This window comes from Amblyomma americanum, chromosome 2, assembly GCF_052857255.1.
Source record: "Amblyomma americanum isolate KBUSLIRL-KWMA chromosome 2, ASM5285725v1, whole genome shotgun sequence".
Taxonomy (NCBI): domain Eukaryota; kingdom Metazoa; phylum Arthropoda; class Arachnida; order Ixodida; family Ixodidae; genus Amblyomma; species Amblyomma americanum.
In genome coordinates, this window is record NC_135498.1 from 111,379,848 (window position 1) to 111,668,205 (window position 288,358).

General features: G+C 47.0%; 5 protein-coding genes, 5 long non-coding RNA genes and 1 pseudogene across 13 annotated transcripts in view; 5 read left to right on the forward strand and 6 right to left on the reverse strand.

Moving 5' to 3' along the window:
- Positions 1-14,087: 14,087 nt before the first annotated feature.
- LOC144118971 (uncharacterized) lies at positions 14,088-16,202 on the reverse strand. The gene is made up of 3 exons (XR_013312208.1): positions 16,022-16,202; positions 15,224-15,321; positions 14,088-14,288 (listed from the first exon to the last, which is right to left on the reverse strand). It is a non-coding gene; the product is annotated as an uncharacterized LOC144118971 (long non-coding RNA).
- Positions 16,203-26,025: 9,823 nt separating this feature from the next.
- On the reverse strand, positions 26,026-31,172 carry LOC144121752 (uncharacterized). Its single transcript, XR_013312683.1, has 3 exons — positions 31,015-31,172; positions 27,647-27,738; positions 26,026-26,098 (listed from the first exon to the last, which is right to left on the reverse strand). It is a non-coding gene; the product is annotated as an uncharacterized LOC144121752 (long non-coding RNA).
- Positions 31,173-33,036: 1,864 nt separating this feature from the next.
- On the forward strand, positions 33,037-38,421 carry LOC144121753 (uncharacterized). Its single transcript, XR_013312684.1, has 3 exons — positions 33,037-33,292; positions 35,994-36,085; positions 38,296-38,421. It is a non-coding gene; the product is annotated as an uncharacterized LOC144121753 (long non-coding RNA).
- A 26,813-nt stretch (positions 38,422-65,234) lies between these two features.
- Positions 65,235-67,066, forward strand: LOC144118972 (uncharacterized). The gene is made up of 3 exons (XR_013312209.1): positions 65,235-65,390; positions 66,345-66,445; positions 66,900-67,066. It is a non-coding gene; the product is annotated as an uncharacterized LOC144118972 (long non-coding RNA).
- Positions 67,067-68,303: 1,237 nt separating this feature from the next.
- On the forward strand, positions 68,304-101,761 carry mRpL51 (mitochondrial ribosomal protein L51). The gene is made up of 4 exons (XM_077655125.1): positions 68,304-68,440; positions 70,544-70,687; positions 75,005-75,118; positions 101,494-101,761. The coding sequence occupies exons 2-4, from the start codon at positions 70,558-70,560 to the stop codon at positions 101,706-101,708; spliced, it is 459 nt and encodes a 152-aa protein (XP_077511251.1). The 5' UTR covers positions 68,304-68,440; positions 70,544-70,557; the 3' UTR covers positions 101,709-101,761.
- Positions 101,762-105,833: 4,072 nt separating this feature from the next.
- Positions 105,834-171,401, reverse strand: LOC144121754 (uncharacterized). Of its 4 annotated transcripts, XM_077655124.1 has the most exons (9): positions 171,321-171,401; positions 130,407-130,824; positions 122,934-128,085; positions 121,092-121,274; positions 119,061-119,276; positions 117,721-117,971; positions 115,569-115,647; positions 113,784-114,042; positions 105,834-105,963 (listed from the first exon to the last, which is right to left on the reverse strand). In XM_077655124.1, the coding sequence occupies exons 2-8, from the start codon at positions 130,796-130,798 to the stop codon at positions 113,821-113,823; spliced, it is 6,495 nt and encodes a 2,164-aa protein (XP_077511250.1). In that variant the 5' UTR covers positions 130,799-130,824; positions 171,321-171,401; the 3' UTR covers positions 105,834-105,963; positions 113,784-113,820. The 4 variants fall into 4 exon arrangements, with proteins under 4 accessions (XP_077511250.1, XP_077511248.1, XP_077511246.1 ...); XM_077655122.1 differs by lacking the exons at positions 105,834-105,963; positions 171,321-171,401 and adding an exon at positions 137,935-138,048 and having other exon boundaries at positions 108,252-114,042; XM_077655120.1 differs by lacking the exon at positions 105,834-105,963 and having other exon boundaries at positions 112,181-114,042.
- Positions 171,402-188,425: 17,024 nt separating this feature from the next.
- LOC144121756 (uncharacterized) lies at positions 188,426-191,383 on the forward strand. Its single transcript, XR_013312685.1, has 2 exons — positions 188,426-188,899; positions 189,250-191,383. It is a non-coding gene; the product is annotated as an uncharacterized LOC144121756 (long non-coding RNA).
- Positions 191,384-191,519: 136 nt separating this feature from the next.
- LOC144118973 (uncharacterized) lies at positions 191,520-193,692 on the reverse strand. Its single transcript, XM_077651731.1, has 3 exons — positions 193,508-193,692; positions 193,185-193,430; positions 191,520-193,067 (listed from the first exon to the last, which is right to left on the reverse strand). The coding sequence occupies exons 2-3, from the start codon at positions 193,285-193,287 to the stop codon at positions 191,998-192,000; spliced, it is 1,173 nt and encodes a 390-aa protein (XP_077507857.1). The 5' UTR covers positions 193,288-193,430; positions 193,508-193,692; the 3' UTR covers positions 191,520-191,997.
- Positions 193,693-240,551: 46,859 nt separating this feature from the next.
- On the reverse strand, positions 240,552-248,320 carry LOC144119993 (uncharacterized). Its single transcript, XM_077652482.1, has 11 exons — positions 247,770-248,320; positions 247,386-247,578; positions 246,833-246,907; positions 246,669-246,761; positions 246,478-246,588; positions 246,350-246,421; positions 246,196-246,288; positions 244,814-245,052; positions 244,503-244,748; positions 243,134-243,485; positions 240,552-240,560 (listed from the first exon to the last, which is right to left on the reverse strand). Exons 1-11 carry the CDS (start codon positions 247,832-247,834, stop codon positions 240,552-240,554), a joined length of 1,548 nt encoding a protein of 515 aa, XP_077508608.1. The 5' UTR covers positions 247,835-248,320.
- A 1,593-nt stretch (positions 248,321-249,913) lies between these two features.
- Positions 249,914-288,358, reverse strand: part of LOC144121757 (uncharacterized) — a 45,688-nt gene continuing 7,243 nt past the window's right edge. Inside the window, exons 3-9 of the mRNA XM_077655126.1 lie at positions 270,228-270,423; positions 264,458-269,666; positions 260,546-260,728; positions 259,777-260,004; positions 258,429-258,679; positions 256,474-256,552; positions 249,914-254,943 (exon numbers count right to left, since the gene is read on the reverse strand). Of these exons, the coding sequence (XP_077511252.1) occupies positions 254,713-254,943; positions 256,474-256,552; positions 258,429-258,679; positions 259,777-260,004; positions 260,546-260,728; positions 264,458-269,666; positions 270,228-270,403 (6,357 nt within the window). The 5' untranslated portion in view covers positions 270,404-270,423 and the 3' untranslated portion in view covers positions 249,914-254,712. The remainder of the gene's footprint in view (positions 254,944-256,473; positions 256,553-258,428; positions 258,680-259,776; positions 260,005-260,545; positions 260,729-264,457; positions 269,667-270,227; positions 270,424-288,358) is intronic.
- The window catches only part of LOC144119994 (uncharacterized), a 31,115-nt pseudogene continuing 30,259 nt past the window's right edge, over positions 287,503-288,358 (forward strand).

Sequence of the window (288,358 nt, forward strand, 5' to 3'; positions counted from 1 at the left end):
AAGTGCAGATGCTCAAAATTTTACATTGCGAATATGTGATTGATGAAGGGTGTGTCTAGCTATTTCCAACATTTTCTAAATTTTTTGTTTCTCTCGAACTTTGCAAAATCTTTTCATGGAACTTTTCTTACCAATTAAAGATATTTCTCGCTAAAAAAATAAGCTTCAACCGGAAATGTTTAGCGCTTAATCCTACGCTTACTTATCTAGTGAGTAATAAAACATCCATCTAAATATTTTTCACGGATTAAGATATATTCTGCGGACCTCAATATTGCATAATATTGATGATTGAGTAGACACAGCTCCTCCAAAAAGACCCTTTTTATGCATTATGCAGCTTTTGCAAAATTTCATTCTAGGTGACAAAATATCATTCAAGGGCATGTCTGAAAATCTTTAGACGGCATTTTAATTACAGAATGGTGTGCTTAGGTATTTTTGGCGATTTCAATATTTTATTGTTTCTTTCTAAAATTGTACACACATGAGCACAAGTAGCTTTTCTGCTAACTTTGGAGGTTTTATCTTTAAGGACACACAAACTCAGATAGTCAGTGGCTTGCATTGTATTTTACATAGGCTTATATGCTGAATAACATCAAATTCATTTTCATATCGTTTACTGATAACGAAGTATATTTACGCAAAACTCCAGAAAGCACAGAAAGACAAAGCGATTGCATTACGATTAAAAACACATTTTGATTATTTTTTATTCTGTCCACGCCTTCATTATGGCATATATTTTCACAATCACTACAAAGATGTTGCATAATATGGCTGGCAGATATAGCCCGCCTAATGAGACCGTTCTGCAACGTTCCGCTACCCTTTCAGTTTGTAGTACGTCATAAACACAGCAACAACATTTACAACGGAGCCCAAAACCTACAACTCTGGCCTTGCTACTTCACTGCTTTTTTATTTGATTCTTCAGGGTGTTTGATGCCAAGTGTAGCAACGCCTTCTGTTCACCCAGCCCGACTATACCCAGCATATTTCGGGGAAAAAAATGGGAAATCCAAAGGACGACTGTATGCTCCATGAGGATGCATTTTTGTGATGCTGCGGTTAGCGTGATTTTTCACTGTTCCCCGTTTGCAGCCGCACAATAAATTGATGAAAACATGACCAACTTGAAATTTTTTTTTAGAGTACGAGCTTCTCTCATATTGAGCAGTACAAAGGCACAATGAAAGATACTCTTTCGCTCTCGTAATTGCATTGTAGCAGCCTGTTAATGCCGGTGCATGTAGACACTGAGCGGGTTGCTGGAAAGGAGAAATAAGACGTGCAGCAGCTCTTTGCATAGTAAAAGCAAAAAGCACAGACAAAATTTTGTTGCACATCATTGCACAAATGATAGCGTAGTTCTCCAATAAATGCGAGCTCTCACATATCCTCATGTGTGTATTCACAACGTTGTGACAATATTTGTGACGTCGCACGCGCTTTCTTTTCTTTCTTCAAAAGACAAGTGAGAACATAAACTACTAAGGTATCAGGGCAAACAGAGATATCAATATGCTTTGTGACCGGAGGAAGGGACGACAGAACGTGATGTTATCGCTTGTCCACTTCTGCGGTCACATTAACCAAGTGGGATACACAAGTGCACAAGTGCTGGTATTCGTATCAGGACACCCAGTAGGAGTCAGCAGGCAGTATGACCAAAGTGAGTGGGGCTCAGTCGAAGCGAGGCTGTTGATTCATTGGACAAAATTTCTCGCAGCCTATAAGTTCGGTCTTCCTATCCTTGAGTAAGGCCTTTGCTGTACCCAGTTATGGCGTCTGATTTTCCCGAGGTGACAATGCCGGAGTTGGCAGATGTTTTAGCCACCCGTCTCTCTGCTCCCGATTCCGGTGGCACCACTGCTTCTCAATAAAGTTAACTGCTCCCTGCGTTGTTCTTGGATCCCCAGCTCATGGAAACTTGCAAACGTTGTGCTGGTGATAAAAAGTGGGAGCCTTGGGCATCTTCCCGGCCACATTAGACATATTTCTTTACATCAGTCCTGGTCAGGACAATATTTTGATTTGGAGCTCAGAATTCACCTCGCTGGGCGGTCTAGAAACATTTAGGATTTGATAATTTTAAAAATGTCCACAAGTGGTCGGTCTCTCGTATATTAAACTGTCACATTCCCTACTATTTTATTTGCTGCATTCCAGAATTTGTCTATAATTCTTTTGTTTTTGAGACAGTCTGTCTTCCTGCAAGGACCAGCAGTCTGCAGGTGTTGATCAAGTTTCTGTATTGTCCTCGCCCCAATTCAGTGTTTCTTCTTCGATTTCTCTCAGTGATGATGGCATGGCTTTCTTTTCGTCGTCCGCGGACATCCTTTCGCCGTACCATTCTCTCCAATCGCATCTTTCCGATCTAGAGGTCCGAATAGTTTCCCTTTTCTTCTCACTGTCAGCAAGCGTTCGATTCTTGCTTCTCCTGCTGCCCATTCTGAGTCCATGCCTATACCATACCCCGCACAGCCGATCGCTGAGGTTTCTTTCCTGAAGTGTTTGGAAGTGTTTCTACGTTGCATCGTTGAAGTCGCGACCTCGTATATAGATCACATCGTGTGTAAAGGGGAACGCGCCTTCAGTTTAGCTACGTTATGTCAGCCGCAAAAGGTCCGGGATGCGACGAGACTAGCTTGTCATCATCTATAAACTTTCCGTCCTTCCCGTCTTTGAGTTAGGTTGCGTCTTTTGTTCAAGGTGGCCTGCTTACAAACTTCGCCCTTTTCTAGTTCTCGAGAAGCAGGCCTTCAGGTTATGCCTCGGATTGCCTAGTTTTGCAGTGGATAATCTTCTTTACTACGAGACTTGTATTCTTTCGTTAGAAATATGGCTTCAACAAGTCTTACGGTTCCTGCCTTCTTAAAATTATAAAATTCTATTTTTTTTTCTTGGGCGCAAACCGGTATTGCTTCACCTCCAAATTTACTTTTCCGGTTACAATGGCTTTACACCGAAACAACACGCTTCTTTCGCAGTTTTGGGTACAGACATACGCTGCCTCGCCCCTCCCAGTAATTCCTCATCACAATTTAACTCGTTTTTTGGCAATATAGTCGTGAAACATACAGAGTCACTTCCTATGCCTACCTTGACTTGCTTCTTACAGGACCCCTTAGAGCAATACCCATCGCACAGTGTTATTGCTACTGGTCGTGCCCAATGAGAGCAAAATCCTAGCTTGACTGGGTATCCTTTCTTCGGTTGTCTGATTACACCCCCATTTTCATCGCAGAATTTCTGGCCATGGTTCGCGCCATCTAAAAGTTGTGTACTAAGCACTGGAACGTCATGACTTTGTCTCATGCCCTTTCAGTGTGCACGACCCTGACATCTTCACGCCGAGCAGATTTCTGTGTTCTATTTTTTGGCCGTGTACCCTGTTATGTTCGTCAGGTCAGGCTTCTGTGGCGCCGCCATTGCGGAATGTACATGAATGAGACAGCGGACTTTTTCGCATCGTCTTCCTTGTGCGGGGCTGTTGCGCACCTATTTCCATGCTTTCGCTCGTGGAGAGGTGCCCGTTTTATGAAGTTGTTATTGGCGAAGTCTTATAATCTATCATTTCTTTCATCTGATGACTTCCGGCATTTAACGTTCAGGAGGAATTCGGGTCAATGCCTTTCTCGTCAATTCGAGGTGACTCCGACCAGTTTTTGACGCACGATTCCTTCTCGAAATTTCTACCTTCATAGAACCGGGTGTTCTCCCTCAGCCATGTGTTCTTGCTGCAATGAACCTGAAATATTGAATCATTTCCTCCTATTCTGTCGCCGATTCTCCTTCTTCAGGAAACTTTTACTTGCATGCAGTTCCTTTCTGAAATCTAAGGCTTTGTCTCACAATTCCAAATTTTGACACGGGTCAGTTCGCTCTGCTATGCTCAAGTTCTTTCCTTCATGGCGAATCTACCAGCGTGAAAGACAGAGACGTGAAAGCAAAGAAAACAAGCGCTAACTGGCAATTGAAATTTATTGAATTCTGCTTTCACGTCCCCGTGTTCTGCTGTGGTAAATTCGCCATGACACCATACCAACTCGCCCAAATTTTTATCCGTCTTCATTCCTTATTCCCTGTTAGGAACGCCAAACATGCTGTGCATGTTCTTTTTTTTCAATTCTCGTCTCATCCTTTTCTTCGCTATTGTAGTCTGAAGTTACCTTCGTATCTTTGTATTTTTTTAAGACATCGGTGCCCTTTTTTATTTTTTATTTCTTTATTCCCTGTCTAAATTCTTACTTTTGCGGCCATTTCTCCTCGCGGGTACATGCCAGTCTCAAGGGCACAACAGGATCGACGCCTTGAAAAATGGAAGACTTGCAAAGTAGGTTCTGTGGCTGACACAGTGGGAAGGCAGGACTGTGCCACAGCAGTGGAAAAGCACCACACGCAATTCCAATCCAGCGTGCTCAACGCGCGTAAGAAGCTCGGTTGAGAAACAATCGCCGGAAGTCATAAGAGATGTGTGTCGCCTGCCAGGCGCCTCAGAGCGAGGACGATGAATGAAAAAGAACCCCGTGAGCTGGGCAACGGAAACGCTTTCCCAGGCGCCACTGGAAGGGGGAGGGGGCGAGGGGAAGAGACGCGGCCTAGCGTGTTTACGTGGGGGCTATCGAGTGTCGTCAGGATGTGCGCACAGGAAACACGTGACACGGGGATGCCATGGGCTTCGCTTTGTCTCGGGTGCAGTCGTACCGCCGATCACCAATGCCTCGCTCGTCTGCAGCTGCCGGGTATTATCCAGTTTCAACAGACTACGGCTGCTGCCGTGCACGAACCCCGCCTTTACATCTGTGTTGTCCTGGAATTTTTCACATAGAAAAAAAAAGCATTGTTAAGCATTATTTTTGTTATGTTTTGAGCACGCTCACTCTTAACTGTCTCAAGTAGTTGCGTAAATTATCATCGGCAGGCCGTCATTCTCACGTGTAAAACAGCCGATAACAAAGCCGGCATAGAAGGCTATCAAGCTGAAAGCAATAAAAGAAAAAGAGACGATGACCCTAAAAGGAAAGGCTCATTTATTTATTTATTTATTTATTTATTTATTTATTTATTTATTTATTTATTTAGTATTTATTTATTTATTTATTTATTTATTATTCCTCAAATGCCCCTAGGTAGGCGTTTTACATGAGGGGTGGGCATCTTCAGTGAATGATGACGTGTTCAATGGCAGTCCTGAAGTTGGCAGCATTGGAGTGGGGCGCGGCTTCTTCGGGCAGATCATTCCAGTCCTTCGCTGTTTGTACGAAGAAATAATGAAGATGCGACGATGTGCGCGCATGCGCAGGGTATACAGATTTTGAGTAGTTTGAACGGGAAGAGTGGCGACGTGCAGTTGAAATGATGATGCAATCAAGTGAAATATGATAAAATTTATGATAGAGGCTAAGCCTGATAAGTTTGCGCCTGTTTTCAAGGTTCGGAAGATCTGCATTAAGTTTGAGCGATGTGGCACTGGTGTAATGTGAATAGTCATATTAAATAAAACGAGCAGCGCGTTTCTGGGCTGATTCGAGGTTGTTAGAAAGGTTAATCTGATGAGGGTACCAAACTGCGCGTGCACAGTCCAGTTTGGGTCTGACAAGAGATTTAAAAGCAAGTATCTTAACAGAAGGAGAGGCGAATTTCAAGTTTCTTCGTAGAAAGACAAGGGTGCGGTTAGCATCGTTAGTAATTCTTGTAATGTGAGAGGACCACGAAAGGTTGTGTGTAAAAAAAACTCCAAGGTATCTGTACGACGACACAGATGATATTACTGAGTTACCAATAATATAGTTAGGGGTTACATAGGAGTGGCGACGGTGGAAAGAGATGATCGAAGTTTTTTTTTTTCCAATGTTAAGTGACATTAACCAAGTTTCACACTACTTCTTTAAAGTGCTTAAGTCACATTGTAAAGCGAGGACGTCCGAGTTATTTCTAATGGGCCTGTAAATAACAGAATCGTCAGCAAAGAGTCGTATGTTAGAAGAAATGCCATCAGGAAGGTTGTTAATATATATTAAGGAAAGGTGGGGACCAAGAACGGAACCTTGTGGCACACCGGAGGTCACTGGGAAAATAGGAGAAGAGTGGTTCTTTGCGAGAACAAACTGATGACGGCCAGTTAGGAAGTTACATAGCCAAGCATAAGCTAAGGGATGAAGATTTAAGCGTGAAAGTTTCAAGAAGATTCTGTTGGGGCGAACCTTGTCAACTGCTTTTTCGAAATCTAAGAACACGGAGTCTACCGGTATGTTCAGGTTTAATTGAGAGCTTATATCATTAATGAAAAGAGCAGGTTATGTGTCACAAGATAAATATTTAAGAAAACCGTGTTGGCTGGGGTGAAAGAACTTATTGGAAATAAGGAAATTCATGACGTGGGAAAACATGACATGCTCCATTAGCTTAGAACAAATGCTAGTTATCAAAATCGGTCGGAAGTCAAGACTAGTCGATGGACAACCTTTTTTATGGACTGGAATGATCTTACCCATTTTCCAATCCAGTGGCACCACTCCAGATGAAAGTAACTGTTGAAAAATATATGACAAAATAGCCCTAGTGGTTTCTTTTTGTATTTTTAAGCACTTTTGAGTTCATGTCATCTATTCCGGTGGATGATGAAGCCTTAAGACCTTCAATTAGTTTGCAAATGCCACGGGAATCGAAAGCTATTTCAGGCATAACAGGATATTGAAATTCGGGAAAATGAGGAAGGTTACCATCCGCTTCATTGGTGAAAATGGAACAAAAAGTTGAATTTAGCGTCAGTGGGACATCATAATCGGAAACATCAAGGCCATTTTGGTCGCATAAAGATATAGGTGTTTTTTGACATTGGTTATTTGGTTAATAACCTTCCAAAATTGACACGAGTTATTAAGCAACATATTAGGTAGTGTAGACGAATAAAATGAACGTTTAGTTTTAGCAGCTAGGGATAGAAACTCTTTGTCAATGCGATGGTACTTTTTTCCATGCGCATTTTTTGTTTGACTGTTCTGCGCTGCAATAGAGCCTTTTCTTTTTATTATTGAGGCGCTTTAGTTAGATGTTGAACCAGGGTGAAGGCGGTCACTCTGTTACGGTAATGGTGGAAATGTGTGATTTGATGAGGTGCTGCATTTTGAATTTGAAAAATAACCGGTTGGCTTGCACTGTACGACTGCGAAACTTGTCAAAGAAGAGGGTACAAAACTGTGCCAGTTCGTCGTTGAACGCGACATAATCCCCTGTGTCGTAAAATGTGATTTTCTCTCTTACTTTTAGCCGCCGCGGTGGCTGAGTGGTTACGGTGCTCAGCTGCCGGCCCGAAAGACGCGGGTTCGATCCCGGCCGCGGCGGTCGAATTTCGATGGAGGCGAAATTCTAGAGGCCCCTGTATTGTGCGATGTCAGTGCACGTTAAAGAACCCCAGGTGGTCGAAATTTCCGGAGCCCTTCACTACGGCGTCTCTCATAGCCTGAGTCGCTTTGGGACGTTAAACCCTCATAAAAAAGAAAAATAAACCAAACCTTCTCTCTTACTTTTTTTCGGATACGTTAATTGTGACTGATATATCGTGTGAATAACGAAGCGATCGCTTAGCACTGGAAAGAATGTCAGCTCAGAAAAGTTGTCAGGGTGTGTGGCGAGCAAAATGTCAAGCAAGCTGGAAGATTGACTATTGTGTCTTGTAGGGGAGGAAATCAGTTCAGAGAAACCGAAGGTAAGACAAGTGTTGTCAAATTCACTCACGACTGAGGATTTGGAGGTTGTGAGTGCTATGTCAGACCAGGCTATCGTTGGAAAATTACAGTCACCGAACAAAAGCACTGGAGTGTTATAAAAGGAATGTGACAGTATGCAGAGAATTTTGTTAAAAAGCTCGACAACGCTGGCGTTCGCATCGGGAAGACGGTAACAAGCGCCTTTTATTAAAGGTGGGTGTGAAACATCAGTGCGAACGAACAGTATTTCCAGAAGGGAGGGTACATTGATTTTGGTGCAGTGCAGGTCGTGGTTAGATGCTATTAACACGCCTCCGCCTCGTTTTCCATCTCTATCACGACGAAAGGTGCCGAAGTTAGTCAAAGCAGCCTGCAGTTCGAAATTTCCAACAGAGGGATTCAGCCAAGTTTCTGATAAGATTAAAATGTTGCTATCTGTGGTGGAAAGAAGGTTGGAAACCGATTCAAGCTTCGGCAGGATGCTTCTAATGTTTGTGTACCAAATAAAGGACATTCCCTTGACTTCTGTTCGGCCTGCGGTTTAAGCTAGGAAGGGCGGCTAATGAAGTTTTGCGTAGACGTAAGTAGTGTCGTCCATGATTAACCTATTATATCGGATTTTTAACCGTTTATCAAGAGATTTAGCATATTGGACAAGGTTTTTGCGAGCAAGCCGAGTGTTTGGCGAGTAGTCACGTGATACTAAGTAATCAGTGTCTTTTAGTTGACTAGAAACTGACAGGACATGTTCTTTGACTTTAAAATGAACGAACTTGACAATTACCGGTCTTATTTTGCTCTTGTCATATAAACCAATCCGATGAGCGCGTTCAATATCGTCTGGCTGTTTATCAATGCTGAGTTTGGTTTTGCAAATATCAATCACATGGCTCCTGGCTTGTTCCCACGTTTGATCACAGCTGTCACTGGTGCCGTAAAACACATATGACTCGCCCGCGCTACAATGGCAAGACAGAGGTATACCTGCATATCAGCAGAGAGACAGACCAGCTCACGCGATGCTTAACCTTTCTCTTAGGGTTTTAGAAGTGCTGCTCGAAGTTTCTGTCCGTTTGATCGCCTCATCGCTAAGGGTGCACGGCCCAGGCTATATTCACCATGCAACGTTTGCACCGTTCTAAACCTCAGTTCCCTTAAAGTTTTGCGTAAAACACTTATACTCAATAGCTCTGCCTCCCTTGTTTGACAGACGTGGCCCCATTCTTCACCCTGCTGCATTCGAACGCCACGAATACTGAGCAGGAGCATTGCTCAACCTGAACACTTTTCTTCTGAGCATTCCGTCCTTCTCAAAAAACGCTTTTCATGTCACAACAAGAAGGGCTTAAATTTTCGCTCTTATCAACGTTAACTCTTTGCTACCAAAATCTCTTAACAATGACCATTATAAATTAATGTCAGTGATATCTACCCTAAAGTATTTCTTGTAGCCGCTGCTGTCGGATCAGCCTTCTGCGTACTCCTTTTCGCACACCTACGTTCATTCAGTTCAGGTTCTATTTGAAGCGTGCCTAAAAATTCAGATTGCGAGAATGATTTTTACCTTGCTTATGCTCACAGAAAAGAGACTCCTGGTTGAGATTCCCGCAGTTCTGCGGCTTATTCCACCATTAAAATGGCTCTACGCTCTACGTTTCCTCTCTCGGCTCTCCTCCAAGTTCGCGGACAAACACACCCCGAACAATCCCTAGCTAGGTCTTCATTCGCCCTTAAACATGTTACGAGCTCCAAAACAACTTCGCAACTTCCTTTATTACGTTCCAGTAGGAAAGTTTGTGCACGTGACAGGCTCCTGTCCGAAACCCGGTGATCTCTCGTGCATTTCGCATACCAGACATTCATACTGTAAAGTACTTTGCGCCATTAAACATGCTATGAGCTCCAAAAGAATCACACTGAAGGCCAGTTTCTGTAATTAGATCTTTTTCACGATAAAGACAATCATGTGTTTTCTTTTAAGGTGTACTCAGCGACTGCCCGCTGTCGGACTGTTCGGGTGCAGGACAGAAAATTTTGTTTGCTGAACGCCCGCTTTTACGGAGTAATACCATGTATAGTGAAGCGTGAATTTTTATACAAAAATAAAATATCGTTCTTAGTCATTGTCTCCGTCTTGTTCGCGCTGCGATATATTCCTGTTACTTAAATTGTTATGATAGCGACAAAAATGCCCACTGTGAAACTATTTCTCTGTTAACAAGGGCCTTATGTTGGTGTGTGAGGTGTTACAGAGTGCTCAACTCTTTTCATACCGTGGCGGAAACGAACGTTTTCTGTAGGTTCGAATATTTGCGTTTCTCAAACATATAAAATTCAATAACGAGCAGGTCGTTGCAGCACAAAATCTTATTTCCAGAAAAATTTAGCTGAAAATTAGGCATAACTTGTAAAGACGCGCTTGTATTTAAGAAGGAAAAAACACTAATATTTTTTTTTCTGAAATATGTAAAACGTGTCGTATTCTATTGGCCGCAGCTAGTCTGTGAAAAAAAATAAAACTTCTGTCTTGGATAGTATTCTGGGCACAAAATATTAACTGGAAAGCATATAGTTGAGCACCGAAGCGCGGCCACACGTGCTCCATGTTGATTTCCGTCGTTTGCCTACGTCAGAACTGAATTCCGACGAAAATGCAGAAGTTTCAGATTCGTTGCTGCTCGGGTCATCAATAAAATATATCGCGTACAAACCTGAATTCTGATATTTGTGACGTTTTGTGAGCGCGTGTCACGCATGCAGAGGCTGCCGAGCGACTTCGACGCTACCGCCTGTTCGGAGCGCGTTCAAAAAATGCCGCCTTGCGGGAAGAAAATATCTGCATAGTAAAGGAAATTTTCTTTCTCTCTTTACAAGCCAGGTGACGCGCCGCGGCCGTAAGCAGCGCGGAAGGTTCCGAAGTCGAGAGGCGTAGTTATTGTTAGCGGGCAATGAGCAATGAGTCTACGCGTTTTTGCAGGGCGTTAAAAAAATGCCGCCTCGCGGCAAGAAAAGAAACCTACATTGGAACTGAAACTCCTCTTCTTTGAATACAAGCTAGACTCTCAGCGTGGTCGTGAGCAACACGGTTGGCTCCGAAACCGAAGCGCGAAATCATCGTTAGTGAGCTGACGATCCTCAGTGGTTGCGATAAGGAGAGAGTTAAATCAGTCATAAAAGTACGATAGGCTTACTGAACAAGTAATCCGCCGGCATCGAATAGTTCAGCTATGTAGAAGACGGCAACCCCACAGCCCGCTGAACCTCCACTTCCCTGAACAGCACGATTCATCGCACCGTTCATGCCCCCGGGTGATTAAATGGCGTATTCCTTGCGAAGTGTCCTACACCGCTATATGGAATGCATGTGCCCTAAAAAGCCAAATATGCCTTGGGTCCTGCCCTTCCGATAGATCAGCAATGAGACTGGTGACATAACATGTCCTGTCTAATCAGCGCTAGTGCCTGCATTATCTTGAAACGCATAACAGCCACGGTTGACGTTCAGCGATAAGGTCTCCTTCTGTAACTGCCAATATGTGGGTTCGGTAGCCAAAAGCATTATCATCATCAGCCGGAATAGGCCCATTGCCGGGCAAATACCTCTCCCATATATTTCCTATTAACCCTGTCTTGTGCCAGCTGCGGCCATCCTATCCCCGCTAACTTCTTAATGTCATCCACCCAACTAACTTTCCGACAACTCTGCTACGCTTGCCTTCTCTTGGAATCCACTCCGTTACTCTTAAGGACCAGTGGTTATTCTGCCTTCGCATTACATGCACTGCCCAAGCGCATTTCTTGCACTTGATTTCGACTAGGATGTCACTACCAAGCGTCTGTTCCCTCACCCATTCTGCCCTCTTCCTGTCTCTTAACGTTACATCTCTCATTTTCCTTTCCATGGCTTTCACTGCGTAGTTGGTGTCGTTGTTGGCCTCTGGAGGAATGGCCCTTACCCACAAATTAGATTGGCCATTGTAGGAATGTGACATTCCTCAATTTAAGCTGATCTTTTCTTTTGTTATCCTCCTCGTTGCTCCTTCATAGGTACTCGAGTACCGGTAAAATACAGTTGTTATATACTTTTCTCTTAATTAATAATGGTAGGCTGCCATTCATGATATGAGGCAACCTGCCAATGCACTACACCCCATTTTTATTTTTCTAGTTATTCCGGTCTCGTGATTCGAATCTGCGGTCACTACCTGCCCTAAGTAGCCGTATACCCTTACCACTCCCAGCACATGGCCAGCAATTGTTAACAACTGTTTCCTTCCGAAACTGTTGACCACTGCTTTGGTTTTCTTCACATTAATTTTAGACCCACCGCTCTGCTCTGCCTGTCCAAATCATCGATCATGCTTTGCAGTTCATCTCCTGAGTGACTCAGCAAGGCAATGTCATCAGCGAATCGCAGGTTACTAAAGTATTCTCCACTACCTCTCATCTCCAACTCTTCCCAATCCAGGCCTCGGAATACCTCCTGTAAACAGAATATGAATAGCATTGGCGAGATCATATCTTCCTGCCTGACACCCTTTCTAATTGAAACTTTATTACTCACTTTTTAAGACTATGGTAGTTGTGCAGTTGCTATATATATCTTCGAGTATTTTTGCATAAGGTTCTTCTACATTATGATGCCGAAATCCCTGCATGACCGCTGGAGTTTCGCCTGAGTCAAATGCTTGCTCGTAATCTATAATGGCTATATATAGGGGTCGGTTATATTCTGCACGTTTCCATAACACCTGATTGATAGTGTGAATATGGTCTATTGTCGAGTATCCTTTACGAAAGCCTGCCTGATCATATGGCTGAATGATTCTAAGTTTAAGGTTTTGCCGCCTCTATTAGCGATTACTTCAGGAAATACCTTGTAGGCAACGGACAGTAATATGATCTGTGTGTAATTTTTCAAGTCCTTGACGTCTCCTTTCTTATGAATTAAGATAATTTTAGCGTTCATTAAGGCTTCTGGTACGGTCGAGGTCATAAGGCATTGCGTATACAGTGTGGCTAGATTTTCTAGTACAATCTACACTCTGTACTTACACAGATCTGCTGCTACCAGATCCCTGCTTTATCCCTTCGCATTAATGCTCCTAAGCATTTAATTACTTCCTTTTTCATTACCGGTAGTGTGCTCCATGGCTGTGTGATACTGCCTGTCTCATTTACGTCCTGATTGAATTCGATACCATATCGATTTGTGTAGAACTGTTCGGCTACTTTAACTATCTTATCCATATTGCTAATGACATCTCCCTCTTTGTCTCTTAGCCCATACATCAGATTTTTGCTTATGCCTATTTTTCTCTTCACCGCGCTTAGGCTACCTCCGTTCTTTACAGCATGCTCGGTTCTATCTATATTAAAATTTCTTACGTTACGTAGCGCTTATTCATTAAAATCGATAGCTATGCTAGTTCTCTTCTGTCTGTGGGGTTTGACGCTTTCATGGTTCGGCGTTTCTTAATCAGAACTTTCGTCTCCTGAGAGAGCTTGCCCGTATCCTGTCGAACCATGCTACAGCCTAGCTCTGCTGCGCACTCCGTAATGATAGCTGTGAGATTATCGTTCATAGCTTGATCGATAATCTTCCTTAGTTAAAGCCGAATATCGGTTCTGAATCCATGTCTCTAATTCCTGTACTTTCCCTCTTACGCTAACCTGATGATAGGCTTCCGCTTCACTAGCCAAAAGCATTAGGGGACAACATCCAAAACTGATCTTGTGCTGGATATGCAGCTGGCCTTGTAAAATATATATGGTAGAAGTTAAACTGAAGCCGACCTCTACGGCATCCAAGTCCAGTGCGTGTAGGCTATGGGAAGCGTAGCAGCAGATATGCGTCATACAAAGGACGCTAAAAATAATACTGATGGCAGCAAGAAAGTTCGCAAGTCTGATCTATTGGCCTTCGGTAGCACTAGAAGCCTTTTCTGTGCCCGGTTAGGTGACTGCATTGTTAAGAAAATAAGAAATGCAATTCCTCACTCCCTCGCCGATCTGTATCTGATGCTAAATGAAGGAGTTAGGTCATTTTTATGGCGCTTAAATGCGTCTAAGCTCTTAGCGAATGATTTTGCTATATGTCATAAAAACCATCCTCTTGTCGAAATTAGTGCGGCCAATTCCCCTCTAATGTCCCTCAGGTCCATGCGTGCGAGTAGTTTTGCGGCGTAAAAAGCTTCAGTATTCAGCACATATCTCACAGGCTGTATCTACAAAACGCCGCTCGCACCGGTCTATCTCCTGCGATAGAGCTTCTTGCAGGCCACAAGAAGTTGCCAGCAAGAGTGTGTTCATAGCTGCAAATATCAGCAGCAGCGCGAAGCTCATATATTATGCCACACTTTCGAAGAGTTTACAGTTGCAACAAGAGTTTATTCGTCTCTCCTATACGTCTCTTATGTTTTCAAATTCGATCCCTCCATATACGGCTATATTATTTTTCCGTTCGCTAAGCCTTGCGGCAACATCATCCCTTGACAACGTCCCCTTCGTTCTCTGTGACGGTTTATTCCTAGGCCAAAGTCCGAAGAGTCCGTGACCGAAGATTGCACTCTGAAAGGAAAAATAAGCGAAGCCTGATATGTTATCACAGGTATAGTACGGATCAGAGGTGAGCTCGTCAGAATTAACGGAGGTAGCGAATTTTTGTCGGAAAATACGCCTCGTACAAGTGCATACCTTTAGTTTCTGCATGTCCACATATAGGCCTCTTGCAAGTACTAACATATGTAAAAACTGGACAGACGCAGATGAAAGAGAGCACGCATGCGAATCGGACCTGGAGTACTATTTCGTGATACAAATGTGCTCACTTCAGCAATATTGAAAATTGGTAGCGTACGTTCATTGCTCGTAAAGAGGTCGTGTATTGAAAGACACAAACATGGGAAGAATGCTGCTATTGAAAATTCCTCAAGGTTGCCAGTGAGAGCACTGTGACATCGGAGCCGTGGTTTATTTTTCGGTTAGCTTGACGTGTGTAGCCTTACCCCACCACACACAGACCACAACAAAATGCCAATAGAGATTATAAATACGGAGAAATGGGCCATACGAAAGAAAGTTAAGGTGATCATGTAAACCTGTTTCCTTTAGTTTCCTCGAATCGAGTTTGCTGCGTGCACATATCAATAACTAAATGTTTTAGACGTAAACATATACCTCCGATAGCGACCCGCCAACTGTTAAGCAGAACGCAGCAACACATGTGAATTCTTTTGTGTATCTGCGCAGAACCCTTGAAGACATTCCGTGACGAGCACAGTTCCTTTTGTCTACATACACATAGTGCCTTCGAAAATGACCATAAAACAGTTCGGTACAACAGAATCAGTTTTAGGCCTGCAAGACAATTATAAACGGCGCTAACAGCACTCGGCGTGATAATATCGGATGCCTCCCATATAAAGAGAGTGATGGCGTAAGTTGCGAGATTTCGTCAACCTCATATGTCTTAATTAATTAAGCGCACAAATAAAGGCACCCACCATCCGCTATTCCGGACATGTTCCTTATTTCTTGCACCTGTCGCAGCCGCATCCGCCGGTGGCGCACTTGCACTGCGTGGTGCAGGTACACTTGGGGTCTGCGGGAAGGAAAAACTGAGCATCAGCGTCGCGGTAAAAAGAAAAAGGTGCAGGCTCGTAGCGAAGACATGAAGAGGACTGCCACTGAAAGCAAGACCGAAGTTCAGATGAACATTTAGACCTGCTTAATCGAAGGACATTAAAGCCCTCATTGAGAGGCACCACACGGCTTTAATGCATAGTTCGCAAATTCTATACCTAAGTGCCAGCTGAAGCTAGTTGTGCCAGATATTCTCCCATTTTGCGACTTATGAAGGAGCTATAGGTAATGTGCAGCCTAACGTGCACACGATTAGGCAGCCCTCTTTTAGATACGCATTTCTGGCAAACGATGCAGACTGAATATGCATTGCAATACCCTTCATGCAATAAAAACTTTCTAACTTAGCAAACTTATCTCAGCCATGCACGGCACTGGCAGCGAGTACGAGCCGCTAGGATTCCAAAAGAACAGCAGCACAAACCTAAATAAAATCAAATGCACGGAACGGCGCGTTACAGCATTGTGACGTTGTAGATCGCTTGCATGACTGTACTTTGACGTGCCAGCACTGGAGATATCACCTCGCATTTGAGAATAACGCAATAAACTTCACCTCAACATTCAGAGGTTTACACAAGAAAAAGTCTCTCAGGTTCAAGTGGCCTGGTTGATTTTATATATATGCGTAACACAAGGAGAAATATAAGGCCACTCACCTCCACACTTGCAGGCGCGGTCCATGGTCCTTTCCTGCGCTGGGAATCAACTTCTCGTTGGCGCTGATTTTTGAACTGCGCGCCGCAGCTTTTATAGTCCGCTTAGAGTCACCATGGTGCCGTGCGCAATGTGTTCCTGATTGGCCGTCGCCTTATCGGTGCCGTGCGCACACGGAGCGTGCCGTGCGCAAAAGCTGCAGCCAATGGGGACCCCACGTTGTGTGCGGAAAGCAGAACGTAGAATGGATAGATAGCGGAGTTAGTGAGGCCACTCTCGTCTATCGGAGCGGATATGCCGAGGCGCGGAGCGGTCGTTGCCGCCGCGTGCCGCCACCATCTGATAACGAGCCGCCACATAGAGGATGGGCAACGAACTTCTAAAGAGATGGAATATCACACGGCGTTCTCTGCCCAATTCTGGTCGTTTGGCTGGGAACCAGGATGCGCTCAGTGCATTTAGAAACTGCGCTTCCTGCGCCGAGGTCGTCTTTGAATAAATGTGCCTTTTTTTTCAATGGCCAGCAATACGCTCGGGGGCTTTCTTCTGGTGTTAGCCAGTGACTGTGGAAGAAGGAGGGAGGAAAGCATCGAGGTTTGGTGCCCCCCGCCCGCGAACCCAGCCATCCTTGCGATGCTCAGCTTGTTTATGATTATTTGATTTTCAGCGCCCGAAGTAAAGTTAGGGAAGAGAGTGCCGTGACTAACATGCTTCTTATCCACGAGGTATGTAGAAAGACCGATTACCTAGCATTACCCATTAGCTTTTGAGAGCAAAAGCGCTACTACGCTAGTCCGAGCCAAAATTTCGCTGCGTGTTACCAGAGACTCGAATGAAGTCTAAAAACCTGTGGTCACTGCGCCGAGCTCCATGGTTCGCCGCGGCGTAGCTCTGCTGGATCGCTGGACTAAGATAGTATATAGGTGTGTATTAAGTAGTGTGGTTAACCATGATGACGTCATAGTAATAAGCATAATTAGTAGTAGACATAAGAATTTCCACATGTAATACATAATTGGAAAGAGTAAGTTTAGCCTAATTAACCAACACTAATTAGAATAATTACCGTAATTAGTTGGTATTATGTTCCCACAGCAACGGATAACTACAAGTGCAAAACACGTGTCGTGACCTTCAGTTTTACCATGAAAAAGAGTTTAGTGAAATGTAAGAATAATAATTAGTGAACGGATGACGTAACATACGATATAACGCATTGTAAGTCACGTGACCTAGCATTAAAACAATCGGCGCTTTGAAAAGGTGACTACCGAGTCTACTCTAGCCGCAGACGGCGCCGACATTGACAGGAATGAAGACGCAGCCGCCTCGACGAGCTCCGGTGTTGGCACTCAACGTTGAAGACGGCAAGCCGCGTATAGTTGCCCGATACACCACGGCTTTCGTTCTCTAACCAGTTTCAATAGTAGTTAAACCACAGCTAATTTTTTTTTCTGGGCGCAGCCAGCTCCGTGCATAGCTGCTTAGCTTTAAGTCCATTCCGCAACAAAGTTCGAAGCTTCCGCATGGGAAATGAAAAATGCTATTGCTAATAATCTCCACGCCATTAATTATTGCATATTAAAAGTTAACTCGTTTTATTCAATTTGAATTTTAAAAATCTGATAGTTGCGTCAATCTATTGACAAAAACATCTGGCTTCTTTCCTGCAGACAGAAAACAAATCGCACCAAGGCACGGCGCTGTAGATCGTTTCAGTGCGAAAGCATTAGAAGATGCTTCTCGCCAGTTCAATGTCCTGCACAAGGTAGAACGGGCCGTAACAAAAGCTTTGCCTCATGTTTATTCATGGACAAAAGTTGCGGGATGCTGCGCTCACCTGCTGTGCGCAGTTAGGCACAGCAGGTGAGTGAAACGCATAGGAATGCGAGGAGAAACGCGTGCTCCATCTACTAGGAAAGGGCCATCTGACTGGCTACCGAAGCAACGCAGAAATATTTTTTTCCGCGAATCCGCATACCGCGGACATTTGTCCACTATACTTGGCATGCTCTGCGAAACTCTGGCTGCTGGCCACGGCACCAACACCAAAGGGAGCTTTTCTCTCCGCTCCCAGAGCTCGTGGAGAAGGAAACTGCCTTCACCGTTTTGGATCGCACCCGTCGATAACCCGAATAACCGTTGGCAGGGTGCATCAGTCATGTGGCGTAAATATCTGTGAAGCGCTTTCTTCGTAAGTAGAAAAGCAAGTCTCGTTCGCTCGCGCTGGCTGTTCATTAGTTTGGTACGTACTTCCCAATTCCTCATGAAGTGATCAGCAGCTACAATCAGCAGCAATTAGATGATCTAGGAGTCATTGCGGAGGGCAGTAGCTTCCAGAAGGCCCAGTAAGACCCACTGCTAGAAACAACACCAGTCAACTAAGTCGAATCGCTGTTTATAAAGCTATGCGGAAAGTGTGGGAAAGCCATGTCCAGCATTCCCGGGCAAAAATTTTCAAAATTGGAAAATTTCAAGACACTGTTATAGAAATATTGAAGATAGTGATCCATTCTTCTAATATGTAGCAAAATATTTCTTTTAATGTGTTTCGATCGATCGCTTCGAATAGTCAAGACTGGCACAGAAAACCAATGGGGAACACTGTGTAGGACAGCAAAAACGTTAGTAGAAAAAAAAAAACAACACTGCCGTCAGGTGATCTGCGGTTTTATTGATCGTTAAAGCAAAATCTTACATTATATGAAAAAAATGAGTTCATAAACGCTTTCCCGCTCAAAAATGCTTTTGTCCAGCATTGCTGGATATGGCTGAAAGAATTGAACAGAATTGGCTTTGGTTTCTCCTTCTATCTCCAGGAACTGTATAATTGGGATCTTGCATTCCCCAGAGCCGAGACATGAAAAGATGGCGACGTTCCGCGGCAGCAACCGCTACTCGGAGCAGCACGTGTGCTTCATGCGTGATGAAATGTTTCCCTGACTAGGTAATGACTTCGCTATGAACTGTCCGTTGCGGCTGCCTGAGCATTCTCGCTAAAAAAGAGGTTAATTTTATTTTCGTTTGAATTCGCAACGCCTTCTTCTGTGTACGGTCCTGAACCCGTGGCTACATCATCGTATATTGCAATGGGAGGAAATAGAAAAAAAAATCATATATAGTGTCTGCGCAACTGAAGGAGTATAAACCAGCTTCCGAACTCCTGCGCCATGCTGGTTTGGACTTAATGATCTGGCGTAAAGTCGCGTGGATGACCAACGATAGGGTCTAAACACGGCGCTTCATAACGGGATCAGTGCTCCTAATAACCATTATATGGCTCACGACCACGAAATCAAGCGTCGGCGTTGACCAGCAGCAGTGGTACCGAAAATCCCAGGTGACGTCACCATACGTGGTATCAAAGAAAAATTTAATTTCCTCCGCAGGTGCCGGGAGTTGGACCCAGGACTTTCACACAGCAAGGCGAACACTCAACCCATACGCGACAAAACCGCGTTGCTTCTTGCGGGGGAACAGAGGTGAACCTTGTAGAGGAGGAGGAGGAGGAGGAGGAGGAGGAGGAGGAGGAGGAGGAGGAGGAGGAGGAGGAGGAGGAGGAGGAGGAGGAGGAGGAGGAGGAGAAAAGAACCTTGTATATGCGTTGCATTACGACTGTACCGGCACAGCACGCGAATTGCAGCAAGAAGGGGGATTGGCTAAGTATTGGGCGGCTGGTCCTTTTTTCCTTTTTCCCCTGTGCCTTTGCACCTTTTTTCTTGTGTGGATAACGCACGCGGTGAGTTTGTAAATGGGAGGTAATGTCTACGCAGTCTCCCGGCCAGGGGAGCTCCCCCTGGTCGGCTTCCCTACCACCTCAAAAGATGCCTCTGGAAGCTTTTCAACGCTCCGGCGTCCGCAGCATTCCTGTGGCGCTGGTGCCAAAGAATGGTGGCGCTATCAAAATCAACAATCCAGGGCCTGTTCGAGCTAATCTCCAGGCGGCCACTTTCCTTTCTGAGGCAATCACTCAGGTAAGGCAGCTTGGACGTGGCGGGATTCTGTGTAGTTCACCAGACCTGTCGTGCGTAAAGGATCTTCTAAACTGCTCTTATTTTGGGTCTATTTCGGTAATCAGTTTCATTCCGTCTCACCTGGAAAGCACAAAAGGTTTGGTGCTCTTGCTTGTCTCCAGTTGTGATCCTCGACCTTCTCTCTGAAGCGGGTGTTGTTGCGGTGTATCGCTGTAGCCGGGAGGTGAACAATGAGCGGGTGGCAACGGAAACTGCTATTGCCTCTTATGCGGGTACTGCCTGCCCCTCAGAAATAAAAGCATGGCCCCTAATCTTCCGTGTAGATCCCCTTCCGTCTAAGCCACTGCAGTGCAGCAATTGCTGGCGATATGGCTATAGTACTCGTGCATGGAACTCCATCTTGCGCTGTTGCAAATGCGGCAATGACCCCATTCATCAAATTTATGCTCTGATCAAAACGAGAAGTGTTGCCTTTGTGGTAGTTCTTACGCTGCAAATTCCATGGATTGTCCTTCTCGGGATCATGAATTGCAAATCCTAGACATAACCGACCGCAAACGCTGCTCGCGACGCGAGGCAATATCAGAAATTAAAGAGAGAGCTCACTGCTATGCAGGTGTGTCAGCCCGTTCAGGAGTGACACGTAGCCTGTATGGCTAAGATGGTTGACAGGATAGCTTCCACTGTCATAGAGTGCATATCTAATGCTCTGACAACGCAGATTACCCAGGCCATGCAAATTGGAATGACTTCTGCCATGTCAGCCATGCCTTCGTTAATGACCCAACACTCCTTGCCTGAGCAGTCTCAGTCCCAAGAACAAGTTACTGCTGTTTTTCCACTTCCTCGGTCCACTAATTCAGATAATGCTCAAATTATTCATGATGCAGAGGTGGTGGACTCGGATACGCGAATCCTAAAACGCAGTGGATCCCCCATGTCTAATCCTTCTTCTCCACATCCTCAGATGAAATAAAAAACAACAGATTGGCTCTAGGCCGAAAGAAACTATTTTAGGGCAGGCAGTTGCTGCTGCCCGGATTTTTCAACCATAAGGGTGCTAAGAGTCCTCCAGTAGAGCGGTCGGTAACTTCTTTCAACTTCAACAGACTTACTGTACCTTATATCTAAACATAATCCACATATTATTATTTTACAAGAAACTTTGCTTACACCTGAAAAACACTTCCATTTGCAAAACTATTCTTCATTTCGACAAGATCGGCAGCCAAGAGGAGGAGGCTTACTCGTACTACTTTCTTCTAAATTTTGACACAGGGATAAGGTTACTTTTCAGACCTCTACTATAGACTGTGAGTTATTGGCTTCAGAATTTGAAATTCCAGGATGCTATTCCTTTTCATTAGTAAATGTTTATTTTCCTTGCGGTGTGCAGGATACCAGGCTGCTAGATCTCCTGCTCCTTAATGGTCAGAAGTTAATTCCTTGGCCGGTGACTTTAATTCTCATCATGTGTCGAGGGGCTTTAGGACAGATTTCTGTGGTAAGCGCCTTTGGGATGGGGTTACTGATAACAACCTTTCGTGTATGAATTCAGGTTCGGCCACATTTGTCCGCGCACAAACTCGATCTGTGTTAGATTTAACTTTCCCCAGCCGTAGCGTTCCTGTACTCAATTGGTCGACTGTGGATTGTAGAACATCTAGCGATCACATACCTATCGTTTATGATGTTTATTGCCGCTTAACTCCAGCGTGCTCTCAGCTGAGGTCATATATAAACTATGACCAGTTTCAGTCCACTTTGCGTTCCACTCTTGCTTCAGCGGTTCATTCTGCTGAAGAGCATTCATACAGCAAAAGGCATATGCTTGGCCATTGAGGAATGCCGAAGGAAGCCCGAAATTTTGGTACGTGCCTCAAGAGGGAACGCTACAGCTAAATGGTGAAATGCCGATTGCTCGCGTGATTACAGAAGCAGAAAGGCTGAATGGAAGAAGCTCCTACACAATCAGTGCCCGAAAAATTGGCATGATTATAAGTTCATTGCGGCTTCTTTTGAACGCACAATCTCACAAGCAAAAGAAAATTATGAATCCGAGCATTTTGATTTCCTAAGAAAATCAGGAAATCGTCGCGCACTTTTCGGATTCTTAAGATTACGGAAAAAGATTCCGGCTTCAGAAAATTCACCCTCATGTGTTTTGACCCCGCAAGAAGCAATAGAAACAGTTGAGACAATTTCCAAAGGATTAGAGCAGCGTTTCCCGTCTGTACTTCCTTTGCGCTCCGCGTTTGTGGCGTCAGTGGACCAGATACAGCATGTCGTCCCTACTACCCTTCCCAAGCTTTCCCCGACTGTGTTGATGCTACCAACTGCTGCTCCTGGGCCTGATACATCAAAAATGTTAAGAATCCTCCTTGAGGAGTCTCCTACATCCTTATTTCAGCTGGTTAATTTTTCAATCAAACATGCATGGATTCCTCCTGAGTGGAAAATCGCCAAAGTGATCCCTTTGCCTAAAACAATGGTGGTGGCTATTCTCTGGATAATATTAGGTCCAATTCATTGACATCAAATGTGGTTAAGTTAATTGAAAGGGTCATACTCCTGCGTGTTTCAGAGTTTGTGTACCGCAGTAATATCCTTAGTCTCTATCAAATTCGTTTCGTCAAAAATGTTCCATATGGAATGCTCACACCGCTCTTGAGAGTCGTATTCTTCTTGCGCGGCACCAAAAAATGCATGCTGCGTTGGTGACATTAGATGTAGCCAAAGCTCATGACACCATAGAACACTACATATTATTGCAAAGATTACATACTCTGCAGTTTCCGAATTACTTACTTGCGTGGATATCTGCGTTTCTTGAAAGCAGGCAGTTTTTTTTTTGTATACTAAATGGCATCAATTCTGGAAGATATAAACAATCCAGAGGTGTCCCACAGGGGGCAGTCCTGTCGCCTGTGCTCTTTAATATTCTAATGAGCTCTATTCCCAGTCATCAACACATTCGCACGTGCGTCTTTGTGGACGACATTACATTTTTCACTGCTGCAGCTGACATTCAATCTATGTGCGCCTGCAATCGTACCTGAATTTGCTTGAAAGTTGGTTTTGTGACTTACGTCTCACCCTAAATGTAAACAAGTGCGCTGTGCTTGTTTTTCAAATGAAAGATCCTGTTCATCTGTCTCTCAGTTACCAGCGACAAAATATTTCTCAAGTTAAGTCATTAAAATATAATGGTGTCATTTATGATGACAGCCTCACATGGCGCTCTCACATTTACCATGTTGCAGCGAAAGGGGCTCGTGCTGTGGGCATGCTTCGTAGATTAAGTAATCCCCGGCCTGGAATGCGGAGAGATGCACTTTTGCTGATTTATGTTTGGTATGTCCGAGCAATTTTAGAATTTGCATCTGTGCTGTTTTCTGGTACGGCTGCTTACAAAATTCGCCCGCTCGTTCTTTTTAGCGGGAAGCGCTTCGGTGGCGCCTTGGCCTCCCCAAATTTGTGGCCAATAACGTGTTTTACCTTTAAGCCCGTATTCCTACTTTATTATCTAGATTTCAATTCCTAACTGTTCAGACGAACCTAAAGAAATATAAATATTATTTACACCACTCCTTGTCTGTTTTTTGTTGCCAGCCGACTTCCTTTTTTTTTTTTTTGGAGTCCACTGGCCTATATTTCATACTCCACAGGTAGTTATGGTACAAAATTTGCTTGATCCTTTAAATGTTCTTTTGTATAAAATCCTTCCAACAAAAAACACATGTGTCCTCTGTAGAAATTGTCTATGATGACATTTTCCCGAAAAACCCTAAGCATTTACCACCCCGCATTTTAAATGGTTTATTAGAAGACCATTTACAAAGCGTATACCTATTAGCTTAACGATAGCTGCTGACGCCTCACAATGTGGTGGCAGGGGCGGGAATGTATTGCCCGCTTCTGGATTGGTCTTTTTCTGTGCGGCTTCCCGACTACACCCCAATTTTCCAAGCAAAGTTTCTGGCGGTGGTGCTTGCTCTTCGAAAATTAGAGCCAGCTTTCTCTTCAGTGGCTCTCATTACAGACTCTCTTTCTTTGTGTTCGTCCCTTGCTTCGTCTGTGGATTCGCCAACACCTTCCATTCATTACTCCCTCCGCATCTGAGCCTTGTTCACAGTATATAAGTGCCAGGTCATAGCGGTGTGACAGCCAATGAAGTTGCGGACTGCCTGGCAAAGGCGTCCCTGAATGGCCCCGTGCTACCTATCGTTCCGGCTACAGCGTACATAACAGTAGCGAGGTTTCGGAGACAGAATATATTAAGAATGACAACTGGATCCCTTTTAAGATCTGATGATTACCAGCACCTGAGGTATTCGTGGAGCAGGCAATCATGCCATTCACGGCAGCTTGAGGTATCTCTATCAAGGCTCCACTGCCGGATCTCACCCTTAAATTTTTTTATTTGCACAGGTCTCGGTTGGCGCTTAATCCCGTGTGCGTATTCTGTGGTGAACACAAAACCATAGACCATTTTTTGTTGTTTTGTCGCCGGTACACCATGATGAGAAGACCGTTTTTACAGAAACCACTACAACAGCTTGGCCTTTGTTTGAGCAGCTCAGTCATATTGTCGTTTTTAGCCACCATACTTGGGTACAGCCAAATGTACGTTTTTACCGCCGTCCAAAATTTTTTAGTCGAATCAAATCGGCTACTTTAGTAATTTTTTCAATATTATTTTTTTACTATTGTCATTATCATTTAACCACTCGGCTGTAAACATCAGTCTGGATCTCCTGCGTGCGTTATGCATTTCCCGTTTCATTGCGCAATTCCTTTCTGTTTTCTTCTTCCTTCCGCAGCTTTCATTTTATTTTCGTCCAGGAAATATTTATCTGAAAAACTCTCTGTACCCCCCAATTCTTGGCCGATCCCCCTATGTGGGCATGTGCCATTGTATGAGGGTAACAACAACAATAACAATTGCGTGCTTACGAGTAAAGGAGGACAGGAAAATTAAAAACAAGTCAATAATACTAATAAAAAAGAAATAAAACAATATTTCTGCATTCAAAGCACCTAAGTAGTCTTAGGTGCCGTTTTTAATTTTGTGATCAAGCGAAAAATAGTATTGTTACAGCGTAGTGGGGCAGCGTCAGGAGCACTACAAATGCCAGTTGAACACCAAATGTAGAGAAAAGTTTAAAGATTGCTAATAACTCCCAAAGCTTAATACATGGGCTTAAAAAGCGCCGATTAAATTACGAAGGGTCAGATTATGCAACCCGGAGCCCAACCCTTAACCTGTGCATATTGCGCCACATTTGATACCAATATAAAAAGTAAGCAATTGGCTATCCTGAAGACGTTTGTCTAGATACTAACAAGGGTCGAAATAATGGGCTGTCTTACAGAAACTTCATATTTCGGTTCCGATTCGAGGTCAGCGTGTTCAGTTTAACGCTTTGCGTGTGTTGCCAATCTTTTTTCACTATTATTGCCGCCGCTTAAGCAATTATCCATACGACAGATGAGGAATTGGCGTCTACAGCATTTGTTCAGCGAGGATAGTAAATTGACAGGAGTGCCTGACCTGAAGTAGGAGCATGAAAACGGGACGTGTCTTTTTTGCCTCCGATTGAAGTGTATGCTGTTATTCGCTTTCAGCGGCTCTTCGCGGCTCCTGCAAGGTGAAGCTTAAAAATAGCATATTTAAAACATTCAGTTTCGTACTTGACGTCCCCGTCGTATAGCAAATGAGTGTGGCCGATTTCATACATCTTTGTACCGCTGCCTTAAGTATTATGTGGGCGTTGATTTGCTTGCGTCACGTAATAGAGTCCGTGCTCTGGTAATTCTTTGCAGCGCTTTCCGCCTTTGTGCACTTTTATGACTCGGAAATTACCAAAATATGTACAGCTTGCATTAAGATACGTGTCGTTCCCAGAATATTGACATGGACATGGTTAACCTGCAGCGTAAGTCCATAGAAGCAATAACAAGAAGGACTTAGAAAGATTTTTTTGTTATTTTTTTATTGGCATTAAAAAGCCAGAAGACTTGGGCGTCTATTCTTTTTTTCCGCCGCGGCCCTCCGGTCTTCCTTTTGCCGGCTTGAAGCATACTTGGCTCAAGCGCTGCATTCTGAGAAGAAAAAAAAAGAAGAGCAGGGCGTGGTTACACTCATGTGGCCACAAAAGTGCAGACATTCGGTGACACCCGTTAGCCTGAGTTAAAATAGTAGGGTCCGCAGACCTCGAAACAAGATACCACACCGACATTTTTCCTTTCAACGGGCCCATTCCTCAATTTTCCGAAGCCATGCTTTCCGTGTCATATTATTTCTAGAGACCCGCAGCGTTGCAAAGAAGTATTCATAACGGCAATTGTGTTGAGTACATCTAATATAAAGTAGCATGACTTGTCCGAAAAGGAAGTACCAAGTTTCCTGGTCTATACTCAGCACCCGCTGCATAGTCAGCAGGAGCAAATTTCAACTTAAATAAAAAAGTATTTTTGTTCAGATAGTACACACAAGGACGAATTTCAGCTGAAAAGTTTTTAGACTTTTCGCCGATGTTCTAGGGAAGCAGTCCGTATCCGTGCACTTCTTTTATACCCGTGAAATTATTTTGCCGCTGCTCGGTCCGACTTTACTGCCTGTACTCGCTCTACTACACAGAGCTTAAACGCTGCCGGGAAGTTGCTTCTTTCCGGAACCATCGCAACCGTTCTTCAAGAAGGACTACGACGACACGGGCGTCACATCGGCACTGCTGCAGTTATTCATTGAGGTTTTTAGCTTGTGCTCACAAAACCAAAGATTGACGAGAACATACTCTAAACACAGCAAGCATAATTCGCCTACATAATGAAACTGACTCAATATGGGGGCTAATTTTGCAATGTTACTTAGCACGGCAAAACGTCGTAAGTGCGTCCGGTCCCGTTTCCTTTACTTTGACAGCCACGGTAGGCTTTTTCGGCTGTGGAAAAAATATCTTTAAAAATTAAATCATGCATAGTCGGCACCCATAGATGGTCCGCACTACGCGAAATTTCGGCTTACAATCATGTATACTCCGCTGACTATAGCCAGGAAAATACGGTACACACGAATAATGTGTTATGTCTAGTAGATGGTAGTAGTTAGTAAGGATGCAGTGTGGTGAAGGTTCTGTGACGGTGCTGAAACACCTTGGAGGCAGTGAAAGAACTAAACACTGTGTATACGTGCACGAAAGAAAGTGAAACAACCAGGTATCGGCTCATGATGGGGCGCCATTTAGGTCACCGTCATGTCGGTAGGTGTGCTCTTATGTCTTGTTGTTTCTGTCACCTTCCTTGCTTTCCTTTTTTTTTTCATCTGAACGAGTGCTCTGCTTTTCGCTACTTTCAACTTGTTAATTCTTCCGCCACCGCTTATTGTAAAGCTCCACAATGCGTTGCATGCGTTTCTTCGAAGAGTATGGTGACCGAGCGTGCGTTTATGAAGCCGATAAAAGAGACGCGAAGTCAAATTAGGATGTTCAGATTTCGCTGCACGATAGTCACGGTGGCTTTGCAGCTTGTGAGATATTGGCGCATACTCGCGTATATACGGCGCGCCTAGATATATACAGGACTAGGCTCCGAAACTTTCAACTGGTAGAATGGCGCCTATACACCAAGCAGGGAACAGTGGTCACCCACCTGGCGTTGCGCGATGCCTCACTTCTTGCACCTGTCGCAGCCGCATCCGCCGGTGGAGCACTTGCACTGCGTGGTGCAGGTGCACTTGGGATCTGCGAGAAGACCACGTTGTTACGAGACACCATTTTATGGCGCGTTGCATAGGCAGAAAAATACGTTAAGAAAAACGCAACTATACTCGGATGCAACGCAAGAAACAAGCGGCCCATTGGACTAAAAGGATGCCCTGCAACCAATGGCATCGAGTTGTTAAGTTGCGGTCAACTGCCTTGCAGCCAGCTACTAGTAGGTGCATGCTAGCAATTAGTTCGCGGCAACGTCAAAGCAATCACTCGATCGCATTGGTGAGAGGGCCTCCTTTGATGGGGATTTCCCACTTGGCTCCAGAATTGTAACGTGCAACAGAACGCGGAGGCTGCGGTGGATGGCTGATGTCCTGAGCGTTGGTACCACTCGGCATTCCTGCAAGCTATGCCGAGTTATAGCTGCTGTACGCCTGGAAACGTTGAAAACCTCTACGAGAGTACCCTGCTGCTTCAGCTGGGACGACGTGTCGAAACGAACCGGAGATGCATTTTACACAGCGTGTTTTACGAAAGCCTTGTCCCTATGTCCTGTGTTGTGAATGACCTCAAGTTTCATGTAAAACTGAATGGTGGACATTCGTTGAAGAGTTAAATGGGGCACTATAATCATGCAGCTATCTTTGTTTTCGAAGCGAATGTGCACTGACCACTTGCAAGGTTTTCGGCGAAGAAAACCATAAGAAAAGAAATAAAGTAGAGAGTGCTTTTCCCTCGTCGCGTGTTTTTCGGCCTTTCCTGCAACCCATCTGTAGTGATGTCGGCAATGTGGCACTAAGAATATTCTGACGCCGGCTGAACTCTGGCCGGAGCACTCGTAGCCGCTTACAAAGCCCGTGTCTGGCTACAGCGGCAGTGTCCTGGGACCCGGTCACCCTCGCGTTTCCCACGCCTCTGTTGCTATCCAAGAATTGCGATGCTTGGCCTAAGCAGACGTAAACACCTGCCGAGTGCGGGCTACGCACCCGTGGGGCCAGGCGAGAGTCGCGGCCATCGGCCAGCGGCCGCGTAAAGCAGTGCCACGCAACTGCTGCGATAAACAAAGCGTGGGCGGGCTGCACACGGGAGCAACAGAGGTTCGGCGGTGGAGTGTGTTAGAGTTGGAACGGAACAGAGACTACTGGCGCAGTCTTCAACGAAGAAGACTACAGAAGGTAAACGGAACCTTACTCCCTCCATACGCTCCATCCAGAAGCAGAGCAAACCGAATACCGTACCTTCACGTAATACGACGTTATTCGTTAACGACGGCGCACCAGAAAACAGCCGCATGGCTATTGCTTCTTAACGTCTACAAAGCCTCCTGAACGCGAATATTGCTTGATCTCGAGTGGATGCTAAGCCTGTGGATAACGCTGGCCCATTAAAGTTCATAGTTTTCCAGCGCAACGGCACGAGCTGTGTTCGTCCTTCTTATCTTCTTTGGCCTTGTGCCGCTGCGCTGGAAAACTATATGAGCTTGACTCTACCAACTAACTCTACTGGCACGTTCGTTGGCGCACAACACCGATATCGCCCGCGCTGCCACCTTGCAGCGCCGCCCGCCTAAGACGGCAATTTAGTGCTCCATTTTCATCGGAGATTCGAGCGACGCTGCTGTAATCAAGTTAACTTGACAAAGGGTATTCATGATATCACTCCTCATCAGCTGGGTTATCTTATTTTATCACGGCATTGCCGCCCCTTTCACTTTGATTAAGCAGCTGAGTTACAAGAATCAACACAAAAATAGCGTGACGGCTCGTCACACTTCCGGTGCGTTGCTATCAAATCGAATCATATCAAATCGAATCAAATCATATTTGATTTTCTAGCAAGTATCTGCATGGTCACCTGGGCTAAAAGCTGTACGAACAGCTTGACGAAGGCCTGTTAGGGATCGTTATCAGTGTGCGCAGACAATGGTCGCTTCGGGCATCAAATAACTCTCGATTTGTGCTGCGACCGGACTTCAATCACTATTTATTGAAGAGGGAGATTAAGATCCCTGTGTGTAAATCACCTGCTGAGCTTGGGCTTGCAAGCTTTGCAGCACCACCGAATGCAGCTAAGGCCTTCAAATTGGGCGCATGGTATAAGGAAAGTAAAGTATGCTTTGGTCAGCGTTACACGTTAACTGTATGCGCTCGGCAGCTTCTGAAGAACAACAGGGGGGATTTGGGCTTTTGACAACTAAACGCGCAAAACGACGCGGGCGAAGAAAAAAAAAGACACAGAAAGTGCTCTTATTTGGGCGACTGGGGATGTTCAGCGCGGTGGCAGAGAGGACGCTGATTTGAATTTTTTAAAGCATTTGAAAAATCGCGAGTTTCTTTCGACGCACATAGTCGACATTCGAGGTGCACGGGTTGTTGACCAACGGACGGCATTGTAGACGATCGCGGACATTTGCCGTAACGCGCCCCTCACATCCCTGTCCTCGTCTTCTCAACATAATGGCGAGGTGGCCGGCCCAGTTTCCTGCCTTACCTAGAAGCCACAGCTTCGATAATGCGCGAGATATCCTGTGTTGCTACGCAGGGAAGTGCGATAAGGACTGGTGAAACGCCTCAACTCTCCCCATCACCCACCCCCCAGAAAAAAAAAACACCCAGGATATCGGCCGTAACTGTTCGTCAGGCGCGCAACGAGAGGTAATCAGCCAAGGTCTCAGAGCGTTCGGAGTTGCAATCGATAGCAGACAATTGACACGCTGACAGCGGCAAATCATAAAATGCGTTGGTGTAGCAAATATGTGTTGTTCTGTTGGTCGGGAAGTTGTGCGCCGAAGCGCATCACTAAGCGAGTATAGGTGGGACGACGTTTCCAACACCTAGCCATTGGGATCCAAAAATTTTTCCAGCCGTAAATTGGACACTGCTTTGTAGTAGTGTTTTCATTCATGTACTATACGACTAGTACTGATCTACAGCTCTTGCTAACAAAAGCGATTTTCGCACGATTTTCTAAAATATGTGGATATTAGGCCAGGCTACGGCCGTCAACACACTATTCCTTGGATCTCGGAAGTCGGCACCATTACGCTAGGCAGACTTTCTATACGGCCAAGACTAGATGTATTGCTGTATATATTACGTATTTGACCACGTTGAAGCTGTTCGGCAGTATTACAGCGGAAAAAGTCTGATCCTGAACTTCGCATTAGGGGCCAAAATAGACCACATCCTGGGCCAAGGCCAGATTGCACTCCCCGGAGCATAGCAGCGGCTTCAATACTGCACATTCAAGTGAACAAAAAATCGATAATGGTAACTCGATAGTGGTAGAGAAAAACACAATGCTCACCTCCGCACTTGCAGGCTTTGTCCATGTCGCTTCAATGAATATCGCTCTGCACACTTTCGCCCTGTCTCGCCTCTTAGATATTTAATGCCGTCGAATAGTCGCGCGCAGCCTTTTATAGCCATTTTGCGTCTGTGCTTGGGGCTGTGTGTAAAAACAAATCGATAAATCGATTGGCTCCGCTTCCCATGCGTGCCTGAGCACGAGCATCCTGCATGCCGTGTGCAAACGCTCCAGCCTATGGCGATTTGGAATCGGGGAAAGCGTCCATTGCGACAATGCGCGCTCAGCGTAGACTGCGAAACTGCGGGTGAAGCCACTCTCCCTGCACGAATTTGCTCGCCTTATCGAGGGGCGCTTCAGGTCATCAGGCGTCGTCTGACGTCGCTGTCGCTGAAACTGCCCTCATCTGGCCAGTGGCGTGAACTGGAAGCGTTCTTCATCGGCGCTGAAGCGTTTTCAGCTTCCCAATATTTTCGCAGGCGTTGGGAGGGACAGTCTTTTACTTGGACAATGAGCTGTTTGTGCCGACTTTTTAAAAAAACCTTCCACATAGAAAAAGCGACATCATCGCACACTTTCGGCATGTCGCTCTCGTATACAGGATAGGGCGTTTGGCATGGCAAAGCGGTGGCGATTTTTTTGCGCTTCCCGTAGGGTATCGATGAATAAGGCAGCATAATCGAGAGGATTCGACTCTCGCATCTAGCCTTCCGAAGCGCATCTACCGCGATATGAAACTTCAAGTACCTAGGGCAAAAGATTTTTTACGTTGTTTAGCTTGTTGCATCGTGGCAGTGGTTAAAGTGTCTGACGACTGGGCGAGTTGGTAGTGCTTCATCTTAGAACCATCCAAAAGACGCAACACAGTAAAAACGAAGAAAATAGGGTAGAGAGAGAGAGAGAGAGTGATAAACCATTCCGAAAAAAATTAACACGGACACCTAATTTCATCGTGCGCAGGCAATGCATTAGCAGCTGATGACCACGGTTTAAGAAAGAGAGGTACTCCGGCCGCGCATTACCATTGTGGAGCCACCTAGCGTGACCGGTAGTGATCGCCGCCGCTAGGGGCAGCACGTGTAAAAGGGCTGTCCTCTGCGCCGATTCTGCTGGCCCCTCTTTGGGGCAGCGGCAGAGGCACGGAAAATTTGCGACCTCAGTCAGCATTCAAAGACCCATCACTGATATATTCCTCTTTTCTTTGTTTAACTGATTGATTCTGAACAGGTGGACGGTTTGATATTGCTCACTATCCATATACTTTTTTTCCGACCGCGGAGAGTGCGGTAAATGGAAAGAGAAGTGCTCGTGCCGTCGGAGTACCTCTCTGTTCTAAAACCATTGTCACCAGCTGCTAATGCATCATGAAATTAGGAGTCCCTGTTAGGTTTTTCTCTGTACTGTTTTCCTCTTTTTTTCCTGTGTTTCGTCTTTTGGATTTCTAAGATGAAGCACTACCAACTCACCCAGTCGTCAGACTCTTTAAACACTGCCCCGATGCAACAAGCTAAACAACCTAAAAAATCTTTTGCCTTAGGTACTTGAATTTTTATTTCGCGGTAGATGCACTTCGGAATCCTAGATGTGAGAGTCGATTCATCGCGATTATGCTGCCTTATTCATCGATACCCTACGGGAAGCGCAAAAAAATCGCCACCGCTTTGCCATGACAAACGCCCTATCCTGTATACGAGAGCTACATGCCGAAAGTGTGCGATGATGTCGCTTTTGTGCGCCGAAGTTTGTTTTAAAAAGTCAACACAAACAGTTCACCGCCTAAGTAAATGATTGTCCCTACCATCGCCTGCGAAATTTTTGGGAAGCTGAAAACGCTTCACCGCCGATGAAGAACGCTTCCAGCTCACGCCACTGGCCAGATGAGGGCAGTTTCAGCGACAGCGACGTCCAACGACGCCTGATGACGAGAAGCGCCCCTCGATAAGGCGAGCAAATTCGTGCAGGGAGAGTGGCTTCACCCGCAGTTTCGCAGTCTACGCTGAGCGCGCAGTGTCGCAACGGACGCTTGCCCCGATTCCGAATCGCCATAGGCTGGAGCGTTTGCACACGGCATGCAGGATGCTCGTGCTCACGCACGCATGGGAAGCGGAGCCAATCGGTTTGTTTTTGCACACAGCCCCAAGCACCGACGCAAAATGGCTATAAAAGGCTGCACGCGACTATTCGACGGCATTAAATACTACACCGGAGGCAAGACAGTGAGAAAGTGCGCAGAGTGATATTCATTGAAGCGACATGGACAAAGCCTGCAAGTGCGGAGGTGAGCATTGTGTTCTTCTCTGCCAATATCGGCTCTCTTTTTTTTTTCACTTGAATGTGCAGTATTTAAGCTGCTTCTATGCTCCGAGGTGTGCACTGTGGCCTTGCAACTCAGGATGTGGTCTATTGTAGCCCCTAATGCGAAGTCCAGTATCAGACATTTTCGCTCTAATACTGCTGAACAGGTTGAACGTGGTCAAACACGTAATATATACAGCAATACATCCAGTCTTAGCCGTCTAGAAAGTCTGCCAAGCGCAATGATGGCGACCTCCAAGACTGAGTGAATTGTGTATTGACGGCTGTAGCCTGGCCTAATATGCAGATATTTTCGTGCGAAAATGGCTTATGTTACCACTACCTGTACACCACTGCTGGGTCATACAGTACCTAAGTGAAAACACTTCTACAGCGCAAGGTTGAATTTGAAGGTGGAAAAATTCCTGGATCGCAATGGATAGGAGTTGGAAGCGTCGTCACACGAGTATACCAGTTCCAAGTTACGCGCTTCGGCGCACACGTTAGCGACCGACAGAAGAACACATATTTCCTACTCCAACGCAGTTTATTATTTGCCACTGGCGCGGTTTGGATTACCTGCTATGCATTGGAACATCAAACACATTGAGACCTTGGCTGATTGCCTCTCGTCCTGCGTCAGGAGGAGCAGTTACAGCTGGTATCCAGCGCGGGGAGGGGGGGGGAGGGGGGGAGAGAGAGTTGCGACGTTCCAGCAGTCTTAATCGCACTGCCCTAGCAACACGAGAATTCCCGCGCATTATCGAAGCGGTCGCCTCTAGGTTAGGCGAACAACTGGCCCGGCCACATTGCCATTGGGTTGAGAAGTTCGAGGTCAGGGATGTGACAGCCGCGTTTCGACAAGAGAGAGGCTTGCATGTTGGGCGTGTACAGTGATGTGGACTATGTGCGTCGAGTGAAACTAGCGATTTCTCAAGTTCGTCGTAAAATTCAAAATGGCGTCGTCTATGTATTTATTTGTTTGTTTATTTGTTGCAGATATCTCAAGGGCCCTTGGGTGAAGGCTTTACATGAGGGATAGCATCGCACAGACTATTTCTATATCTATAGCATCGCACAGACTTTATTCAGAATGCGCAGTGACTCAAGTCACCCCTAATGCCATACACAGACTGCTGTGCGCGTACTTTTGACCTGTTACACTGCCCGAAGTACGCTTTATTTTCCTCATACCACGCCCCCAATGTGTAGCGCTTGGCCGCCTTCGGTGGGGCTTTAAAGCTGCAAAGCCCTAGCCGAGTGGGTGATCTACCTTCTGGTATCTGAATCCCCTTCGTCAATAAATTTATTCGAACGATTGAACGCCGGCCGTAGCACACTTCGAGGGTGATTTGATACTCGACATGGCTCTGAGCACACCGATAACGCTCCCTATAGCGACACACCGGAAGTGGGACGAGCCGTCGTGATATTCCTTTGTTGACTCTCGTGACCCAGCGGCTTAATCAAAGGGCAAGGGGCGGCAGCGTCGTGATAAAATAAGATAACCCACGTGATCAGGAGAGATATCATGAAATACCCTTTTGCCACGTTATCTTGCTACAGCATCGTCGCTCGAGTCGCCAAAGAAAATGAAACACTTAATTGATGTCTCAGGCGCGCGCGGCCTCGCATGCATGATGGCCGTGCGGCTGATATCGGTCTCGTGCGCCGAATGAATGTAAAAACCAGGAATTTCAGTGCCATCTTTATCGATAGGCATAGCAACCGCGCGAGATTGGTTATACTTCGCGTTCTGGAGCCCTTGCAGACGTTAAGAAACTCTCACTCTGGCAACTATACAACACGACCATAAGGACGCTTTCTGGTGCACAGACGTCAACGAATAAAGTCCTACTACTCGAAGAGAAGGTGGACGGTAAATTATCCTTCTGGGTTGACCGTACAGACAATTCACAGTAGGCGCCAAAAAACGGGCGACACGCTTACTTTATTCTCTTTCTTTTTCTTTTCGAAGTTCTTTTTCGCCGAAAACCTTGTAAGTGGTCAGTGCACATTCACTCTGAAAACAGATAGCTGCACGATTTTAGAACCACCTTTAACTCTTCAACGAACGTCCAGCATTGAGTTGTGCATGAAACTTGAGGCTGTTCAGAACGCACGAAATAGGGACAAGGCTTTCGTGAAACACGCTGTGTAAAATGCATCTCCGGTTCGTTTCGACGCGTCGTCCCAGCTGAAGCAGCAGGGCACTGACACTTCTAAAGTGCTCTCCATTTCTACAGCCCTGGCTCTCGCAGAGGTTTTCTACGTTTCCAGGCGTACGGCAGCTATAACTCGGCATAGCTTGCAGGAATGCCGAGTGGTACCAACGCTCAGGACATCAGCCATCCACCGCAGCCTCCGCGTTCGGTTGCACGTTACAATTCTGGAACGAAGTGGGAAATCCCCATCAAAGGAGGCCCTCTCACCAATGCGATCGAGTGATTGCTTTGACGTTGCAGCGAACTAATTGCTAGCATGCACCTACTAGTAGCTGGCTGCAAGGCAGTTGGCCGCATCTTAACAATTCGATGCCATTTGTTACAGGGCATCCTTTGAGTCCAATGGGCCGCTTATTTCTTGAGCTGTTTTCGAGCATACTTGCGTTTTTCTTAACGTATTTTTCTGCCTATGCAACGCGCCATAAAATGGTGTCTCGTAACAACGTGGTCTTCTCGCAGATCCCAAGTGCACCTGCACCACGCAGTGCAAGTGCTCCACCGGCGGATGCGGCTGTGACAGGTGCAAGAAGTGAGGCATCGCGCAACGCCAGGTGGGTGACCACTGTTCCCTGCATGGCGTATAGGCGCCATTCTACCAGTTGAAAGTTTGTATTTCGGGACATAGCCCTATATCTAGGCGCGCCGTATGTACGCGAGTATGTGCCAATGTCTCACAAGCTGCAAAGCCATCGTGGCTTTTGTGCAGCGAAATCTGTACGCCCCATCACCAGCCGATACCTGGTTGTGCCACTTTCTTCCGTTCACATGTACGCAGTGTTTAGCTCTTTCACTGCCTCCAAGGTGTTTCAGCACCGTCACAAAACCTTCACCACACCGCGTCCTTACCAACTTCTACTATCTACTTGACATAACACATTAGTAATGTGTACCGTATTTTCCTGGCTATAGTCAGCGGAGTATACATGATTGTAAGCCGAAAATTCGCGTAGTGCGGACTATCTATGGATGCCGACTATGCATGATTTGAATTTTTCAAGATATTTTGCTAGAGATTAAGAAGCCTAGCGTAGCCGTCAAAGTGAAAAGAGCAAGATGGGACTCGACTGCGCTTGCGATATTTCGCTGTAAAAAGTAACACTGCAAAATTAGCTCTGATATGCTATCAGTTTCGTTATGCAGCCAAATGCTTCTGGCGGTACTTAGAGTAGGTTCTCTCCAGTGCTTGGATCTGTGAGCACAAGCTCAAACCCTCGGCGAAAGCAGTCAAGAGCGATGTAACACCAAGGTCATCGAAGTTCTTCTTGAACGGTTGCGATGGCTCCGGAAAGCTTTCAAGCTGAGTGTAGTCGAGCGTGTGCTAGCGGGAGAGTCAAACCGAGCAAGGGCGAATGAAAAGTGCACGATATGGGCTCCTTCCCTGAAACATCTGCGGAAAATGAAAAGCCTTATTTCCAGACGCCTTGCGGTATGCAGACTATCTAAACAAAAACCTTTTTATTTAAGGCGAAATTTGCTCCTGCGGAATATGTACAGGGTGCGGACTATAGCGCGGAAAATACGGTATTTAATACTAATAGAAGCCGTGTATTCTAATCTAGATGTATTTAACACAGCACAACTGCGTGCACGGATGTTTGTGCAGACCAGCGGTTTTCTAAAAACAATTTGACACGTAAAGTGTGGTTTCGGAAAGTTTTGAATAGGCCCGTTGTAAGAAGAAATTTTGGAGCGATATCTTGTCTCGAGATGTGCGGACTCTGCCATTGTATGGTGGACTTCCTGCACCCTTGTGCCCACTGGAGTTTGGTTGGTATATGTGTTCCGGTTTTGTTCCTTTGCCTCAAGGTATATACCGGTTGTTTTTTTAACTGTTTACAGGTCACTTTTTAAACCCTGTGAGAGATCCGTCGATGTGGTCTGTGTAGGGGGTGTTGTACAGCAAGGCGGACATTATGTACGTGATAGAGCTCAGTGATTAAACGATTAACTAACTAAAATTAACCAGTCAACTTTTTCACTTTTGACTTCAAGGGCCTACATTGAATAAAGAAATTAAAGGCTATCAAAACAGAATCTGAGTCAAGTTTTTTAATTTTCTTTATCGGCAATGCATTTCCAAATATTGAACATCAAAAATAAGCATTCTTTAGCTCGTAAAGTTGGCTTCCCGCAATTCACATTTTTGAAATGGCGTCACTGGAATCCAATTAAATTCAATTCCGCGGAAATCCAGTTAACTGCTTCTACTGCATAAAATACACTGACGGCTTCCGTATTTGCTGTATCAGAAATGCAAGTGACGCCATTTTAAAATGTGCATTGCGGGAAGCCGACTTTACGAGCTAAAAATGCGTATTTTTGACGTTCAGTATTTCGAACTGCGTTGCTGAAAAAGAAAATTTAAAAGATGGACTCAGCTTTTATTTTGATGACCTCAAATTTCTTATTATAATTTTGGCCTTTAAAAATAACAGTAACAAATTAATTGGTTAATTAATCGTTTAATCACTAAGCTCTAACACGTACATGCTGTCGGCCTTGCTATATACAATCCACCCGCACAGGCAGCACCGATGTATCTCTTGCGGGGTTTAAAATAACGATCTGTAAACAGTTAAAAAAAACACCCGGTATAAGTCTACCAACATCGAAATCTTGCACGAATTTGCTATACGCGTCAATTTTGTTTAGCTTGCAGGCGTGAACGTGTACAAAAGTAACCTCGATACACGGACACTGTAAGGCGGTGTCAGATATTTATTTCGCTTATAGGTATTTATTTCTCTCTTTTTTTTTTCAGGATGCAGCGCTTGAGCCAAGAATGCTCCAAGTCGGCGTCAGGAAGACCGGAGGGCCGCGGCGGAAAAGAAAAAAAAAGCCGAAGTCTTTCTGGCTTTTGAACGCCAATAAAAAATAAGAAGACTGCTTTTCGGGTTATTAATTCTATGGCCTTGGCGTAACAGATTAACGGTGCACCACATGTGTACCAGCGGTGTACCAGTCAATAATCTGGGAAATGACAAGTGCCTAAATATGAAGCTGAACATATTCTTGTAATGGTCGAGTTTATCAAAGTAACAGAAATCGTGCTGACTGCTCCCAGGCGAAGTGCGCACAAAGCGGAAAGAGTATGGACCTTATTACATGCCGAGAGCAAATCCACGTCCACACGATACTTAAGGCAGCCGTGTAGGTGCGAAGACTTCAACAACACTCTTTTCCAATACGACTGGGTCATCAAGTAGGAAACTGAAGTTTTAAATATGTTACTTTTAAACTCCACCTTGCTCATGCACGAGAAGGCACAGAAAGAGCAAAATCATCCGCATCAGCCGCGGTCAAAAAAGAAGCACCCTGTTTTCGTGCTCCGACTTCAGGTCGAACACCCCTGCTAATTTACTACCCTTGGCACATAAACACAAATGCTGCAACCACTAATTCCTCATCCATCACACACATAACCGCTTAAATGGCAGCAATAGTTAAACAATAATTACAGCGCACGAATATGTAGCATTGAACGGAACATGTTGATGACCCCGCATTTGATGCGAAGTAAGAAGTTTCTTTGAGATGGCTCCATAATTTAGACCTTTGGATGAAACCTTAATAACTGCCTTCAAGAGAGCTCATTTGCATACTTTTTATATTGGTAGCAAATACAGCGCACTAGGCACAGTTCGAGCATTAGGGCACCAAGCTGCACATTTTGAACCTCCGTGTTGTATTCGGCGCTTTTTAAGCCCGTATTTTAGACCTCGGTAGTTATTAGCAATCGCAGAACTCTGCTCTACTTGAGGTGCTAGGATCTCAGATTACGATGCGCCACTCAGCCATAACAAATATCAATCATTGCCTGACTAAAATAACTAGACTTACATGAAGCACCAGTCCTTTTTATGCAGCGCAGTGTCCCTACACTCTAAATATTTTCACGCATAGAGTCCTGCCACGGACCGGTTTTAAGCGTGAAACGCGCTGCTCGGCGGCAGGAATTTCGTTTTGAGTGCCACGTGACTGAAAAAAAAAAGCGTTGTAAAGCTACCACAGTTCAGGTGCGACAATGGCGCCGCTCTCGGCGAACTGTGTGCACTCATCGGCCATTTTTGAATATCTAGGTAAGCAAATGATTTTTAATGTCTTCACTCAATATATGTTTTCAAAATATTTTCCGAGCAACGACGTTTTCAGAGCAAAGTGTAAGAGATCTTATTTCCCTCCGAACTTCGCCTTAGGGTCAGGTAAAGTTCTTAACTGCCATTTGACTCGGGTCGTGTGGTCTACCGGGATAGATGACAAGAAGAAAGGAGAGTTGCTCTCGCTGCCGTTGCTGCGAGTCGTCTCCTTCGCCATCCGGTTTCGCCTGTCTCGGCGTCTTGCGCTCGTTCCAGACGACGGACCACGGACCTGTTTTGGCCCGCGGACTAGCCGTCGCGTGGGGTGCAACTTCCGGTCTGTCGGGTCTGTGCCGGATCCGCGGCCACGAGCGGGGAAGAAATGCGAGAGCTTTTTTTCTGGCGGCGGCCCACGGACTTTTTGGAGGGTTTACTGTCACTTCCTCTGGCAACAACACAACGCTGGTCAATTTCTGAAGTCGTATCGCTATCGCCGTCATCCAAAGCTCACTGCAGCGCGCCGACGACTTGTTTTTCTGCCGCGGGTTACTGCGATCAGCAAGGCATCGTGGTCGGACGACGCCACATTTTACTTTTTGGCGTTGGTGCAGCAGTTTCCAACTTTGTGGGACAGCAGCCGTGATGACTTCTTGATGTGTCCGAAAAAAGAACATTTGTGGCACAGCATCTGCAAGCAGGTGTCATCCGAGCATCCGGGACACGGACCATACAGCGCGGGTAAGAATTTCTTTGGTACCTCTTTGTGTGCGGTTCGGCTTCTTTTGGTATAATAGTGCTACGTAGAGTGAAAAGAGCTCATGTTCTGTTTCGTGCCGTTTTCATATCCTATTCGATTTGCAATTTTGTTGAAGTAAAATTGCACGGACCACGTTTCATCTACCGTGTTTAATATGCCGTATTCATGTACAATTCTATGCAACGAGTGGTATTGTATTTCGTTTTTGTTACAGAGGGACTGAAAAATGTGTTCGCTAATAAGCGGCGGACGTACAGGAAGGAGAAGATTGACGAAAGAAAAAGTGGCCAAGCACGAGACGACAGCTATGTGGTTAAGTGGAAATTTTTCCGCTGTTTAAAATTCTTGGACGCTGTGCCACGCCCAGGACATCGCTATGCCACAGAAGCATTTGAAGAAGAGGCAGTAGTGGCAAGTATATTCCACAATATACCACCGACACTTGATTATGCACAAAAACGTGGTCAGATTCGTATGTGCTGCAGATGTCTTGCCATGACTTAGTTCACATCTTGTTTGTTATTGCAAAAAGGGTGCTCGAAATTTTTCCTGCAGCCTACCAGCTTTTTGGTCGTAAGAGCTGGAAATCATATTTAATTGCCACATTTGGTTACAACTGCTTTTCATTAGCAGCTGTGTATTCACTACAAAGCTATAGCTCTAAACATCATGCATAAGGACATATTGTCAATGGCCCCAGTATTGATGCATTCATTGCGAATTTGAGGAAAATGCGTTCATGATGTTCTTGTACTCCTGTGTCTGATTTCATTTGTTTAACTTCATGCCCTGATGTGAAGAAGTTTATGCTTATTGTGTGATGTGTAATTGATTTTATTGATGTGTAATTTTATTGATGTAATTTTTTGTGCTCACTCCTGCTTGGAGGCATACGACTCTGCAATATTGTTAATAAATAAAAAAATAATAATAAGGGTCCTTCTTTGACATGAAACTGATACCTTTGTTTATTCAACATGTGTGCCACTAAACAGGTGCAAAAAGGGGAATGGGAGAAAGGAGGCAAGTTTCACTCAGACTGCCATGAGGTTTGTCAATATACAAATAGTCTGTTGTCCAATTTTTGCATTCCCAGTTATTCGATAAGTAACCTTGATGGTATTTTTTTGTATTACAGCCTGAGGAACATCTTCTCGAAACATCCAGCCCTACGAGACGCTGTACACCAGATGCAGCAGGCGCAGAAAATCACGGAGAACTTTCTCAATTGGGAACAGCTGCAAGCAGTGCAAGTGCACCTGTGCCTGAGAACAGTGGGCATAGCACACTAACTCCACCTTCAAAGCGAATGAGGCAATGGAGGTCAAATAGTACGGCTAATTCAATCCTCAATAAGAGACAAACAGCTCTGGAGACCCTGGCCAATGCTGTACAAAGGCCCCCTGCAGCTGATGCAGCTGCACATTTCGGAAACTACGCTGCTGCACTGATGAGGCGCATGAACCCTGCAAGGCAAATAAAATGCCAGAAAGAAATTGTGGACGTGATCGAAAAGCACCTTGATATGATTGAATAAAAAAGGATCACATCCAGCTGGATGATTTTTTGTTTAGCACACCCTGTGCGCAAGGTGGTTGGCGACAGTCTTCTGTCACGCCACTGCACTTGTTCTTGACGTGACTGAGAAGCACCTTAACACGTTCATTGCATGTCACCAGTTGGTGATGTCCTTTATTAGTGCTGTGCGGCCTCTAATAATGCATCTCAGGATGAAGCCGTGGTACAGAGTTTATTGTGAGCTCCTCCTCATTATCTGACCATCTGACCATTGGCTTCATTATGTGACCCAGTATTTATGGCCACACAGCATAAATAAAGGACGTCACCAACTGGAGACCCACGATGCAGTGAACGTGTTAGCAATGTTTAATAAAAAAAAACGAGGACATCCGGAGGAATGTTCTTTCTTCAAGGCACTGTATCTGTTGAGGTGGCTGTTGAGATAAGCAGCGTCTTGCTGCCATGGCACCGCACCTCTGTCCTTGAAGTATGAGGATGTCCGTTCACGCACAGCAGCACCAAATGCACTAGGGCGTCCACGTGATGCCTGTTGCAAGCCAAAAAATGTATGCCCATCGGCGTCCTCCACAGGCTGTTCTGGAGAGACTTGCTTGTCGTTTCTCAGGAAATTGTGCAGAGCACATGCAGTGAAGACTACGGACACAACTCTGTCTGGCCTTGCTTCAATTACGGTGTGCAAACACCGAAAATGGTTTGCAAGGATGCCAAAGGCATTCTCGGCAACCCTCCGAGCTCTGGACAACCTGCACAAGGAGAATTGTATAAAGCAGAATGAGAGGATTGAAAGTTTCAAAACTGCACGTTATCTGGTCAGAACTGTAATAATTTGGAGTGGCTTCGGCAGGCAAACTCCTCTCAGTCCTTAATTTTCAGATTAAACTGCACCCGGTATATATGCCAGTATGCATATGGAGAACAGCAAAGAACAATCCTATCTTCTGTACCTAACAGAGAGCATGAGGATGCCAAAATGTGCTTTGTATTACCTTGTCAATGACAACACTTTTTACGTAAATAATCAAACTTTGTAAAAGAAAAAATTAACATTTTTTTTGTGTAGTTGGCAGTTATGAAAATGAGCATAGAGCACTACAAATGCACACTGCAGCTGATTAGCGATTTCTGATGCACCAGTTTGTATGGGCGCAAAAAATACTTTCACTATTCCACCACTGGCCTCATGCAGCATTTAGATGGTCATCTGTACAGTAGTATGTTTACTTCAGTAACGCATGTACTGTTGTGGTCCATCATTGCTGTTTGGCATATGTACCAACACCTGCTGTGGCAACACAATGGAGCAGCTAGGACCACAGAGGTACTCACAAATTCTGAGGGCTTACCTGTAGTTGAAGACCCTCTGGTCGGATCACAGCGCAGTGCCTCCGTATGGCTTCATTAGGTTCTTCCTTATTGGGAAGGCATCATCGCCTACGAACACAAGTGGCAGAGGAATATCTGGCGAACATGCCACCTTTACCACCTGGGGTAAATTGGTCCTGTTTTTTTCAATGCAATTTGCAAAGGCGTCGTCTGCCACACTCCGGCATCCCCTTCTGATCCCGGTGCTCCGACATCGAGGTAAATAAACCTATATGCTGCATCTACTACAGCAAAAAGAATTATGCTGTAAGACTTTTTATAATTGTGGTATATAGACCCAGATTTGGGGGGCTTTTGGATCACGACATGTTTACCGTCCATGGCACCCACACAATTAGGATACTGCCAGTGTTCACTAAACCCCTTTATGACTTCTCGCCAATCTTGCTCTGTATTGGGGGTCTTGATGTAGTTGCCTTTCAGTTCTTCGTAGATCGCATTGCACGTTTCTGGTATGAGGTCATTCACAGTGGAATGACCAAGCCGGAACTGGCGACTCAACGGGTGGTGGCTCTCTCCTGGAAAATGAAAACAAATATATTAGAAAATGCAGCACCGCTATTTAGAACTATGTATGCTAATATATACAACGCTGATCTGCATGAGGGGCCCTACGTGTCGTTACGTCGCGCTTACTATGTAATGAAGCGCATCGCTCAGCTGTCGATGCACCTCAAGCACTTACAGGTTCTAACAGCTAAGAGGTTCGTCTTTTGCGTTAGAAAGATTACAGCTGCATGCAGTTTGTGCGTGAGCTAATACAAGCGCGTGAAATTGACGGCGTGGCTTGCGCATAATCTGTTGTCGCTGCAGCTAATGTGAGTGCAAAAAAGGCTGCAGATTCGTTTTTCACTATAAAATCAACGGCATGCAATTTGCTATAACACTTCGTGTGTGACCCTGCACACACGAAAGCGTGGAGAATCGCAGTGTTGATGCTGCACAAGGATAAGTGAGGCCAACAAAGTTACTAACCGGAAGCAAGGTAGCGAAGAGCGACTTGCAGCTTTGTTGTCGGCGGTATGGGCGCGAGCATAACAGTCTGCTGTCGCGAAATTCTTAGTCCGACGCAGGACAGCAGCTGCGAAAATTGCTCCGGGGTGACACGAAGCAGTCGCCGGTACTCCCCCGGGTCAGAGAACAGTAACTCCTGGTAAAGCAGATTTTGTTGTCCTAGATCTTTCCGGTACACCCATTCCTTTTGCCAACATCGCCTTTTTGGAAGACACAAATCTTCATCATCAATACATATCGCCAAGGCGAATGCAGCAAACCTTCGCTTCCTGTCGGCCTCCATTTTGGAACGTACCCTGAAACCAGAGCGCAGTGAGCAAGCCACTGCGCCAGTGGCGCTATGGGGTTGAGAGTAGCCCTCTCTGTCGTCTGCTGTTTTGTGGTGAATTCCAATCGCAGGCCCGGAGCGGTCTGCACGCTCTGTGACAAAGCGCCTGAATCCGGCGCAGAGCGCGCAACCTGCAATTGCGATTGGAGTACACTTGCTCTGGCCAGAGCATGCAGGGCGCCGCTATCGCCGCTGCATAAGGACGTCACGCAAACTTCCGGTCGGATCCGCCGATTTCGGCGGAGCAGTCCTGACTGCTCCACGGAGCAATCTCGGCTCGGCAACCGCTCCCTGTCTACGATTGGAAGACGCGATCCGTGGCTCAGATCTGCGTTTGGAATACAGCTGCTCCGAAAAGAGCAGGAAACGTTGCTCCAGAAGTGCTCCAACTCTGCGGTTGGAAGTCACCATTAAACCGCCGTGTGGATGCGCTCGCGGGCCGGGCCACGCGTGGTCGACCGCACGTGACCGGTCCCCAGGCCAGTCCGAGGCCCGCCGTCTGGATACACCTTAAAAGCGTTTGCTCTTCGGCGCCAAAGTTTCGCGGCCGCGTTGCGGTTCGCGTCGGTGGCCATTTTTGGGAGTAGTACCACCGCCGCTCCGTGAGCCTCCTGGCTGCTCGCGCGTGGGGGTAGAAAGCGCTTGCTCCCACCGTTGTCCGCGGAGAGCATCGAAAATGAGATAAATATGGCAAACCGCAATTCGCAGTCGAAGCGAACATTACGACGCGTTGAAACTTGTCACATTACACATAACCCGCGCGTTAAGGCCACACTAAAAACGTGCCTGTTTGTACTGCACATCGCGGCTGGTGTTCGCTTGTTTCATGACTGTGCGCGACGCATCGATCTAATAGTATTGTATTGAAACCGCATGTGACTGTTGGCGGCACTACAACCTAACCTTATATTTTATTATACAATTCTGTTATCTTTACGAATTTCAGTTTGCTGGGTGAAGTCGCAGTCGTGTGTAATTAATATTTGCATTGCTGGGAGGCAGCACAAATAGGTTTGCGGTCTGGTATGTATAGAGCCAGTGCTGCTGCGGGTGGTGATGTTAGCAGTCGCGGCGGTAAAGATGCAGCGCAGGGGTTGTCGGGCTGTGTTCTCGTAATGACAGCATAAGAACGAGCAGAAAAGCTGTCCTTTTAGCAGCTCAAGAACAGCAGGCGTGTTAAAGCCGTGAATTCGGACTTGCAGATTTAACTGCAGATCCACAAAAATGTCATGACAACAAAAAGCCTGTGCTTTGTTTGGTACCGACTGCTGCGACTAATAGCTTTTCTCTGGAATGCCATTCCTGAAATTCGCGACGAAAGCTTTATTGATACAACGAAATGTAAAACCTAACCACACTTCTTACTTAATTTTCTTTATAAACGTATAGGTGATGTGATGGCGCCGTAAGAATGTACATCAGGGGGTTAGTTGTAGGACTGGCTAGGCGCACTTCCGCAAGACATTTTATGAAAATTTCTCTTGCACTGCCTTCAACGCAGCTTGGGTTCATCAGAAAACTAAACAAATGTGCGCTTTCTGAGCTTATTTTCTGGCACGATGTAAAACCTGCAAACTTTATGGAATGGGTATTTTCATAATGCGGCTCCTAAACGATGTTGAAATGAGGTGAACTTCTTTTGCACTTCTTTCATTAGATACGCAGTCCATATCTAGGAAGATGTCATGAAACTAGAGCTTCATAAAAACAAGATGTTTACTTTTTTCTTAGAACATTCAGGCTCATGCTAAGATTGTAAATGCAACGACAGTGAATAAACGTAGATAGGCCACTTTTTAAGTGTTTGGAACCCGCTTGTAATAACGCACAGTACATACGCGAGGAAAAGCGTTGTCGTGAAGGCATAGTCGTTTCAAGCAACATAGCACACAATGACGTATTGAGGTCTTGAGCAGTGCGTAAGCACACGATATGTGCCGTTAAGTATAAAATGGTGAGAGTAGCCAACGAATTAATGAAGGAATGGCGAATTTTTTGCTTTCTATACTTGCCCTATAAATACATTATGATTTTCTAAAAAGCTAGCTATCTTTTGTTATGTTTTCCCACTGCAGTGTTCTTGTTTGCAAATAGCCGCGAGATGAAAATTGAAAGTTAATTTTTGTAATTAGCTATTCAATGGCAATCATCAGTATTTTACAAGCAGCCGTGAAGCCCATAAATGTGGCACAACAAGAATTTCCTCCTTTAAGCTTCCTTTTAAATGTTTTTGACGGCCTACAGAGCAGGAGAAGGCCGCATTGAGGAAGTGAAAAACCTTTATTTCGCGTTTAGCGTTCGGGAGATCGCCAGTCACGCATGGCAAGCATGAGCGCTGAAAGCGCACCACGCCTAAAACAAGCGTGCAAAAAATTGCCTCCACTCACGCTTGGCTAGCGTTACTCCCTCTGTGAGTCATGCTTAGGAAGCGTGATTTTTCAATCGACACTCATGCTTACTAGGCGTGAAAACACATCATGTTTAAAATAAACGTGCAAGAAATCATCGACACTTACGCCTGCTAAGCGTGAAAATTTTTAGTGTATCCTTGGTTAGCCACTCGAGTTTACGATGTACGCATCAATCAAGCTTAATAAATCAGTAATCAATCAGTAGTTAAGCTCGCGCACATATTTGACGTAAAGTGTTCTCGCAGAACTTTTAACAGCTCACGGCTGCACTCGCTATAACTAGGGGCAGATATATTTGGGAAATCGAAGCCTGGTCCAGTTACACGCACTGTACGCGTGTCTTTGCCTGCGAGCTTCTCGAAAGGACATGTATTCTGTCGCCATGTAAGCAAAATTTGTTGGGCCACAGCGCCGAGGGTATCTGCGAAGGTAACTGCGTTTTCGAATTTATACAGACTGATATGAATAACACGGTGCGCTACACGCTCCTGAATAAATAAAGATACGATATTAGTTAAAGAGTAAATTCAGTATTAGTTAACCAGCCAGCTATTTAAAGGGCTTACTTTATTAAGGTGTGCTACATCCCTGACAATCCTATGAAAAAAAAGCGGACCTCTAACTCAGAAAGCCTATTTTAAAAAATTGCAGAACATCATAGATGAAAACCGTTATTGCTGCATTTGTATAGCTGGATCAGAAAGTCATGCTAGAGCTTGGCCTGCATCGCCAGAAGCAGCGGTAAATTTAATAACTTTGGTTAGCAAAGACAGTGGTATCTGTTGCAAGTTCGCCAAGGATGCATTTTTAGGCGAAAACGTTCCCCGCATATCTCTGCGGTAAAACGGATTCCGCAGAAAGCTGCTATCCCAGAAGGACACCGTGCGTAATTCACAACTATTTGATCGTATCCGCTATACGCCAGTCTCACTGTCAGGCAGCACAATTTGCTTAAATACACTTGTTTCCTTGCTGTTCCGATTCGATTTGAAGCGTCCTCAACCGTACAGGAAATAAGGGTGACTTTAAAGTTGACATGCCCTCGGGAAAGAGCCTCTTAGCTGAGTAAGACTTACCCAGCTTTCTCGCATGTTTAAGCCTATTGTTTCATCTTTTCACCAAGTCCACAGACAAACATGTTCCGCACCAAATGCCACCTCGGTGAGTTGAAAATCTTCATACCGCTCTCTCACGACGTTTGTATACGAGCGGCGTTCTCCTGTTGCGAAAGTTCCGAATATCTCCCTATCTTTCGCATAGCAGTCATATGCACTGTAAACCCCTTTGTTATGAGTGCCCAAGCAAACACCGCCGACCGTCAATTTTCCTACTGATAATTGTTCCACTACTACAGAACTCCTGAATTTTCCCTGAGGGCATGCTGCAGTGCAGTTTAGCACATTCGCATTACGTGAAATGTACCGACCTATCTGTCTGTCTGTCTGTCTGTCTGTCTGTCTGTCTGTCTGTCTGTCTGTCTGTCTGTCTGTCTGTCTGTCTGTCTGTCTTTCTTTCTTTCTTTCTTTCTTCCTTTCTTTCTGTCTTTACCGAAGGACTGCTTTTGTAGCGGTAGCTACATTACGGTAGCATTTCGAGCCTTCAGTTAGGCGGCGCCGCCATGCTGTCACGTGGCTGGTCACGTGGTGCGGAGCAGCTGCCGGCGGCGCGGCGCCGTGGCTGATCACGTGGTTCGCTACCTGATTGGTCACGTGACCCACCACGTGGTGCGGAGCAGGTGATGCTGCCGGCAGCGCGGCGCACCGGCGAAAGCGAGCTGTCACAGCTGTGCGCATGCGCCGTGTCAAGTGGGACGAAGATGAAGAAGGAACGCCCAGCGAAACGGAGCGGCGAAAGACTGGCTTTGCAATTCAACTGTGCAAGTCCACTCGGCCAGCTATTGCGTCACTCCAGGTTTAACCAGGGCTAAACCACCGCCAATTTTTTTCATATATAGTACTAAGCAGTCCAACATAACAATATTATTATCATCCAACTATAGCCCAGGCGTAAGCACGTCTTAAGCTTCGGGATTCTCTCAAATTGGACAGACTGAGGAAAAAGGAGGCTTTCAGGCTTTCCAAACACCTCTGCGTAGGGTATGAAAACAGTGTAATATAAAGCATGTTAACTTGTGAAACCAGGCGCTACGAAAAACACGCACAAAAAGACGGGGTGACAAGCGCAAACGCTAACTTCCATATATATGCCAATTTGGTCATGCATGTTCATACGTGCAAATGCAAGGAACGATTTGACACAGCGAGGATTCTAGCCAGAAGCAAGATTAAAATGGCGCAGCTTGTGTTATAAGCGTGCTATATAACGAAAAAGGCAAGCCAATGCTCAAGCTTTGCATTGACGAAGTTGCATGAGGACGAGTTTTGATTTTCGTTGTTGGCACGGTAAAGCAGAGTGATAAGTTTCAGTTTTTAGAATCATATTTGTTATAGATACACGTGCTCGGATGGTGTAGTAAACAGTTGGAAGTTGGCGCCTCTTCTTGTCGTCCTGTCTTTTTTCTATGTGTCAATGCAGAGCCTTGTTTCACAAGATGACATGCAGGACCAACTAGTCCGGCAGCCCACCTTACCAATGTAAGGCAATGTGATCTTTCTGGTAAAATATGCTTAGAGATTGTAGCAGATAGATGCCTCCAGCGTTTACACTTTCACATCTTCAAATTTAAACAAATTATTGTTTGAGCATAGCAAATCCGTACTGCCTCTGAAGGGGACTCGATATAAAGAATGTATGAAAGCGGAAATAAAAGGTATACGCTGCATGGACGTGCAGAGCACGTATTGTTGTTCCGTGGCCGTTCTTGTTACATTCATGCTGATCAGCGTGTGTCGTGTACGCGATTCTTTACTTAGTAGACTTTCGCTGCTCTGCGCGCCTGTTTATCATCATTCCTTAGCCTCTTACGTTGTTGCTGTAGGTATGTAAGCCTTTCGCTGGCAGCATTTTTGTCCAGGTGGGCTGGCTGGAGGCCAGTGCCTGTTTGGCTATGGGCGCTTATTTTTTAGGTATCCAGAAGAGGAGCTCCTCCTGTTTTGTCCGATAGCGCGCTGACCACAAAAATAGCAAGGGCCTTGCATTGTGTAGCGCGCCGCCGCGATAGTCAGGAGGTCGCTTTGCGATAACACCTGCCTCCGCGTTCTAGTCTTGTCGTCCAACTATATAGGTGTTTCAGTGAAGCCGATCACTAATTTTTAAAAATAGGGTTTTTGAGGTAAAGAGAAGCTCTGTGCTGGAAAGTAATACCAGTGTTGGCGGACGTCAAAAAGCAGGCGAATCATGTTACCTACAGCAGACATTATAAAAGAGTTTTATAATAGTTCGCTTTTAACCATTACTTACAGGCACCTGGTTGCAATTAGAGATTTGTAGCCGTTTGTTGGTAATAGCCATATATCAGTTCTTAGAATTTCGAAAACGCGATTACCCTCGACGCTGTGGCTCGACAAAATTTGGCTATTTAGACTAGTTAGGTGCATTGGAGGGGGTCGCTTTCCAAGCATGCTTTTCGAAAGCGCGAGTATTTTCATTTCATTTCATTTTTTTACATTAAATGCCCCAAAAGCTGCGACGACGTCGTCGCCCTCGTCACAGACCTTCTAAAAGTGTAGCCAGCATTGGAAAGGATCGTTCAAGAGTTTCCGCAACTTGTCCTCCCCCTCCGCATACTACTTTAAGAATTGGGAGCAATATGACTGGCGGGGGTGGTACGGTTGTCGCAGACGGGCCGTGGCCATTTCTGCCGGAGCTACGCACACCCGCAGTGACCAAGCAGGTATTGCGTACCCAGAGTCCCGAGCTCATTGCTAATCAAGCACAAGTCACAACTCCGGTCCAAGACCGGGGCCGGCAAGTGACTTCGCCATCGCTCCCGAAGCCCTGCACAACCTCTAGATAAAATAGTCAACACGCCCAGTGTTTTGAGTCTACTGCTGGTCGGGTAGTACATCATAAACTGGACCAGGTCGCAGACGAGCAAGTGATTTTAATGCTCGAGCCAATCGTGAATGCCATGTGCGTACTGCTTTCCAGCATGCACATTCCAGCTGCACAGAATGCACTGCAGATGCTGGATTTGTTGAATCCAGTGCTTGAAGCTGTCCAATAGCGGCCACAACGCATCCTCCAGCTTCATAGTACCGAGAAGAAGTCGGGATGTGTTACGTTGTCATCAACATTATCAGCCGCAACGGCAAGCAGCCTTTCTACACACTAGAACGTCTGCGCTGCCTGTCTGCCTCGTATCAGTGATAGAGGACTCTAGATCTGTTCTACTCGGGTCGCAGTGTTAGGCAACCCTCAATGTGTGCAGGCTACTGCTGCGGCGGCCTGTGAGTTTCAGTGCGCTTGTCATTGTCGTGCTAGATACAGACAACATAGCTCTATTTCTTATTCTTTTACGCCCCCCTCATCCCTCTCCCCCAGTGCAGAGTAGCCAACCGGAACATTGTTCTGGTTAACCTCCCTGCCTTTCCTCTACCACTTTTCCCTCTCTCTCTCTCTCTCTCTCTCTCTCTCTCTCTCTCTCTCGATTAAATTGGGTTCGATGGCAGAATCTAGTTCAGTGGAGCAATGGCGAATGACTGTTTCTTCTGAGTCTGCGTACGTTTCAATAGGGTTGGTGTCAGGAATATTGTAAAATATGAGATTGTTACGGCAAGCGAGATTTTCTGCATCGTCCATGTTAATACACGATGTCGCCAAAACTGGTTGTGCCGCAGCGGCGAGGGTAATCGCGCTGTGGCTATCAATAGCGGCCGGCTATAAATATTTATTTGCAATCAGGTGCCTATCAGTATAAGTTAGAAAGTTAACCATTTAAGTTTAATTAACCACTTTACTATTTGCATAATTCACCTGCTTCGTTACATCCGCCAGCACTGGTATTACTATGCCGCAAAAAGCTCCTCTACATCAAAAACCCCATTTTTAGAAATTTGTGAGCGGCTTCCCTGAAGCACCTAGTATATTTATTTATTTATTTATTTATTTATTTATTTATTTATTTATTTGGTACATACTGCCAATTCCTGTCAGGGTCCACGCAGGAAAAGCATGCATTTATAACAGTACTGCAGAAAGATAAAGAACAGAATCAAGAGAGATATAGGCATGAGAGAAAAGTGAACCGTTTTACTAAAAACACCATAACCTGATTCCAATAGAATATTGTCTTCGGAAAAAAGAAACGATTATGTAAAGCAGTCATCTTTCGCTAAATACGGTGTTAGTGAGTGAATGTGATGATGCCGAGTATGTCGGGAGGATAAAGGGGTTAAGTACTGAGCAGGGTCCGAAGCTAACTTTTGGTTAAGCAAAGTCAAGACGGTGTTTTCTTCTTCGCGTTTCAGGTGATTCAATATTACTGGCCACCATAACCTTAGTGCGAGAGTCGGTGATTTTAAACTTTGAATAAATGAACCGAACAGCTTTTCACTGAACCCTCTCTGTTTTGTGAATGTTAGGTTTAGTAAAAGAAGTGGACACAAAACTTGGACAAGGACCGGGAAGAAACACAGACGACGCTCGTCGGTCGTCGTTTGTGTTTCTTCCCGGTCCTTGTCCAAGTTTTGTGTCCACTTCTTTTATATCATGCAAAGCCAACAAGCCCGACAACACGCTCTTCTTAAGTTTAGTAAATGTATCCCATACATTATCGAAGCATGTTCAAGCTTCAGCTTTGGAATGATGTACGAATTTTCCGCTGCGACAGGTGCAGGCGGTAAACAACATGCCTGGAAGAACGGATGGTGGGTGCCTTTTTTGTGCGCTTCATTAATTGAGATGTCAATAGCTTTATGTTAGGAGGCGAATTTTGAAGTGCATCCCTCGGGAAATATGGCTTTCTAAACGTGGACGAATATGCCGCTGCGACAGGTGCAGGCGGTAGACAACATGCCCGGAAGAACGGACGGTGGGTGCCTTTTTTGTGCGCTTCATTAATTGAGATGTCAATAGCTTTATGTTAGGGGGCGAATTTTGAAGTGCATCCCTCTGGAAATATGGCTTTCTAAACGTGGACGAATATGCCGCTGCGACAGGTGCAGGCGGTAGACAACATGCCCGGAAGAACGGACGGTGGGTGCCTTTTTTGTGCGCTTCATTAATTGAGATGTCAATAGCTTTATGTTAGGGGGCGAATTTTGAAGTGCATCCCTCGGGAAATATGGCTTTCTAAACGTGGACGAATATGCCGCTGCGACAGGTGCAGGCGGTAGACAACATGCCCGGAAGAACGGACGGTGGGTGCCTTTTTTGTGCGCTTCATTAATTGAGATGTCAATAGCTTTATGTTAGGGGGCGAATTTTGAAGTGCATCCCTCGGGAAATATGGCTTTCTAAACGTGGACGAATATGCCGCTGCGACAGGTGCAGGCGGTAGACAACATGCCCGGAAGAACGGACGGTGGGTGCCTTTTTTGTGCGCTTCATTAATTGAGATGTCAATTGCTTTATGTTAGGATGCGAATTTTGAAGTCCATCCCACGGGAAATATGGCTTTCTAAACGTGGACGAATATGCCGCTGCGACAGGTGCAGGCGGTAGACAACATGCCCGGAAGAACGGACGGTGGGTGCCTTTTTTGTGCGCTTCATTAATTGAGATGTCAATAGCTTTATGTTAAGAGGCGAATTTTGAAGTGCATCCCTCGGGAAATATGGCCTTCTAAACGTGGACGAATATGCCGCTGCGACAGGTGCAGGCGGTAGACAACATGCCCGGAAGAACGGACGGTGGGTGCCTTTTTTGTGCGCTTCATTAATTGAGATGTCAACAGCTTTATGTTAAGAGGCGAATTTTGAAGTGCATCCCTCGGGAAATATGGCTTTCGAAACGTGGACGAATATGCCGCTGCGACAGGTGCAGGCGGTAGGCAACATGCCCGGAAGAACGGACGGTGGGTGCCTTTTTTGTGCGCTTCATTAATTGAGATGTCAACAGCTTTATGTTAAGAGGCGAATTTTGAAGTGCATCCCTCGGGAAATATGGCTTTCTAAACGTGGACGAATATGCCGCTGCGACAGGTGCAGGCGGTAGACAACATGCCCGGAAGAACGGACGGTGGGTGCCTTTTTTGTGCGCTTCATTAATTGAGATGTCAATAGCTTTATGTTAAGAGGCGAATTTTGAAGTGCATCCCTCGGGAAATATGGCCTTCTAAACGTGGACGAATATGCCGCTGCGACAGGTGCAGGCGGTAGACAACATGCCCGGAAGAACGGACGGTGGGTGCCTTTTTTGTGCGCTTCATTAATTGAGATGTCAACAGCTTTATGTTAAGAGGCGAATTTTGAAGTGCATCCCTCGGGAAATATGGCTTTCTAAACGTGGACGAATATGCCGCTGCGACAGGTGCAGGCGGTAGACAACATGCCCGGAAGAACGGACGGTGGGTGCCTTTTTTGTGCGCTTCATTAATTGAGATGTCAACAGCTTTATGTTAAGAGGCGAATTTTGAAGTGCATCCCTCGGGAAATATGGCTTTCTAAACGTGGACGAATATGCCGCTGCGACAGGTGCAGGCGGTAGACAACATGCCCGGAAGAACGGACGGTGGGTGCCTTTTTTGTGCGCTTCATTAATTGAGATGTCAATAGCTTTATGTTAAGAGGCGAATTTTGAAGTGCATCCCTCGGGAAATATGGCCTTCTAAACGTGGACGAATATGCCGCTGCGACAGGTGCAGGCGGTAGACAACATGCCCGGAAGAACGGACGGTGGGTGCCTTTTTTGTGCGCTTCATTAATTGAGATGTCAATAGCTTTATGTTAAGAGGCGAATTTTGAAGTGCATCCCTCGGGAAATATGGCTTTCGAAACGTGGACGAATATGCCGCTGCGACAGGTGCAGGCGGTAGACAACATGCCCGGAAGAACGGACGGTGGGTGCCTTTTTTGTGCGCTTCATTAATTGAGATGTCAACAGCTTTATGTTAAGAGGCGAATTTTGAAGTGCATCCCTCGGGAAATATGGCTTTCTAAACGTGGACGAATATGCCGCTGCGACAGGTGCAGGCGGTAGACAACATGCCCGGAAGAACGGACGGTGGGTGCCTTTTTTGTGCGCTTCATTAATTGAGATGTCAATAGCTTTATGTTAGGAGGCGAATTTTGAAGTGCATCCCTCGGGAAATATGGCTTTCTAAACATGGACGAATATGCCGCTGCGACAGGTGCAAGCGGTAGACAACATGCCCGGAAGAACGGACGGTGGGTGCCTTTTTTGTGCGCTTCATTAATTGAGATGTCAATAGCTTTATGTTAAGAGGCGAATTTTGAAGTGCATCCCTCGGGAAATATGGCCTTCTAAACGTGGACGAATATGCCGCTGCGACAGGTGCAGGCGGTAGACAACATGCCCGGAAGAACGGACGGTGGGTGCCTTTTTTGTGCGCTTCATTAATTGAGATATCAATAGCTTTATGTTAGGAGGCGAATTTTGAAGTGCATCCCTCGGGAAATATGGCCTTCTAAACGTGGACGAATATGCCGCTGCGACAGGTGCAGGCGGTAGACAACATGCCCGGAAGAACGGACGGTGGGTGCCTTTTTTGTGCGCTTCATTAATTGAGATGTCAATAGCTTTATGTTAAGAGGCGAATTTTGAAGTGCATCCCTCGGGAAATATGGCCTTCTAAACGTGGACGAATATGCCGCTGCGACAGGTGCAGGCGGTAGACAACATGCCCGGAAGAACGGACGGTGGGTGCCTTTTTTGTGCGCTTCATTAATTGAGATGTCAATAGCTTTATGTTAAGAGGCGAATTTTGAAGTGCATCCCTCGGGAAATATGGCCTTCTAAACGTGGACGAATATGCCGCTGCGACAGGTGCAGGCGGTAGACAACATGCCCGGAAGAACGGACGGTGGGTGCCTTTTTTGTGCGCTTCATTAATTGAGATGTCAATAGCTTTATGTTAGGAGGCGAATTTTGAAGTGCATCCCTCGGGAATTATGGCTTTCTAAACGTGGACGAATATGCCGCTGCGACAGGTGCAGGCGGTAGACAACATGCCCGGAAGAACGGATGGAGGGTGCCTTTTTTGTGCGCTTCATTAATTGAGATGTCAATAGCTTTATGTTAAGAGGCGAATTTTGAAGTGCATCCCTCGGGAAATATGGCTTTCTAAACGTGGACGAATATGCCGCTGCGACAGGTGCAGGCGGTAGACAACATGCCCGGAAGAACGGACGGTGGGTGCCTTTTTTGTGCGCTTCATTAATTGAGATGTCAATAGCTTTATGTTAAGAGGCGAATTTTGAAGTGCATCCCTCGGGAAATATGGCCTTCTAAACGTGGACGAATATGCCGCTGCGACAGGTGCAGGCGGTAGACAACATGCCCGGAAGAACGGACGGTGGGTGCCTTTTTTGTGCGCTTCATTAATTGAGATGTCAATAGCTTTATGTTAGGAGGCGAATTTTGAAGTGCATCCCTCGGGAAATATGGCTTTCTAAACATGGACGAATATGCCGCTGCGACAGGTGCAGGCGGTAGACAACATGCCCGGAAGAACGGATGGAGGGTGCCTTTTTTGTGCGCTTCATTAATTGAGATGTCAATAGCTTTATGTTAGGAGGCGAATTTTGAAGTGCATCCCTCGGGAAATATGGCCTTCTAAACGTGGACGAATATGCCGCTGCGACAGGTGCAGGCGGTAGACAACATGCCCGGAAGAACGGACGGTGGGTGCCTTTTTTGTGCGCTTCATTAATTGAGATGTCAATAGCTTTATGTTAGGAGGCGAATTTTGAAGTGCATCCCTCGGGAAATATGGCCTTCTAAACGTGGACGAATATGCCGCTGCGACAGGTGCAGGCGGTAGACAACATGCCCGGAAGAACGGACGGTGGGTGCCTTTTTTGTGCGCTTCATTAATTGAGATGTCAATAGCTTTATGTTAAGAGGCGAATTTTGAAGTGCATCCCTCGGGAAATATGGCCTTCTAAACGTGGACGAATATGCCGCTGCGACAGGTGCAGGCGGTAGACAACATGCCCGGAAGAACGGACGGTGGGTGCCTTTTTTGTGCGCTTCATTAATTGAGATGTCAATAGCTTTATGTTAGGAGGCGAATTTTGAAGTGCATCCCTCGGGAATTATGGCTTTCTAAACGTGGACGAATATGCCGCTGCGACAGGTGCAGGCGGTAGACAACATGCCCGGAAGAACGGATGGAGGGTGCCTTTTTTGTGCGCTTCATTAATTGAGATGTCAATAGCTTTATGTTAAGAGGCGAATTTTGAAGTGCATCCCTCGGGAAATATGGCTTTCTAAACGTGGACGAATATGCCGCTGCGACAGGTGCAGGCGGTAGACAACATGCCCGGAAGAACGGACGGTGGGTGCCTTTTTTGTGCGCTTCATTAATTGAGATGTCAATAGCTTTATGTTAAGAGGCGAATTTTGAAGTGCATCCCTCGGGAAATATGGCCTTCTAAACGTGGACGAATATGCCGCTGCGACAGGTGCAGGCGGTAGACAACATGCCCGGAAGAACGGACGGTGGGTGCCTTTTTTGTGCGCTTCATTAATTGAGATGTCAACAGCTTTATGTTAAGAGGCGAATTTTGAAGTGCATCCCTCGGGAAATATGGCTTTCGAAACGTGGACGAATATGCCGCTGCGACAGGTGCAGGCGGTAGACAACATGCCCGGAAGAACGGACGGTGGGTGCCTTTTTTGTGCGCTTCATTAATTGAGATGTCAACAGCTTTATGTTAAGAGGCGAATTTTGAAGTGCATCCCTCGGGAAATATGGCTTTCTAAACGTGGACGAATATGCCGCTGCGACAGGTGCAGGCGGTAGACAACATGCCCGGAAGAACGGACGGTGGGTGCCTTTTTTGTGCGCTTCATTAATTGAGATGTCAATAGCTTTATGTTAGGAGGCGAATTTTGAAGTGCATCCCTCGGGAAATATGGCTTTCTAAACATGGACGAATATGCCGCTGCGACAGGTGCAAGCGGTAGACAACATGCCCGGAAGAACGGACGGTGGGTGCCTTTTTTGTGCGCTTCATTAATTGAGATGTCAATAGCTTTATGTTAAGAGGCGAATTTTGAAGTGCATCCCTCGGGAAATATGGCCTTCTAAACGTGGACGAATATGCCGCTGCGACAGGTGCAGGCGGTAGACAACATGCCCGGAAGAACGGACGGTGGGTGCCTTTTTTGTGCGCTTCATTAATTGAGATATCAATAGCTTTATGTTAGGAGGCGAATTTTGAAGTGCATCCCTCGGGAAATATGGCTTTCGAAACGTGGACGAATATGCCGCTGCGACAGGTGCAGGCGGTAGACAGCATGCCCGGAAGAACGGACGGTGGGTGCCTTTTTTGTGCGCTTCATTAATTGAGATGTCAACAGCTTTATGTTAAGAGGCGAATTTTGAAGTGCATCCCTCGGGAAATATGGCTTTCTAAACGTGGACGAATATGCCGCTGCGACAGGTGCAGGCGGTAGACAGCATGCCCGGAAGAACGGACGGTGGGTGCCTTTTTTGTGCGCTTCATTAATTGAGATGTCAATAGCTTTATGTTAGGAGGCGAATTTTGAAGTGCATCCCTCGGGAATTATGGCTTTCTAAACGTGGACGAATATGCCGCTGCGACAGGTGCAGGCGGTAGACAACATGCCCGGAAGAACGGACGGTGGGTGCCTTTTTTGTGCGCTTCATTAATTGAGATGTCAATAGCTTTATGTTAGGAGGCGAATTTTGAAGTGCATCCCTCGGGAATTATGGCTTTCTAAACGTGGACGAATATGCCGCTGCGACAGGTGCAGGCGGTAGACAACATGCCCGGAAGAACGGACGGTGGGTGCCTTTTTTGTGCGCTTCATTAATTGAGATGTCAATAGCTTTATGTTAGGAGGCGAATTTTGAAGTGCATCCCTCGGGAATTATGGCTTTCTAAACGTGGACGAATATGCCGCTGCGACAGGTGCAGGCGGTAGACAACATGCCCGGAAGAACGGACGGTGGGTGCCTTTTTTGTGCGCTTCATTAATTGAGATGTCAATAGCTTTATGTTAGGAGGCGAATTTTGAAGTGCATCCCTCGGGAATTATGGCTTTCTAAACGTGGACGAATATGCCGCTGCGACAGGTGCAGGCGGTAGACAGCATGCCCGGAAGAACGGACGGTGGGTGCCTTTTTTGTGCGCTTCATTAATTGAGATGTCAATAGCTTTATGTTAGGAGGCGAATTTTGAAGTGCATCCCTCGGGAATTATGGCTTTCTAAACGTGGACGAATATGCCGCTGCGACAGGTGCAGGCGGTAGACAACATGCCCGGAAGAACGGACGGTGGGTGCCTTTTTTGTGCGCTTCATTAATTGAGATGTCAATAGCTTTATGTTAGGAGGCGAATTTTGAAGTGCATCCCTCGGGAATTATGGCTTTCTAAACGTGGACGAATATGCCGCTGCGACAGGTGCAGGCGGTAGACAACATGCCCGGAAGAACGGATGGAGGGTGCCTTTTTTGTGCGCTTCATTAATTGAAATTTCAATAGCTTTATGTTAGAAGGCGAAATTTGAAGTGCATCCCTCGGGATATATGGCTTTCTAAACGTGGACGAATATGCCGCTGCGACAGGTGCAAGCGGTAGACAACATGCCGGGAAGAACGGACGGTGGGTGCCTTTTTTCTGCGCTTCATTAATTGAGATGTCAAGAGCTTTATGTTAGGAGGCGAATTTTGAAGTGCATCCCTCGGGAAATATGGCTTTCTAAACGTGGACGAATATGCCGCTGCGACAGGTGCAACCGGTAGGCAACATGCCCGGAAGAACGGACGGTGGGTGCCTTTTTTGTGCGCTTCATTAATTGAGATGTCAATAGCTTAATGTTAAGAGGCGAATTTTGAAGTGCATCCCTCGGGAAATATGGCTTTCTAAACGTGGACGAATATTCCGCTGTGACAGGTGCAAGCGGTAGACAACATGCCCGGAAGAACGGACGGTGGGTGCCTTTTTTGTGCGCTTCATTAATTGAGATGTCACGAGGTCGTCCAAACCTCAGCGCGTATACGCCAACACTGCCTTTTTTAAGGGAGCCACCCTGTATTACCATTGCCGAATGCAATTAGAGCCGTTCAATTCACGTGTGTAGTTAGCTGTATTCTACTCAACCATTTTCCAGTAGCTATCGGAGGTATACGTTTACTTCAAAATTTTTTATTGATATGGGCATACATTTACCTTACGAGGAAAATTAAAGACGTAGGTTTACGTGACCCCTTAACATAGCCGCCGAGTTTTCAGTCTGCCGGGCGGGAAGCAGTTAGCACTCTCTCTTTTTTTTCTCCCTACCCCCCCCCCTCTCCTCCGAACATGCTCCTTTGCAAGATATATTTATTTATTTATTTTGCTCTCAGGACACAGAGTACGTTACAGAGGGGAACAGCAATTCACAGGAATATAGAAGATAAAAAAGATAAGGGGGCGAAGTTCTGATCCATTAGGAACACCAGAATAATTAAAGAGCAACAGTAGAGGAATCGGCGTCATTAATGCAGACAAATTCAACACGAGAAGAAGGAAATCCACGAATCCAGTTAAGAACTACAGGGTCAATATTCAGCACACTTAGTTTATGTAATAGCAGTGAGTTATTAACTCACTGCTATTAAAAAGCATTATTAAAGTCAAGAAATAATCAGATGACAAAGCTGAGTCCAGTAAAAGCGCAAGTCGTAAGTGAAGGAAAGTAGTTGAATCACAAGAGAAAAGCTTTCGGAAGCCACGCTCTGTTAGAGAAAGGAAATCGTTATCTTCCAGAAAATTAAAAAGGTTTCTAAATATATGTGCCATTATTTTGTATGCCATTCATCTCAAAGATATGAGTCAATGGTTAGATGGATTCTTTATATCTCCGGCTTTATGTACTGGTATGACCACATCAGTCTCCCAGTCTTCCGTAGTACGCCATGATGATACGATTGCGAGAATATGCATTGCATGATGATAGAACTGTAATCTTTAGCATTTTGTGTTTCCCTGTATGTGGTGGGCTAACCCTCCCACGATTATGCGCTGGCTGCTACGCACACGAGGTAAACCCGAAAGTAAAGAAAGCGGTGTTACGATACCGAAGTGCTCTCACGTTCAGCCTCGAGGAATTTTTAATAACCACATTCTGCCCATGTGTGATTTTTTTTAAACACATCTTTACGAAATGTGCGCTACCAATTTTCAGTATCGCCCACGAGAGCTAATTTTTGTCACAAAATAATATTCCCGGTCCGATCCGTATGCGTGTGTTCTGTCATATGCGTCTGTCCAGTTCTCTCCATACGTTATTCCTTGCATAATGCCTATAGTATGGACGTGCAGACACTAATGGTCTGTACTTGTGCGCGGTGTACTTGCCGACAAAAATTCGTTGCCTCCGCTAATCCTGATCAGCTCACCTGTGATCCGCACTATACCTGTGATAAGATATCAAGCTTCGCTTATGTTTCCTTTCAGAGTGCAATCTTCGGTCACGGACTCTTCGGACTTCGTCCCAGACGTGAACCGGCACGGTGAGCGAGGGAGACGTTGTCAAGAGACGATGTCACCCAAGGCTTAGCGAACGGAAAAATAATGTAGACGTATACATATAGGACAGTATAAAACATGAGAGACGTATATATGCCATAGTATACCGATCATGAGAGACGAATAAACTCTTGTTGCAACCGTGCACTCTGTATTGGAACGGCGGATTTTGTAGTGCATGCACTTTGCGCTGCTGCTGATGCTGGCAGCTATGACTGCACTCTCGCTGGCAGCTTCTTGCGACCTGCAAGAAGCTCTATAACGTGATATGAACGGATGCGTACGTGCGGCGTTTTGTAGATACAGCCTATCAGCTATGTGCCAAGAAATGTAGCTTTTTTATACGTCTCAAAACTGCTCGCGCACGTGGACCTGAGGGATATTGGAGAGGAATTTTCCAGAATAATTTCGACAAGAGGATGGTCTTCATGAGATACGACGGAGACTGAAGAGCTCTGTGCACAGATATGTAAGCGCGCACACTGCCCTCTCACATGAACTTGGCCTGCAACTTTTAAATATGCGATGAAATGCAATTAAAAGTGTGTTATTTTTCACTGGCACGCAGTGCTTTCTCGCAGTGACATGTGTGAGCTAGCTGCTCGATGGGCACTTAAACTTCCATGGACGACCTGGGGACGTTCAAGACGTCATGCGGACATCGTGAGGACATCCATTAGAGTTTAAGTGCCCATTGAGATATATATGTAAATTCTGCCACATGACAAATAAAGCTGATACACTACGCCGTTATATACAATACTCAAAAGCACCCGTCGCAGTGGTGTTCGGCTGCTGAGCCCGAAGTCGCGGGATCCGGTAGCGGCGACCGCATTTCGATGGAGGCGAATTGCCAAAACGCCCAGGTGCTGCGTGATGACAGTGCACGTTAAGAACCCTGGATGGTCGCAATTAATCACGGAGCCCTCCAATGCGACGCCTCATAGCCCATGTGCCGCTTGGTGATGTTAACCTTTCCATACCACCACAGTGAGCCCAACCGCGAGTGCCAGCCGGGTGTCAGGCGATCCCAACTCGGATCCTCCGGAGTACTTGGGAGATTCTATGGCAACAAACCGTCGGCTGAAGAAATGCTGTGTGTATGCGTTGGGAATATCGAGCATACTCCAACACGCTGGTCTGCCGTGACGGTGAGCTGCCGCCGAAGACTTCGATGACCGGCCGCGGTGTCATCCTTCGACGTGCTTGGCGAGCGATGACCTATAGAGACCTCCGCGCTGGTCTCCGCATCCTTTTGAGCTCGTATGCCAGGCAGAAGTCCACGTAATCATTCCAAACATGCACATGAGAGGCTTATTCAATCAAAGGCTAACATCGGTAAATAAACCCCCTCATGCACACCTCCCTGTCCCACACGCTACTATCTCTTCGTCACTATAACTTCGTTATTAGCAATCGGCTTTAAAAACATAATGCGCCCATTGCTTGGCTCTATACAATAGTAATCAGCAAAACTGTTTCTATCCTGTACCACATAAGAGAAATATTCGTTAAACGCATTGGCTAGATCAACCTCGGTTAATTGTACGTTAAAGTACTGCACCAAGGTGTATTGTTGGGAAACTTGGTGAGACATTCTGTGAGAAAACAGCGCAGAAAGCACAGGACTAAGAAAGACAGGCGGACTCGAGCGCTGACTAACAAGAGAGTGTATTTAATGCGAGATCGAAATAAATACATGGAAAAGAATGACTGATGCGCAGGCGCGGAAAGGGAAGAAAACAACACGTCAAGGCAAGGGCACCAAGTTCATCAGACTGAGTTAAGATAGTTCAGCTCGTGGCGTCAGTCATTTTTTCCGTGTATTTATTTCGCTCTCGCACTAAATACACTCTGTTGTTAGCCAGCGCTCAAGTCTGTCTGTATTTCTTTTAGTCATGTGTTTTTTGCACTGTTTTCCTACAGAATAATTGTACGTTAGCTCTCGTTACTTTTCAGACCGGTTCAGGTGACTGCCCCGTTAGAAAATTTAGGTCCTTCCATACGTCCTCCGATCTTCCAGTTGATGAATTAAAAATATTTGCATGACAATGCCTTTGGACTGCAAGTAATTCTTTGTTGACGAAATCGCTGTACTCTTTGTATCTTTTTTAATGCGTCAACGTTCCTAATTAGCAAAAAGTTAGCACACAGTTGATCTATTTTTCTAATAGGCTTCAGCATATATCATCGATTACCCATGGATCACGAGCCTTTTTAGGTCGTTTTACCATAGCAGGTGGAAAGAATTCGTTGTATACAGGCACCGGTTATTTTTCCCATAAATCTATCGTAAGCTTCCTTACTATTAATCGGCCTAAGTAGGTCGGCCCCATTCAAGCTGGCTAGGTGATCGCGAAATAACGATAGACATCGCACAGCACACGGCCGCCTTTTGCGTTTCGTGGCCGCCGCGGTCGGGTCGAGTACGTTGCAATCCGTACTGATTGAGGTGATTAAGGAATGAGGTCGAAATTTGTCAATAAAGCATAATTTGAGAAGGCAGCGTTCTAGAAGCTTACTTAAAACGCAAGTAATTGAGTTGCGTCGCTGTTAATATGTCTTCAGATATAAATATAAATCTAATTATTTATTTAATTTATTAATTAGAGATTAATATTAAAGAGCATGAGGTAGGTTCCTGTATTCCAGCAACCTTCCAATTTCTCCAGCAACCTATCGCAACTGCAGGCAGAGCTCTCGGCCCTGCAAGGACGCCTTCGTAGAAACCGCTACTGCGGCTTTGAACGTCAGGGCCATGTTTTTGCCCCTAGTACCATTTGAAAAGCGCGCCGCGACCATTGTAAACCCAGTGAGCCGTCGCGGAGGCGAACGCAAAGCATACGCGATTGGCTGTCGCCTCACGGGTGCCGTGCGCAAGCACAGCATACCGCGTGCAGACACTTGAGCCAATGAAAATGCTACGCCAGTTGAAAAAAAAAAAACGGATGCTGTGCAGCTGTGTTACTAAGCCGAACGACTCTTCCTGCCCGAATCGAGAGTGGATAAAAAAAAAAAAATCGCCTTCGGCGCTGAGCGCCGCCAAAGTCGGTAACCTGAATGAAGAAACTGTGAGAACCGCTCTCTTGCTAGCAACGAAAGAGTTCTAGTCATGATGATGGTTTTCTATATGCTGCGTGCAATGTTTTTAAGCTAGTTTCATTGTATGTGAAGAAGATTGATCAAGACCTTTACCCAATTTGCATTTTAAATACCCCCCTTCCCCAGTCTGCTGCGACAATCACAGCCACAATCAAAGCAAGAAAATCTATATCATGCTAAGTCTCAAACGTATTTTACCTGTGAATAAGATTACTAGCATCCAGGTTTGCAGAAATGGTATATTTTTTTCGTTGTGAAGTCAGTTTCGGAACTCCGATGCGGCATATTGCACCCAGTACACTCTGGGTATCAACTGGTGGCGCCACGCTGCGGCGACGCCCGCTGCAAACTCGACATGTATGCCCCGATAGAGGAGAGTGGTTTCGCTAGGTCGATTATCAATCCACTGTCGTCTTTGTGTTTTACCCGAGCGCAGCATTCTCATTGGCTCTGGCATTTGTGCACGACACGCTCCGTTTGCGCACGGCGCCAAAAAGGCGACGGCCAATAAGAGTCGCATTGCGCACGGCACTACGGCGGCTGGAAAACCTGCTATAAAAGACGCGGCGCGCTGTTCAAAATTACCTTCAGCGAGAAGCCGGCTTCGTGCGAAGGAAAAGAGCAGAAAGAAGACCAACCCCTTCTCCGAGGACTATGGACCGCGCCTGCAAGTGTGGAGGTAAGTTCCCACATATGTCTTAGTCTGTTCTGAAAGTAGCGATGCAAAATTAACCGGGCCACTTAGACTTGGATGGCCAGTTCTTGAGTGACATCTGATTGTTGAGCTGGGGCTGTCGTGGTTGCCTCGAGTTTGTGTGGCTTTTCTAAATTTGTGGGACTGCGGGCACAAATAAAGTTTGCTCCAATCCAATCTAAATTTGTCTCCCAGCTGGAAAGCAAACAAATATATCTGAGTAGCTTGTGGCAGCTTTTTTAATATTTTTTTGGCGGGGCATTTTCTGATTTAAGTCGAACGCAGATGCGTCTTGGTTCGAATGAAAAAAGTCATAGCCATATATAACTGCGCAGTGCTCGTTATGTCGGTGCCGACCTTAGTTCTATTTATGTAATAGCATATTTACAGTAATATAAGTCCAGGTATTTTACCAAGCTATATTTAGTGAGCCGAAAACGGGCCAACGAACTTATTTCGCAAAAGTGAACGCGGATTTATTTTTAAATAATCAGGCAAACTTGCAGCCGTGGAAATAACTGTACACTGTACAAAGTCACTGTACCATTCCTGAGATATGCATGCTTGCCATCCATGACGCCCTTGGAAGAGCCGCATATGCTTCAACTCACGCGTTGCGAAAAGTTAAAAGGGGAATTTCGCGTTGGTGCGACTTACGCACAAAGCTCTCTGGGAGCGGGGGGTTCTTCGCGTTTAACTGCGCAAAAAGGATCTTGCGCAACCTCAATATGCGCTACCCCGTTGCCTTGTGGTTGTTTTTTTTTTTTACGGCATCAGCCTCCCCTCGTCCATTATCACCGAGAGATTGAGCATTACTAGTGGTAATTTCTGTCAAGGTTACTCTCCTTTACTTCCACATAGGCGCCGCTATTCTTGAACCTATTGCAAATTCACGCCCACGTCCACATCTGACTGCTAATATATTCCTATTTCCCGCAGACCCAAAGTGCACCTGCACCACTGAGTGCAAGTGCGGCACCGGCGGATGCCCCTGCGACAAGTGCAAGAAGTAACTGCAACTGTGCGGAAAAGAAATAGAGGTAAGGACAAGATTCTCCTTGTCATTTCGGCCGATATATGGCGACACTAGACCACACTGCCTCTCTTTAGCATGCAGCTGCGTTTGTCAAGAACTTCCTGTTGGTTATTGTGCAACCGCATGCTAAGCACCAAGATACGCGTCTATAGAAATTCATTTGCTTCTCATTTTTGCTCAACCGCCCGCAATAACTTCTCTTACAGTTGTTTCATACATGGCCCAATGTGCTTGCAAGAAGCAGCTTGTTGTGCACATGTAGATCTTCTTATTTTTGTTTGTATTTTTCCGTACGTCTGCCTGGCACTTAATATTTTTAAATGCGCACGCGGTCTGCATCCCAGATAGACAGCGCCGAATAACACATGAGTGTACTGCTGTAGGCTACACAGTAACAAACGTGTCCTTATCCGCGGGAAGTCTGCTAGGATAACATGTGTGTTTTCCTTGTGTTTCAGTGCACAGTGCTGCACCCTGCCTGCATTCAGCCATGGACTCTTGGACTCGGCATATGTACGAGACAAGCTGGAGAGGCGCTGGAGAATATAAGGAAAAATAATTCAGTTTCCCCGAGGCGTGGTCTTGCGCCCACTCATAAATGCTGAATAAATGTATGATACTTGAATTAAGCTTTGCCCTCTGTTATTGAAAAGCGGCGCACGTGCTCGCACTCTAGCCCCTGAATTTTTCCATGTGCGTACAATAAACTGACATATGGCATATAATTATACATACGTGATTATAGTTGCGTATTTTCGAGTGAGCGGCTCGCGCGTGGTCTCTACAGATATATACAGGGCCCGTTTCGCGCTCTATTCAGGATAAGCTATGTTTAGCATGGAGCTAATAAGGTGGATTGTTGAGTTAGTTGGTGCATGATCGAATAAATGGCAGCGGAAAGTAAACGAAGACATCGAAGAAACACACAGACGAGGACGATGCTGCTCCTTCAAGGCAGCATCGTCCTCGTCTGAGTGTTTCTTCGATGTCTTCGTTTACTTTCCGCTGCCATTTATTCGATTTAGCATGGAGGTTTCAACACACGGCGAAAGAACGATGTTAGCTAGCACTATTACTTCCTTAACCTACCGTATCGATATTGAGAGCTGCCCCACCCCACACGCGTGTTCTTCCAAGGAGGGGAGGTGTAATGAGATGGAAGCCGCCCGGTTTCTCATCCTTTTCCATGTTCCGCAAGACCTAGGTCACCTCGATGTACTGCGCAGTTGTGATCGGAGATCGAAAGGCGCTTGGGACAAAGTCCGTCCCGCAGGAAACCTTCCACAAACAGATAGTGCGCGTATCTGGGTCAAAACAGACATCGTTGTATGCCTTGACTTGGACGTTGCTTGGCAATGCAGCGCTCAATGGGCACCACTTTCAGTGCTCGTGACGAAAATTTGAACGTAGAAAGATAGCAAAATCTCCAGTGGTGCTGAACGTTGTGTCATTTGAAGGGTTTGAAGTACCCTCATTGTTTTCTGCATCTCGATCGTACGCGCTCAATATGTCCGGGCGGCTGGTAGATCATTTCGTCACTATAATAGTGCGCTCACTGACGTCTGGGCTACCTGGGCACTCCTCGCTCGAATGCATCCATGGTGGAAACCCTGCTTATTAATTAAGATTAAAGTTTTCGACGTTTACTCGTTTACCTTGCACAGTCTACTTCACTATAGAAAAATTTCGAAACCAGAAGTACTTTTTACAATAACGATCTAAACCCTACTTTCTTCACAAAATTTGTACTGTAATAAATACAAAACTAATAACAAAATAAATAATACTTTTATAGTATTTTTACACAAGTACTTCTTTTTTTAAATTACTTCAAATTCTACGATCATCAGCAACAGCAAGGAGGAAAATTGCACGGCAAACATGGCAGCCACCGTATGATCGCATGCCGCTCAGTACTAGAATAAATCAGGCATACACCTATTGGTGCGATTGGTTACCGCCCAAGTTTTTACTTGCAGTACTCGGAATTAGCAACAAGGTAAGTCAAGCAGGATCCACTGCATTCAAGTACGCGCACTGCTCAGTGCCAAGTGTCGTTCTCGACTCGCATGTGTGCGTCGTCCGCTGTGGCCGACATGGACAGGTTACTCACAGAGGATAGTTACAACTAGTTACAAACATAACCCAGTCAAGAAAGATAATTACCCGATTAGCGGCGAGAAAAAAAAAAAGAATGCTGCAGGGCGAGAGTGACAAATCGCTCGTTTCCGACCGATCGGTTGTTCTCGAACATTTGTTTGAGAATTTCGGCACGGAATACTCCTGGCTGACGGCAGAATAGGCATTGCCTTTTTCTTTCTCGCAAACTACCTGACGTGCGAGCTCCTAGCGAAAGTTTTTTTTTCTTGTTTAGATGTCGGGGCCTAATAACTAGCAGCTGGAGCAAAGCAGTTGAGTAAATGTAGCCCGTTTCGTCGCAGTTGGCATCGCATGTAGTGATCGTGTAGCAGTGCAGGCGCTTGGCGTCATCCTGCCGGAGTGAATGGATGGGCGTATTCCATGTGTGCAATTCATTCGATTTGGTGTGGACCCCAAAGTACTGTACACTGGCCCAATTTAACTTGCTCCTGCCATGTGAAAGCGTGTCGCTGTTGCGGCGAATGTCGCTCCGGCCTTCGCCTTAGCACGCAACTTAACTGCATTTCGTCGTTAGCTTAGCGTTTTATCAGAAGGCTTTAGATCAATGCGAAGACTGCGTCAGAAGAGTTGAACCAGCGGTTTAATTCTGTTTGCTTCTTACAGTTTTGTTGCAAAGCTTCTCGAGCTCTTAGTGGCTTTTCTTGTTCCATGCATTGTTACGCCTTTTGTTTTTATTGTGCATGTTCATAAATAGTGGCAGTTGCGGCTGTCATGTTGTGATGCTTCTAAACAGGTTTGCAGACCTAGGACACTGCGCACGTATTACTGTATGCTTGTGTTACTTTGTGTTGTCTGCTCTTCGTAAACAGCCCCAAGCGAGGCAGCGGTTTCACTTTCCTGGTATACAGGTTGATGCACTAATGAGTGCCAATGATTAATGAGACTGATGGCTCACAGTCACTCTAAATGGATATGCGATGCCAATAGTGCTTGCATTTTTCGTGACTTTCTTCTGCACTGTCTCAATAAGGGCAACACTTTCTGTTCTGTACCAAGTCACAGCAACTACAGCTTGGATGTATTCAACCTGAAGGGCATCTTGTGTGGTGCAATGTATAGTTCATGTGAAACAGCACTTGCAGAAGGCTGGCTCATACTCCTGCCAATGAGCCTACGTTTTGTCAGAGTGGCGCAACACCTTTGGTGGGTGACTTCAACGTCATCTTTTACATGTCCATTTTAAACCTGTCTGATGAATGCTTACCAGCATTTTTGCAGGGATTTGATCTTGGGTCAGCCTTTCAGCTGCGTATTTTTTATTTATTAATGCGTTAGCATTGGAGGGGCCGGTGCAAGCTGAAATGGCGACCTCCGTCTGTCAGTAGCTAGTGCCAGGTGGCCCACCTCTCCACCGGGTTATGAATGATCTTCATTTACTATCTATATGAACTTAGTATACTACTTCGGATATAACAAACCTTAATACACCACCTCCGATACATTACCGTTTTTTGTGTTGCCCTCAGATATAATGCACCTAAGCATGCCACCTCAGATGTAACGAACTTTCATGTCTGAACTTTAAATGTCACGAACTTAGTGTGTTGACCACGGTATAATGAATCTAAATGTACCACCTGGCTTATAACGAACTCTAGTGTGTCAACCTTGGATATAACGAACATTTGGCTCCAAACACATTGAAGCAATCCGCCGAGGGTCGCCAAGAGTTTTCTTACAGATATTTTTGTCCCTGTCAACAGACAATGCAGGAGCAGGTACAAAAAGCGATACGCAGGAGGACAAGGTATTAGCAAGCCACGTGGCAAGGCAGTGCACTGGAAAAAACTGGAAGAGACAAACTGCACAAAGAACCGTCAAGTGCATGCTGTTGTTCGGTGTGTCATGGTTTAGATAGTGCACCGTCCAAACTTGTGACGCAACAATCAAGCTGGCTACATCTGGATTAATTGAGCGGTTATTATTTACCATCTCTTTGCAGCAACAGCAGCAGCAATGAGCACCATACTGCACTCGGCTCTTCAGCGGCTGGTGGCTCGGACCCCTATCCAGATGTCGGTGCGCTTCTGGGAACGAAAAAAGTACATCCGGCGCTATGGCTACGAGAGCCCCCTGCATCCCCCAGGTTGGAGTCTTTCAGCTACTCACATCTTTTCTTTTTTGTTTCTTTATTTTTTTTTGCAGTTTGCATCATATTCAAAGGGGCGTTGACATGGCCCCCTTTACAGTTATGGACACAGTATGTAAACTCACCCACTTGTTAGCTCACATGGTGACAAATGTCCAAACCAAATAGAGTTGTTCTGTGGGTATTGTTATCCATTTGCTGTGCCTTTTCTAACCTTTGCCTGTCCTTCTACGCTGTTGTTGCACTGTTCCCGCTGCCATCACGTCAAGGCCGGGTGCTGTGCCAGCTGTTAGCCACTTTTGCTATGGAAATTTAGAGCACCTCCCAGTAATTAGGGACAAAACATTGCCTCTGGTCCAGTAGGAATGTTAAGAAGGGATGAAAAGTGTTGCAAGGACTGCAGGGATATTTTTAGCTGCCGGTAACACTGCTGAGATTAATCACGTGGAAAGGAATTTAGCAGTGGGTTGGTCCCTTAAAAAGTGTGAAAGCTTTTCAGCTGTCATAGACAACATTCGTCAAACTCATAACTGCAACTTCCTTACTCATAACTGAATGTTCCTTCGTGCAAACTTTGTGTCGGCTTTTGCCTAGGCTTGTGCGAAGAGTGGCTTTTTGGCGCAAAGCAAATTCGACGTGAATAGTGATTTTCTTCGAATAATATCGAAGTGTCGAAGTGAATATTTTGTAATACTTTTGACACACAAGGCCATTGCATGAAAAATAATGAAAAAGTAATGCTTTGTGACATTAATTGAAGGTACGTAGGTCTTCCGAAAAAAATGGCTATTCAAAATCCATGAAGTTGACCTACTCGCAGAGCTGACCTCGTTTAGCAGTGGGTTGGTCCCTTTAAAAGTGTGAAAGCTTTTCAGCTGTCATAGACAACATTCGTCAAACTCATGACTGCAACTTCCTTACTCATAACTGAATGTTCCTTCGTGCAAACTTTGTGTCGGCTTTTGCCTAGGCTTGTGCAAAGAGTGGCTTTTTGGCGCGAAGCAAATTCGACGTGAATAGTGATTTTCTTCGAATAATATCGAAGTGTCGAAGTGAATATTTTGTAATACTTTTGACACACAAGGCCATTGCATGAAAAATAATGAAAAAGTAATGCTTTGTGACATTAATTGAAGGTACGTAGGTCTTCCGAAAAAAATGGCTATTCAAAATCCATGAAGTTCACCTACTCGCAGAGCTGACCTCGTTTAGCAGTGGGTTGGTCCCTTTAAAAGTGTGAAAGCTTTTCAGCTGTCATAGACAACATTCGTCAAACTTATAACTGCAACTTCCTTACTCATAACTGAATGTTCCTTCGTGCAAACTTTGTGTCGGCTTTTGCCTACACTTGTGCAAAGAGTGGCTTTTTGGCGCGAAGCAAATTCGACGTGAATAGTGATTTTCTTCGAATAATATCGAAGTGTCGAAGTGAATATTTTGTAATACTTTTGACACACAAGGCCATTGCATGAAAAATAATGAAAAAGTGCAATGCTTTGTGACATTAATTTAAAGTACGTAGGTCTTCCGAAAAAAATGGCTATTCAAAATCCATGAAGTTGACCTACTCGCAGAGCTGACCTCGTTTAGCAGTGGGTTGGTCCCTTTAAAGGTGTGAAAGCTTTTCAGCTGTCATAGACAACATTCGTCAAACTTATAACTGCAACTTCCTTACTCATAACTGAATGTTCCTTCGTGCAAACTTTGTGTCGGCTTTTGCCTACACTTGTGCAAAGAGTGGCTTTTTGGCGCGAAGCAAATTCGACGTGAATAGTGATTTTCTTCGAATAATATCGAAGTGTCGAAGTGAATATTTTGTAATACTTTTGACACACAAGGCCATTGCATGAAAAATAATGAAAAAGTGCAATGCTTTGTGACATTAATTTAAGGTACGTAGGTCTTCCGAAAAAAATGGTTATTCAAAATCCATGAAGTTGACCTACTCGCGGAGCTGACCTCGTTACGTTCAACCAAGCTGCGGGTATTATGGGCCCCATGTTGATGCCTGTTCCTGCTATAATTCATGTAAAAGAAGAAGAAAGGAATTGGTTCGTTTTACTAAACAGTTCAGCTAAAGAAAATTCGAACTGCATGCCACATGTCCGACTTGCTTGTGCGGTAGATAGTGCGAGAGTGAACTTCCAGTACTTCCTGTAACCTGTGTGCGTCGTGCCGGAGTCTGAAACTTCAAAGCCTTTGGCATTTCGGTGTGCTGCTTTGGATCAAATCATCCGCACGTATATGGAAGGCTTGGAAGCTGCACCATTTTATCGCCTTTGATGGCCAGTTGCCTCTTTCTGCTGGTCTTAAATGCGACTGTTGCTTTTAGCTGCATGCGTGCTGTGGTGCCATCCTGATGTTTGAGGCGTCATGTAAAGCTGAAAATTGAAATTTGCTGAAAATGATAACTCGTGCATTATGCGGTAAAATCTGAAGGAACAGTTGGGCGTATTTTGCCTCTGTGCATCCATATACTTAGCCAGGCACAGTTGGTATCTACGAGGGCTTGTGGTTTAGGATAACAAAGGTAATGTGAAGGCATCTGTCGTAGGTGCTAATAAGAAACTGTTGGAGGACTGGTGGCTTGAATAGCAGGGCAAGCACCTAAACACACAAATTCAGTGTTCAAACTTGGTACTACAGTCCAACCTCGTTATAATGAAGTGGTTTATAATGGAGTAATAGATATAATGAAGGAATCACGATTGCCCTTGGAAGCTCTATTACAATATAATTCATGCACTCTATTCATCAACATAATTTGTGCTACAAAGGAAAAAAAAGAAAATACATAAGAATAAAACTGCTCTACAAAGAAATGGCATTCTATAAAATGTTGTACACTGCGGTCGAGGTGAAAAGGCAGGCATTATAACACATGCACATCGAATATTAACAAAACTTCTGGGACAAAGTAAAAAAAACTAAGTACTAAGAAAACTGTCTAGTAACAAATATGCCATGCAGTGCTCTGCGCATTACGCCAGTGGAACTAGTAAAATGTCTTTTCAGCTTGTTTTGAAGAAATGGTACATTGTGTGTTAAAGGACTATAGACGCCAAATTTTTGCTTGTGTGTTTTCTTTCAAACAACGCGCTGGATATTTGTATACACAGAGTACCCTCATGATATTTGCTTACAACAGCTAAATAGTGTATAATTGAGTTTCTTCTTGACGCTCTTTCGGTTTCAGTTACATCAACCGAACGATGGCTGTGATGTTTGGTTTGGTTTGGTTAATAGGGGTTTAACATCCCAAAGCGACTCGGGCTATGAGGGATGCCGTAGTGAAGTGCTCCGGAAATTTCGACCACCTGGAGTTCTTTAACGTGCACTGACATCGCACAGTATACGGGCCTCTAGAATTTTGCCTCCATCGAAATTCGACCGCCGCGGTCGGGATCGAACCCGCATCTTTTGGGCCAGCAGCCGAGCGCCATAACCACTCAGCCACCGTGGCGGCTCGATGTCTGTGATGTGTAGTTGATGTTTAGGTCACGTAAGGCACAAAGAAAAATGGCAGTATAACAGCTGATACCTCCAGCTGATATCCACAGCTGATACATGGTGTTGCAATTCTAGCTATTAAAGCAGGCTGGTTTAGTACTGTAGTGAATTAAAACTACATATGAGCACATATTTCCATTTTTTTATATTCCATTTTTTTATACCACACGTGACTTAAACATCAACTACATGTCACAGCCATCGTTCAGTTGATGGAACCGAAACAGCGTGAAAGAAGAAATTTCAATTATGTATTATTTAGCGGCCGTACGCAAAAACCACGTGGCACTCTGTGTATACCAATGTCTAACATGTCGTTTTAAAGAAGAAAACACTCAATAAAATTAGGTGTCAATAGTTTTTTAATGTTTGCAGAAGATAATTTGTGCATGGCTGCGGCATAAACCATTTCTCAGGTGGCCCAGTTTGATAGCATGTGCAAGTTTTCAGTGTAAGAGTACACAGTTTCTTCAGGAATTCCTGGTAACATACCCATAAAAATCGGTGGAATTTTTTTAAAAAGGGCTAATTTTTATACAGTGCATTTGTAAGTTTGTGAGATTGGTTTACGAAAATAGTATAAATCGAAAAATAAAAAGCCGAGCCTGGTGGCTCGTGTCACCACCCTATTTCAAAGGAGACGCCCTTAGCATCTCTTCATCTGCACGTCCGTATCCAGATGTACTGCTGGTTGTTTTCATGTCCAGTTTTCCTGAAGGCTCAGTGGGCTTTGCGTTAGTTGAAATTGACTGCGACTGTTATTTTCTTCTTTTTCCCTCATTCTGACGCTGCTGGGACTCCCAGGATACCTGCCGCGGCTGCCCAAGGAGACAAAGAAGCTCACGGCACAGCCCATCTATACTCCCAAGGATGCCTGGTGTGAACGAAGAGCCCTCTTTGGTCAAAACGACTACATTGGTGAGTGGACACTGTCGCTGTGCGAGAATGAAAGTTGCAGGCAGTCAGTAGTTCAGAGGGAAACTGAGGACAACTCTATTCATTATTTGTTCGCAGTAAAGATCGATTCTGTGCCTTCTTTTGGCACTGTTGACATTTGTTTTCCAGCAAAAGACCAATTTCACCATCATCATTACCATCAGCTCAACTGCATCCACAGTAGGACAAAGGCCTCTCCCATGTCCCTCGACTTATAGGGGCCCTGGAATGATTTCAGTGGGCATATTCTAGTGCAGCAAATCTGTAGTTGTAGCTCCACATGAACCCTATAATTTAGAAACTTTTTTTTAAAGAATCGCTTCTCACAGTAGCTCGCAACCGATTAGGGCGACACACCTCGCCGCGCAGAACCAGCATCCCCACCCTGCGTGAGGTGGCCGATGGTGGCTGTCGATAAGCACTCCCCACACGTGGCTGCAGATCGCGTTTGCTGATAAGTGGCGGCAGCCCGATAAAGCATTCGAGTTCTACTCTAAATAGGAATCACCAGTTTTTTTTGTTTACTTCCAACTACGCACTCGGCGCTCAAGGGAGCGTCGATAGTTGATGGAAGGGCCGCTGTTCCAATCGCGACGGCACCCCCACTGGGAACTAGAGTGGCGCCAGAGTGTGTCGGTAGCCGATGGAAGAGCCAACACCACTCACGCGTGGTTTCTCTTTGGCTCAGGCACATTGTCTATACTGCCGGCCACGTTTCACTAGTTTTTAATGTAGTGCTTCGTCATTTGTCATTTGTGCTGCGGGTCCGGTAAGCGACCGGCACTCTCTCACGGCTACATTCAAGATGGCTGTCAGTCCTTATGCCGAAGAAACGAACAACTGCACGCCGGGGCACAAGTTCGACATTTGCAATGGCTGATACAGGTATGGCAGCTGCAGCGAGGCAAAATTTTCAGCTGTTCCACGCGATGTTGTGATGTGGCTGTTTGCGAAATGCGGGATTTCGCTGCACGACGATGTTAGAACGACGAGCTGTGGGACCGCAGCAGCAGTCACGATGGCAGCGCAAGTGAGGACGATGGCACAAGTGTGGATGAGTAGTCCAGTGACTAATACATTTTCGTTTTTGGAATGTGCCCTCGGGCACTCCCATGCGCGGCAGTCAATAGCGGCTGGCGATAAGCGGAGGTCGCAGGATAGTGCTGTCGTGTTCTATTAATAAAGGCCAAGCGTAAACGACCTCCAAGTTTTTTTTTCTCCAGAAATGTGATGTGGGGGGGTCGACTTACATTCAAGTCGACTTACAATCGTTTAAACACGGTAAACTCGATGAATCACTACATTGTGTTTTCATGAACACCTGAGTCAAATAGAAGCGTATTATACATGCAGCAGAGGACCCATAATTGTGTGAAAAAGTTGGCGAGCCCTTTCTGACGACTTTTAATGCTCGCACCTGAAGCGTATTATGTACTGAAATCTCGTTGATACGATTCCGCTAAATACGTTTTTCGGCATAATTTTTTTTCCTTCCCGGCCGATGCCTTATAGGGGTAATGCATTTTTGTACGGCTAATACGAACATATTTCCACTTGGGTTTGGATAATACGATCTCGGAAACGTCTGTAAATATCGCGCGGTTTCGATTTTCACGCCAGGCGGCAAAAGTGTCCTCGCGGGATCCGACAGTAGCTGCAGTAGTCGTAACTCTCCTACCACTCGTGGCCGATTTTCAATGTTGGACATGACCTTTGCTAGATACATGTAAGAACCACATCGCTTCACTGATGCAGGGCCAGTCCTTTGCAGCGGGTGGGCAGAGTTACTAAAATTATCGCATCGAGCGAAACCCCAGGTACGGTCGGACTGTAGAAACAGTGAGCGGCGACGCAAGCTTTGTATGCTCAAGGTTTGGCCTGGCTCGGCTCGAGTCCAGCCGTGCCCCAGCAAAGTGCCTGCAGCAGTGTGGTGGCCTCTGGGAGCAATGTTCGCAAGCTCGCGCACCAAACGCATCGAAGTGCACCGGCGGTTTTCAGCACCATCTATCATAAGACATAGTACTCACGTTAAAATCACGTTACCAAGAAGTAGTGATTGGCACATGCATTGACGATGCGCTTTAGGCTTTGTCGGCTTTATGCTTGCCATTTCTTTTTGCCATTTTGGTGTTCTAAGTGTTCTGCTTGCACTTGTTCACGCTTGTTGTTTCTTCTGCTTTGGTACCGCGTTTCACCCATGTGCTTCACCATGTCCAGGAAGCAGAAAGTGTTATCGCTGAAAGAAAACCTCGACATCCTCGGCAAAAGTCAACTAAAATCCGCAGAAGAAACGTGTGGACCTGGCATGCAAACTTTGTTTGCCTCTCTCCACACTGAACACGATCGTCGGTAAGCGAGAGGAAATTCGGAAGAACATACAAGTCTTCGGCGCCGGCATGAAACAAACAAGGGGCGCCCAGCATGGCAAGATGGAAGAAATGCCACTGGCATGGTTCAGAGAAGTAAAGGCGGCGGACATGAACATGGACGGGACTGTTGTTCGCGAGAGCGCAGATGAGATTGCACTCTCGCTGGGCATCGACGATTTTAAAGCTTTGGGCGGGTGGCTTCAGCGTTTCAAAACACGGCATAGCCTGTCATATAAAATCGTTTTCGGCGAAGGGAAGTCTGCCGACCAAGATCAGGTCTCCAACTGGCTTTCGACTCTGCTGGAGGTGGTTTCTTGGTACCAGCCAAGGGACTTGTTCAACGCAGATGAAGCTGGATTGTTCATCAACCTTCATCCCAAGAAAAGTCTCAGCATGAAAGGTGAGACGTGTCAAGGAGGAAAAAAAGCAAAGAAAGAGTTACCGTATTGTTGTGCTGCAACGCTGATGGGACTTAGAAGCTTAAGCCTACTGTCATTGGCAAGTTCTGGAAGCCACGCTGCTTCTCGCAAAACCCGGGCCTTCCTGTCGTTTACAAAGCGAAAAGGAAGGCATGAATGACTGGAGCCCTTTTCACAGCGTTCCTTGCCCTTCTGGATGCCTGGATGCGTGCCGAGAACCGTAGAATTCTATTTCTCAACATTTGTGGCGCGCACCCTGTCAATACTTCGTGGCTGCAAAATGTGAAAGCAATCTTCCTGCTGCCCAACTGCACCAGTCACTTGCAGCCCCTAGATGCAGGAGTCATGTCAAATTTCACTTCAGGAGCTTGTTGGTCATACGCTTTTTGGCCAAGATTGACCGGAAAGATGCCAGCTTGAAGGTGGACCTTCTTGATGTCATGGGATCGCGGAAAACCCGAAACCATCGCCAACTGCTTCAAGATGTGTGGCTTTTTATGTGCGTCCGGCGATACGGTGGAAAACGAAGATGACGGCGCAGAGATTACCATCCCGAACTGGGGTGACCGCAGCGGCAACGTGTCTCCAGAAGAGTTTGTATTTGCGGTCGACCAACTGGCGACATGCAAATTATGCACTGTCCAAGACATCATAGCAGATGTTACCGCTGAAGAGGAGAGCGACGACAATGACAACCAGGACGCTGGAGATTGGAGTGGCGATCGTCGGCCATTTAATACTGACGGTGCACTCGAAGCTTTGGACGCGCTTCGTGGCTTTATCGTGTCTGGGGAGCTCAGTGATGAAACTTCTACTCGTTTCTACGAGTTCCAAAAAAGCTTGCTGCAGAACATTGAAAAACAAAAAGTGCAGCGCAAAGTGACAGATTATTTTAAAGTGCTTTAATAAAAGCAAGTTCTGTGCCAAGTATAATTCGCGATCTTTTGGAGCCTGTTTTGAATAAGACGATTTTCAGATAATACGTTTTTATTTTCGGTGCCCGTGAAAATCGTATCAACGAGATTCCACTGTATACGCAGCAGAGGACCCGTAATTGTGCGGAAAAGTTGGCAAGCCCTTTCCGGCAACTTTTTCATGCTTGCGCCCTCCTCCGTTTGACGCCTCTGCGTAAGTTCGTTCAGAGATGGCTGTTAGTTGCATTCTTTCAAACTTCACACAACTACCATGGCTGTGACCAGTCAGCCGCGTCACTCTGGCCAGTCAAGAAGCTGTGCCCCCCTCCCCGGGGAATTCCTGCACGTCTCGGCAGCCAGTGTTGCGACCGAGCAAGTGCAGTCGGTAGAGCAGCATCGACCTTGGAGCGTGCGAAAAGTGATGAGAAAACACTAAAATTCAAATTTCAGCTACACGTAACTCAGCTTCCAAGGAGCGCATTCAAAACATTCTTGCTGGAGGACATTTATGAAGGAGCATCCTTTAATCCCAGGCATATCGCAAGTTTATTGAAATTTCTTTTCAGAGCCCTTTTAACCCTATCCTGAGCCAGGCTACCTAGTGACGTATCGCAATGCTTTGAGAAGGCATTGCATCGTGACCAGTCAGCAGCTTGACGTAGTGAGTGCAGTGTTAACTACAAGTTGGAATGAAAATGAAAAAAACAGATCCTTTAACATGTGGGAACATGGCAGACAGTGACGTCAATGGGCTGCGCTGACTAGGCCGCAGACTAATGGAGTCTAAGTGTGGCAGCAGCAAGGAAAGGCATGTAACAAACAGTGAACAGTTGTTTCTCTTCCAGCCATTATTTTATTTTGTATAGTTTTCATGCCCAGAAGGCATTGATTGGGTATCATAGAAGTGATATTTACATTACGACAGACTACACAAAGTGCTTACAGAGCACAGAGGCCACAGCATGTGTCAACAGGGCTGCATAAATTGTAAAGTGAAAATTGCGATGCCAGCTGAGTTATGATCATTGGAAAGAAGAGGTTTCTGGCCAAGCCTTCTCTTCTCACACAGCGCACCAGTGTAGGTTGTTTATCTTTTTTTTGAAATCGTGCAATCACAGCTACCCCCAGTGAATCTGAGCTAGGGCAGGCACACTCTGATGTGGTTCCAACATGTTAAAGTACATGTGTTCCCTCTTTAAGCTAGTTTTCAAGTGCTTCAACTCTTGCTAGACAGAACTGTGTGACATTCCGTGTGTGCTACGAGGATCCACGTTCGACGGCGCGGCGTAGATGGAGACCCGTGACAGCGGCATCATCAATTACCCAGCCATGCTCTTTGAGTGACGACCAGAACAACCGGACCCGCCGCCGCCCCGGGTAAACAGGCTTTATCCTCCCCAATTTCCGGGCACATTCCAGGACAAGGGAGCTGTCAGCGGGCCAGAGCGCGCCGTACCACAGCCGACGCTATGCGCTTCCGCGAAGACAACATTCTTTCCCTCCCCCCCCTTTGTCGTGGGCTATCGCCGGGAAGGCACCCACAGCTTCCCAGAAGGGCCGTGACGGACACCTGTCATGGCGGACAGGCAGTACTCGCCAAGAATGTGGAAAGACAGGCGCTAGTGAATTAGCTCCGAAGAGAGAGCCGGTGTATACTCTCACTTGAGAGAGAGTGGTGGCGTTTTTGTTGTTTATTTAGTTTGTATTGTTAACAGACTCTGGGTTCGAGGCTAAGCCCAACCCAAGGGGTGGTCCCCATCTCGCATGTTATTTTGGATTGGAGAATTGATGCTTTGGGCGGGCCACTGGAAATGACCGCCCTTAGTCCTTTGTTAATCAAGTGCTTAAAAGCACATGTAAACGGATGCAGTCCAGTCTGAGCTGGGGCTCCATGCTTAGCATGTAATGTGATGCTACTTAGGCACTAACCTGCCCGGTCGATGAGTAAAGTAGTGCAAAGTTTGTTCTGTTGTAAAATTATGCTCTGCTGTCATCATCTACAAGCTCGCCTCCTGTTCATCTTCCAAGCCGAACGACACTAGAGGAAGGGTTTGTGAACCATCCTCGAAGAAACGGACGACTATTGAAATTCTACTGCATACACGCTCAGGACGACATCGTTAGCAAAGAGGGCCTTCAGCGCCGAAGCCCGACGGCGTGCAGCTTCTGCCAGCAACCGCTCGAGCCCAACTCCGGAGCCACTCCATCGCCCCCATGAAGTCGTCGGCACGTAAGCTCGGACGCCCCAGCCTCTGATGTATAACCTTAATCATGTGTAATTATTGAATATACCTGTTTGTTTAAACTGAGCCATACGGTGTCTCTTTGCCTCTCCGTCCCGTGTGGACCTGCGCATTATGGGGGTCATCACACTGGTGTCAGAAGTGGGGTCTCAAAAGCAAATGTCCTCTGAATGCGGTGACATTCATGACTTCAAAATTGTAATCAAAAGGGAATCACGGGACTGATTGTGGGACTTTTACCCCCATTTGAGAGGCTTGAGGAACTGGAGGGCTTGAAAAAAAAAATGACTGTATCTGAGGGAGCTCCCACTCCACAGCCGTCGCTCGGAGCAAGCATGCTGGCATTAGGAAGCGTCATTCCGACGTTTACGGGAGATAAGACAGGGGTTCCAATCTGCGATTTCTTTTCCATGCTAGAAGAGATTGGGAAAATGGGGGGATGGTCCGATGCTCAAATGCTGGGAATGGCGAGGTGTAAGATGGCAGGAGCTGCTCATGATTTTGCCTGGCGAGACGAAAAAGTAAAATCCACAAAATCATTTGCGGAATTTAAGAAGCTCGCGTTTGAGCATTTCGACACTGAACCACGTCACGTGCGGGTACAGAGGTTCCGTGACGCCGGACAGATGGTAGGGGAGGACGTGCGAACATTTGCGTCGCGGCTTCAGCGCCTAGCACGCGATACGTTAAGCAGGGAGGAGGAAGGAGACCAGCTAAGGAAGAAATACGCGGAGGATATACTTAAAGAGGAAATGACCGCTTTGTTCGTGGCTGGTCTGCAAGACCCCGTGCGCCGGTTCGTGCTCTCGCGCAAGCCGAGCAATTTCGACCAAGCCGTAGAGGCCGCATTGGATGAGGAACAAAATGAGGCGTTAACGACAGCCGCAGCGAGAGTACGCGTCATAGAGAGAGCGGTGCTCAACCCTGAGGTTGCTCTCTTGACAGAGCGGTTAGATCGCTTAGAACAGCTGCTATCTCAGCAGGTAGAATGCCAGGTTGAAGCGCGCGCTCAACAGCGCCCATTCGCTGGAAACCGGAGACCGCCACAAGCTACAGGCGCGGTATGCGAGATTTTGAAGAAATCGTATGCTTCGCTTGCCAGGGTCGCGGACACATCGCCAGGTTCTGCCAAAACGTGCGCCGTGGGGAGCCACAAAGAGAAGCAGGCGAGACACGCCCTAAGCAAGCCTACAGCGGGGCTCCAGATACCGAGACAAAAAACTAGTTAGTCCTCCCCAGCCTGAGGAGCGTGGGGAGGGAGCAGTGGATGATGAGGTGGTGGTAGTTTGTGTGGCCGACGAGGCATGCCCTGTTGTGCGTTGCAAGTTAAATGGTTGTTGCATGGAATTGTTGATAGATACGGGGTCAAAGGTGACATTGCTTAAGGAGAGCAGTTTTAACACGCTTCGAAGGAAGGGGGACCGCGAGGTGTTGGAAGCGTCTGGTGGTATGGCAACCAAATTTGTAGGCATAACGGGGGATCCTCTTGGCATAAGTGGACTCTACCGGTTACACTTCTCTCTCGGCGGAATTGCATTGGAGCACCCCTGCTACGTATGCCCGGACACGGTGTCTCTGCCAAACGGAGTGTCAGGTATATTAGGGCAGGATTTTTTGAGAAAAGGGAAGGTAGTAGTCTCATTCTCTGAGGAAGAGGTTAATGCGGGCGGCTCAAAAGTTCCGTTTTTGAACAGGAGAGGGGCTGAGATTCGCATTACCGATATTGACACCCGTCAAACAGTGGGATCATTGGAGAAGGTATATTCGCGGGTTGCCGTCCGGCTGGTCGAGGAGGCGGTCGTCCTTCCTTGGTCGGAGCACATTTTGTACGCGTTTGTGCCTTCAGATGTAGAGAGCGGCGCCGTGGGAGTGCTTGAGCCGGTCGACTCTCTCAGCAATGGCCTGAAGGCAGCCGCGTGCCTCGTGACAGTTAATGACGCCCACAGAGTGCCCCTACGGGTGGTTAACTGTAGCCAGCAGCCACTGAGCCTTCCCAAGAACAAAACATTGGCTTTCTTCACCTTTGCGATAGAGCAACGTGAGCCCACCGATACGGTACTCGCAACTGTAGAGCATGCTAGTCCTTCGGCTGCTCCAAAGGTGTCGTTCGATCTTTCTCACGTAAAATCCAGGGAGAGGGAGGCTCTGGCTGGTTTGCTGAACGACTACTCGGAGGTATTCGCCGCGTCCAACCTGGATTTGGGCTGCTGTGGCGTTATAAAGCACAAGATAGAAACCGGCACTTCATCGCCCGTTTACCAGCGTGCGTACAGGATTCCTTACTCCCAACGTGAGGAGATGGAGCGGCAGGTGCAGGACCTGATTGATCGCGGCATTGTCGAACACTCAAAGTCACCCTGGGGAGCACCAGCACTATTGGTGGAAAAGCCAGATGGCTCGTATCGATTGGTAGTGGACTACCGCAAACTAAATGCCGTAACTCGCATCGATCCATACCCCATCCCCAATATACAGGAGATGCTTTCTCAGCTGGGCTCTGCCAGGTACTTCACGGTAGTGGACATGGCGGTGGGATTCTGGCAGATAGCAATGGATCCGGCAGATGCCGAGAAAACGGCATTCAACACGCCCTCAGGGCACTATGAATGGAAAAGAATGCCGATGGGTCTGGCCAACAGCCCTGCTGTCTGGCAGAGAACCGCTGATGTTATCCTGGCAGGTCTTCTGGGGAGGCTGTGCTTCGTGTATATGGATGACATTATCATATACAGTGACAGTTTTGATAACCATTTGCGCGATATTGAGCAGGTTTTGGTGCGACTAAGAGCAGCGGGTCTCAAGCTGAAGCCCTCTAAGTGCCAATTCCTCAAAAACGAGGTGAAATACCTCGGGCACGTTGTTTCAGCTGACGGCGTGCGACCGGACCCTGAGAAACTAAGGTGTGTCTCGGATTTTCCATCCCCGACTAGCGTCCGCCAGGTCCGGCAGTTTCTCGGCCTGATCGGTTACTACCGAAGGCACATAGAGGAGTTCGCCAAGCTCGCTAAGCCGCTCACCGCCTTAACAGCCAAAAATGTCGCCTTTCGCTGGGACGAAAACGCGGAGAATGCTTTTGGGGCCCTGAAAAGGAAGCTAATGAGTGCACCGCTGTTGCGCCACCCGGATTTTAGTTTGCCCTTCGTTATGGCCACAGATGCGTCAAAGTTCGCAGTTGGTGCCGTGCTATCTCAGGTTATCGAGGGCAAAGAACATCCCGTTGCTTTTGCTAGCCGACAGCTGAGCCCCACAGAGCAAAAGTACGGAGCTACGGAAAGGGAGTGCCTCGCCGTTGTCTGGGCAGTAAAGCACTTCAGATGCTACCTTTACGGCCGCAAATTCAAGCTAGTCACAGACTGCCATCCTCTGAAATGGGTGATGAGTGTCAGGGACCCTAGCTCGCGACTCGCTAGATGGAATCTACACCTGTAGGAATACTGCTTTGAAGTTGAGCACAAGTCAGGAAAGACACATCTGAATGCTGATGCACTCAGCCGCACAGCTGCCGTGGCAGCTATAGATGAGTTTGTCCCCGTAGTCGACCCCGCCGAATTACGCACAGAGCAGTGCAAAGATCCTGACCTGAAGCGAATAATCGAAAGCTTAGAGGGCGCACCGTCTCACCCCGAACAGCTAGGTTATTTCATTGGCAAAGACGGCACCCTGTGTCGGCGCACGAGGCCAACCAGGAAAGGGAGACCAGAGAAAACCGCTTGGGAGAGAGTCGTCATACCTCGGTCGTGGACAGAAAGGGTTCTTCGCGCGTTTCACGATGCGCCATGCGCCGGTCATTTTGGCGTAGCGAAGACACGCAGGCGTGTGGAGCGTTTGTACTTTTGGAGTGGCATGCGACGGGATGTTAGAGACTACTGTGCGAAGTGTCATTCCTGTCTCGAAAGAAAAACACCCAAGGGACGAAGACCAGCTCCAATTCAGCCGTTCCCTGAGGTTTCGGCTCCCTTCGAGCGGACAGGTATGGACATAATGGGCCCATTGCCCACGACCACTTCCGGAAACAAGTACATTTTAGTATTTGTCGATCACCTTTCAAAATACGCGGAAGCGGTAGCACTCCCAGATCAGAAGGCAGACACGGTTGCAAGAGCATTTGTCGAACAGATCGTGCTCCGACATGGACCCCCGAGGCAACTCTTGACAGATCGGGGAACGAACTTCGTGTCGCAGCTAATGAGGAGAGTTTGCGAGCTGCTTAAGATCGCTAAGAAGCAGACAACACCGTACCATCCAGCTTGCAACGGCGCGGTGGAGCGACTGAACCAAACCGTGGCCGGGTTCCTGTCGCATTTTGTTTCGCGCGACCAGCGGGACTGGGATTTGTGGCTCCCGTATGCAATGTTTGCCTACAATTCCGCAGCACACGAGAGCACGGGCGAATCGCCATTCTTTCTTCTCTACGGCCGAGACCCGGACCAGCCTAGTGAAGTGCCAGAGGGCCCCCGTCGTGTCCCATACGCTTCACTGGACGACTATAAGGTTGAGCTAGAATCGCGCTTGCAAGTGGCGAGGGACATCGCAAAGGAGTCCTTAAAGAAAGCGGCGAAGCGCAGGAAGGAGGTGCACGATCGCAGTGCTAGAGACGCGCCGTTTAATGTGGGGGACAGCGTGTACATTGAAAACTGCCAAAGGCAGATTGGGCTAGCTCGTAAGTTCCAGACGAAGTGGAGAGGACCGTGCGAGGTTGTCGAGAAGCTTTCTCCGGTAAACTTCAGAGTCCGAGACGTGAACCGGCGTTTGATAAGGATACACGCAAATCGCCTCAAGTCGGCACCGGTTCAGTATTCACGAAATGAGGAAAGGGAAAGCGCGGATTTTGATGGGGACAGAAGTGAAGCGGAGCGCGCAGATAGTTCGCAAGAAACGCCCTCTCCTGCATTTGTTCGGCAGGCGCCCGAGGTGACGGCCGGAATGCCACCGGATTTACTTCATGCATTGCTAGAAGAAGAAGCGCGCGAGGTTGCCGCGCAGATAACGCCAGGAGAGGCTCCTGCCACGAGCCCTCGCGAGTCCCAAAGCAGACAAAGGGGCACAGACTTACTTAGTATGACTCATGAAGGCCGATATCCGCTGCGAAATCGGAAAGCTAAGTCGGACTAATGGCGTAAACAGAGCGGAGTTTTGAACTGGTTAGAATTGTGTAATGCCACAGCTCATAACATTGCTATGTGCTTATGTGTTAAGTTATCGGAGTTGGTAGTTAAACCTTTCTGTCATTAAGTAACACCTTCACAGGAGAGCATGCGGAGCGCATGCAGAACCTGCCCTACTTCCTTTCGTTATCTATATTTTTGTCTGTGCCGTGATCGTGCTAGAAGTGGGAGCTCCTTTATAACTGTGGTAAATTTATTTCGTCCAGTTTGGACTAGAAAAGAGAGGCTTGGGTGCTGAGTTTCATGTTTATCTGTAAAAGAAGATCAGTGCTGCCCCTGGAGACGCCAGTTATGACAGCGGAGACATATGGTGTTGTGCAGTGGTGTTGAGTGCAGCGAAAAGTGTTTTGTCGGACGCACTGTGCGAGGCGATTCAGAAAGACAAGGGGAGCTGCAGGGACTCAAATGTTCAGAGAACATTCTTCTGGAGGGTGAGCGAGTGTGACATTCCGTGTGTGCTACGAGGATCCACGTTCGACGGCGCGGCGTAGACGGAGACCCGTGACAGCGGCATCATCAATTACCCAGCCATGCTCTTTGAGTGACGACCAGAACAACCGGACCCGCCGCCGCCCCGGGTAAACAGGCTTTATCCTCCCCAATTTCCGGGCACATTCCAGGACAAGGGAGCTGTCAGCGGGCCAGAGCGCGCCGTACCACAGCCGACGCTATGCGCTTCCGCGAAGACAACATTCTTTCCCTCCCCCCCCTTTGTCGTGGGCTATCGCCGGGAAGGCACCCACAGCTTCCCAGAAGGGCCGTGACGGACACCTGTCATGGCGGACAGGCAGTACTCGCCAAGAATGTGGAAAGACAGGCGCTAGTGAATTAGCTCCGAAGAGAGAGCCGGTGTATACTCTCACTTGAGAGAGAGTGGTGGCGTTTTTGTTGTTTATTTAGTTTGTATTGTTAACAGACTCTGGGTTCGAGGCTAAGCCCAACCCAAGGGGTGGTCCCCATCTCGCATGTTATTTTGGATTGGAGAATTGATGCTTTGGGCGGGCCACTGGAAATGACCGCCCTTAGTCCTTTGTTAATCAAGTGCTTAAAAGCACATGTAAACGGATGCAGTCCAGTCTGAGCTGGGGCTCCATGCTTAGCATGTAATGTGATGCTACTTAGGCACTAACCTGCCCGGTCGATGAGTAAAGTAGTGCAAAGTTTGTTCTGTTGTAAAATTATGCTCTGCTGTCATCATCTACAAGCTCGCCTCCTGTTCATCTTCCAAGCCGAACGACACTAGAGGAAGGGTTTGTGAACCATCCTCGAAGAAACGGACGACTATTGAAATTCTACTGCATACACGCTCAGGACGACATCGTTAGCAAAGAGGGCCTTCAGCGCCGAACCCCGACGGCGTGCAGCTTCTGCCAGCAACCGCTCGAGCCCAACTCCGGAGCCACTCCATCGCCCCCATGAAGTCGTCGGCACGTAAGCTCGGACGCCCCAGCCTCTGATGTATAACCTTAATCATGTGTAATTATTGAATATACCTGTTTGTTTAAACTGAGCCATACGGTGTCTTTTTGCCTCTCCGTCCCGTGTGGACCTGCGCATTATGGGGGTCATCACAACTGGCTTGTGCAGACCCTCATTCACTCAGGTTTGTTCTACCACCTCTTTTACTGGAGTCTTATAAACACACCTTCTGCACTTTGAAATAGAAACAGATAGAAAGGACTGGTTGGGGTCAAACTAAGACCTACTGGTCTTCCTATCTGGAAGTTTTTGCGGTTCACTCGCAGTAATTCGGCAGCACTAATTCCAATCCCCGCAAGTCTACATCTTAATAGTTGGTTCACCACTTCAGTGGTTCTGCTAGTAATGTGGTGCCTATATCACTGCCTCCACAAATGTAAAGTCCTCACTATAATAATACGGAGCACGCTTCGGCGATCAAACTCTTCTCACTCCTTGCCTAGTGAAAATTAGGAAGTCCTTTATGCATCAGTTACAACTGCTGGTGCACTCGTGTATGATCCCAACAAAACTTCACATTTTCTCTGCGGTAAGCATGAGAAAATTTAAAACCCCGAAGGCATCCTTTGTAATACTAACTGTGGCTCTGTCTATACCTTACACACGCTGTGAGGCAAGCCACGGTGCAAGATGAGGAATTACAGTAGTAAGTTCAAAGCCGGGCTCTCTCCACTACTCCTGTGAGCATGGCCTTCACAGTGCCATCCAGCTGTAAGAGTATTATAGCACGTTATTGTAGCCACATATCTCTGTGCACACACATGCAGTTGACATTCTTATTTCCTCATAATCGGTTTTTCACACCTATGCTCTCGGCACTCTCACGGTCACACTAAAATGCTTCTTGACTTTGCCCATCTCAACACTAACATGTACAGGCTTGCCCGGGTGCCTCATCAAGCTGGCATCCTTTGAAGAGCTGTTCCACCAGGCTGGCGAGGGTAGCTTACCTCTCCCTTCCATTTCACTGGCAACCAGGAATCTACACAGCACCACTATCCCTCTGCCCACTTGCAAACCAGTGCTACTCTCCATACTCCCACTCTCACCTATACCTCTCTCTCGACGAGAGTAGCAATTTAGGCTAGTAGGTTCATTTAAAGGGAGGAAAATAAAGCAGCACAACAGAGGAGGACAACATAAAATACACAAGTGCCAACTACTACCAGCTGAACTCTTTTGTTTGCAATTTCAATTTATACCGATGAAGGGAAGGAAACAGGGTTAAGAAGCACCATGTGGTCAACAATGTAACACCAAGAGCAAATGTGAAAATGCCTCTTGCACCTTGTGGACACCCAAGAGCCTATATAAGACAGCTCTTTTTGCATCAGCTTCACAATAGCGTACTGACACACTTCTCTACTTCTTTACGAATGCCCCGAAGATTTCCCTGGCACTTCATTGATATTGTGGTCAGCAGCAGTCGGGCCATGTATCTTTTTTCTGTCATCCCAGCCTGTTGCTCTTCCTTTTTTTTTTCTTTCCCGTCTAAGTTCCTCTCAGTGCTTGTAGTGGGGACTGTCCCCCCCTCTTTTATTTGGTCTTGCAGTGCCATGCCAATCCTTCCATTCCGCTCATTCCTAACCCTTCCTATAAACCTCCGGGTGCAGCATCCAGAAGTGGCTGGTGGTGCGGGCAGAGTTGGTGGTTGGCACCTGGGAGGGCACATAGACACGCAGTAAACTTGCTTATTAATGCGATAGCATTAGAGGACCCGTTCATAGGGAAAGCCGGAGTCCGTCCGTCCGTCCATCCGTGTCACGAAAAAGTAGGCGCTCCACCTGCCGTGGTGGGCAGGTGAGCTAGGTTGAGGGCTGCCTGCCCACTGTGGCACCATGCATGAGCCTTACAGGAGCTTGGGAAGAGCAGCCCAAGTCTAGCGTATACATGGCAGAATTACTTTTCAAAAGTAATTAAATTAAGTTACTAATTACTTTCCTAGAAACCTCACAAAGTAATTACATAAATTAAATTCCAAATTTCTGCTCTCAAAAAGCAATGACTGCAAGCCATTTGAATTGAGTGGGTCCCACGTGACCTACTCAATTCACAAAGATATGCAGATTCTGCAACCCGCTTGCAAACCCTACCCACGTCAATGACTCAATTCCTCATTATGGATGATGCTACCCTCCTACTCACAAGAAAGGAACACCTCCGGCGCCGCACACGTGCTCTCTTCCCTCCGTGTGCGATAACCCTCCCCCGCAGTCTTACCCGTGCAGAGGAGGTTGTGCTCCGGAGGATCCAGGTCGGAGTTGCCCTCACTCCTGCCGTAACTTGGACGTGGCCTCAATTTCGCCACTTATATCCCCGCCTAGGATGTCCAGTCTGCAACTCACAAGACACTGAGGCTGACGTTCACCATTTGTTGTGGGATTGCCCGGCACTGAAGCCAACTAGAATTCGCTACCTGGCAGCAGCGGGCCTCCACGCAGACAACCCGCCCTCATATATTGATTGGACGCAGGGGCCACATCACCGCTCCCTCCTCGCCTTCATTAGATCGGCACACCTTTCCTGCTTTATTTAACACCCACCCACTATTTTCTTTCTTTTCTCTTTTCCTCCAAACTCCCTTTATGCCCTGAGGCAATAAACAACGCTATCAAAAAAAAGCAATGACATTGCATTACAATTAATTTCCAAAAGCAATGACAATTACTTTTGCATTACTTTTTAGTTTCGACCCATAAAATTTCCGCATAAGCCATGTTTCTTACAAAATTTTCAGATTTATTTGTTTGCACCGCCATTGAGCTTCAAAGTGGCCGCCGGAAATTTTGCCCCTCTTTGAAGAAAGGTAGCGCTAGTCCATTGAACAGCTGCTTTGCTGACGTAGATGAGGTCGCATGCGTAATCCCACTCTTTTTAAGAATTTCCATCCACTGCTTGGTCACGCTCATCATCCAGGAAAGGGGCGCAGACAAGCTGCCAATTCTCCTGTTTTCTGGAGGCGTGTTGGCACACATAGATTGCATGTCGCCTATGTTCCCCTTGAGTTAAAAATAGAGCATCAAATCCAGCCACAGAAGTTTTCCCGAAAACTCGCACCCAACTTTATTAGATGTCAGCTGAGACTTCATGTCAGTGTGGAGACATGACAATATATAATTAGCAGTCCAGAGAGAAGTACTCACTCAAGCGCTCGCAGTGAGTCTGTGCATATAGGTGCAATACGGCGCGCCATGGTTATTGAGCCCTCCTGATGGCCCTGCAGCGCACCAATATGTGTGACCGTACGCAGTGCTTGAAGATGTGCAGCAGTCCTATAGGCTCTTCACTAAGGCGGCACTGATGTCCGCATGCGCCGCTTTGCTGAAGCGCTGGCTGTTGCTGGCTGCGCATATTTGTTGCTTTGCAGGCGCTCAACCTCGCAAACGCAAGGCCAAAGCATGGCCGATACAAGGTGGAGCATGGGCTCATTATTCAGCAAATTAATTTCACTAGTAATTAATTACTTTCCCGTGAAATTACTCTCTGAAGTAATTCATTACATTACTAAATTACCAGCCCAGAAAAGTAATCAATTACATTTCAAATTACCAAGAATAGTAATTTAATTACTGTCATGTATGATCTAGCGAGCTTTACCGGTCTCGCAAGCTTTACTGGTGGCTTTATTTGAAACAGCCACCTGCCGCAGCAGTGCATCGCTTAACCACTGTGCCAATACTGGTTCGAGGACTTGATCTATGAAAGAAGGGGAGTACTTGTGCAGAAGGGATCTCTAATGCTGTCGCATTGCACTCTTAAGGGCAAGTTAAGCGTCGACCAAGTTTTTCGTCCTCTTTCCACGAAGACGCATGTTGAAGAGACGCCAAGAGAAATTGAAATTGACCTCAATCGGGAGATGTACTGCGTTCTAATGAAGGAGGAGCTACTTTACTGGAAACGGAGCTTTCATAAGCTAGGAAAAGGCAAAAAAAAAATTAAATGCAGGTATCGTGCTCATGGACTAGTTGTGTCAACACAGTTTTTTGTGCACGCATACCAGAGGCTAGGCTACACCACCATTCACTTGCAAACATAGTAATGACATAGGCCTATTTTATGCAGAAATAAAGACGTATAAAAAAAACCAATTTCTCTGCCAATAAATGCATTGTTTGCCCACAGAACGCCTCCAAAATAGCCCCAGAGAACAACAGAATCAATTTTACCTCGGAACAAAAGCTGGGCATAATTGCCTGCTGTGCCCGTGGCTGAAATCCACACCATTTGAAATAATGACCGCAGACTGTACTTACCTGTCACTTCGGTGTTCGATTCCTTCTATCCTTTGCTTTTTTTTTTTAAGCAATGCATACTGTTGCCAAATCAAGCTTGGTTTCGTTGACATGAGAGACATTTGTGTTCTCATGCACTCATCTGCATAAATGATTGGGCTTGAGATGTGCTATTGAGCGAAAGTGTGTTCGTGGAACTAAGTTTCACAGTGTGTGTGCATGAAATGGTTCACCAGAGCTTTTATGAGTCATAGTGAATGAAGAGCTGCAGTTTGACTGTGGGCGATAGGAATTTCCCGTATGCAAATGACAAATGAATTGACACCGATGATTTCGCCACCCTTGCATTGACATCTTAGTGCCATGCCCCAGGAACATGCTAGAGTGATGCGCTAGCTCTGCGCATTTTCTGTTGGGCCTGCTTAGAGAGCGAAATCATTCACTTTTGAGTTGGTTCTGTTCAAGTTTGTGGTGTGGTCTCACTTGATCATAGCCCGACTTGTTCCGGTGGTTGGTTCAATTTTTCTCCTGGCAATGTCTCTTTGCCCAGTGGTGCGTGTTGGTGGCGCCTGAAAAGCTTGTAGAATGCTCATCAGCAAGCTTTTATCATTCAGTCATTAAATATTGCCACCTCACAATCTGCAGCTCAGGGAATGTTTTCTAGTGTCGTGACAGAATGTGACAAGAGTTTATTGTCGTTTCATATCTTGACGAGGAGTGGGAGGACGGGAGTTGCTGGTTGCAGCAATTTTTGGCTCTTGTCGGTCAATGTTGCTTTCTATTCTTCTCAACATAAGCTTGCTTTACTGAGGATTGCTCTGCGGTGGTTATTGAGACGCAACCAGCACTAGTTAACTAGTTAGGTTTTGGTCATGTTGACATGGAATTTTTTTTTTGTTTTTCAAGCAGAGCTTCTACCAATTTCGTTGCATGGGAGTTACCACAGGTTACGATGTTTTGGGGAGTGCAAGAACTGAGGCCACATGTTCAGAATTATTGCACCAGTGGAGCATCCCTATGGAACTCTAGGATAATAATTTTATTTCTCATTTTATTTAATTGCGTACAACCTGCGGACACGAATCACTGCTTTCATCTAAAAATTTTTGGTAGAGTACTGCCTTTTTGAAGTCTCGAGGTAGAATTAAGAGCAGAATTAGTACTCTAAATGACTACAACGGTGTGCGGTCTCTTTCTAGAGGGTTAAACAAGCATGATCCAGAGAGAGAAAAGACAAAAAGCTTGATGGCTACAATGTCTTCTGTTGCAGTTTCCACTGCGGACGTTCCTTTTAGCCTCCCGTCAGTAATGCTTTCGCAATGTGATGTGAAGGTTCAAAGAATGTTCAGAGAATGAGAATTATTTTCAAGAAGTTCTGGTACTAGATGGACTGAAAAGAAGGATGTGTTGCTGCATATGTAGCCCTTGCAGCGCACATGCTTCTAGTGCCTCCACTCTTTTCAGTGCCCTTGTTAAAAGTCCATTCAGTGCCTGTGTCATGACTCTTGAACGTCGACAGCCGCCTCAACATCTGGAAGGAAAAAAAGGATGGCCCCAGTCTAGCTTCTGGAGCAGATTTGAAATCACTGGGATTGGGTTTCTAGGAAAAGCAGAAACTGTGATGGCAGTGAAGTCTGCATTAGAGCAGTATTGTGATAAAGAATTTATGAACAGCGATTTCAGCCAGCGCAGTTACAACTTTTTCAAGCGACATTGAAGTAACTGAAGCTCTTGATGGAATGTTTGGCACCATCCTGAAGAGTTAAAACTCACAGTGAGCATTCTTTTCAGTGTCGGTTTGCTGTCACAATTATTAAGACAGGGCAGGGCGACAGGTCTGTGTGGTATTCAGCAGGCTGCGTCGGAATCTTGCATACACCCGGTGTGCGTCTGGTGTTGTCACCATGCACATGAAATCTGGCTCACATGCCAGGTAGTAATTTAATGCATTGTTGCCCATTTTGACGCAGAATTCTTTCACTTTCAGTCATAGCAGACGAGCTGGCAGTTTTCTCGCAACCAAGCGTATTAACAGGGTATCACAATAAGAACTGTCTAGATGCTGAGGGGCGCCTAATGCCATTTACTGCAAGTGCAATTGGAGTTGAGTCCAAGTGCCCTCGCTTAATCTTTTGCCAGGCAGAATCCCCAGACGGAGCAGCAGTTTCAACCTTATTACTTTCATGACCCAGCACATGTACACAGGCACATGTAGAATGAATGTCTTTATATGTTTACGTGCAGTGAATGGAGAAAATTTTGAATTTTCACTGTAGGTTGACGACTGTTTACGTCTGCAACTCTGTAAAAGCATTTTTTTTTTCACTTTGTGCTCTGGTTTTCTGCTTGTAGTGAATGTGCCTGTCGTTTATCTACCATTTATTGCTTTTTTTTTTATTCGAGAAGTGTGCCATGAGGCATAAGTTGAAAAAGGAAAGGGGGAAGGAATGCACGGGATTGAAAGTTAAAAGAAGGAGTGAAGAACCGTTGCGCTGAGGTAGTCGCAGAGGTTGTTAATGAAACGGTTGTCTGTTGTCCACTTCACGAAGTCACTTTCGCGGTTCCACCGCAGGCCCACCTCCCTGAGGAGCCGTTTTCTGATAGCAGCCGTCGCTGGGCACGTTCACAACAAGTGCCGCACATCACATATGTCCGGTGCAGCGCCACAGTGAGGGCACCTGTCAGGTAGTGGCAGATCTGGCACGCCACCGATGACGGACAGATGGTGTCAGAGCCGCCCCTGCCCGAATCCGGCGCACGGATACCTCCTCCTGCCGAGTAAGACTACGGGGGAGAGGGTGCGAACACGGGGGAATTAGAGCGCGTGTTCGTTGGCGCAGAACTTCGGAATCAGAAACGTGGGACAGGAACGGATCTGGGGGAAGAGGGGAAGGTGGCGGATCGTCTAATGTATGAAGATGAGTCATAGCATCCGCTTGAATGTTATGTGGATCCTGGGCATGGCCGCGAATTCAGTGTATGCGCACAGGACATAGATACTTTGCGCAGAGCACATCAATAGATTGTGAAATCTGGAACGTTCGTCGAACAGCCTTCAGCTGTTTAAGGGCGGTGCGGGAGTCGGTGTAAATGTGAACTGTATTGAATGTTGGAACGAGCGGAAGGGAAGCAATGGCATTGTAAATGGCTTGAAGTTCCAATGCCAGGGGAGTGCACGTATCCGCAGTATACGTTGCGCGAGAGTTGAGATGCGGATGAGATGGACTATACACAGCAGTAACTCCCCTCTCTGCAGAATGAGATGCATCCGTGTATAATATGCACCCTTCAGGCAGATACGCTGCTGATACCGACGGGGAAACAGTGGGGCGATTGTCAGTGAGCTGGCAATAGGACCACGGTGGAAGTGTCTTTAAACGATGAAGTTTGAGAGACTGTTTTCGAGCTCTTTTTGCCACCCGTTGGTCGATGATTTCACTGAGTGTATTAAGTTGGGCGAACTCCTGTAGCACAGGTATGGGTGTTAAACGAGGCAGATATGTTATGACGCGCATAGCCTCACGATTGATAGCTTCAAGGGAGTCCCACTGTCTGCGGGTGAGACGTTGAAATTGAGCCTGATATACTATCCGTGGCTGAAGGATAGAGCGCACAAGCTGGCGAGCCGTATGAGCACGTGCGCCACCAGAGCGCATAGCTATGCGACGAATCAGACCTAGAGTAGCGTGAGCCGATTTACGGGTGGCTGTCAGCCACGGGGTGCCAGTCCCAGATGTATGGAGGAGAAGACCAAGAATACGAACAGTTTCTACCTGAGGAATCAGAGAATTATGTACCGTAAAATTTAAAGGGGGAGCTTTCCTTAAGGCGGCTTTATTTCCAATTCAAATGAAACATGATTTAGTAGGAGAGAGTGTTAGACCCAGAGGTGGGAGGTGAGATGTCAATACATCCAGCGCGTGTTGAAGGACCGACTGATGAATAGACGCATCTGGATGACAGCACCACAAGGTGATACCATCGGCATATGCAAGCACGCGGATAGAAGGGATGGTCTCTAGGGCTCGAACAAGAGGAATTAAAGCCACATTAAATAATGTGGGGGCGAGAACGGAGCCCTGCGGCACTCCTCTATTGGAAGTGAAATTACCAAAGGGCTTTCCGTGGACACGCACGCTGAAGGTTCGATTTGCTAAAAAGGCGTGAATGGAGAGGAGGAACCGGTGAGGGAGACCAAGAGTTTGAAGGGAGGCAAGAATGGCAGAGTGAAGGATGTTATCATATGCCTTTGTTATGTCTGTAGCGATTACAGTTCGTACAAGGTTACTCTGTGGAGAGTGGTCAAGCACGTCAGCAGCCAAAGTAGCAAGGCCGTCCTCCGTTCCAATTTGTGGGCGGAAACCAATTTGGGAATCTGGGTAACAATTATGGGATTCCAGCCACCATGATAAGCGTGCGGCTAGAATGTTTTCATAAAGCTTGCAGACGGTAGGGGTAAGGGAAATTGGACGAAGGGCCGAGAGAGATACTGGAGGCTGACCTGACTTGGGGATTGGAACCACAATAGAATGCTTCTAGTCTCCCGGCATGACGCCAGAAAGCCACACTTCGTTAAAAGTATCAAGTAGGGTTTCCAAAGCCCTCCTTTCCAAGTTACGGAATAAGGAGTTAGGTATGCCGTCGTGCCCGGGAGTAGTAGTAGTTTTTAAACGGTCAATGGAGGCCAGCAGCTCTGCCATGGTGAGGTCAGAAGTAATCCCATCGGGGGGCTCTGTTACCGATAAGTCAGGTGGAGACGTAGCGGTGCAGTCATGGTTTGGAAAAAATTGACGGGCCGCTTGTTGTGCAAATGTGTCCTCATCCACATTTAGCGCGAGGCGAATGCTCTCTGTGTAATCTGCAACCTGGGAAGGGCGCTCCATGGCGTGAAACACTCTCCAAAGATGTCGATTGCCCTGCGTAGAGGACAGGCGGGCACACCATGCAGCCCAGCGTTGCCTGCCTAGCCGCTTTGCATAGCGCCGCGCCCGTGCGGTAGCGCGGTGAAGAGTAGGATGAGCCGAAGGGTCATCGGGGTGACGAGTAGCGTAAAGATCCGCCTGGCGACGAAGAGCCCACAGATTCAAGAGATGTATGTCCGGGTTTGGGTCGTCTTCATTTACAGTAGTGGTAATAGTGTGAGTAGCGAGAACAGCAGATAGAGTAGACAATGCTGAAGAGGGGTTGAATGTAGATAAATGATTGTCTGCGCGTACAGAATCCCATGATGTTATTCGTACAGTGCGGCGTATTTTCCGTAGACGCGTAGACGTGAGGGAGATAAAAATAGGGCTGTGATCGCTACCCCAAGTATCAGAATCAACAGCCCAACGAGGGTTACCGGGGCCTAACCACCAAGTCAAATCAGGTGAATACGGGCCACCTCGTGGGCGGGTAGAAGTATTCGGGTGGTTTAAAAGTTGAAAGGAATGATCTGAAAAGCTCCCTTGGATGTGTGAACCCCTTGAGGAATCCGATGGGTAACCCCACGCAGTGTGTGCGCCGTTGAAGTCACCACCAACTAGAATAGGGATACCCGAGTTGGTAGAACGTAGAAAACGAACCCATCCCAGATTGGGAGATGCGGAGCCAGGACGACTATAAAAAGAAACTAGAATAAGGGGTGTGCGTGCAGGTTTTACGAGAAGGGCGACAACCTCTTGACGTGTGTTGCACCACCGTGAAAGGTCGAGCGGTGTGTGCGGAACTGAACTGTGAATATAAATTGCAGATTTACCTGGGCTGAGGGAGGAGGCGGTGCAACGGCGATCAGGGATAGATGGTGAATGGTATGCGCAGAAACCTGAAAGGCGTGGGAGTGCATTATGCTCTTGCAGTAGGAACGCCCATGCCCTCAGCTTTCCGTCGCGAAGGCGGATGTTCACTTCAGAGGCCTTATTAGCGAAACCTCGACAGTTCCACTGCACCACCACCGATGATGTTGCGCTATCCATGACGAGGCCGAAGAGCTTCCACGATGAGGGATGTCACCTGCTTCATCAGCGCTAATATCTTGTCCACTGTCGGGGTAGTCACGGCTAACAGGTGGTCGGCACCTGATTGTGGGCCAGTGCTTACCCTAGGTGATTCCTCTGATGATTGCTCCCGAGTTATGAGAATTCTTCGAGAGGATTGAGAACGATGCTGTTCCCGGCGCTGGGTGAGTTCGTCTAGTCGGCGGCGAGCCTCCGCGATTGCATTGTCTAAAGCTGTGTCTTCATCTGTGGTATCCACATGTGATGGATGCACTGGACGTTTGGGCGTACCATTTGATCCGGGAAGGTGAGCCGCTTGTGCATATGTACGCTGGCGAGGAGACGTATGGTGAGCAGCAGGCTCAGATAAAGGAAGTTCAGGGAAGTCGTTGTCGTCACATGCGAGAGCTGCAAAGCGATTACTTGTAGGAACATCCATTTTTGCAGGCGACTTGTGAAACTTCTTCGCTTGCTTCTTCTTTGGACAAGCGGGGGAGCAAATGTCATGGTCCGGCGATTTGCACAGGGCACAATGAGCTGTTGGTTCATTCATGTCAGCCACAGCTGCTGGATTAGGGCAGGCATTTTGCATATGTCCTTCTTTGTGGCAGTGATAGCAAAAAATACGACGAGGTCGGAAGGGCTGTGGTTTGACGATCGCACCGTAGTAGGTAAGGTACTTCGGGAGAGTCAACGGGCCTTGCAGGATGAGCAGGTATGAGCACCGGCGACCCATAGGCCGTGCTTGCAGTAGAATATGAGTTGAGCAGCGAATATTTGCGCGCACCTCCTCGGGAGGGCTCGTGCTGTCGACATGATAAACCATGCAGCGGAGTGTGTCAGGACCAGATGCAAAATATATTTGCACCGGGACATGCTTGCTGTCATCCAGGGGGATCCGCGTAACTGCGCAAAGTTTCTGGGCGTCCATCAACGATGACAAGTTTACCGTGATGGTGTTCGATGGGCGATGGACGACAAACCCGCAGTAGTTCGAAGAGCCAAGGGCATGGTCAATTGTGGCTTGAACATTCCGGGCAGGGATGGCAGTCATATCAAAGCGCAATGTAGGCTTGATGGTAACGCGGAACGAGTTCGCAGCAGGCGGAAGAGAGCCTTGACTCACGGGAGGCATCTGTGGAGGAGGCTCAGACGCTGGTGACGGCCCTTGGTGGGAATACTGAACTGGCGCGACGGGCACAGTTTCTTGCTTGCTGGTACTGCAGTTGCTCTGCGAGGTTCATCTTAAGCTCACATTTCATCATGCAAATGGCTTGAAACTCAGTGTTGTGTTGAGCCTGATTATAGAGTTATGGTGCACAGACTTTTATTATGTGTATTAAATTAACCGGCGTAGTGTGTAGTGCACCTCTCATATGGGTAGATGTATGTACTTTAGTGGCTGCACTGCTTTTCATAGAATAGCTCTGTGGGGCTGTGTTGTTAGAAGGAAGGTCCTAGGCACTCTACGGTAGTGATACTGAGCAAAGCAGTACGCACCCTGCTTTATTAGTGCTTGGACATTCGTGGAACGCTTTACAGTATTGTAGTTAGAATGGCAAATGGAAGGGCACTTAAAGTAAATGAGGTTTTTTAGTAGCACTGATAAACCCGCTGCCAAAGTGTGTGAAACCTCAAAGTTCAATGATTACTGGACATATTCACTAGTGCTCTATAAAACCCATGTTTGTTCAGACAGATGCTTTTAAAGGGGCCCCGAAACACATTTTCAGTGCATTGTTTTGCCCGTTGGTTGCATAGAAGGAGTTATAGTGATGCTATTAGCATCGGTCGTACCACGTATACTCCTGTTTTTAATATTTTAATTAGCTCGCAAAAACAAATTCATGGCGCTGACGGTGTCACCATACAGTGGCGGTTTTTAGCATCAGATATGACATCACGGAGGGCGAGCTTTATGATTGGACAAAGAGTAAATATACTGCAAATTGTATTAATAAATAGATATACGGTTCGTCAAGTTTTTGTGTTCTATATTACATTAACAAAACCAACTTGTTTGCCCTAGATAAAAGCACTGTAAAGCAAGTAAAACAAAAATACACCACTAGAGGCTCTGGCTACTTTTTGCATCAACGGACTTTGCGCCTCTCTGTAACATCCTACGACCTAGCACTAACACTTATGGGTACTCTCTATGTATCTGAGAGCGGCTTTGCAGAGTTGATCCAATCGAGCTATTTCACTCCATAAGCGTTCGTTTCGGTCACAAGGAATGATGCGTTCAGTTCACATTTAGCAGACAGTACGCATCGTCAGCTCGTGGAGGATCACCGGACAGCAGCGCCAGATGGCGCCACGCTCCCGTCAACAGCGCGCGCTCCTTGCTCGCCGTGACCAACCAGCGCGCAAGGGGCGATGGTTGGCGGTAAGCAGTAGCGGTACGCGCTATGCTAAATGTGTTTGATATCTTGCGCAGGCTGTCACACCGTCGCAGTATCTCGCGCTCGAAATAGGATCCATAAGTAAGGGAACGTCACTGATCAGTGTTCCCTTCTGTGCCGTCGTGGTGACGATGAAGCATCGCTTGGTCAGCTGGGCGTTCACATGGTTGTTGTAACCATGCAAACGGCGCCGCCAGCCTTGGCATGAACGAGTTACAGAGAACAGGCAACCATGGAGTGTAAACTTCCGCTACGTGCTAAGATAGGCTGTTTTGATTGGTGGCACAGTGTGTCATCATTGGGAGAGTGAAATGGGAATGGGAAGCTGCGCGAAAATAGAGTTGAGGGCAGCATATTTTTTGCTTGTATTTTGCAATTTCTTCAATGAATAACTCCCGTTCCTATGCATCGATTCCCGTAATTCTTTTTGAGTCAGCATCTGTGCGACATAAGGAACCCATCTGAAGTGTAACCGGCATCCGTTCAAGCGGTGTTTCGCAGCCCCTTTAAATACTGTTCTTTTACTCCTGCAGAGTGTCGGTTATCACTTTCTTTTGTGCAGTTTTTTTTTTAGGCTAATAATTTTGTCTGCTTGTGTCTCAATAGTTTTCGTGTACAGGATGACATGCTTTGCTGCGTAGGTTTTTTAGTGCAGTAGCACTACTAGCTGCATTCCTACTAAAATTCGACGCCTGAAGTCCGCTTTGTGGCAGGCTGCTCGCCGGGCTGTGAGCAACCTGCCAGGTGTGTGTGTGTCACACACACACAGGCATGCACGCACACATATGTACTGCCCACCATGGCAGGTGGAAGTTCAGTTAATGATTGGTCGCGAGGTTGCTTGGGAACCCGAGTGCCACAAGCCCCAGCGATGGGTGGCAACTCCTACCATCGCAGGGGAGTGGCGCATCGCTTAACTGCTGTACCACTGCACCAGGACTCCCAGCGATCTCTGAATGTAGAGAATCACCAATTCCGTACATGTGGGCATTGACCCATTGACGCTATTGCTCCGTATCCTTAAAGCGGAGCTTAAATCTGACCCTGCCGATCTTAGAACTGGAATTGATTGGCGAGTGAAAGAAGAATGCTGTCGCATTTCCTCTGCATCAATCCAATAGATTGCCCCTAAATTTTCTTTGTTCTCTTTGTGCAGACATTCTGGGCAGTGGGGACGTGAAACCCATTGACATCATGAAGGGTGTCCCCAATTGGCTGCGGGGCTTCCAGGGCAACGAATTCCAAATGCTGCTGCGGAAGCGGCCCATAGTTTACCACTGGCGCAAGAGTCGGCCTACCGATTTCCACAACCTCAACAAGCGCATCCGCTTCCTCTACAAGGTGCTCAACCACAGGACCCGCTCGAAGTAATAGGGGCGACAGATGTACGTAGCTAAGTAATAAATATATGTTGATTCGATTGATATACCCTGTTGGCCTGCTTGGCATTGGTTAACTAATTCATTTAAGGTCGACATCTGTTTGTATCCAGCGAGTCGTGCAGTGTGACATGGAAGAGCTATGCTCAGTGGTAGCTTTTCTTGGCAATTAGGGGAAGGCTAGAGGGGGCAGTGTGCCTGCAACTGTCTCATTCTGCCAAATAGTTTGGCTGCACCAGAGCACCTAGCCACCTGGTGCATTGCTCTCTCTCTGCAGTACCATCACACCATCGCTGGAGCAGCTATCGCCATCTATGGAAGCTTAACTAGACGTGCTTAGTAATATCACTGTAATCCAAGAAAAGTGCTTTTTCCTTGACTTTTAAAGTTGAAAGTTGGCAATTGTGTTAGAAATATGCCGTAAGTAGAATGTTAACAATATACTATGTTTAAAAGAGACTAATCACTGCATGCGGGGACTATATTCCACTCCGTATGAAAAGACAGTGTATTTCAGCTTTGTAGCTTCCCCATTTCCAGAAAAATGCTGTCGCAAAGTATAGATTAGCCACGAGATCGACCTATTGGTGGCGTTTGCTGTTGCTCCACTATGTTGATAGGCAGTTGGTCGCACTCCTAGAAATATGTGAAGTGATGATTTGCTTTGAATTCTACGAAGGTCTTTAAGCTGAAGGAAACGTGTCCGGTGAAGTGAGTGAGTAATAGGCCAGTTCAAGATGTGCCTTTTTCTTTCTTTTTTTTTCACTTTGTTGAATGTACCTCAGCTCAGTATAATTTACTGTGTTGACACTACGAATGACAACGGCTGCATGAATGTGCACATGAAGTTCGGAGGGAACCCAAAATTTCTCTACCTCTTGCACAAACAGTTTGGTAATAATTGCAGGACAGATGCCTAAAGATAAGCCTTCCTTATTGATTCACTACCTGAAAACAAATAGTTTATTTTCACTTTCATGCATCGCAATAATACTAGTCACTGCTCGTGAATTTAAGACTACTGCATAAGCAGCAAAGTTAGGTGGTCAGGTGTGTGTTTGGCACTGACGTGTTTCACAGTTTGCTTGCATTTTTCTCAACTTTTACCTGTTGAAAACAATGACCTCTCATGGGAGAGAGTGGACAATAGAAAGGCATCAACAGCAGGCTGATATATGCATGCATGTACTCTTTTGACTGTGCAGTATTATTTTGGTTACATGTTTCGCGCATCACAAGTACCTACATGCTTCCGCAATTTGCCCACAAAAATTTGCCGAGTGCACCAGTGTCGCTCGTACAGTAGCCTTCAAGTTTAGCGACAAAGGTTATAATGAGTCATGTTTCAAGAACACAGTGCTCAAACAGCTTGACCATGCCTATCAGAGGATGTAATGTGCTCATTTCAGCTGTATTCTGGTCAGCAGCAATATTCAACTCGACGTGTGTGCGAGAACCTGTCGAATCCCAAGCACTGCAAGGACTGGCTGACTGACAAGTACAGTAAAACCTCATTAATTCAATGTAAATCGGACTGTGAAAAATGTTTGAATTACCTGCTTTTCGAATTAATTGAGCACAGGAAAAAGGTGGGTGGGTGACCCAGGCAAAAAATTTTGTTCTGGGAACATGCTCCCTATATTGAACAAATTTTGCGTCATCATCAGCCTGACTACACCCACTGCAGGAAGGTCTCTCCCATGTCTCGTTCCAACTAACCCTGTCCTTTGCCAGCTGCAGCCACCATATCCCCGCAAACTTCTTAATCTCATCCACCCGCCTAACTTTCTGCCTCCCCCTGCTATGCGTGCCTTCTCTTGGAGTCTGCTCCGTTACCCTTAAGGACCAACGGTCATCTTGCCTTCGCATTACATACTCTGCCTAAGCCCATTTCTTCCTCTTAATTTCGACTAGGATGTCATTAACCCATGTTTGTTCCCCGACTCACTCTGCCCCCTTCCTGTCTCTTAAACTTACACCTATCATTTTCTTTCCATAGCTCGCTGCGTTGTCCTTAACTTAAGCTGAATGCTTTTCGTTAGCCTCCACATTTCTGCCCCATAGGTGAGTACCGGTAAGATACAGCTGTTGTATACTTTTCTCTTGAGAGCTATTGGTAAACTGCAATTCATGATCTGAGAGAACCTGCTATGTGCACTGCACCCCATTCTTATCCTTGCGTTTATTTCCCTCTCATGACCCGTATCAGCGGTCACTACCTGCCCTAAGTAGGCGTATTTCCTTACCACTCTTAGCACCTTGCTACCAGTTGCGAACTGCTGTTCCCTTGCGAGACTGTTGAACATTACTATACTATATACTGCCACGTAAAAGTCTGCCACCAACTCGTAGCCCTTGCTGGCCTACCCCCCAAAAAAGTTTACTGCAAATACAAGTCGACATATCCACCCCCCTCCTGCATCGTCCTGCCGCTGCACTCTATTTTGTATTTTCTCACGGGATAAAATTGCTGCGCGCGCAACTCAGAGTAATAAATACTTAGCAATGCGATCAAAAGGACAGCAGTCTGAACTTAATGGAGATCAAGAGCGAAAAAAACGGCGCTCCATCCTGTGTGGCCTCACTGACTTTAGCAGCAAACAGAATTGCAAACAGTCCTGTAGTTTCAGATTCTGGCACGACACAAGCCTCGGATATGGTCGGAGGCTCGCTCTTGCGCTATCGATCGCATTTTTAGAAAATTATTGTTCGGGACCCATTCCTTGATGAGAAAGATTGTCACTGCATGTAGTCGGGTATTGAAATGCTCTGTTGTGGCCGAAAAGGTAGAATGTGTATGATGCTATTTTGGTACAAAATAGAAGCGCTTAATAGGAGAAAATTTTAAAGATTTCTGCTTTTTTTAAGGCAAATATTGAGACAGAACCCTTTTTTCAGTGTTGCCTGAAACCTTGTATTGTTAAAAACCTGTTTGCATTAAAGTTGAAAACTGTCCTTGTGTTGTTCTTAAATTTAATTCCAGATATATCTTGCTTTCTGCAAAAACGGCTGCACTGAGGGCCAGAAAACACTATGTAGGCAACAGCGCTCGACAAAAAAATAGCCAAATGGTCAGACCATTCAATTAGTTTCAATATCAAAAAATGGAAAAAGTTTGAAAAATAAGAGACGCCGACCAGTTAAGAAAGGTTCGTTATTGATCTTTCGGCTTCCACACGGAAGCCTTGTTCACAATGAATTCATCACCAAACAAGGGTCGTTTAAATATGGTTGAATAATCGGCGCAAGGAGCGTGCGTATATCGGGTTTAGATTACCGTCGTTCCGGTTTAACGTGTGTGACATAGTTTGTATGATTAGGGATTCCAAATGAAGTCGTGATGCTGCTACTTTTTCGGTTGCGATGATCTTTGCCTTGTCACAGTCAATTTTGTGGACATTCACGACGGCGTGCTCCGCTAAGGCGTTGTTGCGAATGTTTTCGTTTTTTACGTCCCGAGCGTGCTGCTGTAATCGCTTCCAGTAGTTTCCAGTTTCCCCGATATACACACCGTTGCAGTCTGCGCAGGGGATTTCGTAGACAACTCCGGGGAATCTTTCCTTTGGCAGTGTGTCCTTCACCTTTAAAAGCTGATGGCGCATCTTTCTGGCCGGGACATGTGCCACCTGCACGTCGTCATATCCCCGTAGGACACGCGCCAGGCATTCATTTGTACCCGGGACATACGGCACAGAAGCCCGTTTTTTGAGCGGAGGGCGGGCGTCCGGTTGTCCTTGTTTTGACAGCTGACGTTCTACCGCGTCAACGAAGCGCCTAGGATATCCGCAGTTTCTGAGGTCATCCTGTACCTTTTTCGCGTCCAGGGTCGCATCCTCGGGCCTTGTGCACAACATTTTCGCACGCTGCAGTAACGTGCTAACAACGGCCTTTTTATGGCTGGCAGGGTGCACTGAGTTGAAATATAGGTAGCGGCCAGTGTGCGTCTCCTTTTGGTATACGCTGAAAGATACACCCTGGCCTTCCCGTGAAACAAGGACGTCAAGGAATGGTAGTTTGCCGTCCAATTCTTCTTCTATAGTGAACTGAATGGCTCTTTCCAGGCTGTTAAGATGGGCCAGAAGCTTGCTCACCACGCCTTTTTGGATGATGCAGAAGCAGTCGTCGATGTAGCGGAAAAATACTTTCGGAGAAGGGACAAAGGAGGCCAACGCCCGCTGTTCCAGCTTTTCCATGGCGAGATTGGCAGCCGTAGCCAAAACTGAGGCACCCATGGGGGTCCCGTGTACCTGTTTGTAAAAATTGAACAAATTGAAAAAGTACATTTTGATCTTGGCAAGCAAATATTTTTTTCAAAAATAGTGTCAGTGTGGCGATTGGGCACCTACTCTGCTGGCATCGTGTGGCGGCATCCACTATGGCCGAGTGAAACATGGCCCTTCGATAGAATTCGTTCAGCAGATGATGTCTACTAATTCACTGGTGATCAGAGGAGACATCATCATCCACCAAAAATTTAAAAGGCAGGAACTGCTCCAGCAGCCTGGGTTGTCCAGTCATTCCTACGGTAAGCAAAATGACTTTTTGCAATACCAGGTCATGTGATTTCATGAAATGCTGTTTAGTGTCTGCTGAATATATATTCCTGTAAAGAAAAATGACACTACGGCTCAGGTATTCCGTCTTACCTTAGTATGTGTGCAGATTGATGTGCTGTGTGCATATACAGGGTGTCCCATTTAAATCAGTGCAAATGGTTTATTAAACTTTGCACTCACTATGCACTGCGGCTTTGGAAGGTGAATTATCTGGTCAGGTGGATGCCTTAATAAAGCAAAATGTAAATAATAAATGCTTATCCATCTAACACATTAAGACTGGCTTTTTAAAGCCTGCATTTAGGTTGAAACTATAATGAATACCATAGCACACTGTATACTATGAGCATTCAGCCCAAACACATTCTTAATAACTGAGAAGTGAAATCGCTCCATTGGGCCGTCTTATCAGCGCTTAACAATATGATCAACGCTGATTACAGCTACTAATGCTTTGAGTAAGACCAGAAATAAAAGCTCTGTTTTACCCAACGATTGCAGATGTTTGTGCCAAATCGATGCGACTATCATTTAAAAATTTCATTCTCGCCAATAACAAAAGTACTTTCCTAATTTTTTTATATGTGAAGCTAATTAAAAGGTCTGGCCATTTGTCTCTTTGTCTTGTCACGCGCCGTTACCCTCGTAGTGTTTTCTGGCCCTCAATATGGCCGCTTTCGCAGAAATTGAGCTATTTGCAATTAAAGAACACTGCAAGGGCAGTATTCAACTTTAATGCAAACAATGCTATAACAAGGTTTCAGAAAACACTGTAAAATACTTCTGTCTCAAATTTTTAACTCCAAATCCGCTTCAAAAAATGTGGAACTCGAAATTTTTCTCCTGTTAAGCGTATCTATATTGAACCAAAATAGCATCATTCACGGTTTATTGTTTGAGGCACGACAGGGCATCTCAATACCTGAATGACTTGCTCACAAAAATTTTCCGCAAGAAACGGTTCCTGAACAGTAGTTTCCAAAAAAATGCCTATATTAAGGCAATTTCTTACACTTTGGAGCATGATATTTAAAGAAAAAACTTTTCTCTTTAAAAGAAGACATTTACACTTGTATTGAGACTTGTCTTAATTGGTGCGAGTTTTTTCACCTAAATCTAAAACATTAAGCATTTGCCGAGTCTCCTGTCACATAGAATGACTGACAGGTGTGCGTTTTAGCGGTCCGCAAGCCATACCATAGTCTAGTTCTTGTGCTGGGAGTATTGGGGCTAAGGCGCTTCTCATATCAAGCATCTGCATCGTTCTGCGGTGCCGCTTTAAGGGGCTGCCGCTTTACCGGGTTGCAGAGAAATCGGGATTAGAGATTCCTGTGTAGCACTCCAGATCTTCGAATCATGGGGCTGGCACAGGTTGCCACTTCAAATTATCCGGTCAAATTTGCATTAGAAATTACTGGATTGGAGAAATTCTTCAAATTATCTGGGATTTCGAATTATCGGGACTTGACTGTATGTGCAATCTCTGGATGCCTGCATCCAGTTACGTCTAGCAGTGATCTGTTAGGGTGCTTTAATGCAGCACCTGACACTGCTGTCAACACACTTGAAACATCATGCAGTAAAAAGCCTTTAGTACTGAAGGTTGACAGAGGTTGCGTTGAGGCCACATGATATATACTCAGTATGGGACAGTCACTGCCTTTATTATAGCATAGATGAAAATGTGAAGGCTGGTTGATATTTCTTTTGCACAAGGCAGAGATGAAAATATGCATGCAATGAAACCGTGCAGCAAACTGCAGTAGCCAGGAATGCATGCCAGACGCACGTGTGCACACATTGGTGGATAGCAAAAGACACAAGAGAGATACGCACTAGTTTGCATAGCAAAAGAAGATGGATAACAAGTCATTCTTCTTACTGTGTCCGTGTTCCAGCTGTGCATTTGTTGTCCAATTCAGATGGCAATTGCTCAATCTCATGGTCAATACAAGGGGTTGATGGAACAACAACAGGCACAGTGTTGGCAAACATTTTATTGCCAAATCATAAATGTAGCTACAGAGCATTACACTGTGTCACGCACGGTCTGCAGCTTCAAGGAACATGAGGCAGTAAGCGACACAATAGACGAAAAAAAAATAAAAAAATTGCCAGGCAGAAAACAAAAAAGGAGGGGGGTGTACTGGAATGGCGTGTTCAGCAGGCACTTTTGCCGAGCCCCTGGTACCTTACAAGCCCACGGCCCCCACTGCACTGGATACAGTTGGTGTATCGACAGGGTAACGTAAACACAAGTGTGCCTTTTATGTTGATACGGCATTGTGCTATTCCAGCTGTCGCACTGCAGCTGCACAGTGCCCCCCTTCCTTTTGTTATTTGGCACTGCTGCAACACGCACACCGACATCCTGCACATTAATTCAGGATCTGCATGTGCATGCGGCAGGGAGGTGCGCCAACACACTGAACTACATCCCCACATTGGGCAGCCGGAGACTGACATCCTGCACATTAATTCAGGATCCACACATGTATGTGGCAGATACACCAAGTACCTACTGAACTAAATTCCCACACTGGATAGCAGGAGAAGCCCTGGGTCAAAAATTGCTCCAGGCCTAGCTCGCGCACCACATCAAACAAAGGAGACACAACTTGGCTACAGTTACAAGGAAGCTCTAGGCACTAATGAAGACAAGCGTTGTGATAAATGTATGACTGCGACTGATGGGCCCAAGTGGACTGTGGCAGATTTCCTCCCTGGAAACAATGGGACCAACCCTAAGCAACGCGAGCCAACCGACTCCTGTTGAGAGTCTTCTCAAAATCCGCTTGCACTGGCGCATATTTTCACTGATGGATGCCTTTGATTCCAAAGAATCAGTGATCAAAAGTTATTCTTCATCCTTGCAAAGGCATTCACTTTGCTACTCTAATTTTTTTCCTCGTTTTCGTCACACATGCACCGTTCAGTGAAAGCTGGCTGATTTTCTTGCTTGCCACGCCTTTTTTACCTGCAACAGTAACCTCGTTACTGTTTTGCGATTGAATTAGCTCTGTCATATAAGAGTACACTCATACCGCATTAGTAGTAATGTTCAGGCACTCTTCCTGCTTTTAACAGATAATGCTCGGGAGTAGTTATCTCTCGTTTTTTGTTCATTAAAACAAAAAACGTTATGCTGGCAGCTGTTCAACGTTTACATTGATGGCTAGGGTACACGGCCAGTTACTGAACGTCTCAAAAGTGACACAAGTGCCTTAAAGGACCTCTGCAACACATTAGGACTTCCGTAAACTGTGGTTCTGATGCTCTGTCAAAAGAAAGGTTATCCAGAATACCCCTTTAAAAGTCTGAAAAACCGAACTGCTTAAAGGGGCTCTGAAACGCCTTCCGAGGAGAGCACATTAACTCAATTAATCACTGCACTGTGTTGCCATGAAAACCAGAGCCAAATAATACTCTTCTACACGCAGCAGGCAACCCACAATTACGCGTCAAAGTTGGCGAGCCCTTCCCGGCGACTTTTTCATGCTCGCTCCCTCCTCCGTCCCCCGCATCTGCGTAGACATGGTGAGAGGTGGCCATTGGTTAGATTCTCTCGTTCCATTGGTTGGTCTCTCGTTCGTTCGAGTTGCTTTTCGCCCAGGAACCTCCCGCGAGATGCCACTATGTGGGCATTGGCTAATAGTGTGACTTGCTTGCAATCCAGTTTTGAACCCAAGGCACATGTGGCGTTATTGGCAGCGTTATTGTTAGCGGTTGCATGTGGTCACCACATGCTCATTCATTTCACTCTTTTTGGGCCCGGGTAGCAAAATAGGCGGCCGTATAGGAAAGGTGAAAGCGGCTTTAGGACTGATTCGTCACGAACTATCTTTATTTTTGATTCCCCGTTTCTATGCGCTTACTGGAAACGCACAGAGCCGCTGCTGACGCTTGTGTTCCCTTTGCTCACAAAAGCTGTACTACAACTTCAATGGCGTCTGTTATTCTGTAGTGAGGTGTGCTCTTTCTTTTCAGCGCTTGTCACCAAGTGGGCAAAACTGGGTGCGGGGAAAAATTATTCCGTACCCATTAAATGCTTTTTTGTCTCGTTTTAGGCACTGTCTGCAATTCACAAACGTAGTGCGTTCGGAAGCCGATCTCGTAACATTTGTAAAGATATGACGTGCTTTCCTTGCTAACCATATATTACAGTCACGATTAGATACTGCCAAGAAAAAGTCTGCAACTCATGTCTCTGAAACCTCAGACAATAGTCATGCACGAGAAAACTATTTATTCGCCTTTAATAACAAAACAGGTTGGTGTGCTCAGCAAGGCTATAAATAGCACAGTGGCTCTGGTCTAGTAACTTGGAAACTTTCCCTCCAGGGCAATAGCTTGCTGCATTCTACGAGGCACTGACTCGTAAAGTCGGACTACACATTCAGGATGCTCGCGTAGTTTCTCCCACTTTTGGTTGACTGCTCCCTACAAACAGTCTTCTGTCGTGCCACCGAGGTTTTGTGATGCCAAGTTCTGTTTCAGGGTGCCCCAGATGTTTTCAATGGGGTTCATATTGGTGCCATTGGGTGGCCACTTCAGCAGTGGTACGCCATGATCCTGAAGGGTTGCGGTGACTTTTCGGGCTTTGAGCACAGGGCTGCTATCTTGCTGCAGCAGATAGCATCCGTCTGAAAACGGATCGTCAAGGACGTATGGCACAAGTGTGGTTTTTATGATGTCGCAGTAGACGTCCGCTTTGAAGTGACCACTAAACCTTACAAGCGGACCAACTCCCTCCTTGCTGATTGTCCCCCAAACAGCGACAGCGCAGCGCCCACTGGTGGGGACACTTTGCGTGTACTCGGCAAGTACCTGCACGATGGAAAATGTTTGACCGAGGTTATGTCAGAATTTTTTCTATTGCACGCTTGATATATCTGTACATTTTGTATGCGAAGGCGTAATCCTGATCATTTGCTTTTTTGTTCTTTCCTGTGCCCAGAAGCAACATTATGCAGTAAAAGTTGATTCCAGTTTTTTATACCATTAAATTTAAGATTAGTTTCTGCAGTGAATGAACAGAATAAAGCTTGTTGAAAAAACTAAAATAGCTCAGAAAACTTCAGAAAGCAACAGTCTCACGCCATGGAAGGCAAAATATTTCTTTTACTGGTGTTGCTAGTAAAGAACTATAAATCATACCTACCTGCAGTTCATTGGATGCCAAAAACGTCTCTTCTGATCCCACCGTGTCAAAAACGTAGACTCATTGGTAAAAATGACCCGAGACCAGTCGGTAGCACTCCACTGCTCTTGTGCACAAGCAAAGTCAAGCCTTGCCTGTCGCTGTGCTTCACTGAGGACAGGTTTCTGTACAGCGACACAGTTGCTTAATCCGCTCTCCTGCAGCCTTCTCGAGACGGTCTTGCAGGAGATGTTCAAAGATAGCTCTTCCTTAATGTTTCTGGCACCGATGAATGGGTCAGCGACTGCGGCAGCTACTATGAGACGATCTGTTTCCTTGTCTGTTGTCCTCCGACGTCCGAAACGGGGAGCGTCGACAAGTTGACCATGCTCATGCCTTAACAATGCGCGTCACTGCTCACTTCGAATGGCCAATCAGTCGAGCGATTTCTCTTTGAGGGCCACCTTCAATAAAATAGCGCACAATTAACTGCCTCTCTTCGATCGGAATAGGTGGTGCCATTATGAAATGCAGTGTGTCTCGCTCATGAAACACAGGATTCACTGCCAGTGTCTTTCGCCGAGCACATTTCGTGGGCGTATGTGATGCGCTATCAAATGCAGATAACGCTTCCCAGGGTGAGTTGCACCAATTTCCCTTTCCACATAGTCTATGTTCGACTGTCTGGGAAAAGACTGCAAAAAGAGACGCAGTCAGAAAAAATGAAAACAAAGTTGCCACTCAATGCACACTCGATTAAGAGGATACCGCTCGGCGAAAGCCATGACTAATGCCTTGTCTCCACTGCTGCACACGCTTTCATCCGATGCCTTCATGGTGGCATCTCGCGGAAGATTTGTGGGCGAAAAGCAACTCGCGCGAACGAGCCAGCAAGTACAGGCTTGCACCCAAGCTAGGGCGCAAGCTTTTTCTCGAACCAGGCGAAACATCGCTAGATGGCGCAGCGATGCAGTCTGACTTGCTCCGGCCATCGGAGCCACGTCCTGGGCACTTCTGTCCACGATAGCACCAGTTTTTATGAAAGAGGTTGCATCTAAAAAATAAGCAGAAATTCGGTTTAAAGTCCACACTGCTTGTGGAAGATAGCCAAAGTCACAGAATTTTGAAATTTTACATCTGCAGCTTTATAGTCCTAAATGAAAACAGGCATCAAAATTCTGTGAATTTGTGAAAAACTGTTAAAGTGCTTGAAGTGAACACAAATTAATGTCTAAAATCAGATTACATGTGAAATTGTAATTATCTGACTTACTAAAACGTGCAATTTGTGAAATAACAATGCGATCTACCAGAAAAGGACTTTCAAACGTCAGTATTGTCGCTTTAAATGTTAAAGGTGCACAGTATGGAAATCTTAGTTTCCTGTTTGTAACAGGATTGCAGAAATTAAATGTCAAGACTCTGAAACCCTGCAAGTGTTGTAAGAAAACCGAGGGCTAAAGTCTGCTTCCAACAGTCACTAACTTTCTCCTGTGAATATTAATACATGGTTCATCAAAATCAGTTCAGTGGCTTTGGAGCAAAACCAATTTTCTCGATCAAGACTGCAGGCCTAGAGCAACTGAGGGTCTTGATTAGTGCCTTATGAATGCCAGGTGAAGGCATTCGCCAAAATGTATACTTCTTACGCCTCAGTTTGTTATGTTTCCCATACTCTGTAGCAAAGTGGATGCATTTTAGTTGCATGGGGTGCAAAATAAGTTTTTATCATCTTCGCATTACTGCAGCCTTCACACATCTGCAAGTAAGCTGCTCTTCTGATAATGCGGTCTCATTAAATGAGTAGAAGTATACAAGTAAACAGACCTCCCTTGGGGATGTCTTTCAGGAAAGGTGGACTGTGTGAAGTTATACAGTGCAATATGTGTGGAATGCTGCTGACACTTGTGGATGCAACCTGGTGACCGTGGGCGATATGCATCTTAACAAAGGAATACATTGCAGCTACTGCTTGGATTGCACGGTGAAAACTGCATGATGGGCCCTTTGTGTTTTAGACTCAGTCATTTATCGAGGTGGGTTGAGTTGGTCATAAATGAAGGCTCCTTTATAGAGCAAACGCAAATTCGGACCAAGGGAAAATGGCACTATAACACATAGTAGCGAAAAACATGACAAAAAAGTACCAAGAAACTCAAGTACAGCTCTTTGTATGTCTCGTTCATAGCATCAATTTGTAACAGGCCACTACCCAACTACTGTCTTGGTTTTCCTGATTGGCCAACGCTAAGGCCCTGACCAGTCAAGAACCACCTGTGTGTGTGAGGGCCTCTAGAGCCGCTGCATTTCTGCTTTTAGAAAGAAACGCCTTTCTCTTGAGGAATGCAAGCTACTGCATTAGTTCTCGCACCGTGGTATGGCGGAGACAGGCATGGTGGACGCGACCATTACTGCAGGTAACCTTGTGGTGCAACCTGTTGGCACTTATGCGTTCGATGGCTCCTGGCGGCTGCCGCGTCGTCCTCGAAGCACTGGTGGCAGTGCCAGCAGAAGAGGCACCGGCAAGCCCAGCAAGCGCCCACCTTGCTCTTGCCAGAACTGCTACGCTCTAGGCGAGTCTTGCACACCGGGCACACCATCCGCTTGCCAGGGTCCACGGCCAGCCACGACTGCAGCACAATAGAGCACAGTGTCCACTGCCAAAGCATTGATAAAACAGCTGCGCAAGGCCTCCACTGCTGGCGCTGTGTCAAAGATTAAAGGTTGAGGCTTCACACATACCTCGGGTTTTTCAGCTTGTCTAGTGAAGTAGCGCTTTCGCGCAAAAGAAGAAAAGAGAGAGTGCATTGAAACTTTTGTCGAACTTACCGAACCTGTGTTGACTTTCTGTGAAAATTTCCATCGGAAACTGGCGGAGTCAATGCTGTGCTGACGTATTTGTGGGGTGTGAGACTTACCTGTGGGGCCTGCAACTGCAGCTCTTAATTGCGTCATTGCACAGCTGTTGCTTTAAAGCAATGACTCCATGAATACCTGCTGGGCATATGCACCGTGTGCCCAACGCCACCCCACGTCAGGTGTCCAAAAGAGGCACTCATCATCATGTGGCTCGCGCAAGCTCTCCTTTCCGCTCACGCTGTCGCGGTTGATTAGTGAATTTCACGCATAGCCAAGGCGCAGACATCTGGCAGGTGCAGATCTGGGTGCCATGCTCGTGCCTGCTCGCGTCTCCTGCCACGCGCCTACATACACAGACTCCGGCAAATATGCAGGCCCACAGCGCTTACACCTAGGAAATGTCCATGGAGTCGATCGAGGCTTTGGCTTCACACACTCTACGGTGCCATATTGGGAAAGGTACACTAAACTGAAACTACATGAAACAAGTGTTCGAGAAATGCTATTTGCTGGAGACAAATACATTGAGATTTTGAATATCAAACATTCGGAGTGAATCTAATATTGAATACTTTACTATTCGACCGAATGTTCAAAATTATCGAATATTCGGCCATCCCTGAAGCCGACAGTTTCACAGTGAGCACACTAGAATATATGCCAGTAGTTTCCGTGGTTCTCATGCTTAATGTTCAACCTAGTGCAGGCAAAGAGAAAGTGACTTTATCATTGAGCTCTGCCTATACATCACACGCATTCAGGAGACTCGCCCCACTCCGGCCCCTTGGGTTAGTTTGCCCGCGGTGTTGCCTTTTCTCTCTGTTACCTTAACTAACAAGGAAGGGTACCTGCATTGCAGCGATACTAGCGCCAGAGGCACATAACTGTTGCGGGCGCAGGAAAATCCTTCTCAGCCTTGGTAACTAATCTCGTATGGACGTTTCGGTGCGGTGCTCCGCTCTCTACCAGTGGGGCGAGGCCTAGCAGGAGCATTTCCTGCGTGCTCGTCCCGTCCGGCCTCAGAACTTCTCCCAGCCCAAGAGAGGGCGAACATTTGCTTGTAACCTTGCCGGTGAGTTGGACAACCTCGATTCCTTAGCGTGTTTTCTTGCTAGCCGGCGTTATTGTTGTTGTGGCAATAAATGCCTTTTGGTGTGAGCCAGTGTCGTACTATTCCTTTGTCCCCACAGAGCAAGGCCCGCCGTGGTCGGCGAGCACACGTTAGCATGCGTGATCACGGTCTGGGGTCGGCAGTTTGAACAATCAGCACCCCCTATTTCAACCCCACAGCATGTACCTTGTCGGGGATGCCATCCGGTGACATGGAAGCTCTGTAGGCAGTGCATGACATCCCATAGTGGTACAAAGAACAGCACCTGCATGAGCATGTTGGAGGCACTGTTCAATGGAAACAGAGACAAGAACAAAGGTTCCCGAGACATACCAAAAGTTTCACAAGCTGTGGCAATGGTTCCCGATTTTTCATTCCCATGAGATGGCCTATCAGGATAGCTACACAGCAGCTAAAGGACTGGTCAACTACATGCTGATCATAAAGGCCAGCAGCCACAACTTCCACAGTTTAATACTGTTTTAGTTGAACAAAAGATCAAATGAGGGGTACCCGTCAGTTTTTGACCTATCCATTTTTGACGCCCCCCCTTGCCGTTCTTTTTTTTTGTGTGTGTGTGGAATATCAGCAAACCAACAGCGGCATTTATTTTCATTTATATACATCACAGAAGACAACATATACGAGGCGTTTCAAATTACTTGTTACAGATCTTTTTTTTGAAAGGCGTGAAAGATACTTGAATGCAGTCTCCATAGTTTCATTTTACGCAAAGGCAGACATTATTTACGTAATAGAGTGCAGTGAAAAGACTAATAATTGACCAAAATTAATTGACTAACTTTTCCATATTTTTTTGTTTTGAGGGCACAAAGTTATATTGAAAGATTGAAGGAAGTCAAAATTGAAGGCAAAATCGATTTTTTGAATTTCAGATTTGGCACCATGCTTTGAGATGCAAAAAGCGTTTTTGGGACCTCTCCAAGTTGGCTTTTCCATGTTACATACTGATAAAATGTGCGTTTCTTGAATCAAATGTAGATGCAGTTTATGTCTTTAAGGACATAGACGATATTGATGTGATTGCTGTGATGACATCACGTGCAACAATGCCATTTTATTAGCACATAAAGCGGAAAAGCCGACTTAATGAGCTGCCAAACACGTATTTTTTATGCTCAATAACTAGAAGCATGATGTTGATCGAGAAATTTTATAAACTGTGTTACCCTTCAGTATCGAAGGCCTTCAATATCTCAATATAATCTTGTGTCCTAAAACCAAAAATTAAAAAGCTGATCAGTCAACTGCAGTTAATTGTCTTTTTGTTGCACACTACTAGGTAATAATCTCTGCCATTCTGTATTACCAACCAGCTCTAACCACACAGACGTATCTTCACGGCTTTTCAAAGAAAGATCTGTATTGAATAATCTGAAACACCCTGTATAACAACAAATGCGATTTTAATGCGTGCCAGGGGTTGCTAATAAAAATGGTAATTAAATGAAGAATACTGCAAACAAAAAGATCACTGTTTTCAATACTTCTGGACAGTGCGGTAGAGCTTGGGACATGGGTCCAGGCAAAAATCTTTGTCACACTTTGTGCATGTAACATGAGTGCTCTTCTTTTACCACCAGAATTCTGAATCGGAAGAACTGCCGCCCCAGTCTGCATTCACGCGTAATCGCATGACTGCAGACAATCTTACGCAATCGGACTGCAGAGCAATTGCACACAATGAGGGGGCACTTTCATTGGCCCAGACAAAGCAAGACTGTAAACTCATGGGAGACAAAACAGAGAGATGGAAGCAAGATACAACAACCTCGCTTGCCGCTGATAGCGGCGAGCGAGGCCGTGGCAAGGCAGGGGCACGCGCTTTCCAAACTTGATGTTATGTAACATACAAGATAAGCGAATAAAGAAAAATACCTTCTACAAAGTGACAACATGCGGCAGACCCATGCTGGAGAATGCTTGAATAGAGAATTGCAAGTGCTGGGTTGTCTGCGCTCTGAGAAGACCTTACTCCCTTCGGAAGATGCGTGCACGGAGCTAGCGCCGAGTGATCACGCCCCCTCATGCAGTTGCTCCGCAACCTTCAACAGCCAAAACTAGCACGAGATGGTAATATAAACTTCTAGAAGATAAGACAGATGGCGGCACCACCCCAAGCATGCCAGCTTTGCGTTCCAGCATGGTGCTGAATGCAGGGGCTGGTGGGAAATGTAGAAACGCACTGGTACATCAATGACACTGGGAGGGTTAAACCACGCTGGCCATAATTTACAAAACTGAGATCGCATATACAACAACATGAAAGAATAGAGCCATGATTCCTATTCGGTCGCGCATCAGATGCACCACTCACCGGAAGCACACTGCATTCGTGCATCCGGGGCAAACATTTACGTTCCCCAGGATGCACACGCCCTGTTCCTCGGCATCCCTGCTGGTGTCCAGAGCAAAGTGGCACTCAGGGGTCGGACACGGCCACCATCGGCCACCCATGTCCATAGTGGCACAGCATTCAAATGACCTGCGGGCGAGGTCGCTCAGCAGCCCCGAGTTATTACCCGTCACGTGGACAATGTCCGCTATGGCCCAGAAGCTGGCACAGTCCTGCGGCAAGGCACAGCGCGGGCATCTGTTTACGGACGAGTGACCGTGTAAACAGGCAACAGTCTACACCTGGGATGCAGTTCAGTCTCAAAAGACATTCTGTGGCACACTTCATGAGCTCCTTCCAGGCACCGAGTACTATAATGAATGTCAGTATCTGAATTGCATGAATGCAGGTGGCACATTTGAGTGAGTGCTCCTTCCTCTGCTGAAATTACCCTCAGCTGACAAAACATATAGGGCTTTCTGCTACTGTGTGCAATGCCGAGTGTGACAGTGATGCTTTTCAGTACGGTGGAAACCCCATGATGACGAGAAACTAATGCACGTGTATGTATATGTAGGGGTGCAAGTTTTGTATGCGTGTGCTACACGCCATCTTTCTCATACTCATCCGGAGTATCTTGCTAGTTAGATAACCAGGCTAACATATCCCTTTCAGGTGCCATTTTCTGTTTCCGTCAAAAACAAAAATTTCTCCGCCAAAACAGTATATTCAGACCTCAAGAAAGGTAATTTCTTAGCTTCGCAGTGCAAAACATACTAGCGGTTAATTTATTTCAGAGATGTGCAAAATTTTGTACACATAACTGATGGAACTAGCAACATAAAATGCCAGGAACTGTCGAGCAATCACTTGAAGGATCACTGAATTAATTTCTGTATCAAAAATGTACATTAAGCTTGTAATGGTGAAAGAAAAAAAAAAACTGATGGTATTACTGCTGCCAAAGTCTATCTGCATAGATATGGCAGACAGCCTGCTACCTCGGTCACTCTTTGAAGAAATATTTACTGCGTTTCCTATGCAGCATAAAAAAAAAACCTTTCCTATGCAGCATAAAAAAAAAAACATCTTGTTTGCAACATGAAGGATGCTAAAATTACCCGAAGCAAATATCTGCTGCGTGCAGCACATGTGCAGAAACAGCTGGAAGTTCACTATATACACAATTGCGCACAAAACGCCTTAAAAGGATATGTTGTGATAATTAAAGGGTGCCCCTTTTTGTTGAACAGCTACCATTATAAAAATTACGTGGAAAGAAGAACGACTGGCCACACCCTCGCACCAGAGGCACAACGCACCTCCTCGAAGCAGGCCAGGGGCAGGGGGCTGCTCCTCAGCACCAGCAGCAGGCACAACTTGCAGTGCCAGTGGCCACACAGCTCCAGGCGGTGTCCTTCCACCGGGTCCTCACCCTTGCCAGGGGGCTCGAGACAGACTGGGCAGCGGTCTTCGGTATCGGTCGCCAGCTCAGCTTGCACATGGCGTACACCTAGCTGGCGCACCAGCTCCTCAGCCTGGGGCATTAGAACATCATTTATTTGCTCATTTACTTCAGTGCGTACAAATTTCTCTATGCCACTGCTCCACAGGGGGAGGAAACAGAAAGTTTGAACCTCAAAAACAGTGCAGGTACATATGATCAAGGTTGACACAGCCAAGCTACACTGCACCATGAAATGTTTCAGAATGTGTAGATAATTAGAACGAAATTTTAGCTTATACAATGTGAACTACTACTAAGTTTTAGTTGGGTTTGTAAAGATATAACTAGAGGCTGGACTTTTCGGTTTTCATTTTTCAATAATTTAGCACAGTTTATATCGGTGTTTATTTCATCTCGTTTTTTTTTCAAATATTATTTTTGAGGAATGAATTCCTGACTTTTTTCGGAAATTTAATGTTGCAATCCTTCGTGGTAGAAAGCCACTCGGTTTCAATCTCAGCATTCTTGTCAGCATGAGCAGCAGTTGCCAGTAAATAACCTGCAAGTGGCAGTATATTTGGAGCTGTGCTTACAGAACGAATTGCTATTGTGATTAAAAAAGTAACACAAGGTAAGTGAGACAGCTGAGAGACAAGAATTCAAGTTGAAGTTTACCTCTATAGACTGACATGTTAGCTTTGGGTTATTGCACAGGGTTAAGGGAGAGGGCAGGCATCATGTGGTCTTCGTGTTTATGGCAGTGATGGAACTGCCACTCGGATCGTCGAAGTAGCCAGAATATACCTTTTCGCCACACCCATCCACGGTTTTGTGTCAGTGTCTTACACACAGCTGACAAACCTGCATAACCAACTAGCTGCTCTAAGCGGGTGATGATACTGAACAAACAGTACTTTGCTAGCAGGCGGCAAGGAGGTGGTGCTTCGTGGTCTGCAGAACCGTGTGAGCTAGCAGAGCAACATCTCGAATCGCACATCTGCACTGCTTATCTAACAATACCAAGCCGCATCACACCCCTGGCTTCCCTACTTCGTTTATTTGCAATTTTGACTGAGTATAACTAAAAGCCTGCTAACTAAACCTTGCATGCCAAGAATTTCTAAAACTGAATTTGGCGTACTTTTACTGTTTTGTTTTGTTCGGATCAAACTGAAAACCCCAACCACTAGTTATGATGAACTGCTAGACAGCTCATGCCACTTGACTGCTGAACGAGAGGTCTTGGGCTCAATATCCAGGCCACAGCAGTTACATTTTGATAAAAGAAAATTAAAGAGATCCATGCACTGAGATAGTGATGCACAGGCACGTTAGACATGAGCAAAACACTTAAGCAGGTTTTGTTTATTATTTTTGCAAGTTTTGCCTCGTGTAATGGAAATTTATCTAAAGCCCCAACTGCAGCATACCTCACAGCCTCACAGCTGTTGCTTTGGCATGCAAACACACAGCCATCAATTATGCCCATGCAATTAAAAGTACACAAAGAACGTAGCTAGGAGAGCATGACGATAGTGTCCCAAAGTGTAATTTAGCCATTCGGGCAGTTAAATGAGACTATAATGGCCACCTGCGCTATAATCAATCCGACTTATGTCTGCAGTGACTGCCACACTGAATTCCTCCATGAAAAAAGTTAGCCTGCTGTTACAGCTTCTCTTTTATCTAGACAAGCTAACCATCAGATGAAATTATAAACTGAAGGATTTTGATGTATCTAAGTCATCTGATACATCAAAATACTGATTTTGTTTTCTACTTTGGTTAGTCAGCGAAGTAATACAGGATGCCATGGGCAATGGCCTGCTGTTATCAACTGCCGCTTAAGTTGAATCCTATTATAGACTGTTCATCCTTCTGATTCATGATATCCGGTACCACTCACTTGTGCAACAGCCGCATCTGTGCCGACTACTTCGACTGACTTGAAGCCATCTTGGAACTTTGCCATGTCCAGCTTACTCTCTCTGATGAAGTCTGTGACACTGCTTCCAAACCTAGCAACAAAGGACCTCAGCATGCTGATTCCTCCACCAACGAGTGTCAAGGTCTTCCTGCTGTACTTTGCCTGCAAAAAGCAGCAAAAGGAAATGGCACTCTGTTTACTCTGGCAAGAATATCAAATTCTGAACAGACCTGCTTTATCTCTCTATTGAATTTATCTGTTTGTTTGTTTTTTAGTTATAAGTGCATCCTCTTGTGCCACAATACACCCTTTTTGCTGAATGCTGCATTTGCCCTTACTCCGTGCAACCACAACTCGAACTCCAGGATTGCTTTTGCCAACATGGAATAAGAAAAGGAAAGTATGTGAAAATAACGTGATGTCCAGGTGCCTTGTGGCAGCACGGTTGCTGATTTCATCAGGCAGTGCAGAACTGCTTTTCATTTAAAAACAGTGACATATACTGGATGTGAGAACTGCCTTCTTGAATGTCAGCTGTGCAAAACTGAAACCACAAAGTAAGGGCCTGGTATGAAAGAGGTACCAGCTACGGGTACCAGCAATGGATACGAGCAACAGGCAAGACTTGACTCCTCAGAGGTTCCGTCTCTCGCAGTTTCCCTTATCTACCCAGTAAAGTTTGAAGCCATATTGTAAGCATACAAGCCTCAGTGACCACTGACACATCCAGCACTCATGCATATGTGCACGTTTTGCAGATATTTGCACTTCCTGTAAGAATTTTTTTTCAAGAAAGACCACCCTAAGAAAGGCTTCAGGAAAATACCTAGGGCATCATTCGCAACACACCTGCGAGTCATATGACAGCATTCTTGAACTAATGTGAGACAGGAAGCAGACGTGGGCAAGTTGATACACTGTCTAGCTCTGCTGTGTTGTCTACTTCTTTCTGGTCCTTTGTTTTGCGCTCTGTTTTCTAACACAAGAAACTTGCACCACTTTGACACAACAATATATCCAGACATAAACAGGCAACTCTGCGATGGTAAGAAAAATGCATACTGGATGCCCCAGCTAAAAGTATTTGGTGGGCTTTCTTTTAAGGCTGGTAAAAAAATGCTATGTGAATGGTGCCTTGGTACAAACATTACAGCCAGCTGTTTTTCAAGGTGATGCACAACTTCTGTATTGACACACTTTATTCCTGACACCATTCATCTAAAACTTAGCTAATTAGTCTTTGCTAGTTAATGAAGGTTCCAGAGAAAAAAAATACTGTGGACTAGGCCATGCAAGTCTCAGAAGCACTCAGCTGGTTTCTCTCAGCTAGCGCACTCCATATTTTCAGAAATCTTGGTTACTTTAGGCTGAGACACCCACTATGTTCTTTGCTTCCAAACCTAACCTCATCACATAGTGCAACATTTTTCTGTGCTCCTTTCCCACACTGATGCTGGTACATGTGGCAGCAAAGCAGATAAGAGCAAAATTAATTATTTCCCTGCAAGTAGCCTATATAAAGCAGTATAGCAGCCAAAGGACTGCAAGGTCTAAGATGAGCACGAAGGATAGCAAGGTGGTTCCGCATGCAGGCTGAACTTGTTTTTAGAATTATCCGCAGTAACAAGCCCTAGACCTTGTGTAAAGCTTAGACCTTGGGCCTGGCAATTGCAAACAGGCCATGCTGTGCAGTTCGTTACGCAGCTCTGAAACTTGGGACTTGCATGGATGCCATATCAACCCTACCACGCAATTTAAAAAGATAGCCTCCAGGGTGTTTAGTTTTCACACAGGCAACACATCTTGGCTTTAAATACTCACCTGCGCTCTGCTGCACTTCTTCAGCATTTCGCTGGCAGTGTTGACAACTTCCTTCTCACCAACAAGTCGGGTGTTGCCGGGCTTGCGGTACACGTAGACGCTCCCGCCGGGCACGGCAGCCTTTACAACGCTTGCCACCAACTCCGTGCTCAACGAACTCTCAACCTGTGCAGCCTCAAAGGTGAGCAGGCCATTAAAAAGCTGCACAACCTTATGAAAGTCATTCAGGTTGTTGGCTCGTAAACTCATGCGAACCACCTCTCCGCATGGGAACGCATCACACTTGAGGTTATCCTCAGGGCGCACCCCTTCTTGACGGCTTAGCTCCGCTTCAACCCTCTTCTGCACAGCAGCAAAGAAGGTGCAGGGAAAGAAAAAGACTCCTTCCACAAGAGACTGAATGGTGAGTGGCAGTGTGGCACTGTCACCATTGCTGGGAACCAGTGTGTCCTTGAGAAGAGCGCAGGCACTCTGAGCCATGACGGCATCTTCGAAGGACATCCAGCCCTTGAACATGTAGTCTCCGGGCTTGGGAATCCTGAGGCTTACCTTTGACCTGCCAACACCTGGTTCTCTTTCGAAGGCTTTTTCTATGGCAACTTCCAATGCTTGAAGCTGTTTCTGAGATGTCTCAAATGCCGGTTCATGGATGAGTCGAACGCTCTTCAGCTTTGGGGTTAGTGATGCTTGCAAAGCTTTTTCAACGGAGACCCGACTGATTGTAGGTGGTAGACCACTTATGTATAGCTGGCATGGCATCTTTTTGTTGCGATCGCAGGTCACCACAGCACCGTCGAGCTTCAGACAGAGTGGCAGCAATCCCGCAATCCGGTCAAAAGATGCCTGGTCGGGAAGTTCGGCAAACGCGATGCCCGTGCAGCGCCTACGTGGCAGGGAGACCTGCGCATGAAATGCTGGCCTTTGGTTCCTCTGCTCTTCATGGTATTCCAGAGCCTGTCCTTTCACAGAAACTCTCAGTTCGTCGTCCTGCTTGGACAGAGCACTGTAAGCAGCACTGGCTTCCTTCGCAGTTTTGTAGGTGATCTGGAAGGCACTGTCCTTCTTGAGGAACCAATACTGAACAATGTCTCCAAGCTCATTCACCCTCTTCCGGAATTCAGGAAGTGGGATCTTCACGTCACCTACAACGATAGTGCGGAAGTTTGTCGGTGACAGCAACTCATCCACTTGACCTCCGATGCCGATGACGGCAAGCACGGGCTGGGTGCTGTAAGCCGAGTCATGCGGTGTAAGAAGCACTTCCCTGTCCTTCTTGGCAAGTCTCGCCACCTGATCTGTGACGATGCTCTGAAGGTATCGACGAGCCTCAGTGCAGTACTGCTTGTGGCCTGTGATCACAATGCATTGTCTTTCTGAGTCTAACGCAAGTGACCCCTTCATGCTGTCCTTCAAATTCCGCAGCTTTTCTTCAATCAGCTTCAATGCATTTGCAGGGGCAAACTGGTAGTTCCAGATTAAATTTCCAATAGGGCCAAATCGTTCCTGAAAATTCTGGTTTGCTGGTTTGCCCAGTTGCAGTGGTGTGGCAGGATCACCTAGGGAAATTTCACCCTGACGAGTGAGTGATGAGAAGTTGAGGATTTGCAGCTTTTTTGCATCCCTTGGCTTACAGAACAGGCAGCAGACAACATTTTTGACATGGCTTGTCCTCTGGTCAAATAAGGACAGCGGCGATACCTGCAGCCTGCTTCCGAGAGTAGGGTGACAATAGCCCCGTTCAGAGGACTGAAGTAGGCCTTCTGGAAAAGACTCAGCGAGAACTTGACCCATTGTAACTGTAGCATTCTTCTCTTCGGCGGCCAAACTCGCACACAAGTTTTTGCCCTTGAAGATGTCAAATTCTGACTGAATCATTTGCGCGCTTCTATGCAGGCAATTAATGAAAGCCTCATTGATGCCATTTACCTCGCACCATATGCTCTTCATTTTCTTTGGCACAGCAAGCCAGTTCTTATACATTTCTATGATTCTCAAAAAGCCGCCATCTCCCTCGGACAATGGGACAGTTCGCTCAGTGCCATCCATGTTCAGCAGTCTGTACGCAGCGCGCAAGTCTTCGAGAGCTAAAATTGAGAGCAGGATAGCGTGAAGTGATGAAGCTCTGCCAAGTGACCCCACTATCAACTTGCCTAACCTGGGCTCCAGGCCAGTACTGCATAGCTTTGCACCCAAGTCAGTCAGCCGTCCATTCATGTCCAGTGCCCCAATCTCGACAAGTGCCTTGTTGGCGTTTTTCAACAATTCCTTGGGTACCTTTTCCAGAAATGAAGTAGTAGTGCTAGTCTGCCGAGCTGAAACACGAAACACAATGTCCTCCATAAATCGGGAGTTTTTTTCTTCCACTGAGAGAGCAAGGGCGAAAGAGTCTCGACTGTACAGTCGGTAGCACGTTCCCTGCCGGCGAATTCCAGCCAAGAATTTCCGTTGTTCGGCTTCAGCTTCAGAGATGCATGCGAGCTGCATAACCAAGATGCTATTTCGCGAAACGATTGTCTGCACAAGGCCGCTGTCGACAACGCAACGCACTTGCAGCATGCTGGCACTCGCGTCAGGGCACTCCACAGCGAAGAGCACCCTCCAACAACCGCTTGGCAGTGCACCCACCTTGGATGCCATAGCCTTTCCAGGGTACAATACCTCATGGCGAACACCGTCCCGGAGTTGCCCCACATGCTTTCTATGCTCTAGCATAGCATCTGCCATGAACGCATCTCTCAGAGAAGGCAAAAATACGAGGACGTCTCCGCCAAAGCTTTCTTTCTGGCAGAACTCAAGTGCAACAGCTACACATGCAGCAACCGTGTTTGTAGGCTGCTCTTTCCAGATGACGTCCACAGGAAAATTAAGGAAACACCTTACTATATCCTGGGCCCCGAGGCAGAAGGACTCCTGGATGGACACGCATACATCAGACTCTGTGCTGCACAGTACTAGACGAACCTGAGACACAAAGTGCTTGCGCAGCACGGCCAAGGTGACACGCTGGTAAGCACTGTCCTCTTGCAGCCCGTCGATGACTATGGCCTGGAAGCCCGCTAATGCTGTTCCGCAGCGCAAGAACTCCTGAACGAAGTGGCGTGCAGTGGTGAAAACAACTTTGGACTTTGGGCTCGGACGCTCTCCCGAAACGGTCCAGCATTCCGATGGCCCCAGAGCATTTATGCTTCCAGCGCACTTTGCGCACTGTTCAGCGGTGAAGTCGTTGGGTTGAATGCTGAGCACCCTGCAGCCGAGGTCTTGCAGGTACGACGGCACTTCAAGGCTTGCTCCAGATCCCGGAGACGTCACCAGGAAGACAATCTGCCGCTTGTTCAGGCCATCGAGTAACTTGGACTTCATGCCATAAACAGCCGAAGACCTGCGTAGCCTTGCCACTTCAGTCACCGTAATGCTCTCTGCTTCTTGCGGAGATGATGGAAGCTTATAAACGGTGCTGTTGAACTCCCTCAACTGGGCTTCATAGGCTTCTACAAGTTTCTGCAGGGCCAAGCGCTCTTCCTTTGACTTCTGGTCATTGCCTTTGAGGCAAGCAGCCTGCTTCTTAATGGCTTCGACCTTGGCCTGATGGGCATCTATTGCAGCTGTTACTTTCTTCACAAAACTGGTTGCACCTGGCCCGGGCACTGCCGTTTCCTCTGCCGCCACCTTTTCGGAGAGTATACCTAAGCAAATGGGCATGTCACTCCCACTAGCAGCCAGCTTGTTCAGAACTGCAACCGCTTTCTTAGCCTTGTTGGTGCTTGGGTAGACCAGGTATACAATGCTGCCAGCAGAGTCAACTTCAAGAACAAAGTCTTGAGGAATGCTCGTTTTGGACAGGAGGCTTCTCCAGTACAGCTCGTTTTCTTTATGCTGCGTAGCCAGCAACCCAACCTTTGCGCGGACCTGCGAACCCACTTCAGACAGTTTTCCCTTTTCTGAATTTGTCAACTGGTTATTTTTGTTTGCTTCATTGAGACAACCTGCAGCACCGGCAGAAGCAGCGTTCTTTTTCGCAACAGCTGTGCCATGGAGTACTTGTGTGTTGACCTTCTGACAGCCTGCTGGCAATTTTGTAACCGCCAACTTTTTTTCCATGGAACGAGTGGTCTCTTCAGCTGCCTTAGCAGTTTTTTTTAGATTTTTGGACTCGGTGCCCACTGTTGGTGCAGCTTTCCTGAGGTCACTGACAAACTCCGAGTAGCGGATACTTTCATTGGCCGCATCGGTAAGTGCCCTTTTGGCCTGGTCATTGTGGATAAGCACAACGTGTATGAGGTCCCTGTACCGGATCTCGTGAATCTCTCTTGCAAAGTCAACATCGCCGGAGATGAGCACGATGCGGGAGTTGGTCAATTTGTGGTCGTCAGAGAAGCGCCGCAGAACGGACCGCAGTTTCTCATCAGCCGCATTCTTCTGGTCTCCCGGAACGTGGATCACTGTCACCTGTGCCTCACTAAGCTCACCTACAACTACTGGTTTCATGCGGATGATGTCACAGGCGACGATGAAGTCCGCCTCCCGATGACCTGAGTAGAACTGCTGCCGCACCTTCTGCACAATCTTGTATGCTGCAACCCCACTAGGCACTGCACAGTTCTCAATGTCCCAGAAAACACTGATCATGCCAATCGATGACAATGTAGTTGGAAGAGCCACGACTGACTGGGAGTTCCCAATACCTGCAGCAGCCCCATCATTGCCAGTGGACAAGACGGTATCTGTCAGGTCTTCAATGTCTTCAGCCTTCAAACCAATGCCCAGTTCTTCTTCCACGTCTGGTTCATCATAGTACAAGTCATAGTCATTATTGGTCGTATGACTGCTGCATTCAACGTCTGGTTCGTCGCAGAGCACACCGTAGTCTTCCCCACCACCGTGCTCACTCGTAGCGTCAAAATAGTCAGAGACACTGAGAGCACAGCTGTCAGACAGCACGGATATCTTGTCGTTTCCTGCAGTACAGCGCAAAGCTCGCTTGAAACAGAGCAAGTTTTCCCCAGCGCTAAGCCCTTGTCCCTGGTTCCATGAGCCACCACCTCGGCCCCTGGAGTGAAAGCGACCACGTGGAAAGCGACCTCGTCTTCCCCTTGTGTGGTGACCGCGGCCGCGGCCCTGCTGGTGTTGCTTCTGGTGACTGCTTGCACTGGCACTGCAATTTGAGGAGAGTACCTAGTTATTTCACAACAGAGTACAAGCAGCATGAAAAGCACATTCACTTACATGACTCTACAGAAATGAAATGAGGCAGCAAGCAGTTACCTGTCGGACTGATAACATTCACTTACAGCACGACATTTTTTCCAACCAAGTGGATTAAACTTCTTATCTTCTTCGCTTTTATGTTGATTACTGTCCTAGTTCTGGAACATTACAACTGTATCACGATCCAACAATGTTAGCACCAGCAAGAAGTATTCTGACATCGGAGGCATACTTAAAGGAGTACAGACTCCTAACTTGCTGGCGCGCTTTTTCTTGTTTGTGAAAGGGGGTCTGTGTACAAATAGATCAGGGGAAAGAGTTCTTGGCGGGCGACACAAAACGGCGAGCAACACGGCGGGCAGCGCAGAAGATCGCCAGTCCAAACCAAGAGATCTCGTGCAGCGCGGCGACACTTGGTCTTTTATCGGTGCCTCGTCTTCATCGGCGCTTCGTCAGTGATCTGCCTATGCGGCATCAGGTGCGGCCGTCATGGTTCGCTACATTTGTAATGACGCGTAAGGCATTATTATACATAGATTACCACCTGGTATTCCCGTACAACCGCTAAATAATTTATAATCGCATTTCTTTCTCATGCTGTTTTGGGTTCGGTTTATATATGGATGTTTTTCCATGCCTTACGTGACACAAAAAAGCACTCTGACATGAGAGCCATCCTTAGGCTGTTCAAACCGAAAATGAAACAGCATGACAAAAAAAAATTCGATTATAAATTATTTAGCGGTCGTAGGTGAGTACCACATGGTGATTCAAGCGTATTATTGTCTCCCGCATCATTCTAGAGAAGAAAACATGTCACCAAAATTAGGTGTATATACTCATTTAAAAGATTAGAAATGAAATTCCTTAATCTTTGTTCAACATTATACCAAAACTAGATCACCACAGCACTTGGAAAAGTGCAGAAATTGAGAAATACAATAGAATCTCGATGATATAATTAAGGCTGTACAAATTTCGGAATGATATGAACTTGCAAAATTCTCTGACCGAAACTGTACAATGTGCAGAATTTCAGACGTCCCAAACACCCTCCCACGCTACTACGGATGACACAAGCATGAAACCCGTAAATGCACCATGAAGTACTGAGCAATGCCCACACATCACTGACGTCAAGGTCACCAGTCGTGCTGTATGGACCACGAGTAGCGAGCTGTGGCTGCGCGGCCATAAATAAATCCAGTCAGCCGTAAACAGGTCTGTGTGAATGCATTTCCCATGCTTCTGCATGCGGATTTTGTTCATTTTGGATGATACGTAACTTGGGATCCTACAAAGTTTTTCGTGACCCCTTCATTTGTATCATTGAGATTCTGTTGTAACACATCTGCCGCAGTCACGAAGTGCCCTCCAGTTGTTTAGCTGAACATAAAAGCACAGACTACTCTCTATATTGTAGAGAGATCAAGAAAACCTGAGTAAACCTCCATGCTGTTTTTGAACTGTGAGGTCATACTTGACTTCATAGCAGAACACACCTATGCAGCTTAGAAATTCAGCTTTTTTTTCATGGAGAGATCCAAAGTCCATGGAAGCACCTGTTCGTGCCTTCTGGACAACAGTGTACAATATGGGACAAAATATGCACACCCCGCTTTCCCATACCTATTAGGGGAGTCACTGACCCCCCCCCCCCCCCCCCCTTCCCCCTTTGTGCATACCTATGGGAAGCACACTTACTTCATTGCTGCTTGTATTGTCTCTACTACACGTGCTTGTCGAGTTTTCTTCACTACCCCTTTACCTCCTGCAATTAAGAGCCATGTTCACAACTCGTCAAGCATGATAGAGCGTCAGACAGTGCAACTGCTTGGTGCATCATTCCGACGTGACACATGGATGCACAGCTGTGCACGCTGACTGTGTAGCGAATGAAAGATCCCAGAGACAGGGCACCAAGTTTGTACACCAGTCAGCTACTAGCTTGACTTAGGTGGGACTGCATGACTGCATTTTTCTCCTTTTGATAAAAGCCACAAAGAAAGCAACATCAAGTGATGAATTTGTGATACTGCTATCAAGCAAAGGCCTTAAATTACAATGGGAAAGATTGCTTGACTATTACAATTCTTTTCACCAAGTTTTCTGTGGAGTGCACAGCCAGAGGAATTAAAAGCATGGCTCTATTCCAAGTGTAACAAATGGTGGTGGTAAAAAAAAAAATGGAATGAAGGTGTCTGCATTTGCCTAGTACTTTCCATTCATACTGATTTGAATATGCCCAAAAGCATACATGGTACTTGCCTGAGACACTTGTTGCCATTACTGCTCTTTGTTGTGCCCCTTTGCTTTTGGCAGCTGCCGTTGCCACCCCTTCCTCCGTCAGGTGGATGTGAACCTGGCCTGGCTGCTCCGCCACCACGATGAGCACTGCCACCACGATGAGCACTTCCACCATGATGGGCACTGCCACCTTGATAGACACCAGCACCAAGAGTGGCACCACCACCACGATTGGCACCACCTCCACGATGGGCACTCCCACCACGATGGGCACTACCACCATGATGGGCACTCCCACCCCGATCGGCACCACTACCATGATGGGCACCACTACCATGATGGGAACCACCACCACCACGCTGTGCTGGGCTGGACTGGTGGGAAGCTTTCGGTGCATGGCTGGTACCCCTCATAGTGCAGGGACTCTCTCCGAGGGCTACTGCAACAGCAACAAGGCAGATGTGAACGGCTGGGCACATCATGCTTTCCAATGTTTTCATTAGATTAAGGGCCAAGAGAATAAAAAACTACAAGCAAATAAAAACAGCTCCAGAACTGCTAAAGCTACGTATGATCAACAGGTTTGTCCTTATGATGCACGGTTGAATGGATGGGTGCACACAGATGAGTATGCAAGCTTGGGTAGATATGTAGATACAGATCTAACAGTGGCCGTGTGGACAGACAGACAGAAAAACTTTATTTCTCCAAGTGAGTTTTAGACCCTTCTGGGTCCCTGGGCCAATTCACGGTCCCGCACTGCATCAGGTTGGTCAAGTTGAGACATGACATCGGCAGCCGGAGTCACCCGAGTAAATATGTGAATACTAGAAGGATGAACGCATAGGCTGACAGACTAAGCTTTACAACTGCAATATTGCATCTCCAAGACTATAAGATGGCTCGTGTCCATGCCTATGCACACAATAGTGGACTGTGCAATAACATTCAGAATTACAGACTAGTGTAGTTAACAAGTTTTGCACATAAATCAACGAAGTATATAACTCATTTCTCTTTAATGATTTAAGGTTTATGATGTTTGGTGGTAGCTATATACTAAACGTTGGAGAATTATACATGAAGAGGTTCTGAAGTATATAGATACTGTAATGGGACCGCTTATCATTATGTCGCCTCTAGAAAAATCTTGATCTTTCAAAACTTCAGTCAGCACAGATTTCATCGTAGATTTCCTCCACTACTCAGCTTGCAGACTTATTGCATGACTTGACATCAGAAAATGACAAGCAGCGCCCAATAAGTGACTACGTATTCTTTGACTTTGTTGTAAGCATTTTGTAAGCAGCCTTCTTATTCAAAAATTCAAGCCTATAATCCGACAACGACATACTCAAATGGAGAGCTGAGGACTTTTTTTACAGCAGCAGTCAGTGGTTCTAAATTATTTTTCTTCAAGAAATGTCTCAGTAAATTTTGTGGTAAGGTGTTAGGGCTACTCTTGTTTCCACCTTATAACTAACATTAGAGATAGCATTGCGCCATCTTTTCAAGTTGTTGGTTGTTTTCTTTTTAAACCATTAATAACCACAGCGACTATGAAGCTTTGCAGAATGATTTCAGCATAGTGACCACATCGTCTACATATCGCATTAAATGCGGCCAAATGTATGCATGTTGCCTTTACAAGAAAACGCTCCTACCAATAGTACACACAGCAAATCCATGAAGCTAATTTGGTCGCAAGCAAAGAATTTAAATACTTAGACATTTCTTTTTTCACTTCTGACTTTGACAAGACACAATTAAATAATAAGCAGAACGACCTCTGCTGTAAGTTTTCTCAGGCAAAATTTTAGTTTCCTACCCAGCGACCTGAAGCAACAATTATGCTTCACACACATACAATTAATACTTGAGTATGCAGACATATATTGGGATCTTCATACAATAGAACTAGTCAAGAAATTTGAAAAATATACAGAACAGGGCTGCCAGGTTTAGCCTGAGTATAACTGTGAGAGAAAAGCTGAGTATGACAGAAGCTGAACATACTACTCTAGAATGGCTGGGCTTGAAGACTAATACAAGAAACCAGCAACTAGAAATTTTCTGTTACAGTATTTATCATTCCCGAACTGACACTGACTACAAGAAAACATAAAACTCTTAGTATACATCTCAAATAAGAGATTGGCCTTTGAGTGTCAAAGAAATTGGTTTTGAAAGCGTCATTTTCAAGCAGTATATAGTATTCCATTTTTTCCAAACGGCGTGAGCCTGCAACCTTAATTCTGCCTTATACATGCTACATCCGTATATATGGCACTGCATAGTATCGTACATACAGCAAGGGGGTGTTAAATATAAAATATAATCTCTCTGCTGTAATGGCTAACCAGCAATGCAAATACTGAATAAAAGAAAAGCAAATGCCGAAATAAACAAAATTTGACAAAAGCTCAACAGCTATGGTATCATGCCACTGAACACAATCACAGTGTTTGTTCGTGGCCAAAGCAAGCATTCTCTGTGGGCATGACACAAGGATACCTGCAAACCATAGATGAATTTCCTGTATGAAAACCAGTTATCGCAATTCTTTTCGACAGGAAATACAATATCACCATCATCTGCAATAGCCAATTTACGTTCACTATACGACACAGGCCTCTACCGAAGATCTCTAATTAACCCACCTCTGTTCAAGCTGCAGCCACCCTATATCAGCACACTTTCCAATCTCATCTGCTCAGTTTGATTTAGGACTGCCCCCTAGCTGCTACATTTATCGTCTCTTGGAATCCACTCCATTACCCTAAAGGACCTTTAGTTATGTTCTCCATATCACATGCCCGGCCAGTGGCCATTTTGTCTTGATTACGGCTAGGACAGTATTAATTCGCGATAGTTACCCACCCTGCTCTCCATTTGTCTCTTAACACTGCACCTGTCATTTCACTTTTCAAGTAGCTCACTATACTGCCCCTACAGCCATTTTAAGCTTTCTGATGCTGCAAGTCTCAGCATCACAAGTTAATACTGACAAAGATAGTACTCTCCTCTTCTAAGCATTCTAAGCATTGCCCAGTGTCAGGCAATGAGAGCAATCTTCGCACACATTGCACAAAAATGCGAAAAATGTATACATAAGAGAAAAACTTCTATGTACTCTAATTTCGACTAATGTCACTATAGGTGCTCTAGTAACTCTCAATCAAGCTTCCTGGTTACATACAGTAAATATGGCTTTATCTTTCCCTTTGGCTGGATCAGGATATCCATGTTCACAAAACAGTAGTGCAGCGTTTGCCACAACTTGTAAACACCACTGTCCTATTGCTTTCATATAGAGGCATACTTCTTCATAAAATATGTGAACTTTTGGACATCGATCATGACCTTCCAAGTAGGTCACAGCAACACGTAAACCTCTACCCTTCTCCGAAAAGGGCCCACCTAGAGGCCCATAGCTAGAACAGCATCACGAGACAATGCTTCTTGGAGACAGCAGGCTGCACGAAAGAACTGTTCACTTCAGGAACACTGCCAGAATGAATATTTCTGATGGGAAGAGGAAAATCGAGTCAAATTTTGAGTACATGCGATGTCTCCATGGTGTCGCCACTCATGACGGCCAAAAAAAATACAAAACACAATGGGCCAACGGGAGCTTCATGTATTCACTTAACAGCCACTGTTGAATGCATAGGCTGAAATGCTTCATGTTGTTAGTGAACAAAATAAACTCCTCTTTAGAGACAAAAGGGAGCACCCGGAAGATTTTTGGAATGGTGCACTCCAATCCCTGCTTCCCCTTGGCGCTGTGTAACTGGTTCACGGCCGAGACTGATATTCCTTTTTTGTTCCCATTTAAAAAAACTATTTCATCTTGCACATTACTGTCCCCAAGGAAAGAATGCCGCTGACTGCTGGACCTGCTCTCTCAATTATGCACATACACTCTGAAAATAATCTTTCAACATCACAGGTGCCACTTGAATGCACAACTGCATTTGGGATGGACATCGTGGGTTACGCTTGATACAATAATGCCACTAAAGCTGCTAACAACAGGCACTTTAAGACCTTAGCCTGAAAAAAGGCCACACCCTGAATGACAGGTGTTAAAAGAGATTTTCAGTCATCGTCAGTTAACTGAAAACGATGGTCTGTGATGGTTACCAATGTTGATGGTTACACTCTTCTGTTACTGTGCTCACTGAGCATGGGCCATTGGTGACCAATAGTTATTGTGCACTATTTCAAAGCTACCAATGCACTTTCTGACTTATAAGTTATACAATGCAATAAATCAGCTTTCAATTTTAAAGCAACTTGAAAATTTCCTACGAAGCAGTGAATTTTGGTGTAGAACTGAAAAGCATGCTGTGCAAGTTTTCTTAGCAATTATGAGTGCCAAATTGTGTCATATCCAATCTGCCTTGCAAACAACTTAGATGTTATCAATGTTCTGATGTTTAAGCCAATTTTCTTGAATGCTACTAGTAGCAGTAGGTCTCAAGATGATGTTGGATAGTTGATCTAATTAGTAGCAGTGGGTCTCAAGATGATGTTGGTTAGTCCGGTTTTAGCTTTGATGGTGAAGCGAAACGTTGAGTTGGGCTAGTTGATATTGGTTCAGTGTAAAACAGTGCAAAAGACTAGAAGCCAGAGAAAGAAAGACACAGGACAAGCGCTGACTCACAACTAAAGGCTTTATTTGCTAAAAACTTTGTATATAATGGCATGAAAAGTGATGACACAGATAGAACACAAGAATAAAAACAATAAAAACTGCCCAGAGATGTGCATGACCTTCAAACATTCTCAAGGAAAGCAATCTCTTAGAACAACAAATGTTTTACTGATGCGCTTCTGCTGGTTCTTTGCGATACGGAAAGCCCCAACCACTTCTCTTGTAGTATGATCCTTGTGGGTGTAAAGTGCACGTGCCTGATGAAACAATGCTGTGTACTTTTTCTTTTTTCCTCATTTCGTCACAAGAATAAAAACAATAAAAACTGCCCAGAGATGTGCATGACCTTCAAACATTCTCAAGGAAAGCAATCTCTTAGAACAACAAATGTTTTACTGATGCGCTTCTGCTGGTTCTTTGCGATACGGAAAGCCCCAACCACTTCTCTTGTAGTATGATCCTTGTGGGTGTAAAGTGCACGTGCCTGATGAAACAATGCTGTGTACTTTTTCTTTTTTCCTCATTTCGTCACACTTTAGAAAATGTTTCACCAGACATGATAGGCTGTTTCCAATCATTAAATTGTTCCTACGCTCTTGCTAGCACTTGTTGAGGCACCACCCAGTCTGGCCAATGTAACAGGCCCCACAGGAAAGGGGGAAGGCATACACTACACCTGTGCTATAGGCAACGAACTTATCGCTGTGCACCATGTCGCACATTTTACTTGTCTTGGCCTCTTTCTTTCTTTGAATGGCTGGGCATACGTGTTTTAGCTTGATGGGGCTGAGAGAAAGACACAGCATTATATCTGCTTCCTACGTTCTTTCGATCGTAGATGTGAGATGCAATGTACATAGCAAAAAATTCAACTTGGCAACAGGGTGGGTGGGTGCCTTTTATTGTTTTCGTTGTGTTTTATCTGCATCACTTTTCATGCCTTAAGAGTGTTCCCTTATATACAAAGGCTTCAGCAAATAAAGTTTTTAGCTGTGGGTCAGCACTTGTCCTGTCTTTCTTTCTCTGGTCTCTCACCTTTTGCGCTGTTTTACAATTGACGATGAAGACCTTCACAAACATGCCCAAAACAGCAAATGCTCTCCACCAGGAAGCATTGTTTTCTTCTCTCTGCTGGTTCACTTGTCTTTTTGTGCCACTTCGAATGTAATAGCAATGTTTGCAAAAATACAGCTGTTATTTGGTGTGTGTCAACATTATGTGCCCAAGATGTGGTCGCATCATTTCTACAGAGACATCCGTTCTGACGGAAAAAAGTACCTTTTCCCCAATGGCACTGTGCAGTGAAGCCAATGGTACCGTGCAGTGGAGACAGTGAACAGGTGACAAGATGAGGCAATCTAATCAAGCTCAAGGTCACAATTACAGGGGCATGTCATTTGATGCTTTGCTCATATACAATAACATCGTTGAGCTCCTATGACTGCACCTGTACTGGAGTGTTGCCAACTTGTTTTCTGGTCTTTCTTCCCAGATTTATGTCCACAGGACATTCTACTGCTCTTCTGCACTTGTTCAATGTCTGTAAGGGACTGTCACTATTAAGCAGCTCTTTCTTTCTGCATCATGTGAGCCTTGGTTACTGAAAGCTTTCTTTTGTAACTGAAAACAAAACTGACGTACTATACTCTGTTTGTATGCATAATCTATAATCTTTATTCACTTTAATGTGAAACACTTTGTACACCTGATAAATATATTAATTTCTTTTTTCACGATGTTTACAATATTTCAGTGTTTTGCTGTCACCTCCACAAATTTTTTGAATATTACAAATTTTGTTTGGTGAATTTCACTTTTGCATTTACTCTTTAAATGTCTATCAATCATAAAACCATTCACGGCAGTACATGTGTCTGTACTTTAGAGCATTTTCCAAAAAACAATATTTGTGAAATTATTTCTTTTGTAACACTTCGAAAAAATTGCTACTTTTGCTACTTTCTAAGAGGCAGTATTTCTTTTTTGCAGTTTAAACAAATGTTTGCCAGTCACGGCAATGAAACTTCCATATGGTTTTTGTAATAACATGCAGTAGCAACTGCTGGTATATTTCAGAATTTTAGAAATGTTTTATTTTCCGTGTTGCAATTAAGTTTTACGAATATCTATCCAAACTCATCAAGGCTTGTAGAAGATATAAAATTTCACATTAATGCATTATATTTAAATTTGGGTGCATACTAACAAATAGAACATATATAGCTTCATTTTGATAATGCTGCATCCTATGTAGCCGAAAACATTTTCAATCAAAAACTTAATGAGTCTCCAAAAAAGGCCCATTTTCCCATAGTAATGAAAGAGTTAGACATAACGAAGCGCCGACCAAAAGGTGTTGTCAAGATGGACGTTTCGACTTCCACACGGAAGTCTTGTTCACGACTGAACTAGTGAACAAGACTTCCGTGTGGAAGTCGAAACGTCCTTCCATCTTGACAACACCTTTTGGTCGGCGCTTCGTTATTTTCGCCAATGTATTCACCCGACCAGACGAGATTTCGTCGAACCCTAGATTTCTTCGAGTTAGGCATCTGCTAGTCTGCTAGTATATGTGTGGTGCCATCAGGGTTTTGAACTCGAAAGTTGCATTTTTCTGAAGGCTCCTTTAATTAAGTAAACCTGCTCAGTGCGCAGATTGTAAGCAAAACCAGCAGATAGCACCCGACGCAAAGTAATGAAAAAAGGACACCGCTAATTTGAAAGTTACGGAAAAGCCGGCATAAAATTTTTTTTTTTCCGCAATCAACAACGTACCAACCTCCTTGCTAATAGATATAAGCCAATACATTGCAACGGTGCATGCAGTTGCTAATTCTTTGTAAGGACTTTAAGTCCACTTGCCTTAACTGCTAATAGCCTTTCACTTGCCTTGTATGCTAATAGCTTAACGGGGGTCTCGGTTCTGGCAGTCTTCATGCCATATGTATAGGTAACGTAAGAGGGCTCTCGCACAGTTTCTGCCCTCACCGTTCGATGACGTTCTACGTCACATTTGCGGTATTACAGGAGTGCTACGTCCACCGCAATGGACGAGGGTGGCGCTGGTGAATACTCTCAAGGTTCTCGTACACTCAAAACATAAATACCCACCAAAGCAGCAGATTGGGCAGCCGTCGCCGTTGTTCAGTTGGTAAGAGCACCGGACGCGATATTTGGAGGTCGTCGGTTCGGATCCCACCGGCGGCATGGTTGTTTTTTTCTGCTGCTTTATAAGTCATTTACCTTAAAAAAAGCAATTCAGTGGCACTAGAAATTAATAAAAAAAAATAGAAACCATTCCCCTATGCACCTTGGTTTCGGTGACTGTTGGTTTCCTTTATATATATATATATGAAAAAGTGTCAGCGATAAAAACGCACTATATATATATATATATATATATATATATATATATATATATATATATATATATATATATATATATATATATATATACATATATATACATATATATATATATATATATATATATATATATATATATATATATATATATATATATATATATATATATATATATAGATATATATATATATATATATATAACCGCTGGCTCGTTTGCGGTGAAACTGCACACAGAGCTTGCGTATTATGGTAACTTTTGTATCGTAGCAAGTTTGACAATGGTACTTACTTAGTTCAGGCGCACATGATGCGAAAACGTAAGCGTCTACGAGAGATCGGCGAGCCAAAACCCGCAGACGACGCTTTTTCGCTGAAGGGCGGCAGTGGCGCCATCTGTTTGCGGTAGCGGAAAGCGTCACTACAAGGCCGCCGAGACGAGCGTTGCAAGCGCGGGCCCTTTGAATATGCCATTCCGGCCGTTTCGTCTGCTTCAATTGAAGCGCTTTCAACATTTTCGGCTAACTGAGCGGGAAAAAATATCAGAACAGCTGATTTGACGAGGCTTTACCTTTCAAAGAATATTGTTTGTAACGCCCGCGGCCGTCTCGGCGGCCTTGTCGTAACGCTTTCCACTACCGAAAACAGAGGGCGCCACAGCCACCCTTCAGCGAAAAAACGTCGCCTGCGGGTTTTGGTTCGCCGATCTCTACGTAGACGATTACGTTTTCGCATCATGCACGGTTCAACTAAGTAAGTAGCGCTGTCAAGCTTGCTACGATACAAAAGTTACCATAATACGCAAGCTCTGTGTGCAGTTTCACCGCAAATGAGCCATCGGTTGAGGCGGGGAAATTAGAGTTATAGCATATCGTTACCGTGTTTACGCTACCGTTTACCGGGCCCGGCAAGCAACGTCTGCGCATGCGCCGCCACTTACCGGTCCGCAAACACTTTACGGAATCCCTTTTAGCGTTGCGGAGAGATAGGGTAGCGTACGTTCGCTTGTAAACATACATGGCGGCGCCCTGCACGGCCGCTTCGGACCTAATACAGCACCGCCGCCGCGTTCTTCGGCGCCATTTCTCGCTATACATGAAGGCGTTCGCTTTTAATTTGCAAACTCTCACTCATACGTTGAGGTTTGAGTAACAACTAGGCCATGTTTTTGAGATTACTTGCCGATTTTTGAGCAGTTAAGCCTGACTACATGTCGTGTACATAGCCAAACAGCAACGACTACACCGCAGCTCTTCAGTTTCGTGCCCAATTTAACATTTTTCTGTTGTCATGATTTTTTTCCTCGAAAAAAAAAAGACTGGCAATTCTCTTGGTATATTCATCAGTAATTTCAGAAAATAAAAATGTTTCTCCGGCCTGGTGTTGGCGCGCTTTAGCTTACTGCCACTAGATGGCGCCACGGCGAACAGGTGTCGTAGTTGTGCTTTTTTTTTACAGCGCTCGCAACGCAACGTGCGCCCTGTATGCAAGCTTACTGAGGTCTGTGTAGTGAAATTGTCTACTGGCCACGGTAGGCAAAGGTGTCTAGCTTCACGAGCACATTTGAAAATCCGCTGAGTCGGCTGCTAGCTGAAGTGTAGTCTGTACGTCTTTATGTGCAGAGAAAAAGATTATTAAAGTGTAGCATTTTACTTCATAGAAATGATTGCAATGCATCCGTTTTTATTATCATTAAAAGCTGGGCATCTGCCATCATCATCACTCGTTTTAGCCCTACGGTAACTTGTTACGGGAGAGACGGTACGCTAAAAGGTCTTCTGGCGTGCGCCGCGCTAACCGGAAAATCCGGCGTCCGGTAACACGGTAAACGGTAACGTAAACACGGTAACGATATGCTATAACTCTCTATTTTTGAAAGTCTTCACGATAAAAACGCACGATACTGTATATGTGTTTCAAGGAAGACTCAAAAATTTTCAAAAATGGCTTTTGCGGCATAGTATTAACAGTGTTGGCGGACACCAGAAAGCCGGTTCACAGATATATAGGCAGCTGGCTGCAATTAGAGATTTGTAGCCGGTCGGCGGCTGCGTTTCGATGGAGGCGCAACGCAAAAGGGGCCCGTGTGCTTTGCGATGTCAGTGAATCTTAAAGATCCCCTGGTGGTCGAAATTATCCCGGAGCCCTCCACTACGGCACCTCTTTCTTATTTTACTCCCTCATTTGTCCCTTCCCTTACGGCGTGGTTCAGGTGTCAGCCGATATGTGAGAGAGATACTTCGCCATTTCCTTTCCTCAAAAAACCAATTTTCAAAACGCAATTTTCAAATTTTAGGGCGCTCGACTACTGATCCGGAGTTCCCGGGCTCGAACCTGACCGCGGTGGCTGCGTTTTTATGGAGGAAAAACGTTAAGGCGCCCGTGTGCTGTGCGATGTCAGTGCACGTCAAAGATCCCCAGGAGGTCGAAATTATGACAGAGCCCTCCACTACGGCACCTCTTCTTCCTTTCTTCTTTCACTCCCTTCTTTATCCCTTCCCTTACGGCGCGGTTCAGGTGTCCAACGATATACGAGACAGATACTGCACCATTTGCTTTCCCCAAAAACCAATTATTATTATTAAAATGCGATTACTGTCGCCGCTGTGGCTCGACAAAATTTGGCTGCATCGAGCGAAAATAAATAGGCTTCCGAAAGCATGCAGCCAAAGCAGCCCCTCCAGTGCATGTAACTAGTCAAAAAAGCCAAATTTTGTCGAGCCACAGCGCCAAGGCCCAAAGGTAATCGCGTTTTAGAAATTCTAAAAACTGATATGGCTATTACTAACGGCCGGCTACGAATCTTTAATTGCAGCCAGGCGCCTAACTCTACTAGCCAAAAAGTTAATTATTAAAAATGAGTTAACTGCCTTACTACTCAAGACGATTCACCGGTTTTCTGGTGTCCGCCAACACAGGTAATACTATGCCGCAAAGGCCATATTTTTACCCTCGAAAGCCTATTTTTGAAGAATTTTGAAAGTGTTCGCTGAAACACCCGGTATAAAAACAACATAAATGTAACATACTCGAAAATGGTGGAGCGTAACTTTGTACAAGCATGCAGGCCCGCCAGTTGCATGTGACGGCACACTACTTACGCTTTGCAAGAACCAGCTACGAGGAAGGCACTTCAGCTGCACTATACAGCACATGCTACTCGTATTCACACACACTTCGGAAAGGATATGATGGAGTCAAGCTTATCTGCCCATTACTAAGGGCCATGAGGGATAGCAGCGAATGGATAACCAACAAACAATGGTGTTGTGCATGCAAATACCGTCTAAGTGATGTGGTTACAAAGTACTGCTAGTTGAAAAACATCTTTACTGCAAGAACAGTGGGAAATGTTCTGGAATTTAGTGCTCGAATTATATTTGTAACGTTGTTCGAAAGTCATGAGCATAACAACATAGTAACGTTTCAAAGCCTATATTAACGCAATGTTTGTTTAGAGCGTAAACATAACGTTTTATGCATAAGTTACAACGTCATATGTTATTTCGTAGCGATAGCTACATTACTCTATCATTTCGAGCCTGCAGCGTGGCGCCCCTTGAGCTGCGTGGCACCTCTTGAGATCCGTGACGGCACCGCGGCTGATCACGTGGTTGGTCACGAGGTGCGGAGCAGGTGCCGGCGGCGCAGCGCGTCTAGCCGCCGATAGTGAATTCACATCCAGGGACGAAGATGAAGGTGAAGAAGGAACGCCCAGCGAAACGGAGCGGCGAAAGACTGACTTTGCAGTTCGACTCAGCGAGTTCCACTCGGCCAGCTGTACCTATCGCGCCACTCCAGGTTTAACCAGAGCTAAGCCACGGTCAATTTTTTTAACGATACAATTCGCAACATGTAACATTACTGCAATTCGCATAACATTTGTATAACACTATTTTAATGTTCGGTGCTACTTGAGGGTTTCTATTTCAACCATGTATCCCATGTAGCAGCGATGTAAGTTGTGTTAACATTTTGTTGCATTAGAACGTTACAGTAATGTTAAAAAATTAACGAACAACGCTATATCATGTCAAAAGCATTAGTTCAGTATTTTAAGTGAAGATTATTCGCACGTATGCACACTTTGAAATGTTATTATAAGGTATATATAAACATTGTTTTAATATAGCCTTGTGAACCTTATTTAATGTTTGAATCATAACTATAAAAGCACATTACAAATATATTTCAAGCACAGGGCTGCCGAACTTTCCCGACAGTTCTTGCAGTAAACATGATTATAACCAGCAGCACTTTAATTGCAACTAAACCTATTATATTTAACCTGCCTTAGACTGCATGCGCAGCCCCATTATTTTGTCACAAAGCTTTCCTCATTACTCATTCGCCACTATCACCCTTGGGACACGGATTCCATGCTATCCGTTCGGAGGTGTGTATATGAGTTGCACGTAAATTCTGGGGCTCAAGTGTCACTCGCTCTCGTTGGCGGGCCTGCATGCTCATGCAGGGTGCCGAACTTTTCATGAATGTTACATTCGATCATATATGTGTTACATTTATTTTGTTTAAATGTTTAATTTTTGTTTGGGAAGGATATCCTGACGTTTGTTTGCAACATTATAAGAACGTTAGAAAAAAACGCCATTAAGAACATTATACTCCGTTTCATACATCAGGTGCAGCGCTATGAAAGCTACGGAAATAGTCCGTACGGAAAAGGAAAGGGAAGCATGTTACTCCGCGCTTGTTCTGTCGCCGAGTGGTCTAAGGCACGAGAAAGCGACAGCTGGTAGTCAGCAGTAAGAGTGCATTTAATCAAGCAGATCACAAATGTGTCATGTATTAAGCCTGCAGTCACAGCCTTTAATATGTTTCGCTCCCGCAAAGGGCGCACTACTTTTTGGTCGTGGATGCTGGCAGCCCAAACAAGAGCGCTAGCTTTGACAGCGTTGCACGTGATGTATGAAACGAAGTATAAGCCTACGCTGAGTATTCTTTTTCTAACGACACATTCAGGTACTCATTTTCTCCTCGCGTAATCGGAGAATGGAAAGAACTTAGCTCATCATTAACAATGACAAATTCATTATCCAGGTTCGTTTCACAGTCAGAGCTCATTACAAATTATTATTAAGGTCTTCTAATGTGTGTTCCTGATTCTATTTTAAGTAGCAGTCTCAATAAGTAGAATTCAAACACAATTGCTTCTTTAAAATTTTTCGTTTTTGCTTATGTCTATGGCGTGCACCGCTGTTGTTTATTATATTCTACATTGTTTTATATTGTATTTTTGTATTACTTTATCGCTTGTACTTTGATGAATTTATGCCTCGTTTCTCCGTTATTTGTGTCACTCACACGTACATTTGTACGCGAACAAGAAATCATTGTTCATTCCATTCTGCTAGCCTCTCGGCTGAGAGCGGCAGTATTTTAAAATAATGATAATAATAAATAACATTTGACCGAAACAAAAATGTAAAATTATTGCACTGCTTCGGTGCTACGTGGAATGTATTCCTTGGTCATTTCTCGACGAAAAATTTTTATTAAAAAACTTCCCGCTTAAAGAAGTGATCGACTCCCCACCTCCCCGCCTCTTAGTGGAAAACTAAAGAAAGTGAACAATGCATATATGAACAACGACGAGCGCGTGGCCGCCTCTCCGGCCAGCGTGATTGGCTGAGCACCGAAGGAGGAATTTTTTTTTTGCACCATGCACCAGCTATTTCCAGCCATATCCTACCGCCAGAATGAACAAAATTAGTGACGTAGGTGCTACGTCACCGTCGTTGCAACGTCACCAGAAGAAAGTGACTGTCAAGCGACGTCCGAAAAACGAGACCCGCGTCAGGACTCTGAATGCAGCAGGAGCGGCGTAGCCGCAGTGGCCGTCGCTTTTTCAAACGGCCTGCAGTCCACTCTACATATATGTATAACTGTACCGTTTGTCCGTGATTGTTACTTCGGTAGGGACCCAGGTACCTGACAGATGAGCTATGCTTGAGTAAGCCAGTGTTTTGATTCACACAGCTTTGTACACTGCCATGGGCATGTGTTTCTTTGCAGAACTTGTAAATTAAATTTAGCGCTCTTGGCTGTTCGTTCAATCGCGTTTCAGTAACGTGGGGCGCCAGAATACAGCTGCCTTGACGCAAGTTACTTTTTTTTTTAAACTGGTCTGTCGCAGTCATTACATGAACGCAAGTGCGTAATATGTGCGGCTCTATTTCTAGCTGGATAGTGGAACCGGAAACCTTGTCTGGCTGGAACGTTTGTTGCTACCGGGGATAGCTCCAGCTGGAAAATTCCCACTTACATCACGCTCCAGATGGAGAAACATTCCACTCTAAGCAGAAAGTCGAAATGGAAACTCCATTTCCAGCCACTCCAGCTGCAAATGTAGCTGAAAAATTGAAATTTGTTTTTAGGGAAAGGAAATTGTTACAAAAGGCTCTGATAGATGGCTCCAGCCACACCAGCGACGAGTCGGGTCTACGCCAAACGTAGGAGCCGCGAGTAGCGCACCAGACGAACGAGCCGTCGCCTGCCGCCTTCCTCCTCACTCTCACGTAAACACGGAGCAGACGACGTCTCACGTTGCAAGCGTGGCCTCTCGAGCTGCTGCGCAGCAGACCCATATCTGTATTCCTTCTGATCATGCCTGTGTAGCCGAGACAGAAATAAAATCTCAGTTATCCCCTAGCACATAGAAGTCCTCAGTTTATTAAGCCATCCTGCTGTAAACAGGCACGAAACAGTATCTGTCTCATATATCGGCGGACACCTGAACCGCGCCATAAGGGAAGGGATAAAGGAGGGACTAAGAGAAGAAAGGAAGAAAGAGGTGCCGTTGTGGAGGGCTCCAGAATAATTTCGACCACCTGGGGATCTTTAATGTGCATTCACATCACATGCTTTTCTAGCAGGAGTTAGCCTCGTTTCATTAATTTCATTTCATTTCCTTGAAGGCCCCAGGAGTGGTGTGTTACACAAGGGGTGGACACTATTAGGAAAACATCGTTACGATTACAAGATTTTCATGTGGGAGCATGCTGATGTGATGCACCTGACGATGACAAGTGTTGTTATTGTTGCTGTCCTCTGTTAGAGTGGGTAGGATGCCTTGCACAATCAAACAGTTGTGAAACATTGACTCATTTAAGGTAGACGACGTTGAATTTTGTGTTAAAGAAAATAACTTTGAAAATTATAGCTAGCGAAGGAGTCTCCCTGACGCAATGATGAAGTTACGCAGATAACTGCACACTGGTTTCAGGACATTCCCCTGTCGCTTGCCCCGAAGGAGTGAAGAACCGGAATGTCTTTGAAAGAGGAAGCCCTAATCGAGCGAGAGAAATCTGCACATAATCTTTTCGCAGAGAAGCAAACCGCCGACGGGAGAGGAGAAAGTGATCAAGTGATTCAATTTCACCCACGCTCCACAAAGCTTCGGCAGAGAGAACCCCGGTCGGCACAAATAGAGACTCCCTACGATGACGTGTCACTGAAGACAAAGAAGTGCGCATGAAGGTAAAGGTATCATGGAGGTATCATGATCATATAATGGCGCTCTGAGGCGGTGCGCAATGGTGCTGAGAAAACGTGTAGCAGATGCAAGTGCGGAGACGTAGGCTTGATGCGGTTATATACAGGTGTTTCAGCGAACACTTTCAAAAATTTTCAAAGATAGGCTTTTTCGGTTAAAAATGTAGCATTTGCGGCATTGTATTACCAGTGTTGGTGGACACCAGAAAACCGGTGAATCGTTTTAAGTAGCAAGCTCGTTAACTAATTTTTAATAATTAACTTTTAAACTGGTAGCGTTAGGCGCCTTGTTCTTGTAGTATAGTAATTGGTTTTTGGGGAAACGAAATGGCGCAGTATCTGCCTCACATATCGGCGGACACCTGAACCGCGCCGTAAGGGAAGGGATAAATGAGGGAGTGAAAGAAGAAAGGAAGAAACAGGTGCCGTAGTGGAGGGCTCCGGAATAATTTCGTCCACCTAGGAATCTTGAACGTGCACTGACATCGTAAGCACAAGGGGGACTTTGTGTTTTTCCTCCATAAAAACGCAGCCGCCGCGGTCGGGTTCGAACCCGGGAACTCCTGATCAGTAGCCTAGCTCCCTAACCACTGAGCCACCGCAGCGGGTAAGGCGCCTAGTTGCAATCAATTAGAGATTTGTAGCGGTTGTTAGTAATAGCCTGATGAGTCTTTAGAATTTCGAAAACGCGATTACCCTTGGCGCTGTGGCTCGACAAAATTCGGCTTTCTCGACTAGTTACGTGCACTGCTAATGTGCATGTGCTTTGCCTGCATGTTTTCGAAAGCGCATGTATTTTCGGACGATGCAGCAAATAGTTTGTACATATTACTTCTCCCCCTATCCTCTATTCCTGTCCCCTCACCTCTTTCATTTCATTTCTCCATTCTGCCTGCTGTCCTTTATTTCCGCTGCCCCAGCTCAGGTGCTTCAGTATCGATGGCAGATGCCGGGGCTAGCAAAAATCTTTTCCTTCCTTTTTACTATTATTTTTTAATAAAACCACTACCACCACCAGCCAAATTTTGTCGAGCCATAGTGGCAAGGGTAATTGCGTTTTATAAATTCTAAGAAAAACTGATATGGCTATTACCAACGGCCGGCTGCAAATCTCTAATTTCGACCAGGTCTCTAACTATAATAGTTAAAAAGTCAATTATTATTAAAATTAGTTAACTAATTTACTACTTAAGACAATCCACCGGCTTTCCGGTGTCCGCCAACACTGGTAATACTATGCCGCAAAAGCCATATTTCTACCCCAAAAAGCCTATCTGAAATTTTTTGGAAGTGTTCGCTGAAACACTCGGTATGTACCCGTGGCGACTGGTCATTCCTGAGGATGAAACCACGTGGGTTGTGTGACGGACCACTGAGGGCAACTGGGAGTTCGGCGATGTGACGCTGGACGGAGTGCACGACGGACCTACCGGGCGCTTCAGACTTCACTAACGGGTCATTCCACGCCAAAGGCCCCAGACGTTGCGCTCGACCATTAGTTCACAGAAGTTCACGGAAACTTATCCTAGTGAGCGCAATCACAGCCTGGAATATTTTTGCCGAAAAAAATTTATTCGTGAGGTGAGCGCAGTTTGAAGATTTAGAAAAGGTGAGAAACCACGTATTGCTCAATAATTGATAAAAAATTCCAAATTTTAGAAAACAGTCCACAATCCTTTCAGTGACATTTGCACGGATTCTGGATTTCGATATAATTCGGAGCATGCAGCTTTATACGGTACAAATATTTTTAAAATTTAAATGAAATATGGAAATGTAAAATTTTTTCATTTTTTTAAATATCAACCTGCTCTCGGAAATTCGGGAAAAAACCGTTTTGCTTCTCTAGATATCTAGTACTATATAACTATGGTTACAGGTGGGGAAACTCCGTACATCGAAGTAAAAAACGACTAAAGTTGCAAAAAAGTGCGTTTTGAGCTAAAAACACTTTTACCCTGATAAGGTCCAAGTAGAAATACAAACAGTAGCGGGTTACGTAGAACAGTTTATTGACTTTCATTTCTGAAATTTTTATTTAGGTAATTTTTGTTTAGAGCGAGAAAATTATTTTTGAAATTCAGCTCTTGCGCCGCAAGTTGCGCCGTTCTTAACGCCCCTTCAGCACAGAGCAGGACACTGTCGACACTGTGGCCAGACGAAATGTAGAGTTCTTATTCTTAAGTGGGGTTTGCACTGCAGGCAAGCATGGGAACGTTTACTATTCGAACACATGTTCGTGGAAAAAGATTTTCTTAACGCTGCCGAGGCGGCACATGCCCCAGTGAGCTAGTTGCTCGGTGTGCTTCTGTAGCAGTCAGTCATTCTTGTCAGCGCCATGACAGACGTAAGCACCAGCATAAGAGCTTTTGAGACGCCAATCTTAAAATGACCAGTAAGACCCGGCGTTGAAGAAATCCGCAACGCACAGCATCACGTGGTGCCCCACCCTTGTGGCCGTCAGAGGCTCATGCCCGGTTGTTTTCGATGTAATATCTCGGTTGTATTTGAATTAATACGGCCAATTTCTGAATCCATACTCAGACGCAGAAATGGACTTTAATACTTCAAATTCTTGTGCAGATGAGTAGGACGAAAACCCAGCTCGTAGTCTGAAAGGTGAAGTTGGCTTGAAGTAATGAAAACTCCGTGTTCTTTTGACTAGGGACCGCTGAACAGAATCTTGGGGCGAGCTGAATTCGTTTTCCTTCAACCATTTCTTTCTGCACTCAAAGGATCGCAACACCTTTGATGTTAGTTCCGACTCAGGTAAACAACTCGTGGTGGCTCGCCCTTGCTGCCAAAGGCCTTATTGTGCCCCCATGGCCAATTCCATCACAAGCTCTCTTTCCGCGAGATGCTGCAAAAAAATTACACTCAGCGCAAATGCCGAAATCGTTCTCGTGTTCACAGAGGTTTGCGAAATTCATCTTGTTCATGTACTGCGATGATGCTCCGTCGGAGAAATAACGAATCATTGAAATTTGTGTAAATTCTTGCTATCTGTATCCTAATTACTTTATTCTGAAATACAGAAACGACCACCGCGTCCTGGTGTAGACAGTCAGAAATAAAGATTTTACAGAAATTTCTTTTGTGGTGTCTTCGTGTCCACGAAGGTAAACTGCAACGTGGTGTACTGAGGCCTGAGTATTCACCAAATGATAGGATTGTGGAGCGTCTTGCACAATGAAACTAATTTTCGGCGGAGTCCATGCGGACTAATGCCTCACGTTTCCCTTTGTTTTAAGCTCCCGCAAATAACGAACCTGCTGTTTGCTTACAGAGTTGTGAGCCTTCAGCTCGCTAAGCATATCTGAGAATTTATCACAGAACTCGTCTGGTGTGAGTAGAATTGCTTCAACTTGGCAACGCACCCCTCCAATCCACTGTTGCACTTGGACGCAGTTCCGAGTCGAGAACTGGAGCGCTGCGGAGCAACGTATCTGCATAGCTGTGGCCACCGGACATTTGGCGCACGTGCCAAGCATGCACTCCTCTTTGCCCAGTTCGCATACAGTTGCGTTGGAAGACACTGCTGTCCTGTGGACCCGCGAGTTCCGGAAACTGTTTGTGCCGCGAACGCTCCTGCCTACCCTCGGCGCCGCATGGTGCCGGCCTCGCCGCGGACGCGGGGCTCAAGTTCGGCTGAAGACGCGCCCCTCTCGGACTTGACATGTTTATGAGGGTCGCGAAGCGCAGCGTTGTTCCCCACTCATCTCGCGTCGGAACCCGGGTTGGTCTGGATTCGGCCACCAAGGACGCTTCCTTCCTAGAACCCGCACCTTGGTCACGTGACCACGCCGTTCGAAAACGCGACCGTCAACGGACAAAGGGAGTCTTCCTCCAGCAGCGGAAGAGAGCAGCTGCTCGGGGAGCCAGTCTGTATCTTCACTGGGGCCCTGTTTTCTTCTTTTGGGTCAAAATATCTAAATAGAGACCCAATTCCTAACCTTCACCGAGTCCGCAGCCCGTACCTCGCAACAACACAGAAGTGCTAGAATTTCTCCGGCAGATTCCTTTAAACTCGCTCCCTGGAGCATTAGCTTGAAGCTTTCGTGTTACATGCACACAAACTGTGCGAGTGCCGCTCCCTGTGAAGGCCGAAAACTCGCAAATGTTGAGAAGCCGAACTTTAATTAAGTGAGAACTTTTTTCGACTTTTCATGCACTTCCTTCAGACATAGCAGGAACAGGCGCCTCTGACGAGCCTATAGCACGTCCCTCTTTCTTGGAAGACAGTATACCAAACAGCGTCATCTTCGCAAAAATTGTTGATGGACGCCTTGACTTCTTCATGCAGTGACCGGGCGCCCTCCTCGCTTTGGTGGTATGCCTAGTATGCCGGCTTCTGATCTCATCTTCAGAGCTTCACGCGCTTGTCGTTCGGAGGCCCCGTAAACGTCCATTATCTTTTGCCGAGACCAAGAGGAGGGAGCTATCCAATGTAAGGAGCTGCATTCGTGCTCCTCGACTTTCTTCTAGGGCAATTTTTTTTTTCACATTTTTCACAAGTTTCACGTAATCACTCAGAATGAAATCTTCGCTCCGGTATCGCTGGATACTTGATTTGTGTTGCAGTTCTAATAATTTAAAAAACTTTTTTTCGACATTCGCTTGAAGCTTCTGAACCTTCGTTTGCGCATATACTAAAGGTTTCCCGGCTTTTTCGTCCACGTTTTCGTTTAAGGGGGCTCTCTCCATTGGCTACAAGGGCCTCGTTGCAAGCCTCAGATGCCACCACGACGTCATCTTGCTCGCAGTGGGCATCGCGAGCCTGATGAGGTGCGTCACAGATACCACTCTTCTTCAAGTTGAAACAATGTCGCCAGCATGCCTGGCAAAGTCGTCTACCAGGGATAAGGTTTAAATTGGGATGTGCATCTGCCAGAGGTAGTGTTATGTGCTTGGTTCCATGGTAGTTCTTGGTGTGTTTAAAGAAAGGGTTTGAGCAACACTTGGATGCAATCAGCGTTGAATACTTCTTAAGGAAAACTTGATAGTGATGAGCACACACGGTACTGATGTCTTCTTGTGGGCGCCCTAAGCGCAGCGAAAGAAGGCGCCTGTGTGTGTCTGTAAATTTTTCATAAATGATGAGGTAACGTTTCTTGTTCTGCGCTAGCTTGTGGCACCCATTTGGACCTAGAGAACACGGAGGAAGTTCGGTTTCTACAAATGGAACAGAAAGTCGTGCGCATGTTTGAAAACACCTTTACAGACAAAAGACTGACGCATGATAGTTTTGCGCAATTCAGATAGGTATGCAGAACTCAGCTCTATAATGTATACTGTATTCGCTCTTAAATAGTTGTTTGTGCCGGTTAATTTGTGCCCATGTATTCCTCGCATACCACGAACGAGCCTTCAATCTACAGCGCACAGTGTTCTTTTTTTTTGTGCTCTCGTTGTCCGAACGGCGTGCACTGAACAGCTAAAACAAAAGTTAATGCAGGAGTAAACGCTGACCGAATACGTACACCTAAGTTTAAGTAGCGCATACTATCACCTTAATTAGTTTAGGAAATGCAAACAATATTACTTCCTCACTTACCCGCATCGGCATTCGCAAGAAGCGCAGAACGGCTAGAGGGGCCTGGCTCATCCATGGGACGACAACAACCCCTGCCCTTGGTAAAGACCCGACGGCAACTGTAGACGAGCCTATGCTGGCGAAGCACCTTCATGCGAGCGACGCACCTACGCGGAAGCGGGCCTCGCTCACCGCCAGCGCGTCTCGCGTTACTCGCCACAGCGATGTGCACTTCGCACCGGAATGTGCGCTCTCCGCGATCTTATTCGGATATAAATAAAGCACCTGTGATGGGCCTGACATGCCGGCTAGTCGTTCCCTCCTCGTGATCCATGCGAGACAGCACGCTGAATACTCGTTTTTCTTCTCCTGACTGCCCCGCACCTAAGCGCGTCTGTTCGAACATTCGAAGGCGAAAACGACCTCGTTTATTGTATACGACTACGACCCCCCCGTCGAATGTCACGCGATACCTTCTTTAGCTACAGTCCTAAAAATGCACGACAGAGAGTGACGGCAAACTTGAGTGATTACCTGGCCATAAGCGCCGTGCCATCCCAGGGTCCGTGTTCTGCGGTGAAGAGGCGTTAAGAGACGACGCAACTTCCGGCGCGAAAGCTCATCGCCGAAAATTATTTTTTCGCTTTAAACAAAACTCACTTTGATGAAAATTTCATAAATGAGAGACAATAAATAGTTCTACGTACCCGCTAATAATCGTACTTTTACTTGGAACGGTCAAGTTAACGGGCGTTTATAGGTCGAAACGCACTTTTTGCAACTTTAGTATTTATTTTTACTCCGATGTACGCAGTTTAATCACCTGTAACGTTAATTATATGTACTAAACATTTAGAGAAGCAAAATGGCTATTTCAGAATTTACGAGAGCAAGTTGATATTTAAGGAAGACGACAAAAATGGTACATTTCCATATATTCCTTCAATTAAAAAAAATATGCCGTATAAAGCTGCCTGCTCCGAATTGAATCGGAAGTAAGAATCTGTGCAAGTGTCATTGAAAAAATTGTGGAGTGTTTTCTAAAAATTTGAATTTTTTATTAATTATTGAGCAGTGCTTGGTTTCTCGCCTTTTCTAAATTGTCAGACTGCGCTCACCTTACGAATATTTTTTTTTCGCCATAAATATTTCAGACATTGATTTCGCGCTTTGGGATAAGTTTCCTCGATTTTTTTAAAAACGAATTGGAGATAGTCGAGTGCAACGTCTGGTGCATTTGGCGTGGAATGATCCTAACGTGAATGATCACGAGGAGCCGTGCGCTATAGGCTCTTTGAGATTAAGCGGGATGTGGGAGAACTTCGCCATGCGACACTGGACAAGTCTATAACGTCCTCTAGGACTTTCGTGTTAATTTTTTGGTGTTTTTTATCTTCACTTGTTTCTCTATATGAATTGTCCTACAGGTGTTATTGCCTGTGATTTCACTTTCACTAGTCAGTGGGGACCCGCCCTTCAGTTCATGACGGCAAGGTCACACCAAGAATCATGCTGAGGGACGTTACGCAGAAAAGTGCAATATTTTGTTCAACATCTCAACAAGAAAGGCTTGAAGTGTGCTTGATTTCTATCTAAACAAGTGGCATGAATGCTCTGAAGGTTGAAAAACTCGTGCCTTCATGGGCATTTTTTTTGTGTTTCTTGATTCTCAGTTTTAGGCCGGTGTTTCTAAAAAAAAATTCGAATTTCCACCTTCACGTCGAGCTGGTCAAATTGCCCGTTAACCTTTTCAGATACAGGTCCAGGGGCACCGCCATGTTGGACGCTGGCTGTGCTCGTAGTACAGGAAAGAGTTGAGGATTAAGCTCCCCCACGTTCTCCCCACAGCCCAGAATACCGGTTTTCCGTTTTCACTCCCTCCTTCATCCCTTCCCTTACGGCGCGGTTCAGGTGTCCAACGATATATGAGACAGATACTGCGCCATTTTCTTTCCCCCCGAGAAAACCAATTAACCAATTAACCCGTGGGTCGTGAAAATGTTATATAATAACCGTACAATAACAAGGCCGAGTTTAAGCATCAATGGAAGTGCGAGGAATTGACTGTGCTTTGGGGAGCATTTTTCTTGCAGGTTAGTTTGAGAAAAATTCCCTTTGGGTTGAAAGTGGAATGAATTCCCTTTTGCAACTTCACTTCCCAGTGGTTTAACGGCACTTATTAGGGGCGCAGCGTCCTGTTAGGCGCTTGGAACTCGTCCTGAGCTGTTGTCTTACGATTGATGGAAGCGGCAGCGAAATAAGAAATGTACTGTCTGTGGTCCACCCACAATGCGCTATATACAGAAGAAAAACTGTAGAGGGTAGGGTTATCTGCTTTTGGTTTCGCATCTCGTGCACTTGCGGTGTACCGCATGCGCCTCAAGAAGTGTCATGCAATTAGTCGCTCAGTTGTTCGTAACGTGAAATATACGGGAAGCAGCCTTCTCGTGAATCTCACCGAGCGCAAATTCAAAGTATGTGATTTTTCCACAGAGGCTGTGTTGCAGGATAATTCTTATTTATGAAAACCGAATGAAAGAGACTTTAGTTGTGGCTTCAATGTTATGTCAAATTATGCTTGTTTTTCATTGTTACAATAGTGTCCATTTTATTAATGTGTGCTTGTTGGCTCACAGGCAGCGAGCGTGCATGCGATTAGGTCTTAGCAGCAATTGACCGCACCATGATATGCACATTACTGGAAGTCCTCTTTCGACTGATAGCTACAGATGCAAGGCTTTAAAGCATCACAGGCTCCCATTGCCTCACGAATATATCTGCGACCATATATCTTGCGTGTAGCAGACTACTCTGAGCGCGGCGTGTTTTCTCATCAGACTGCTAGCAATAAAAAAAAAAACGTTTTGAATGGCAAAAGCGCTTTCTTCGACATAGCATTATCAGCGGTAGTGAGCATCAGAATGCAGCTAAGACGCGCTAACTATGAAGCTGGTTAACTATGTTTAACTCTTTAACTATTATATTTACGCTCCTCACTTTTTGAGGAGCCTTGTAGCCCATGCCCTCATCAGTTTTTAAATGGTTCAAAATTCCATTCTCGTCGCCGCTGTAACGCAAGGGATTCTGGGGCTGCACACGGGCGGAAAAGGAACCGAGCGACCGAAGGGACTGCCAGCAACGGGCCAATACGAGCGCACGTCACGCAGCGGCGTTTGTTACACCGGTGCACGCAAACGTGCAGCTGCGGACGTAAACAAACGGGGTACACTGTTCTCATTCTTAGTGCAACCATATCAACCCTATATGAGTAAAAAACTTGGTGTGTCCCTTGAAAGCCGCAACTGCGGCCACCATATGCCAGCATTCACTTACTTCAGACGCAAATTTTCATTATACAACGCATAATTAGTATCACTATGCGATAGCATACTTCGCTTACTTCTGGCCACACCTGTGCATTTTTTCACGCAGAAGAATAACATATCCTTACAGTATTATATACAGGGTGTTTCACGTAACTTGATCCAAGGGCTAAAAAAACAAAAAAGCGGCGCACCACAGCTGCGTGAAACCAACGGCATGTTCTTTACCGTCAAGTAGCGCTCGTCAGGGTTTTTTTAAAAATTCCTCTCAATTAGTCAATTAGCTAAAATTCATAATGTAAACATTTTAATGTACACTTTAGGGTTAAGTGCGTTTCTTTGAATTGTTGAGAAGGTTAAAAAATAACCACTCCATTTTTTTTTGTTTCAAGGCATCTCCTAGGTGTGCGTCCTTTCTTACCAGCTTTTAAAGGAAGCCCGTGAAATATGAAAAAAAAAAGTGTTTGCGCTTTCACGCTACTGTATTGCATAGCATCGCCAGGCACGCTTCAGAGTAAACTAAGCGTGCGCTCTCACCGTCTAGAACTGAGCGGCTGACGCCGCTATCAACATTAGCGACATTATAGTCTTTTATGATAGGGCGACCCTATCGGTACAGGGGCATAGGGGAATAGCAGGGCACCAGTGCGCAGGCTCAGAACAATAATGCCCCTTCCTCCATTCATTGTCCAGTGCCTGCCCACTGGCCCCCCGGTATTCCCCTATGCAACTAACCGAATGTGTCACCCTATTAAAAAAGTGTCTATTATAGAGTTTTATAAGCGGGTGACACATTCGGTTAGGGGCATAGGGGAATACCGGGGGGCCAGTGGGCAGGCACTGGACAATGAATGGAGGAAGGGGCATTATTGTTCTGAGCCTGCGCACTGGTGCCCTGCTATTCCCCTATGCCCCTGAACCGATAGGGTCCACTTATCCTAAATATCTCTGTTGTCTTGGAAGTGCGTCAGTGCATTCCTCCTGAACTTGGAAAGCGCGCGTGTGGTCTGCGATAAGTGTAAGGCAGTTCACCGAAAGCCAATTCAGACGGAGCTTTTATTGGGCCATCACACAGACAGAACAAAAAAGCAAGGGCAAGCAATGAAGTCGCGTAGTTCAAGGAAGATTCCGTTTTCTTTATTTGTATCAATGCGCTGCCCGTCAAACTGAGCAGCGGCTGCTCGCTTGGGTACGGTCAGAGAGCACGTTTTGTTCTTTCAAGAACACGGCGGAGAGTGCTGTAATATGGTACCCGTAACTCATGTGCGCAGTAACGGGAGTTTTGTATTTGAATTTCGCGGGCTTTGTTTTTAAGTGCCGGAAAAAGGATAACGCAAAAGGCATGTTGCTAAAAAAAAAAACGTGATCGGTCGTTTGCTGACCCACTTTACAACTTCAAGAAACCCATTTGTCCCTTAAGCGAATTCTAAAAAAATTGTGCAATTCATCTGAGTTAATTGACTCATTAACCGGAATATAAAAAAAAGCTCCGAGGAGCGCCGAAAGACGGTAAACGATACGTTATTGGTTTCACCAGTTGCGGTTTCCTGCTTTTGTTAAATCCTTGGCTTTACTTACGTGAAACACCCTGTATTTACACAGCATTTCGCAACATATTTCTCGGAGAAACTTCGCCTTCTCTTGTTAGACGTGGAGACTTTTATTGAATATAAATCAGCGAATGGCATTGTTGCAGCTGGATATACTGTATCGGTGAACATGGCTGCATTTTTATCTTTCAGTAAGGTGATTTCCAAGTCTTCCCGGTATTTTGTGCCAGAGAAATCTAACAAAACCAAACAAAGAGCCTTTGGTGTCTGTTCCTTTCCATGGCCATGTTTGCGCTGTATTCCTTGGTTATATTTAATTAGTTACCACGTGAAGAGGAGGGGACTACGTTAGCTGGCATAAAAATTAATGAAAATGTTTTTGTTCAGTGCGGATTATTTTATACTGAAATGTATTGATAGCTTTGACGTCGCAGCAGCCGCCAAGTAGCCAACAAGGAGCACCGCTAAAAGGTGGGCGTTTCTATAATCCGCTCATAGTCGGATGCCCCGGCCTGTATTGCCCAAGGTACGCATGGTCCACCATCATGGTGCCCGGGACGTCATGTGCAAACTGCGATCCATTTCATTTTTCATTCATTTGGTTCTCTGCCATTGGTTGCTACTCGCAGTGACGTAGGCAGCGGGAGACGTCACGCTTGTTTGGACAGAAACACACTGGTGGCGGGTAAACAGTGGCGAACCGGCGCCAACGAATGAAGGAGTACGAAGACGCGTTTGACACGTGTCGCTTGGGCGACCATGATTGGCGCTGTGTGGTCCGTGTGACTTAGCCGGACGGGACGCAAGTTCAGGAGAGTGGGCAGCGGGGTCACCCCCATCACCGCGGGCGCTTGATTCCCTAACCGCTGTTGCTTTCGTTACGATTGATGTCAAGGGACGGACGACATGTGAAATGAAATACATGATTGGCAGATACGACTAATGAACTCAGTTTTGGTCATAATGCAGGTTGTTGGCTAATTACATGTTATTTCCTGCTCCTTTAGGACAGTGCACTGGCAGGATAATTGTGAAATTTGTTCTGTTGCGTGATCTAATTAGGCTGTGCCTGGCAACTTCCTTCGCAAGTCATTACTTGTTGCTGGACTAGTTGGCACATGTTTTTGGTCATAAGAAGGCGCAAAATAAAACGGACCCAAAAAAGGTGGACAGGCCCTGTCCGCCTTTCTCGGGTTCGTTTTATGTAGCGCCTTCTTTGACCAAGAAATCTTTGGTAAGTCATGGCAGAAAAACAAATCTATTACACTTTTAGATTTAAAGCTCCACTTCTCGAGGTACAACTCAGAGTATCGCCTGGCTTTGCGCGGTTGACCTTGAAACACGACCAAGGTGGAACCAAGCACACACCCCAAGACTAGCAATGTATGACTATGTGTCTTGCTGCGCATTGCCATGATATGCATGTGTAGCATAGTCATAGCTAATGACCGGCTTGCTGCGCATTGCCATGATATGCATGTGTAGTATAGGCATAGCTAATGACCGGCAACCAAGTGAGCGAGGACCAGCGGTCGCTTAGCTTAGCTTTAGCTATATTGACATTTTCGAATACGAATCGAATACGAATATGAAGAAAAAAATGGGTTCGAATATCGAATATCTGTTCAGTACAAAAAAACAAAAAATGATAAACAAGCAAATGTTGTTGCCCGTATTTTTTTTTTTCAAAACAGTGTATAGTCTTTCAACTGAAATAAACAAAACTATAGTGCCTTAGTACCGTATAAAAACGTGATCTGCACAGAAATGTATACTGCTTGATTAGACAGCATAACAGTATCCAAACTGTAATCACGTCATACAAAAAAGTCCATAAAATCACAAGACTGGCACCAAAAAATAACACGATGGCTAGTAAAACGTCATTCATTCGGAGTTCAATGGACCGGAAGAATTGCCCGGTTCATCCGAAGGCCTCGGTTTTTAAAATTACCCGCCCTTCTGAAAAAAAAAAAACTGCCGAAAATGCGAAGATGCAGTAAGGCCCTATCAGGCGGCTCCATCGCGCTAACACCTGTACGCCCGTAACGAGCCTCCCGTTTTGGAGTGCTGGAAGAAAAACACAAACGCAAGCAAGGGCCGGGGAACACACACTGGCGTCGGAACGGCGAGACGGTTTCTATAAAGGAAAAGTAAATAACCTGCGACGCGCCAGTGGGCGTCCGAAAGCCGCGCGGTGCTGGGATTGGACTACCGGCGAATGCGCGGCCCAGCAGTCGCAGTTGCCTCGGTGCAGCGGCGAAGCTCAGAAACCGAAACTACGCGGCCAGGCTATTTTTTTTTTACTTAGCGACAGGGGCCTTCCGATCGTTGTCACGCCTGCCATTACGCCCACTAAAAAGGTGCGCGGGTTGCAATGCACCATGCAATAGGCGAGATTTTTACTGGATCGCTTGCCTTATTGTGGCAACTCGATGCGCCCCTTCAGGAGGCTCCCGCGACATTCCGCAAGTAGGCTTTCCCGCATAGCGTAGTTTACAAAACGGGATGGCGGAGGTCACGCTCGGGGAGTTATGAAGGCGACAGGACACATTCTTCGTATGTGGGCATTGAATATGTAAGGCATTATGGAAGGATTAAAAAAAAAAGCGCGATTTAGCGTTGCGATTGTTCGAAGCGGGCCGTTGGCCATATTGTTCGCAGCATGCGTGATACGTGGAAAAGCCCACTTGCGGAATTTCTCTCGAGGTCAAGCCTAGCGGCGTCGGAATGCGATCGGTCCGCGTGATAAACGACGGAGAAGGAAGGGCATAGAACCTCTGTATTGCTTTACTGGAATATTTAACTCGATCGTCGGCTAATTTGCCCAGATATTGTGGTTTTGACATGTCAAATTTATGAAAGTCTGCGCAATATACGATCGCTGGCGAGTATTCGGGAATTTTCGAATATTTGGAAATTCTCGAATTACAGTTCCTTGATTACTAATCGAATATCAAACATATTCAATTCGCATTCGAAATTTCGAATATTCGCACACCCCTGCGACCTTTGAACTTGACCTTTACAGCTGAGATTCGCATCGCTTAATGTGATGATGATGATGATGATAAACCTTTATTTGCCATCAGAATGGAGGCCCCCTACTCCCTACCTCCGGCACGCAGGCCGAGGGGCAGGGGCCGGGACCTCCGCGACTAGAGACAGGCAAGGAGTTTCTGACTCCTCGCGGCAGCTATCGCCAGATGGACCGCTTTCTTCTGCACGACGGGGTCCGTGCTTTGCAGAAGGGTTTCCCAGGCCTCTCTACTGTCTATGTTCTCTCGGAACCCTGGAGAATCCGCACATTCCCAAATCACATGGTCGAGGGTCCCCCTCTCCCCACACTTCCTACACTTATCATCAATATCCTCATCTTTTAAGACATGTGATGCCCACACTGGGTGTATGAAATTTTTTGCCTGTAGTCTCCTCCAAGCCGTAGCCTCTGTGTTAGTGAGCTCTTTGTCCGGGGGAGGAAAGAGTCTCCTGTTTAGTTAGTAATTTTCCACTATTTCTGTGTAATTTATCAGTCTCTCGTCCAGTTCCTTGCTATCGGGCGGTCCTGCCGCGGCTCGGAAGTAGAGATCTCGAGCCAGGGCGTTTGCCGCCTCGTTTCCTGGAACTGCCTCGTGGGCTGGTGTCCAAACGAGACTAATATTTCTATTTATTCTGCATCCCTCTAGGATTCGCAGTGCTTCCTGAGTTATTCTGCCTCGGGCATAATTTTGGATAGCAGTCTTGCTATCGCTAATTATGTATTGTGCCTCCGTTCCCGCGCAAGCGAGCGCTATTGCAACTTCTTCAGCCGACTCTGGATTTCGACTGCGTATGGTTGCGGAAGAGACAGCTGTACCCCGGCCACTAACGACCGTTGCCACCGCTGCTCCCAGTTTCCCGCTAGCCGCATCCGTGTAGGCCACTGCTTTCTCATTCATTTCGCCGAAGCGTTTGGTGAGCGCCTCAGCTCTCTTTCCCCTACTTGCTTTGTTAAATGTAGGGTGCACGTTTCTGGGTAAAGGATCTACCCTGATCTTTTCTCTGATGTCCCTTGGGATGTCCCGCTTTACTAGAATACCCCTGTCCGTCTGGAGTCCTACCATGCTTAGAATCGCCCTTCCTGTGTTGCTGCGCCGTTCTCGTGGCTTCAGCAATCTCTCTCCATGTATTGTAAATACCCATGTCTAGGAGTCTTTCAGTGGAGGTGCTTATGGGCAGGCCTAGGGCCCGTTTGTAGCATCCCCTTATGATCGTGTCTAGTTTATCCCGCTCTGAGGCGCGGATCTTCAAGTAGGGTGTAGCATAGCTTATCCGGCTGATAACGTATGCTTGCACCAACTTGATCAAGCTTTTCTCTCTGAGCCCTCGTCCTTTGAGTGCTATTCTTCTAAATATCCCTATGGCTTGCGCCGCATATCCTTCGAGCTTCTTCAGGGTTTCCCCGTTGTATCCGTCGCTCTGAATATGCAGTCCTAATATTCTAATCCTATCCACCATCGGCACGGGTTGTCCTCCGACCGTGATGTTGAAGTTGTTACTCTGTTTGAGTCTCAAGTGCCTAGGATTATACACCAGAAGCGCGGATTTCTCTGGTGAGCACGCTAGCCCTCTATTCGCTGCGTAGTTTACCACTACGTCCGCTGCCTCCTGTAGTTTATGCTCTATTTCGGCATCGCTGCCCTGATTGATCCAGATGTTTACGTCATCAGCATACATACTAAAGTGTATGTTATCTTTTTGAGCTTTTCCGGGAGACCTCTCATAGCAAGGTTAAATAGAAGCGGGGATAAGACCGATCCTTGCGGGGTGCCCCTACTCCCTAGCGTAATTACCCCCGACTCTATGTCTTGATATCTGATTTTTGCTGTTCTATTTGTCAGAAAGTCCTTTATATAGTCATAGGTTTTTTGTACTGCTCCTATCGCTTGGAGTTCCTCTAGGATCGCCTCGTGCTTTACATTGTCGAAAGCTTTTTTGAGGTCCAGCCCAAGAATTACTTTTGCATCCCTAGAACTGGAGTCTATGATGTTTTGATTCAGTCGTAACATTACATCCTGAGTGCTTAGCTTTGGCCTGAATCCGACCATAAGCTGTTATCCTCCATGTAGCGAGTTAATCTCGTTTGAACTACATGTTCCATCAACTTTCCTACGCATGAGGTTAGGGATATTGGCCGGAGGTTCTCCAGCTTGGGTGGCTTGCCCGGCTTGGGGATTAAAATTATGCTGGCTTCTTTCCATTGTTTGGGTAACTTTCTTTTTTCCCATACTTGTTGCATGTATTTTGTGAGAGCAATGATGGACTCGTCATCTAAATTTCTAAGTATCTTATTTGTTATACCATCCGGCCCTGGGGCGGACTTTGTTTTAAGTCTGATTAACTCCGCTCTAACCTCCGCCTCCGTTATGGGTGCGTCGAGCTCCTCTCTTACTACACCTTTATAAGCCGGCAAGTCAGAGCAAGTTATATTTCCTATATAGGTCTGTTCTATTTCCTTTATGAAATCCTTGTCTTCCCCCTGGTAGGCACGTCTAGTTTTCTTTAGCTTAATGTTCGTTTGAGTTTTCGATTGAGTTGGGTCTAACAGGTGGCGTAGGATATTCCACATCTTGGCTAGACTCATTCCTTTCTCCATATCATCGCATACGCCGCACCAATTATGTTCACATAGCTGCATGGCGTACCTCTCGATTTCTTTATTGTGTCTAGCTATCCTCCTTTTCAGGTTCCGGTTCCATCTTTGTTTTTTAAGCCTGCGTTCTAACCCGCGTTTTGCCTCCCACATGTGGAGTAGCTTGCAGTCGGCTATCGCTGGGGCGTCCTGTCCTTCTAAAGTTACTGTTGCCTTAGCTACATGCTTTTTAAGCTTGCTCGTCCAGCTTTCTATGTCAGTAATGTCTTCCGCCGGGATACCTTCCCGCATTTCCCTAAACCTTTCCCATTTCGTGATCTTCGCTTGCTGCTGCCATTACGCTATTTCCTTTCCTTGTCGGGCAGCCAGAGTCTGTGTGCAGCGTGAGGCCTAGCTCTTGGATGTCCTCCCACAGCTGTCTGCCTTTGCTATCCTTTTTCTTGTAGCCCCATTCTTCATGGTGCGCATTAAAATCTCCAACTATAACAAGGGGATTCCTACCTGCAGCCTTCAAAGCTGCACGAAAGAGGGCCCTGAACCTTACTTTTTGCTGTCTTGGCCTCGAGTAGATGTTTAGTAGGAAGAGGCTGGGCTCCTGTTTCCTACCCGTAATCATCTCCACTAAGACTCCTTCTATCGTTTTCGAGTGAATTTCGTGTTCTATTGTCGCAATGTTTCTTTTAACCAACGTTGTTACATGCGATTTTTCCCCCCGATCGCTATGAAAGGCTTGATAGCCCGGGAGTGTTATCTTTTTGCCAGTTTCTTGCAACGCTATTGCTAGCGGCTTCTCCTGCAGGGTTTCTATGTACTGTTGCACCAGCGCTCGCTTGCGTTGGAACCCTCGGCAATTCCATTGCCAGATTATGGATTTCTGTTTAGTGCGTCTGGCCATGTTGTAATTGAGTTAATGCTTCCTCACATGTGGCCTGGCGCTCTTCATAGTCCATTCTTGTTGACAGCGCGATTAGAGCACAGGGACAGAAGAAACACAGAGGACGACGTCACAGGCGCTGAACGCTGACTGAATTGCTTCGGCTGCCTTGGACAGGTACAATTGTTCAGGTAGAATCACAAACCCCCCTTCCTTGTCAGCAGTTAGCAGAGATAAATGGTTATCACTTAAATGCGAAATTGTTTTTTTTATTGGAAACTTCTTTCCTTCAGACTTGCTTCGCATCAACACGTCAACGCCGTCCGCGATACATCTATCTGTGCAACCTAAGAGGACAGCGCCAGAACTGCTCACCTTCGTCAGGCAAGTCTCCAGGCTTGCCCCCTCTGGGGAAGCAGATAGATGTATCGCGGACGGCATTGACGTGTTGATGCGAAGCAAGTCTGAAGGAAAGAAGTTTCCAATAAAAAAAACAATTTCGCATTTAAGTGATAACCATTTATCTCTGCTAACTGCTGACAAGGAAGGGGGGTTTGTGATTCTACCTGAACAATTGTACCTGTCCAAGGCAGCCGAAGCAATTCAGTCAGCGTTCAGCGCCTGTGACGTCGTCCTCTGTGTTTCTTCTGTCCCTGTGCTCTAATCGCGCTGTCAACAAGAATGGATCATTGCCAACTAGCCCGACAATTTGTCCTATTCAAGCTCTTCATAGGTCCTCTGTCTTTCCACCAGAGTTGTTATATCGGCTCTCTGGGCCGTAAGTTCTGCCATCATACTCTCGAATCTCTGGTTCATGTTCTGGAATTGCAGCGACACCTGCGTCATGAATTCGCGTAGTTCTGCTCGAATTGCCGCCATCTCGGCTCTATGGGCTTCCCCTTCCTTCTTTAGTACCACCCATATGTCCGTTTCTTCATCCCCCTTTACGTTTAAGCGGGGGCCTCCTAGGTGGGTCTGTTACTTCTATAGCCTCACTCGTATCTTTTTGCGCTCTGGGTGCCGATGGGACAACCTGTTGGACCACTTGTTTCGCTTGCTCAGGTTGTGTGAGGGGAGGGGGAGCAACGCTCTGCTTCTCTTTTGTCTCATGCAACATCTGTGTAAGATTGTTTACGAGTTTTTGTAGCTCATCTATTCTCTTTTTAAGTTGCTCTATCTCCTTATCTTTATCATATTTGGCCGGGGACTGCCCCTCTGCAAAGCTTACTTGTATCGAGTCCTTGCTCGGATCTCTGCTCTGGTCTCTCTTCTTGCCCCAGGGGTTCTTTGGGTCCCTGGCTCTCAATCTCCTGGGTTCCTTCGAGGGAGCCTCTCCGGAATCCGCTTGCTTCTCGCCCAGCCTTTGGAAGCTGTCGTCCCTGCGGCGGTCCTTGCTCTTTGTTGCCTCTTGCTCCTGCTGCTGCTTTCGCTGCTCCTTGATTTTCTTCTTTTCCCACGTTCTTTCCTTGACTATGAACGGAGTTCTATATATTTCTTTGCATCTCTTGTCTCCGAGTAGGTGCTCCTTGCCGCAGAGCTGACATTTTATCTGGCACTGATGTCCATCCTGAGGGTATTCTTCCCCGCAGCCTCTACATCTCTTGTTCTCGGGGGCCGGGCAGACGTCTTGCCTGTGTCCCATGCGGCCGCATGCATAGCAGACCTCGTACTTTTTTTTGTAAAGTACGCATCTGGTTGGCGCCGCTGAGAGGAATACCCGCCATGGAACCTCCTTGCTTTCGACCAGGATGAGGACCGCTTTTGATTCCTTTCCCAATCTTCTCACCCCTAGAACCGGGGGGGTTCATATTTCCAAAGAGTTTTAGTCTCCTCATAATCTCCTCTTCCGACCAGAAAGTGGGGGCGTCGTATATAACACCCCTCCTGCAGTCTTCTGGTACCGCCATATATGCGTTGACGCTTATAGCTTCTTTCCCCACGATGATTTCACGCACCGCCATGTAGCGGTTTCTTTTCCCTTCGTCTCCCGTTGCGATGAGCACAGACTGTTGTTTTAAGTTGAAGGTTATAATGTCTCCAGCTCCTTCTTCGCCTATGCCTGCCGCCCTGCTGATTGCATCAGCCAGGTAGGTGCCGCCGAACTTCATCAGTCTTTCCAGGCCTCCTTGCGGTCTCATAATAACTTTCTCGTAGTCGCTTGGAATCTTCATTCGTTGCCTCTCCACCAATTTTTCGGCGAGCTTCTTTCCCGCACGCGTCTCCTCCTTGCGTCGCTGTTCCGGCGCTGCCATGTGGCCGCCGGCTTCAGTCTCTTCCGGTATTATCTTTCCGGTTTTCTTGGCTTTGAACTATTGTCCAGGTATCTTCATCTCCTCAGGATCAATTTCAATCCCCTCTACGACCTCCATGTCTGTTGGAGTCGCTCCGGAGGGCCGTCGAGGGGGTCCGGTCTTTGTTCTCGCTCCTAGGCCTCGTTAGGCTTAGCGGCTCCCTCGGCTCTCGGCACTTGTGCAGCTCTTAAGATGGAAAAAATTCCGCTCCCACCTTGATAATTTCGGCCAGGCCGGCGCTCGGTAGACTCTTGTCGATGATTCCAGCTTGTTTTGTGCGCATCCAGGGCCCTGGGTGTGGCGCAGCCCCCGTAGTCGACGGAGCTCAGCGGACGCACGTCCGCTCACCTCAACAGCCGGCGGAGGAATCCTCGCTTAATGTGTCGTCATGCGATGACGCAGCAATGACGTCACACCACTCTTCCCTATAGATACCGCCGGCTTTGCTTTCGCTCGTCTACTAGGTTCAGCCTGGTTGAACCTCAGCCAGTTTTTTACCCTTTTCGTTGCGAAGTGACGACAATAGCAAAGACAGATTGCAGAAATCTGGAAGTCAGCTTCCCTGCACAAGTAAAACTTACATGGTCCGCCGCGCCGATCTTTAGGGGCAAAAATATGTGCTGCGCAGGAGACTTCTGCAGTCAGAGAAATGCCGCGATTAAGAGATATAAGCACAATCTCCCGAGTCACTGCTTGGAAAGTGCAACACACCTGTCGAATGTAGATGTCGCGACAGGAGAAGAAAGGTACACAGCTGTACTATGCTGCAGTGATCGCTAGACGCATGCAGGGCATAAGGCTTGCAATAGAAATCGCCAGCGCTGCACCCATCTTCTGCCAGCAGGAGAAACCACACCGCCATGATGAATGGTTCGGCAAGGAAGCTGGTTCTGAGGGTTCTGGAACCCCTCTACCACGACACATGCCCCCCCCCCCCCTCCTCTTTACGTGTATACCTCGCAGCTCGTGTTTACCTGGTCAACATTGTATTTGGGTACCTAATGACCGCTGGAGTTTCTGGTTACGGTATATCACGACACCGACACTGCGTCCCGGACAAAGTCATCCATGCAGCTATGCCAGCGTAAAACTTTTCTCTTGGCTAAATTACCAGCCACTAGCTTCCTTGCTTGATTCTGCTTGATCCTCGCCTTCAAATCCTTCTAGGCATCTCTTTCACCCTTTCTTCTTTGACTCCCTCCTTCATCCCTTCCCTTACGGCGCGATTGAAATGTCCACCGAGATATGTGAGACAGTTACTGCGCCATTTCCTTTCAACAAAAACAACCAAAACACTGTCAATCTCGTTCTTCAAGTATCCCCAAGGAAAGGCATGCAAGGGTAGTAAGGAGCCACAAAAAACAGCTCCATCGATTTTTTCTTCGTAGTAAAATTCCATTGCTTGGATTCTTGTGACTCTGTTGATGCTTGCTCGGTAGCAGAAGACGTATTTGTTGCCAAGCTATTGCATTTGCGGTTAAAGTATCCCCCTCCCTCTTAACTCGTTTAAAACTTGTGAGTATACAGTCAACTTGAAGTTCTCTATACTTTTTCGCTGTAGTCACAATTGTTTAATATGTTTTCGTGTTCATTAGTGACTCTGTGATCGCACACTGCAGAGCTGGCAGCAGTTATTCCCCTACACCACCCTTTTTTTAAGGGATCCCTTAATTCGTAACACAGTTTTAATTTTTTTTAATACACGACGGGGAATTTTGGTAATCTTTTTCTTCAGTGTTCAAGCCATATACATTGCAAGTCCAGACGCATCAAGGGCACAAATAAACAATTAAATGTGAATGTTTCCCCTCTGCTCTTACCATCCGCTTTCCGTAGAGATTTAGACATCCCCGCAAATGCCAATTACTAGATACACCCCTGGCTGCCAGGTGGCGTTACCTGTTTTCGGCAATCCCCAAAGAAAGCGCGCTATGTGTTTTTCCTTACAACATGATAATTGACCAATACAGGCCAACTTCACTTCGTCGTCAGTGTAATTTTAATCATAGAGATCGAAGAGCTGTTTGACGGTGCTAATTACATTCTAGGCTACACTCTGTGAATTTGTCATTGAGCCACCCGAAAGCCATGAAACACTTGCAACCTTGTTGACGGCGTCCCTCACAGTGAACCCTCAACGGGAGCTTCGCAATGGGGTTCCGTGAAGAACTACAGGCCATCAGTTTGCTCGTCCAGAACGTCGCAGCATGCACTGATGGATCACACCTCTTCACGCGTGGGCTTCGCGACCAACGATGGTTCACATCTAACCCATATTGTGCATTGCGGAGGATGTCTGGCAATTACGACAAAATTCCTCTTCATCTCCTTATATCACTTTCTACAACACATCAGCGTTATTGTCAGTTTGTATTGCGACCAAGCTGCATTAAATGAAAGCCGCTGTGTTACTTCTAAACAGACAGAGAAATTAGCTCATGATGTCCTTGTTGAGCCCATTCCACGCACTAGTCTGTCCTCTTATAGAAAACTCCTCCACTTGAGGTTGTCGACTGCAGCTTTCACCTTGAAAAAGGCGAGTGCACTTCGGTTTTGTAATAATTAAAAAAAAAAAACTCCGGCGTTGCGCTCTCCGCCAGACATGCACGGTACAAGTCGAAGCAAACTTGAGAACGCCCACAAGTACGCTCTGCGGCGGCCACCATCCCCGCCCTGCGACTGCTCAGCCAGCAACACGCAGCCTTCCTGGGCTCCTCCACCACGGCGGAGTTGATGGGGATCCGGCTCGGGCTGGACCTGCTGCTCACCCTCGGCCCTCCGCCGCCCAGGAGTGCTCTGCTGTGCGACTCCCGCGCCGCCCTCAGCCGCCTGCAATCTAACGGCCGCGGTACCCCACTAGTGCGGGAAATTCGCTCGCGCATCGAGCGCCTCGCGCAGTGAGGTTGTGCTATGCGTGCACAGTGGGTGCCCGGTCACTGCGGCATCGCAGGCAACGAAGAAGCTGACGACCTCGCGACCGCTGCACACCAACTACCTGCCAGCGATCTGCCCCTTGCGCTGGAGGACGTGCGTGCGGCCATCAACGACCAACTTCGAAAGCAGCACTCTGACCCACGCATTGCAGGAGGTGAGCGCATCGACAGTATCACCGGCTGTCGCGCACTTACACGGTCACAACGTGCAAAGATCCTCCGCGCGCGCATTGGCTGCGGTTGGGCCGGGGAACGACGGGTGCGTCACGGAATCGCGACGAGTGATGTGTGTGACGGATGCGGTGCACTGGAAACACTAGAACACCTGCTCCTTCACTGTGCCGCGTTCGCCGATGCTCGTCGCGATATGCTCACGGCCTATATGGCGCAGGGCATACTACCAGACTCCATCAAGACGCTATTGTGGCCACAGGGCAGTGCGCGTACTCGTGAGCGAACTTTGGTGAGCCTCTGTGCATTCCTCGAACACACGGGCTTGACGTCCCGTCTGTTCTCCGTCAGGTAGTTACACGCAGTGATCGAACGCCCCGCGAGTTCTACCTTGAACGATTAATAAATAACTGGACGCCCCACTCCAGTTGTAACCGACACAGTGCTGTGCGCATGTGTGATTTAATTCCTCTAAAATGAACTAATCACGCGCACAATCTGGACAGATTTCTTATTGTGTAAATGGTTTGTACATATTACTTCTCCCCCTATTCTCTCTTCCGGTCCCCTCACCTCTTTCATTTCATTTCTCCATTCTGCCTGCTATCCTTTGTTTCCGCTGCCCCAGCTCAGGTGCTTCAGTATCGATGGCAGATGCCGGGGCTAGCAAAAATCTTTTCATTCCTTTTTGCTATTATTTTTAATAAAACCACTACCACCTTACGCTCGTATATTTATCTTCATTTCTCTCTCAGCAACTTCATTCTGGCAGAATTGAGTTACACCATCTCTTAGTTGAGACAAGGCGGCATATAAGCTTCTATCGTATCTACAAACGGCCAAGCTGCAGTCCTGCGAGAAGGTCGAAAAGAGAGGGGAGGTGCGCATGATATGGCTGCGGAGTGCGCGCGATAACAGGAAGCAGCTCGTGGGTGACGAGAGGGGCATGACGTGTGGGCGAGGGCAGTGAGAGGAACAAACGTTTACTTTCCGACCCTTGCCCAGGTCGCCACATCAAGTCCGATCGTCTGAGCCCATATCACCCACCACATGGGCGATATGGGCAACGAGCAGTGGCGACAGTATTGGGTAGAGTGCAACAGGAGGAGCGGCCCACTCTCCCAATAATGGGGTACCTAGGAGGGCAGCAATCTGCCTTGTAGGTAGTATGGTGTCTCTGTGGCACGTGAATAATAATAATAATTTGGTTTTTGGGAAAAGAAAATGTCGCAGTATCGGTCTCATATATCGTTGGACACCTGAACCGCGCCGTAATGGAAGGGAGAAAGGAGGGAGTGAAAGAAGAAAGCAAGAAAGAGGTGCCGTACTGGAGGGCTCCGGAATAATTTCGACCACCTGGGACTGTGGCACGTGAACAGGCCCAATATGTGTGTGTGTTATTAGGGTAGGCGTCGCATTACTGACAGCAGGGGTGGGTAGAAAGCTAGAGTACGTGGTGGTTGTAAAGGTCACATGGTAGATAGTTTTTCTGCGCTTGTCTGATGAAACCGGCCAGTAAGATGTAGAAGAGGGGGAGGAAGGAAGCGGCGGGGGTATCCTAGTACTTTAAGTCTTCCTCTTCGGTGTTTTCGGTCCACAGTCCGCTCATTATTGGGCTTGTAATCATCCGGCAAAAGAGAAGGGTTGCTCGAGATGAGCGCTATCGGTGCCCTACAATTTTATCAACTGGCCTACAGCTGCAACCGTCTAAGCTGTGGGTTTAAGCAGTAAAGAAATGCGAAAAATAATTGCCGTGCGCAAGCTTCCTTATTTGCTTCTTGTCCTGTTTACTAGTTACTGCCTATTATAACAATGTCAGTCAATTATGCCCACTAAATTAAACGACTGCTAAATTAAGAAATAATTGCTGATAATTAACTCGCTAAACAGCAATCTCTACTTCTGAGGAGCCTCCAAACGGAGTTGTGCGACCAGGCATACAAAAATTAGAGGATTGCACTTAAGTCTGCGGAAATGCGAAAGCCTTTCCCTTACTTCTCTTTCTCCCTCAATTTTTCATCATTATTATTATCTTTACTGCTTGAACTTTTTTTTCCTTTTTATTTATGTTATTTCTATTTTACTTTTATTCTTTGTTTCCTTCTTTTATACTAAGTAAGCCTTACATCGCATTTACATCGTTTTTCATGGAATCAGTCACAAAACCTGCGTCAAACGCAGCTTCATTTTCATTAATTAAATTTAGTTAACTAATTGCAATTAATCGACCAAATTTCTCACATTTCAAGGTCTACTCAAGCACTACCTAACACAGTGAAACCGTTGCACATTTATCTCAACAGAACGACACAAACGTGCGGACACTTCTTGCTTACGCGACATAACAATATAATGCTTTTGCATTAAAACGGGTATATCGTTTCACTGTGAATAAAAACGGTGCTTGTTCAAACCAACACTGAGAAAACATGTCACTTTGCCCACTTAGAGAGCACGCTAGGTATTCTGAGTACTTCTTTGTAGGACGGGCGCACTTCAGCTGAATGCGTGGAGATTGAGAGCGACGCTTTCATTGCTTCGCATTTTATTGACAGGCTATCCATCGAAGCCGCAATACCCTCAATGGCTTTTCCTTGCTTCCCGGTGTGCTCTGATACTGAATTACTTTGTACACTCGGTTTCTGTATCGCTTCACGGAGCTGGCATTCTTGCAAACTAAGTTTGTAAATCTTCTCAACGGACGCGAGGACAGCATTTATAGGTTCTTGAATATTCATTTACTTCACTTTTATTATCAATCGCGGTGTCGGAATCGTGGTCTTAAGCAGACTATGATAATGCACACGCAAGGCACACCGAAACAGATCTGTTTAGCTAACTCAATACCTTTTTTTGGTTTGCAAGCACGTACTGAACATTTCCCGAAGTGATATAAATGGTCATTAGAGTTGCTGCCTTTTAAACCGCTGTTTTGCAACAACTGCGAGTAAATATAACATCCGTGAAAAGAAAGCAAAACACATAAGAAGGCACCCATAGCGTACGCAGATTCGGGACGTGTTAAATCAGAGTCGGGTAAAGTGGAAAATTTTGATGGAGTAATGCGGAATTTGAATAAAAACTTCTTACCTGGAGCGAGGCTGTTAGCGTTAGCATGTCGATCTGCACTTCGTCTGACTGCCGGAAGAGCGTATCAGCGTATAATTTCTCGTGCGGCCAGTCTCCCGGTCGCGGACCTGAGGATCTCGCTTATCTCTGATAAGCTGGACGAACAAACATATCTTATCGAAAGACTGACGTTGAGTCCCTGACCATTATCAACACAAACAGAATGATAACGCCAGTTCTGAGAATAGATGCGACTTATCGTTCCTGAAGTTTTCGTTTAGCACCCAACAAAGCGCTCGAAACCGTGGAGCACTGCGCTATCAGGGAAGGTTTTACAAGAGCCAGGGTATACGCTGTCCAAGTAAACATGCACATCTATCACGCTGAAAGGACAAGGGCGTTTAGGTTATTCTTTCCTGGTTTCAGAGTTTTTTTTTTAGTTTTCACATAAATTTGCACCGTTATAAGGATGATCTTACGGGAGTAGTCAGGCACTAATATGCTTTGCGGGTGAACATGCTGTGCATAATATTTCCTCAGTATATTTGTTGACCTTTTAGTACTTTTCTCTACAATTCAGTATATATCAGATGCTTCAGGGGAGTCCGTTACTAATATTTAAAACTATGTTTTTTGATGTGAAGAGAAGCTATTTACGCACAGTGATGCAATGCTGGCGGACGTCAAAAACAGGCGAGTCATGGCGACTAGCAAAATGATTGTCTAAAATATATTCGCCAACTTTTTATCGATAATTCGTTAGTAATAGCCATATCAGTGTTTAGAATTTCAAAAACGCGACTACCCTCACCGCTGTGGCTCAGCAAATTTGAGCCATTTCTCGCGCCCTTCCAAAACCGCGCGCCTGAGGGCACCGCAAAGCGACGTCCATCAAAATGCGTCATCCCGTGGTGACGTACCACGTGACAATCGCTGTGCCGCTCGCTCTGGTGCAGTGAATCGGCGAGGAACGGTGAGCACTGCAGCTTATTCAGGCATTGCCACCGCGGTGGCTCAGTGGGTGGGTGGGTAACTCAGCGGGCCACCACGGTGGCCCGAAAGACGCGGGTTCGATCCCGGCCGCGGCGGTCGAATTTCGGTGGAGGCGAAATTCTAGAGGCCCGTGTACTGTGCGATGTCAGTGCACGTTCAAGAACCCCAGTGGGTCGAAATTACCGGAGCCCTACACTACGGCGTCCCTCATAGCCTGAGTCGCTTTGGGACGTTAAACACCCTTAAACCAAACCTTATTCAGAGATTATCACAGTTTTGCAACATAAGATATCGTAGAGGGCTGTTACATGAATATTTGCACGCTAACGAGATATAAGACCCGCTAAGCGTCACTGCATGAGTTTTCTGGTGGTATGGAAGCAGAGAGTGCATGGGAGCATGGTGTTTCCAGCTGTAGTGGAACGCTTGCTGAACCATGACAGAACAGTGCTTATCTGGCACCAAGCCTATATTTCTAAAATGACAACTTGCTTGATGGGCCGGTGTGAATACGTGGCGCTGTTCGTTACAAAACACCGCCCTGAGCGCACATGACTAGCGGGCACATTTGAAAATCGAAGAGTTTCGTGCAGGACTGTCATTGTAAATGCGGGCTTTATTGCGGCGTGCATGTGTGGCTTTGTTAAACACCCACAGACACTGGGGGGTGGGTGATATAACGATTTTATTCCAGTTGCATTTAGTTCTGATCGTCTTCCATTTCCTCACTTTCTCTGGAACCAGTGAGACGGATGGATGGCAGGAATTGAGTAGAATCGGACGAATATTATCCTAGCCGACATGCATTCATTAGATGCCTTCCTTGAAAGGCATGAAAATTTGTTGCAAAGAAGTAGATACAACCACATCTTGCCAGCGAACTCGCCGCACAGTAATGTTAATTTCTCCGAGAACATAGTGCGCGGAAAAAGGTGACCCAAATATTTCGCGCGTTCCACTTGTGCTCACGATCATAAGTCTATATTCCTACTTAGTTCAGCACTCGGTTAGTACGTTTATGAGCGCGGGAAAAGTTCAGTAGGACGCAGCTTTATAATTTGAAACTTAAGCGACCATGAATGGCAAATATTTCTACGAAACTTTCTGAGCAGCAGCATGAGAACATTCTTTGAGGCTGGTTGTACATATTTGAACGGATTTCCAGGGTTTCTTTGTTCTCGTCTTGCTGCTCTAGAAATCCGACCATCGTGAGAAATTCATAATCGCTGAGTTTATCTCACGTGCATTACAGAACAGCACAAAAGACGTGAGATCACAGAAAGAAAGACAAAGGACAAGCACTTTCCTATGTATCCTATATGTCTTTCTTTCTCTGGCCCCTCATCTTTTGTGCGGATTTACAATGAACCAATATACCAACTAGTCCAAATCAATCTTTTGCTCACGTGATCTTCTACTTTTCTCCATCACCCGTTGTACGGAAGGCTTCACCGTTGTTTCGATAAATTATAAATTCTCGCCGAAGCGCGTGTCGACCGTACAACGCTCTGCTCTGATGCCAGCCGTTTTCAGACGCCGGAGAGCGATCTTTTTCCTTGTATTTCGTTTCCTTTTACACCTTCGAGATAAGAGGCTGTTTGGCTCACACGAGATCCCCACCACAGATAAACAAGTGCGTGTTTATCATAACATTTTAAAACAAGCGTGATTCTACCAAGGCTGACCCCGGCAGCAGTCTTCCGTAAAGTAACGCACTCTTCCGTAGTGCTCTGTCTGTTGAGGCGCCCCATCCAGGATTTGAAAAGCGCCAGTACACGAGTGCGCATATTTGCTTCTGCCTAAGTATTTCCAAATTTGAGTTCACAAGCGTGCTGCACTATGAAGACACCGCAAGCTGCTCCGGAGGCCGAGCACTGGGACAAAAATGTACTTCCGTTGCAGACATTCACCCGCCGCGGTGGCTCAGTGGTTAGGGCGCTCGACTACTGATACGGAGTTCCCGTGTTCGAACCCGGCCGCAGCGGCTGCGTTTTTATGGAGGAAAAACGCTAAGGCGCCCGTGTGCTGTGCGATGTCAGTGCACGTTAAAGATCCCCAAGTGGTCGAAATTATTCCGGAGCCCTCCACTACGGCACCTCTCTATTCCTTTCGTCTTTCACTCCCTCCTTTACCCTTCTCTTACGGCGCGGTTCAGGTGTCCAACGATATATGAGACAGATACGGCGCCATTTCCTTTCCCCCCAAAACCAATTATTATTATATGGCGCGGTTCGGGTGCCCAATGATATATGAGACAGATACTGCGCCATTTCCTTTCCACAAAAACCAATTGTTATTATTATTATTGCAGACATTCACAAACACCACTGCACGAGCTTCTCCAGCACTTGAAATCATGATAACGAGACTACGGAAGTGCCAGCGTTGGAATTTCATTTGCATTCCAGTTGAAAGCGTGCTAATCGTTATGCATGGTACGCAGACCCTTTGTTTTCAGAAGACAATGATTTGCTTCTGATCTATCACGTTCCTTTCCAATATAAATTGAATGCACCCTATTGAGCTGATAAGCAGTTTGATTTATCTGACAGCAAGCGTCGCCGATAAAACTTAGTGACGCACGAGGAGCGCCCCTTGCACAATGTATTTTATTCTGAATGCAACACGAAACTTATCGAATGATCGCAAGTAGAACAGCACCACAACAGTGACGAGATAGATGTAGTCGGATCGCTGCACTTACCGTGACCGTATACGTTCCAATAAAGTTATTGATTCACTAAAGAGTACAATTTTAAGTTCAAGCATTGAGCGAAATGTGAATTACAATATGACGCTGCAATAAAATAACTACACTGTTTGTACCACTCTTTCAGCGATCAGGACTATATGCTGCAAATTCATGCATGATGCTTGCCTTGTGTGCTGGAAGAGTAAGCGAACAGTACAGAATCGATTAGTTGATTCAAACGTCTTCGCCCAAGAATAAATAGGGGTGAGCGAGTCGCATAATTCAGCAGCCCACTCAATTCCGAAAAAAAAAGCACCATTCATAGAATACTGAGGACCAGCATGTTCAACGAAAGGGTCATAGCAGGGGTCTTATACCCCTGTCACACGGGCATTTCGAGGGCCCTCGAACCGATAGTCTATCGACTCAAAGGCGATCGAGCGCTGCCACACGGGCAGTTTCAATGGCGATCGAGTCAATAGCCTATCGAGTCAACGGAGTAGCGCAGAACTCCATCGAGATTTCGAGGGCCTTCGAGCGCTGCCCAAGGTTGCTAGCGTTGCTTCGAGCGGCGCCAAGCGCACTTTCGTACACGACACATTCACGGTGCAATAACACGAACAAACATTATTCGCATAAAATTTAATGCAAGCAGTCTGTAAAATTATTTTAAAATTATATTAGACTGCTTTTAAGCGCATTAAGCGCATTGATTTTGCGTTGCAGTCTTTGCGTTGCTTGCGTACTTAATGTTGACAACATGGCGGCACCCTGCCCACCCGCTTCACAGCGATAACAGCTTCGTCGCTAATCCCTCAAAGCAATATCGTGTTCTAAGCTGTTGTATTCGCCTTCGATTTGTCCATTCTTACCCTCGCATAAGGTTTCCAGAGACAAATAGCTCTTGCTTTTCAGATATCATGGCGATTTCCCAGGTCTTAAGCCTGACGAAGCAGCGCTCCGACAAAGTTGGACTGGCTTGGTTTTGGCTCGTCTTGTATTAGAGTGGCTACAGCAGTGTAAGCATATGTCTCTCGCGTACGTGCAATTAAAAGGGTTTTGAACGACTTTCGCGTATGCCTGTATTTCAGCATTTAGTATACATTTATCAAATATTTTTGTTATTTTTGCAAAATCCAAAGTAGCGATTGTGGCGCCACACATCCGTGGTGTAAGACACGAGAACCATTTCAATGGCCATTGAGATTTGCCGTGTAGCAGCGGCGAGTTCGATGGCGATTGAGAATCTCGAAGACCCTCGACTCGAGGGTGATTGAAACTGGCCGTGTGACAGGGGTATTAGTCGTAGTGCGTAACACTACAAGCCATAGGCAGTGGGCACGATGACTTGCAAGCTTGCGAGTCGAGCTTGCACATCTGCGAATTCTCTTTAGGGATTTCTAGTTACTAAGGAATTTAAAGGTGATTTTCGAAGGCGGTCCACAGTTTCCCACAAGCTTCTACTGTTAAAATTAAGTTAGCTGAACCTTAATGCTAAAATTCTAACGTGGTTAGTACATTCCCTTTGCGACAGTTCTCAGATCTTAACCTGCAACAATCGCACTTATCTCTTATCTACCATCTCCACATTACCATCCTTCGGTCAGGAACATCTTCCTGCTTGCAGAGCACATATCCTGTCAAACTATATGCGTTAGCTTCATGTTTGATCACATAACCAGAAATTCTAATCAACTGCTCGGATGCATACGACGTAACTCCTCTCGCGCCCACAGTGCTAAATTTGCTTTAAAAAACATAAATAGGCACCAGGCGGATTCAGTATCTAAGATAGATGTATCTCCGATGCTCTCTTTTGATACATTTTGCGTATTGGCATTACATATCGCTTGCCAAAAACGAAAGTATCGGAGTGTCGATATCGAAAATACACTTTTAATGCATCGTGTATTTTAGCACTACTCGATACTGAAAAAAAAATGTGCCGCAGATTTTGAGCCTGCTGTGAGTCAGACTTTGCGCCAACGGCGCTCACTCAGGCGATATCGCGATGTATAACGGGAAAAATTAGGAAGAGGCGATCTCAATGCCGTTGTCCCGTGCTGTAGACTTTCTTCCTATGTTCGTTCTTTGGCAGCTAGACGACATGTATGCTGCGCTCTGCACACACTCGGTGGCAGCAGGGACGAGGAGGGAATCTCACCTTGGTACACGGTGTAAGAATAATATACAGTATTCTTGCACCGTGCCTTGCTAGAATCAACACGCCTTCGCCCTTACTTTAAGCTGAGGTGGTTACCAACAGAAATTGACGACTTTCGCTGCATGCTCAAGAGCTTACAGGAGATTTGTTGTTTACTTTGCAAGCCCAGTAAAGGTCACGCACTCTTCACAAGCGGCTCAATGGGGTCATCAGCGCTTTCGCTTGCAGGAGCAACGCTACAACATTTAGTTCTCAAGAGGCGCTAGGGAAAACTTGAGTTTCTTAACTGTACCTCGAAGATCCTCGAGTCGACGTGGATGTATGCTTCAATGTTATCCGTGATAAAAGGTGCCTGCGTAAGATACAACGCGGCAACGTGCCCCTGTAGCGGGGCTTTTTTCATTTGCTTCGCTTAAAGAGCGGCCGCATTGACAGGCTCTTGTTTGATGTCCTGCCTGATAAATACTTTTGGCTGCTTTATTCTTTGTTGTTTTCCTTCTAGCCTTTAAAAAGGAATGTTCAGCTTCAAATGTTTGTTAAACAATGTGCTGATAAAATAACTGTTTAGTTTTTCCAAACGCCTGGAGCTTGCACTTTTTAACAGAGGGCAAAATCAACTAGTACATAATGCAGTAACAAACGAAAAGCGTCAGAAGCAGTTTAAAGTTTATTCGTATATAGTTAAGTGCTGAGAGACCGGCTCGCATGAGTGACATTAGCTTTAAAAAAACTGGAAGTGGTTTAACTCTTCTAAAACTAGTTAGGCAGAGCGAAAGCTCTATGAAGGTTGGACAGGCTTGGTTAGACGCTTGAAACGACTCACAGGCGTTCGAGGCACACTGTAAGCCGCGCTCTCATTCATGGCGAAACTGCATGCGTGAGCGGCGTCGCGCTCTTCACGTGCAAAATCACATGATCTCAACTGGCGAAGCGGCGGTCGGAGCAGCGGCGAGTCACGTGATCTGACGTCACAGCCACACCACTGGCGCTCCTCCTGTTGGAGGTCAAACTGCAAAATATCGCGTAGTGGAGCCCTCGCTACATAAAGATTTTGCTGGGTCGCTTATGGAAGTGATTGTTTCAACATCACCACGACTTCATTGCGATGTTGAAGTTTTAACGAAACCAGCTGCGCCGACAATAGAGCTTAAAGGAACTGAAGCTTAAAAGAAATCCATGCATCCGGATTCGTTAAAACCCTTTCAAGTATAGTGAACTGTATCAATTTAACTAAAAATTTCAGAAGCCACATAGAAATTTCTTAACCTTGCAAGTCGTATTATCAGCTTTATTAATTTATTAAATTGGCGTTTCCGCAGTGTATCGAGTACCGACGAAGCAGTCGATACATAACCATTATTATTATTATTATTATTATTATTATTAGTAGTAGTAGTAGTATTATCTTTAAAGCGCACTGACGTCGCACTGCACACGGGCACCTTTGCGTTTCGCCTTGGTTGGTTTTTTGGGGAAAGGAAATGGCGTAGTATCTGCCTCAGATATAGGCGGACACCAGAACCGCGCCTTATGAAAAGGGATGAAGGAGGGAGTGAAAGAAGAAAGGAAGAAAGAGGTGCCGTAGTGGAGGGCTCTGGAATAATTTCGACCACCTGGGGATCTTTAACGTGCACTGACATTGCACAGCACACGGGCGCCTTTGCGTTTCGCCTCCATCGAAACGCTGCCGCCGCGGTCGGGTTCAAACCCGGACACTTTATCTCTCCCCTCTGTAATGCAACTTGAACGTGAGATTAACAACAAATGGAAATTAAAAGAAACTAGCTGCTGTCTCTGCGGCCCATCACCCGGCCGTTGAAACGAACAGTAAAGACAGATCGGATGTACTCAGTGGACTAGGTATTTTGCCCAACATAACAGATCCTCTGCCCATTATGCGCTCCTAGAACATAAAACGCACTCGTACTGAGATCTATTCTCTACTTCCAGTTCTGATGCAGATGATACTTTGACGACTGTAGGGAAGGTGTTTTCTGCACTTTTAGTGATGATTTATCGCTGGTAATTTTGGCCGAAATTAGCTGTTTCGCGCTGGTCAGTGCAGCAATGTCTGCATTTATTTGCCCACGTGCTCCCTTAAATCCCACCAGAATAAGCTCTACACCCCCTCAGCAACACATGTGTTGTCCAACTATACTGGGTGTGGCTGTCTCTGACGTTTACCAAGCGGATAGAAATGAAGTGCCCTCACAAGCATCGAGCTGCGTTATATCCTAGTGACCATTTTCAAGAAAAGAAAAAGTTTCTTCTAGCACTCAGCACCAGTCCGACGTGTCAAAAGCGCATTTGAAGCTTTCTGACAGGACAAAAATCATAATGGCGTTCAAAGTACCGCAGTGCAATTACCGCTCCATTGCGTCCTTGTTTCATGATCTGTAGCAAAATGGTGGTTTGAGCTAGTTGGTACATATTCACAATTTCACCAGCGCTGCGACTAGGAACAAGAACAGAGAAGGAAGATAAGGACAAGCGCTTGTCCTTGTCTTCCTTCTCTGTTCTTGTTCCTAGTCGCAGCGCTGGTGAAATTGTGAATTGTTTCATGATTTACAGCGCCTTATTCTTAAGGCACAACGTTGGCATTCTTGTCGTGAACACTCTCGTAAGGAATTAAAGCACAGGCCAGCATCTTGGAAGGAAGGGAAACGAAGGACGACGATGCCCAAGGCGAAAAAAAGATGGCTGGGGTTTAACGCGGCTTCAACATAGTTTCACGAGCGAAAGCTTTGTTATGCATGGTCCCCACTGTATCAAATCAAATGTTCTGATCCCACCTTGAGTAGAAAAAAACGTCCCATAGCGCTGTTTGGCCACAGATGCCATTGCGCCAAAAAAAAATAAAAATATTATTCATCATACCAACTGTCATGGTCAAGTACTCAATGGTCATAGTCATATGATCACGTGGTCATGCTACGATAGCGTGGGCCATACACCATGCACTCAAGATTGGTTTCATTTTGATCGAGCCACTCATCCACATAGTAGAAGGTTCCTTCGTTTCTTCCTCGCTGCTGTTGCGTGGAGAGGTCAAGCCGTCTCGTTGCCGTTACGGCCCGTTCTTGCGATTGGAATTTGAGCGAAGGATGATGCCGACGACTTTCGTTGGAAAACGAAAGCTTTATGTATATTAGACTAGCATGGATGATACAGTAAAGACAAAATATGAAAAAGGGAGAGCAACAACAGAGTGGAGCTACCAGAGCTCTCCCGGTCAAAAGTTCCTCGGGAGAAGCCCCAGATTCCCACCAACATCTCTTCTTAATCCCTCAGCTCACCTCTGATTGGGCCGGTCACCTCTGTTACGTTTCGCCTACGACGCGCGGTATAGCCGGCGCGGATGCAACGGACGCCGGGGCTTCGTTCAAAGTGGCGGTCATTTTGACCCGTTCATCGCTGCCGCAACGCCTCCCGCCAAGCGCGTCCAGGCAGGTTTCAATACCACGTGTCTTCGTGTGTGCGCGTGTGTGTGTGCATGTTAGTGCCCACGCTTGTCAAAGCGCAGCAGCCGGGGAGAGGAGCTCCCCAACTGGGAGGCGAGGAGGTCTGACCGGCGCCGGCCCGGCGGACGCGGCACGAACGTTTCAACATGTCCGTGCGTCGCCATCTCGTGCGCCTCCTCTCGAGCCGTTCCTTCTTGCCCTCGACTCCGAGGGTATAAAGGTAGCTGCCCCGGACGCCAAGAAGAGACTTCGATTTCTTCCGTCGAGTAACGTGGTCGCCCTGACCGGCTGCTCTTTTGCGATGCTAAAATAAACAAGTTGTTCTGTTGGCAGTCGACTCATCCTTTGCCAGGACCTTCGGATGTTTCCAGCTGTGCCCCAGGCCGCCAGGCCAACGCTACCCTTGGGGCTTGCAACCCATTTGCAACAACTGGTTGCCAGCGGTGAGATCGCGACAACGGAGGCCAGCAGCGAAGATATGCGGTCAACTGTATGCTGAGCAGCACAACGACCATCCGGGAGCAGTGCAACGAGCCCTGTGTGATGACTGGTTGCCTGCAGCGGAACGACTGCGCTGAATTCTTGGCTGCGAGGTTTGGTGAGTGCGGGACTTTCTTCTTCTGAGTTTTGCCAGGCTTTTGTTAGTGTCAGAAACAGAGCTGGTAATTGTGTTGTCGTTGCTGCCGGGTTAGTTTGCGGCAATACAATAGTAGGCAGTAGAGAAAGCAGCATTCGGAGCAGCCATGGATTTGAAGTCGTTGCGCAAACCGAAATTGCTGGAGCTTGCAAGAGAGTTGGGTCTGCATGTCTCAGACAAACTCAGAAAACTAGAACTGCTAAGGGCTATTCTTGAGTTGGAGGCTGAGGATGACGAGCTGTCGGAATGCCTTGAGACCATTGAGGAGAGGGAGCAAAAAGAGAAAGACGAGCGCGAACGTAAAGAGCAAAAAGAGGAGCGCGAACGTAAAGAGCAAAAAGAGAAAGACGAGCGCGAACGTAAAGAGCAAAAAGAGAACGACGAGCGCGAACGTAAAGAACAAAAAGAGAAAGAAGAGCGCGACCGTCAACACGCTTTGGAAATGAAGCGTCTCGAGGTAGAGATGGAACGCGCTCGTAATGGAAGTCAGGCACACGGTGCAGGAGAACGAGTATCGTTCAAAATGACTGACCTGATGCGGCCGTTTAAGCTTGGAGAGGACATTGGTTTGTTCCTGGTTAACTTTGAGCGAACGTGCGAGAAGCAGGGGTTCTCTCGGGAAACGTGGCCACAGCGCTTGCTCACTTTGTTACCCAGCGAGGCGGCCGACGTAGTCGCTCGCTTGAAGAGAGAGGAGGCAGAGGATTTCGACCAAGTGAAATCGAGTCTGCTAAAAAAATACAGGCTGTCAGCGGAGGCGTTCCGTCGGAAGTTTCGGGAAAATGAAAAAGGCAGAAGTGAGTCATATACAGAGTTTGCCTACAGGCTTATGTCAAACATGCAGGAGTGGCTCAAAGAAGAGAAAGCGTTTGGTGACCACGAGAAAATTCTGCAGTGTTTCGGGCTGGAACAGTTTTATAGTCGGTTACCTGAGAACGTGCGGTACTGGGTCTTGGATAGGCCAGACGTTAGTACAGTGGCTAAAGCCGCCGAGCTAGCCGAGGAGTTTGTGACGCGTCGGGCTCGCGGAGCTAAGGACGGTCAAAAGGGTGAATTTGGCTCCAAGTCTGAGAGGCCGAAGTTCACACCCATGAGAGCAAGGGGGGACACACGTAGTGCGGATGCGAGTGAAAGCAGTCCGACCGAACGTAAGGAGACGGCGGCAGCCGAAGCCGAACGCAGAAAGCGGTTCGAGATGAGGCAAGCGCGCGTGTGTTATACGTGCCAGAAGCCGGGTCACTTTTCGGCGCAGTGTCAAGAAACAAAAACAAAAGTTGTGTTTTTTCATTATGCAGCACTGACGAGAACATGAAGCTTCTCGAGCCTTACATGCGAGACTTCCTCGTGAACGGGAAAGAGTGCCGAGTGGTTCGTGATTCCGCAGCTACAATGGATGTAGTTCACCCCTCTTACGTAGAACCTGATATGTTCACGGGCGAGTGCGCATGGATCAAGCAAGCCGTGGAAGCTCATAGCGTGTGTCTGCCCGTAGCAAAGGTGCTTATTGATGGACCTTTCGGAGCAATTGAGACGGAAACCGCAGTGTCATCTATGCTGCCCCCCCCCCCCCCCCCCCCCCCCAGTACCCGTACCTATTTTCGAACAGGTCCGATCACCTCCTGCGCGAGAAGGGGCTTTTGTTTGGTGAGGCTAGCGTTCAGGCCTTAACCAGATCGAGAGTTCGGGAGCTCGCTGCAAAGGCGGGAGTTGCGGGGCCGACGTTGTCGAACAATGAGAAAGGGTCGGAGGCGCAGCAAGCTGATATTCAGAGCACGTCCGAACTGAATAAAATTGAGCCTGTAGCGTTGAAGGCACCAGGTACTGGAGAGGAAATGCCCGACACGGGAAAGTTAGAAGAGCTATCTGCAGATTTGCTCATCGCGCCTACGTCAGATGGACTTAATAGGTTGCTAAAAGTCAGCCGGTCGGCTTTGATAGCCGAGCAAAAAAAGGATGGCAGCCTAGAAAACATGCGCTGCAATGTCAAGGAAGGTATCGCCAAGAAAAATGCTCGTTTTGTGGAAAGAGGTGGGGTCCTGTACCGGAAGTATCTAGACCGCAGGGGAGTGGAGTTCGATCAGCTGATCGTGCCTCAGTGCTACCGTCAGGATCTGTAGCGCTTGTCGCATGGCGGTTCGTGGTCCGGACACCTAGGAGTTAAGAAGACTAAGGACCGTCTCTTGCAAGAGTACTATTGGCCAGGGTGTTTTCGTGACGCAGAACACTTTGTGAGGACATGTGACACCTGTCAGCGGGTTGGCAAACCAGGGGACAAATCGAGGGCGCCGTTGAAGTTGGTACCTATCATTACGCAGCCTTTTAGACGGCTCGTTATGGATACAGTGGGACCTCTGCCGGTAACAGCCACGGGGTACAGACACATTTTGACTGTGATCTGCCCAGCGACAAAGTTCCCTGAAGCAGTGCCGCTTAAAGAACTCAGCTCAGTTGAGATAGTCAATGCACTACTGTCCATATTTGCGCGAGTTGGTTTTCCTGCGGAAATCCAGTCAGATCAGGGCACAGTGTTTACTAGCGCTTTGACGACAGCCTTTCTCGAAAGGTGTGGGGTAAAGCTGTTACACAGCTCAGTGTACCACCCACAGTCGAATTCCGTTGAGAAGCTCCACTCCGTCATGAAGCCCGTGTTGAGAGCATTGTGTTTTGAACAACAAAGTGATTGGGAGCTGTGTCTGCCTGGGGTGATGTTTGCATTAAGGACCGCGCCGCATGCGGCTACGGGGTTTTCGCCATCTGAGCTGGTGTACGGTCGCTCGCTGCAATCTCCGCTTCGCATGCTTCGAGACTCGTGGGAAGGCAGGGGCGACGACCCAGTCGTGGTCGAGTACGTGCTTAGGCTCCTCGAACGCTTAAGAAGGGCACAGGAGTTGTCAGGTGAAGCAATGGCAAAGGCCCAGCAGAGGGCCAAGGTTTATTATGATCGGACAGCCAGGGCCCGTCGTTTTGAGGTGGGCGATGAGGTAATGATATTGCGCACATCGCTAAAAAACAAACTCGACGTGCAGTGGGAGGGCCCAGCACGGATTGTTCAAAAACTGTCGGACGTTAACTACGTGGTGAGTCTGCCAGGAAAACGGAAAGCACAGCAAGTTTACCACTGTAATCTGCTCAAACCCTATAGACAACGGGAAGCAGTGGTGTGTATGATGGTAAACGTTCCCGAAGAGCTTCCGGTCGAGCTTCCGGGACTAGGCTCAGTGACGAACAGGGAAGACACTGATCAGGTCATTAGTGACTTAATCATTAAAGCACCGCTGTCGCCTGAGCAGAACACCGAACTACACCAACTCTTACAAGAGTTTCAAGGTCAGTTCTCTGAGAGGCCTGGTAGGACTTCTGTCCTTACTCATGATATAGAACTTACCTCCCCAGAGCCAGTACGATCCAAGGCGTACCGGGTGTCACCCCGCCAGCGCGATATTATGGAGGCTGAGGTAAAGAAAATGCTACAGCTCGGTGTTATTGAGGCGGGTGAGAGTGATTATACCTCCCCTTTGATTTTAGTTGAGGTACCGGGCAAGGAACCTCTTCCTTGCGTCGACTACCGCAGGCTTAATTCCATCACTAAGGATCAAATTTATCCGATCCCTAACATCGAGGAGCGCCTTGAGAAAGTTAGTAGCGCTCAGTTTATTTCCACCCTAGATCTTGGCAGGTTCCACTTACAGAAGAGGCTAGTAGGTATGCGGCGTTCATTTCACCAATGGGAACATTCCGTCCTAAAGTTTTGAGTTTTGGTTTGAAGAACGCGCCATACTGCTTTTCAAGCCTCATGGACAAAGTGTTGCGGGGACAGGAAAAATTCGCTTTACCGTATTTAGACGACGTAGCGATATTCTCCGCATCCTGGTCTGAGCATATGGCACACTTGCGGGCAGTGCTAACCCGCCTGCGCGAAGCGGGCTTGACAGTCAAGGCTCCCAAGTGCCAATTAGCACAGGCCGAGGTTGTCTACCTCGGTCACGTGATTGGACAGGGTCGTCGCCGCCCCTCTGAAATAAAGGTGGCCGCTGTGCGAGACTTCCCGCAACCGCGCACGCAGACCGATATTCGGTCGTTCTTAGGTGTCGCCGGCTACTATCAGAGGTACATCCCCAGGTACTCCGATATTGCGGCTCCCCTGACGGATGCTCTAAGAAAAACAGAGCCCCAAACAGTCGTCTGGGGCGAGACAAAGGAAAGAGCTTTTAGCACCCTAAAGAGCGCCCTAACAAGCCAGCCTGTGCTACGATCGCCAGACTACACAAAAGGGTTCGTTGTTCAGTGCGATGCTAGTGAGCGAGGCATGGGCGTTGTACTGTGCCACCGGGAAAATGGAGAAGTGGAACACCCCGCCCTGTATGCTATTCGTAAGCTGACCTGTCGTGAGCAGGCGTACAGCGCCACCGAGAAAGAGTGTGCGTGTCTCGTGTGGGCCGTTCAGAAATTGTCATGCTACCTAGCCGGCTCGAGGTTTATCATTGAGACGGATCACTGCCCTCTCCAATGGCTGCAGACCATCTCTCCCAAAAATGGCCGCCTCCTGCGCTGGAGCCTCGCTTTGCAGCAATATTCCTTTGAGGTGCGTTACAAAAAGGGGAGTCTCAACGGTAACGCCGATGGCTTAAGTCGAAGCCCCTAACGTAGGAATCCGCCTCAAAGTTGTTTGTTACTGATGTTTTTTTTCCTGAGCCAGAATTTTTAACATATTGCTTTTGTTTAGTGTTTCAAAGTGATGACGTGCTTTCTAGTGCAATTTTCCCATTTGTGGACGCGTTCTGAGTGCTGCTTGACTACTGTAAGGAACTAGGCAGTAGTATAAAAGGGGAAAGAGCCTGGCAGAGCTTAGTGAGGGTTGTCTCGTGCTTGCTGACTGAGCGGTTGCGTTTCGGCGTAGTTCTAACGCTTGCTGGGAACGAGAACAAAAGTGGCAACTCTCCCGAAGTCACGTTGCAGTGTCCTGTGTGAGCCTGAACCTGAGAACGAGGCCTTCTCTGTGCGCTGCGCTCAAGCAACGCCGAGGGACGACCGATTTCGATTACGGGCATCATCGAGCGACATCCCTCCGGACAGCGGATGCAGTCCCCTGACCATCGGGATCTCCTTCTCCCGGCGGGGCGGTCTGTTACGTTTCGCCTACGACGCGCGGTATAGCCGGCGCGGATGCAACGGACGCTGGGGCTTCGTTCAAAGTGGCAGTCATTTTGACCCGTTCATCGCTGCCGCAACGCCTCCCGCCAAGCGCGTCCAGGCAGGTTTCAATGCCACGTGTCTTCGTGTGTGCGTGTGTGTGTGTGCATGTTGGTGCCCACGCTTGTCAAAGCGCAGCAGCCGGGGAGAGGAGCTCCCCAACTGGGAGGCGAGGAGGTCTGACCGGCGCCGGCCCGGCGGACGCGGCACGTCACGTTTCAACATGTCCGTGCGTCGCCATCTCGTGCGCCTCCTCCCGAGCCGTTCCTTCTTGCCCTCGACTCCGAGGGTATAAAGGTAGCTGCCCCGGACGCCAAGAAGAGACTTCGATTTCTTCCGTCGAGTAACGTGGTCGCCCTGACCGGCTGCTCTTTTGCGATGCTAAAATAAACAAGTTGTTCTGTTGGCAGTCGACTCATCCTTTGCCAGGACCTTCGGATGTTTCCAGCTGTGCCCCAGGCCGCCAGGCCAACGCTACCCTTGGGGCTTGCAACCAATTTGCAACACCTCGTGACGTAACAGTCGCCTGTGGGCGTGTATTTAGGCGGGCTCATAGTGCTTCCAGCGATACCCACGTGACTGAGATAAGGCATAAAACAAGAAAAGCGCAACGCAATCGTAATACAGCATTTCCCCCCAGAAAGTCCGGCTATGCTGACGAATCGACGCAGGAACACACACACACACACACACACACACACACACACACACACACACACACACACACACACACACACACACACACACACACACACACACACACACACACACACACACACACACACACACACACACACACACACACGCACACCACGCAGCACACGCCACACACACACACACACACACACACACACACACACACACACACACACACACACACACACACACACACACACACACACACACACACACACACACACACACACACACACACACCAAAAGAAGAATCGTCTCGACGCCGCCGTTGACTGCAAGTTCGGACAATGAGCGTAGCTGAGGTGTATACGTTTCCGCGCCGCTCTGGAAGTACGGCATACCGCCGCCGAAGCCGCACGTTGACTTCAAGAAAAAGAAACCTTAAGAGGGTTCACCAGTGACAGTGTCCATAGGAAATACATGAGAACTTTCAGAAGCTGTATCGTGTCTAAAAATGGACAGATTTTTATGAGGCTTGTGGCACCGTTTTCTTTTTTAGTAAACAGAGGAAATGTTGCGGACAGATTTTATTTTTTAAGTTTAATTTTTTTACAATACAGAGGTAAATATCCAGAAAAATTGCACCTTTAGATATGTCGGTCTTTCATGTCATTTTGTGAAAAAACAGCCAGATATCTAAATTTCGTCCGCAACATTTCCTTCCTTTTTCTCTCTTGGTTGTTAAGAGCCGCAATTTTCATTCATATGGAGCCTAGTGTTTGCGTTTTACAGGCTCTGAAAGTTGTGTATGTATTTTCTGCGGGGATTTGAAATTCGCGCCATATGTAACCACTGCGACGTGGCTCCACCTGGCATCAGCATATCTTTGTCGCTACTACACTCTACCACCTACCTCTTGGTTGTCTGTGTTCGTGCGCGCAGGTTTTTACTCAGAACTTGGACGGACCTGAGCTCTTTCTTCCCTTTTTTCTTGCTTGGGCTGTTTTCTGAAAGGATTTCTGCTTTCCTTTTTTGCTCGAGCTTATGGTGCGTGACGTTGAGCTGGCGCGCTGTTTTGACAAGCTGCACAGCGTTCCCTACCATGACAAAGCTATCGACGGGGGTTAGCAAGACGGCCCACGCCATTGAGGAATTGGACAAAGGGCCGCACCTGCACCATTCTATCACACAGTCATCGGTCGGGAGGAAACACCTGTTTGACCAGCGTTGCCTAACGCTTTAAGATAATCTGGAAACAGTTGTACACCCAGTGCGTTGTTTTCTCTTTTGGTTATGCCTTGCTTATCACCTGCGCCGTCGGGCCTCCTATAGATGCCTTGCACGTGTCGTCACTTCCGGCCACATCAACAGCTAGCGGCCATGCTGCCGAACCATTCGCTTCGTCCGCGCGCGTGCGTCCGCTCCGTAGACCCGTGACACCGGACCGCTCCCGAGACGCTTTGAATTGTTCTTACATATTCGGACGCGATGCCTCCTCCTCAGAGGAATGAGCCGTTCAGTGCGAGTTATTTCTCTGAACTTGTTGGATCTGCGCGCGTACGCTATGAAGGAAAAGTGCAAATGTGCGACGGTAGGGACCCGTACACGCTGAGGCTGGGTGTTGATACAACGATGGACGCTGATGTGTTACCTGCAGTGACTCACGGGAATATCGCGAACTATTTAGTGTACTCCTCTAGCTTTGTTACATTAGAAGAAATGAAAGCATGTAAATCATTAGAGGCGCATAACTATTTCACCAGCGGGTAGGTGAGAAGCCTATCTGCGGTGCGCCTACAAGACGAGAAGGTGCTTCTGCTCGCAGAGGTAAGCTCAAGGAACCTTTCTGGCATGTTTCACAGTGAGCATACGCAAAAAAATGACCATTGGAATTTATGCAAATGAAAAATAAACCGTGCTTCTGCCTGTGGCGGCAGCGCTTAATGACAGGAAAATTTCAGACGTCTGCGTAGGGAAATTTGCGGAGCATGGCGATTAGTAGAAGTTTCACTGGAAAAAATGCAGTGATGAAGAAGATAAACTATGCCTCTCCGCTTACAATGCTGGAGCACTGAAAATTTGTTCTGTCCGAGACCACTTTGTCTGGTGTGCATATGCCCATTTTGTGCAAACAAAAAATGTGCACTGTTATGTACAACTTCACAACATTTTCGCAGGTCAACCATTCCCAACGGCTCAGCGACCACCCACTTAAAGCCTGGATCTTATGCAAGACAAATGGCACTGTGCTTGTTGCCCATTGCGCCTGCATGGCAGGTACAGGCGAGACATGCTCGCATGTTGGATCTTGTCTCTTTGCTGCGGAAACTGCAGTGCGTACCAGGAACTCAGTTTCATGCACCCAGAAAGAAATCATCTGGCTGCCAGCCTATGTTGAAAAGGTGCAGTTTAAACGGCTGAGAGATATCAGCTTCACTTCGTCGAGAGGGCGTAAAGAGCAGATTGATGGCACATGTGCTGAATGTCAGCAGAAGAGGAGGAGGTTGGAAATCCCAGGACCTTCTTCAGAAGAGTTGAACGCACTTTATGATGACATCGGAAAAGATGGTGCAGTGCCAGCGCTTTTTTCTGTGCTTGATGATTGATGTGATGTGTTCCAGGAACCAGTTAAAAAGCCAGCAGCACGCCTAAGAAATCTGTTCACTGACGATGCGTTAGGCGACAGCTACGACGTGCTCGTGAACAAAGCAAGAGAGCTCATGTCTTCTTTAACCATTTCAGAGGGCACTGTAAAGGAAGTAGAGTCATTAACGAAGCAGCAGAGTGACTCTCCACATTGGTTCCTTTACAGAGCGGGAAGAATAACTGCTTCTTTAATGAAGAAAGCATGTCACACTAAAGTAGCAAATCCTAGTGTGTCCCTAATCAAAGAGATTTGCTATCCAGAAGCCCAAACTATGAAAGTGCCAGCTATCATGTGGGGTAGGAATCATGAGAAGGATGCCTTAGCAGCTTATGCAAATAGTGAAGGCACAAAACATGACAATTTCAAATTGTCAAAGTCAGGCCTGCACATCAGCACTAGGTACCCTTTTGCTGGGGCTACACCAGATGCTCTGGTCTCGTGTAGCTGCTGCGGAAAAGGTGTGGCAGAGTTTAAATGCCCATACGTGCTTAGGAATGCAACTGCATTCATTGATGAAAACACGTGCCTGACTGAAGTTAATGGGATCATGCAGCTTCAGAAAAGCCATGCATATTATTATAAAGTGCAGAGACAGATGGCTGTGTGCCAAGTGAAGTATTGTGACTGTAATTTGGGCACGGAGTTTTCACATAGAACGCATCAAGTGGGATGAAGATTTCTGTGAAAACATCTTCTCAATTTCAGAAAGGTTCTTTGTGAATGCAGTGCTCCCTGAACTGTATGCCAAGTATTTCACCAGGCAGAAGGACAGCGTTGGCACAACTGCATTGTGTAAACAGGGGTATTGTTATTGTAATGGACCAGAGACTGGCAAAATGGTTGCTTGTGACAGTGAAGCCTGCGTGTACAAATGGTTCCATTTTTCTTGCGTCGGACTGACCTGAGCACCTAAAACTAAGCAGTGGTACTGCCCACAGTGCAGAGGAGGTGAAGAGAAACAGCGTGCTTAATTTTGGTTTTATTGCATAGGGTAGTGGTGGTAGCAGATGCTTCAGTGTGCTTCAAACTGCGTCCAACTTCTATGCATCTCTACAGCGGATGTTTAGTTCTCCTTTCCTCTGTAATACATATGTGTACTGTTATCATAAAAGCTCAGTGCATTATAACCTGTGCCCAGTTGCACTTCCCATGTGTTGCTTTGTTTGGGAAATACTGTCTGTCTGGGTTTATGGAGCTGTTGATAGCAGATCAGTGCAAGCCTAACCATACCAATACCGTACAACAGTTGCTGTCTATAAGTGTTTTGAAACTGCAGCCAAAACAAGCAAATATGTAGCTTCGTAGCCTTTCACTTCCTTGCATCAAAGAGCTACCCACTGATTCCGCAACTCCATGTACGGTACGAAAAGGGCAGGTATGATACATTAACACATGATGTTTGCTTTAAAATTTGAGCATTGTTCTTGACAGTATAACTTGTCATATCCTAAGCATCCTTTAACATGCACCGAACAGCAAACAGGGTTTTTAGTGCATTAGCCCACTCAACATTCTTGACAGTACAACTCGTCATACCCGAGGTTTTCTTTAACGTGCACTGAACAGCACACGGGCATTTTTTGTGTGTTATCCATGCCAACCACTGGCATCCAACTGTTCAGTTGACCCAAAGTCTGCGTAATAAAAAGCTTTGAAGTCTTGCACGAGCTTGTCTACCACTCTGAGCAGAACCTATTGAACTCATTGAAGTTTTCACATATGAACTGTACACACATGACAATGTTTGACGATTGAATGGTTTAGTACAAATACACAAATGCAAATACGGAAAGAAAGGAATGTTTGAGGATGAAGTAGTTTATTACAAATACAAAAATGTAAATACAGAAGGAAAGGGTACTTGTTGGTCATGGCAACTGCTAAAATTAATTCTAAACACCTGATCTGCAGCTTACAAAAATATAAGGGCAGGGAAGAACCACATATACCACCAGAAATCAGTATACACATGCATTCCTCGTACAAACTGCAAACCATACCAAACCAGAGCATTATAGTGTGCTGTACTTGCTTACGCCCACACCTCTAAAAGTAGGCACAGTGATAACAAAAGTTTGTAGGATGCCAAATTCCAGAAAAATTTAGTTTTGTGTATTGAGGCAAAAAGCATGAGGAAATATGTATGCTCCATACCATGAGAAAATATCATTTGATTGGCTAGTGAGAGAAGGCACAAATAAATTATTTTCTGCTAATCTGCATCCCACAAACTTCTCTGTCCATGACCACATTCTTGCACTCGTGCATAAATCCCCAGTTATGGTGGGCACCCATAAACAGATTCGGGCACATTCTCTTTGCTCGGTTCCTTCAATGCTGCGACAATCGAAGGGCATAAATTGGACAGTGCGCAGCACACAGTCACAATTTTGTCGAGTGGAGTGATGCTGTCACCTTGTCGACATGTCACATAGTCAATCGGAAGGACAGACTTCAGCAGCAGAAACTTGTTCCTTATGAGTCCAATTACTCTGTCCACGTGAATACGTACATTAGCAAGCTTCCTTGTGCTTCCCACTTCTGCAGCCGACAGCTGTTTCTTGCCTTTTGTGTATGCTGGCAGATGTAGCCGGGCACGGTAGAAACCAACACTGTCTGCGACGTTAAACCCTCGATCTGCTAGAACAACGTCTCCAGGAAGCAAGTTGTCTAGGAGCCCGCAGTGTTCCGTGATATGTTTGTCACTTACTCGGCCTCCCCAGCCCTCTGAGATGAACGTGACATTACCCTGTGGGGCAATCCCTATCAAGTACTTTGCAGTGTTGCTGCCCTTGTAAGTCGACCACGTTTCACTCCTCGGCAAGTATGAGGACGGTCTCTCAATCTTGATTTCAAAACAGTCTATGATGACGGCCACATCACTGCCGAATGAATCATAGAATGCTTGAGGCATGGTGCGCTGCAGCGCACTTCGTTCGGGCCACATAACTTGAGACTTCAAGCGGCAGTGAGCTACATGAAGCCATTTGTCAAAAATGCGCGAGACGGTAGATTCAGACACATTGAATCTGAAGGCCAGGTCAGCATTCTGAAGATTTAGCTTGATCTTCATCAGGAAGAGCACAAATTCTTGAAACTTTGCCAGGCTGTTGTTCACACTGTGTGAAACAAATGGCTCTAGCATTTTGAAAATTGCAAGAAGCGTTGTGAAGCTTGCAATCCCTGTGTAGAATACTACCTTGGGCTCTGAACTTCTCAATGATTTTTCGGTCATCTCAAGCTGCACCTTTTCGGAACGTGTAGTGTACACGCAGTCGTTGAGTCTGATGCATTCTTGTTCTAATGCCCCAATGTCGCTCATGCCCATGTCTGTCTGCACATAAACACCTGGAAGAGAACGTTCGTCGTTTAGCGGTCGTGTGTAAGAAAGAGCCAGACTGCAGAACGACCGCGTAATTATTTCTTAAGTTAAGGCTATGACTGCATGGTGCAAGGCCGACTCACCTGTTTCTTCTCCGGCGCCGTCGACCTCCTCGGCCTGATGCGGCGATGGGGGAACATCGGGCACGGGTGCGGCGACGCCGCACGGCTCTTCCGACCCGGTCATCTCGGTCTCGGCACATCGTTTTCGCTGCCGTCGTTGCTGGCTGCGATCGTGGCGATCCGAGCCGACTGGCCTAGTGCTGTAACCGAGATGCAATGACGGGGCCCAGTCTGGGTTCGTGTTGTCAAACAAATCGGCTGGCGCCCCTGCAAATCAAAATCAGGTTTCAGTCCTTGCTTCCCACGTTTTCACTAACATTTACTTCACGGCACAAGCCTCTTACCTGTGGTAAAGTGCGCTCCGCACACACGGAAGTTGGGGTTGTCCGGGTCCAAGTCGGCTCGCTTAATTCGTGACAGCCACAGTGTGCGCCGATTTGTACTAAGCGTCTTTGAACGCTCGCACTTGTCTGCTATGATCCTCGGAATTCGGTAGAAATTTGTGTTCGTCGGCTTCTTCTTTCTCCTTGAGCTGTGGCTACGGTTTGAGCAGCCAACTATAGCGCACAAAACCATACTGAAGCTGTGGAGAGACGCAGACAAAAACGACACGAGCTGACAAATGCTTCCACACCGGCGGTAAGCTACGAGCGGAAAGGCGGCGGTGGTTCGACAGCATGGCCGACTGGCATACGATGGACACCGGATGTGACGTCGGTGCAAGGCATCTATACAGCGATGGCGGCCCCAATTTCGGAGGCTGCCACTGCTTGCTCGCTCGACGCTTGGTGTCGCTGCAGTTGAACCGGTCTCGACTCCCTAAAATCAAGTTCATCTAAACACGCGCTGGTCGAGTTGGGTGGACCTCGCTCAGCCCGACCCCCTACTCAACCAGACGTTAAAGGTTCATGTAAACAGGGCTAACCAAGAACTCGCTTCCCGCCCTTTTAAGTTTTATCCAACTTTGACTTATTTCGTTGTGAAATTATAAGCAGTGAAGGAGGTGTGAAAGGAAGTAAATCTACTACAATTTATAATAAATATTGTCACGAGGCGGTGAAAATGCCATGAAAAAACAGACGAGCATATTAACGTGGTACTGAAACAAGCTCTTTATTGGGCTGCTGCAGAATAGGCGTCTACACCCATACGTGGTCACTTGGCTTGTATTGTGCGTGGCGACGGCGGAGATTGTAGCGTCGGGCGTAGGTTCGCTCTTGGTGTGTAATGCGTAGCCGAGCGACTCGTAGAGCTCCCGCACGCTGCAAGCAGGCGTTGACGTCAAGGTTGTCCTCACTGGTGACGTTTGGCAGCATGGCGTCAAGCGTTGTCGTTGCTTCTTCGCCGTAAATGAGCCTAAAATGTGTCATATATGACTGGTCATCTCAACTGCGGTGTAGTAGACGAACATGACGTACGGAAGAAAGACATCCCAGGTTCAGCGTCGGCGACCATGGCGCGCTTGTCTGCAGTGGTTTTGTTCAAGCGCTGCGTGAGCCCGCTCATCTGTCGATGAAACACAGTCGTCGTCCGACGGCATCTATACTGTAGCGCACGATGGCTTGCGTTAGCCCCACAGTGAACGCAGTTCGTGTGTGTCACGCAGGACACACTGAAAGAAGGAAAACACGCGCTGTAGTCACAATGGGTGTCCTAGGTGGTTTCTTGGTTATCGTCGTTGTTCGACGTTTCCTTCAATGATCGCTTGAGCGACCGAGTGTTTTGTGCTTCGAGAATGTAATCAGGCACACGAATTGGAAGGCCACGGCTCCTCCTTGGGTCCACGAGCTCAGGCAGCAAGCAGTGCATATAAAATTTTTTGAGCCGCGGCAACATCTCGTCCTCCCAAAACGATTGATTCCTGGATATCACCTCAGTGCTGATGCCTTTTTTGGTCCACAACACAAACAAGCACTTCCTACGGCGAGCAATATTCAACTGTCCTTGCACTTGATACCAGTAATTACTGTTTGTCTTCAGCTGCAATCTCCCGTTCTTGTTTTCCTCACAGCATGTTATTTTTTTGGCGCGAACTCCTTCCAGTGGATTAAGGTCCCTCTCTGAGTGCGGACACTTGACTTCAACAAGAACGTCCTCCCCAATGAGTCCGTCCGGGGAATCGCCAAGAAAGGGGTTCTCCTGGTCAACAAACAGCCGCACTCCTTCACCACGACGTTGCACTCATTCTCGATTTGCGTGAGTGCTAAGCACTCGTGGTCCTTTCCATACCGAATCGCTTCGGAAGTTATTTCTTTGTACAGGATGTCACCAACTGTCCGCCCACATCCCGTCGTTGGATTCATTTTACAAATAGCACCAAACAATGATGCCGTCAATCTTTTTCGCCTTTCTTGTCTCCACACAGTGGATCCACTCTGCTTTGACGTTGCTCGCTGCAGGTCTTCGATGGTGGTTGCTGATAGCGAGAGCGATTTCAGGAAGTTGTCGGAAGCAGATTGAAAAGCATCAGGCTCCATGTCTGGTATGCCGTAATCAGCATCGGCACCAATATGTCGCTCTTTTTCTCGATGCTGGCAGCGTGGAGTGATTGATTTCTTCTTTTTCGGTAGCTTTCGCTTCGAATCTCTCCTAGAAATTAATGCCTTCACAAATGATGCTGTGCATCCTCCAAGCTGCCCTCCCGATATCCTGCGCGCGATTTTTTCCTGGTATGTTCCTCGGCAATTGAGCGATAAGGAGGCTGCAAAACACCTTGTCTCGTAAGATGCTTTCAAGGAATAGTTTATCCTCTTTCCACCTACAAATTTTGCCACAACGGAATTGTAATGCTCGGCAGCATTGTTATCGACGTCCATTATTAGGCTCGCCGCGTTTGCAAAAGGAGGGAGTCTTCCTTTCTTCTTTCACTCCCTCCTTTGTCCCTTACGGCGCGGTTCAGGTGTCCAACGTTATATGAGACAGATACTACGCCATTTCCTTTCCCCAAAAAACCAATTATTATTATTATTATTATTATTATTATTATTATTATTATTATTATTATTATTTGCAACCACTCTGCTCATGGCAACACAAATTTCTTCAAAGATGCCTTTCTGAACTATTTCAGGAAATATATTTTCTTCTCCCGCTTTGCTTCCGGAACAGAAGTAATCAGCGCAGTTGGCGTGGTCTCCAAACACATGATTTGGGCCGTTCTTTATGTCATGAGCTTTTGCGCCATTAAAATCAATATAACTAACTAACTAACTTTATGTCATGAGCAAGACGGTCTATTGCTTCAGAAAACGATGCATCTTCACTGCTTCTAACTTTTATTGCTGTTGCAACTCCATACCGTAGGCGCACAGCTGCTTGGAGAATAGAGTTTTTTAATTTAGGAGGAATTTTTTCCAGCCGCTTCTTCTGAGCGATCTCTCTTATTTTTGCTGCATAGTTTCGAAGTAGGTGGTTCCTGCACTCAATTTTTTCAACCCGCTGGTTGCCATACGGTGCTGCTGCGACGATAGATCGGTAAGTGCTGGAATCACCATCAGCTATAAGCTTTGTATAGTTGATACCATGTAGCTCAACGCTTTTCTTGAAGCCTTCAACAACAATAGCTTGCTCCATGCTTGTTGAGCTTCCCTGCCAGTTCTTGTGGCACTGATGCTCTTTCAGGGTGGCACTTTGTGGAGTCCGACGACACATTGCGCATACCTTGTTTTTCACGCCAAGGTACAGGACTTTTCCAGTTCTGTGACCAAAGATGGCAGCCTGAAAGAGTAAGACCAATGTTAGTCACGAAGCTGCCACACTGGCTGCACTGCTAATCGCTAGAACATATAGGTATTGTCATGCTTGTGACTCAAGTGCTGCTTTGTAACTACCTCCAGGCAAATTGATGCCTTTCGATCACAGCGGTACATAGCCCCGCTTTCATGCTTATTCTATAGTCTTTCTTCCTGCTCGTAGTGCGATGTAAATACTCTGTTTTTCACAAGATATTAAGCACTGAACAACAGGAAAAAAATTATAATTATTAAAACTGCGTTTGCACGTATACAAGGACCAACTCAAACACACATAACATCGCTGACAGCATTTTTGTATTCACAGTTCTAATCACTGCACGCTCTCTCTCTTTGTTGACGCTAGCACTGAAACTAGTTTCAGTGCTTTGTTATGAAAGCGCGGGCCTTTTCTATATCTCTTCAATTAGCCGAAGGAGCAAGTGTAAAATATTTCAAGTACAAAATGCAGCATTTTTACCACACTGGCAATTAAATAAATTTTTACACTCACCACGCCTGACGAAGCGTCATATTTGTTTTTGTAGGATCTCTTTGACCACGCACCATCTGCGACGACTGCTATCGTGGGTGTACCGTCACTGTCAATGTTGCCACATTCTCTTGCCAGCCTTGCCTCTTCTGCGCCCGCTCTTTTCATTTCCTCCCAGGCGGCTTAATTGATAATGTGGCCAACGTTGTCCTCTATTTTTGTGTAAGTGTCCGATGACATTCTTGGGATGTTCATAGACGCAAGCAGTTCGTTAAGGTTTGAGAAGCCACAGCCAATTGACAATATTCCACATACCGCTGATGTGTTTACATCACCGCAGCCGATAGAAGCTTGTGCGTCAGGTGGCGGGTCCGTGTGGATGACATCCTTCCTTCGGCACATCCTGCATACGAGAGTCAACGTTCTTCGAAGACCTTGCTTTCTTTCAGACTCACAGTCCATATCCGCTAAAGTGCAGTTGAAGGGAGCATGGAGGGCGGTCTTTTGCAAGCTGCTCAACAGGTACTGATGGCTAACAATGCGCCGCCCTTGAATTCCAGCGCTTGCACTGCCGTTCTTTACTGAGGTGGTCGCGGAACCTCCAATAGCAATATCTTCGTCGCACGACCCTGTTGCGCTCATCACTGAAGATGATGAAGATGACAGGACACTTCCTCGCACCTCCGGTTCTCTGATGAGGGCTTCAACGTCTGCCGGCCTTGGGTGGTGCTCGTTGACTTCAGGCGTCGAATAACCTTCAGCAGGGTGGCCAAGGTCACCACGATAGCGAGAAGAGTGTCTTTTGCTCGTAGGAGCTTCGTTTTCGAGAGCTGGCCGCTTTCTGGTGTTCGAAATCAGTGCACCTGCACGCTTACGCTTCCCGTACCTGAAATTCTTTGATGGCATTTTCTGCTGACTTGTTGCCTGCTGGTATTCAAGCCCTTTGAGACAAATCTACTGCTGTCAAGACAGGGATCAAAAGTATGGCGCACAAAAGTGCCACAAGATGATGACCACCGTTAGAACAAGCCAAACACTCAAGCCTCAACACTCAAGGCTGGCGTTCGAAAAGCGCGCCACTGACACCGACGCTGCACAATCCGTGCTCCCGGCTTCCCGGGCGTCGTCTAGAAGCGGCGCCCACACGGTGAATACGCGCAGTCGGCACACACCCGCACAAACAAAAGAAAAGGGAGCGTTTTCCTGAAAAGCGGTGCCGGTGGAAGGGCCGTTTAGGGTTTCCCGAGGCAGGGATCCTCCAGCGGGACCGAGACAAGACTGCCGGCGCGCTATAACTCGCGTAACGTGTACCCGGCCAGCTCCTCTGCGCGGGCAGTTGTCGGTGCGACCGTGTCGGCAAACAGCTCGCAGGACGACGGGAACACACATATTTCGGCTGCGGCGTGACGACCTTGAGCTCAGTGGCTCTACACACGGCGAAATCGGAAGCCAAAAGGAGTAGAGCTCTCGCTCTAAAACAAAAAAAAAATTGGCAGTGACTTAGTTCGGCTATGCCAGGATATACGTAGCGAGAGGTACGTTTCCTTGGCTGAGCTTGTTTTTCGGAAACTCGAATGGTGTGATCAGTCACACGACGGGCCTTCACATCCTCTTCTCCTTGTTCCCGTTGACTGGCGCATTCCATAGGCTCCATCACGGCGGCTATGCGCCGTCTATAACGTTAGCTCGGCAGTCTGGCATCTCTGTTTGGCAATCCGTTGTTCCTCTCTCTGTTCGGGCGTCTCCGCTGCTCTATTCACCTTCTGACGCTCATTCTCTCTTTGTAGAGTAGCCAAGTGCCTGGCGACAGCCTCAGGGTCGGAAGAGTTAATCTTCTCTTGCCTATATCGCCGTTCAGCAGCGGCTGGACTCTCCTTCTATACATACATGTCAAACTGTGTGATGCAACCACCACCACCCAGTCTGTTGTTGCCAGGAGGAAAGAAAAGGAAAGTGCACAGGCCTGCTCGCTGGCTCAAGACGAGCCACAATCGCTACCACGTGCAGATAGCAGGAGAGTTGAAAGATGGGATAGAAAGACAGGATAGTAAAGACGCGCTAAAGACAAGGCCGATCCCGGAGGTAGTGCAATACCGGGCCAACTGGTGGCGTGAGTGAAGCACCCTTCAAACTCTCCGCCACATTTTCAAAAATAAGTCCAATTGGACCCGTAACAGATACTCTACGGGGTCTGGACATTCGCCTCCTTACATCTCCGCCTTTTATACGAGATGCTGCGCATGCTACGCGCGGTTCGGGTGATACAGCGGTGTGCGGTGAGGCGGCGACGAAGAACGCGGCGCAGTTGTGGGATCTCTCTGCTCACCGGGATATCGGCGCATGCGTACAACTGCTCAAGAGCGTGACGTCACGCTCGGCTCTGACGGTGGAGCGGGCGCGCGGCTGCGGCGATGGCAAAGCGCACGCCGCACCTTGCTTCTCTCCGGTTGCCATGGTAACGGCGCATGCTCACAACTTTCCTCTCCCGCGTACCGGAAAATGCTCGACTGATAGCCCAGTGTAGCATTCACTACAAAACTGAGATAAACCCACGGGAACCCTTCGGCGTAGTACATTTAACGATAGCATTGAAACCCTACGGCATTCTTTCGCGCGTCTCGCCTCCGCTCCGGCCTCATGTTTCGTGGCGCTTCGCGTGTTTGGCTTGAGCCTTGCGCTGTCGCAGCTCAGGGTCTACCCGGGGCTTCCGTTGCATGAGCTCAGCGTCCTTCGCATTCGCAATGGTATCACACCATGGAGGAAATGAAAGAATTCAGGAGAGGCCGTTACGTAACTTTTTGAAGCCTAATGTGAAGACTACCCCCCCCCCCCCCCCCCTACTTGTCCGCCGTCCCAGCCCGCTTGCGCATGCCCAGCAGACGACGCCGCTGCGCCTGACGTTGCTTTTGGCTGCACCGTCTGCTGGACTCGCAGTAGAGCTCACGAAAGCGCGTGACTTTCGGCACACTTTTTGGCGCGCAGGTCGGATAGCGAGGTCTTCTACTGAACTTTCCTTCCTCCATGTATCACATTGTCGAGTTTTGCGCTTTGCTGCTCGGTCAGGTTCATGCACCGCTGGATTCTGACAATAATTAATGTAGATTAGCCCCGCTAACCCAGGATATATAATAATAATAATAATTGGTTTTTTGGGGAAAGGAAATGGCGCAGTATCTGTCTCATATATCGTTGGACACCTGAACCGCGCCGTAAGGGAAGGGATAAGAGAGGGAGTGAAAGAAGAAAGGAAGAGAGAGGTGCCGTAGTGGAGGGCTCCGGAATAATTTCGACCACCTGGGGATCTTTCACGTGCACTGACATCGCACAGCACACGGGCGCCTTAGCGTTTTTCCTCCATAAAAACGCAGCCGCCGCGGTCGGGTTCGAACCCGGGAACTCCGGATCAGTAGTCGAGCGCCCTAAACACTGAGCCACCGCGACGGGGCAGGATATATAAAGCGAAAGCGAAATTAGGTCTCCAGTGGTGCACGGAGCCGGTTGTGCGCCTTTCCTTTCCTGAAAATGAACGGTCTTTGCAAAGTTCTCAACGCCAACGAATTCGATGAACGCCGTCGGCTCACTTGTTTTGTTTTGCTTTTGGGGAAAGTAAATGGCACAGTAACCTAACGGTCCCACATATCTCGGTGGACACCCGAACCGCGCCGTAAAGGAAGGGATAAAGGACGAAAAGAGGAAAGAGAAAACTGAAAATCGGAACTTGGATTTTGAGGAAAGGCGCGGCGTTGCGCAGCGGCGGAACACCTGTGGCTCGGTGCTACTAGTGGCGCATGCGCACTAGTGACTAGGGAGCGAGAGAAAAAAAGAAAAACTGCGCCGTGCGTGACGTCACTCGTGCTCCGACATACGCTGCCTCGCGCAAAGCGCGGTTTACTAGCGTAGTGAAGCTTTTCGCTTCAAAATCTTCGCTTCCGTTCAGAAGCTGCGGCGCGCTTCTCCTCAGATGAAGTCATATTCTGCGACATGTGGTTTCATGACACCTCCGGCCGCACCGAAGATCAGAGGAAGGCTGGCAAGAGAAGTACTTGCTGTTGGGCTAGTTGGTTCGTCATAAAGTTGAATGGCCCAAATGAACAAACACAGGAAGACACAGAGGCAGAAAGAGCGCCTGCTACCAACTGAGTTTATTGCGAAAAACACCACCTTTATCCACCACTACATTATCACCATCAGTGCGTTATCGTAGTGAGGACATGCTAAGAAGAAAAAATATATGTACATAAAAAAGATTGCATTTAAGCATAAAAGCCAGAGAATAGCTACCCACAGAGCAAGACATGACCAATTTACAAGCATGATGCCAAGTTTGGATGGCAATATCTACACGTGACCATCTAAAAAACCCAGTTCCCGGCCGCTAAGTTTGATCGACGAAGTGCTTATGAACGTGGGCCCACCTTTCTGTATGTGAAATGCTTCGATAACTCGCTCTCTCCCTTTGCCGATAAACTTTGCCTCTTCCAGCACCGGTCCGCAACCTCGACAATCTCTGCAGTGATCAGGGAGATTCCCCCTTTAATTGTTTTATATTGTCCGTTCGTGCTCAATCGCTCTCTCATTGAAGCAACGGCCCGTCTGCCCAATGTAGACGCGCCCACACTTGAGCGGTGTCACATAGATGACTTTAGATCTGCATTCCGTATAACGCTTGATAGCGCACCTTTCTTCTCTCACTCCCTCCTTTTATCCCTTCTCTTATGGCGTGGTTCAGGTATCCACCGAGATATGTGAGACAATTACTGTGCCATTTCCTTTCCTCAAAAACTAATATTCAATCTTTTTCGTCCCCGCCCTTTCGACAGCTTTACGGAGAGCGCTGAAGTGAAGCACCAGCGACACGCCATCCCCCCTTCACACAAGTAACAACATCCTCTTTTTAAACTTTTTTGAAGTTGACACACACTGTTTGAATGCACTATAAAATTTTAGTTGTTTTTCTTTAGCAGGGAGACTTTTGCATGTTCAATGGGTAGAAAACCAGTACATTATGGTAGGACGAAGCGCTAGACCACGTCGCCGAACGAAGGTTTCGTTGTGCAGATTTCTTGTGTGTGTGTGTGTGTGTGTGTTTTGCAAAGGAAATCACGTTCGCAGAATCCAACCAATTTTTGGAAGGCGGTGCCCGTGAGGGCGCTGCCTTATTTTTGAATCGAAAGAAAGGCCAGCGATTACACTGAAAGTTTAAAGGTGTAAGCCTTTCTTGGCTCATGAGTGGCGCGGACGGAAGTAGCTAGTCCGCACGAACTGCCAATCATAAGTTTTATGGTAAGTTAAATGAAATTTAAAAGTTGTTTAAAGAACTGTTCATAAGCAAAATATGGAATGATGGTGGGGATAGTAAAGGGACAGTAAAGAACAATGAGAGGGACAGTTAGTGCTAGTGATTGTTGGTGATTGCGATGATGGTAGTGATAAAGAGAGCAGTGCGAACGATAAAAATGAAAAAGTAACGAAAAGAGTACAATAAAAAGAAAAGCAAAAATAAATAAAAAGGAATGAGAAATATAAAACATTAATAATAATAATAATAATAATAATAATAATAATAATAATAATAATAATAATAATAATAATAATAATAATAATAATAATAATAATAATAATAATAATAATACTAAACGTGAAATAAATGTTAAAGTAAAAATAAGAAATGAAAATAAGTCAAAACAAAAAATGGAGGGAGAAAAAAAAAGGCTGTCGATTTGCTTAGCTAACCCAGGATATATATATATATATATATATATATATATATATATATATATATATATATATATATATATATATATATAGAAAACGAAAGCTGTCGGCGTTCATTGTGTTGACAACGTTCCAGACAGCGATGATTTTGTGGAAAGGAAGGGCGCACAACTGGCTCCCTGGGACAGTGGAGGCCTCAATCGCGGTTTGAGGTGCGTGGCGGTGGAGAGAGACTTGTGATCTCCATGCATTACCGCTTACAACGCTGTGGCAGACACATGGCACTGCAGCAATAGGTCGCTGCGGTCATTGTGCGACCAACCTATCGAGGTCAACCATTAACTGCCACCCGCCAGGGCAGTGGCCCGCGACAGCTGCTCCCCTTGCTGCGGCGACCACCATCCCGCCCTGCGACTGCACAGCCAGCAACACGCAGCCTTCCTGGGCTCCTCCACCACGGCGGAGTTGATGGGGATCCGGCTCGGGCTGGACCTGCTGCTCACCCTCGGCCCTCCGCCGCCCAGGAGTGCTTTGCTGTGCGACTCCCGCGCCGCCCTCAGCCGCCTGCAATCTAACGGCCGCGGTACCCCACTAGTGTGGGAAATTCGCTCGCGCATCGCGCTCCTCGCGCAGAGAGGTTGTGCCGTGCGTGCACAGTGGGTGCCCGGTCACTGCGGCATCGCCGGCAACGAAGAAGCTGACGACCCCGCGACCGCTGCACACCAACTACCTGCCAGCGATCGGCCCCTTGCGTTGGAGGACGTGCGTGCGGCCATCCACGACCATCTCCGAAAGCAGCACCCCGACCCACGCATCGCAGGAGGTGAGCGCATCGACAGTGTCACCGGCTGTCGCGCACTTACACGGTCACAACGTGCAATGATCCTCCGCGCGCGCATTGGCTGCGTGTGGGCCGGGGAACGACGGGTGCGTCACGGAATCGCGACGAGTGATGTGTGTGACGAATGCGGTGCAGTGGAAACACTAGAACACCTGCTCCTTCGCTGTTCCGCATTCGCCGATGCTCGTCGCGATATGCCCGCGGCCTATAGGGCGCAGGGCATACTACCAGACTCCATCAAGGCGCTATTGTGGCCGCGGGGCAGTGCGCGGCTATGTGCCGTCTAAAACGTTAGTTCGGCAGTCTGGCATCTCTGTTTGGCAATCCGTTGTTCATCTCTCTGTTCGGGCGTCTCCGCTGCTCTATTCACCTTCTGACGCTCATTCTCTCTTTGTAGAGTAGCCAAGTGCCAGACGACAGCGTCAGGGTCGGAAGAGAAACTACTCTTGCCTATATCGCCGTTTAGCAGCGGCTGGAATCTCCTTTTCTGCATCCATGTAAAACGTTGTGATGCAGCCGCCGCCGAGAGAAGAGAGAAGTTGTTGCCAGGAAGAAAGAAAATAAGTGCACAGGCCTGCTCACTGGCTCAAGCCGAGCCACAATCGCTACCACGTGCAGATAGTAGTAGTAATAATAATTGGTTTTGGGGGAAAGGAAATGGCGCAGTATCTGTCTCATATATCGTTGGACACCTGAACCGCGCCGTAAGGGAAGGGATAAGGGAGGGAGTGAAAGAAGAAAGGAAGAGAGAGGTGCCGTAGTGGAGGGCTCCGGAATAATTTCGACCACCTGGGGATCTTTAACGTGCACTGACATCGCACAGCACACGGGTAACTTAGCGTTTTGCTTCCTTAACAACGCAGCCGCCGCGGTCGGGTTCAAACCCGGGAACTCCGGATCAGTAGTCTAGTTTTGCGGTTTGCAGCTAGGTCAGGTTCATGCACCTAAGAATTCTGACAAAATCTTCGCTTCCGTTCAGAAGCTGCGGCGCGCTTCTCCTCAGATGAAGTCATATTCGGCGACATGTGGTTTCATGACACCTCCGGCCGCACCGAAGATCACAGGAAGGCTGGCAAGAGAAGTACTTGCTGTTGGGCTAGTTGGTTCGTCATAAAGTTGAATGACCCAAATGAACAAACACAGGAAGACACAGAGACAGAAAGAGCGCCTGCTACCAACTGAGTTTATTGCGAAAAACACCACCTTTATCCACCACTACATTATCACCATCAGTGCGTTATCGTAGTGAGGACATGCTAAGAAGAAAAAATATATGTGCATAAAAAGATTACATTTAAGCTTAAAAGATAGAGAATTGCTACTCACAGAACAAGGCATGAAAAATTTACAAGCGTGATGATAAGATTGGATGACAATATCTAAACGTGACCATCTAAAAAAATCTAGTTCCCGACCGCTGAGTTTGATAGACGAAGTGCTTATGAACATGTGCCCACCTTTCTGTATGCAAACTGCTTCAATAACTTCCCGTTCAACTCGCTTTCTCCGTTTGCCGTGGAGCAGGAGGATAAACTTTATTTTCGTCGACCAAGGTAGCAGTTGGTCTGGGATTACAGCCCCATCAAGTGGCCATGAGCCCGTGGCGTTCGGCGACTTCTAGGGCTCTTGTCACAACCCGGATCTGTGTGCCGATTCGGAACTGAGCAATGCGGCCTTCCACTGGTCTGGATTCGAGAGTTGCAAAAATCGCAGAGGGGAGTCCTGAGGGCAAGCCCAGAGCATGTGGGATAGAGTGGCATGTTGGCCACATAGTTGACAGGAGGGAGAGTAGACCCCAGGATAGCCGCCGTGGTGGCAGAGTGGTTACGGTGCTCGGCTGCTTACCCGATAGACGCGGGCTCGATCCCTGCCGCGGCGGACGAATTTCGATGGAGGCGTAATTCTAGAGGCCCGTGTACTGTGCGATGACAGTGCGCTTGAAAGAACCCCAGGTGGTCTAAATTTCCAGAGCCCTTCACTACGGCGTCTCTCATAGCCTGAGTTGCTTTGGGACGTTGAACGACATAAACCAAACCAAACCAGTAGCCTTTAGGGTATATGCGGGCATATATCGGCGGGTTGGGGAAGGTGTTCGTTTGGGGTTGCCTCCACGCAACCTCTTGGGGTTTGGTTACAGAAATATGTGCGGGGGGATATAGAAGTCTACTTAAGCGGTAGTGCATGGTTATGTAATGAAATGTAACCATACGATCTTTCGCCGTCCGCAGTACGGGTGACAGCACATCCCAGTAGACGAATCCTCGGGCATGATTGTGGGCCGCCTCGTTCCCTGTATGGGATGAGTGCGCAGGGACCCAGATCAATTGGATCGGGCGGACTTGGTCCTTTGTGGAGCGGATGAGAGATAGGGTGACGGGGGAGACCCGGCCTTTGGCGAAATTACGAATCGCAGATTTAGAGTCGCTGAAGATGGTTTCTGCAGAGGTGGAGACCATCGATAAGGTTATGGCCGCCTCCCCGGTCTCTTCAGACGATCTGACGGGAATGGAGCACGCAACCAGTGGCCGCCCACAGTAGTTAACAACCGCGAGCGAAAAAGCATCGCGATCGTAGTATTCGGCGGCGTCGACGTTGACCGTTGTCTGATCTGCAAAATACTTTTTATGCAGAGGCTTAGCCCTGTCCTTGCGGCAAGCGACATGATACTCTGGGTGCATATTTTTCGGGAGAGGGGTAACGATAAGTTTGCTGTGGATATGGGACGGAAGCTGGGCCTTGTCGACGAAGGTCGTTTCGAAGTTTATTCCAAGCTTGTCGAGTATGTGACGTCCCGTGGAGGTGTGGGTGAGACGCTTGTACTGAGCAGTGAGATAAGCTTCCGAGAGCTCAGTCGCAGTGTTGTAGACCCCTAGTGCCAGTAGTTTATACGTGGGGGTCCGGTAAGGAGGATGGAGAGCCTCCTTGTATGCCTGTCTAATAAGGCAATCAACGCGGTCTCGTTCCTGGCAGCTAAGATGGAGTAAGGGAGGGTGTACGTGAGACGACTGAAAACAAAGGCCTGAACAAGACGTCGGAGGTTAGCCTCTCGCATGCGTTTGTGTTTATTAGCAATGCTACGAATTAGACGAATGGTCTGCGAGACAGCGACTGTGAGTTTAGCCAGATTGTCGGTGTTTTTCCGATTGCTCTGGATGAGAAGAAATTTGAAATTTGAAATTTGGTCTTTTCTCTGTCTCATATGTCGGCGGGCACCTGAACTGCGCCGTAAGTTAAAGGATTAAGGAGGGAGTGAAAGAAGAAAGGAGAAAGAGGTGCCGTAGTGGAGGGCTCAGGAATAATTTCGTCCACCTGGTTATCTTTAACGTGCACTGACAACGCACAGCACACGGGCGCCTTAGCGTTCCACCTCCATCGAAACGCAGCCGCCGCGGTCGGGTTCGAACTCAGGAACTCCGGCTCAGTAGTCGAACGCCATAACCACTGAGCCACCGCGGCGGGGTCTGGATGAGAAGCCCCAATACCCTAATGATGGATACTTCGCGTATGGGTTGGCCACTAGCAGTAATGCAGATGGGAGGGTGGCCTGGGAGGCCGGGTTGACCTCGAATGAGCAGCAGCTCGGACTTCTGAGGTGAGCACGAGAGGTCGGCTCCGGCTACGCGGCGCTCAATGACATCCACCGCTTGTTGAAGTGCGGATTCAACCTCAGCATCGTTGCCTTTTGAAACCCAGAGGGTGATGTCGTCTGCATATAAGGTATGGAATAGCCAGGGGATAGCGTCTAATTCTGAAGGTAGCGTGAGCAAGGCGACATTGAAAAGAAAGGGGAAGAGAACGGATTCTTGGGGGGTCCCATTGCTACCGAAGGTTATAGGGTCAGAAAGGAGAGAACCAAAGCTAATGTCAGCTGTAGGACCAGAGAGGAATAAAGGCTCTGGTAGAGGGGCGCAGTATCTTTCGAGAGAGCTGGAGCATAATGTCTTGCGTAGAGAGATTTGAGCGGAAGCCAATCATGGTGCAAAGTAGGAGACCATTATCTTCAAAATAATGATTAAGACGGTTGAGAATGACGTGTTCCATCAGTTTCCCAGCACAGGAAGTGAGGGAGATGGGGCGGAGGTGTTCGACAGCTATTCGTTTGCTTGGCGTCGGTATGAAATTCACGCGTGCATGTTTCCATGATGCAAGGATTTCACCCTCTCTCCAGCGATCATTCATGAAGGCAGTGAGAGCCTGAATGGATGGATCGTCTAAATTACGGAGAGTTTTGTTCGAAATGCCGTCCGGTCCCGGAGCAGAGTTAGGGCGGACCTGAGTGAAAGCGAATCTTACCTCAGCCTCCGAAATCTCCCCATCGAGTGCAGGGTTGGCACCACCCCTGTAGGGGAAGAGAGGGTCCGGGGAAGTAGTACTGATATACCGGAGACGAAGTTCATCGAGAAGATCCTGGTCTGAGCCGGGGTGTTGATGGACTATGCGGGAAATGCTGTCTCGTTGGGATGTTTTGCAACCGTCCGGGTCTAAAAGGCATCGGAGAGCTAAGTGCGGCTGAGCCCGAGCTGGCCGCGCATGTTTTCACAAACTTGACCCCATTGCTGGGTAGCCAATGAGAGAGTGTGCGCCTGAATCTGTTTGTGTATCTGAGCTATTCGACGCCGAAGCGTTCTATTGTGGCGTTGTGTTTTCAAGCGGTTTTGCATGCTTTCGCGGGTCTGCCACAGGTGGAGAAGACGGCTGTCTGTACTGGATTGATCAGCCGTGGCATGTTATCCTTGCGCAGGAGCAGAGACATCTGCCTGGAGATTGGCGATCCACTGGTCCAGGTTATTAATCCGGGTAGGGGCGTTCTGAGCGCGTAAGGAACGAAACTTGTCCCAATCTGTGATTAGGCTCGGGCTTCCTTTCGGTGGTACGGGGACATGCTGAAGGGTGTCGCCAGGATATAGTGGTCACTGCCAACGGTATTTCCAGTGTTGAGGCGCCTATCGATCTGCACGTTTTTGCAGAATGTTAGATCAGGTGAAGTGTTAATAGACACGCTGTTTCCTACGCGGGTGGGAGTGTGAGGGTCAGTAACAAGAGTGAAGGCCAGTTCCTGTGCCCGTAACCACATATTGTTACCCTTTCGGTTGGCGGCGCGGTAACCCCAAGCGGGGTGGTGGCCATTGGAATCTCCTACAATGAGGAGACCTGAATGGTGCGCGAGCTTGTTGACACGGGAAAGAAGGGGGGATGAAGTCTCGTCTTCTGTCTTTTGGGGAGCTATAAAGGTTAAGAATGAAGAGGCTTTGGTCGCCACTTTTACGAGGGAGGAGATCGAACAAGACGCTGTCTGCGCCAACGTCGTCTAAGGAGTGTTGGACGGCCGGCAGGTTGCGTTGAATCAAAATAGCGGTGTCGGGAGCGGTGATATCTAGGGGGGAGTATGGTTTATAGCCAGGTAGCTTCACTGGGCCACGAGTTTCCTGGAGGGCGATGATATCAGGGGGATCTCAGAATTTTGGACGTACTGCTGCAAGTTGCCTCGTTTGCGGCGAAACCCCCTGCAGTTCCATTGCTACACTTTAAATAGGTGGCGGGGTGCCGCGGTGAAGTGTAGTTGAAGCTAAGATGGGTTTGGGGGCAGGAGCGGGAGGCAAGCGATCGTATGGTTTAACCCGTGTTGTTGGGAGGGCGGCCGATGCGTGTACCCTAGCTTCAAGACCCGTGGCGCGTGCTTGAAATTTCGCATGAGGCTGTTAAGTTGTTGTTGGATTTGCTACTGTATTTGTTGTTGGAAATGGTGCATTTGCTGTTGGATTTATCGGGAGAACTCAGCAAATGTCGCTTCGAGATTAGCATCAATTTTAGTCTCTAAGTTGTCTTTTAGGTCAGCCTCAAATTCCTCGAGGTCGGCAAAGTTAACGTATCGTTCTGAACGGGAGGTAGCTTTCCGCTTAGGGGTAGGACTCGAGGTAGTATCTTTTCGTTGCGATGGAGTAGACGTGGGCGCCTGAGGTGAGGTGGTGGGAACAGGTTGAAGGGGTAGAGTAGGATTTGTTTGAGATGGTGGATCGGGGGCAAAGGGTGGACGCTTTAAAGAAGCGCTTTCTTGTTGTAGTCTATAGTTGCTAGCTTTAAGGGCTGTTATCTCGTCGCGCACGGCTTGCAGCTCTGAATCGCGAGACTGAGACTGCTGAGAGGGAGAAGCCGCGACAGCCCAGCTCACCCGATTTTTCGTGGAGGACTCTCGGCGAGGAGAAAACCTGGAGTCCAGGAGTGGGAAGGACCGTGAGCGACTCCGGCTGGAGCGCCGGTAAGAGGAGGAGGAGCGGTCGGAATCCCTTTTGGCCTAGGTGTTCTCAGCCCCTTGACGACCGGCCCGGGATCGGGAACGATGGGAGGTGGAGGCACTGTCTGAGTTCGCAGCGTGTAGCTGGCGTCGCAGTACGACAGGAGGCACTTTGTAGCGGCGTTTGCACTTGGAGGAACCAGTCTGGTGAGGACCAGAACAAACTACACGAGTGGGGGTGCATTCATGTGTCGCGAGCTCCGCAGTGAGGACACTTGGAGAGCTTGGGAGACGGGCAAACGTCCTCTCGGGGTCCCGTTTTGCGGCAGTTAACGCAGGCTTCCACCTTGTTCTTGAAGATGTAGCAGCGCACAGCCCTAGCGGCGAAGGAGACTTGGAGGGGGACCTTGGTTCCTGCGAAAGGGATGACAGTAGATTGGGTCTTGCCTAAACGGCGGGCGTAGAGAATGCAGTGCTCTGGATTCTGGGGTATCAAGTACACTATGATTTCCTCCTGCTTCTCATCCACGTATTGGTGGTGAATGATACCTCGGGTGTATGCGCCTGGTGGGGCCAAATAGGTGGCAACTGGGTAGTTTCTCGGACCCAGTATGATTGCCTTGAGCATGGAGGAAGAGAAAAAAAGGAGAGGCCATCACGTGACATTTTTTAGAAGCCGTACACGAGCTCAACGCCATATTGTCCGGGCGCGCTTTTGTTTATTTTTATCCGCACTCTTGTTTACGTTTTCCCGCGCGCGCGTTTCAAACAACGCGAAGGAGCCTGCCTAAAGAGACTCCAGTGCGAGTGGCGCTTGGTTTCTGGCCGTTGTTCATGTACTGGAGATGTCGGAAGCGTTCGTGCGAGACGTTCTGCTGCTTCCACGTAGAACTAACTTTGCCAAGTGCAGTCTGTTGTTTACTTCATTGTTACAAGCTGTCTGCCATTTTTTGCTTAATTTACTTTTTACTAATTTAATGCAATCCTTAAAGGACATATTTCATTTTTTTATTTCCTTGCCACGAGATTGAGCAGCACACAAATCTGCTCTCTCGTTGCCTTTTATTTCGATATGACTCGGGACCCAGCACAGTTTTATGTTTTGTCCTAGAGCTGTGGCTGTTACAATGTTGTGTATGATGTCACCAATCATAGGAGCGATTGCATTTCTAGAGTGGAGAGCAGTAAGTGAACTTAAGGAGTCTGTGTAAATAATACTGTTTGTGAAGTTCTCGTAGACTATTTGTTCAATGGCTACACAGACGGCGCAACATTCGGCAGTAAAAATTGGTGCGCACAGTGGAAGTCTATTTCATTCCAATTCCCTTTTATCACTGTCTTTCTAAATTAAATTAAATTGGTCCGGACCCCGTAGAATATCTCATACGGGTCCAAATTGGACTTATTTTGGGAAATGTGGCGGAGAGTTTGAAGGTTGCTTCACTTCCGCCACCGGTTGGCCCGGTATTGCACTGCCTCCGGGATCGGCCTTGGTCTTTATACCTCGCGTCTTTACTATCCTGTCTTTCTATCCCATCTTTCAACTCTCCTACTATCTGCACGTGGTAGCGAATGTGGCTCGACTTGAGCCAGTGAGCAGGCCTGTGCGCTTTCCTTTTCTTTCTTCCTGGCTACAACAGACAGACAGACTGTGCTTCTAAAATAAATATCTGTTTTTCAGCCATATGTATAAAAAGGTTTTAGAGTACTGTATTTTTGCGCAAGTGCAAGAAATTCGTGTGTTATATGTTGCTGTAGAGTTTGTTTTTTAAAGAACTGTGTAAGAGTGAAATCACAGGTTGTAGAAAATACCATGGAGGCTGTGGATCTCATCTTCGAGCAATGCTGCAGGTAATCTCAGTGTAAAGTACTGCCTTTAAACTAAAGCTCAACAAAGTTTTTTAGTACATGGCTCTTCCTGGAAGCTTTCTGTGTCCAGCTTGCTGGCACAGGGCTTACATTTAAATTGCCCTTTGCAACAGTTTGTATTTGAGATCACAATGATTTTTCAGTGGACAGCTGTCAAAAGTGCTCATGAGGTATTATAAAAATTTTTCTTTGCTAGAATGAATTTAGAGCTTCGTGCATGTCGTCCCTGAGCAAGGTTTTTGATGTCGGGTTGTTTGCATGCTATTCACGCATAACAGTGGCCCATATATTGGCCACACTTTAATCACGCTCTGTGGTGGATGCACAACGCCCGCAGTTTTATGTTGAATGAGCGTGCACGTGTCTGCTTTTGGCTGAGTCGTGAACAATGCTGCCATGCATGGTCACCCCTCTGCTTAGTCTTCAGCCTGCCTTTTAATGCTGCTCTTGTTTTTGAATGTTGCAACCTGTCTCCTTACGTATATTTGCGCAGCTGTGTCAACAGGGCCTTCTGCTACTGCAGTGAGGACGAGAAAAATCCAGCAGTATTTTGTTTTTGATCTTGAATACTGTATTCATCTTCATAACATGTTTTGTGTGGCTGTCCATGCCAGGAATGCTTTCTCATACAGCTGCGAGGATGGGCAAATATCCTAAAAACTTAAGAGTTCTTGACCCTGAATGCAAAATGTAGTATCAGAACATGTTCATAAAGGTGGCCGTGCTAAAAATGACTTTTTGTTCAGAACTCCAAGAGCCACTCAAAGAGGTGATAGAAACAGGCAGGGCCGAAGTGCCTATAGTGCACGGCAGGAGAGGATATATAGCGGTCGGGGTGTCACCCCTCTGCCAAAGCCAAAAATTTTACTTAGGTAACCATGCTGAACCCCTATTTCTCAACAAAAATAGTCCATGAAATACATGTTTCATATAGGACTGGCCCTCTTTAAGAATGATCCATAAATCAACGCATTGTAGCACTGCAGCACAGCATGTTTCACATCCACAAATCTAGTTTCGAGCATAATTAATATGACCGCAACTTTCCAGACTGCTTCTAGAAGTTTAGAAGTGCCCAGTGGCTGCAGTATGTTTCAGAGTGTTGTGCATGATATAAATGTTGTATTTCATATTTAACGTGCAGAGATGCAGCTGTACGCACCAAATTTCGCCGCTTCGTGAAGAAATAGCTTGTAATATTACTGAAGAGCAGCACACTTTACTTGTGACCAACAATACACGCAATGAAAGTGAATTTAATGTACGTAATGAACGCATCGAATTCTTTTTTTTTTTCAACATAACGACAGGCATCATTGAAATTCAATGCACATGTGGATCCTAATTTCACTAACTGCTTTTTACCATAAATAACACTACCACAAAACATGGGCCCAATAAACACGAGTGAGAAAAGGCCTGCAAATTCAGCTATAGCTTCGCCGTTTTCTCACTTTTGACCATGGCCCCAGCCAGAAAAGCAGTTGCAATACCTGCCACAGGAAACTGGTCTCAAAATAGCCCGCGACAAAAATACAGACTTGACCTCGATATGAATGAATACACTTGAGCCTGGCACGCCACAGAGGCAAACAGCTCCCAGACGCTTCAGATGTTATACGCTTCAAACGGACATGCAACAAAGTTTCTGAATACTAAGCACAAATCTAGCGCAGCTGCTTCCCTTGCAATACAAATCTACGCCCATGTTATGGCCCCGCCGCTAACACAAGCGCAATTTCCGAAAAACAAAATTGGCAGTGGTATTGCAATCAACACCAGTTGCAATCGCTGGAGCGTTGCAAGAACACGTATAAGTAGCAACAAGGTTTCACTGCCGATGGAAACGGGAGCGCGAATGGCACACGCACACTGCACTGCACGCATAAGACACGAAAGGTTCGCAAATACGCCGACGAACACTCTGCTGTGCACGCCGTTCTGAACCTATGGTGAACGAACAGCGGGAATGCTCCTCAGTAAACAGCGGCTGTCTCCCGACGGCTTTGAGCAGTGTCGCAGTAGACATAATGCCCGTGCTACCATTGTCGCCGAGCGCGTTCAAATCCGGGCACGCAAAAAAATTTTTGGGCTCAATTTCACCTTGAGATATGGGCGAACGCTGTCAACGCGAGCCTGTGGTCACCACCAAAAGCATAAACTCGAGCAGTTAAGAAAAATATGCCTACGCTGCACCTCAAATGTCACGCCGCGGCCCGCTGCTGCCGCCCGGTTTGTAAACAAGCTGCTCGGACAAGATGGCTTCCCTATCGAGAAAACTACGTCACTTCCTCCACACTTTTCTCCAATGTTGTTGTATGGGAAGGGCCTCTCCTGATGTTTCATTCCTCCATGGCCTTGAGCTTCGTATAAGTGATGGCGCGGTCCCGGTTCGGGGTGCTAAATGTGAGGATGTTGTGAACGAAATTCACAATTCTTCTCTCAATCCCTCCTTTTATCTCTTCTCTTACGGCGCGGTTCAGGTGTCCACCGAGATATGTGAGACAATTTTACTGCGCCATTTCCTTTCATCAAAAACCAATATTTAATCGTATTCGTCCCCGCCCTTTCGGCAGCTTTACGGAGAGCGCTGAAATGGAGCAGCTGCGACTCGTCTTCCTTCACCCCCCCCCCCCCCCTTCACACCAGTAACAGCATCATATTAATAAAGTTTTTTCAAGTTAACACGCCCTGTTGGAATGCACTATAAAATTTCAGTTGTTTTTCTTTAGGAGGGAGACTTTTGCCCGTTCAATGGGTAGATAACCAGTACATTATGGTAGGACGATGCGCTAGATGTCTCCGCCGAACGAAGGTTTCGTTGTGCAGATTTTTTCTGTTTTTTTTTTGTGCAAGGAACATCATTTCGCAGAAGCCCAATTTTTGGAAGGCGGTGCCCGTGAGGGCGCTGCCTTATTTTTGAATCGAAAGAAAGGTCAGCGATTTCACTGAATGTTGTAAGGTTTAATCTTTTCTTGGCCCATTAGTGGCGTGGATGGAAGTAGCCCGCACGAACTGTCAATCATAAGCTGTATAGTAAGTAAAGTTAAATTTAAAAGTTGATTAAGGAACTAGTTTATGGTTTATGAGGATTTAACGCCCCAAAGCGACTCAGGCTATGAGAGCCGCCGTAGTGAAGGGCTCTGGAAATTTCGACCACCTGGGGTTCTTTGACGTGCACTGACGTCGTACAGCACATGGGCCTCTAGAACCTCTAGAATTTCGCTTCCATCGAAATTCGACTGCCGCGGCCGGGATCGTACCCAAGTCTTTCGGGCCAGCAGCCGAGCACCATAACCACTCAGCCACCACGGCGGCCAAGGATTAGGGAACTGTTGGTAAGCAAAATTTAGAACGATAGTGGTGATAGTAAAGAACAGTGAGATTGACAGTTAGTGCTAGTGATTGTTGGTGATAGCGGTGATGGTAGGGATGAAGAGTAATAATAAACGTGCAATTAATAATAAAGTAAAAATAAGAAATGAAAATAAATGTCAAGAATAAAAAAAAATGGAGGGAGAAAAAAGGCTCTCGATTTGCTGAGCTAACCCAGGATATATAGAAAACGGAAGCTGTCGGCGTTCATTGTGTTCATTGTATTACCAACGCTCCAGACGGCGCGGATTTTTTGGAAGGAAGGGCGCATAACTGGCTCCCTGGGACAGTGGAGGCCTCAATCGCGGTTTGAAGTACGTGGCGGGGGTGAGAGACTTGTGGGCTCCGTGCATTACCGCTGACAACGCTATGGGAGACACACGGCTCTGCAGCAATAGGTCGCAGCGGTCATTGGGTGGCCAACCTTTCGAGATCAACCATTAACTGGTCCAAGAGTCCACGGGCTTGTGCCTCACATAAAGACCGATCCACCAGCCATTTCTGGCCGGCGGGCTGAGCGGTCCGTAAAGCAGCCTCCCAGGAAGAATGAGTGGGATTAGGGATGGGGGGTACTGCCTGTGGGGAGGGACATTCCCAAAGGTAGTGGAAAAGTGTGGCTCTGGGCACGCCACATGCATTACAGTGAGGAGGAAAGGTGTGGTGAAAGCATGAGAGACGGTAGGGTGAAATAAAGCAGCCCGTCTAATTGTCGCCATGTGGCGCTGGATAAGGGCGACAAAGTGCTGTGGTGTGGTGGTAATTTCATGCGGCTGAGTTTGTAGAATGCGGTGATTTGATATGTATAACGGACCGATGAGGCCTCTTGCGCACAGTGGGGTGCTGTTGTGCTCGCGCTTCCTTCCTGCTGTGGAATTCGGCGAAGTCGGGCATGGGGAGGATTCCCTGAAGACCACCGCGAGGGTGGGTGAGCCCTCTGTGGGAGACATGACTGCAGGACTGCCGTGGGCAATGACGACAATAGCGTCCCCACGTGTTCGAACAGGAATGCCGGAAGCAGCGACAATAGCGTCCCCACGTGTTCAACAGGAATGCCAGCGACGACCATAAGCGTATTCTTTCCGGTCCTCGCCACGACGAAGTGCGGTATCAGTGTGGTCCCCTTCAGTCACGCTGGATTTGAGCAATTGCCCGAGTGCCGCACCTTCGACAGAGCGTCCGCGTTCCGGTCACCAGTACAAGATCCTTCGACACCTGCTGGGAGACAGCCTGCATTCCTGTGTCATGCAGGTACCCTCCGGGTCAACATGGGCGCGGTCCGGACACACGTGCGCGGCCACCTGGAGGCCGCGGGAGCGACACCGTGACCGGGTCCTGTTCCCTTTCCCTCGACCGAGCGGCGAAGAAACATCAGGACCGCCCTGCCTTGGGTGGTACTATCAGTGGCATCGTGTGATTGGACATCATTCTTCGAACTGTATTCCCGAGCTAGGGATCTGGGGTATACGAAGAGTATTTAAGGAGCTGCTGGTTTGATACCAGAAGAGAACCCCTTTTTGAGAGGTATCAGAGACTACCGACTCCTTAGAAGCTCTATTTACTGGGAAGCACACTCAATTTCCCGCACTTGTACATAATGTAAATTGTCCTTGTATAATGTTTTGCAAGTTTTCCTCCTCCGATCGTCCTCGTCTCTTCTCCGGCGCAGTCACGCTACATGAATCCCAACAACTGGCGGCAGCGGTGGGATGTCCACGTGGAGTTACCGGCTCTAACGGACCTCGGCAGCTACAGGTCTGACAGGCGTAAGCTATACCTTTGCAGGGTGAGTGCCAAATGTTTTCCGTTCATTTCGCCAGACCGTACTAGCACTAGCACCGCCAGACCGTACTAGGTGCGGATTTCTGTTGTCTGGGAAATTGATTTAGGGAAAGTGCTTTGTCCACTTCAAGCTAGGGCTTTTGTTTTAGTGGGCTTGCTAACGCATGGTGGAACTCACGATGGAGAAGTTAAAAGTGCAGGACCTGCTCGAAATTTGCCAGGAGCTGTGGATTTCGCTAAGTTCTGCGAAAAGAAAAAAAGAAATTCTCGACGTTATGCGGCAGGAGGAGGTGACTACTGAGGAGGTCGATAAGGCTCTGGAAACGATTGTTGGACGCAAGAAAGAAAAAGAAGAGCTTCGGTTGGCTCAAGAGAGACGGAAGGTCCGTGAGGCATAGGAAAAAGCGAGAGAACATGCTCGAAAAATGAAGGAGCTCGACATCACGCCGAACGGAGGGAATATGACGCGTCTTAGCCCTGTAGCTTCGGTAGAGGAGCAAGGGAGGCAGAGATTGCAGGATCTCGTCTCACCATACCGCGTGGGAGGCGATATTGCACTCTTTTTGATAAATTTCGAGTGCGCATGCGGGAAGGTGCACATCGACAAGAGCGCTTGGTCTGAGAATTTACTTCCTCTCTTTCCGTGCGAGGCGGCCGAAGTGGTGGCCTGCCTCTCACGGGGAGAGTGCGATGACTACGACAAGGTAAAGAGCGCACTGCTTAGAAAGTACCGGCTTTCTGCTGAAGCCTTTAGGCAGCGATTCAGGCAGGCAAAGAAAGGCGGAGAGTCGCATACTGACTTCGCGTACCGGCTTAAAGTCAACATAAACGAGTGGCTTAAGACCGCTGAGGTGCACGGAAGTCATGACAAGGTACTGGAGTGCATCGCACTAGAGCAGTACTATAGCGCGATTCCAGATCTGAGGGTATGGCTGCAAGATAGGCTAACAGATATAGACCTAGACAGAGCAGCACAGCTCGCAGACGAGTATTACGTTCGCCGAAACCTCCAAAGCAAGGCAGGGTACGATAACAGGTAAGGAATGGGAGAAACCTATTTAAAGAGAATCCCCGACCGAAGGGTGCCACCAGCACGCCGAGATCGCCGAACTGAGGAAGCGGGATCAAAAGGAGGAGGTAGCGAAAACAAGATGGAGTCACCCAAATCTGTCGATTCGCCGAAACAGCAGGCACCTGGAGCTCGCGCGTTTGAAGCGCGAAAGCCCATTGCCTGCTATAATTGCAACAAGGAGGGTCACATCTCAGTGAACTGCAAACAGCAAAGGATGGCGTTCGCGTGCATGCGAGAGTCGGAGGAAAACCTTAAATTGCTGGAGCCATACATGCGGGACGTGGTTATAAAGGCAAGAAATTCAGCGGCTACCATGGATGTTGCTCACCCGTCCTGTGTTTCCTCCACGGACTACACCGGCGAATGCGCCTGGATTAAGCAGGTCGCCGAAGAACAGAGTGCATGCTTGCCTATAGCGAAAGTGACCCTAAAGGGGACTTTTGGCAGGCTAGACACAGAAGCGGCAGTTAGCGCAAACTTGCCGACACAGTTGCCCTACCTGTTTTCGAAAAAATTCGAGCAGCTGCTGAAAGAGAAAGGCCTCTCTTTCACCTCGGGCTTGGCTTGCATGGCGCTAACACGTTCTCGAGCGCGAAAGCTCGCAAAGAAACTCGACTGCGCTCCGATAAATGAGCAAGCACCGAACCACTCTCCCGATCAGCCGGGGGATCCTTGCAGAAAAACTGATCCGTCTAAACCGCATGAGCATGACCATGAAGGTGTTCCCTGACAAGCGGTAACTCATAAAACCCAAGAAACTGCCGATTCCGTAGAGAATGGGGCAACAGGAACCAACGCGAAGGGTTCGACATTAACAGCTGCTTCGACTTTTTTGGAGGAGTTGACTAAGGTTGATAGGAAAGCACTTATTGCAGAGCAGAAAGACAACCCATCGTTAATAGCTCTAAGCAATAAGGTGAGCGAGGGAGTCGCCAGAAAGAACATCAGCTTTCATGAGAAATCAGGCCTTTAGTACCGGAAATACTGCGGCTCAAAGGGACGCGCATATGAGTAACTCCTAGTGCCTGAGAAGCACTGGCGGCAGCTTCTAGAGCTCGCGCACGGAAATGCATGGGCGGGCCACCTGGGCATAAAGAAAACAAAAGCTAGATTAGCCCTCGAATATTACTGGCCTTGCTGCTGGAAAGATGTGAAACAGCTAGTTAGATCTTGCGACACCTGCCAGCGGGTCGGCAAGTCGACGGATAAATGGAAAGCACCCATGACTCTAGTTCCCATAATTACAGAGCCCTTTCGGCGTCTTGAAATAGATACTGTTGGCCCACTGCCAGCGTTTAACTCTGGCTGTCGTTACATTCTGACCTCACTGTGCGTGGCAACCAAATTTCCCGAGGCCATTCCCTTGAAGGAGCTAAGTTCCGCATGTGTTGTAGACGCCCTTTTGTTTATCTTCTCTCGCGTGGGGTTCCCTGCAGAGATACAAAGCGATAACGGGAGCGTGTTCACAAGCTGCTTGACGACGACGTTCTTTGAACAGTGGGGGATTAAAATAATCCACAGTTCCATTCACCACCCTCAGTCAAATCCAGTCGAGCGTATGCACTCAGTGCTAAAGTGGATACTTAGGTCTCTGTGTTTTGAGCATAAGGGAGATTGGGAAGGTTGCATTCCAGCAGCCCTCTTTGCTATGAGATCCGTCCCCCACAAAAGCACAGGATTTAGCCCCGCTGAACAAGCCTACGGGCGTGACTTGAGGACCCCATTGCGCATGCTAAGGGAGTCATGGGAGGGTTACGGAGTGGATTCCTGTGTAGTGGAACACGTCCTCAAACTACTGGAAAGACTTGCGAAAACCGGAGACCTCGTGGAAGCAAATGTCAGAGCAGCGCAGTCACTGTCTAAAGTGTACTACGACAAATCGGCACGCAAGCGCACCTTTCAACCTGGTGACCATGTGATGTTGCTGCGTCCATCAAAAAGGAACAACCTTGAGGTGCAATGGGAAGGGCCAGCTAAGGTGGTGTCCAAGCTTTCCGACACCGACTATGAGGTCAAATTTAAGAACAAACACAATCGGATAATCCACAGTAATTTGATGAAGCCTTATGTGCAGCGTCAAGCCATGGTTAACATGGCGCTGAACATGCCAGAGGAAGAGATCTCAGACATATCTAAGGTCATACATGAGGACGAGCAGGCAGCGAATGAGCTGCTAAATGCAATCGACAGAGAGCCACGTTTGTCGGAAAATCAACGAGGAGACATGAAAAACGTCGTCCGCGACTTTGAGGCAGTGTTTTCAAACAAGCCAGGAAAAACAACCCTCGTCGAACACGACATTCAGCTGTCCTGCGAACAGCCAATCAGGAGCAAACCGTACCGTGTCTCTCCAAGAAAAAAAGAAATCATTGAGACGGAGATCCGCCGTATGTGCGAACTTGGCGTCACAGTGCCCTGTGAAAGTGACTATACGTCACCAATCATTATTGTAGAGGTTCCAGGCAAGGATCCAAGACCTTGCGTGGAGACTGAATTCATTCACAGTGGACCAGACCTACCCCATTCCGAACATCGAGGAGAGGGTTGAAACAGTCGCTAAATCAGAATATATATCCACAGTGGATTTAGTTCGTGGTTACTGGCAGGTGCCACTCACTGAGCGCGCCAGCAGGTGCGCAGCATTCGTGTCCCCCGCGGGCACGTTTCGCCCTGTAATGTTGAGCTTCGGCTTGAAAAATGCTCCGTACTGTTTTTAAAAGTTAATGGACCAAGTGCTACGGGGACTTTCAGATTTCGCTCTCCCCTACCTTGACGACGTGGCCGCTTTCTCACAAAACTGGGAGGAGCACATTGAACACCTGCGTATTGTGTTGAGCCGACTGCTTGAGGCTGGTTTAACGGTACGGGCGGGAAAATGCCACCTGGGGTGCGCCGAAGTGAACTATCTTGGGCACGTGGTTGGACGAGGCCAACGCAGACCTGCAGACCTTAAAGTGGCTGCCGTTGTGGAGTGCCGTCGCCCAACCACAAAATCGGAACTCAGGGCTTTTCTTGGCCTAGCAGGCAATTATCAGCATTACGTAAATGGCTACTCTGGTTTAGCCAGCCCCCTGACCGACGCGGTGAGAAAAAGTGAACCTGCCAATCTTTCTTGGGAGCAAAAGAAAGAGAAGGCATTTCAGAGTATGAAAACGGCCCTAAGCGAGCGCCCAATACTGGCTGCGCCAGATTTCTCGAAACCCTTTATCATACAATGTGATGCCAGCTACCGCGGGTTAGGCGCTATTCTTTGCCAGGAAAGCGATGGCATGCACACACGGCCTGTCCTTTACTTGAGCCGCAAGCTCAGCACGCGGGAAGAGGCGTATAGCACGTCTGAAAAAGAATGCGCATGCCTCGTTTGGGCGATAGACAAACTGGCATGCTACGTCTCCGGGTCCCGTTTCACAGTAGAAACGGATCATTGCCCTTTGACTTGGCTGCACAATATGTCGCCCAAAAATGATCGTCTACTGAGGTGGAGCCTGGCACTCCAGCACCACAGCTTCGAGGTTCGCTACAAGAAAGGCAAGCTCCACACAAATGCCGACGGGCTAAGCCGAGCCTTTTAGCTAGTAAAGATTTTACAAAAGGGGATGCCCCCCAAATTTGTAGTTTTGGAGGTTTATTTCATATTCTATTCCTAATTGAGAGCGCATATCTCCCACTTTCTTCGCAGTAATGTTGTTCATAATCAGGTAACATACGTACTAGCACGTTTCCTTATTTCGGCCAAGGATAAGTAAGAGCGAGTGGTGTAACGTACCTTGAGTCTAGGTATTGGGGCGGGCAAAATTGAACGCCACGTCGGCCAAATCAAGTCACCTATCCTCGTACCGCGTGCCATCTAAGCACCATTTAGCAAATTTTTTTCCTATCCAAGTGCGCCTCGAGCGGGAGCACACGCCTTGGACAGGTGCCCTGTCAATACTACTCGTCGGTAGACACCATGTGTTCATTCAGGCAAAACATTTGATCTCTTCAAGTTTTAGTTGAAGTTTTTTTTGCTAAGTGCAGTTTTGGTCCTGAGTTTTGGTGTGGCGGGATGAGTGGGTTCTGAGGGCACGTGCTTTTGTCAGGTGTGGTTTGGCGTCTGTGATCCTTTTTGGCTAGCATTGCAGAGAATTTCCCAAAACGGCCATCTGACGAGGGGAAGCGATGCCGAGCTTCGACACTAAAGGTCATCAGAAGACTCCCAAAGAGCATCTGGTTGCTGGCACGCCCAGTCATCCGAGCTACTTGCAAGCAGTAGGTCATTTTCCGGGCGCAATATCTGCGGCGGGGGTGCTGTTGTGCTCGCGCTTCCTTCCTGCTGAGGAATTCGGCGAAGTCGGGCATGGGGAGGATGCCCTGAAGACCACCGCGAGGTTAGGTGAGCCCTCTGGGGGAGACGTGACTGCAGGACTGCCGGAGGCAACGACGACAATAGCGTCCCCACGTGTTCGAACAGGAATGCCGGAAGCAGCGACGATAATAGCGTCCCCACGTGTTCAACAGGAATGCCAGCGACGACCATAAGCGTATTCGTTCCGGTCCTCGCCACGACGAAGTGCGGTATCAATGTGGTCCCCTTCAGCCACGCTGGATTTGAACAATTGCCCGAGTGCCGCACCTTCGACAGAGCTTCCGCGTTCCGGTCACCAATACAAGATCTTTCGAGACCTGCTGGGAGACAGCCTGCATTCCTGTGTCACGCAGGTACCCTCCGGGTCAACAGGAGCGCGGTCCGGACGCACGTGCGCGGCCACCTGGAGGCCGCGGGGACTACAACGTGACCGGGTTCTGTTCCCTTTCCCTCGACCGAGCTGCGAAGAAACATCAGGACCGCCCTGCAGTGGGTGGTACCATCAGTGCCATCGTGTGATCGGACATCATTCTTCGAACTGCATTCCCCACCTAGGGATCTGGGGAATACGAAGAGTATTTAAGGAGCTGCTGGTTTGATACCAGAAGAGAGCCCCCTTCTTGAGAGGTATCATAGACTCCCGGCTCCCAAGAAGCTCTCTTTACTGAGAAGCACTCTCAGTTGCCCGTACTTCTACATTATATCAATAGTCCTTGTATAAAGTTTTGCAAGTTTTCCTCCTCCGATCGTCCTCGTATCTTCTCCGGCGCAGTCACGCTACCTGAATCCCAACAGTGCCCGATCATCCGGGGTGCGGGAGGGGAGTTCTCAGGCCAGCGCATGAACGCGCTCATTACCAGGGATCGAGGCATGCCCGGGGATCCACGACAGGGTAACCATTCGGTCGAGAGAGATGGCTGTGGCAAGAATACGGTGTGTGGCCGGCGTCGCCACGCCTTTTAGGTAGTGGCGGTGTGCGGCCTTAGAATCTGTGCAAATTTCGGTTATGTTTTTGTCAATGGTGGAGTGGGCGAGTGCAAATGCGCTGGCAATCGAGTGCGCGGGACGCACTCAACGTTTCAGGCGCCAAGCCGCGTCTTCTTGTCCGATACATCACAGCTTCTGCTCGCTAACTATTTTCAGCAGAAGTTAAACCGCAGCAACCCCCCGCGGTGGCTCAGTTGTTAGGGCGCTCGGCTACTGATCCGGAGTTCCCGGGTTCGAACCCGACCGCGGCGGCTGCGTTTTTATGGAGGCAAAATGCTAAGGCGCCCGTGTGGTGTGCGATGTCAGTGCACGTTCAATATCCTCAGGTGGTCGAAATTATTCGGGGGCTTTCTACCACGGCACCGCTTCCTTTCTTTTTTCACTCCCTCCTTTATCCCTTCCCTTACGGCGCAGTTCATGTGCTCGCCGATATATGAGACAGATACTGCGCCATTTCCTTCCGTCAAAACAATTTATTATTATTTTTGGGGGTTTGCGAGCGCATTCCCACAATATATGGTGATGGGTGGCTTGCGTCCCGCCACCGCTGTGCGAGCATGCAGTTTCATATTTAACGTTTATGATTAAACATAATCGGTAGGGGCTAAGAATGGCTTTCATTTGTAGGCGTCTGAGTGTCGTGGCGTGCGCCCTGTCCAGGTCGGGGGGAGGGGCGGGATACGCATACGTGCACCTTAGGAGGGGGAGGAAGAATAGGAAAGGCAGGGAGGCTAACCGGTTGAATAATCGGTATGCTACCCTACACGGGGGGAAAGAGGTGAGGGGATAAAAAATTTGGAGTGGCTTAGCTCGGCTATGCCAGGATATACGTAGCGACAGGGAAGTATCCCTGGCTGAGCTTGTTAATAATAACAATAATAATAATGATAATAATAATTGGTTTTTGGGGAAAGGAAATGGCGCAGTATCTGTCTCATATATCGTTGGACACCTGAACCGCGCCGTATGGGAAGAGATAAAGGAGGGAGTGAAAGAAGAAAGGAAGAGAGAGGTGCCGTAGTGGAGTGCTCCGGATTAATTTCGACCACTTGGGGATCTTTTACGTGCACTGACATCGCACAGAACACGGGCGCCTTATCGTTTTTCCTCCATAAAAACGCAGCCGCCGCAGTCGGGTTCGAACCCGGGAACTCCGGATCAGTAGCCGAGCGCCTAACCACTGATCCGCCGCGGCAGGTGCCAGAAGTGTAAAAAGAATGAATTTCCAACCTATGTTGGTGAGCACCGGGTGCTGAGCTTGTTGTAATCACTAAAAAGCGGAGCAGTGCCTTGGAGGCGCCCGTGTGCTGTGCGATGCCAGTGCACAGGTGGTGAAAATTATTCCGGAGCCCTCCACTACGGCACATCTTTCTCTCTTCCTTATTTCACTCCTAGCTTGCTCATTTCCTTTACGGTGCATTCCGGGTGTCCACGGAGATATGTGAGACACATAGTACGTTATTTACTTTCCTCAAAAACCAATTGAACCGCCGCTAATTTTTTTTATCCAGCTGAGGCTCGGCTACATCACGTGTCAGGCGACAGCCGTTCCGCGGCACCGCGGCTATGGAACCCCGGCGCAGCGACGGCAAAGATTCGGCTCGGCGGCGCGACGAAGTTGCTATGGCAGCGGCGCCACATCACGTGGCGTCACGAGATTGTGACGTCAAGTTTCTCGGAGCTGAGTTTGTTCGCTCCTGCAAGACCAGTAAAGCTCTCACTTTAAAAGAGGAAAGGGAAAGGCTTTTGGATTTCCGCTCTCAAGCAGACTATAAAGTTGTGTTCCTCTTGGCGGGTGGCTTCCTGGCCTTTCGGGGCTGGGACCTAGGAGCTCTCACACATGTGGCGAGGTGGCCTTGTCACCTGTTGCTAAACCGTCAACAGTTCCTCTTTTTTAACCATGCCACCGATACTACGAAGGATGCCAGTCATTGGGCATTGTTAGAGCTATGTGACAACCGTGCTTGCTCTGGGACCCCATTGAAACGCGGCCGCCGCTGTCGGGCTCGAACCTTGGTACTACGGCTCAGTAAACAAGCGCTTTACTGAGCCGGGGTACCCGGGTGCGAACCCGACCACGGCGGCCGCATTTCGATGCAGGTGAAACGCTAATGCACCCGTGTGCTGTGCGATGTCAGTGCACGTTAAAGATCCCCAGGTGGTCGAAATTATCCAGGGGCCCTCTACTACGGCACCCTTTTCTTTGTCCCTCCTTTATCCCTTCCCTTAGGCGCGGTACAGCTGTTCGCCGATATGTGAGATTGATACCGCGCTTTATTCTTTCCGGGTTCGAACCCGAAAGACGCAGGTTCGATCCCGGCCGCAGCGGTCGAGTTTCGATGAAAGCGAAATTCTAGAGGCCCGTGTACTGTGCGATGTCAGTGCACAGTAAAGAACCCCAGGCGGTCAGAGTTTTCGGAGCCCTTCACTACGGCGTCTCTCATAGCCTGAGTTGCTTTGGGGCGTTAAACCCCCATAAACCTAAACCAAAGTTTATGGTTTGTTTTATGATCCCTATTGTGTTTCGAAATTCAGAGACGTCGTTGAAATCGTTGATCACGAGATTCAGTTTGTCACTTGTGCAGTGGGAAAATGGTGTCTTTGGAAGCTCTTTTCTGTATTATTGTGCTCACTGCAGCTTCTTTTGTAGCCATTATAGAGCTTTCGTCACACCCCTGTCCTGTCTCTTCACACGAGGAAACAGAAAACAAAAAAATTGCATGGGGAGAGGTCTGGCGAGTATGGAGGATGAGGAAGTACAGTATTGCTGTGCTTGGCGAGAAATTCTGTCACGCTGGGAGCAGTGTGCGGCCTTGCGTTATCGTAGCGAAGGCTTCATTGTCCAGATGACCTTAAGTCAGGACGACGGCGTCGCAGTGCATCACGCATGTTTTGGGGCAGGCGGATATAAAACTCCTGATTCACTGTCTGCCCTTGTGCGATGAACTCGTGGTGTATGACACCTCTGGAATCGAAAAAAAGTATCAGCATCGCCTTTGTTTTGGTCTTCTGTCGCTGCAACTTTCTCGACGCCGGAGATCTTGTGGACCATCATTCGGCGCTCTGCCTAGTATTGAAAACACTATGTTTTGTCTTCAGCAATGATGCTCTCGACGAATGCAGCATCCTTTTCTGCCTCGGAGGGCAAATCAGCGCTCACTGATGCCCGTGTGTCCTGGTCCTGTGTGAGGGAGTGCGGCACAAGTCTGGCACTCAGCTTTCGTTTCACAAAGTTCTCAAGCAAAATTTGGTGGCATGTTGTCTTATTAATGTCGAGAGCATGTGATAGCATGCGGACTGTAATGGTGCGGTCTTGCTGTACGATTTACCTGATCCGAGTCACGTTGTTTTCATTCCGTGAGGTTGAAGGGTGCCCGTGCCTTGTGTCGTCTTCCACCGACGTTCTCTCCGAAACGAACCTCTTTTACCACTCGCGCCCGCGATAATGTCTCGTTGCCGTAAGCGCCACGAAGGAGCTCATACGTCTATGTGGCTGTCTTGCCAATCTTCACTGAGAATTTTATGTTTACACGCTGTTCGAGGTGGATGTCCATCTCTCCACATTCACTCACAGTAGAATGCGCAGACGCTTAGTGACAACGTATTTTTTACATGTAGTGCCGTCTAGCGGCTACCACAGCTATTAACATAAATAGCTCAGGTTAGCGCGAAAAGATTGCGCTACACATATGCACCAACATTTGTTTTGGTGAATCATTTCTAGAGAAGGAAATAAATCTGTCTCGAAACGTTACGGAAAAAGGTTGTAGTCTTAATATAGAACTCACATGACACGTGTATTCATACCTTACTCAAATACTGAGAAGCAAACATGTCGGCACTCTAGTCTTTGTTACTTGAGCCATGAAATATGACAGATTCTGTTTCATACACGAATGGCAAGAAAAAGAGCCAATGAATTGAGACGAGCAAGACAGGTATCACTTCATACCAGTTCCCTTTTATAGGGTACTCTACCAACGGCATTGTAAGTTTCTCATGTAAGAGAGAGAAAATAAACATTTATTTCTAAAATAGAGACCGGAGCGCATTCTGGGTGGGGTCCTCAGTCCATGATTCTAGTGGCTTGCGCCGATGCTTTGACGATGGCACTAGCACCTCCTGGTCTTTTAGGGAGCCTCTGGCCAGCGTCACCTCCCACTGCTCCATCGCCGCGTTGTGCGTCTTGAATTTGTTCGGTTTAGCTGAGCATGTCCATGTAATGTGCGTGAATATGGGAAGTTCGCCACACCAAGGACATGTATCTGCGTATAATGTTGGGTGAATGCGGTGTAAGTGGTGGAGATTGGGGAAAGTGTTTGGATGCTTCTTAGGTATTAGGAGTCATCCGGGGAATGTTTCTTATGTGGCGGGGGTTAGAGACGAGTATTTAGGCTGAGGGTCTCTGGGCAGGTAAAAAAATGGGTTAAGAGGCGGTAGAGAGTAGAGTGAGTGTGCCCCACTCAGTTGGTATAATCTCCAGCTAGAGCACCTGCACTGATATTGACATTGATACCCACATGTCCTGGGACTCAGGTCATGACATAATCATACTGGAGATGGCCACCCAGTATGTGGAGAGCCGTGCGCGGGACAGGTTCACTCTTATAGGCTGTACAGGAGGCTTGGGAGTCTGTAAAAATGTGGGTGCCGTGGTATTGGGCGTCGCTCATTTTGATGGTGATGGCTATTGCAATAGCTTCTGCGGCCGCCGAATCCGGTATCGTGAAGGACGCTCCAAGATAAAAGGTGTTGGCGTGATTGACAGCAGCGCAAGCATATCTGTGGGGCTGTGCATAGGAAGTCACATTCACATAAATGGCCGTGGTGTATTGGCCATATCGCCTACGGAGGCTGCGAAGACGGGCCTGACGGCGCGGGGCCTTTGATTCGGGGTTCATGTGGCGAGGGATAGAGTCCATTTAAAGGCGTGAGCGGAAATCATAGGGAAGAACACCAATCAGGGCCATGGTCCTGGTCGCTTGCGGGTAGCCTATCCTTGGAAGGATGGCCCTACCCGCCGAGGTGGTGGGGAGACAAGTCGGTTGGGAGTTCAGAACAGCCTCCTGGATTTCCGAACACGTTCTGGAACCCCGAGTGCAAGCAGTCTAGTTGAGGATGTACACATGGGAAGGCCCAGAGCTGTTTTAAAGAGGGTGCGGATAAAGATATCGATCCTTCTCTCGGCGGTGCGATCAACATTGTGGTATGGGAGATCATACTGGATTCGACTCATGGCGAGGGCCGCGCCTTATGAGACTAATGCTTTTCAGGCATTGAGCGACATTTGATGAAATGTACTTACATAAGATTTGACAGGCTGTGCCATCTCGGGTACTGCGAGACCTACCACAGCTTCCAGCAGGGATATTGGTTGCATCACAGCTCACCAGATAGTGCAGCAGCGGCGAGGCTACAAGCAATTTAGCGGCGGCTCCAAGTGAGCCCAGCTGCGGCCCCTCTCCACAGAGAGGCGCCCCACATCCCACATACCACGAAATGTGGATGAGTGTAGGGCGGGCCTGGCACCAGGGACAGGTGTCGGAGTATAAAGTTGGGTTTATGAGATGTAGTCTAGGGAGGTTTGGAAATGTGTTCGCCTGTATCTTCCACCAAGATACGGCATCTGGAGTGTCTGATTTCCTATGAGATGGAGGGAAGTGTCTCCTTTGAAGACGCTGAAACTCGAGGCGTTCGTTATACCCTAAAGGTAGAGGGGCAAAAACGAGCGCGGTTTGTTGTCCCGCTCGGTTGATGATGCCTCGAGCTAGAGCATGTGTCCTCTCATTTCCCTCGAGTCCCTCATGGCCTGGGGTCCAGGCGATTTGGTGGTGCTCGGTGAGGGGTCTTTTGAGCGGTGGGAGACGCTACTGACCAGTGATAACCTGGAGGACCAACGGGCCCTCATACAACAGGTCCGCAGGGCAGCTCAAGCCAGTGGAGCCCTGGAATGAGGGCCCCACCCATAAGCTTGCCCGACACCCCTTCACTCTAATAAAGATTTTCCTCCTCCTCCTCCACAGAGATTCACGTAGTATGACGCCACTTTCCACGCCTCCACTACGCTTAATTGTTCAAGGCCAAATGCGCACCAAACATTATATTTGGAGTCTTAGTGCAAAGAGTGGAGCTTTTGCTCTAAAATAAAAATTCGCTTGCGAGGATTGAGAAGCACATCCATAGAATGCGCCTTTAAATTGAAAATTGACTAAATGTGCGCAGTACTTGGTAATGCGCCACACTCCGCCACAGCTATTAGCCTTGTGTCGCGCATGTGTGGTGAAGATCGAAACACTCGTCGTGCACGTCACACTATCACGAGACCGACGCAAAGACGCGGAGTCACATGGTTCTTCTGCATCCATGGCGTGCAACTTAAATGGCCTCTCTGCAAGCTTTACGTCTCATCTTTCGTACACATGCACATAACAAGTGTCCCTACCGTGCGCTACAAACCACGTAGTTCTCGTCCTTCGTTGCGTTCGTTGACGCTAGCGGACACAACGGTGTCTTCGCGCAACGTACAGCATCGCTATGGCCGTGTAGCGAGGGCGCACCTCTCCCCATCCACCGTAGCTTCCGCAGTACTTCTCCTGACTCGTACTGCAATAAGGTGTTTGTCTGGGCTAGTCGGTACATGGTACTAAATGAAGGCACAGCGCACGAGAGACGAGACTGAGTAAGAGACAAACACAGTGCTCACTTACGACAGAAAGGCGTTATTGCTTGCAAGCAATAAATAGTCGAAAAGGAGCACAATCAACAGAAGAACCGCATCAGTGATGATTGTAAAAAAAACACACAACAAAAAAGCACGCAATCACAACCTATACAAGCGAACGTAACTGTCAAGATTGTCAATTTTTTTTTGTGTTAGCGCGACGGAAGGTTTGCGGACGCAGTTGTCAAGTCCCCGGTGAATTAAAAGAGCTTCCACGATTTCCCACTAACGTTGGTCCTTATGTTTATACAGTATTATAGTACCACCGAAAAAAGCAGTGCATTTACAGGATAGCCAATGTATAACCAAATTGCTTTTGGGGGTGGTTTTAGGGAGCGTTTATGTTCACTTAGGCGATCATTGAGGCAGCGCCCTGTTTGGCCAATATGCCCACAGGATAGCTCTCTCTTAAAGACAACATTTTTACGGCACTGCACATAGGTTGATTCGTGATTTTTTCCGCATTCGGCAGGGGGACGTCCTTCACGGTTTACGGTTTTACACAAGCCCTGCAGTTATTTCGGGGCATAAAAGATGACTCTGACACCGGCTTTTCCTGCAATACTTTTCAGGCTATGTGATACCTTGTGCACATAAGGTATCACCGCTAAGTTTCGGTTTTCTGCTGCAAGCGAACTCGTTTTTGTTCTGAATTCGGCAAGAATTTTCTCCGCTACAGCACGCAGGATGTGGTCTGGAAAGCCGGCTTTTTACAGCCTTATGATCTGGCTTCTGAAGCTATATTGCATTTGATTGGAACATGACCTGGAAATGGCATTTTTGAGGGCGGCTGTCGCGACGCTTCGTTTTACTATTTTTGAATGAGAGGATGAGTAAGATAGAAGCCCTTTTTGTGCTCGGGGTGAGTAGCGCCAGCATACCCCTTCGTCGCGCATCATTATCTGTAGGTCCAGAAAGCAAATGGCGTAATGATCCGGAACTTCCATCGTTAGTTTAAATGGTTTCAGATTAGATCGTAACAATGTGAGGATGTCACTGGCTTGATCTGCAACACTGTGGCCACTCCTTAGTCTAAAAATCCCCAGAAAGTCATCAACGTAACGGAACACACGTACCACTGAATATCCAAGTAAGGCTTTTTGCAAATTTTGGTCCAAGGAAGCTAGTAGACAGCCACGGAGGAACGGAGCGAGACCCGAGGCTATACAGACGCCTATACAGAGCCTATAAGACTTCGCCAGCCTCCTTGATCTACTAGATCTATATCTCAGCTCGGCGGTCGTGTCTTTCAACGGCAGCCACTTTATCCAGAAGGAGGGCGTCTGTATAGGCTCGGGTCTCGCTCCGTTCCTCATTGACTGTCTACTAGCTTCCTTGGACCAAAATTTTCAAAAAGCCTTACTTGGGTCTTCAGTGGTACGTGTGTTCCGTTACGTTGATGACTTTCTGGTGATCTTTAGATTAAGGAGTGGCCACAGTGTTACAGATCAAGCCAGTGACATCCTCACATTGTTCAGATCTAATCTAAAACCATTTAAACTAACGATGGAAGTTCCGGATCTTGACGGCATTCGCTTTCTGGACCTACAGATAATGATGTGCGACGAAGGGGTATGCTGGCGCTACTCACTCCGAGCACAAAAAGGGCTTCTATCTTACTCATCCTGTCATTCAAAAATAGTAAAACGAGGCGTTGCAACAGCTGCCCTCAAAAATGCCATTTCCGGGTCATGTTTCCATCAAATGCAATCTAGCTTCAGAAGCCAGATCATGAGGCTGAAAAAGGCCGGCTTTCCAGACCACATCCTGCGTGCTGTAGCGGAGAAAATTCTTGGCGAATTCAGAAAAAAAAACAACGAGTTCGCTTGCAGCAGAAAACCGAAACTTCACAGTGACACCTTATGTGCAGAAGGTAGCACATAACCTGAAAAGAATTTCAGGAAAAGCCGGTGTCAGAGTCATCTTTTCTGCCCCGAACAAACTGCAGCGCTTGTGTAAAATTGTAAACCGTGAAGGACCTCCCCCTGCCGAATGCGGAAAAAATCACGAATCACCCTATGTCAGTGCTGTAAAAATGTTGTCTATAAGATAGAGCTATCCTGTGGGCGGTTTTATATTGGTCAAACAGGGCGCAGCCTCAATGATCGCCTAAGTGAGCATAAACGCTCCCTAAAACCACCCCCCAAAAGCAATTTGGTTATACATTGGCTATCCTGTAAATGCACTCCTTTTTCGGCCGTACTAGAATACTGTATAAACATAAGGACCAACGTACTCGGGAAATCGTGGAAGCTCTTTTAATTCACCGGGGACTTGACAACTGCGTCAGCAAACCTTTTGTCGCGCTAACACAAAAAGAAATTTTCTATCTTAACAGTTAAGTTCGCTTGTGTAGGTTGTGATTGTGTGCTTTTTTGTTGTGTGTTTTTTGACAATCATCACGGATTCTGTTTTTCTATTGATTGTGCTCCTTTCCGCCTATTTATTACGTGCGAACAATAAAGCCTTTCAGTCGTAAGTCAGCGCTGTGTTTGTCTCTTTCTCAGTCCCGTCTTTCGTGCGCTGTGCCTTCCTGACTTGTGTTTATCCGCCCCGGTGCTGTATGATGTTAGCGCACATCAAAGATTTCCTTCGTATACGCGATCTCAGGTATACGAATCACTACGAAAGCTGCGATGAGAGCACAGGGGACGTTCCGACTTTGCAGAAGGTAGTGCCAGTATGATGCGGGCATATGGGTATACGATATAGATGGGTATACGAGACATTTAAGTGCGCATGCGCCAGATGCTATATCATCTCGAGCCTTAACGTACGCTAACGAAACGTATGCAATTTTCAGAGTTTAGCGTGCGCGGATCTTGCGTACGTTCAAACATCGTTGCAAAATTGCCGGCACCCTTAGAAGCAGGGCCCCTGGCCTCGGACTAAATTCGTTGTTTTTAGTGCCATTTAAAGCTCGTTTACGGGTCGTAAATAGGTCACTGGGGTTTTGCATCGTCTCATCTGTCCTATTAAAAATACATGAGCGATAAATTTACTTTATTTTTATTCAGAGAGACGATTCTGCCGCCTTAGTCCTAAGACGAGCGTCGGCTTGCTGTAAGAAATGATCCCTCTTTTAACAACCACATGTCGCCACTGGGCTAAGTTTATCGTGTCTTCGTTTGCAAATGCTGAATTAATAAGAGAGAGAGAGAGAAAGACGCACGGGAAGGCAGAGAGGTTAACTAGGCGAAGCCCAATATGATACCCTACGCGTGAGAAGGGGAATGGAGGGAGAAATAAAAAGGGGAGAGAGGTAAGGGAGATCAGTTTTTCACGTGTCCGTTGGCCATTACTTACAGGGTACACAGGGCACGCATTGATAGTTCACAACCTTGCACTCAGTCCTGAGTCCTTCAAAAACTTAAAAAGTGACTTCATAGCTGTCCTCTTCGATGAAGGTTTACTCCAAGGACCCAAAATCTTGGATTCAGTAAGGATCCGAGCGGCAGAGTGTTGCAGCCGGGAGGACACGCTCACGCTGAAACCGAGGGCAGTCACAAATAAGGTGCTCTATTGTTTCGTCGCACATGCAGTTCTCGCACGCAGGAGAGTCTGCCATTGCGATTAAGTGGGAGTAGGCATTTGTAAACGCCACTCCCAGCCACAGGCGACACAACGGCGTAGCATTGCAGCGGAAGAGGCCGGGCGGAGGCTTGAGTTGAAATATGGCGTCGAGGCAGTGCAGACGGCATGCGGAGTTTCCAGGAGAAGACCATGACGCTAAAATCTCATTTCGGCCACGCGTTCGCAGATGTCTTGCGGCATCGGCTCTTGTCAACGGTATCTGGATAATGTTGGCACTGCCGTGAGCCGACCGAGCTGCACCGTCAGCTGCGTCGTTTCCAACAATGCCACAGTGTCCCGGTATGCACTGGATGATGATGTCATGACCATCTTCCTGTGCCTGGTGTTGAAGATGTCTTAATTCAGCTACGAGTTGCTCGGGATCGCCATGGCGTAAAGCAGAATTAAGAAATTGTAGGGCTGCTTCTGATTTGCAGAACACAGCCCATTTGTGGGGTGTTAGTGCACCGATGTACTGCACAGCCGTACGGAGAGCTAAACTAAACTAAAAACGGTGAACTCAAAATATGAATGTGACAATTGGCGTAACATGCAATGTTTAACATACGTAAGAATCTATGCATACTCTTATGGTATGTAGACGGTGCCCATCTAGGCTATTTTCTAACGATATCCGTGTACCCCGCGAGCAGACGACGAGTCCCGGAGGAACACTTCTAACGCGGTCTCCTAAATGGCAGAGGAGGTCCCTACCTTTCATAGCGCTGCAAGGAACATATGAGGTAGAGTATTGGAAGCACCCTACGTAGCAAGCCCCTCCTATTTGGCTTCCTGGTCGCCAAGAACCACCTGGAAGTAATGAAGGCGCTCATGCTGAAGCTCTTTTCCACCGGGTGACATCTCCGAATATAAACTTTGGTGAGCTTGACACGTACCCCGTAACCGCATACTCCGAAAATACAGCACGCTATCGAAAATCTCGGACACTATCGAGACGCACATGAAAGACGTCTAGTGGCGGCCTGTTAATTTCAGCCATGCAATGTGACTTGCCTCGGTATAGAAATAAGAAACAAGGGGTGGCTAGCTTGCCAAAAATTTCATGAATGGGTGACAGGATTGTATTTCAACAATTAGAAGTGAACGCCACGTAGAACATTCAGCGGGAGGTGCTACTCAGCAAGGAATACGTTGAAGGCTTCATGCTGCAGCGCCGCATCTCCAATGTTCAGGAAAGAAGTCAGGTAAGTTAGAAAGTAAATGTAGAAGAACGATTCATATTGCCACAGTCTCAATCAGTCCATGGCGTCATACTGCGGCCGAACTGTTTTAGATGGGACTTGCCATGCCTTGCGCTATCTAGGGGCTGAGGTTTTCGTCTTCTTCCTCGCTCCAGCTCCCTGCTGTCTTGCACGCCTAGCAAGTCTGATTAAATATGGTTTTGAGTGCTTCGACCGTTTATCGGTGACATATTTGGTGGAGGTGCTGAGTAACGGTCCATGTACGCTGACCTCGAGGACACTCCTGACGTCAGTTCTCAACGCGTGGCTACAACACCAGTCCACAAGGCGAGACGCCGCCTGCGAGGCCTACAGCCAGAGTTCGGCCAACTCGCAAAACCAGCAAGGGCCATGACGTCCGCTACGGCTAGCCAGACAAGTCAGCATTCCGGGAATGCCCCGCCGTTCGTCCTTCACACACCTCGGTCGCCCCCATCATTCCACGGTGAGGTTTGTGGACGTCGAAGACTGGTTGGCCAGCTTTGACCGTGTGGCGGGATTCAATGAGTGGGACGGCGAGCGCAAATTGCTGACCGTGTACTTCGCACTACAGGACTCTGCCAAGACGTGGTATGAGAACCACGAAGCTTCCTTCACTAACCGGGAGATCTTTCGCCGAGAGCTCTTAGCCACGTTCAACACCAGCGAACGAAAGGAGAAGGCTGAAATCGCCTTGCAATCGAGGTCGCAGCAGCCGAACGAGAGCGCCGCTATGTTCATCAATAACATGACGCGACTCTTCAATCGCGCCGACCCTGCTATGCCCGAGGACAAGAAGGTACGCCACCTAATGCGCGGCGTCAAAGAGCAATTGTTTGCCGGACTGTTACGTGACCCGTCAAGAACGGTGGCCGACTTTGCCAAGGAGGCAACAAGCATTGAGCATTCTATTCACGAACGGGGCGCGCACTACGGCCGTCAGCCGCTCACCACTGCACGCCCACGTCGTTGCCCACTGAGGAGATTCGAGAGCTTGTGAGGAGCCTGGTGCGCGAAGAACTCGAGAAACTTCGCTTCGAAGCTCCACAGGCCAGCGTCTCTGCCATACCGGACGTGGTCCGAGATGAAGTCCGGCGAGCTGTTCAGTCGCCACCAGCTCCGCAGCCGGTGCCCTATGTGTTGACATACAGTCAAGCACTACAAATCGTCCCGGGCCAATGATTCAAGCCTTTTCTCCCATCACTCCTGTGCCTTCACTGCGGTACCCAACTGCAGCTGTACCCGTCGTACCGCAGGAGCCCCTGTCCACCATGAGCAAAGCGCGCGTTTGGCGTACGCCAAACAATAGGCCGGTCTGCTACCACTGTGGGGAGCTCGGCCATATCCTTCGCCACTGCCCCTACCGCAGAATGGGCTTAAGGGAGTTTCCACCTGACGCACCTCGACCACGCTACGGAGAACGGCCGCGGGAAATCGAGCAGTATTTGTTCGATAACGTGCAGCCAACGACCTCGCGGCGACGCCACTCCCGGTCGCCATCCCCAAGGCGGTTTTCTTCGCCAAGCCGCCCGTCTTTTTCTAGCCAGTTCAGAGGCGCGTCCCCACATCGGGAAAACTGAAGACGGCGTCCCCCGGGGGTAGGGCCGCCGCTATTGGATCAAGTCAAGAGCCTCCACCCTACGATTCGCGGCTACGATCCGATCGACGACGACCTCACCCGGCGACCTCAACGACAACGACGGGCTCTGGCCGACTGGTGTCTGCCGAAATCCCGGTAATCGCAGATAATCGCGATGTGACCGCACTTGTAGATACCGGCGCTCACTTTTCTGTAATGAGCAGTCGGCTAGCTACGGCCCTCAGAGAGGTTCTGACTCCTTGGTCTGGACCCCATATCCGCACAGCCGGTGGCCATGTGGTTACGCCAATTGGCGTCTGCAAGTCACGAATCCAGATCCGCGGTGTAACTTTCCCTGGTTGCTTTGCTGTGCTACCCGAGTGCTCCAAAGACCTGATACTTGGTTTGGATTTCCTTCGGGAGTACGGTGCTGTCATCAACCTTCAGGAGCTGGTCGTGTCATTTTCCACTCAACCCCCTGTTGACGGCGATGCCGAGCCACGCGGGACTAAGTTACGCGTCTTTGACGGCCACGTATTAATCCCGTCAAGAGCTAGCATGTTTGTTACCGTAGATTGCGACAACATCTCTGGTACTCGTGGCATCGCTGAAACCAACATGTCGCTGCTCCTTGGTCGGCAAGTCTGTGTTGCTCGCGGAATTGTCGAGCTGAACAATGGCTGAACCGAATTTTGGCTGTGAACCTCAGTGTTTGCCTGGCAGAACAGTTATTGCGTATTTCGAAGAACTCGGCGAATTCGCGGGACAGCACGCTTTGTCCGAAGCCTCGGCGTCAGTGGAGGCATCGACCACTCCCATAAAAACTGACGTGAGCCCGAACCTCCCGTCTAATCAGAAATGCTGCCTCGAAAGCGTTATCCAGTCTTTCTGTGACTGCTTCGCCTCGACCTCTAAGGTTATGCAGACACCGCTCACAAAGCACCGAATTATAGTCGACGCCAACCAGCGGCCGTTATGTCAGCCGCCTTACCGGATCTATACAAAGGAGCGTGATGCCATTCGCCGCCAAGTTCAAGAAATGCTCAAAGACGGCGTGATACAGCCGTCGACGAGCCCGTGGGCGTCGCCCGTTGCTCTAGTAGCAAAGAAAGATGGAACCCTACGGTTCTGCGTTGATTACCGACGTTTAAACAAAGTCACAAAAAAAGATGTTTATCCTCTGCCGCGCATTGATGACTCCCTGGATCGGCTGCGCCACGCCAAGTACTTCTCATCGCTAGATTTACGCAGCGGCTATTGGCAAATCGAGGTGAACGAACGCGACCGGGAAAAGACCGCCTTTATTACACCGGACGCTCTGTACGAATTCCGGTTGCTCCCGTTCGGCCTGTGCTCGGCTCCTGCAACCTTCCAGCGGATGATGGATACCGTTCTTTCCGATCTGAAATGGCAGTCCTGTCTCGTGTACTTGGATGACATTGTCATCTTCTCTGATACGTTTGAAGAGCACCTGAGACGCCTGCGCGCTGTGTTCGAAGCAATTCGGTCGGCCGGTTTTTCCCTGAAGCCCGACAAGTGCCACTTCACTTTCGAAGAGTTGAAGTTTTTGGGCCACATCGTGAGTTCTAAAGGGGTTAGCCCTGACCCCGATAAGACAGCCGCCGTGGCTGCTTTTCCTGTGCCCACCGATAAGCGAAGCGTGCGCCGCTTTCTGGGTCTCTGCGCCTATTATAGGCGTTTTGTGCAGAACTTCTCCCAGATCGCTGAGCCCCTCACCCGCCTTACTAAAATTCCGAACCGTTCTTCTGGGGCCTGGAACAACAAAAGGCCTTTGAAGACCTCCGAACTCGTCTCCAAAGTACGCCCATCCTTGGACACTTCGACCAGTCGGCCGCCACTGAACTGCACACAGACGCCAGCAACATCGGCCTCGGTGCGGTCCTTGTGCAGTGGCAGGGTGGTCTCGAACGCGTAATCGCATACGCGAGCCGCACCTTGTCACGATCTGAGGCAAACTATTCCACCACCGAAAAAGAATGCCTGACCATTGTGTGGGCAGTAACCAAGTTTCGCCCGTACTTATATGGCCGCCCTTTCAGGGTCGTCAGTGACCACCACTCACTGTGTTGGCTGGCGAACCTCAAATATCTGTCGGGACGGCTTGCACGCTGGAGCCTTCGCCTTCAAGAGTTCGATGTCACCATCGTTTATAAGTCCGGTAGGAAGCGCAGTGATGCCGACTGTCTGTCTCGTGCGCTTATCGAGGACAACCGAGCTGATCCCGACGATGAATCTATTTTTCTCGGCGCCATCTCCACATCCGTCCTCGCTCAACACCAAAGAGACGACAGTGAACTACGGCCTCTCATTGAGTATCTTGAAGGAAGCGCTGCGTCGCCCCCGCGAATCTTCTCGCATGGGCTGTCGTCATTCTGTTTGCGCGGTAGCGCTCTGTATAAGAAAAACTACAACCCGACAGAAGCTGCCTATCTGCTCGTCGGGCCTGGGGCCTTGCGCGACGAAGTTCTGCAGGCGTGCCATGATGACCCATCTTCTGGTCACATAGGGTTTTCCCGCACTTTGGCGCGGATACACCAAAAGCACTACTGGTCCAGCGTTACGTCAGAACTTGCCGCGAGTGCCAACGTCGCAAGACGCCGCCTTCTAAGGCAGCCGGACTACCGCAGCCTATTAATCAGCCACAAGTCCCCTTCCACCAAGTCGGCATGGACTTACTCGGCCCATTTCCGGAGTCCTCGCTGGGTAACCGCTACATGGTGGTCGCCACCGACTACTTCAGCCGGTACTGTGAAACTAAAGCTCTCCCTCGTGGTACTGCTGACGAAATTGCGACCTTTTTTGTTCAAAACATTGTGCTTCGTCACGGTGCACACGCCATCGTTCTGACAGGGGAACGGCGTTCAACTCGGCCCTTACGCAGGAGGTTATGCGCCTGAGCGGCACCAGTCACCGCAAGACAACCGCTTACCACCCTCAAACGAACGGCCTCACCGAACGGCTTAACAAGACGATCGCCGACATGATTTCCTTGTATGTTGACGCAGACCACCGCAACTGGGACGCCATACTCACTTACGTCACATTTGCCTATAGCACTGCTCTACAAGAAACGACACGCTTCACTCCATTTCGTATAGTGCATGGTCGCGAAGCCACAGCCATGCTGGACGCCATGTTGCTCCCGACTAGTAGTACGTCATCTGTTATGGGTGCTGCCCAATTCGTTCGTCACGCCGAGGCCGCCCGCCAACTCTCCCGACAGCGCATCCGACACCTGCAAGCCCTCGCCGCTCGCCGCTATAACCTCCGCCACCGCGCTGTTAGTTACCAGCCCGGCGAACAAGTTTGGGTTTGGAGCCCAATACGCATGCGTGGGCGCTCCGAAAAGCTTCTGCGCCGATATTTTGGCCCCTACGAGGTATTCTGCCAAGTCAGTGAGGTGAACTATTAAGTTCTTCCACAGAGTACAGTTCGCTCCTCTAGACGGCCGACCCCCGAAGTCGTCCATGTCGCACGCATGAAGCCGTACCACGCCCGCTAGCGCTTCAGGCGTGTCCACACCAGCCGCCGGACACATGCACCGTCCCTTGTCTTCGTGCTTCTCATTGTTGCGGCACCGAGTCGTTGCCCTTCAGAGAGGGGGAGTAATGCCACAGTCCTAATCAGTCCAGTGGCGCCATACCGCGGCCGAACTGTTTTAGATGGGACTTGCCATGCCTTGCGCTCTCTAGGGGCTAGAGGTTCTCACCATAGAGCTACTACTACCAACACTAGAGGGAAAGAGGCGGCAGCACTCCCATGTAAACCCTCTCCACTTTTTTTATAACCATGGGCGAAGCCATATTGTTACTCCGCTCATGGTTCCCTGCATGGTTCAGGCGACCTAGACCAAGTTTAACGAGTTAACAGCAATTGCAGCGTACTAACCTGGCAACCTCGCAACTCCCCCAGCATGGCCGCGCGCTTCGTAGTGCGCGTCAAAAAGCTGTACGAGGAATGGTGCTGCGGCTTGCTTACGTGCTGTGTTGAATTCCTTTCTAGTTCATGCGCAAAATGTTCGCGATGGTGCGCGCACGAAGATACTTCCAGGTGGTGGTGAATCTTGTGCCGCTCATTACGTATGATTTGTGTTTGTGTGAGCCAAGATCAACGAGGTTTGTTGGCGAGGTTCAGCAAGGTTTGTTTTGATGTACAGGGTATTATAAAACATGCATTCCCCATGCCTTTTTGCGTTACCTGGAGTCCCTTTAGTAAAGTTTGCACCATCGTCACCTCCTGTCTTCTCCGGCGGTCAGATCTCGTTGGTGTTCCATACAGGAGACGAGACAGAAGGGAGACGACACTCGCACAGAGTGCAGCGCATGCCTTCTGTACCGCTGCCTGTTAAGATCGGAATTCTGTTTGAATACAACGCAAAATCTGTAACAGACTCCGTTCCGAAAGGTTTAATCTGCTTGCAACGAAGCACCAAAGCGTACATACATGGAAGAATTTTATGCAAGAGACATGTGGGATAAGTCGCACTCGGAGAGCACAAACAGAGTATTGTGCAAGGTGATGATGGTAAAGAGAAACGTTGGAATGCGGTTTGCTCGCGTACAGCTTTGGAAATATCAAAAATTCGGGCCATATTCTGTAAAACAAAAAATTGACAACCAGTGCATCTGCACAATCACAAGCATGTCAGATTATAACACAACCTGCCACTGCAAAGTTACAGCTGGTTTCATAGTTGACAGTCATTTAACTTGAGCAGTTATGTTTGTGAATGCCTGCTTTTTATTTCTGCCATAAATTCACTGACGTTACTGTTGTACCCACTAGACAAATAAAAGTATCATAGCTTGTAAATAATGTCTCAGTCATACACAATGCAGCATTCAATACCTATACATCTTTTCACACACTCAAAGAATGAAGATGAAAAAATAAATAAATAAACAGTACCAAGATCTCTGCTCTTATTTGCTGAACACCTAACAGGGCAGCCTTGATGCAGTACTAGGGGGAACATGGAAAAAAAAACATGTTCAACGTAGTATCAATACAGTGATTTTGCATTAACAATGTTGAAATAAATGTTCGATGTCACTCTTCATCATACTTGTTATCTATAGCACGACTGTGCATCTGGTGCAGATCCCTTCAGAAATAGCATCCCTCATAGCCTACGCCACTCTGGAACGTTAAACCCCACAAAACCAAAAAATAGAACCTTCAGAAATGCACATGGGCGTCTGTGTAAAAGCTGAAATGTGCACCTGCTTTGCATTTCTTTAACGCGAATAAATGTTTGAGTACTTGCTGAACACTTCAGTGACCTTAGCTTCAGAAACATTTTCTGCACTGAACATTGCACTGGTGAAGAGTTGTTGCATTACACATGTAAGGTGTGTTTTAAGGAACTTCAACAAAGAGATTCTTATTTCTTCTACTACAATCGACAGACATATTTACCTTGCGTGTCATGCATAATTGCCATTTATCTGACATAATTTAAGGCATGACACGAGATCTTTGCACGGTAATGGAACGCAGTCCTGACTTTTACACTGCGATACTGCTTTATAAACATGCACGTTGGCCAGGTTCATTCCTACAATGCACTGGTGAAGCAACCCCACTACTATCACTGTATCAACAGTTGTTGAATGCCAAATTTTAGTAATTTAAAATCAGGAGTATTTAAGAGAATATGCAATACCGCTAGTTGGAACAGCTGGTACTCTGTATTTTGTAATAAATTTTCGGCATGTGTAAGACCCCCAGGTATAAAAATTATTGAGGAATCCTCTTCTGCAGCGTGCTGCATAACCCAAGTGCGACTTTGGCTTGTAAAAGTTTATTTATATTAGTTTATTCCTGTTTCCTTCATTCCTTGCTTTGTACTAAATAATTGTCATTAAGTTGCCGAGCAGACAAAGGGATATAATCGAGGGGCTCATTATGACATATACACTGACTGTTCATTAACTTTGGATCCCTTCATGTATGTGTCGTTACGTTGATTAGTGCAATTGGAAATGGTTGTTATTGATGCTGAAACAAGATTTGCTTTGTAAGCAGTGCTCTAACATATGCCCCTCTTGCCCTCTCTGTTATCCTTCTAGCCTCCTATCTCAGTCTGAGAGTGACATATTTCTTCAAAACGAACTTGATCACTCCAATTACATGTGCTGGGTTCTCTTTATAATGTTCTACTTCCTTCAAGCTCTGCTCATGTCGTTGGCAGAACTTCTGGAAGGACTGTATAACCAAGCGGTCAACGTTTTTGTGCCCTTGCTCATCACTGCAGCGGAAAATGTGCTCCGCAGTGCACAGGGTGTGAATTACGAGCGCTGAAGGCATGATTAGGCCTCCATTATTTCTGATGAAAATAAGGACACCTGCGATGTCATCCTGTACAAGCATCTCTAAACACGAGGTGCAGTTTATGCTCTTTGAAACAACCCTCACAATAAAACCACCTATGTAGGTCACAACCTCAGTGCTAAAATTGGTGAGTCCATAGCCAAGACTGCTGTAGTCATGGTCAGTTATGGCAATAGCAATGTACATATCTGGTGACTCGCCAGCTTCATCATCGTTGCTTCTGTGCAGACGCTCATGGGCCACTGTTGCAATTCCCTCAAAATCTGGGGTAAAATTGCCGGTCGTCAGAGACAGCACATCTGCATGCACCAGTAGGCTTCTGTATGCGTACCGGAACTGCAGAGCCGAGGGGTTATTGTTCCATCCCCCTCTCTGGCGGATGCAGCTAAAGAACATTTCAAGGTGATCTTGACTGAACCGGTATGTGCAAATGTAGCTGTAATGAAAATGAAAACACCATGACAATTTGCAATTGTTTTCCTGCCTTGGCAAACAGAATGAAGAAAACATGTCTCCATTCGTAGTTCCTTGTTAATGCAACGAAGCGAAATAACAGTGAAAAGCATATTGCAGTGAGTTCAGTTTCTAGTAGTGCTCAAAACGGCACAGTTATTGCTTAATTGTTTGTTTGATAGCCAATAAGATTCTACTCTTAGTCAGCTAAGCTTATTTGCATTATGTTTCTTGAAGCCATGGTAATTGGAGAGCCTTCTGCTTTCATTTCTGATAATTATATTTTAATCAGTTTTTGTTGTTGACTTTAATAGCTTCATTTTGAATTCTATTTTCATTGAACGCTAAGATATTTTGCTACAGTGGTATTTACTACTTATGCTTCCACCACAGTGGTAAAATGATTGGATTGTTTTGCATTTTTATTGCATTTTTGCTAACTTTCTCAACTCTCCACTGCCCTCATTTGTAACGGCAACAACATGAAAAATACTTTTCTTCTCCATTTCCTTTCAAGAATTGCAGCATGCTTATTCTGTAACTCTGTGCTGTCCTACTGTGGCTCTGTACTTGACTTTTGACTATGTTTGTTATGAGCAACAATACACTGGGCTAGAGTTTGGACTGGCAGGTATTTTCTGTTATTGCCTTAATTATTCAGCGATAGACTAAAACTGCATGCTGTAAGCATGTCTAATAGGATAGCATTATTTCTATAAATTGGTTTTAGCACATGTTTTAGAGGTGCTTTCCCGTCATTGTCACCTTGTCATGCTTTCACTGTTGGTGCTTTCAATACGCTATATAGTTAGGACAAAACGCATTGCCTTGAAACTGCATGAGGTGCCTTCAGCTGCATGGCTCAGCACCATGCACAATGCCCTACGGTCTTGCACCCTTTTTATTAATAAAGCAGCACTGAAAGTTTTCATTCATTTGGATTATGCACTTGTGTATTGACATGCAGTAATATTGTATGAAACACAATATGCAGTCCTACCTGCAAACAGTGGAATCGAAGAGCTTCTGGGCGAGTTCTGCAATGCTCTTCAACGAGAATGCCAAACTTATGACAGACATTCTCCGCCCCGAGATGCATACGAGCTCACGAGACGGAAGACGCAGAGACATGAGCTTTGTAGATAGTTGGAGCATCGTCTGCTTCTGAAAATTGAATGTTGCTGCTCGCAGCGGTGCTTTGAAATCCATTGCAGTTGGACTGTGCGAATTTAATATATCAAAGGCCCTGAAAGAAACATCAAAAGAAGATTGCATTACTTATGCAAACGAGAATTTTACTTCAGAACTCACCGATCAACATCAGCAATAAATTCTGCGGTTCCACCGGACCCATTGAAGTTTTGTATTCCAAGCTCCTTGGCAAACTTTAGGCTTTTGCTCACTGATGCACTGGATGTTTGTGCAGCCAGTCGCACTTTCATAATTTGTCTGTAGTACTCAATATGTGCCCTCCGGAGTTTATTTGCTGCTCGAAGACCTTCAGCTTCTTGCAGGTCTTGCAGCCTTTCAATAAAGCCCCATTCGATTGACTGCAAAATACAATAAATATATTAGAGGTGAATCACACTTTATCAGAGTTGAATATCTTACTCCATATTCATTGCTGTGCAGTGTTTTCTTATCGCCCAGGAGGTTTCTGAGCAATTTTAATCCATGGGCAGCATCGAATACCAGGGACACGGTCCTTGATTGGTTGCAGGGATGGGGGAAGGCCGTCACTTGTGGCTTCATGGATCCGACAGCCAAGAAGCTTGCCCATGGATACATTAGCAGCTAGAGCATCGCATACAACAGCAACGACGTTCAGCGAACACTGTGTCAGCTGCTCGATGGCCTCATTAACTATATTTCTCAGTTGCTCCCCACTGAGTCCATTGTTGAGGAAATATCCAAAGGGAATTTTCCATGGAGCTGCCACGCCAACTACCATGAGCACGAGAGCATCTCCAGCTAGTGAGGAGTCATCTGTGTCCAGTGGGCTCTGACTGTTCCCCAAGTCAACGTAGCCAATCAGTTTCCCTGTCTTAGTGTCCATCTCGCACCTTTTCCTAATACTCATTCCGTCTAGCATCAGGCAGCAAAGCCGCTCTCGTTCATTTTTTGTTTCAAATGACGTTTTGATGTGATTGAGAGCTTCACTTGTAAACCCTGGCCATGCATCAATCACTTTGAGCCAGGTGCGAATGGTCTGCCTGTTGGGCATTGGGAAAATGCTGGCCACATATTCATATGCCCTTGGAGACTGATAATACAGTGTAGTGGCAAACTTCCTCCTCTTCTCACTGTATCGTCTTTGTGACGGTGATTTGGGCTTGTTAGAGCGCCAACTTTTTACTATCTCTCGTGGCAGTTCTCCAAATGCCTCCAGTGTTTCTTGTCCATTCGGAGAAATCAGTTGTTTTTCTTTCATTTCATTTCGAAGGCTTTTGAGGTCAATCATTCGCTTCTTTTTTTCTTTTAACTGTTGTGAGGCTGAATAAAGTTTTCTTCGCGCCACAGACAGCTTTTTCTTGACTGTCCACAGTCGAGTTCTTGGAGATTGTGAAGCAATGTATGGGTGATCGTGGCTTACTCCTTTCTTTTTGCTGGAGCTTTTCAGAGACTGTGTTGTCTGTGGGCAATAGAATACTGTGTCAGCAACTAAGCTTCCATAATAATCTGTATATGCATACCTTATGTTGCACTTTCACTGCTGCTTTGGCTGGGCTCGTTGCACCTTGGTCCTCACTGTGCATCCTTGAACTTGCACAAACTGGTGTAGCTGTCTGCTCAGGCAGAAAGGGTGTGTCAGAGGAGACAGTGCATCATCTGCCTTTTACATGTTACCTGCAAGCACTTGCGTGGAGATTTCCATGGTGATGCTGCTACTGAGCTGGGGGTTTGTGGTGCAGACATGTCCTGAAGCAGAAACAGTTTTGACGCGAGATTCTTGCTATTTATGTACAGCATCTTACCTGCTTTCGCTTGCGTAGGGACTTTCTTGTGGGAGTGTGCAAGAGCTTGCAGGGGGATTTGGGTATAGGTGAGGTGACCGGTTGGCTGAGATGCGGCCTCACACTAATGGCCTGAAGTAGGAACATTTTCACTACTGGAGACACCAGCAATTGGATGCATGAGACACCAATATTCGGATTCATTCTTTTACCTGCAAGCGTGGAGACTTTCTCAGTGGTAACTGAGCTCGCGAGGAGGGTGAGGACATTGTCTGTGAACTGGTTGCTTCTGGGCTTGCGTGCTCCTGCATAGGTATGCCCTAAGATAAAAATTTTGTTGTCTGAAGCACTGGCCTTTCTGCTCACTTAAACTTACCCGCTTGCGTTTCTGTAATGACGTACGTGGCAGAGACTGAAGTCCTGAAATAGCACCGCAAGATGTGCTTGCAACCTAAAGTAAAAATATTGCATGAGCTGAGGCACTCGCTCTATTATAACTTATCACCCTATGCACACAGACTTGGTGAGACACCACGACTGACCGCTGTCAGAATTCTGTTTAATAATGTAGACATGCCCGGCGCACAGTCTCTCCTGCATAAGCCCTCCCGTCTAGTGCACCACTCTGAACTGCTGATACACAGCGGATTTTATTTAATTATCATTAACTTGATTCTTTTTATGTTGAATTGCTGCCTTTACTTTTGTACTGACATACCAGTTGCTAAATTTTTAATTGTAACTTAAATATCTAGCGTTTTGTGGAAAAGTTAGTTTTCTCTTTTTACTTATATTTGGCTGTAAATGCTCTAGACATCAGCTAGGCTCAGAGTAGTTTTTATAACTTACCCGTAATGAGCATTAAAAGTTTCACACTGATTGCAGGTTCTCGTGGACATAAGCAAAGCACAACCACAATTTGCACCTACCTGCTCACTCTGTACCTTTTGGAATATCGTTGGCACTGCGTCTGGTTTTAAAAAGTGCCTGGTGTGGCCGCTGTAAAAGCATGCCTGCTCGAAATGTCTTGAGCAGATCCTGCGCCCTATATGTAAATTAGGCAATGGTGTCCTAATAGCGCTGAGCCACTTTTGCAGCAAGTCTTTGTTGTTGTGAGGAAAGCTGAAACAAAAAAATGACAACTTCGCTTACTTTTCATATACTGTTTCAATGACAAGCCTGTACTATATACCACTAAACGTAAGGCTCCACGAATTATTTTCATGCATGTTGCATGCATACAAGGCAATCTTAAAGAAAAAAAAAAAACACGCGACAGTGCCGTTACGAATTTTTCAGAGAACAGTACTCACACATGAAGAGAAATTCCCGATCCCTTTTGGCATCTTGTTTTGCATATGATGCACGATGGCGGCATTCTGCTGAAACTCTGTGCACGAGCGAGACAAAGCGGTAGATCGCGATGCGCGGAGCCACAGCGCGCTGCGTGCTTATTGCATCTACTGAGCAACTGACAGGCGAGCGTGTATAAGCGGACGGTTCTGTTCTCGGTATTCTCTTGTTTTTATCTGTGTTCTTGTGCTTTCGAGCGAAGGCGGGCTTACTCGCCCGGCCGACTGCTATGGCAGTTTCGGGTGTCGCCCTGAACGCTGCCGACGGGTCCAGAGTCCAGATTCTTGTGTGCGATCGACTGCCGTGCGCGCAAGAGATACGATCGACCAACGTGCGCACGGAAAACGACTTTCGTCTGCAGCGCTTTCCCGGCACCGAATCAGACATCCAAAACCAAAACAAGCAGAGAAGGCAACGTTCGTGCGAAAGACAGCGAACCGAGCGGTGGAAGTGAATGAGTCCAAAGTGCGAAGAGTAGCTAGAACGCACGGTCGAAAAAGAGGGAGACCGCTCTCAGTGGAGTATGCTCGGGAGTGCTTTGAGCAGACACATGGGGCGGAGAGGTGTGTAATGCAGAGCGTATTTGGCGTATCAAACGGCCGTATCTTAATTCTGTCCTGCAGTCTACGCTGTAAGTAGTAATGAACTAGTATACGTAGGTAACCTACAGCTGCTGCAGCAGACGAAACGAAAACGAAACTTTCCCAAGTTTTCTTGTACAGGTCTGCATATTTCAAATTTTGAAACAACAAAGAGTTTGGCGTAATGCTCTAACATTTTTTGGATGTTTAAAGTTTTAGAGGTCTATTTTTAATGTGTTCTGTGCAGCTGTATTGAAAATAAACGCAGTAGCGCAAACAACTAATAAGTACAGGCAACTATGGGAGTAGCAAGATGGCGCTGCTCGAGTGTATGACAAACTCCTCACCGCGCTTTACCCCCCTGGTTCTCACCTTCTTCCTCGCTCGAGCTCCCTGCTGTCTTGTACGTCTAATTAAATCTGGTTTTGAGTGCTTCGACCGTTGATCGGTGACAATAATATAACTTTGTGCACGATGTTAGAACCGGGCCTCCTACCCGGTCACCTCTTTTGGACCTGGGGCATCTGAGCCTGCTGCCACTGCTGCGCAGAGCCGAGCGCTGACACGGTCGAGGCGACAGTGAGTCAACCAAGCATTTATGCACGGTATATATACAAGGACGTTACGTAGTCTGCACAGGGGCCGCGAGCACCACAGGCTCCCACAAAGGAGCGCAGCGATGACCCCCCGGAGGACGTCTCTATCGCTTGCTGTCTCCGTATGCACCTCGTCTGCTGCTCCCGCTCAGCGCGGCTCGGCTTTATAGCCTCAGAATCGTTGCAGCAGCCAACAATTCGAACCTTCAATCAGGCCACGCCACTGGTCGCCGTTTGAATTGGACGAATGGGCGACAGGCGCCCGACCGTTCAGAGTTTGAAGCCCGGAAGGGGGGGGGGGGGGCATTCCGCCCTGCGAGCTTTTATGCTGCAGATTTGTAATAAGGTCTAAAACAAATTGACACCCGCCGAAGTGCAGCCATACAGCTGCAGAGGAAAGCTATACAAGACCCACAGAAACTTCGGTGGCCCCTGGGAAGGTAGCCACACCAGGTGCAAGATGTGATACGAGAGTAATTACCCATTGGCATTCACCCAAACGCAGCCATACGTCAACAAAGGAAGGCTATACAGCTTTCACATAAACTTTGTAGTTATTTCTATTTCGTGTTTCGAACCCGGGACCATCGCTTCACCGCAGCAGTCACCATGACTATCCAGCTAGCCGGGATGGCTACCATAACGTGGGCCGAGCGCGAATTGATGAATAACTCGAAGTGGAAACAGTTTTTGTGAAGTTGTTAGTTGTTAGAGCGAGTGCTCCAGTGAAGCGGTTGCTCCGGGTTCTAACCCCGGACCAGGACGAATGTTTCTTTAGCTACGAAGTTTGTGAAAGCTGTATAGCTTTCTTCTATAGCCGTATGCTGCGCTTGGGGGAGGGGGGGGGGGAGTGCCAATTAGTAATTACTCCCTTATTATAGACTCAGGTATAAGTTCATACAAATGGGAATATATTTTCCTCACTTTTAATAACCTTTTTGGGCTTCTCAGTATTTTCAGTATTTGTAGCTGATAGATACCGTAAACAGCCACAGTTACAGTCACAGGCCTTGATGTCTTGAATGACGAGACATCAGAAGCACAAACATTATAATTTTATTTGCATGCATTTACAAAACTTTTTAATTGTCAGATCACATGGATTCTCTGTTTTCAGAAGACCATCTGCTGCTTTATCAATAATCGCGTCTCTTTACTAAGAACATCAAGAGCAGACAACTGAATAGATAAAGAGCTGTTAGTCTTTCAGAAAACATTGACAACACAACTTACTGGCTTGTGAGATGCCTCGCTTGCACATTGCAATTTATTTTTACCCCGAACAGAACAACACGAAACAGAACACAAGACCGTGAGCATGGCAACATCACCGTGCACAATGCATTCCTGTAATATTGATTCACAGAAGAAGAGAGAACTAACTTCTGGATAGACCCCAAAACATCATGTAGACTGCGATATGGTGCTGTGTTACCTAAGCTGCCATAAAGTAGCTACACTGCTGAAATCGTTCTCTTAGTGATTTGGACAACATACTGCGAATTCCTAGGCACTCGAAAAACAGGTGACTAAGCGAATAAAACGATCAGACGGGTCACTCGCATAAACAAAGGTATAAACACCTCCATGCATAAGAAACAAAACATCTCCACAGAATCATTTCGAACATTACTATGTTCAAAAAAGCAAACTGTCAGATTGGTGCCGGCCGAACAGGAAATTGGTGCCGGCTGAACAGACTGAGTGACACATCCAAAGATATTACAGCGTGAATAAGGATGCGCTTCATACGGCACCCCTATCACAAAGGAGACATTAATAAAGGGTGGAGCATTTTTTAATCATTTAAGGCCGATAGCGCATGGCTGGAAAAAGCGGTTTTTTTCTATTGCTAAATTACAACCACAAACAAGAAGCATACGGAACTGTGCATTACGCCAAAGACGCTTAACAGCCGCATAATGTATACCGAAAACCTTTCATAACTTTCTTAATGCTCATAGAATTCATTCAAAAAGGATATATATTCATATTCAGTCCAGATTCGTCAATACTTATAACCGTAACAAACTGGCCTCGTCTGCAAGAAAGTTGCATGGCCCTTCGGTCGCAACAAGACTTGTGAATATTTCAGGTAAGACATTTCAATGCTCGGTTGCATAAAACCACAACTCCGCAAAAATTACGCGCCGCCTCCTGCATAGTTTGCCAAATAACTGTGTACTCTGAGAACTAAGTTTCGAGCATTCACACCACCCCTTGATCTCTAAGATGCGACTAACAATTTTATGAGACCACAGCTCCAGCTTTTTTTTACTTCTCTTTCAGTGAAATTACAGAATTTTCTGCAGTTCCCTTCGTTTACAGGAAGCAGAGCATATTTCGCTGTTGAAATTGGACTATTTGTTCAAACGAAAATCGCTGCATCTGTCACGTGGTGCACCAGTGTGTTGTTTTCACTTGCCGGTGCTACACGAAGTAATTTCAGTGCCTGCAGAAGCGCGATATGCCTATTCGTGGCAAGCGGAAGGCACTTGAGATACAGCCGAATGATTTCCTAAAATTTGCCTCCGGTTGCCTCTTCTGAGTGAACCTTAACGCTTGTCATGCATTCTGTAAACAGCAGGTATACGTGCTAACGAGACAAAACGGAACGCAAAGGAGTTCGGCTAAGTGCATTAGGCATGCTCGTAAAAAATTGCGTCGCCTTTAGCTAAACAGACAATGTAGGTAAATTTATATCCTTATCATGCTGATGACTATATCCGACCGCTTACTCAATCCGGAAGAGGCTCTAGACCCTTTGTATCAATATTCGGCACTTTTTATTTGTGGGTTACACACGAGCATAATTTCCCACGCTTGCGTTCAGTAAACGTTTGTTTCTTCTTCCATTCAAATCCAATAGCTGCACGAAAATTCTCGCTTCGAGGTTCAGAAACAGTCTGTTTGCCAACACTAGTTAACAGCTGAACGTCTGCTACTGTCCTGTTGTACACGAGAATAACTTCACACGTTTGTGCACAATAAACTGTTTTGTTCATACCTCCGTTTACAAGTAATAATTTGGCTTAAATTCTGACCTCTTTCATCACTAACTTCCAGCTAAATGCCTGCTACACCATCACTTGGTCTGCGCCCAATACTCCCAGGACGAAGAGGCTCACTACAGAGCAAAATGAACAATCCGTGTCGAGACGCTTATTTCCATAAAGGGTGGCGTTCTTATATGACGACATTAAAAAAAAAAACTAGCACTTGGGAGCAGTGCATTACAGTACATGACATGCCGTATCAAAACACAGAAGGATAGCCTTAAGATCCAACGTATGGGACTTAATCAGAAGTACTATGACGTGTGCAGACATATGCTGTTCAGATTTTCGGTTCGATCACTTCGCAGAAGTGATCTAAATGCTACAGCGAGTGTTATTACGAACAATAATTGCCTACCACTTTTCGTGCTAGGCGTGCATATAGTTATTCATTACTACCTTTACCTAAAGTACTTCAATACATGACCGTCTATGAATGCGGCTACCGACCACCGTTTTCTGGAAGTTACGTTACTGTCGCTGAAGAGAAATCCTTTTCTCTTTAAGCATAAGGCACTCATACTCTGCACAAAGGAAGCTTGTCGTACTAAGACAGCCTCTTCATTTCTCGAGTACAAGCATGTGTCTCTAAAAACCTTGACCTCAATCACATGGGACCTCAATACGGTTGTATGAGTGCTTCCATGAAGAGAAAACGACCGTACGTCATTGTCAACAGATCATAATTAAAACGAAGTTCATGAATTCAGAGCATACGAACTTCGTTGTCAACAGATCGTAATTAGAACTAATTAATCAGCTAGATCTGTGCGAGGTGAGTAAGACTGCATACCACCACGAACGTTTTACAGCCTCTTTCTGTAGTCATGAAATATATCACTATAATATTGACTATCTTTATATTATTGACTTTCCTCTTTCAAACTTGGCTAAACTCGCGCGGCGTAAAAAAGTATCAGTTATTCATCCACATCTTGAACTGGACACTAGTGATTATATAGCACTTTGCGACGCAAGCTTAACGCGCCATAAGCACTCGCAGACACTTTGGGAATGTAGTTTTCGCACTGACTGCTTTAAATATTTTTTTTTTCATTAGTGACCAGAGAATGGAGCAGTTTGAGTACATACATTACTAATAGTTCATCACTGACAAGATTTGTTACTGCACTTGACAGCGTATTGTCCCATTAGCAAATGATTTTATGTGCATCGCTTTGGCTATTAATATCCCCTTTCTTATATTCTGTTATTGATGCCTAAATGTTTCACTATGCCACGTTACATAAGCAAACACCAGTACTACGTTCATGCCTTGGCACGGCACTTTCATTATATTTACGGCCGGAAATCCTTGTGTATAATATATAACGCACCTCACAGTCCTCATTTTGGTACTATAATAACGTTGCTTATTGTTCTATAGTTGCTTATAGCCTTATTTCGTGCCCCATTTCTTAACGTTACAGATTTGTTCTATTTGCGTTTTACTATTTGTTTCTGCTGCTTAACATGCTGGTCAGTATAACCCTCTCGTTAACTTTAGACCATTATCCCGTTATTCTAACAATGCCCTCCTGTCCTTATTCCAAGTGGGATTAGCAGCATGTACATATAAACAAAATAAAATAAAATATTTTTTGTCTCCAGGCACTCTTTTTTCTCAATCTTCACTCTCAATCAGCCTGAATCAAAGAAATTTAAGGGGCTTGGTGTGTTAATTCACCCAAGGTAATACCCCTGAATTGTCTTCCAAAGAAGTTTCATTCTTAATCCCACAGCTGGAGCAGAGCACGACGAAAAAAATGAGTTCGACATGCCTAAGTTCGTCTAGGGCGCTGGAACAGTTGAGCGTCCGCCAGTGCAACAAACGCAAGTATAGAATCCTGTAGGCAGCTGCCAGCAAACACTTGTTACAGGGATAAAGGAAGTTTCTTTATCACTTCCGCTTTTGCGTTTATCGACGGCTGAATTGGCATTGGAACCCTTCCCTAGTTCTATCTGAGGTCAGGAAAAGCGCTGCATTAATACCACCTTTCTTGACTATCAGCGCGAGATCTTCATTAAGATTAGTAGTGCTGGTCACACTTCCCCATCGCATCTTGGCATTGCGGAGATCTTCGTTAAGATTAGTAGTGCTGGTCACAATTCCCCATCGCACCTTGGTACTGCGGAGCTCTGCAACGAGTAGATAGGGAGGAGGAAACTCTTCGTAAAAAAAAAAAAAACTTCCATTCATTTGTTCACGTTATCTACACTCGCCTGCCACGCTCCTAATCATCTTGTCAACAGTAGAAATGAGCAGGAGGAAGCCTCATGACTACTATTTGGAGTAAGGTGCCAAGTGCATGCCGAGGCCAGGGTCAACATAAAACAATGTCTCACACTTAGCACCCAGCCCCAGTTAAAGCTAGGTTCGATCGGACTGTTTTAGATTAAAATTAAAGAAATTCCGAGGGGACGAAGCTGAACTAAACTGTAGACAACTTTTGTTTTGTACTGTAAAACGCATTGCACTCTTTCGGCTGTATGCTGTCGGGCTCAGCTCCCAAAGACGTTTGACGCAAGCTCGCGCGTGCTCATGTCAAACGCAATAGACGATTCATTCGTTTTCAAGAGTCAGTACTAGGCTTGAGAACAGTTGCACAGGCTTGTGGCCTTCCGCACAGTTCATAAGGCACCGCCCTGCGGCCAGAGGGCGCTGTGCAGTCACACGACGTAGCCGGTGTAGTCGCCATGCGAGGCCTCACGGCATTCCTTAATGCGGTGGGCCCTGGCGGCCGCCGCGTCGTCCTCGAAGCGGCGATGGCAGCGCCAGCAGAAGAGGCGACGACACGCCCAGCAGGCGTCCACCTTGCCTTTGCTTGTGGCGCTCCGCTCGAGGCTCGCCCCACAGTCCGGGCACACAGCTCGCTTGCCGGGGTCTCCCTCCAGCCGCGTCTGCGGGCAGAAAGGTCGGGTCGCAGTGTGGTCTCAGCGCGCCTGAAGCCACGGGAATTCTTCAGGAAGTCGAAGAATGCGTGTGGCTCAAGTTTTCAGGCTGCTTTTCTTTGGCGGCTGATGCAAGGAAAATAATATTGGTTTCAAACCTAAACGTGCGTAGCAGCAGTGCCGTTCTCACGCTGACGACAACAGCAAGGTGCAGCAGAGCTTAGCTCGAGTCTAATGTCGCTGGAGATACTAACGGAGAGAAAAGGCTGTAATCACTAATCAATAAACAATATGAATACTCATTTGAAATGCTTAGCAGGAAAGCGTGAATTGACGAAATTCGTGATTTTCAGAGCTGCAGTAATGGACGTACGCTAACAAGCATGTCATTGGAAGAACTGTTTGACGAGCGTGTCAAAGTCGGAATACCGATATCTATATGTGTTCCTTCCTTTCACCGGTTCAGAAAAAGTGCAGTTATTTACTGCCTCTTGCTTTTGCGAAGACCTTACTCTTAGGCTGGGTTCTGGTATAGAAAGGCACGATGTGCGAGGTTCAACGTCCTGAAACTGCACGCATGAGCTATGAAAAACATCGCAGTGAAGGGCTTGGGACTAATTTCGACCATCTGCACTTATATCGCAAAACATATGAGCTCTGTGGAATTTTCTCTGCATCGAAATGCGGTTTCCGCAGCCGGGATACCCTTCCACAATCTCAAAAAGTTTAGCGAAAAGCGGATTTAGGCAGCTCAGCCACGCCGTAAGTTCGGTCCCGTCCCAGGCGCGGATACCCTGCCGTTCCGCGCGTCTCACGCGCCGAACTGCCAAGTGCGAAAGAGAAGGGATTGACATCGCAGTAACCGACACAGACTTTCGCCATAAATAAACTTCGCCGTGGCATTTGCGCCAAGGCCGACGTGTCTCCGTATCTGTTCCGAGATACGACTGAGGGTATGTACAAGCCTGCTCATTTGCGGAACTGTCGTTCGAATAATGCTTCTTAGAAACACAATGATCATGTGTGATGAACTTACCTTTAATTTTTTTCGTGCTGCGCGGTTGGCGCCACAAAATGAAATATACTCACAAAATACACTATATTAGACTAGAAAGGCAAGCAAAAGCAATCATTGCGGCCACAGAAAGACGTGTCGAATGTGCTCCTCTGAAGGCCTGGGATTACTCTCGTGTGACGTGGTAAACGGTGAGTTTAAGGCGTCCAGCTATTCCTCCAGTGCTGGTCTCATCAGTGAAGGCCCCGTCGTCTGGTCTTGTTAACACGACTTGGACGCTCCAGGGAAACCAGTCTCTGAAGCGCATATCGGCCACATTATGTAATAAGTTTTTAGAACGTGCCACGATTATTTCGGCAAGATTACTTTTCACGCAATTTTGATATAAACAGACCTCAGACAAAGACGCCAAACGCAAAATAATTCTACAGTGAGGACAGTTGCGCAAACGACCATAAGAGAAAGGCGTTGGTGCAACTTCATGAATCACATTCCTCAAGCTTCAACAACACACGCTTAAGTACCTTGTCAGAGGTGCCCTCCAGCGCCATGGAAGCTCTGAAAGCGGCACACGACATCCCGTAGTGGTACAGTGAACGGCACCTGCATGAACGCATTGCAGACATGAGTCACCTTATTGACACCTGTAGCTTTCTTTGGCTTAGACATACATGTATTTTTGTTGACTGGGGAAGGTGCTCGACTCTTAGGAAAAGGGTCTCGCAACAAGGAAACAAGCCCTTTGCACGTAGGGTTGAATATGCATGTCCAGGAAAAGCCAAGGCAGCTCAGTTAATCGGCACCTGTTAACTGAACATGAAAAGTTTTTGACTCACTTGCCCACAAGCTTATCCACTGAATACTTCAAAATGGGCGCATTGGCAGCTCCGACAACTGCATGAAAGTTGATGAAGAAAAACAGCAGAAGATGCACAAACAGACGATATAAAAAGGCTGGCTGCCACCTGAATCTTACTGGTGCCAAAGAAAGCCCATTCATCCCCTTCAACCACCATGCACATCAAGGCACTTGCTTTCCAGAGAAACTGTGGGATCAGGTATGCACAATTTTTTCATTTGCAAAAAAACAAAACAAACAAGGGTGCTGATTGTGATACTACCCCAAAGCGCTGACGGTATCAATGGCGCGGCGTTTGAGAAGGTTTGCGCCGGTTCTGATGACGCGTGTCGGGCTGGTTTTGATAAGGCAGCGCGGCATGCGAAGCATTCTGCGCAGTGTTTGATAAGGCGCCGGAGCAGGTGACGCACCAGCTTTGGATGCTTCTGCTTTGCCCTGGAATAATTGCTTGCTAGAAAAACGCACTCTTTGCAAATAGGAAGTGCTCTGGGGATAATCGCAGTGTTATCAGAGCAAAGATTGTTTGACAAAACCGTGTATAGGGAAGCGTACAAAGCTAAGCATAATCACTAAAATATCACGTAAAATATCTAGACTAACCCAGCACAGCCAAATGAAACGAGAAACAACGCCTGATCTCTTGACCAGACGCTCTTGACGTACATTAAACCGACTCAAACAGTATGAAGAATTCCCTGGAAGGAGTGCGCGCTTGGCACTGAACAAAAATTGTGTGACTGCTTCATAAAGTGGCCAAGTATTCTAAATGAATCTTTTACTGCGCAAACAACTTTGAGTTTGTCTCCTACATTTCGAAATCCACTGGAGGTTTCTTTAGATGAAGAATGAAAACAAGATGTGTTTTTCCTGGGTGTGGGGAACTACAGTTGGCTTCGTTTTGGACAGGAAGTGCTATAGCATGTAGGTGTGTACGAATATAGCATTTTTTGAATATGAATTGAACATAAAGGAAGTTCAAAAGTTCAAAACGGCCCTATTCAAAACGGTAGTTTTCAATTATTATACGCTGGGGAACTTAGCTTTGCTGAAGAATAAAACAGGAAGAGTCGACAATTAAAGCATGGTTCGAATATTCAGTATTACAGGTTAAGACGTCGATGATTATAAAAACACCGTATATTTATAATTATAAAACGCAATGGAAAACACTATTCCAGACTGAAGAATCGTCATTATGCTCAAATTAATGAGGAATCCAAACTTATCCAAGAAAAAAAAAGGCTGTCGTGTAAAAATGTCAGCGGTGAAAAAATATATGTGAGAATACTAATCTTATAACATTTTGCATAGAACCACCACTTAACTGCGTCGCAGTCACTGAAGCTTGCCCAGCCTTACCCGCGAACAAGAAATCGAATGTTTTCCGGCCACTCAAGGATATTCGACATTCATCGAATGTTCGCAGGCTTTAGAATACTGCATGGAACTGCATACGGGACTAACCTTTCGGATAAAGAATGTTCATTGTGCAACATGCAGTCCACTCAAATGTTTCGAATAATGCCCTCCGCTTACTCTTAATATTCCATCGCTAAGGACGCTGATAATTTTCTGGCTTCTCGAGTTGAAGGAGGGCACGAACCGGAAGGAATCACTCACCGGAAGCACACGGCGTTTGTGCAGCCGGGACAGATGTGCACATCTCCCAAGACGCGGACACCCTGGTCTTCGACGTCTGCCTTGGAGTCTAGGGCAAAGTGGCACTCGGGGGTAGGGCAAGGGCACCACCGACCATCAGTGTCCGCTGCGGATGAGCACTCAAACGACCTACGGGCGAGGTCACTCAGCAGTGTCTGGTCGTTGTTTGCTGCGTGGACGATGTCGGCGATGGCCCAAGGTGAGGCACAGTCCTGGGGGCACCATGATGCGACAGATCAGCGGCGTCAGCTTAGAGTTGGTCGTTGATTGATTCACATAGCCCACGCCAGTGTGTAAATGAGGAAAAACAAAAATCCTAAGCCTTTTGTTTCTTGGAATTACCCTTCGTGGTCGCGACCAGCGGTGGTACACCACATACGCACAAACGCACAAAACCAGTCTCTTTTTAAAACAAAAAAATTTTCGCGGATTAGAAAAAAAATATAGCTCCACCACTTTCAAATTTCACCTGGACCAAAGGTTCATAGGTGGCGCATTTTCGAGAGTGCCTAATATCCGGCACAAGTGCTCCTTATTGCAGGCCCGTCTGGATAACGTGTCAAATGCCCAGCTTGAGAACATAATGGTTGTCGGCTAGTTTTCTACAACGGTGACGGTTGCACTAACGGCGCGACCCCAGCAAAGGTACCATAAGAGGTGTCGTGTTACAATGAATTCCTGTCTGCAATTACCAGGCTGGAAAACGGTAGCTGGGCAGGCGCCTTAATGTAATGATGGTGCGACAGGTGCATCGCTTGTGATTTATGTGCGAATACGTCTTCAATTCCTTTGACCTTGACGCTTTTCCAGCTGAAGTGAATGCATTTGCAATTATTAGCGCATGGAACTTCTTGTTTCTGTCAATGCTATCAGTGCTGTTGTAACTTCAGCAACCTACGACATTTTAGACGAGATACGTGTATGCATGCATGGGCAGGTCCATGTAATGTGAAAGACATCCAGGTACGAGTAAATGTGGGGACGTTTCTATTCTGTGAGCAGTTTCCTGAAAGCCAGCTGGTACCTTTACTGCCTTCTGAAGTTCGATGCTGAAGTAAGCAAAAATTTTATTCTTGAGCACAAATTACCCCTTCTCAGTCATTCGGGTTCAACACTACACATAGTACCGATAGCGTGCGCAAATCCAAAGCCTTGTTATTTTTAGCAACATCTCAAATTTTAAGCCAGTCACATATAACAAAAACCTCGCATAAGCAAACCACGGCTGTTTGCATGATTTGTACCAAGAAAAGCAGAGATAACGCTCCACACGCGCCCCCGACATGGTCGCGGCGGAGGCACAGCGCACCTTCTCGAAGCATGACAGAGGCAGGGTTGCCCTCTTGAGCGCCAGCAGCAGGCACATCTCGCAGTGCCAGTGGCCGCACAGCTCCAGGCGGTGTCCTGGCACTGGGGCCTCTTGCTTACTAGGAGGAAGCGCAGGCTCGAGGCACATCGGGCATCGGTCGTCGGCCGGGCTCTGCGCAGGCTCCGCCTGCACGCGACGACTGGGCAGCTGGCGCACCAGATCTTCAGCCTGCAGGAACAACACAAAGCGCACTGAAATTGCAGTCGCTTTAAATCACGCCTGTTGTAGCAGTTGATTGTATTTCGCTGAAATATTTTCTAAAATTTTCTCCCTCCCTGAAAAAGATGATGCGACAGCAGCTCTTTTACTATACCCTGACCCCAGCCTGATGAGTGGACCCACCAGGACCACCATTCCTTTATTAGGTAACGAAGGCGCATAACCATGAGAGGGGGCAACGAGGAGTAGGCAGAGTCTTCTATGTTTGCATGGTCTTCAGTCACCTCACATTGCTCCGATCAGGCCATTGAGGGAGCCACATCTTGAAAACACCACTTGGACATTAGTCAGTTGCTGCCTCAATCTCGCGTAGTACCTTGGCCATGCCATGAGGAAAAAGATGAAGTGGAGAGTGAAAGAAGGAAAGAGGTGCTGCGTATTGGACACTTAAGTCAGCATTATACTTGACAAGAGAACGCAAACGTTTCCGGTTATGACAGACTGAAGCGTCGATTTGTTTTCATCACCATCAGATATCTCGAAAGCTTACTTGTGCGACGGCTGAGTCTGTGCCAACAATCTCGACCACCTCGAAGCGGCGGTCGAACTTTGCCGCGTCCAGTTTGCACTCCTTGGCCAGATACCAAGGATCGTCGCCGAATGCTGCCACGAAGGACCTCAGCGTGCTGACTCCGTCGCCGACAAGCTGTAGGGTCTCCCTCTTGCGCGTCTCCTGCGGGAAGAGTGCAAAATCACAGATTGTTTGCATTTTCAAAGCACTCCAAGTGAACTCGGCACACGCAGAAGGGAGAATGGACATTGTACACAGTTCTGTCAGTCATCTGCAGAAGAACGCGCAGAACAATACAAAATATCAATTCTACACCATCTGAACAACCTGCAAAGAAGCGTTTTATTCTAGAGGTGAACGATATTTGCCGATCGAAGGAAATCCTTGTGAATTTGGTTCTAGCACAACGTCGCCAGGTTAAAAAAAACTGCGCTCAAATGACTGAACAGTTAAAGTATTGGAACAAGGTTCTTTCAGCTGCGTTTGCTGGCGTCCAGGACATCGTCCAGGGCCGGAGGGTAGATTTGTACGATCACACGCAGGGACAGTAAACCTGCTGAATCGCAATGTGTCGCGTGTGAGAGCTTATCTGAGAACCGCATTTCGTGCACTTCCGATGCGTTTAGCGTGTCCTGAGCATAGCGCTTCAGTGCACCTTGGGCGAAAGTATGCACAAGACTGAAGGCCATGACCATTACTTGGTTGCGAGGGACTACCTACGGATATAATAAACCTAATAAATCTAACTGCCTTAAGAGTCAGTGGAGTTTTATTTAACCAAGAAACACCATGTACAATAAGGGATGCCGTAGTGGGGGGGCTCTTAATTAATGTGAATCATCCGGGGGTTCTTTACCATGCAGCGAAATGGCACTGTGCATGGATGTTTTTTCGTCCTACCAGGATCAAAATACGGCCGCAGCAGCTGGGAAAGATGCTGCGCACTCGTGTCCGGTAGCTGAATGCTGTAGGCACTTACCAAACATGGCCTAACCGCCAAGTACAACTGCTAGCATCAGAGTTTAACTCTACGTATTGTTAATCGAAGGCCTTTTCAATTCAACCTGGGTAAGTTCAACATACCCGGAGCAGTCGGTTCACCTGTGTTGTGGGTAAGGAAAGCTTTTGCGTGTTGGCAAGCAGCTGAAGCAGAAGGAATACAGAAAGCTCGAACGCTGTCTCCAGCTCAGACCACTAACAGCACGGCAGTCGTGAACGAAGTCAATCGTCTGTATCCAACCCTCCAAGTCTTGTGTTATGTGCTTTCTAACTGGTGCCCATATGGATTATTCCACAGAGTTCCTGAATATTACGTACAGGGAAAGCAGGTGGCGCTGCTGTTCATTCATCATGAAGAGGCGCAGGAATGTGGGAAAGATGTTTCGTATTTGGCTTAGCTATATTTTATTGCTGGGCATGAAATATGGATTCAGCCATAACAATAATAACCCGCCGCGGTGGCTCAGTGGTTAAGGCGCTCGTCTAGTGAACCGGAGTACCCAGGTTCGAAGCCGACCGCGGCGGCCACGTTTCGATGGAGGCGAAACGCAAAAGGCACCCCTGTGCTGTGCGATGTCAGTGCACGTTAAAGATTTCCAGGTGTTCCAAATTATTCTGGAGATCCTCCACTATGGCACCTCTTTCTTCTTTCAATCCCTCCTTTATCCCCTCCCTTACTGCGAGGTTCGGGTGTCCACCGCGATAAGCAAGACAGTTACTACGTCCATTCCTTTCCTGAAAAGCAGTTTTCATTTCATAACAGTAAGACTTCTCCTGGCAGTCCTCAGGGAAATGCTGTGAAAGTTTTGATACCAGCCGAATATTTGTCTTGAATTTATTGAAGTGAAAAATGCGTAATAAAGATAATTTCACCTGCGTGCAGAGGAGAGCATCGCGGCGCAGCTGCCGATTTGGAGACGTAATTCGTTTTCGGCCCCGCACTAGCCAAGACAAGTAAGAAACCGTCTTCCCGGAATTCTAGCCGTGGATCAAGTGCGCTTTAACTCGCATGTCCAGTGGCGTCAACTTTCTCTGCAGGTCATATTGAGAACCTACGGATTACTGAAGTGGTGTGGTCCGGCTTTATGCGAGCCATTGCTTCAGGGAAATGCTTTCAGGGTTTCAAGGCTAAACGCGATGCTACCTTTCAAGTGAGACCAATAAAAAATAAGCAGTACGCTACAGTCAGTGGCGCCACACCACTTTCAAGTCAGCGCTGGCTCGGTTGCTCCATCTAACACAAACGAAACATCAGTCGATCCCGAGAGGTTAGCCAGACATCGAAGATCGCAGGCTGCAAGCACCAGAGCCGTCATCATGCTAGCTGGAAAGGCTGTCCTCGATATTTGCTTTGCAATGTTCGGAACTCTGGTGAGCCCTTAACTCAGAGCTCGCTTTTATGCTAATCGAGGTGCTCACATGTAACGCACAGTGTCGCTGCAAACATGGTTGTGCTGGAGAGAGAAAAATGAGCTGAATGCCAGAAAGTATGCCCAGCTTAGTTAGCTTAGTTTCGTGCCTGCTTAATTCTTATATCCCAGGCCTGGCTGCCCGTAATGCACCGTATTTGATTCGAAACCTGAGGCTAGAAAAACTCCACAATTTTCTAGCTGCAGTGTTCTCGCTGCCCCAATCTGCTTCCCCTGGAGAATTAATAACGACACGGGTTGCTGTTACAGCGATAGCTGTTAAGGGCAGGTTTCCTGGTTCTGCGCCGTCGGCGCAGCTGGCGCAATTCCCCGCCACGACGCCCATCGGTCAGCATCCAGTAGACTCATGTAGACATCACCAACTTGCCTCACTGATTAGTAGGCACGGAGTTATGCTATGCATGCGGTCACAGCCACACGCTGTGCTCAGTGGTCCGAACACAGTGACATCATGCGGTGTCTGCCAGAGAAAAAGTCAAATAATAATGAATTAACACTACTTCATTTACCAGTACCTCGTGTTGCACAGTGGCAACCGTAGTTTGTGCTTTTTATTGTTTTTAATTACAAGGTTGCGGTTGGATTCACTGAAAAGTGTCTCCCAGAAAATAGGAACCGTACTCTATACATTATACGCCCAGAAGCTTTCTTCTGCAGCCGAAGAGGAATAAGAGCTGGAAGTCGGTTCTACGTTCAGCTGAGTTACATTCGATGGTATCTGTGAGCTGAAGGCACGAAGGTCGATCAGTTGCTCTTAGGTGCGCGGTGTGCGAGAAAGTGTCTGTATGCGTTTTCCGATGGTGAGCGTGATCTCTTGTGTCATTAATAGTAGACCTGTCGGACGACATCTAATCGCGATTGTGCCTCGGCAGTCACCTCGTGGTCGGCAAGAGAATGAATGTGCGACAAGAGTAGCTTAAACAGTTACGAGTTAAGAGAAAAAGATAATAGCTTTAGCAAATGTGGGCAAAGAAATCACCTGGCGTTCATTACCGCCGAAATGGCTGGCCTTGTTCAGCAGTTGTAGCTAGACGGAAACACTATTTCTCGTGCCCGTGCATATACAAAACTATGTATCACGTTCCTGATAAAGTGTAAACAGCTTCAGGAAGCTCCCTGTCCAGTCTTCCTCGTACTTTGCGTCGTCTTTGTGTGCGCTTAAAAGAACGTTGAGAATGGACCAAATAGCCCGAGAAGACATATAAATGTGAACAAAAAGACACAGAAAACACTGCGGTGAATTCGGCTGATAATGAAGAACGCGTGATATCTTTACATAGTCGTCTCAGTTGACAGGGCTGTTGAAAAGTACCCTGTTACAAGAAAACCTGTGAAAATAATCCTGTCAGGAACAGTTACAAGATGCCTTTGCAGCTTAGCACCATGTCTAACACACCGAAGGATGGTTCCTTGCTGCGTTATTTTGGTATGAATTGTTGGAAACACGTCCTCGGACACTTACCCACTCTTTAGCCTGCTTCTTCAGCGCTTTACTGGCCGCCGAAACAAGCTCTGCATCTCCAACCAAGCGCTTTTCGCCAGGCTTGCTGTACACGTAGATGCATCCTCCTGGCGCAGTGGCCTTTATCACTTGCATCACTCGCTCAGGCCGCAAGAAGGCGTCCACGTGAGGAACTTGAGGACCGAGGAGTAGCGAGTTGAAGAGCTGCATAGTCTTCTGGAAGTCGTTGAGATTGTTGGCCTTTAGCTTGACGCAAACTGCCTTTCCGCAGGGGGTCGCGTCGCACTTGATGTTGTCTTCTGGTCGCAGTCCTTCTTGACGGCGGAGCTCCTCTTCGAGTCGGCCCTGAATCGCCTGGAATAACTGAAGCGGGAAATACAGGGTTTCTTCTAAAATGACATGAATGGTTAGTGGCAATGGAGGGCCATTGCCTTCAGGGCCAGAGTACAGGGCAATCGGTGCGCCCCTGAGCAGCGTGCAAGCGCTCTGTGCCGCCACGGCGTCTTTGAAAGACATCCAACCCTTCTCAGTGTAATCTACATCTTTAGGAGCCCTGAGTACTAATGTCCGCGTGCATGAATCGAGTGCTTCATCGAATATCTTCCGAATGGCGTCTTCCAAGGCCTCCAGCCTCGCCTGCGTCGTAATGCGAGGGCGTTCATGGACGAGGCACACGGTCGCCGGCTCCACCGACAGTGAGGTGCGGATCAACTTCTCTACGGACGACTGGCTTGCTGTCGGAGGCAAGCCTTGGATATAAATCTGGCCTGCAACCTTTTTGTCGCGCTGGAACACCACTGAGCTGCCATCTAACTTCGCTCTGAGAGGCAGCAGGGTTGCAATGCGGTCAAATGACGCCTGGTCAGCCAGTTGGGCAAACCCAATGCCCACGCAAAGCCGGCGAGGTAAGGACAGCTGTGCGTGGAACGCCGGCTTTCGCTGCCTCTGTTCCTTGCGATACTCGTGAGCGCGGCCCTGCACAAAGACCCTCAGGTCATCTCTCTGCTCGAAGAGGGCGCGGTAGGCGGCGTCGGCTTCTTTAGCCGTTCTGTACGTGATCTGGAAAGCGTTGTCCTTGTTGATGAGCCAATACTGGACGACGTCGCCCAATGCGTTCACCCGTCTTCGAAACTCAGGGAGAGGGATCTTGATTTCGCGGATTATTAACGTGCGGAAGGCTGACGGCGAGAGAAGTTCGTCTACGCGACCTCCAGCGCCGAGCACTGCAGACACTGGATAATTACTGTAAGGCGAGTCGTGCGGCGTCAGAAATGCCTCCCGATCCTTCTTGCTTAGTTTGGTCACCTGATCTGCGACGATGCCCTCGAGGTGCTGGCGAGCTTCGAGGCAGTATTTCTCATGACCTTTTATTAGAACACACTGATTGGTCGAGTCCAGTGCGAGGGAGCATTTCGCGCCATCCGCCGCAAACCGTAGCTTCTCCTCGATACTTTGCAGCGCTCGCGGGGCGCTGAACTGGTGACTCCAAATGAGCTTTCCTACAGGGCCGAAACGTTTCTGCAGTTTAGGAGCCATGTCCTTTACACAGGTCTCTGAAGTGCGAGGCTCGCATTTGGAAGCGGAATCCGGCAGGGCTGAGAAGTTCAGCAGCTGCAGTTTTTTCTCGCTGTGAACCTGAGCATAGAGTGAACACACGACGTCATTCGCTTGCTCCGCCTGGCTATTGAACAGAGAGAGTGGCGAGACGTGCAAGTTGTCACCCAACGTGTTGTGCTTGTAGCCTTTTTGCGAAGCCTGGAGCAAACCTTGTGGGAACGACTCCGCAAGGAGTTGGCCTAACGTGATTTTGGCGTCATTCTCTTGCTTGATAGAATCAGCGCACAGATTTCTCCCTTTGAAGGCGTCGAATTCTGCCTGGATGGCTTGGGCGGCACTGTGCAGGCGATTTATGAAAGCCTCGTTCACGCCGTTCAGCTCGCACCACGTGCTCTTCATTTTCTTGGGCACAATGACCCAGTTCTTGTAGAGCTCAATCACTCTCGAGAAGACGCTGTCTGCGTCAGATGCTGGGATGGAGCGCTCAGTTCCGTCTTTCTTCAGTTGCCCGTAAGCAACCAGCAAGTCCTCAAATGCCAAGATTGAAAGAAGGATCGCGTCAAGCGACGGAGCTCTACCCACCGAGCCAACAACTAGCTTACCAAGCCGAGGCTCTAGGCTTGTCTGGCATAGCTTTTCGCCGAGATCTGTCAGGCGACCATCATGGTCCAGTGTTCCAATCTCTTGTAGCGCTCTTTTTACATCTCTTACCAGCGTTTTGGGAACGTTTCCGAGATACGAAGCAACTGAGGTTGTCTGTCTGGACGAGAGTCGGAGGACGATGTCCTCTAGAAACCGGGACTCGCTGACGTCGACCGGTGGCGAACAAATGCACGCGTCTCTGCTGTATAGGCGATAGCAAGTGCCGCAGTCAAGAATGCCGGCCAAGGCTCTTCTTTCTTCGGCTTCTGCTTCAGACACATAAGCGAGCCGCATGACCATGGAACCGCTGCGGTAAACAGTCCTGAGCATTAGACCACTGTCAATAACGCAGCGTACATGCATCATGCCCACAATCACATCGGGGCATTCTGCAGCGAAAATTACCCTCCAACATCCATCGAGCGGTTGCCCGTTACCAAAGGTGGAACCCATGCAGCCGAACAAAACTTCGTGGCTGACTTCCACTTCCATGTTTTTTCCGTTCAACCTGTGACCGAGAAGGGCATCTGCGCGAAAAGCGTCCGCCAAAGACGGCAGAAACACGAGAACGTCTCCGCCGGAATCCTTCGCCTTCAAGCAGAACTCAAGGGTCGCTGATACACACGCGTCCACTCGGTTCGTAGGCTTTCCCTTCCATACTACTTCCACCGGAAACTTGACGATGCACTGGACGATGTCTTGGGCTTCGAGACCAAACGCTTCCTGGATCGGAATACACACGTCTTCTGACTTGTTGCTGCACAAGACCACGCCGACACGGGACACGAAATGCCGGCGTAACACAGCGAGTACGACTCTCTGGTAAGCGTTGTCTTCTTGCAGTCCATCGACGACGATTGCCTGGAAGTCGGACAAAGCTGTTTCACGGCGCACGAACTCATGGAAGAAATGTCTTGCACTGGTGAAAACAACTTCCGACTCGGGTTTCACCTGCTTCTTGGGGAGCAACCAACACTGTACTGGTCCCACACCGCTCACGGATCCAGCGTACTTGGCGCACTGTTCGGCCGCGAGATCGCTTGGTTGAACACTAAGCACCCGCTTTCCCAGGTCCTGCAAGTATGATGCTATCTCGACGGCACTTCTGGAACCCGCTGAAGTCACCACGAACGTTACCTTCTTTTGGTCCACATTCCCTAGAATCCTTGACTTCACGCTGTAAACTAAGGAGGCCCTTCGCAGTCGGGCTGTTTCGATTGCCGCCCAGTCTCCTTCAAGCTGCTGTCGGGACAGGTCAGTAACGGTGTTCATAAACTCTTCCAACTGAGCCTCGTAGATAGCAGCGAGCTTTCTTAATGCCTTCTTTTGTTTTGCACCTGCATGCTCCTCGCTTTGGACACCACGCATTTTCTTGCGCACTTCCGCCAGCCTTTTTTTATGCTCGCTTACTGCGGCTTTTATCTTTGTGGCCAAATTTGGTGCCTCTGTCCTCTCTTCACTTTCGCCAACATCTTCCTTTGAAAGTATTCCTAGGCAGACAGGCGTGTCGTCTTCATCCACAAGAGGATTGCTGAGAGCTGCTACGGCCTCTTTAGCTTTTTTAATGCTGCGGTAAATTAGGCATGCGACGCCTATGGCAAAGGTTCCCACCTCGAGTTCAAAGTCCTGTGAAATGTTCAGGTTAGACAGGTAGCGAATCCAAAATTCTTTGTTCATTGCCTCTTTCGGGACAAGCAGGCCCACTTTTACGCGGAAGCCAGTCTGCGCGCTCGACACAGCTCCTCCAGAAATGTTTGGCGGTGGCGTGCTTTCAGTCTTCGCTTCATCGCCGTCGACACTGCTAACAACCCTAGATGACGGCTTCTTTGCTTGTTCCGGCATAGTTTTGTCGCCTCTGGCGCCTTCTTTTTCGGGGCTGGACTGATGTTGCTTATTGGTTACAGGCCTGGCTCGCGCAGCGGGTGTTTTGGTTGCCTTGGTTCCAGTCTCTTTCAGCTCCGCTACGAAATCAGTGTAGCTGATGCTTTCGTTCGCTGCGTCTCTCAGCGCTCTCTTTGCCTGGTCGTTGTGAATTAACACAACGTGGATAAGATCTCTGTATCGTATCTGGTGTATCTCGGCCGCGAAATCAACGTCGCCCGAGATGAGAACGATACGCGAGTTGGTCAGTTTGTGGGCGTCAGAGAAACGCCGCAGGACGGTGCGGAGCTTCTCGTCCGCCGCGTTCTTTTGGTCTCCCGGAACGTGGATTACCGTCACGAGAGCCTCGTTCAGCTCTGCGACGACCGTCGAATTCATGCGGGATATGTCGCACGCCACAATGAAGTCCGCTTCTCGGTGACCCGCGTAGAACTTCTGGCGCACCTTGCGAACGATGTCGTACGCGGGCACTCCGCTGGGAACTGCGCAGTTCTCGATGTCCCAGAACACGCTGATCATGCTAGTCGACGATGCGGAGGAAGCAGCAGCAGCGCCAACAGTTCGTTTGAATGTGGTGCCTGTGGTCGACCGGCTGGCGGAGCGAACTGGGTTAGTGATGTCTCTGAAGTCCTCGGCAAAGCGCGACGAGGAAATGGAGCGGCGGTCGTCCTCGCAGTGGTCCAGCTCTTCACCGTTCAAGTAGCTGTACCCGTCGGTGCCCCGGCTTCGCTCATCTGCGCCGTGCCGACTCCTCACGTCGGATGCGCTGTATGCGCCGCTTTCGGACATCATCGATCTGGCGTGGCCGGTGGTCATACAACGCACGGCCCTTTTGAAAGAGAGTAGGCTTTCCCCTGCACTGAGGGCTCTATCCTCGTTATGTGCTACGCTGTGCCAGTACGCCTGGGTGTCAGCCGGATGTCTCTGCTCGGAGGTTTTTGTTGGGGGACGACCTCTAGGAAAGCTGCGTGGATCTTTGTGCGCGTAGCCAGCCCGGTGCGGATCATGCGGCTCGTATTGCTGGTTCTGGTAGCCACCGGGCCCAGGGGGAGGCGCATGATAGTCGTTGTAATGGTCCATGTAGGGACCTCCTCGGCCGGTGCCAAACTGTTTCGGCGGGGGGTAATATCTGCAATGGTAAGCAGTGCGTGTACATGCTTTACGATTTACTGCGCGAGATGTTTTAATTAGAGGAAAATTACAATGCTCACGGTACATTTCACCCGTTTTGTGTTGCGTTTTTCTGGCATAGGTTCTTTTTGTGAACGACTACACAAAGACATACACACCTTAGGCTCTTTTGGAAATACGCTAATACAATGCGATCATGCCCGAACGGTAGTTAATAACTGAGTATATGCAGTTTTGTTATCTTGACACACCTGTATGAGCACTTTTCCTGTCACGCCTGCGCGATGGCTTTTGTTTTGTTTGTGATTGTTCTTCCTTTTGTGTGTTTCTCGAATAAACGCGCAGTTGCGAGTAAGCGCTTGTGTTGTTTGATCTCCCTTGTCTGTTGTCCTAAGTGCGCTTTATATAATTTTTGAATATGCACAATACTTGTGTTCTTCAATACTTGTGTCCTGTAAACTATCGAGCTGCTTGACTTCGTTATAAAGTGTAAAAGATACGACATTGTACTTGTGCTCTCGGTGCTCAATTCATCTCGCCAAATGAATGCTCACCGTACCTGGGTTCTCGCATTAGCCCCTGGCTTGCACTGCCTCTTGCACCACGAGCATGCTGGGGTCTGTGAAAGCCTGCGCCACGCCCTCGAGCTCCATCAGCGCTGCCGCCTTCGTGTCCAAACCGTGACTGGTAGGGGTGACCCCTGGCCCAATGGTCGGAGTCGCCGCGCCAACTCATGGCCGGGGACTCCGCCTTCACTGCAGATAGAAGTAGAAAGATTTGCTCCAGCAAGAAGTCTTGTCAATCATGAATGCTAGCCAACTAGCGCAACCTGGAAACGGGAATCAGCAAGCAACAACTGTTACCCGCCGCGGTGGCTCAGTGGATAGGGTGCTCGGCTACTGATCCGGAGTTCCCGGGTTCGAACCCGACTGCGGCGGCTGCGTTTTTATGGATTCATACTGCTAAGGTGCCCGTGTTGTGTTGTGTTGTGTTGTGTTGGGTTTTATGGCACATAGGCAGCTAAGGCCATCATGCGCCAAGCACAAGGTATAGAATTGCTTTTCTACAGAATGTTTTGGAGTATAAAAAAGAGGCGATGGTGCAGATGACTTAAAAAGATTGTACTGCCTAGTAATAAAAGGGAAGAAATTTGGAAATGGCTAATGGTAAAAGCCTTAAAGATGGTCAGGCAGCCTAAGCGACTTTCCTTGGCTAGCAAGGATCCTGAGGCTCCCAACCAATCAAATAAACAGCCTCAGCCTACTTCTCAAGAATGAGAAAGTGGCTGAGGTGTATCATGTATAAAGGCGATCCAGTGGTTAAAAAAAAATTACAGCTTTTCAAGTACGCCTGCTTCTTTTAAAAAGCTAAAAATGGAAGGTATGTTAACAATTGCATTATCAGCTAAAAGCAATGTAGGGTGGAAAGGAATGCATTCATGATAAAATTGAGTGAAGTACTTTTTTCTTAGTTTTTCTAGTTTTATACATGAGAATAAAATGTGGTTAATTGTAAGTTCACCTCCGCATTCTTCACAAACAGGTTTATCTTGTTTTGTTAGCAGGAAGTTGTGCGTAAGGTGCGTGTGGCCTATTCTGAGACGGCATAAAATCACTTCTTTAAAACGTTCTTGGTGCACACTTGACTTAAATTCACCTAAAATCGGCTTTATTAAGTGTAGTTTATTATTCAATTCGCTGTTCCAAGCCGATTGCCATTTTTTCCTTAACTTCCTTTGTACTAATTTCATGCAGTCATTCAAGGGTATATTTACTTTTTTTATTTCCTTGCCACGAGCTTGAGCAGCACAGAAATCTGCTCGCTCATTGCCTTTTATGCCGACATGACTCGGGACCCAGCAGAGTTTAATGTTTTGTCTTCTAGCTGTGGCTGTTACTATGTTGTGTATAATGTCACCAAGTATAGGAGTGATTGCGTTTCTTGAGTGGAGGGCTGTAAGTATACTTAAAGAGTCTGTGTAAATAATAGCGTTTTCGAGGTTCTCGCTGAGTATTTTTTCTACGGTCACATATACTGCGTAACATTCTGCAGTGAAGATGGATGCGCACTGTGGAAGTCGTATTGTTGTCTCCGAATTCCCTCGCACCACTGCACTTCCTACATAAGTATCCGTTTTCGAACCGTCAGTATAAAAGGCTGTGAAACCATTGTATTTTTCCTCAAGTGCCAGAAATTCTTGTACTATTTGGAGTTGTGGAGTTTGCTTTTTGCGGAACTGTGTGAGAGTGAAATCGCACAATGTAGGAAAATCATACCATGGAGGCAGTGGACCTCGTCTTTGCGCAATGCTGGGTAATGTGTTCAGTATGCCGAGATTCTGGCAGATCTCTTCAAAGCGCAAGAGCAGTGGCCTGGTGGTTTGCGGTTTGTTGTTAAAGATTGTTCTGGATGGACACTTTGTAACTATTTCATAACAGATGTGTTTTGGAAGGGAACGGATTTTTAGGACGTATGAGCATGTAAGCATGCTTCTTCTATCTGTAAGTGATGGTTCGTTTGTTTCGACATAAAGACTGTTTATGGGCGACGTCCTGTAAGCGCCAGTGGAAAGACGCAACCCCAAATTATGCACTGGATCTAGTCGTTTCAAGTAGGATGGCCTTGCAGAACCATACACCAGGCAGCCATAGTCTAAGCAGGACCGTACCACAGAGCGATAGATGTGTAGAAGGCTTGCCCTGTCAGAACCCCAGTGTTTGTGTGAAAGCACTTTGAGTATATTCAGCGATCGAGAAGCTTTCTTTTTCAAGGCATTTATGTGAGGTAGAAAAGTTAGTTTTCGGTCTAATGTTATGCCTAAGAATTTGTGTTCAGTTTTTAAAGGTAACTGGCTTTCGTTTAGGTATAATGTGGGGTCTGTCTGTAGACCCCGTTTCAGTGAAAAAAGTAAGGCCACTGTTTTCTGTGGAGAGAACTGGAAACCATTCCTGTCTGCCCATGTTGCCAGTTTATTTATTGTTAGCTGTATTTGTCTTTCGCAAGTGGATATGTTTGAGGATGTACATGCTATTTGAAGATCGTCAACATAAACAGAATACATAATGGACCTTGGGATTATTTTCCTAATAGAATTCATTTTTACGACAAAGAGAGTTGTACTTAAAATACAGCCTTGGGGTACCCCATTTTCCTGAATAAAATTCTTTGAAAAGGTCGAGCCTAGGCGCACATGGAATGAGCAATTGGATAAAAAGTCTTTTATGCAATTTAACATCCTGCCGCGGACGCCAAGCTCGGCAAGGTCTTGCAGAATCCCAAACCTCCAGGTTGTGTCGTATGCCTTTTCTAAGTCAAAAAAGACTGCAAGACATTGTTGTCTGTGTATAAACGCATCTGACAGTATTTTCAAGGCGGACTAGGTGATCTGTGGTGCAGCATCCTTTTTTAAAACCACATTGATGGCTGTCGAGAAGTTCACGGGATTGAAGGACAAAAGTTAATCTTATGTTTAGGACACTTTCAAAGGACTTGGCGAGGCAACTGGTAAGGGCTATGGGTCTATAACTGTTCGGAGCGGTTGGTGGCTTCCCGGGTTTAAGAAACGGCACAATAATAGCTTCCTTCCAAGCTTTGGGTATTTTTCCTGATACCCAAACTTTGTTAAAAAACTTTAGAAGCGCCTCTACGGGAGGTTCAGAAAGATGGGCTAGCATTTGGTAATGTATTTGGTCTGGGCCGGGGGCGGTATGTTTACCGGCAGAAAGTACTGTTTGGATTTCTTGTATTGTAATTAAACTATTGTACGGTTCGTTTGTACCGCAGTCTGTCGGCAGTCTTTGTTTCTCTGCTGTCTTTTTGTATTTTAAAAATGAATCGCTGTAGTGGGATGAGCTGGAAACTTCGGAAAAATATTCGCCTAAAATATCTGCCTGTTGTTCTAGACTAGTCTGTACACCGGGGGCGGTAAGAAGGGGGACTGTGAACGGAGAGTAGTTGCCTTTTAGCTTTCTGACCTTCTCCCACATTTGTTTTGATGTGGTTGAGTTGTTTATCGACGACACGTAATTTTTCCAAGAAGATTTTTCTGCACTACGACGGATATAACGAGCTTTTGCTCTCGCCTTTTTAAATTTTATAAAATTCTCCTGTGTGGGGTATCTGCGAAAAATGCCCCAGGCTTTGGTTTGTTTCTTTTTTGCTTCTTTACATTCTTTTGTGTACCAGTATTTGTGATTTTCTTTTACTATTCCAGAGGATTGAGGAATAGCTTGGCGTGCAGCGGCAATAATACAGTTTGTGAGACATTCGTTTAGTTCGTCTACACTCCCGTCGTCAGAAACTATTCTATCTAGGCTGGCTTTTTCACGGAACAGTGCCCAGTCGGCTAAGTGCAGTTTCCATCGTTGTGGTTTAGTTGGGATTACTTCGGGTGAATGTGCTAAGCTAATTAGTATGGGTAGATGATCACTTCCATATGGGTTATCTAAGACATCCCAATTAAAATCTGTAAAAATCGAGGACGAACTAAAAGACAAATCTATGCAACTGAATTTTCCTGAGCTAGGGGAACAATAGGTTTGTTTGCCAGTGTTCAGGAGGCAAAGGTTATTGGAGAGTATAAAATCCTCGATCAGTTGGCCTCTAGTGTCGGTTTTGTTACTGCCCCAAAAACTGGAGTGGGCGTTAAAATCTCCGACCATCAAAAACGGTTCTGGTAGTTGCACTAAACGGTCTTGTAAGTCTTGGAGTGTTATTTTAAGATGTGGATCAATATAAACGCAGCACACTGCGAGTGTTTTAAATGTGTGCAGGATGGCCGCCACAGCTTCTAATTTGGTTTTAAGCTTGTGTTCTCGGGCTGCGATTCCACTGTTAACAATGATGGCTACGCCACCCGAAAGCCGGCTCACCTGCTCTCGGTCACGGCGGAAGACCTTATAGTGTTTTAGAATGTTTTCGTGTTTAAAGCCTAAATTTGTCTCCTGTAAACACAAGGCGACAGGTGAGTATGTGGCTAATATGTCTTTTATGTCGCTTAGGTTATGTAAGAGTCCCCTACAGTTCCAGTGTATAAAAGCCATCTTGTATTATGTGGGTACTGAAAGGAACTAGGTTGGGTTTTCAGGCGCCCTTATTCGGGGCTTTTCTTTTTTTTTTCGGTCTATGGAGCCCCGCCGCCCTTTCGACGTCGACGCCTTAGGACTACTTTGACTTGTGTCCATCGTGTCCATCGCATCCTCCGACACGCTGGACGAACGTGCAAGCCGCACGTTTGTTTTCATGTTCGGCCTCTCCGTGTGGGTAGGGACCTTGGGGCCCGCGGACCTGGAGGTCCGCGCGTCCTGTTTTGTGGGTGGTGGCGCAGCGCTAGCTGCTGCCACCTTGGGCACGGGTGGCCCCACTACAGGCTCACTGCGTGTGGCCTGAGTGGGAGCCAAAAGCGGCTGTGGTGCTGTGCCCCTTTGCACCACATCGGAGAAAGTAGGTTTGTGTATTGAAGCTACCCTCTTTCGCGCTTCCCTAAATGTTATGTTTTCTTTGACTTTGATTGTGACAATCTCCTTTTCTTGTTTCCAAACTGGACATGTGCGTGAGTATGCAGGATGGCTGCCCTCACAATTTACACATAGGTGTGGTTCAACTGCACAGTTTTCGGAATCGTGTTCATGGGAAGAGCATTTAGCACATGTGAGTTGGCCCCGGCAACTCTGAGAGCTGTGGCCCTAACGTTGGCATTTGAAGCAGCGTCGTGGGTTTGGTATGTACTGTCTTAGTTGGAGCTTTATGTAGCCTATTTCTACGGAGTCGGGGAGGATACTAGATGCAAATGTCAGGACAATGTGCTTTGTGGGGATTTCTTTATTATCTCGTCTCATTTTTATCCTGTACACGTTGGTCACGTTTTGCTCCTTCAAACCTTCCAGAAGTTCTTCATCAGTTACATATTTGAGGTCATCATCTGAGATAACTCCCCTAACAGTATTCAAAGATCGGTGTGTGCTGATTGTGACCGGTATTTCTCCGAATGACTTCACTTCTGACAATTTCTCTTGTTGGTGGTTGTATAAAACTTCTAAAAGAAGGTCTCCGTTTGCTAGTTTTTTGATCTTGTACCCTTCTCCTATGGCACTTGTTAAAGTCCTGGTAACAATGAATGGTGACACTTGTCTAGCAGTTTGTTCCTCGTGTTCGCTGTGAACAACGTGGAATCGAGGGAAGCTTGTAGCGTTTTTTTTGAAGAATTTATCTGTCTCGGTGCGCCCTCTTTTTCGAGGGAGATCGGGTTGAAAAAAATGAGAAGCCATGGAATGTGTTCTTTGTTCGGCAATGGTGGCAGCCACCCACCATGGAGCCCTACATGGGGACGGGACAGGTGCCTTTAAAAAGCCCTGTCTGCGCCAGCTGTACACCATCACTATAACCAAATATGGCGTAACAAAGGTTTGTCAGCCACACAAGGTTAACCCTCGCCGCCAGGAAAAAGGAAAAAACCAAGAAGTGAGTGGGAGACAGGAGAGTTGTGAGAAAGGGGTAGGAAAGTGAAAGATGAAGTGGAGAATAGGAAAAGGCGACTGCCGATTTCCCCCGGTCGGGTCAGGCCGAAGGTGCCGTCTACAGGAAGCTGGGGCCAAAGTGGTGTGTTGCCTCCGCCGAGGGGCCTTAAGGGTCCAAACGCTCGGCATCGGCTCAACCACCAGGATCCCCTTTTCCCCGGACACGGCGATGCCACGCACGGCGAGGCGTGGGTGCTCGGGTCCGTGGTGATGCACGGTTCACCATCATCCCCTTGCGGGGAGGTCCCTGCGGATGCTCGGGAACCCGCGGTGTCGCCACTCACCGTCGCGACGCCTGCAAGCTGCAGGCGCCCCCCTGCGGGGATAAGGTGCCCGTGTGCTGTGCGATGTCAATGCACGTTAAAGATCTCCAGGTGGTCGAAATTATTCCGGAGCCCTCCAATACGGCACCTCCTTCTTCCTTTCTTTCACTCCCTCCTTTATCCCTTCCATTACGGCGCGGTTCAGGTGTCCAACGATATCTGAGATAGATACTGCGCCATTTACTTGCCCCAAAAACCAATTATTGTTATTAAGCAACAACCGGGCTCTTTCATGAATACGGTTGCATCTTTTCCTGACATTTTCATGTATAGGAGGGGGCCAGAACGTGACTTGTGACAAAATGCCACATATTGCTGCTCTACTCGCCTTAGCATTTAAACAGGCAATAAAATTAGTTGTGTATTTATCTGGCACAACCTGCCTGGTGTCTACTACGATTTAGTGAAACAAATCACGAAATGAGGTTTGTTTAATGGTAAAGCGGTGAAAAAGACGCGAATTTCTGCAGGCCACATATTAAGCTGCTTTGTAGCTCAACGGACCAAACGTTCTGAATTAACGTAAGTGTGCAGCTATTGCGATTGGCTATTGGTCTTAATTTATGGAAAGTTCATGAATATTTGCGCTTTTCTTTCTTAGGGGAGAATTATTTTACTAAGCAGCCAATACCCGTGGAAAAACGTGACATCGTGGTGTTCTGCATTCGCCAAAGTAAAGCTAATAGCTCTGTTGCTTTCCCCAGATCTATACCCTTCCTTTATCGCTCTAGGACAGTTGGAACGTGCCAAAGGGAAAGCTTGATTGCCGAAGACAAGCAAAGAAGCAAGCAAGAGCAAAGAAGACAAAAAAAGCTCTGGAAAACATCAAACAGCGCTGCTGAATCAAGCGTTCCCGAATACTTACCAATCAGGCGTTCACGAATACCCCTACCGAAGGACAGTAATGAAAATGAGAGAATATTGCAGGCAGGAACCATATAAAATTGGTTCGAAACGCAAGCAGCGCACTCGTTACGGCGGTCAAGAACGTCTGCTGGTAGAACGCTTTCTGAAAATGGAGCATGCTATGTTCATCCTGACCTATTGGAATCACAGCCGCCAAGCACCCGGCAGAGCACAAAATGCGATGCATAGAGTTAATACAAAGCAATAGTGGTTTAATTAGTTGGTTCAAATCTCCCGACGTTTCGTTCAATTTGCTACATGCTTGCGAGATGGCCTTTCCGAACAGCTTTGTTAGTAAAGCGGCCACGCGTTCAAATTTCGGCGTTCACTTGCAAGTACTCCCGTGCAGGCTCACCCTCTCGCCCTCACCCTCTAACACACAGTCGGGATAACGTGAGCGCCCGCTGATTCCTGCCTCCCAGGCCTCAGCACCGCCCAAACCGCCACCGTCAGAAGGATGTACTGACAACATATCAGGAACTTGCGCAGGCCTGCGAAATAGCCAGTAAATGATATCCCAAGCCCAATAAAGCGCAAGAACACATCTGGCTCCGATAAGAGACAAATGCGGTCCGACAGCCCACAGTTTATCCGCACATTTTCCAATACAAGTACACGGGTACGTGTAAATTCTTTTCTCAGCCAGCGAACCACACGCGTGTGATGTTGGGTTGCTCAAAACTTCCAAAAAGACAGAGCAACATTGAAAATATGGAGCAGTTTGAGGCACTGATGCGCAGCTCAGATCCCGCCGTCCAAGTGGCGACATGCAACTGAGCTCAAGGGCTTCCGTCTGCCTGACCCCGCCACCATTCTCTTAAATTTGTGCGAAAATAAAGCAGCAGCAACAACTCGCGGGATGTTAGGCTGCAGCACAGATGGAAAAAGCGGCGATGGCGTACTGGTTTAAAGCAGTGGCCAGCGAAGCTGATCTGCTCTCGTCGCCGCGGGTTCAAATCCCGCTCCCGCTCTGCATGTTCCTTTCTCTGTTTCATTGCAAATCCTTACCGAGTGTGACAATCTACGCCATCTTTTGGGTCAATGAGCTCCTTATGCTACCGCATAACATTGAAAACCATGTGGTCTCGCGCTGCGAATCTAACTAAATTTTATATGCATTTGACAGGATCGAGCTAAAGAGCAACAATTATAAGAATATAAGAGAAAAAAGCTGCGAAGAAAGCAGGAAATTCAGACGAATCATGCAGCCAGGACACGCGCCAAGCCTAGCTGTAGAACTGCTTTGTTTCCATGTAGCAGGTTATGAAGCAAGGAAACCATGCCGGTTTCTCTCTGTACACCAAGTTTTTCGTGCGGGTGGGCTAACAAAGGTCGTGTTGGTGCCCATGAAGCCAACTTCGTGTGAATTCGTTTTATGGATGAATAATACCTTATGTTCTGAAGAGTTGCGGCAAAATGCGACATTTTGAAGTATTAAATTAGTAAATTTTTATCTGTTGCGCTTTAGCTTGCCTCTACATATTCACTGAGCAGTGTGACAGGATGGCAGAAAACAATTCATAATTATTTGGCTATTCATACGGGTGAATTAAAATAAAATCTTGGATGACGCTTACGCTTCCCCTGTAAGAGTAGAAGGCGATAGCGGTATAGCAGCTGCTATCTGAAGCCTCGCGTGGGGGGGGGGGGGGGGGGGGGGGGAGGTTTCGTTTTTTTCGCAGACGAATGGAATCGCGGCGCCCCTCGGCGGACTTTGCGACGGATGGAAACGTTCCGCCAGACAAACAAGGACTAATGTCCAAGCAGCATCGCATCACCATATGCCGGCACACTCGGTGGCCCCGCAGCGGGTGTACACCTCTTTCTTCCTCTTCCGCCGTTTAGTGATACCCGAATCACCCCATGCACATCGATACATCGATACATCACACATAGACACACATAAAATCATTCAGTTGAATTAATGCGGTTTAATTGCCTAATTCCTAATTAGAATAGTCCGTTAACTATGCACGCATCAGTACATGTCCTTCAGACACCAGACAAAGTCGGAAAACCGCCACGCGCTCACCAGGTCTACCTCTACCCGCTTAAACCAACGACTGTTTGTGGCTTATGGGTAGTGTGGCCTTATCGCAATCCAAAGGTCGTGGATTCGAGTGCCAGCTAAATCTCCCCGCTTTACCCTTCACCGCAATCACTTTACTTTGCATTTATAAACACCCTTAAGAGGTTTGCTACCAATCCGAGCACGCCGGTACCAATTTATATCTTTGTACGTGCAGGTTCCGCGCGTTGACGGCAGCATATATATATATATATATATATATATATATATATATATATATATATATATATATATATATATATATATATATACGTACAAAGATATAAATTGGTACCGGCGTGCTCGGATTGGTAGCAAACCTCTTAAGGGTGTTTATAAATGCAAAGTAAAGTGATTGCGGTGAAAGGTAAAGCGGGGAGATTTAGCTGGCACTCGAATCCACGACCTTTGGATATATATATATATATATATATATATATATATATATATATATATATATATATATATATATATATATATATATATATATACACGAGGAGCAAGAGTGTGATCGCGTGGCCGGAGGTGTTTGAATTACCCGCGCGAGGTCTTGTGGATGTGACATCACGAGCCGGTCGCTGGGTCATAAGTTTTCGGCCACGCCGTCGGTCAATGCCGACACCGGTTTTTCTGCGACATGGGTCCTTTAACTCTAGACGTTTAAACGATTTGCAGAAATGTGGGCAGTTTTACCTCGCGATAAGCAGAACATGCAAGTTTAAGGCGTAGGGGTGCTTCTACTGTCATGCCATGCGCAAATTCCATCATTCCAGTTATGCAAGGCCCGAAGAAAAAGCGTAAGGATGCTTCTACTAACATGACATGCGCAAATTCTAGCATTCCAGTTATGCAAGGCCGTAGCGCGCAATATCGTGCAGCGCATTAGTTACGGTGGGCACCTAAGGTTCTTACGTGCTAAAGGCATTATACCTAAATGCCTTCTACCTAAGCCCATTAACATGAAGGCCTTCACCCAGTTGGAGGCCTGCCAGGGATAGACATATCTGGCAGGTGCCGGAAGGTATTTACCACGAAGGTCTTCACCCTAACGTCTTTTACCGTAAGACATTTACCCTAAAAGCGTTTGGGTAAAGACCTGTGTAAAGGCCCCAAATGCCTTCACCCAGGTGAAGGCCTGCTTGGTGTACCTGGCAGTTCGTCCACAAACTAGACTTGACTTCAGATGTGTAGTACGTAGTACGTATGCCCGAAGTCGGAAAATGCAGATAGTAGTGCTACCTCACTAAAAAAATGCTTCGAGGCTTCCTTCCGCTAGTTCAATACAGCTCTGGTTCACTCAACCGCAGGATGGCGCATGGTGCATACGTTCAAGGGAGAACTCGCAACCCTTGCTATATCTCTCGAGGTAAATCACAATGGAAAGGAGTTTTCACATTTTTTCCCACTTATCTGCGCAGAACACTCATAGTGCGCGTACGTTAGTTGTGAGAAGAGCATTTATGGAATGCGGAACTGCGGGCCTGCCACGTGTGTCACTGCGGTGAGCGGCTCCGTGAGTTGTCCATTTCCTGCAAGCGCTAATAACACTGACCTTTTATGCGGCTATCAGATATGCACTACTTCCTTGCCACAGTGAGTCATCGAGTGGGCGCTGCGTATCGTCGTGCCCGTAAACATGCAACCCTTTGCAAAATTTCTCTGTGCAGAGCGATAAAAGAAAAGGGATCGTTAATAATATTGTTATTTCACCACCAAAATGTAGAGGTGGCAGGATGCTCACAGTAAAAGCTGCCTCTCAGAGAGCTTGACTCTGCCATGGACACCCAGCCGCGAAATTTGGCAGTAAAACAGTTGGTCACATAACTTTCAATACATATGAAATTAGCAATATTACACACAATCACGACAGGCACTTCCTGTAAGAAAAACAAAATGACATACATGAAGTAAACAAGCGAATAATACCTTTAATTTGCTTTAGAAACGCATGGAGAGCCTAACACGTTCTTGTACGAGGTGCTTCTAAGGGCACTATTAGACAGTTTTAGCTGTGCGTACGCAACGGCTTAGCGTACGCAAGGAGTTTGCGGTGGCGGTAGTGCGCATGCGCAGAACGCAAGCAGTGCGTCTTGCGTGCATACGCTAGCCAGCGGACTTTGCGTTGCGGCGCTTACGTCGCCTGCGTACGTTTAAGTCGACAAAATGGCGGCGCCCTGCTCGCCCGCTTCGGAATAAGTACACGTCGCCGCTGGATTCTCCGACGCTGTAGCTCGCTCAAATGGTTGCGGTTCGCTTTTATTTCGCCTACTCTTGCCCACACGTAGCGGTATAAGCGATAACTAGCCCCTGTTTTTCAGATAATTTGGCGATTTTCAAGCTCCTAGGACTAACTAAATGTAGTGTATTTTCCTCGTAGCAACGACACCTGGCGAATCAGTTTTATAGCTTTTAGTCAGTTCTTACATTTTCTTCGGTTTGCATAGTTTTCCTTCTTGGAACAAAAAAAGGCACCCAATGCACTCACCCTAGTTGTCAGTAATCACGGATGAAGTTTTCTTCAACCGAGCGTTGATGTGCTTTCATGTTTTGTCACTAGATAGCGCTATTGTTTGCGCGTGCGCGTGAAACACGCTACAGCACGGCCTGCTAAAACTATACTTCGGAGCGGACAGCGTAACGCACGCAACGCCGTAGCGCTTTGCGTACGCAAGCACTTGCGTACGCACAGCTAAAACTGTCTATTATTAAAAGAAAGCGCATTTAGCAGACGTGGTAGTATGTCTTCTAGTTTTGAAGGCCATATGTTGTTCTGTTTTAACATACCACTGATCTGTGTAGTGTACTTTGTAGCTTAGCTCAGTGTTAGCCAGTTCATCAAGAAAAGACGTATTATTGCTAATTTCGTATTTTAAACCATGGCATAAACGAAAATGATATAGCTTGGTGATCGGAGGTATTTTATATTTAGGAAAAAGTGCTTGCGTGTGGAATTTTCTAGGAACTTTTTCAATTAATACTGCAATTGAGGCCAGAGCTAAAGAACGATAGATATACTGTCAACGTAGGTTTTTCGTGGCAATAGCTGGCGATGTCGATAAATTAAGCAATAATTTCCGACAGTTTGCTGGTAATAAAAAGAACATAATCGTCCCACGTAATTTTTTCATTGAATACAGCAGCCAGTATCCTAAATGTGGGTACTATGGTAAATGAGCACCATCTAAGCAAGTATCTCGTTAGCGTAACTTTCTTATTTATTGATCTAAAAATAAGTGCGTTCGATTTCGTGACATTAACCTGTTAGGCATTTTTTTTGTCCACTCGTATAAATTAGAGTTCGGAATTCACTCTAATTGCAAGCTTATTTGGGGCGGCTTCTCAGGTAAAGATACTCTATCGTCAGCATACATTATACATATTATACTCTTGGCAGGGGTTAACATGTGCACAATATCATCATTCAAAATGCGAACAAAAAGGCCAAGTATGCTCCCCTGAACAATACCTTTCTTGATTACTCAAGTAAGAATGTATGAGACATCCTGCATCACCTCGGAAAATAACCAACTTTTGGTTTAGTAGTTGATGATCCAACGAATCAAAGGGTTTTGTAAAATTTATGAAGATGCCGGAACATATTTCATGCTGATCACGGCGTTTTAATATATATTCTTTCTGATTTAACCGCGCATGCTCCGTAGAACAGTGCTTGCGAAAATCATACTGTGGGTCTGTTACTATTTGTTGTTCCTTATAGAACTTTCCAAAGTGTTTGCGGATTAGTCTTTCATTTGGCTTAGAAAATATCGGTAGGCTTGTTCCGTTGACCCGAGCGGGCGCATCTCTGGCAGGGTCATTGGCTGTGCGTTGTCTGTCATGTAGAGACCCGTAGCGTCAGTCAAATTTTGGTGATAAAAAATAGTGTACATTAGGTAAAATTAGCAGCACAATAGACGACACATGCCAGCGTAAGCACCATAAACTGAAGAAATTTTATAGCAGCAATGGCTGAGAATTCGAAAAATATTGCTGCACGGTTTTAGTTTGTTTTTTATGCAGTGGGCGTGGCTTTGTGGTACATACTGTTCTTGATGTAATAAAATTCCTTCAGGTGATAGTGGTGGGAGCGCTGGTGTGTGTCTCATGTCTCGCCTGTTGCGTGGGTATTTTATGTACTGTACCAATTGGTTCGGCGAATTGCTCTCTTGTACCGCGCGTTATATATATATATATATATATATATATATATATATATATATATATATATATATATATATATATATATATATATATATATGCGCGTGTGTGTTTGTGTTTGTGTGTGTGTGTGTGTGTGTTTGTGTGTGTGTGTTTGTGTGTTTGTGTGTGTGTGCTTGTGTGTGTGTGTGTGTGTGCTTGTGTTTGTGTGTGTGTGCTTGTGTGTGTGTGCTTGTGTTTGTGTGTGTGTGCTTGTGTTTGTGTGTGTGTGCTTGTGTTTGTGTGTGTGCGTTCGCGCGCGTGCGTGTGCGTGTGCGCGCGTGTGTGCGCGCGTGTGCAGATATATATATAGGAGCGAAAAGTGAACGATGCTTCCCATATTTTTCAGAACACTGCTGCAGCTCCACCTTTAGCAAATGTTAACAATGATTCGCCACTTAACCGCTTACCGCGTAGCGTATCACGTATGATATCATGTATGACAATATGATGCGGCTATATTGTCTGCGACTGAAAGTGTTCATTTACAAAAACCTAAGAAACAAAACAAAAGCGAAAAACGAAGCCGCCATGGGACTGGCTGAAAGGCACTCTACGCGTTGGCTGACCCGGCCTCTACCGCGTTGAGTTCAATAAAAGGCGGGAGGCGGGGCGTTTAAGCCGATTTAATTAGGACCATCGGGCGCACATGACAATAATCCGAAGTTTCTAATAATGCCCGGAATGTGTAGATAGAGTTCCCGCGGTAAAACAACGAGTCTTTAGTGCACCTTTACGAGTACTGGTGACACATATGAAGCACAGAAATCGGCGGATGGCGCCAGTGACAAGACACTCAAAAGCAGATTCCATATTACAGGCGTGTATCATTTAAAAGAGCGTAACAGAACAGTGAACACAGACGTATCTACCGCGCATAGCTGGGCGTGCGGTTTAGTGACGTCCAGTGGACAACTCGCTTTGGGTGAACAACCGCAATAGGAGTTGATGCGCACTGGCGGTGATAAATAAGGAACAATGGACAGTTGCAGCGTATCTGTTTATCTTTTCGTTCCTGTGAGTAGTTCGTTCAAACCCCACTCCCTTCTACAATGTTTCGGCGGCTGAGGGCAGTGCAATTTAAGACAAATAAATAACAGTCTTCACAAGTTTGGATGTAGTTGAAGATGCTATATTGGAGTTTGTGATAAGAAGGAAATTTCTTCTTAAAGGATATCACTATTTTTTTTCGGTATTTTAGGTTCACCATAAATAGTTTTGAAGTAGCGGGTGATAGAAATTGAAACCGGTCAAGAAAAAAACGTGCTGACTGAAACTGCATGGGCCACGATGTCTAATGCAGTGCCTCGTTTAAGTAACTGATCACAACACGCGTATTAGCGGCAGAACTGCAGTACATGCATTGAAATGATGTCTGCAAGCGACGTCCGAAATGAGCGACAAAAAGCCAGACAATGCAAACGCTGGGTTCAGCACAGAGGTAACGACAGACTAAACATCGTAAACTGACTGAACTGAAGGCTAGCAGGCAATTTGCCCGCACTTACTAGTGATGCCTTTTAGCTGCTAACATAATGCAACATCAAAACTGTTTCTCATTTTGTTTAGGTGGGAGTAATCACCTCCACTGTGTGCATTGGCCTCCATTGCTCGTATTGTTCTTAGTTTTGAGCAAATGTAATTGGCCTGAGGTGCGAGTCTTGTAAATTTAGAGTGTTGTTTACTTGCATCTGTATTTGTTTCATTCGACACTAGTGTTGGGAAACTTGCAGCCCAATGCCAGTAAATACTGGGGACCGTCTACCCATCAAGCTATTCAACGAAGTAGTTTTGGCTGCTTCTTTCCTGGTAGTCAAAGAAAATTAATGAACAGATAAAAAAGTCCCTTTAAGGAAAGTACACGAAATGGGCAACCCGAAAGTTCGTTTGGGCTTGGACAAAAAGCCGCACGAGTAAGAAACAGGAAAAAAAACGGAAGAAATAATACTTGCAAATAGTGCAGAAAACGCTTCGTTAAACGTGTGTAAAAAGTACACAATGACACTTAAGACTTTCACCTGTAGATTTAATTATGATCACTGTTCCTGAACGCGGCAGAACTGTCACGACATTACTCGAACAGCCGCCTGCATCTTCTCCCTTTACACTTGGCGGTTACATACAACCGAATGGAAAGTCTACTTACTGCAAATAAAGGGATGTTGTTGGGGTCGGTGAAAAGCTTCAGGGGAGGCTTTGCGAATAGCCGGAACATCCTCACAAAATGTCCGATTACACATAGCGGCCGGAAAGAATTGTTTTTCTGTGAGCGATACGAGACGCCAATAAAAATCGACATGCTTCAGGACATGCAAATGCACTGTAAGGCCACAAACATCTTGAGCGGGGGCGACGTGCATCCTTCTTCGGAAATACACAGCTATTCGGGTCAATTTGTGGACCATACTGTGAAGCTTGTTTTGCATTATCACCGATCCATACTTAACGAAGGTATTAAGGACTCCCTTGCTGATTATTCCAACTCCAAAGGTTCCTGGGATCCTCGTTACACGGCTTAAAAAGAAACCCTTTAGGCTGCATATTTTCGACAAATACTTAACATAAATAAGCAGTGGCAAAATCACTCCATCGCCAACATAAAACACATGGTGTTGTGAGCTGGCTTTAACTACGGTCGGTTTTTTGTAGCAGGCCGGCAGGTCGAAAACGGGTTCGTTAGGCGGGTAAGACGTAAGTAACGGCTTGCTCCACTGCCGTGCGGGCGTGGTTAGAACTCGATGAGAGAATTTCAGAGAACAAAGCCTAAAACGTGCCTTAGCCCACACTGTCTGCGCGCGCGTCTGAGCGGTTTGAGCGAAGCGTCCGCACGTGTTGCGCCGGCTTTCGCAGTTAAGGCGAAGATCGCGAACGCGTAAATTGCCGCAGCCGCCAAAAGATGACGCCAGTGACGCAGCGTTCATTTTTGCCGTTCCTCCCGAGCGTCCTATTTTTCAACTAAACTGAACTGCGCAAGGAGGGCAAGAAGCGTTGTTTATCGCAAACGGGTGGTAAAATGCGCATTAGATAGATTCAAGACGAGCATGAGACATGCGGAGGAACCATTTTAATTTTGGTAGGATAAAGTGAAGGAAGGAGCGCTCGCATATGCGTCGACTCCGGAGCGCTTTGCATTTATACGTGTTCGCGATATCTTCCAAGACAACGTTATTACCCGAACAGTGCCTTTTCACCGTCACACTTTACGCTGTGGTGGTTCATTTGTTGATCTGCATCCATTTTTATTTATATTATCCACATAACGCCTGGAGGGCATCTCTCTAAGAGGATGTGTTATTGAATTAGCGGGAAATGAATGAAGAAATATAATGGTTATGACGCGCAGCATAAAAGACAAGCTAAATCGGTGTCGTCAATGCGTACGAGGCGGCTTGGGTCAGCGTTTTCTACTCATTCGCAATCACCGCCTTCCCCACCTACTTTTTAAGTCTACAATGTAGTGGTTTGTCCACGCCTGATGCCTTTACATTCGCTTTTGGGTGTGTGTGGTGCGATTACATCTCTAAATAATGAGCACAGCTAAAAAGAAATAGCTTGCAAGTTACGAAAGCGCACCGTAATGCCAAGTTGAAGGAACGATGTTATCTGAAACAGTTGCTGTTTGCACGCTTTTGGAGCTCGCTCCGCAATTTAGAACTTGGCTGAACGTGAACATAATGGCGCGTTCCCGCGATTGTGGTCTACCGGTGAACGAGTTCGCGTTATCGCTGAGCGCACCACTTCGCTGACAAAGCGTTGATTTTACGCAGACAATTATCTACTGTGTTCTACTCTACGCCCCTGGGACGCTACGTGCGCTTTGGCAACATGCACAACGCATTCGTCAGCCGCGATGTGCTTACGGGAATGCACAGCAGCCACCTGGCGTCACAGCCGGGCATCACTAACCATCCAGACGCCGAGGTGCAGGTCAGTAACCAAATAGAGGAGGAAAAGAGTGTTGCTGGCCTCTGCTGTAAATACTAAAGCTGAATCTTTCAGGAGACAATCGTGAGGCGTCTGTCCCTGTCTCGAAACCTTTGCATTTCTCTCGCATTTGCGTACTCACATTGGAACAGGGATGTAACTTGCTTCCATTTGTTAACTCTCTCAACGGAGCTGACCTGCGGGACGATGATTGTTAGGGATCGCTGCATGGATGCGCCTGGAAGGCCTTGGCTGAATGGACCAGTAAAAGTCCTACTTATTAACCGTCAATCCGCTGTGTAGTTTGCAGTTAAGTGGTCGTCTAAAGCAATGTAAATAACACAAAGTTTGAACGCATAGGTTGTCTCCATTGTAAATCTTACAAGCGCACAACAATAACAGCCTCCTCACTCTAATTCATTTTAACCCACTCGATCACGGCCGCGCCTGGTCTTCGATTTGCATGCATACAGGAGCCTATGGGTGTGGCAACATTGCCTTTTTTCCAAGCAGTTCGGGCTCGATAGGTTTTTAAATGCATTAGGGATAAGGATCGCTATGGTAGAAAGAAGCTTGTCCGGTGGTTTGGATTCTTCTTGTCAGGATCGTCCATGTTGGAGTATATTGTCTCTGCGGTGTAGCTGATAGCCGGGGTCACACAGGGTGCAACCACGGCGGAAACAACTGTTTACACCAGAGACGTTCCCCTCCCAGAACAATCGGTTCAAAACAGAAACTAGACATATCCAATGCAGCT

Bases quoted from the DNA above. Each gene is read 5' to 3' on its own strand.
- LOC144118973 (XM_077651731.1), bottom strand. From the start codon at position 193,287: ATGACCGGGTCGGAAGAGCCGTGCGGCGTCGCCGCACCCGTGCCCGAT. The intron at 193,068-193,184 runs GTGAGTCGGCCT...GTTCTCTTCCAG, and splicing joins CGGCGCCGGAGAAGAAACAG to GTGTTTATGTGCAGACAGAC.
- LOC144121754 (XM_077655124.1), bottom strand. From the start codon at position 130,798: ATGAGGGGTACCAGCCATGCACCGAAAGCTTCCCACCAGTCCAGCCCA. The intron at 121,275-122,933 runs GTGAGTATTTAA...TGCTTTTTGCAG, and splicing joins AGAAGTGCAGCAGAGCGCAG to GCAAAGTACAGCAGGAAGAC. The intron at 115,648-117,720 runs GTGAGTGGTGCA...ATGCTCATGCAG, and splicing joins ACGAATGCAGTGTGCTTCCG to GTGCTGTTCTTTGTACCACT.
- LOC144119993 (XM_077652482.1), bottom strand. From the start codon at position 247,834: ATGCCGCCATCGTGCATCATATGCAAAACAAGATGCCAAAAGGGATCG. The intron at 246,762-246,832 runs GTAAGTTTAAGT...ATACCTATGCAG, and splicing joins CATTACAGAAACGCAAGCGG to GAGCACGCAAGCCCAGAAGC. The intron at 243,486-244,502 runs GTAGGACTGCAT...TTTTCATTACAG, and splicing joins TTCGATTCCACTGTTTGCAG to CTACATTTGCACATACCGGT.
- mRpL51 (XM_077655125.1), top strand. From the start codon at position 70,558: ATGAGCACCATACTGCACTCGGCTCTTCAGCGGCTGGTGGCTCGGACC. The intron at 70,688-75,004 runs GTTGGAGTCTTT...TGGGACTCCCAG, and splicing joins GAGCCCCCTGCATCCCCCAG to GATACCTGCCGCGGCTGCCC. The intron at 75,119-101,493 runs GTGAGTGGACAC...CTCTTTGTGCAG, and splicing joins TGGTCAAAACGACTACATTG to ACATTCTGGGCAGTGGGGAC.